Raw genomic sequence first — 288,358 nt, 5'->3', positions numbered from 1 at the left:
TAAGAATGTTTTGAAGTTTCTCCAAAAGTAAAGTAGTGGCAAACTCATCCTTTTAGAAACTTGTTTGGGCTCATGAGAGGAGTAGAAAAACATCAAAAATTTCAATCCTGCACGATTCTACCAAGAAATGTGTGTTCATTCAAACCGCTGGTTTTTGCTATTTTGGGCCCTATTGAATAATGAATGTTTTGAAGTTTCTCCAAAAGTAAAGTAGTGGCAAACTCATCCTTTTAGAAACTTGTTTGGGCTCCTGAGAGGAGTAGAAAAACATCAAAAATTTCCATCCTGCACGATTCTATCAAGAAATGTGAGTGTTCACTTAAACCACTGGTTTTTGCTATTTTGGGCCCTATTGAATAATGAATGTTTTGAAGTTTCTCCAAAAGTAAAGTAGTTGCAAACTCATACTTTTAGAAACTTGTTTGGGCTCATGAAAGGAGTAGAAAAACATCAAAACTTTCAATCCTGCACGATTCTACCAAGAAATGTGTGTTCATTCAAACGCTGGTTTTTGCTATTTTGGGCCCTATTGAATAATGAATGTTTTGAAGTTTCTCCAAAAGTAAAGTAGTTGCAAACTCATCCTTTTAGAAACTTGTTTGGGCTGTTGAGAGGAGTAGAAAAACATTAAAAATTTCAATCCTGCTCGATTCTACCAAGAAATGTGAGTGTTCATTCAAACCGCTGTTTTTTGCTATTTTGGGCCCTATTGAATAATGAATGTTTTGAAGTTTCTCCAAAAGTAAAGTAGTTGCAAACTCATACTTTTAGAAACTTGTTTGGGCTCATGAAAGGAGTAGAAAAACATCAAAACTTTCAATCCTGCATGATTCTACCAAGAAATGTGAGTGTTCATTCAAACCACTGGTTTTTGCTATTTTGGGCCCTACTGAATAACGAATGTTTTGAAGTTTCTCCAAAAGTAAAGTAGTTGCAAACTCATCCTTTTAGAAACTTGTTTGGGCTGTTGAGTGGAGTAGAAAAACATCAAAAATTTCAATCCTGCACGATTCTACCAAGAAATGTGAGTGTTCATTCAAACCGCTGGTTTTTGCTATTTTGGGCTCTATTGAATAATGAATGTTTTGAAGTTTCTCCAAAAGTAAAGTAGTTGCAAACTCATCCTTTTAGTAACTTGTTTGGGCTCATGAGAGGAGTAGAAACACATCAAAAATTTCAATCCTGCACGATTCTACCAAGAAATGTGAGTGTTCATTCAAACCGCTGGTTTCTGCTATTTTGGGCCCTATTGAGTAATTAATGTTTTGAAGTTTCTCCAAAAGTAAAGTAGTTGCAAACTCATCCTTTTAGAAACTTGTTTGGGCTAATGAGAGGAGTAGAAAAACATCAAAAATTTCAATCCTGCACGATTCTACCAAGAAATGTGTGTTCATTCAAACCTCTGGTTTTTGCTATTTTGGGCCCTATTGAATAATGATTGTTTTGAAGTTTCTCCAAAAGTAAAGTAGTGGCAAACTCATCCTTTTAGAAACTTGTTTGGGCTCATGAGAGGAGTAGAAAAACATCAAAAATTTCAATCCTGCACGATTCTACCAAGAAATGTGTGTTCATTCAAATCGCTGGTTTTTGCTATTTTGGGCCCTATTGAATAATGAATGTTTTGAAGTTTCTCCAAAAGCAAAGTAGTGGCAAACTCATCCTTTTAGAAACTTGTTTGGGCTCATGAGAGGAGTAGAAAAACATCAAAAATTTCAATCCTGCACGATTCTACCAAGAAATGTGAGTGTTCATTCAAACCACTGGTTTTTGCTATTTTGGGCCCTATTGAATAATGAATGTTTTGAAGTTTCTCCAAAAGTAAAGTAGTTGCAAACTCATACTTTTAGAAACTTGTTTGGGCTCATGAAAGGAGTAGAAAAACATCAAAACTTTCAATCCTGCACGATTCTACCAAGAAATGTGTGTTCATTCAAACCGCTGGTTTTTGCTATTTTGGGCCCTTTTGAATAATGAATGTTTTGAAGTTTCTCCAAAAGTAAAGTAGATGCAAACTCATCCTTTTAGAAACTTGTTTGGGCTCATGAGAGGAGTAGAAAAACATCAAAAATTTCAATCCTGCACGATTCTACCAAGAAATGTGAGTGTTCATTCAAACCACTGGTTTTTGCTATTTTGGGCCCTATTGAATAATGAATGTTTTGAAGTTTCTCCAAAAGTAAAGTAGTTGCAAACTCATCCTTTTAGAAAATTGTTTGGGCTGTTGACAGGAGTAGAAAAACATCAAAAATTTCAATCCTGCAAGATTCTACCAAGAAATGTGTGTTCATTCAAACCGCTGGTTTTTGATATTTTGGGCCCTATTGAATAATTAAAGTTTTGAAGTTTCTCCAAAAGTAAAGTAGTTGCAAACTCATCCTTTTAGAAACTTGTTTGGGCTCATGAAAGGAGTAGAAAAACATCAAAACTTTCAATCCTGCACGATTCTACCAAGAAATGTGAGTGTTCATTCAAACCACTGGTTTTTGCTATTTTGGGCCCTATTGAATAATGAATGTTTTGAAGTTTCTCCAAAAGTAAAGTAGTTGCAAACTCATCCTTTTAGAAACTTGTTTGGGCTCATGAGAGGAGTAGAAAAACATCAAAAATTTCAATCCTGCACGATTCTACCAAGAAATGTGAGTGTTCATTCAAACCGCTGGTTTCTGCTATTTTGGGCCCTATTGAATAATGAATGTTTTGAAGTTTCTGCAAAAGTAAAGTAGTTGCAAACTCATCCTTTTAGAAACTTGTTTGGGCTCATGAGAGGAGTAGAAAAACATCAAAAATTTCAATCTTCCACGATTCTACCAAGAAATGTGAGTGTTCATTCAAACTGCTGATTTTTGCTTTTTTGGGCCCTATTGAATAATGAATGTTTTGAAGTTTCTACAAAAGTAAAGTAGTTGGAAACTCATCCTTTTAGAAACTTGTTTGGGCTCATGAGAGGAGTAGAAAAACATCAAAAATTTCAATCCTGCTCGATTCTACCAAGAAATGTGAGTGTTCATTCAAACCGCTGGTTTCTGCTATTTTGGACCCTATTGAATAATGAATGTTTTGAAGTTTCTCCAAAAGTAAAGTAGTTGCAAACTCATCCTTTTAGAAACTTGTTTGGGCTCATGAGAGGAGTAGAAACACATCAAAAATTTCAATCCTGCACGATTCTACCAAGAAATGTGAGTGTTCATTCAAACTGCTGGTTTTTGCTATTTTGGGCCCTATTGAATAATGAATGTTTTGAAGTTTCTCCAAAAGTAAAGTAGTGGCAAACTCATCCTTTTAGAAACTTGTTTGGGCTCATGAGAGGAGTAGAAAAACATCAAATATTTCAATCCTGGACGATTCTACCAAGAAATGTGTGTTCATTCAAACCGCTGGTTTTTGCTATTTTGGGCCCTATTGAATAATGAATGTTTTGAAGTTTCTCCAAAAGTAAAGTAGTGGCAAACTCATCCTTTTAGAAACTTGTTTGGGCTCATGAGTGGAGTAGAAAAACATCAAAAATTTCAATCCTGCACGATTCTACCAAGAAATGTGAGTGTTCATTCAAACCGCTGGTTTTTGCTATTTTGGGCCCTATTGAATAGTGAATGTTTTGAAGTTTCTCCAAAAGTAAAGTAGTTGCAAACTCATCCTTTTAGAAACTTGTTTGGGCTCATGAGAGGAGTAGAAACACATCAAAAATTTCAATCCTGCACGATTCTACCAAGAAATGTGAGTGTTCATTCAAACTGCTGGTTTCTGCTATTTTGGGCCCTATTGAATAATGAATGTTTTGAAGTTTCTCCAAAAGTAAAGTAGTTGCAAACTCATACTTTTAGAAACTTGTTTGGGCTCATGAGAGGAGTAGAAAAACATCAAAAATTTCAATCCTGCACGATTCTACCAAGAAATGTGAGTGTTCATTTAAACCACTGTTTTTTGCTATTTTGGGCCCTATTGAATAATGAATGTTTTGAAGTTTCTCCAAAAGTAAAGTAGTTACAAACTCATCCTTTTAGAAACTTGTTTGTGCTGTTGAGAGGAGTAGAAAAAAATCAAAAATTTCAATCCTCCACGATTCTACCAAGAAATGTGTGTTCTTTCAAACCGCTGTTTTTTGCTATTTTGGGCCCTATTGAATAATGAATGTTTTGAAGTTTCTCCAAAAGTAAAGTAGTTGCAAACTCATACTTTTAGAAACTTGTTTGGGCTCATGAAAGGAGTAGAAAAACATCAAAACTTTCAATCCTGCACGATTCTACCAAGAAATGTGAGTGTTCATTCAAACCACTGGTTTTTGCTATTTTGGGCCCTACTGAATAACGAATGTTTTGAAGTTTCTCCAAAAGTAAAGTAGTTGCAAACTCATCCTTTTAGTAACTTGTTTGGGCTCATGAGAGGAGTAGAAAAACATCAAAAATTTCAATCCTGCACAATTCTACCAAGAAATGTGAGTGTTCATTCAAACCGCTGGTTTTTGCTATTTTGGGCCCTATTGAATAATGAATGTTTTGAAGTTTCTCCAAAAGTAAAGTAGTTGCAAACTCATCCTTTTAGAAACTTGTTTGGGCTCATGAGAGGAGTAGAAACACATCAAAAATTTCAATCCTGCACGATTCTACCAAGAAATGTGAGTGTTCATTCAAACCGCTGGTTTCTGCTATTTTGGGCCCTATTGAATAATGAATGTTTTGAAGTTTCTCCAAAAGTAAAGTAGTTGCAAACTCATCCTTTTAGAAACTTGTTTGGGATAATGAGAGGAGTAGAAAAACATCAAAAATTTCAATCCTGAACGATTCTACCAAGAAATGTGAGTGTTCATTCAAACCGCTGGTTTTTGCTATTTTGGGCCCTTTTGAATAAGAATGTTTTGAAGTTTCTCCAAAAGTAAAGTAGTGGCAAACTCATCCTTTTAGAAACTTGTTTGGGCTCATGAGAGGAGTAGAAAAACATCAAAAATTTCAATCCTGCACGATTCTACCAAGAAATGTGTGTTCATTCAAACCGCTGGTTTTTGCTATTTTGGGCCCTATTGAATAATGAATGTTTTGAAGTTTCTCCAAAAGTAAAGTAGTGGCAAACTCATCCTTTTAGAAACTTGTTTGGGCTCATGAGAGGAGTAGAAAAACATCAAAAATTTCAATCCTGCACGATTCTACCAAGAAATGTGAGTGTTCATTTAAACCACTGTTTTTTGCTATTTTGGGCCCTATTGAATAATGAATGTTTTGAAGTTTCTCCAAAAGTAAAGTAGTTACAAACTCATCCTTTTAGAAACTTGTTTGTGCTGTTGAGAGGAGTAGAAAAAAATCAAAAATTTCAATCCTGCACGATTCTACCAAGAAATGTGTGTTCTTTCAAACCGCTGTTTTTTGCTATTTTGGGCCCTATTGAATAATGAATGTTTTGAAGTTTCTCCAAAAGTAAAGTAGTTGCAAACTCATACTTTTAGAAACTTGTTTGGGCTCATGAAAGGAGTAGAAAAACATCAAAACTTTCAATCCTGCACGATTCTACCAAGAAATGTGAGTGTTCATTCAAACCACTGGTTTTTGCTATTTTGGGCCCTACTGAATAACGAATGTTTTGAAGTTTCTCCAAAAGTAAAGTAGTTGCAAACTCATCCTTTTAGTAATTTGTTTGGGCTCATGAGAGGAGTAGAAAAACATCAAAAATTTCAATCCTGCACAATTCTACCAAGAAATGTGAGTGTTCATTCAAACCACTGGTTTTTGCTATTTTGGGCCCTATTGAATAATGAATGTTTTGAAGTTTCTCCAAAAGTAAAGTAGTTGCAAACTCATACTTTTAGAAACTTGTTTGGGCTCATGAAAGGAGTAGAAAAACATCAAAACTTTCAATCCTGCACGATTCTACCAAGAAATGTGAGTGTTCATTCAAACCACTGGTTTTTGCTATTTTGGGCCCTACTGAATAACGAATGTTTTGAAGTTTCTCCAAAAGTAAAGTAGTTGCAAACTCATCCTTTTAGTAACTTGTTTGGGCTCATGAGAGGAGTAGAAAAACATCAAAAATTTCAATCCTGCACAATTCTACCAAGAAATGTGAGTGTTCATTCAAACCACTGGTTTTTGCTATTTTGGGCCCTATTGAATAATGAATGTTTTGAAGTTTCTCCAAAAGTAAAGTAGTTGCAAACTCATCCTTTTAGAAACTTGTTTGGGCTCATGAGAGGAGTAGAAACACATCAAAAATTTCAATCCTGCACGATTCTACCAAGAAATGTGAGTGTTCATTCAAACCGCTGGTTTCTGCTATTTTGGGCCCTATTGAATAATGAATGTTTTGAAGTTTCTCCAAAAGTAAAGTAGTTGCAAACTCATCCTTTTAGAAACTTGTTTGGGATAATGAGAGGAGTAGAAAAACATCAAAAATTTCAATCCTGAACGATTCTACCAAGAAATGTGAGTGTTCATTCAAACCGCTGGTTTTTGCTATTTTGGGCCCTTTTGAATAAGAATGTTTTGAAGTTTCTCCAAAAGTAAAGTAGTGGCAAACTCATCCTTTTAGAAACTTGTTTGGGCTCATGAGAGGAGTAGAAAAACATCAAAAATTTCAATCCTGCACGATTCTACCAAGAAATGTGTGTTCATTCAAACCGCTGGTTTTTGCTATTTTGGGCCCTATTGAATAATGAATGTTTTGAAGTTTCTCCAAAAGTAAAGTAGTGGCAAACTCATCCTTTTAGAAACTTGTTTGGGCTCATGAGAGGAGTAGAAAAACATCAAAAATTTCAATCCTGCACGATTCTACCAAGAAATGTGAGTGTTCATTTAAACCACTGTTTTTTGCTATTTTGGGCCCTATTGAATAATGAATGTTTTGAAGTTTCTCCAAAAGTAAAGTAGTTACAAACTCATCCTTTTAGAAACTTGTTTGTGCTGTTGAGAGGAGTAGAAAAAAATCAAAAATTTCAATCCTGCACAATTCTACCAAGAAATGTGTGTTCTTTCAAACCGCTGTTTTTTGCTATTTTGGGCCCTATTGAATAATGAATGTTTTGAAGTTTCTCCAAAAGTAAAGTAGTTGCAAACTCATACTTTTAGAAACTTGTTTGGGCTCATGAAAGGAGTAGAAAAACATCAAAACTTTCAATCCTGCACGATTCTACCAAGAAATGTGAGTGTTCATTCAAACCACTGGTTTTTGCTATTTTGGGCCCTACTGAATAACGAATGTTTTGAAGTTTCTCCAAAAGTAAAGTAGTTGCAAACTCATCCTTTTAGTAATTTGTTTGGGCTCATGAGAGGAGTAGAAAAACATCAAAAATTTCAATCCTGCACAATTCTACCAAGAAATGTGAGTGTTCATTCAAACCACTGGTTTTTGCTATTTTGGGCCCTATTGAATAATGAATGTTTTGAAGTTTCTCCAAAAGTAAAGTAGTTGCAAACTCATCCTTTTAGAAACTTGTTTGGGCTCATGAGAGGAGTAGAAACACATCAAAAATTTCAATCCTGCACGATTCTACCAAGAAATGTGAGTGTTCATTCAAACCGCTGGTTTCTGCTATTTTGGGCCCTATTGAGTAATTAATGTTTTGAAGTTTCTCCAAAAGTTAAAGTAGTTGCAAACTCATCCTTTTAGAAACTTGTTTGGGCTCATGAGAGGAGTAGAAAAACATCAAAAATTTCAATCCTGCACAATTCTACCAAGAAATGTGAGTGTTCATTCAAACCACTGGTTTTTGCTATTTTGGGCCCTATTGAATAATGAATGTTTTGAAGTTTCTCCAAAAGTAAAGTAGTTGCAAACTCATCCTTTTAGAAACTTGTTTGGGCTCATGAGAGGAGTAGAAACACATCAAAAATTTCAATCCTGCACGATTCTACCAAGAAATGTGAGTTTTCATTCAAACCGCTGGTTTCTGCTATTTTGGGCCCTATTGAATAATGAATGTTTTGAAGTTTCTCCATAAGTAAAGTAGTTGCAAACTCATCCTTTTAGAAACTTGTTTGGGATAATGAGAGGAGTAGAAAAACATCAAAAATTTCAATCCTGAACGATTCTACCAAGAAATGTGAGTGTTCATTCAAACCGCTGGTTTTTGCTATTTTGGGCCCTTTTGAATAAGAATGTTTTGAAGTTTCTCCAAAAGTAAAGTAGTGGCAAACTCATCCTTTTAGAAACTTGTTTGGGCTCATGAGAGGAGTAGAAAAACATCAAAAATTTCAATCCTGCACGATTCTACCAAGAAATGTGTGTTCATTCAAACCACTGGTTTTTGCTATTTTGGGCCCTATTGAATAATGAATGTTTTGAAGTTTCTCCAAAAGTAAAGTAGTGGCAAACTCATCCTTTTAGAAACTTGTTTGGGCTCATGAGAGGAGTAGAAAAACATCAAAAATTTCAATCCTGCACGATTCTATCAAGAAATGTGAGTGTTCACTTAAACCACTGGTTTTTGCTATTTTGGGCCCTATTGAATAATGAATGTTTTGAAGTTTCTCCAAAAGTAAAGTAGTTGCAAACTCATACTTTTAGAAACTTGTTTGGGCTCATGAAAGGAGTAGAAAAACATCAAAACTTTCAATCCTGCACGATTCTACCAAGAAATGTGTGTTCATTCAAACGCTGGTTTTTGCTATTTTGGGCCCTATTGAATAATGAATGTTTTGAAGTTTCTCCAAAAGTAAAGTAGTTGCAAACTCATCCTTTTAGAAACTTGTTTGGGCTGTTGAGAGGAGTAGAAAAACATTAAAAATTTCAATCCTGCTCGATTCTACCAAGAAATGTGAGTGTTCATTCAAACCGCTGTTTTTTGCTATTTTGGGCCCTATTGAATAATGAATGTTTTGAAGTTTCTCCAAAAGTAAAGTAGTTGCAAACTCATACTTTTAGAAACTTGTTTGGGCTCATGAAAGGAGTAGAAAAACATCAAAACTTTCAATCCTGCACGATTCTACCAAGAAATGTGAGTGTTCATTCAAACCACTGGTTTTTGCTATTTTGGGCCCTACTGAATAACGAATGTTTTGAAGTTTCTCCAAAAGTAAAGTAGTTGCAAACTCATCCTTTTAGAAACTTGTTTGGGCTGTTGAGTGGAGTAGAAAAACATCAAAAATTTCAATCCTGCACGATTCTACCAAGAAATGTGAGTGTTCATTCAAACCGCTGGTTTTTGCTATTTTGGGCTCTATTGAATAATGAATGTTTTGAAGTTTCTCCAAAAGTAAAGTAGTTGCAAACTCATCCTTTTAGTAACTTGTTTGGGCTCATGAGAGGAGTAGAAACACATCAAAAATTTCAATCCTGCACGATTCTACCAAGAAATGTGAGTGTTCATTCAAACCGCTGGTTTCTGCTATTTTGGGCCCTATTGAGTAATTAATGTTTTGAAGTTTCTCCAAAAGTAAAGTAGTTGCAAACTCATCCTTTTAGAAACTTGTTTGGGCTAATGAGAGGAGTAGAAAAACATCAAAAATTTCAATCCTGCACGATTCTACCAAGAAATGTGTGTTCATTCAAACCTCTGGTTTTTGCTATTTTGGGCCCTATTGAATAATGATTGTTTTGAAGTTTCTCCAAAAGTAAAGTAGTGGCAAACTCATCCTTTTAGAAACTTGTTTGGGCTCATGAGAGGAGTAGAAAAACATCAAAAATTTCAATCCTGCACGATTCTACCAAGAAATGTGTGTTCATTCAAATCGCTGGTTTTTGCTATTTTGGGCCCTATTGAATAATGAATGTTTTGAAGTTTCTCCAAAAGTAAAGTAGTGGCAAACTCATCCTTTTAGAAACTTGTTTGGGCTCATGAGAGGAGTAGAAAAACATCAAAAATTTCAATCCTGCACGATTCTACCAAGAAATGTGAGTGTTCATTCAAACCACTGGTTTTTGCTATTTTGGGCCCTATTGAATAATGAATGTTTTGAAGTTTCTCCAAAAGTAAAGTAGTTGCAAACTCATACTTTTAGAAACTTGTTTGGGCTCATGAAAGGAGTAGAAAAACATCAAAACTTTCAATCCTGCACGATTCTACCAAGAAATGTGTGTTCATTCAAACCGCTGGTTTTTGCTATTTTGGGCCCTTTTGAATAATGAATGTTTTGAAGTTTCTCCAAAAGTAAAGTAGATGCAAACTCATCCTTTTAGAAACTTGTTTGGGCTCATGAGAGGAGTAGAAAAACATCAAAAATTTCAATCCTGCACGATTCTACCAAGAAATGTGAGTGTTCATTCAAACCACTGGTTTTTGCTATTTTGGGCCCTATTGAATAATGAATGTTTTGAAGTTTCTCCAAAAGTAAAGTAGTTGCAAACTCATCCTTTTAGAAAATTGTTTGGGCTGTTGAGAGGAGTAGAAAAACATCAAAAATTTCAATCCTGCAAGATTCTACCAAGAAATGTGTGTTCATTCAAACCGCTGGTTTTTGCTATTTTGGGCCCTATTGAATAATTAAAGTTTTGAAGTTTCTCCAAAAGTAAAGTAGTTGCAAACTCATCCTTTTAGAAACTTGTTTGGGCTCATGAAAGGAGTAGAAAAACATCAAAACTTTCAATCCTGCACGATTCTACCAAGAAATGTGAGTGTTCATTCAAACCACTGGTTTTTGCTATTTTGGGCCCTATTGAATAATGAATGTTTTGAAGTTTCTCCAAAAGTAAAGTAGTTGCAAACTCATCCTTTTAGAAACTTGTTTGGGCTCATGAGAGGAGTAGAAAAACATCAAAAATTTCAATCCTGCACGATTCTACCAAGAAATGTGAGTGTTCATTCAAACCGCTGGTTTCTGCTATTTTGGGCCCTATTGAATAATGAATGTTTTGAAGTTTCTGCAAAAGTAAAGTAGTTGCAAACTCATCCTTTTAGAAACTTGTTTGGGCTCATGAGAGGAGTAGAAAAACATCAAAAATTTCAATCTTCCACGATTCTACCAAGAAATGTGAGTGTTCATTCAAACTGCTGATTTTTGCTTTTTTGGGCCCTATTGAATAATGAATGTTTTGAAGTTTCTCCAAAAGTAAAGTAGTTGGAAACTCATCCTTTTAGAAACTTGTTTGGGCTCATGAGAGGAGTAGAAAAACATCAAAAATTTCAATCCTGCTCGATTCTACCAAGAAATGTGAGTGTTCATTCAAACCGCTGGTTTCTGCTATTTTGGACCCTATTGAATAATGAATGTTTTGAAGTTTCTCCAAAAGTAAAGTAGTTGCAAACTCATCCTTTTAGAAACTTGTTTGGGCTCATGAGAGGAGTAGAAACACATCAAAAATTTCAATCCTGCACGATTCTACCAAGAAATGTGAGTGTTCATTCAAACTGCTGGTTTTTGCTATTTTGGGCCCTATTGAATAATGAATGTTTTGAAGTTTCTCCAAAAGTAAAGTAGTGGCAAACTCATCCTTTTAGAAACTTGTTTGGGCTCATGAGAGGAGTAGAAAAACATCAAATATTTCAATCCTGGACGATTCTACCAAGAAATGTGTGTTCATTCAAACCGCTGGTTTTTGCTATTTTGGGCCCTATTGAATAATGAATGTTTTGAAGTTTCTCCAAAAGTAAAGTAGTGGCAAACTCATCCTTTTAGAAACTTGTTTGGGCTCATGAGTGGAGTAGAAAAACATCAAAAATTTCAATCCTGCACGATTCTACCAAGAAATGTGAGTGTTCATTCAAACCGCTGGTTTTTGCTATTTTGGGCCCTATTGAATAGTGAATGTTTTGAAGTTTCTCCAAAAGTAAAGTAGTTGCAAACTCATCCTTTTAGAAACTTGTTTGGGCTCATGAGAGGAGTAGAAACACATCAAAAATTTCAATCCTGCACGATTCTACCAAGAAATGTGAGTGTTCATTCAAACTGCTGGTTTCTGCTATTTTGGGCCCTATTGAATAATGAATGTTTTGAAGTTTCTCCAAAAGTAAAGTAGTTGCAAACTCATACTTTTAGAAACTTGTTTGGGCTCATGAGAGGAGTAGAAAAACATCAAAAATTTCAATCCTGCACGATTCTACCAAGAAATGTGAGTGTTCATTTAAACCACTGTTTTTTGCTATTTTGGGCCCTATTGAATAATGAATGTTTTGAAGTTTCTCCAAAAGTAAAGTAGTTACAAACTCATCCTTTTAGAAACTTGTTTGTGCTGTTGAGAGGAGTAGAAAAAAATCAAAAATTTCAATCCTCCACGATTCTACCAAGAAATGTGTGTTCTTTCAAACCGCTGTTTTTTGCTATTTTGGGCCCTATTGAATAATGAATGTTTTGAAGTTTCTCCAAAAGTAAAGTAGTTGCAAACTCATACTTTTAGAAACTTGTTTGGGCTCATGAAAGGAGTAGAAAAACATCAAAACTTTCAATCCTGCACGATTCTACCAAGAAATGTGAGTGTTCATTCAAACCACTGGTTTTTGCTATTTTGGGCCCTACTGAATAACGAATGTTTTGAAGTTTCTCCAAAAGTAAAGTAGTTGCAAACTCATCCTTTTAGTAACTTGTTTGGGCTCATGAGAGGAGTAGAAAAACATCAAAAATTTCAATCCTGCACAATTCTACCAAGAAATGTGAGTGTTCATTCAAACCACTGGTTTTTGCTATTTTGGGCCCTATTGAATAATGAATGTTTTGAAGTTTCTCCAAAAGTAAAGTAGTTGCAAACTCATCCTTTTAGAAACTTGTTTGGGCTCATGAGAGGAGTAGAAACACATCAAAAATTTCAATCCTGCACGATTCTACCAAGAAATGTGAGTGTTCATTCAAACCGCTGGTTTCTGCTATTTTGGGCCCTATTGAATAATGAATGTTTTGAAGTTTCTCCAAAAGTAAAGTAGTTGCAAACTCATCCTTTTAGAAACTTGTTTGGGATAATGAGAGGAGTAGAAAAACATCAAAAATTTCAATCCTGAACGATTCTACCAAGAAATGTGAGTGTTCATTCAAACCGCTGGTTTTTGCTATTTTGGGCCCTTTTGAATAAGAATGTTTTGAAGTTTCTCCAAAAGTAAAGTAGTGGCAAACTCATCCTTTTAGAAACTTGTTTGGGCTCATGAGAGGAGTAGAAAAACATCAAAAATTTCAATCCTGCACGATTCTACCAAGAAATGTGTGTTCATTCAAACCGCTGGTTTTTGCTATTTTGGGCCCTATTGAATAATGAATGTTTTGAAGTTTCTCCAAAAGTAAAGTAGTGGCAAACTCATCCTTTTAGAAACTTGTTTGGGCTCATGAGAGGAGTAGAAAAACATCAAAAATTTCAATCCTGCACGATTCTACCAAGAAATGTGAGTGTTCATTTAAACCACTGTTTTTTGCTATTTTGGGCCCTATTGAATAATGAATGTTTTGAAGTTTCTCCAAAAGTAAAGTAGTTACAAACTCATCCTTTTAGAAACTTGTTTGTGCTGTTGAGAGGAGTAGAAAAAAATCAAAAATTTCAATCCTGCACGATTCTACCAAGAAATGTGTGTTCTTTCAAACCGCTGTTTTTTGCTATTTTGGGCCCTATTGAATAATGAATGTTTTGAAGTTTCTCCAAAAGTAAAGTAGTTGCAAACTCATACTTTTAGAAACTTGTTTGGGCTCATGAAAGGAGTAGAAAAACATCAAAACTTTCAATCCTGCACGATTCTACCAAGAAATGTGAGTGTTCATTCAAACCACTGGTTTTTGCTATTTTGGGCCCTACTGAATAACGAATGTTTTGAAGTTTCTCCAAAAGTAAAGTAGTTGCAAACTCATCCTTTTAGTAATTTGTTTGGGCTCATGAGAGGAGTAGAAAAACATCAAAAATTTCAATCCTGCACAATTCTACCAAGAAATGTGAGTGTTCATTCAAACCACTGGTTTTTGCTATTTTGGGCCCTATTGAATAATGAATGTTTTGAAGTTTCTCCAAAAGTAAAGTAGTTGCAAACTCATACTTTTAGAAACTTGTTTGGGCTCATGAAAGGAGTAGAAAAACATCAAAACTTTCAATCCTGCACGATTCTACCAAGAAATGTGAGTGTTCATTCAAACCACTGGTTTTTGCTATTTTGGGCCCTACTGAATAACGAATGTTTTGAAGTTTCTCCAAAAGTAAAGTAGTTGCAAACTCATCCTTTTAGTAACTTGTTTGGGCTCATGAGAGGAGTAGAAAAACATCAAAAATTTCAATCCTGCACAATTCTACCAAGAAATGTGAGTGTTCATTCAAACCACTGGTTTTTGCTATTTTGGGCCCTAATGAATAATGAATGTTTTGAAGTTTCTCCAAAAGTAAAGTAGTTGCAAACTCATCCTTTTAGAAACTTGTTTGGGCTCATGAGAGGAGTAGAAACACATCAAAAATTTCAATCCTGCACGATTCTACCAAGAAATGTGAGTGTTCATTCAAACCGCTGGTTTCTGCTATTTTGGGCCCTATTGAATAATGAATGTTTTGAAGTTTCTCCAAAAGTAAAGTAGTTGCAAACTCATCCTTTTAGAAACTTGTTTGGGATAATGAGAGGAGTAGAAAAACATCAAAAATTTCAATCCTGAACGATTCTACCAAGAAATGTGAGTGTTCATTCAAACCGCTGGTTTTTGCTATTTTGGGCCCTTTTGAATAAGAATGTTTTGAAGTTTCTCCAAAAGTAAAGTAGTGGCAAACTCATCCTTTTAGAAACTTGTTTGGGCTCATGAGAGGAGTAGAAACACATCAAAAATTTCAATCCTGCACGATTCTACCAAGAAATGTGAGTGTTCATTCAAACCGCTGGTTTCTGCTATTTTGGGCCCTATTGAGTAATTAATGTTTTGAAGTTTCTCCAAAAGTAAAGTAGTTGCAAACTCATCCTTTTAGAAACTTGTTTGGGCTCATGAGAGGAGTAGAAAAACATCAAAAATTTCAATCCTGCACAATTCTACCAAGAAATGTGAGTGTTCATTCAAACCACTGGTTTTTGCTATTTTGGGCCCTATTGAATAATGAATGTTTTGAAGTTTCTCCAAAAGTAAAGTAGTTGCAAACTCATCCTTTTAGAAACTTGTTTGGGCTCATGAGAGGAGTAGAAACACATCAAAAATTTCAATCCTGCACGATTCTACCAAGAAATGTGAGTTTTCATTCAAACCGCTGGTTTCTGCTATTTTGGGCCCTATTGAATAATGAATGTTTTGAAGTTTCTCCATAAGTAAAGTAGTTGCAAACTCATCCTTTTAGAAACTTGTTTGGGATAATGAGAGGAGTAGAAAAACATCAAAAATTTCAATCCTGAACGATTCTACCAAGAAATGTGAGTGTTCATTCAAACCGCTGGTTTTTGCTATTTTGGGCCCTTTTGAATAAGAATGTTTTGAAGTTTCTCCAAAAGTAAAGTAGTGGCAAACTCATCCTTTTAGAAACTTGTTTGGGCTCATGAGAGGAGTAGAAAAACATCAAAAATTTCAATCCTGCACGATTCTACCAAGAAATGTGTGTTCATTCAAACCACTGGTTTTTGCTATTTTGGGCCCTATTGAATAATGAATGTTTTGAAGTTTCTCCAAAAGTAAAGTAGTGGCAAACTCATCCTTTTAGAAACTTGTTTGGGCTCATGAGAGGAGTAGAAAAACATCAAAAATTTCAATCCTGCACGATTCTATCAAGAAATGTGAGTGTTCACTTAAACCACTGGTTTTTGCTATTTTGGGCCCTATTGAATAATGAATGTTTTGAAGTTTCTCCAAAAGTAAAGTAGTTGCAAACTCATACTTTTAGAAACTTGTTTGGGCTCATGAAAGGAGTAGAAAAACATCAAAACTTTCAATCCTGCACGATTCTACCAAGAAATGTGTGTTCATTCAAACGCTGGTTTTTGCTATTTTGGGCCCTATTGAATAATGAATGTTTTGAAGTTTCTCCAAAAGTAAAGTAGTTGCAAACTCATCCTTTTAGAAACTTGTTTGGGCTGTTGAGAGGAGTAGAAAAACATTAAAAATTTCAATCCTGCTCGATTCTACCAAGAAATGTGAGTGTTCATTCAAACCGCTGTTTTTTGCTATTTTGGGCCCTATTGAATAATGAATGTTTTGAAGTTTCTCCAAAAGTAAAGTAGTTGCAAACTCATACTTTTAGAAACTTGTTTGGGCTCATGAAAGGAGTAGAAAAACATCAAAACTTTCAATCCTGCACGATTCTACCAAGAAATGTGAGTGTTCATTCAAACCACTGGTTTTTGCTATTTTGGGCCCTACTGAATAACGAATGTTTTGAAGTTTCTCCAAAAGTAAAGTAGTTGCAAACTCATCCTTTTAGAAACTTGTTTGGGCTGTTGAGTGGAGTAGAAAAACATCAAAAATTTCAATCCTGCACGATTCTACCAAGAAATGTGAGTGTTCATTCAAACCGCTGGTTTTTGCTATTTTGGGCTCTATTGAATAATGAATGTTTTGAAGTTTCTCCAAAAGTAAAGTAGTTGCAAACTCATCCTTTTAGTAACTTGTTTGGGCTCATGAGAGGAGTAGAAACACATCAAAAATTTCAATCCTGCACGATTCTACCAAGAAATGTGAGTGTTCATTCAAACCGCTGGTTTCTGCTATTTTGGGCCCTATTGAGTAATTAATGTTTTGAAGTTTCTCCAAAAGTAAAGTAGTTGCAAACTCATCCTTTTAGAAACTTGTTTGGGCTAATGAGAGGAGTAGAAAAACATCAAAAATTTCAATCCTGCACGATTCTACCAAGAAATGTGTGTTCATTCAAACCTCTGGTTTTTGCTATTTTGGGCCCTATTGAATAATGATTGTTTTGAAGTTTCTCCAAAAGTAAAGTAGTGGCAAACTCATCCTTTTAGAAACTTGTTTGGGCTCATGAGAGGAGTAGAAAAACATCAAAAATTTCAATCCTGCACGATTCTACCAAGAAATGTGTGTTCATTCAAATCGCTGGTTTTTGCTATTTTGGGCCCTATTGAATAATGAATGTTTTGAAGTTTCTCCAAAAGTAAAGTAGTGGCAAACTCATCCTTTTAGAAACTTGTTTGGGCTCATGAGAGGAGTAGAAAAACATCAAAAATTTCAATCCTGCACGATTCTACCAAGAAATGTGAGTGTTCATTCAAACCACTGGTTTTTGCTATTTTGGGCCCTATTGAATAATGAATGTTTTGAAGTTTCTCCAAAAGTAAAGTAGTTGCAAACTCATACTTTTAGAAACTTGTTTGGGCTCATGAAAGGAGTAGAAAAACATCAAAACTTTCAATCCTGCACGATTCTACCAAGAAATGTGTGTTCATTCAAACCGCTGGTTTTTGCTATTTTGGGCCCTTTTGAATAATGAATGTTTTGAAGTTTCTCCAAAAGTAAAGTAGATGCAAACTCATCCTTTTAGAAACTTGTTTGGGCTCATGAGAGGAGTAGAAAAACATCAAAAATTTCAATCCTGCACGATTCTACCAAGAAATGTGAGTGTTCATTCAAACCACTGGTTTTTGCTATTTTGGGCCCTATTGAATAATGAATGTTTTGAAGTTTCTCCAAAAGTAAAGTAGTTGCAAACTCATCCTTTTAGAAAATTGTTTGGGCTGTTGAGAGGAGTAGAAAAACATCAAAAATTTCAATCCTGCAAGATTCTACCAAGAAATGTGTGTTCATTCAAACCGCTGGTTTTTGCTATTTTGGGCCCTATTGAATAATTAAAGTTTTGAAGTTTCTCCAAAAGTAAAGTAGTTGCAAACTCATCCTTTTAGAAACTTGTTTGGGCTCATGAAAGGAGTAGAAAAACATCAAAACTTTCAATCCTGCACGATTCTACCAAGAAATGTGAGTGTTCATTCAAACCACTGGTTTTTGCTATTTTGGGCCCTATTGAATAATGAATGTTTTGAAGTTTCTCCAAAAGTAAAGTAGTTGCAAACTCATCCTTTTAGAAACTTGTTTGGGCTCATGAGAGGAGTAGAAAAACATCAAAAATTTCAATCCTGCACGATTCTACCAAGAAATGTGAGTGTTCATTCAAACCGCTGGTTTCTGCTATTTTGGGCCCTATTGAATAATGAATGTTTTGAAGTTTCTGCAAAAGTAAAGTAGTTGCAAACTCATCCTTTTAGAAACTTGTTTGGGCTCATGAGAGGAGTAGAAAAACATCAAAAATTTCAATCTTCCACGATTCTACCAAGAAATGTGAGTGTTCATTCAAACTGCTGATTTTTGCTTTTTTGGGCCCTATTGAATAATGAATGTTTTGAAGTTTCTCCAAAAGTAAAGTAGTTGGAAACTCATCCTTTTAGAAACTTGTTTGGGCTCATGAGAGGAGTAGAAAAACATCAAAAATTTCAATCCTGCTCGATTCTACCAAGAAATGTGAGTGTTCATTCAAACCGCTGGTTTCTGCTATTTTGGACCCTATTGAATAATGAATGTTTTGAAGTTTCTCCAAAAGTAAAGTAGTTGCAAACTCATCCTTTTAGAAACTTGTTTGGGCTCATGAGAGGAGTAGAAACACATCAAAAATTTCAATCCTGCACGATTCTACCAAGAAATGTGAGTGTTCATTCAAACTGCTGGTTTTTGCTATTTTGGGCCCTATTGAATAATGAATGTTTTGAAGTTTCTCCAAAAGTAAAGTAGTGGCAAACTCATCCTTTTAGAAACTTGTTTGGGCTCATGAGAGGAGTAGAAAAACATCAAATATTTCAATCCTGGACGATTCTACCAAGAAATGTGTGTTCATTCAAACCGCTGGTTTTTGCTATTTTGGGCCCTATTGAATAATGAATGTTTTGAAGTTTCTCCAAAAGTAAAGTAGTGGCAAACTCATCCTTTTAGAAACTTGTTTGGGCTCATGAGTGGAGTAGAAAAACATCAAAAATTTCAATCCTGCACGATTCTACCAAGAAATGTGAGTGTTCATTCAAACCGCTGGTTTTTGCTATTTTGGGCCCTATTGAATAGTGAATGTTTTGAAGTTTCTCCAAAAGTAAAGTAGTTGCAAACTCATCCTTTTAGAAACTTGTTTGGGCTCATGAGAGGAGTAGAAACACATCAAAAATTTCAATCCTGCACGATTCTACCAAGAAATGTGAGTGTTCATTCAAACTGCTGGTTTCTGCTATTTTGGGCCCTATTGAATAATGAATGTTTTGAAGTTTCTCCAAAAGTAAAGTAGTTGCAAACTCATACTTTTAGAAACTTGTTTGGGCTCATGAGAGGAGTAGAAAAACATCAAAAATTTCAATCCTGCACGATTCTACCAAGAAATGTGAGTGTTCATTTAAACCACTGTTTTTTGCTATTTTGGGCCCTATTGAATAATGAATGTTTTGAAGTTTCTCCAAAAGTAAAGTAGTTACAAACTCATCCTTTTAGAAACTTGTTTGTGCTGTTGAGAGGAGTAGAAAAAAATCAAAAATTTCAATCCTCCACGATTCTACCAAGAAATGTGTGTTCTTTCAAACCGCTGTTTTTTGCTATTTTGGGCCCTATTGAATAATGAATGTTTTGAAGTTTCTCCAAAAGTAAAGTAGTTGCAAACTCATACTTTTAGAAACTTGTTTGGGCTCATGAAAGGAGTAGAAAAACATCAAAACTTTCAATCCTGCACGATTCTACCAAGAAATGTGAGTGTTCATTCAAACCACTGGTTTTTGCTATTTTGGGCCCTACTGAATAACGAATGTTTTGAAGTTTCTCCAAAAGTAAAGTAGTTGCAAACTCATCCTTTTAGTAACTTGTTTGGGCTCATGAGAGGAGTAGAAAAACATCAAAAATTTCAATCCTGCACAATTCTACCAAGAAATGTGAGTGTTCATTCAAACCACTGGTTTTTGCTATTTTGGGCCCTATTGAATAATGAATGTTTTGAAGTTTCTCCAAAAGTAAAGTAGTTGCAAACTCATCCTTTTAGAAACTTGTTTGGGCTCATGAGAGGAGTAGAAACACATCAAAAATTTCAATCCTGCACGATTCTACCAAGAAATGTGAGTGTTCATTCAAACCGCTGGTTTCTGCTATTTTGGGCCCTATTGAATAATGAATGTTTTGAAGTTTCTCCAAAAGTAAAGTAGTTGCAAACTCATCCTTTTAGAAACTTGTTTGGGATAATGAGAGGAGTAGAAAAACATCAAAAATTTCAATCCTGAACGATTCTACCAAGAAATGTGAGTGTTCATTCAAACCGCTGGTTTTTGCTATTTTGGGCCCTTTTGAATAAGAATGTTTTGAAGTTTCTCCAAAAGTAAAGTAGTGGCAAACTCATCCTTTTAGAAACTTGTTTGGGCTCATGAGAGGAGTAGAAAAACATCAAAAATTTCAATCCTGCACGATTCTACCAAGAAATGTGTGTTCATTCAAACCGCTGGTTTTTGCTATTTTGGGCCCTATTGAATAATGAATGTTTTGAAGTTTCTCCAAAAGTAAAGTAGTGGCAAACTCATCCTTTTAGAAACTTGTTTGGGCTCATGAGAGGAGTAGAAAAACATCAAAAATTTCAATCCTGCACGATTCTACCAAGAAATGTGAGTGTTCATTTAAACCACTGTTTTTTGCTATTTTGGGCCCTATTGAATAATGAATGTTTTCAAGTTTCTCCAAAAGTAAAGTAGTTACAAACTCATCCTTTTAGAAACTTGTTTGTGCTGTTGAGAGGAGTAGAAAAAAATCAAAAATTTCAATCCTGCACGATTCTACCAAGAAATGTGTGTTCTTTCAAACCGCTGTTTTTTGCTATTTTGGGCCCTATTGAATAATGAATGTTTTGAAGTTTCTCCAAAAGTAAAGTAGTTGCAAACTCATACTTTTAGAAACTTGTTTGGGCTCATGAAAGGAGTAGAAAAACATCAAAACTTTCAATCCTGCACGATTCTACCAAGAAATGTGAGTGTTCATTCAAACCACTGGTTTTTGCTATTTTGGGCCCTACTGAATAACGAATGTTTTGAAGTTTCTCCAAAAGTAAAGTAGTTGCAAACTCATCCTTTTAGTAATTTGTTTGGGCTCATGAGAGGAGTAGAAAAACATCAAAAATTTCAATCCTGCACAATTCTACCAAGAAATGTGAGTGTTCATTCAAACCACTGGTTTTTGCTATTTTGGGCCCTATTGAATAATGAATGTTTTGAAGTTTCTCCAAAAGTAAAGTAGTTGCAAACTCATACTTTTAGAAACTTGTTTGGGCTCATGAAAGGAGTAGAAAAACATCAAAACTTTCAATCCTGCACGATTCTACCAAGAAATGTGAGTGTTCATTCAAACCACTGGTTTTTGCTATTTTGGGCCCTACTGAATAACGAATGTTTTGAAGTTTCTCCAAAAGTAAAGTAGTTGCAAACTCATCCTTTTAGTAACTTGTTTGGGCTCATGAGAGGAGTAGAAAAACATCAAAAATTTCAATCCTGCACAATTCTACCAAGAAATGTGAGTGTTCATTCAAACCACTGGTTTTTGCTATTTTGGGCCCTAATGAATAATGAATGTTTTGAAGTTTCTCCAAAAGTAAAGTAGTTGCAAACTCATCCTTTTAGAAACTTGTTTGGGCTCATGAGAGGAGTAGAAACACATCAAAAATTTCAATCCTGCACGATTCTACCAAGAAATGTGAGTGTTCATTCAAACCGCTGGTTTCTGCTATTTTGGGCCCTATTGAATAATGAATGTTTTGAAGTTTCTCCAAAAGTAAAGTAGTTGCAAACTCATCCTTTTAGAAACTTGTTTGGGATAATGAGAGGAGTAGAAAAACATCAAAAATTTCAATCCTGAACGATTCTACCAAGAAATGTGAGTGTTCATTCAAACCGCTGGTTTTTGCTATTTTGGGCCCTTTTGAATAAGAATGTTTTGAAGTTTCTCCAAAAGTAAAGTAGTGGCAAACTCATCCTTTTAGAAACTTGTTTGGGCTCATGAGAGGAGTAGAAAAACATCAAAAATTTCAATCCTGCACGATTCTACCAAGAAATGTGTGTTCATTCAAACCGCTGGTTTTTGCTATTTTGGGCCCTATTGAATAATGAATGTTTTGAAGTTTCTCCAAAAGTAAAGTAGTGGCAAACTCATCCTTTTAGAAACTTGTTTGGGCTCATGAGAGGAGTAGAAAAACATCAAAAATTTCAATCCTGCACGATTCTACCAAGAAATGTGAGTGTTCATTTAAACCACTGTTTTTTGCTATTTTGGGCCCTATTGAATAATGAATGTTTTGAAGTTTCTCCAAAAGTAAAGTAGTTACAAACTCATCCTTTTAGAAACTTGTTTGTGCTGTTGAGAGGAGTAGAAAAAAATCAAAAATTTCAATCCTGCACGATTCTACCAAGAAATGTGTGTTCTTTCAAACCGCTGTTTTTTGCTATTTTGGGCCCTATTGAATAATGAATGTTTTGAAGTTTCTCCAAAAGTAAAGTAGTTGCAAACTCATACTTTTAGAAACTTGTTTGGGCTCATGAAAGGAGTAGAAAAACATCAAAACTTTCAATCCTGCACGATTCTACCAAGAAATGTGAGTGTTCATTCAAACCACTGGTTTTTGCTATTTTGGGCCCTACTGAATAACGAATGTTTTGAAGTTTCTCCAAAAGTAAAGTAGTTGCAAACTCATCCTTTTAGTAATTTGTTTGGGCTCATGAGAGGAGTAGAAAAACATCAAAAATTTCAATCCTGCACAATTCTACCAAGAAATGTGAGTGTTCATTCAAACCACTGGTTTTTGCTATTTTGGGCCCTATTGAATAATGAATGTTTTGAAGTTTCTCCAAAAGTAAAGAAGTTGCAAACTCATCCTTTTAGAAACTTGTTTGGGCTCATGAGAGGAGTAGAAACACATCAAAAATTTCAATCCTGCACGATTCTACCAAGAAATGTGAGTTTTCATTCAAACCGCTGGTTTCTGCTATTTTGGGCCCTATTGAATAATGAATGTTTTGAAGTTTCTCCAAAAGTAAAGTAGTTGCAAACTCATCCTTTTAGAAACTTGTTTGGGATAATGAGAGGAGTAGAAAAACATCAAAAATTTCAATCCTGAACGATTCTACCAAGAAATGTGAGTGTTCATTCAAACCGCTGGTTTTTGCTATTTTGGGCCCTTTTGAATAAGAATGTTTTGAAGTTTCTCCAAAAGTAAAGTAGTGGCAAACTCATCCTTTTAGAAACTTGTTTGGGCTCATGAGAGGAGTAGAAAAACATCAAAAATTTCAATCCTGCACGATTCTACCAAGAAATGTGTGTTCATTCAAACCGCTGGTTTTTGCTATTTTGGGCCCTATTGAATAATGAATGTTTTGAAGTTTCTCCAAAAGTAAAGTAGTGGCAAACTCATCCTTTTAGAAACTTGTTTGGGCTCATGAGAGGAGTAGAAAAACATCAAAAATTTCAATCCTGCACGATTCTATCAAGAAATGTGAGTGTTCACTTAAACCACTGGTTTTTGCTATTTTGGGCCCTATTGAATAATGAATGTTTTGAAGTTTCTCCAAAAGTAAAGTAGTTGCAAACTCATACTTTTAGAAACTTGTTTGGGCTCATGAAAGGAGTAGAAAAACATCAAAACTTTCAATCCTGCACGATTCTACCAAGAAATGTGTGTTCATTCAAACGCTGGTTTTTGCTATTTTGGGCCCTATTGAATAATGAATGTTTTGAAGTTTCTCCAAAAGTAAAGTAGTTGCAAACTCATCCTTTTAGAAACTTGTTTGGGCTGTTGAGAGGAGTAGAAAAACATTAAAAATTTCAATCCTGCTCGATTCTACCAAGAAATGTGAGTGTTCATTCAAACCGCTGTTTTTTGCTATTTTGGGCCCTATTGAATAATGAATGTTTTGAAGTTTCTCCAAAAGTAAAGTAGTTGCAAACTCATACTTTTAGAAACTTGTTTGGGCTCATGAAAGGAGTAGAAAAACATCAAAACTTTCAATCCTGCACGATTCTACCAAGAAATGTGAGTGTTCATTCACACCACTGGTTTTTGCTATTTTGGGCCCTACTGAATAACGAATGTTTTGAAGTTTCTCCAAAAGTAAAGTAGTTGCAAACTCATCCTTTTAGAAACTTGTTTGGGCTGTTGAGTGGAGTAGAAAAACATCAAAAATTTCAATCCTGCACGATTCTACCAAGAAATGTGAGTGTTCATTCAAACCGCTGGTTTTTGCTATTTTGGGCTCTATTGAATAATGAATGTTTTGAAGTTTCTCCAAAAGTAAAGTAGTTGCAAACTCATCCTTTTAGTAACTTGTTTGGGCTCATGAGAGGAGTAGAAACACATCAAAAATTTCAATCCTGCACGATTCTACCAAGAAATGTGAGTGTTCATTCAAACCGCTGGTTTCTGCTATTTTGGGCCCTATTGAGTAATTAATGTTTTGAAGTTTCTCCAAAAGTAAAGTAGTTGCAAACTCATCCTTTTAGAAACTTGTTTGGGCTAATGAGAGGAGTAGAAAAACATCAAAAATTTCAATCCTGCACGATTCTACCAAGAAATGTGTGTTCATTCAAACCTCTGGTTTTTGCTATTTTGGGCCCTATTGAATAATGATTGTTTTGAAGTTTCTCCAAAAGTAAAGTAGTGGCAAACTCATCCTTTTAGAAACTTGTTTGGGCTCATGAGAGGAGTAGAAAAACATCAAAAATTTCAATCCTGCACGATTCTACCAAGAAATGTGTGTTCATTCAAATCGCTGGTTTTTGCTATTTTGGGCCCTATTGAATAATGAATGTTTTGAAGTTTCTCCAAAAGTAAAGTAGTGGCAAACTCATCCTTTTAGAAACTTGTTTGGGCTCATGAGAGGAGTAGAAAAACATCAAAAATTTCAATCCTGCACGATTCTACCAAGAAATGTGAGTGTTCATTCAAACCACTGGTTTTTGCTATTTTGGGCCCTATTGAATAATGAATGTTTTGAAGTTTCTCCAAAAGTAAAGTAGTTGCAAACTCATACTTTTAGAAACTTGTTTGGGCTCATGAAAGGAGTAGAAAAACATCAAAACTTTCAATCCTGCACGATTCTACCAAGAAATGTGTGTTCATTCAAACCGCTGGTTTTTGCTATTTTGGGCCCTTTTGAATAATGAATGTTTTGAAGTTTCTCCAAAAGTAAAGTAGATGCAAACTCATCCTTTTAGAAACTTGTTTGGGCTCATGAGAGGAGTAGAAAAACATCAAAAATTTCAATCCTGCACGATTCTACCAAGAAATGTGAGTGTTCATTCAAACCACTGGTTTTTGCTATTTTGGGCAGTATTGAATAATGAATGTTTTGAAGTTTCTCCAAAAGTAAAGTAGTTGCAAACTCATCCTTTTAGAAAATTGTTTGGGCTGTTGAGAGGAGTAGAAAAACATCAAAAATTTCAATCCTGCAAGATTCTACCAAGAAATGTGTGTTCATTCAAACCGCTGGTTTTTGCTATTTTGGGCCCTATTGAATAATTAAAGTTTTGAAGTTTCTCCAAAAGTAAAGTAGTTGCAAACTCATCCTTTTAGAAACTTGTTTGGGCTCATGAAAGGAGTAGAAAAACATCAAAACTTTCAATCCTGCACGATTCTACCAAGAAATGTGAGTGTTCATTCAAACCACTGGTTTTTGCTATTTTGGGCCCTATTGAATAATGAATGTTTTGAAGTTTCTCCAAAAATAAAGTAGTTGCAAACTCATACTTTTAGAAACTTGTTTGGGCTCATGAGAGGAGTAGAAAAACATCAAAAATTTCAATCCTGCTCGATTCTACCAAGAAATGTGAGTGTTCATTCAAACCGCTGGTTTCTGCTATTTTGGACCCTATTGAATAATGAATGTTTTGAAGTTTCTCCAAAAGTAAAGTAGTTGCAAACTCATCCTTTTAGAAACTTGTTTGGGCTCATGAGAGGAGTAGAAACACATCAAAAATTTCAATCCTGCACGATTCTACCAAGAAATGTGAGTGTTCATTCAAACTGCTGGTTTTTGCTATTTTGGGCCCTATTGAATAATGAATGTTTTGAAGTTTCTCCAAAAGTAAAGTAGTGGCAAACTCATCCTTTTGAAACTTGTTTGGGCTCATGAGAGGAGTAGAAAAACATCAAATATTTCAATCCTGGACGATTCTACCAAGAAATGTGTGTTCATTCAAACCGCTGGTTTTTGCTATTTTGGGCCCTATTGAATAATGAATGTTTTGAAGTTTCTCCAAAAGTAAAGTAGTGGCAAACTCATCCTTTTAGAAACTTGTTTGGGCTCATGAGTGGAGTAGAAAAACATCAAAAATTTCAATCCTGCACGATTCTACCAAGAAATGTGAGTGTTCATTCAAACCGCTGGTTTTTGCTATTTTGGGCCCTATTGAATAGTGAATGTTTTGAAGTTTCTCCTAAAGTAAAGTAGTTGCAAACTCATCCTTTTAGAAACTTGTTTGGGCTCATGAGAGGAGTAGAAACACATCAAAAATTTCAATCCTGCACGATTCTACCAAGAAATGTGAGTGTTCATTCAAACTGCTGGTTTCTGCTATTTTGGGCCCTATTGAATAATGAATGTTTTGAAGTTTCTCCAAAAGTAAAGTAGTTGCAAACTCATACTTTTAGAAACTTGTTTGGGCTCATGAGAGGAGTAGAAAAACATCAAAAATTTCAATCCTGCACGATTCTACCAAGAAATGTGAGTGTTCATTTAAACCACTGTTTTTTGCTATTTTGGGCCCTATTGAATAATGAATGTTTTGAAGTTTCTCCAAAAGTAAAGTAGTTACAAACTCATCCTTTTAGAAACTTGTTTGTGCTGTTGAGAGGAGTAGAAAAAAATCAAAAATTTCAATCCTCCACGATTCTACCAAGAAATGTGTGTTCTTTCAAACCGCTGTTTTTTGCTATTTTGGGCCCTATTGAATAATGAATGTTTTGAAGTTTCTCCAAAAGTAAAGTAGTTGCAAACTCATACTTTTAGAAACTTGTTTGGGCTCATGAAAGGAGTAGAAAAACATCAAAACTTTCAATCCTGCACGATTCTACCAAGAAATGTGAGTGTTCATTCAAACCGCTGGTTTCTGCTATTTTGGGCCCTATTGAGTAATTAATGTTTTGAAGTTTCTCCAAAAGTAAAGTAGTTGCAAACTCATCCTTTTAGAAACTTGTTTGGGCTAATGAGAGGAGTAGAAAAACATCAAAAATTTCAATCCTGCACGATTCTACCAAGAAATGTGTGTTCATTCAAACCTCTGGTTTTTGCTATTTTGGGCCCTATTGAATAATGATTGTTTTGAAGTTTCTCCAAAAGTAAAGTAGTGGCAAACTCATCCTTTTAGAAACTTGTTTGGGCTCATGAGAGGAGTAGAAAAACATCAAAAATTTCAATCCTGCACGATTCTACCAAGAAATGTGTGTTCATTCAAATCGCTGGTTTTTGCTATTTTGGGCCCTATTGAATAATGAATGTTTTGAAGTTTCTCCAAAAGTAAAGTAGTGGCAAACTCATCCTTTTAGAAACTTGTTTGGGCTCATGAGAGGAGTAGAAAAACATCAAAAATTTCAATCCTGCACGATTCTACCAAGAAATGTGAGTGTTCATTCAAACCACTGGTTTTTGCTATTTTGGGCCCTATTGAATAATGAATGTTTTGAAGTTTCTCCAAAAGTAAAGTAGTTGCAAACTCATACTTTTAGAAACTTGTTTGGGCTCATGAAAGGAGTAGAAAAACATCAAAACTTTCAATCCTGCACGATTCTACCAAGAAATGTGTGTTCATTCAAACCGCTGGTTTTTGCTATTTTGGGCCCTTTTGAATAATGAATGTTTTGAAGTTTCTCCAAAAGTAAAGTAGATGCAAACTCATCCTTTTAGAAACTTGTTTGGGCTCATGAGAGGAGTAGAAAAACATCAAAAATTTCAATCCTGCACGATTCTACCAAGAAATGTGAGTGTTCATTCAAACCACTGGTTTTTGCTATTTTGGGCCCTATTGAATAATGAATGTTTTGAAGTTTCTCCAAAAGTAAAGTAGTTGCAAACTCATCCTTTTAGAAAACTGTTTGGGCTGTTGAGAGGAGTAGAAAAACATCAAAAATTTCAATCCTGCAAGATTCTACCAAGAAATGTGTGTTCATTCAAACCGCTGGTTTTTGCTATTTTGGGCCCTATTGAATAATTAAAGTTTTGAAGTTTCTCCAAAAGTAAAGTAGTTGCAAACTCATCCTTTTAGAAACTTGTTTGGGCTCATGAAAGGAGTAGAAAAACATCAAAACTTTCAATCCTGCACGATTCTACCAAGAAATGTGAGTGTTCATTCAAACCACTGGTTTTTGCTATTTTGGGCCCTATTGAATAATGAATGTTTTGAAGTTTCTCCAAAAGTAAAGTAGTTGCAAACTCATACTTTTAGAAACTTGTTTGGGCTCATGAGAGGAGTAGAAAAACATCAAAAATTTCAATCCTGCTCGATTCTACCAAGAAATGTGAGTGTTCATTCAAACCGCTGGTTTCTGCTATTTTGGACCCTATTGAATAATGAATGTTTTGAAGTTTCTCCAAAAGTAAAGTAGTTGCAAACTCATCCTTTTAGAAACTTGTTTGGGCTCATGAGAGGAGTAGAAACACATCAAAAATTTCAATCCTGCACGATTCTACCAAGAAATGTGAGTGTTCATTCAAACTGCTGGTTTTTGCTATTTTGGGCCCTATTGAATAATGAATGTTTTGAAGTTTCTCCAAAAGTAAAGTAGTGGCAAACTCATCCTTTTAGAAACTTGTTTGGGCTCATGAGAGGAGTAGAAAAACATCAAATATTTCAATCCTGGACGATTCTACCAAGAAATGTGTGTTCATTCAAACCGCTGGTTTTTGCTATTTTGGGCCCTATTGAATAATGAATGTTTTGAAGTTTCTCCAAAAGTAAAGTAGTGGCAAACTCATCCTTTTAGAAACTTGTTTGGGCTCATGAGTGGAGTAGAAAAACATCAAAAATTTCAATCCTGCACGATTCTACCAAGAAATGTGAGTGTTCATTCAAACCGCTGGTTTTTGCTATTTTGGGCCCTATTGAATAGTGAATGTTTTGAAGTTTCTCCAAAAGTAAAGTAGTTGCAAACTCATCCTTTTAGAAACTTGTTTGGGCTCATGAGAGGAGTAGAAACACATCAAAAATTTCAATCCTGCACGATTCTACCAAGAAATGTGAGTGTTCATTCAAACTGCTGGTTTCTGCTATTTTGGGCCCTATTGAATAATGAATGTTTTGAAGTTTCTCCAAAAGTAAAGTAGTTGCAAACTCATACTTTTAGAAACTTGTTTGGGCTCATGAGAGGAGTAGAAAAACATCAAAAATTTCAATCCTGCACGATTCTACCAAGAAATGTGAGTGTTCATTTAAACCACTGTTTTTTGCTATTTTGGGCCCTATTGAATAATGAATGTTTTGAAGTTTCTCCAAAAGTAAAGTAGTTACAAACTCATCCTTTTAGAAACTTGTTTGTGCTGTTGAGAGGAGTAGAAAAAAATCAAAAATTTCAATCCTCCACGATTCTACCAAGAAATGTGTGTTCTTTCAAACCGCTGTTTTTTGCTATTTTGGGCCCTATTGAATAATGAATGTTTTGAAGTTTCTCCAAAAGTAAAGTAGTTGCAAACTCATACTTTTAGAAACTTGTTTGGGCTCATGAAAGGAGTAGAAAAACATCAAAACTTTCAATCCTGCACGATTCTACCAAGAAATGTGAGTGTTCATTCAAACCGCTGGTTTTTGCTATTTTGGGCCCTACTGAATAACGAATGTTTTGAAGTTTCTCCAAAAGTAAAGTAGTTGCAAACTCATCCTTTTAGTAACTTGTTTGGGCTCATGAGAGGAGTAGAAAAACATCAAAAATTTCAATCCTGCACAATTCTACCAAGAAATGTGAGTGTTCATTCAAACCACTGGTTTTTGCTATTTTGGGCCCTATTGAATAATGAATGTTTTGAAGTTTCTCCAAAAGTAAAGTAGTTGCAAACTCATCCTTTTAGAAACTTGTTTGGGCTCATGAGAGGAGTAGAAACACATCAAAAATTTCAATCCTGCACGATTCTACCAAGAAATGTGAGTGTTCATTCAAACCGCTGGTTTCTGCTATTTTGGGCCCTATTGAATAATGAATGTTTTGAAGTTTCTCCAAAAGTAAAGTAGTTGCAAACTCATCCTTTTAGAAACTTGTTTGGGATAATGAGAGGAGTAGAAAAACATCAAAAATTTCAATCCTGAACGATTCTACCAAGAAATGTGAGTGTTCATTCAAACCGCTGGTTTTTGCTATTTTGGGCCCTTTTGAATAAGAATGTTTTGAAGTTTCTCCAAAAGTAAAGTAGTGGCAAACTCATCCTTTTAGAAACTTGTTTGGGCTCATGAGAGGAGTAGAAAAACATCAAAAATTTCAATCCTGCACGATTCTACCAAGAAATGTGTGTTCATTCAAACCGCTGGTTTTTGCTATTTTGGGCCCTATTGAATAATGAATGTTTTGAAGTTTCTCCAAAAGTAAAGTAGTGGCAAACTCATCCTTTTAGAAACTTGTTTGGGCTCATGAGAGGAGTAGAAAAACATCAAAAATTTCAATCCTGCACGATTCTACCAAGAAATGTGAGTGTTCATTTAAACCACTGTTTTTTGCTATTTTGGGCCCTATTGAATAATGAATGTTTTGAAGTTTCTCCAAAAGTAAAGTAGTTACAAACTCATCCTTTTAGAAACTTGTTTGTGCTGTTGAGAGGAGTAGAAAAAAATCAAAAATTTCAATCCTGCACGATTCTACCAAGAAATGTGTGTTCTTTCAAACCGCTGTTTTTTGCTATTTTGGGCCCTATTGAATAATGAATGTTTTGAAGTTTCTCCAAAAGTAAAGTAGTTGCAAACTCATACTTTTAGAAACTTGTTTGGGCTCATGAAAGGAGTAGAAAAACATCAAAACTTTCAATCCTGCACGATTCTACCAAGAAATGTGTGTTCATTCAAACGCTGGTTTTTGCTATTTTGGGCCCTATTGAATAATGAATGTTTTGAAGTTTCTCCAAAAGTAAAGTAGTTGCAAACTCATCCTTTTAGAAACTTGTTTGGGCTGTTGAGAGGAGTAGAAAAACATTAAAAATTTCAATCCTGCTCGATTCTACCAAGAAATGTGAGTGTTCATTCAAACCGCTGTTTTTTGCTATTTTGGGCCCTATTGAATAATGAATGTTTTGAAGTTTCTCCAAAAGTAAAGTAGTTGCAAACTCATACTTTTAGAAACTTGTTTGGGCTCATGAAAGGAGTAGAAAAACATCAAAACTTTCAATCCTGCACGATTCTACCAAGAAATGTGAGTGTTCATTCAAACCACTGGTTTTTGCTATTTTGGGCCCTACTGAATAACGAATGTTTTGAAGTTTCTCCAAAAGTAAAGTAGTTGCAAACTCATCCTTTTAGAAACTTGTTTGGGCTGTTGAGTGGAGTAGAAAAACATCAAAAATTTCAATCCTGCACGATTCTACCAAGAAATGTGAGTGTTCATTCAAACCGCTGGTTTTTGCTATTTTGGGCTCTATTGAATAATGAATGTTTTGAAGTTTCTCCAAAAGTAAAGTAGTTGCAAACTCATCCTTTTAGTAACTTGTTTGGGCTCATGAGAGGAGTAGAAACACATCAAAAATTTCAATCCTGCACGATTCTACCAAGAAATGTGAGTGTTCATTCAAACCGCTGGTTTCTGCTATTTTGGGCCCTATTGAGTAATTAATGTTTTGAAGTTTCTCCAAAAGTAAAGTAGTTGCAAACTCATCCTTTTAGAAACTTGTTTGGGCTAATGAGAGGAGTAGAAAAACATCAAAAATTTCAATCCTGCACGATTCTACCAAGAAATGTGTGTTCATTCAAACCTCTGGTTTTTGCTATTTTGGGCCCTATTGAATAATGATTGTTTTGAAGTTTCTCCAAAAGTAAAGTAGTGGCAAACTCATCCTTTTAGAAACTTGTTTGGGCTCATGAGAGGAGTAGAAAAACATCAAAAATTTCAATCCTGCACGATTCTACCAAGAAATGTGTGTTCATTCAAATCGCTGGTTTTTGCTATTTTGGGCCCTATTGAATAATGAATGTTTTGAAGTTTCTCCAAAAGTAAAGTAGTGGCAAACTCATCCTTTTAGAAACTTGTTTGGGCTCATGAGAGGAGTAGAAAAACATCAAAAATTTCAATCCTGCACGATTCTACCAAGAAATGTGAGTGTTCATTCAAACCACTGGTTTTTGCTATTTTGGGCCCTATTGAATAATGAATGTTTTGAAGTTTCTCCAAAAGTAAAGTAGTTGCAAACTCATACTTTTAGAAACTTGTTTGGGCTCATGAAAGGAGTAGAAAAACATCAAAACTTTCAATCCTGCACGATTCTACCAAGAAATGTGTGTTCATTCAAACCGCTGGTTTTTGCTATTTTGGGCCCTTTTGAATAATGAATGTTTTGAAGTTTCTCCAAAAGTAAAGTAGATGCAAACTCATCCTTTTAGAAACTTGTTTGGGCTCATGAGAGGAGTAGAAAAACATCAAAAATTTCAATCCTGCACGATTCTACCAAGAAATGTGAGTGTTCATTCAAACCACTGGTTTTTGCTATTTTGGGCCCTATTGAATAATGAATGTTTTGAAGTTTCTCCAAAAGTAAAGTAGTTGCAAACTCATCCTTTTAGAAAATTGTTTGGGCTGTTGAGAGGAGTAGAAAAACATCAAAAATTTCAATCCTGCAAGATTCTACCAAGAAATGTGTGTTCATTCAAACCGCTGGTTTTTGCTATTTTGGGCCCTATTGAATAATTAAAGTTTTGAAGTTTCTCCAAAAGTAAAGTAGTTGCAAACTCATCCTTTTAGAAACTTGTTTGGGCTCATGAAAGGAGTAGAAAAACATCAAAACTTTCAATCCTGCACGATTCTACCAAGAAATGTGAGTGTTCATTCAAACCACTGGTTTTTGCTATTTTGGGCCCTATTGAATAATGAATGTTTTGAAGTTTCTCCAAAAGTAAAGTAGTTGCAAACTCATCCTTTTAGAAACTTGTTTGGGCTCATGAGAGGAGTAGAAAAACATCAAAAATTTCAATCCTGCACGATTCTACCAAGAAATGTGAGTGTTCATTCAAACCGCTGGTTTCTGCTATTTTGGGCCCTATTGAATAATGAATGTTTTGAAGTTTCTGCAAAAGTAAAGTAGTTGCAAACTCATACTTTTAGAAACTTGTTTGGGCTCATGAGAGGAGTAGAAAAACATCAAAAATTTCAATCTTCCACGATTCTACCAAGAAATGTGTGTGTTCATTCCAACCGCTGGTTTTTGCTATTTTGGGCCCTATTGAATAATGAATGTTTTGAAGTTTCTCCAAAAGTAAAGTAGTTGCAAACTCATCCTTTTAGAAAATTGTTTGGGCTCTTGAGAGGAGTAGAAAAACTTCAAAAATTTCAATCCTGCACGATTCTACCAAGAAATGTGAGTGTTCATTCAAACCGCTGGTTTTTGCTATTTTGGGCCCTATTGAATAATGAATGTTTAGAAGTTTCTCCAAAAGTAAAGTAGTTGCAAACTCATACTTTTAGAAACTTGTTTGGGCTCATGAGAGTAGAAAACCATCAAAAATTTCAATCCTGCACGATTTTACCAAGAAATGTGAGTGTTCATTCAAACCGCTGGATTTTGCTATTTTGGGCCCTATTGAATGATGAATGTTTTGAAGTTTCTCCAAAAGTAAAGTAGTTGCAAACTCATCCTTTCAGAAACTTGTTTGGGCTCATGAGAGGAGTAGAAAAGCATCAAAAATTTCAATCCTGCACGATTCTACCAAGAAGTGTGAGTGTTCATTCAAACCGCTGGTTTTTGCTATTTTGGGCCCTACTGAATAATGAATGCTTTGAAGTTTCTCCAAAAGTAAAGTAGTTGCAAACTCATCCTTTTAGAAACCTGTTTGGGCTAATGAGAGGAGTAGAAAAACATCAAAAATTTCCATCCTGCACGATTCTACCAAGAAATGTGTGTTCATTCAAACCGCTGGTTTTTGCTATTTTGTGCCCTATTGAATAATGAATGTTTTGAAGTTTCTCCAAAAGTAAAGTAGTGGCAAACTCATCCTTTTAGAAACTTGTTTGGGCTCATGAGAGGAGTAGAAAAACATCAAAAATTTCAATCCTGCACGATTCTACCAAGAAATGTGAGTGTTCATTTAAACCACTGTTTTTTGCTATTTTGGGCCCTATTGAATAATGAATGTTTTGAAGTTTCTCCAAAAGTAAAGTAGTTACAAACTCATCCTTTTAGAAACTTGTTTGTGCTGTTGAGAGGAGTAGAAAAAAATCAAAAATTTCAATCCTGCACGATTCTACCAAGAAATGTGTGTTCTTTCAAACCGCTGTTTTTTGCTATTTTGGGCCCTATTGAATAATGAATGTTTTGAAGTTTCTCCAAAAGTAAAGTAGTTGCAAACTCATACTTTTAGAAACTTGTTTGGGCTCATGAAAGGAGTAGAAAAACATCAAAACTTTCAATCCTGCACGATTCTACCAAGAAATGTGAGTGTTCATTCAAACCACTGGTTTTTGCTATTTTGGGCCCTACTGAATAACGAATGTTTTGAAGTTTCTCCAAAAGTAAAGTAGTTGCAAACTCATCCTTTTAGTAATTTGTTTGGGCTCATGAGAGGAGTAGAAAAACATCAAAAATTTCAATCCTGCACAATTCTACCAAGAAATGTGAGTGTTCATTCAAACCACTGGTTTTTGCTATTTTGGGCCCTATTGAATAATGAATGTTTTGAAGTTTCTCCAAAAGTAAAGTAGTTGCAAACTCATCCTTTTAGAAACTTGTTTGGGCTCATGAGAGGAGTAGAAACACATCAAAAATTTCAATCCTGCACGATTCTACCAAGAAATGTGAGTGTTCATTCAAACCGCTGGTTTCTGCTATTTTGGGCCCTATTGAATAATGAATGTTTTGAAGTTTCTCCAAAAGTAAAGTAGTTGCAAACTCATCCTTTTAGAAACTTGTTTGGGATAATGAGAGGAGTAGAAAAACATCAAAAATTTCAATCCTGAACGATTCTACCAAGAAATGTGAGTGTTCATTCAAACCGCTGGTTTTTGCTATTTTGGGCCCTTTTGAATAAGAATGTTTTGAAGTTTCTCCAAAAGTAAAGTAGTGGAAAACTCATCCTTTTAGAAACTTGTTTGGGCTCATGAGAGGAGTAGAAAAACATCAAAAATTTCAATCCTGCACGATTCTACCAAGAAATGTGTGTTCATTCAAACCGCTGGTTTTTGCTATTTTGGGCCCTATTGAATAATGAATGTTTTGAAGTTTCTCCAAAAGTAAAGTAGTGGCAAACTCATCCTTTTAGAAACTTGTTTGGGCTCATGAGAGGAGTAGAAAAACATCAAAAATTTCAATCCTGCACGATTCTATCAAGAAATGTGAGTGTTCACTTAAACCACTGGTTTTTGCTATTTTGGGCCCTATTGAATAATGAATGTTTTGAAGTTTCTCCAAAAGTAAAGTAGTTGCAAACTCATACTTTTAGAAACTTGTTTGGGCTCATGAAAGGAGTAGAAAAACATCAAAACTTTCAATCCTGCACGATTCTACCAAGAAATGTGTGTTCATTCAAACGCTGGTTTTTGCTATTTTGGGCCCTATTGAATAATGAATGTTTTGAAGTTTCTCCAAAAGTAAAGTAGTTGCAAACTCATCCTTTTAGAAACTTGTTTGGGCTGTTGAGAGGAGTAGAAAAACATTAAAAATTTCAATCCTGCTCGATTCTACCAAGAAATGTGAGTGTTCATTCAAACCGCTGTTTTTTGCTATTTTGGGCCCTATTGAATAATGAATGTTTTGAAGTTTCTCCAAAAGTAAAGTAGTTGCAAACTCATACTTTTAGAAACTTGTTTGGGCTCATGAAAGGAGTAGAAAAACATCAAAACTTTCAATCCTGCACGATTCTACCAAGAAATGTGAGTGTTCATTCAAACCACTGGTTTTTGCTATTTTGGGCCCTACTGAATAACGAATGTTTTGAAGTTTCTCCAAAAGTAAAGTAGTTGCAAACTCATCCTTTTAGAAACTTGTTTGGGCTGTTGAGTGGAGTAGAAAAACATCAAAAATTTCAATCCTGCACGATTCTACCAAGAAATGTGAGTGTTCATTCAAACCGCTGGTTTTTGCTATTTTGGGCTCTATTGAATAATGAATGTTTTGAAGTTTCTCCAAAAGTAAAGTAGTTGCAAACTCATCCTTTTAGTAACTTGTTTGGGCTCATGAGAGGAGTAGAAACACATCAAAAATTTCAATCCTGCACGATTCTACCAAGAAATGTGAGTGTTCATTCAAACCGCTGGTTTCTGCTATTTTGGGCCCTATTGAGTAATTAATGTTTTGAAGTTTCTCCAAAAGTAAAGTAGTTGCAAACTCATCCTTTTAGAAACTTGTTTGGGCTAATGAGAGGAGTAGAAAAACATCAAAAATTTCAATCCTGCACGATTCTACCAAGAAATGTGTGTTCATTCAAACCTCTGGTTTTTGCTATTTTGGGCCCTATTGAATAATGATTGTTTTGAAGTTTCTCCAAAAGTAAAGTAGTGGCAAACTCATCCTTTTAGAAACTTGTTTGGGCTCATGAGAGGAGTAGAAAAACATCAAAAATTTCAATCCTGCACGATTCTACCAAGAAATGTGTGTTCATTCAAATCGCTGGTTTTTGCTATTTTGGGCCCTATTGAATAATGAATGTTTTGAAGTTTCTCCAAAAGTAAAGTAGTGGCAAACTCATCCTTTTAGAAACTTGTTTGGGCTCATGAGAGGAGTAGAAAAACATCAAAAATTTCAATCCTGCACGATTCTACCAAGAAATGTGAGTGTTCATTCAAACCACTGGTTTTTGCTATTTTGGGCCCTATTGAATAATGAATGTTTTGAAGTTTCTCCAAAAGTAAAGTAGTTGCAAACTCATACTTTTAGAAACTTGTTTGGGCTCATGAAAGGAGTAGAAAAACATCAAAACTTTCAATCCTGCACGATTCTACCAAGAAATGTGTGTTCATTCAAACCGCTGGTTTTTGCTATTTTGGGCCCTTTTGAATAATGAATGTTTTGAAGTTTCTCCAAAAGTAAAGTAGATGCAAACTCATCCTTTTAGAAACTTGTTTGGGCTCATGAGAGGAGTAGAAAAACATCAAAAATTTCAATCCTGCACGATTCTACCAAGAAATGTGAGTGTTCATTCAAACCACTGGTTTTTGCTATTTTGGGCCCTATTGAATAATGAATGTTTTGAAGTTTCTCCAAAAGTAAAGTAGTTGCAAACTCATCCTTTTAGAAAATTGTTTGGGCTGTTGAGAGGAGTAGAAAAACATCAAAAATTTCAATCCTGCAAGATTCTACCAAGAAATGTGTGTTCATTCAAACCGCTGGTTTTTGCTATTTTGGGCCCTATTGAATAATTAAAGTTTTGAAGTTTCTCCAAAAGTAAAGTAGTTGCAAACTCATCCTTTTAGAAACTTGTTTGGGCTCATGAAAGGAGTAGAAAAACATCAAAACTTTCAATCCTGCACGATTCTACCAAGAAATGTGAGTGTTCATTCAAACCACTGGTTTTTGCTATTTTGGGCCCTATTGAATAATGAATGTTTTGAAGTTTCTCCAAAAGTAAAGTAGTTGCAAACTCATCCTTTTAGAAACTTGTTTGGGCTCATGAGAGGAGTAGAAAAACATCAAAAATTTCAATCCTGCACAATTCTACCAAGAAATGTGAGTGTTCATTCAAACCGCTGGTTTCTGCTATTTTGGGCCCTATTGAATAATGAATGTTTTGAAGTTTCTGCAAAAGTAAAGTAGTTGCAAACTCATCCTTTTAGAAACTTGTTTGGGCTCATGAGAGGAGTAGAAAAACATCAAAAATTTCAATCTTCCACGATTCTACCAAGAAATGTGAGTGTTCATTCAAACTGCTGATTTTTGCTTTTTTGGGCCCTATTGAATAATGAATGTTTTGAAGTTTCTCCAAAAGTAAAGTAGTTGGAAACTCATCCTTTTAGAAACTTGTTTGGGCTCATGAGAGGAGTAGAAAAACATCAAAAATTTCAATCCTGCTCGATTCTACCAAGAAATGTGAGTGTTCATTCAAACCGCTGGTTTCTGCTATTTTGGACCCTATTGAATAATGAATGTTTTGAAGTTTCTCCAAAAGTAAAGTAGTTGCAAACTCATCCTTTTAGAAACTTGTTTGGGCTCATGAGAGGAGTAGAAACACATCAAAAATTTCAATCCTGCACGATTCTACCAAGAAATGTGAGTGTTCATTCAAACTGCTGGTTTTTGCTATTTTGGGCCCTATTGAATAATGAATGTTTTGAAGTTTCTCCAAAAGTAAAGTAGTGGCAAACTCATCCTTTTAGAAACTTGTTTGGGCTCATGAGAGGAGTAGAACAACATCAAAAATTTCAATCCTGGACGATTCTACCAAGAAATGTGTGTTCATTCAAACCGCTGGTTTTTGCTATTTTGGGCCCTATTGAATAATGAATGTTTTGAAGTTTCTCCAAAAGTAAAGTAGTGGCAAACTCATCCTTTTAGAAACTTGTTTGGGCTCATGAGTGGAGTAGAAAAACATCAAAAATTTCAATCCTGCACGATTCTACCAAGAAATGTGAGTGTTCATTCAAACCGCTGGTTTTTGCTATTTTGGGCCCTATTGAATAGTGAATGTTTTGAAGTTTCTCCAAAAGTAAAGTAGTTGCAAACTCATCCTTTTAGAAACTTGTTTGGGCTCATGAGAGGAGTAGAAACACATCAAAAATTTCAATCCTGCACGATTCTACCAAGAAATGTGAGTGTTCATTCAAACTGCTGGTTTCTGCTATTTTGGGCCCTATTGAATAATGAATGTTTTGAAGTTTCTCCAAAAGTAAAGTAGTTGCAAACTCATACTTTTAGAAACTTGTTTGGGCTCATGAGAGGAGTAGAAAAACATCAAAAATTTCAATCCTGCACGATTCTACCAAGAAATGTGAGTGTTCATTTAAACCACTGTTTTTTGCTATTTTGGGCCCTATTGAATAATGAATGTTTTGAAGTTTCTCCAAAAGTAAAGTAGTTACAAACTCATCCTTTTAGAAACTTGTTTGTGCTGTTGAGAGGAGTAGAAAAAAATCAAAAATTTCAATCCTCCACGATTCTACCAAGAAATGTGTGTTCTTTCAAACCGCTGTTTTTTGCTATTTTGGGCCCTATTGAATAATGAATGTTTTGAAGTTTCTCCAAAAGTAAAGTAGTTGCAAACTCATACTTTTAGAAACTTGTTTGGGCTCATGAAAGGAGTAGAAAAACATCAAAACTTTCAATCCTGCACGATTCTACCAAGAAATGTGAGTGTTCATTCAAACCACTGGTTTTTGCTATTTTGGGCCCTACTGAATAACGAATGTTTTGAAGTTTCTCCAAAAGTAAAGTAGTTGCAAACTCATCCTTTTAGTAACTTGTTTGGGCTCATGAGAGGAGTAGAAAAACATCAAAAATTTCAATCCTGCACAATTCTACCAAGAAATGTGAGTGTTCATTCAAACCACTGGTTTTTGCTATTTTGGGCCCTATTGAATAATGAATGTTTTGAAGTTTCTCCAAAAGTAAAGTAGTTGCAAACTCATCCTTTTAGAAACTTGTTTGGGCTCATGAGAGGAGTAGAAACACATCAAAAATTTCAATCCTGCACGATTCTACCAAGAAATGTGAGTGTTCATTCAAACCGCTGGTTTCTGCTATTTTGGGCCCTATTGAATAATGAATGTTTTGAAGTTTCTCCAAAAGTAAAGTAGTTACAAACTCATCCTTTTAGAAACTTGTTTGTGCTGTTGAGAGGAGTAGAAAAAAATCAAAAATTTCAATCCTGCACGATTCTACCAAGAAATGTGTGTTCTTTCAAACCGCTGTTTTTTGCTATTTTGGGCCCTATTGAATAATGAATGTTTTGAAGTTTCTCCAAAAGTAAAGTAGTTGCAAACTCATACTTTTAGAAACTTGTTTGGGCTCATGAAAGGAGTAGAAAAACATCAAAACTTTCAATCCTGCACGATTCTACCAAGAAATGTGAGTGTTCATTCAAACCACTGTTTTTTGCTATTTTGGGCCCTACTGAATAACGAATGTTTTGAAGTTTCTCCAAAAGTAAAGTAGTTGCAAACTCATCCTTTTAGTAATTTGTTTGGGCTCATGAGAGGAGTAGAAAAACATCAAAAATTTCAATCCTGCACAATTCTACCAAGAAATGTGAGTGTTCATTCAAACCACTGGTTTTTGCTATTTTGGGCCCTATTGAATAATGAATGTTTTGAAGTTTCTCCAAAAGTAAAGTAGTTGCAAACTCATACTTTTAGAAACTTGTTTGGGCTCATGAAAGGAGTAGAAAAACATCAAAACTTTCAATCCTGCACGATTCTACCAAGAAATGTGAGTGTTCATTCAAACCACTGGTTTTTGCTATTTTGGGCCCTACTGAATAACGAATGTTTTGAAGTTTCTCCAAAAGTAAAGTAGTTGCAAACTCATCCTTTTAGAAACTTGTTTGGGCTGTTGAGTGGAGTAGAAAAACATCAAAAATTTCAATCCTGCACGATTCTACCAAGAAATGTGAGTGTTCATTCAAACCGCTGGTTTTTGCTATTTTGGGCTCTATTGAATAATGAATGTTTTGAAGTTTCTCCAAAAGTAAAGTAGTTGCAAACTCATCCTTTTAGTAACTTGTTTGGGCTCATGAGAGGAGTAGAAACACATCAAAAATTTCAATCCTGCACGATTCTACCAAGAAATGTGAGTGTTCATTCAAACCGCTGGTTTCTGCTATTTTGGGCCCTATTGAGTAATTAATGTTTTGAAGTTTCTCCAAAAGTAAAGTAGTTGCAAACTCATCCTTTTAGAAACTTGTTTGGGCTAATGAGAGGAGTAGAAAAACATCAAAAATTTCAATCCTGCACGATTCTACCAAGAAATGTGTGTTCATTCAAACCTCTGGTTTTTGCTATTTTGGGCCCTATTGAATAATGATTGTTTTGAAGTTTCTCCAAAAGTAAAGTAGTGGCAAACTCATCCTTTTAGAAACTTGTTTGGGCTCATGAGAGGAGTAGAAAAACATCAAAAATTTCAATCCTGCACGATTCTACCAAGAAATGTGTGTTCATTCAAATCGCTGGTTTTTGCTATTTTGGGCCCTATTGAATAATGAATGTTTTGAAGTTTCTCCAAAAGTAAAGTAGTGGCAAACTCATCCTTTTAGAAACTTGTTTGGGCTCATGAGAGGAGTAGAAAAACATCAAAAATTTCAATCCTGCACGATTCTACCAAGAAATGTGAGTGTTCATTCAAACCACTGGTTTTTGCTATTTTGGGCCCTATTGAATAATGAATGTTTTGAAGTTTCTCCAAAAGTAAAGTAGTTGCAAACTCATACTTTTAGAAACTTGTTTGGGCTCATGAAAGGAGTAGAAAAACATCAAAACTTTCAATCCTGCACGATTCTACCAAGAAATGTGTGTTCATTCAAACCGCTGGTTTTTGCTATTTTGGGCCCTTTTGAATAATGAATGTTTTGAAGTTTCTCCAAAAGTAAAGTAGATGCAAACTCATCCTTTTAGAAACTTGTTTGGGCTCATGAGAGGAGTAGAAAAACATCAAAAATTTCAATCCTGCACGATTCTACCAAGAAATGTGAGTGTTCATTCAAACCACTGGTTTTTGCTATTTTTGGCCCTATTGAATAATGAATGTTTTGAAGTTTCTCCAAAAGTAAAGTAGTTGCAAACTCATCCTTTTAGAAAATTGTTTGGGCTGTTGAGAGGAGTAGAAAAACATCAAAAATTTCAATCCTGCAAGATTCTACCAAGAAATGTGTGTTCATTCAAACCGCTGGTTTTTGCTATTTTGGGCCCTATTGAATAATTAAAGTTTTGAAGTTTCTCCAAAAGTAAAGTAGTTGCAAACTCATCCTTTTAGAAACTTGTTTGGGCTCATGAAAGGAGTAGAAAAACATCAAAACTTTCAATCCTGCACGATTCTACCAAGAAATGTGAGTGTTCATTCAAACCACTGGTTTTTGCTATTTTGGGCCCTATTGAATAATGAATGTTTTGAAGTTTCTCCAAAAGTAAAGTAGTTGCAAACTCATCCTTTTAGAAACTTGTTTGGGCTCATGAGAGGAGTAGAAAAACATCAAAAATTTCAATCCTGCACGATTCTACCAAGAAATGTGAGTGTTCATTCAAACTGCTGGTTTCTGCTATTTTGGGCCCTATTGAATAATGAATGTTTTGAAGTTTCTGCAAAAGTAAAGTAGTTGCAAACTCATCCTTTTAGAAACTTGTTTGGGCTCATGAGAGGAGTAGAAAAACATCAAAAATTTCAATCTTCCACGATTCTACCAAGAAATGTGAGTGTTCATTCAAACTGCTGATTTTTGCTTTTTTGGGCCCTATTGAATAATGAATGTTTTGAAGTTTCTCCAAAAGTAAAGTAGTTGGAAACTCATCCTTTTAGAAACTTGTTTGGGCTCATGAGAGGAGTAGAAAAACATCAAAAATTTCAATCCTGCTCGATTCTACCAAGAAATGTGAGTGTTCATTCAAACCGCTGGTTTCTGCTATTTTGGACCCTATTGAATAATGAATGTTTTGAAGTTTCTCCAAAAGTAAAGTAGTTGCAAACTCATCCTTTTAGAAACTTGTTTGGGCTCATGAGAGGAGTAGAAACACATCAAAAATTTCAATCCTGCACGATTCTACCAAGAAATGTGAGTGTTCATTCAAACTGCTGGTTTTTGCTATTTTGGGCCCTATTGAATAATGAATGTTTTGAAGTTTCTCCAAAAGTAAAGTAGTGGCAAACTCATCCTTTTAGAAACTTGTTTGGGCTCATGAGAGGAGTAGAAAAACATCAAAAATTTCAATCCTGGACGATTCTACCAAGAAATGTGTGTTCATTCAAACCGCTGGTTTTTGCTATTTTGGGCCCTATTGAATAATGAATGTTTTGAAGTTTCTCCAAAAGTAAAGTAGTGGCAAACTCATCCTTTTAGAAACTTGTTTGGGCTCATGAGTGGAGTAGAAAAACATCAAAAATTTCAATCCTGCACGATTCTACCAAGAAATGTGAGTGTTCATTCAAACCGCTGGTTTTTGCTATTTTGGGCCCTATTGAATAGTGAATGTTTTGAAGTTTCTCCAAAAGTAAAGTAGTTGCAAACTCATCCTTTTAGAAACTTGTTTGGGCTCATGAGAGGAGTAGAAACACATCAAAAATTTCAATCCTGCACGATTCTACCAAGAAATGTGAGTGTTCATTCAAACTGCTGGTTTCTGCTATTTTGGGCCCTATTGAATAATGAATGTTTTGAAGTTTCTCCAAAAGTAAAGTAGTTGCAAACTCATACTTTTAGAAACTTGTTTGGGCTCATGAGAGGAGTAGAAAAACATCAAAAATTTCAATCCTGCACGATTCTACCAAGAAATGTGAGTGTTCATTTAAACCACTGTTTTTTGCTATTTTGGGCCCTATTGAATAATGAATGTTTTGAAGTTTCTCCAAAAGTAAAGTAGTTACAAACTCATCCTTTTAGAAACTTGTTTGTGCTGTTGAGAGGAGTAGAAAAAAATCAAAAATTTCAATCCTCCACGATTCTACCAAGAAATGTGTGTTCTTTCAAACCGCTGTTTTTTGCTATTTTGGGCCCTATTGAATAATGAATGTTTTGAAGTTTCTCCAAAAGTAAAGTAGTTGCAAACTCATACTTTTAGAAACTTGTTTGGGCTCATGAAAGGAGTAGAAAAACATCAAAACTTTCAATCCTGCACGATTCTACCAAGAAATGTGAGTGTTCATTCAAACCACTGGTTTTTGCTATTTTGGGCCCTACTGAATAACGAATGTTTTGAAGTTTCTCCAAAAGTAAAGTAGTTGCAAACTCATCCTTTTACTAACTTGTTTGGGCTCATGAGAGGAGTAGAAAAACATCAAAAATTTCAATCCTGCACAATTCTACCAAGAAATGTGAGTGTTCATTCAAACCACTGGTTTTTGCTATTTTGGGCCCTATTGAATAATGAATGTTTTGAAGTTTCTCCAAAAGTAAAGTAGTTGCAAACTCATCCTTTTAGAAACTTGTTTGGGCTCATGAGAGGAGTAGAAACACATCAAAAATTTCAATCCTGCACGATTCTACCAAGAAATGTGAGTGTTCATTCAAACCGCTGGTTTCTGCTATTTTGGGCCCTATTGAATAATGAATGTTTTGAAGTTTCTCCAAAAGTAAAGTAGTTGCAAACTCATCCTTTTAGAAACTTGTTTGGTATAATGAGAGGAGTAGAAAAACATCAAAAATTTCAATCCTGAACGATTCTACCAAGAAATGTGAGTGTTCATTCAAACCGCTGGTTTTTGCTATTTTGGGCCCTTTTGAATAAGAATATTTTGAAGTTTCTCCAAAAGTAAAGTAGTGGCAAACTCATCCTTTTAGAAACTTGTTTGGGCTCATGAGAGGAGTAGAAAAACATCAAAAATTTCAATCCTGCACGATTCTACCAAGAAATGTGTGTTCATTCAAACCGCTGGTTTTTGCTATTTTGGGCCCTATTGAATAATGATTGTTTTGAAGTTTCTCCAAAAGTAAAGTAGTGGCAAACTCATCCTTTTAGAAACTTGTTTGGGCTCATGAGAGGAGTAGAAAAACATCAAAAATTTCAATCCTGCACGATTCTACCAAGAAATGTGAGTGTTCATTTAAACCACTGTTTTTTGCTATTTTGGGCCCTATTGAATAATGAATGTTTTGAAGTTTCTCCAAAAGTAAAGTAGTTACAAACTCATCCTTTTAGAAACTTGTTTGTGCTGTTGAGAGGAGTAGAAAAAAATCAAAAATTTCAATCCTGCACGATTCTACCAAGAAATGTGTGTTCTTTCAAACCGCTGTTTTTTGCTATTTTGGGCCCTATTGAATAATGAATGTTTTGAAGTTTCTCCAAAAGTAAAGTAGATGCAAACTCATCCTTTTAGAAACTTGTTTGGGCTCATGAGAGGAGTAGAAAAACATCAAAAATTTCAATCCTGCACGATTCTACCAAGAAATGTGAGTGTTCATTCAAACCACTGGTTTTTGCTATTTTGGGCCCTATTGAATAATGAATGTTTTGAAGTTTCTCCAAAAGTAAAGTAGTTGCAAACTCATCCTTTTAGAAAATTGTTTGGGCTGTTGAGAGGAGTAGAAAAACATCAAAAATTTCAATCCTGCAAGATTCTACCAAGAAATGTGTGTTCATTCAAACCGCTGGTTTTTGCTATTTTGGGCCCTATTGAATAATTAAAGTTTTGAAGTTTCTCCAAAAGTAAAGTAGTTGCAAACTCATCCTTTTAGAAACTTGTTTGGGCTCATGAAAGGAGTAGAAAAACATCAAAACTTTCAATCCTGCACGATTCTACCAAGAAATGTGAGTGTTCATTCAAACCACTGGTTTTTGCTATTTTGGGCCCTATTGAATAATGAATGTTTTGAAGTTTCTCCAAAAGTAAAGTAGTTGCAAACTCATCCTTTTAGAAACTTGTTTGGGCTCATGAGAGGAGTAGAAAAACATCAAAAATTTCAATCCTGCACGATTCTACCAAGAAATGTGAGTGTTCATTCAAACCGCTGGTTTCTGCTATTTTGGGCCCTATTGAATAATGAATGTTTTGAAGTTTCTGCAAAAGTAAAGTAGTTGCAAACTCATCCTTTTAGAAACTTGTTTGGGCTCATGAGAGGAGTAGAAAAACATCAAAAATTTCAATCTTCCACGATTCTACCAAGAAATGTGAGTGTTCATTCAAACTGCTGATTTTTGCTTTTTTGGGCCCTATTGAATAATGAATGTTTTGAAGTTTCTCCAAAAGTAAAGTAGTTGGAAACTCATCCTTTTAGAAACTTGTTTGGGCTCATGAGAGGAGTAGAAAAACATCAAAAATTTCAATCCTGCTCGATTCTACCAAGAAATGTGAGTGTTCATTCAAACCGCTGGTTTCTGCTATTTTGGACCCTATTGAATAATGAATGTTTTGAAGTTTCTCCAAAAGTAAAGTAGTTGCAAACTCATCCTTTTAGAAACTTGTTTGGGCTCATGAGAGGAGTAGAAACACATCAAAAATTTCAATCCTGCACGATTCTACCAAGAAATGTGAGTGTTCATTCAAACTGCTGGTTTTTGCTATTTTGGGCCCTATTGAATAATGAATGTTTTGAAGTTTCTCCAAAAGTAAAGTAGTGGCAAACTCATCCTTTTAGAAACTTGTTTGGGCTCATGAGAGGAGTAGAAAAACATCAAAAATTTCAATCCTGGACGATTCTACCAAGAAATGTGTGTTCATTCAAACCGCTGGTTTTTGCTATTTTGGGCCCTATTGAATAATGAATGTTTTGAAGTTTCTCCAAAAGTAAAGTAGTGGCAAACTCATCCTTTTAGAAACTTGTTTGGGCTCATGAGTGGAGTAGAAAAACATCAAAAATTTCAATCCTGCACGATTCTACCAAGAAATGTGAGTGTTCATTCAAACCGCTGGTTTTTGCTATTTTGGGCCCTATTGAATAGTGAATGTTTTGAAGTTTCTCCAAAAGTAAAGTAGTTGCAAACTCATCCTTTTAGAAACTTGTTTGGGCTCATGAGAGGAGTAGAAACACATCAAAAATTTCAATCCTGCACGATTCTACCAAGAAATGTGAGTGTTCATTCAAACTGCTGGTTTCTGCTATTTTGGGCCCTATTGAATAATGAATGTTTTGAAGTTTCTCCAAAAGTAAAGTAGTTGCAAACTCATACTTTTAGAAACTTGTTTGGGCTCATGAGAGGAGTAGAAAAACATCAAAAATTTCAATCCTGCACGATTCTACCAAGAAATGTGAGTGTTCATTTAAACCACTGTTTTTTGCTATTTTGGGCCCTATTGAATAATGAATGTTTTGAAGTTTCTCCAAAAGTAAAGTAGTTACAAACTCATCCTTTTAGAAACTTGTTTGTGCTGTTGAGAGGAGTAGAAAAAAATCAAAAATTTCAATCCTCCACGATTCTACCAAGAAATGTGTGTTCTTTCAAACCGCTGTTTTTTGCTATTTTGGGCCCTATTGAATAATGAATGTTTTGAAGTTTCTCCAAAAGTAAAGTAGTTGCAAACTCATACTTTTAGAAACTTGTTTGGGCTCATGAAAGGAGTAGAAAAACATCAAAACTTTCAATCCTGCACGATTCTACCAAGAAATGTGAGTGTTCATTCAAACCACTGGTTTTTGCTATTTTGGGCCCTACTGAATAACGAATGTTTTGAAGTTTCTCCAAAAGTAAAGTAGTTGCAAACTCATCCTTTTAGTAACTTGTTTGGGCTCATGAGAGGAGTAGAAAAACATCAAAAATTTCAATCCTGCACAATTCTACCAAGAAATGTGAGTGTTCATTCAAACCACTGGTTTTTGCTATTTTGGGCCCTATTGAATAATGAATGTTTTGAAGTTTCTCCAAAAGTAAAGTAGTTGCAAACTCATCCTTTTAGAAACTTGTTTGGGCTCATGAGAGGAGTAGAAACACATCAAAAATTTCAATCCTGAACGATTCTACCAAGAAATGTGAGTGTTCATTCAAACCGCTGGTTTTTGCTATTTTGGGCCCTTTTGAATAAGAATGTTTTGAAGTTTCTCCAAAAGTAAAGTAGTGGCAAACTCATCCTTTTAGAAACTTGTTTGGGCTCATGAGAAGAGTAGAAAAACATCAAAAATTTCAATCCTGCACGATTCTACCAAGAAATGTGTGTTCATTCAAACCGCTGGTTTTTGCTATTTTGGGCCCTATTGAATAATGAATGTTTTGAAGTTTCTCCAAAAGTAAAGTAGTGGCAAACTCATCCTTTTAGAAACTTGTTTGGGCTCATGAGAGGAGTAGAAAAACATCAAAAATTTCAATCCTGCACGATTCTACCAAGAAATGTGAGTGTTCATTTAAACCACTGTTTTTTGCTATTTTGGGCCCTATTGAATAATGAATGTTTTGAAGTTTCTCCAAAAGTAAAGTAGTTACAAACTCATCCTTTTAGAAACTTGTTTGTGCTGTTGAGAGGAGTAGAAAAAAAATCAAAAATTTCAATCCTGCACGATTCTACCAAGAAATGTGAGTGTTCATTTAAACCACTGTTTTTTGCTATTTTGGGCCCTATTGAATAATGAATGTTTTGAAGTTTCTCCAAAAGTAAAGTAGTTGCAAACTCATACTTTTAGAAACTTGTTTGGGCTCATGAAAGGAGTAGAAAAACATCAAAACTTTCAATCCTGCACGATTCTACCAAGAAATGTGAGTGTTCATTCAAACCACTGTTTTTTGCTATTTTGGGCCCTACTGAATAACGAATGTTTTGAAGTTTCTCCAAAAGTAAAGTAGTTGCAAACTCATCCTTTTAGTAATTTGTTTGGGCTCATGAGAGGAGTAGAAAAACATCAAAAATTTCAATCCTGCACAATTCTACCAAGAAATGTGAGTGTTCATTCAAACCACTGGTTTTTGCTATTTTGGGCCCTATTGAATAATGAATGTTTTGAAGTTTCTCCAAAAGTAAAGTAGTTGCAAACTCATACTTTTAGAAACTTGTTTGGGCTCATGAAAGGAGTAGAAAAACATCAAAACTTTCAATCCTGCACGATTCTACCAAGAAATGTGAGTGTTCATTCAAACCACTGGTTTTTGCTATTTTGGGCCCTACTGAATAACGAATGTTTTGAAGTTTCTCCAAAAGTAAAGTAGTTGCAAACTCATCCTTTTAGAAACTTGTTTGGGCTGTTGAGTGGAGTAGAAAAACATCAAAAATTTCAATCCTGCACGATTCTACCAAGAAATGTGAGTGTTCATTCAAACCGCTGGTTTTTGCTATTTTGGGCTCTATTGAATAATGAATGTTTTGAAGTTTCTCCAAAAGTAAAGTAGTTGCAAACTCATCCTTTTAGTAACTTGTTTGGGCTCATGAGAGGAGTAGAAACACATCAAAAATTTCAATCCTGCACGATTCTACCAAGAAATGTGAGTGTTCATTCAAACCGCTGGTTTCTGCTATTTTGGGCCCTATTGAGTAATTAATGTTTTGAAGTTTCTCCAAAAGTAAAGTAGTTGCAAACTCATCCTTTTAGAAACTTGTTTGGGCTAATGAGAGGAGTAGAAAAACATCAAAAATTTCAATCCTGCACGATTCTACCAAGAAATGTGTGTTCATTCAAACCTCTGGTTTTTGCTATTTTGGGCCCTATTGAATAATGATTGTTTTGAAGTTTCTCCAAAAGTAAAGTAGTGGCAAACTCATCCTTTTAGAAACTTGTTTGGGCTCATGAGAGGAGTAGAAAAACATCAAAAATTTCAATCCTGCACGATTCTACCAAGAAATGTGTGTTCATTCAAATCGCTGGTTTTTGCTATTTTGGGCCCTATTGAATAATGAATGTTTTGAAGTTTCTCCAAAAGTAAAGTAGTGGCAAACTCATCCTTTTAGAAACTTGTTTGGGCTCATGAGAGGAGTAGAAAAACATCAAAAATTTCAATCCTGCACGATTCTACCAAGAAATGTGAGTGTTCATTCAAACCACTGGTTTTTGCTATTTTGGGCCCTATTGAATAATGAATGTTTTGAAGTTTCTCCAAAAGTAAAGTAGTTGCAAACTCATACTTTTAGAAACTTGTTTGGGCTCATGAAAGGAGTAGAAAAACATCAAAACTTTCAATCCTGCACGATTCTACCAAGAAATGTGTGTTCATTCAAACCGCTGGTTTTTGCTATTTTGGGCCCTTTTGAATAATGAATGTTTTGAAGTTTCTCCAAAAGTAAAGTAGATGCAAACTCATCCTTTTAGAAACTTGTTTGGGCTCATGAGAGGAGTAGAAAAACATCAAAAATTTCAATCCTGCACGATTCTACCAAGAAATGTGAGTGTTCATTCAAACCACTGGTTTTTGCTATTTTGGGCCCTATTGAATAATGAATGTTTTGAAGTTTCTCCAAAAGTAAAGTAGTTGCAAACTCATCCTTTTAGAAAATTGTTTGGGCTGTTGAGAGGAGTAGAAAAACATCAAAAATTTCAATCCTGCAAGATTCTACCAAGAAATGTGTGTTCATTCAAACCGCTGGTTTTTGCTATTTTGGGCCCTATTGAATAATTAAAGTTTTGAAGTTTCTCCAAAAGTAAAGTAGTTGCAAACTCATCCTTTTAGAAACTTGTTTGGGCTCATGAAAGGAGTAGAAAAACATCAAAACTTTCAATCCTGCACGATTCTACCAAGAAATGTGAGTGTTCATTCAAACCACTGGTTTTTGCTATTTTGGGCCCTATTGAATAATGAATGTTTTGAAGTTTCTCCAAAAGTAAAGTAGTTGCAAACTCATCCTTTTAGAAACTTGTTTGGGCTCATGAGAGGAGTAGAAAAACATCAAAAATTTCAATCCTGCACGATTCTACCAAGAAATGTGAGTGTTCATTCAAACCGCTGGTTTCTGCTATTTTGGGCCCTATTGAATAATGAATGTTTTGAAGTTTCTGCAAAAGTAAAGTAGTTGCAAACTCATCCTTTTAGAAACTTGTTTGGGCTCATGAGAGGAGTAGAAAAACATCAAAAATTTCAATCTTCCACGATTCTACCAAGAAATGTGAGTGTTCATTCAAACTGCTGATTTTTGCTTTTTTGGGCCCTATTGAATAATGAATGTTTTGAAGTTTCTCCAAAAGTAAAGTAGTTGGAAACTCATCCTTTTAGAAACTTGTTTGGGCTCATGAGAGGAGTAGAAAAACATCAAAAATTTCAATCCTGCTCGATTCTACCAAGAAATGTGAGTGTTCATTCAAACCGCTGGTTTCTGCTATTTTGGACCCTATTGAATAATGAATGTTTTGAAGTTTCTCCAAAAGTAAAGTAGTTGCAAACTCATCCTTTTAGAAACTTGTTTGGGCTCATGAGAGGAGTAGAAACACATCAAAAATTTCAATCCTGCACGATTCTACCAAGAAATGTGAGTGTTCATTCAAACTGCTGGTTTTTGCTATTTTGGGCCCTATTGAATAATGAATGTTTTGAAGTTTCTCCAAAAGTAAAGTAGTGGCAAACTCATCCTTTTAGAAACTTGTTTGGGCTCATGAGAGGAGTAGAAAAACATCAAAAATTTCAATCCTGGACGATTCTACCAAGAAATGTGTGTTCATTCAAACCGCTGGTTTTTGCTATTTTGGGCCCTATTGAATAATGAATGTTTTGAAGTTTCTCCAAAAGTAAAGTAGTTGCAAACTCATACTTTCAGAAACTTGTTTGGGCTCATGAAAGGAGTAGAAAAACATCAAAACTTTCAATCCTGCACGATTCTACCAAGAAATGTGAGTGTTCATTCAAACCACTGGTTTTTGCTATTTTGGGCCCTACTGAATAACGAATGTTTTGAAGTTTCTCCAAAAGTAAAGTAGTTGCAAACTCATCCTTTTAGTAACTTGTTTGGGCTCATGAGAGGAGTAGAAAAACATCAAAAATTTCAATCCTGCACAATTCTACCAAGAAATGTGAGTGTTCATTCAAACCACTGGTTTTTGCTATTTTGGGCCCTATTGAATAATGAATGTTTTGAAGTTTCTCCAAAAGTAAAGTAGTTGCAAACTCATGCTTTTAGAAACTTGTTTGGGCTCATGAGAGGAGTAGAAACACATCAAAAATTTCAATCCTGCACGATTCTACCAAGAAATGTGAGTGTTCATTCAAACCGCTGGTTTCTGCTATTTTGGGCCCTATTGAATAATGAATGTTTTGAAGTTTCTCCAAAAGTAAAGTAGTTGCAAACTCATCCTTTTAGAAACTTGTTTGGGATAATGAGAGGAGTAGAAAAACATCAAAAATTTCAATCCTGAACGATTCTACCAAGAAATGTGAGTGTTCATTCAAACCGCTGGTTTTTGCTATTTTGGGCCCTTTTGAATAAGAATGTTTTGAAGTTTCTCCAAAAGTAAAGTAGTGGCAAACTCATCCTTTTAGAAACTTGTTTGGGCTCATGAGAGGAGTAGAAAAACATCAAAAATTTCAATCCTGCACGATTCTACCAAGAAATGTGTGTTCATTCAAACCGCTGGTTTTTGCTATTTTGGGCCCTATTGAATAATGATTGTTTTGAAGTTTCTCCAAAAGTAAAGTAGTGGCAAACTCATCCTTTTAGAAACTTGTTTGGGCTCATGAGAGGAGTAGAAAAACATCAAAAATTTCAATCCTGCACGATTCTACCAAGAAATGTGAGTGTTCATTTAAACCACTGTTTTTTGCTATTTTGGGCCCTATTGAATAATGAATGTTTTGAAGTTTCTCCAAAAGTAAAGTAGTTACAAACTCATCCTTTTAGAAACTTGTTTGTGCTGTTGAGAGGAGTAGAAAAAAATCAAAAATTTCAATCCTGCACGATTCTACCAAGAAATGTGTGTTCTTTCAAACCGCTGTTTTTTGCTATTTTGGGCCCTATTGAATAATGAATGTTTTGAAGTTTCTCCAAAAGTAAAGTAGTTGCAAACTCATACTTTTAGAAACTTGTTTGGGCTCATGAAAGGAGTAGAAAAACATCAAAACTTTCAATCCTGCACGATTCTACCAAGAAATGTGAGTGTTCATTCAAACCACTGGTTTTTGCTATTTTGGGCCCTACTGAATAACGAATGTTTTGAAGTTTCTCCAAAAGTAAAGTAGTTGCAAACTCATCCTTTTAGTAACTTGTTTGGGCTCATGAGAGGAGTAGAAAAACATCAAAAATTTCAATCCTGCACAATTCTACCAAGAAATGTGAGTGTTCATTCAAACCACTGGTTTTTGCTATTTTGGGCCCTATTGAATAATGAATGTTTTGAAGTTTCTCCAAAAGTAAAGTAGTTGCAAACTCATCCTTTTAGAAACTTGTTTGGGCTCATGAGAGGAGTAGAAACACATCAAAAATTTCAATCCTGAACGATTCTACCAAGAAATGTGAGTGTTCATTCAAACCGCTGGTTTTTGCTATTTTGGGCCCTTTTGAATAAGAATGTTTTGAAGTTTCTCCAAAAGTAAAGTAGTGGCAAACTCATCCTTTTAGAAACTTGTTTGGGCTCATGAGAGGAGTAGAAAAACATCAAAAATTTCAATCCTGCACGATTCTACCAAGAAATGTGTGTTCATTCAAACCGCTGGTTTTTGCTATTTTGGGCCCTATTGAATAATGAATGTTTTGAAGTTTCTCCAAAAGTAAAGTAGTGGCAAACTCATCCTTTTAGAAACTTGTTTGGGCTCATGAGAGGAGTAGAAAAACATCAAAAATTTCAATCCTGCACGATTCTACCAAGAAATGTGAGTGTTCATTTAAACCACTGTTTTTTGCTATTTTGGGCCCTATTGAATAATGAATGTTTTGAAGTTTCTCCAAAAGTAAAGTAGTTACAAACTCATCCTTTTAGAAACTTGTTTGTGCTGTTGAGAGGAGTAGAAAAAAAATCAAAAATTTCAATCCTGCACGATTCTACCAAGAAATGTGAGTGTTCATTTAAACCACTGTTTTTTGCTATTTTGGGCCCTATTGAATAATGAATGTTTTGAAGTTTCTCCAAAAGTAAAGTAGTTGCAAACTCATACTTTTAGAAACTTGTTTGGGCTCATGAAAGGAGTAGAAAAACATCAAAACTTTCAATCCTGCACGATTCTACCAAGAAATGTGAGTGTTCATTCAAACCACTGTTTTTTGCTATTTTGGGCCCTACTGAATAACGAATGTTTTGAAGTTTCTCCAAAAGTAAAGTAGTTGCAAACTCATCCTTTTAGTAATTTGTTTGGGCTCATGAGAGGAGTAGAAAAACATCAAAAATTTCAATCCTGCACAATTCTACCAAGAAATGTGAGTGTTCATTCAAACCACTGGTTTTTGCTATTTTGGGCCCTATTGAATAATGAATGTTTTGAAGTTTCTCCAAAAGTAAAGTAGTTGCAAACTCATACTTTTAGAAACTTGTTTGGGCTCATGAAAGGAGTAGAAAAACATCAAAACTTTCAATCCTGCACGATTCTACCAAGAAATGTGAGTGTTCATTCAAACCACTGGTTTTTGCTATTTTGGGCCCTACTGAATAACGAATGTTTTGAAGTTTCTCCAAAAGTAAAGTAGTTGCAAACTCATCCTTTTAGAAACTTGTTTGGGCTGTTGAGTGGAGTAGAAAAACATCAAAAATTTCAATCCTGCACGATTCTACCAAGAAATGTGAGTGTTCATTCAAACCGCTGGTTTTTGCTATTTTGGGCTCTATTGAATAATGAATGTTTTGAAGTTTCTCCAAAAGTAAAGTAGTTGCAAACTCATCCTTTTAGTAACTTGTTTGGGCTCATGAGAGGAGTAGAAACACATCAAAAATTTCAATCCTGCACGATTCTACCAAGAAATGTGAGTGTTCATTCAAACCGCTGGTTTCTGCTATTTTGGGCCCTATTGAGTAATTAATGTTTTGAAGTTTCTCCAAAAGTAAAGTAGTTGCAAACTCATCCTTTTAGAAACTTGTTTGGGCTAATGAGAGGAGTAGAAAAACATCAAAAATTTCAATCCTGCACGATTCTACCAAGAAATGTGTGTTCATTCAAACCTCTGGTTTTTGCTATTTTGGGCCCTATTGAATAATGATTGTTTTGAAGTTTCTCCAAAAGTAAAGTAGTGGCAAACTCATCCTTTTAGAAACTTGTTTGGGCTCATGAGAGGAGTAGAAAAACATCAAAAATTTCAATCCTGCACGATTCTACCAAGAAATGTGTGTTCATTCAAATCGCTGGTTTTTGCTATTTTGGGCCCTATTGAATAATGAATGTTTTGAAGTTTCTCCAAAAGTAAAGTAGTGGCAAACTCATCCTTTTAGAAACTTGTTTGGGCTCATGAGAGGAGTAGAAAAACATCAAAAATTTCAATCCTGCACGATTCTACCAAGAAATGTGAGTGTTCATTCAAACCACTGGTTTTTGCTATTTTGGGCCCTATTGAATAATGAATGTTTTGAAGTTTCTCCAAAAGTAAAGTAGTTGCAAACTCATACTTTTAGAAACTTGTTTGGGCTCATGAAAGGAGTAGAAAAACATCAAAACTTTCAATCCTGCACGATTCTACCAAGAAATGTGTGTTCATTCAAACCGCTGGTTTTTGCTATTTTGGGCCCTTTTGAATAATGAATGTTTTGAAGTTTCTCCAAAAGTAAAGTAGATGCAAACTCATCCTTTTAGAAACTTGTTTGGGCTCATGAGAGGAGTAGAAAAACATCAAAAATTTCAATCCTGCACGATTCTACCAAGAAATGTGAGTGTTCATTCAAACCACTGGTTTTTGCTATTTTGGGCCCTATTGAATAATGAATGTTTTGAAGTTTCTCCAAAAGTAAAGTAGTTGCAAACTCATCCTTTTAGAAAATTGTTTGGGCTGTTGAGAGGAGTAGAAAAACATCAAAAATTTCAATCCTGCAAGATTCTACCAAGAAATGTGTGTTCATTCAAACCGCTGGTTTTTGCTATTTTGGGCCCTATTGAATAATTAAAGTTTTGAAGTTTCTCCAAAAGTAAAGTAGTTGCAAACTCATCCTTTTAGAAACTTGTTTGGGCTCATGAAAGGAGTAGAAAAACATCAAAACTTTCAATCCTGCACGATTCTACCAAGAAATGTGAGTGTTCATTCAAACCACTGGTTTTTGCTATTTTGGGCCCTATTGAATAATGAATGTTTTGAAGTTTCTCCAAAAGTAAAGTAGTTGCAAACTCATCCTTTTAGAAACTTGTTTGGGCTCATGAGAGGAGTAGAAAAACATCAAAAATTTCAATCCTGCACGATTCTACCAAGAAATGTGAGTGTTCATTCAAACCGCTGGTTTCTGCTATTTTGGGCCCTATTGAATAATGAATGTTTTGAAGTTTCTGCAAAAGTAAAGTAGTTGCAAACTCATCCTTTTAGAAACTTGTTTGGGCTCATGAGAGGAGTAGAAAAACATCAAAAATTTCAATCTTCCACGATTCTACCAAGAAATGTGAGTGTTCATTCAAACTGCTGATTTTTGCTTTTTTGGGCCCTATTGAATAATGAATGTTTTGAAGTTTCTCCAAAAGTAAAGTAGTTGGAAACTCATCCTTTTAGAAACTTGTTTGGGCTCATGAGAGGAGTAGAAAAACATCAAAAATTTCAATCCTGCTCGATTCTACCAAGAAATGTGAGTGTTCATTCAAACCGCTGGTTTCTGCTATTTTGGACCCTATTGAATAATGAATGTTTTGAAGTTTCTCCAAAAGTAAAGTAGTTGCAAACTCATCCTTTTAGAAACTTGTTTGGGCTCATGAGAGGAGTAGAAACACATCAAAAATTTCAATCCTGCATGATTCTACCAAGAAATGTGAGTGTTCATTCAAACTGCTGGTTTTTGCTATTTTGGGCCCTATTGAATAATGAATGTTTTGAAGTTTCTCCAAAAGTAAAGTAGTGGCAAACTCATCCTTTTAGAAACTTGTTTGGGCTCATGAGAGGAGTAGAAAAACATCAAAAATTTCAATACTGGACGATTCTACCAAGAAATGTGTGTTCATTCAAACCGCTGGTTTTTGCTATTTTGGGCCCTATTGAATAATGAATGTTTTGAAGTTTCTCCAAAAGTAAAGTAGTTGCAAACTCATACTTTCAGAAACTTGTTTGGGCTCATGAAAGGAGTAGAAAAACATCAAAACTTTCAATCCTGCACGATTCTACCAAGAAATGTGAGTGTTCATTCAAACCACTGGTTTTTGCTATTTTGGGCCCTACTGAATAACGAATGTTTTGAAGTTTCTCCAAAAGTAAAGTAGTTGCAAACTCATCCTTTTAGTAACTTGTTTGGGCTCATGAGAGGAGTAGAAAAACATCAAAAATTTCAATCCTGCACAATTCTACCAAGAAATGTGAGTGTTCATTCAAACCACTGGTTTTTGCTATTTTGGGCCCTATTGAATAATGAATGTTTTGAAGTTTCTCCAAAAGTAAAGTAGTTGCAAACTCATGCTTTTAGAAACTTGTTTGGGCTCATGAGAGGAGTAGAAACACATCAAAAATTTCAATCCTGCACGATTCTACCAAGAAATGTGAGTGTTCATTCAAACCGCTGGTTTCTGCTATTTTGGGCCCTATTGAATAATGAATGTTTTGAAGTTTCTCCAAAAGTAAAGTAGTTGCAAACTCATCCTTTTAGAAACTTGTTTGGGATAATGAGAGGAGTAGAAAAACATCAAAAATTTCAATCCTGAACGATTCTACCAAGAAATGTGAGTGTTCATTCAAACCGCTGGTTTTTGCTATTTTGGGCCCTTTTGAATAAGAATGTTTTGAAGTTTCTCCAAAAGTAAAGTAGTGGCAAACTCATCCTTTTAGAAACTTGTTTGGGCTCATGAGAGGAGTAGAAAAACATCAAAAATTTCAATCCTGCACGATTCTACCAAGAAATGTGTGTTCATTCAAACCGCTGGTTTTTGCTATTTTGGGCCCTATTGAATAATGATTGTTTTGAAGTTTCTCCAAAAGTAAAGTAGTGGCAAACTCATCCTTTTAGAAACTTGTTTGGGCTCATGAGAGGAGTAGAAAAACATCAAAAATTTCAATCCTGCACGATTCTACCAAGAAATGTGAGTGTTCATTTAAACCACTGTTTTTTGCTATTTTGGGCCCTATTGAATAATGAATGTTTTGAAGTTTCTCCAAAAGTAAAGTAGTTACAAACTCATCCTTTTAGAAACTTGTTTGTGCTGTTGAGAGGAGTAGAAAAAAATCAAAAATTTCAATCCTGCACGATTCTACCAAGAAATGTGTGTTCTTTCAAACCGCTGTTTTTTGCTATTTTGGGCCCTATTGAATAATGAATGTTTTGAAGTTTCTCCAAAAGTAAAGTAGTTGCAAACTCATACTTTTAGAAACTTGTTTGGGCTCATGAAAGGAGTAGAAAAACATCAAAACTTTCAATCCTGCACGATTCTACCAAGAAATGTGAGTGTTCATTCAAACCACTGGTTTTTGCTATTTTGGGCCCTACTGAATAACGAATGTTTTGAAGTTTCTCCAAAAGTAAAGTAGTTGCAAACTCATCCTTTTAGTAATTTGTTTGGGCTCATGAGAGGAGTAGAAAAACATCAAAAATTTCAATCCTGCACAATTCTACCAAGAAATGTGAGTGTTCATTCAAACCACTGGTTTTTGCTATTTTGGGCCCTATTGAATAATGAATGTTTTGAAGTTTCTCCAAAAGTAAAGTAGTTGCAAACTCATCCTTTTAGAAACTTGTTTGGGCTCATGAGAGGAGTAGAAACACATCAAAAATTTCAAACCTGCACGATTCTACCAAGAAATGTGAGTGTTCATTCAAACCGCTGGTTTCTGCTATTTTGGGCCCTATTGAATAATGAATGTTTTGAAGTTTCTCCAAAAGTAAAGTAGTTGCAAACTCATCCTTTTAGAAACTTGTTTGGGATAATGAGAGGAGTAGAAAAACATCAAAAATTTCAATCCTGAACGATTCTACCAAGAAATGTGAGTGTTCATTCAAACCGCTGGTTTTTGCTATTTTGGGCCCTTTTGAATAAGAATGTTTTGAAGTTTCTCCAAAAGTAAAGTAGTGGCAAACTCATCCTTTTAGAAACTTGTTTGGGCTCATGAGAGGAGTAGAAAAACATCAAAAATTTCAATCCTGCACGATTCTACCAAGAAATGTGTGTTCATTCAAACCGCTGGTTTTTGCTATTTTGGGCCCTATTGAATAATGAATGTTTTGAAGTTTCTCCAAAAGTAAAGTAGTGGCAAACTCATCCTTTTAGAAACTTGTTTGGGCTCATGAGAGGAGTAGAAAAACATCAAAAATTTCAATCCTGCACGATTCTACCAAGAAATGTGAGTGTTCACTTAAACCACTGGTTTTTGCTATTTTAGGCCCTATTGAATAATGAATGTTTTGAAGTTTCTCCAAAAGTAAAGTAGTTGCAAACTCATACTTTTAGAAACTTGTTTGGGCTCATGAAAGGAGTAGAAAAACATCAAAACTTTCAATCCTGCACGATTCTACCAAGAAATGTGTGTTCATTCAAATGCTGGTTTTTGCTATTTTGGGCCCTATTGAATAATGAATGTTTTGAAGTTTCTCCAAAAGTAAAGTAGTTGCAAACTCATCCTTTTAGAAACTTGTTTGGGCTGTTGAGAGGAGTAGAAAAACATTAAAAATTTCAATCCTGCACGATTCTACCAAGAAATGTGAGTGTTCATTCAAACCGCTGTTTTTTGCTATTTTGGGCCCTATTGAATAATGAATGTTTTGAAGTTTCTCCAAAAGTAAAGTAGTTGCAAACTCATACTTTTAGAAACTTGTTTGGGCTCATGAAAGGAGTAGAAAAACATCAAAACTTTCAATCCTGCACGATTCTACCAAGAAATGTGAGTGTTCATTCAAACCACTGGTTTTTGCTATTTTGGGCCCTACTGAATAACGAATGTTTTGAAGTTTCTCCAAAAGTAAAGTAGTTGCAAACTCATCCTTTTAGAAACTTGTTTGGGCTGTTGAGTGGAGTAGAAAAACATCAAAAATTTCAATCCTGCACGATTCTACCAAGAAATGTGAGTGTTCATTCAAACCGCTGGTTTTTGCTATTTTGGGCTCTATTGAATAATGAATGTTTTGAAGTTTCTCCAAAAGTAAAGTAGTTGCAAACTCATCCTTTTAGTAACTTGTTTGGGCTCATGAGAGGAGTAGAAACACATCAAAAATTTCAATCCTGCACGATTCTACCAAGAAATGTGAGTGTTCATTCAAACCGCTGGTTTCTGCTATTTTGGGCCCTATTGAGTAATTAATGTTTTGAAGTTTCTCCAAAAGTAAAGTAGTTGCAAACTCATCCTTTTAGAAACTTGTTTGGGCTAATGAGAGGAGTAGAAAAACATCAAAAATTTCAATCCTGCACGATTCTACCAAGAAATGTGTGTTCATTCAAACCTCTAGTTTTTGCTATTTTGGGCCATATTGAATAATGACTGTTTTGAAGTTTCTCCAAAAGTAAAGTAGTGGCAAACTCATCCTTTTAGAAACTTGTTTGGGCTCATGAGAGGAGTAGAAAAACATCAAAAATTTCAATCCTGCACGATTCTACCAAGAAATGTGTGTTCATTCAAACCGCTGGTTTTTGCTATTTTGGGCCCTATTGAATAATGAATGTTTTGAAGTTTCTCCAAAAGTAAAGTAGTGGCAAACTCATCCTTTTAGAAACTTGTTTGGGCTCATGAGAGGAGTAGAAAAACATCAAAAATTTCAATCCTGCACGATTCTACCAAGAAATGTGATTGTTCATTCAAACCACTGTTTTTTGCTATTTTGGGCCCTATTGAATAATGAATATTTTGAAGTTTCTCCAAAAGTAAAGTAGTTGCAAACTCATACTTTTAGAAACTTGTTTGGGCTCATGAAAGGAGTAGAAAAACATCAAAACTTTCAATCCTGCACGATTCTACCAAGAAATGTGTGTTCATTCAAACCGCTGGTTTTTGCTATTTTGGGCCCTTTTGAATAATGAATGTTTTGAAGTTTCTCCAAAAGTAAAGTAGATGCAAACTCATCCTTTTAGAAACTTGTTTGGGCTCATGAGAGGAGTAGAAAAACATCAAAAATTTCAATCCTGCACGATTCTACCAAGAAATGTGAGTGTTCATTCAAACCACTGGTTTTTGCTATTTTGGGCCCTATTGAATAACGAATGTTTTGAAGTTTCTCCAAAAGTAAAGTAGTTGCAAACTCATCCTTTTAGAAAATTGTTTGGGCTGTTGAGAGGAGTAGAAAAACATCAAAAATTTCAATCCTGCACGATTCTACCAAGAAATGTGTGTTCATTCAAACCGCTGGTTTTTGCTATTTTGGGCCCTATTGAATAATTAAAGTTTTGAAGTTTCTCCAAAAGTAAAGTAGTTGCAAACTCATCCTTTTAGAAACTTGTTTGGGCTCATGAAAGGAGTAGAAAAACATCAAAACTTTCAATCCTGCACGATTCTACCAAGAAATGTGAGTGTTCATTCAAACCACTGGTTTTTGCTATTTTGGGCCCTATTGAATAATGAATGATTTGAAGTTTCTCCAAAAGTAAAGTAGTTGCAAACTCATCCTTTTAGAAACTTGTTTGGGCTCATGAGAGGAGTAGAAAAACATCAAAAATTTCAATCCTGCACGATTCTACCAAGAAATGTGAGTGTTCATTCCAACCGCTGGTTTTTGCTATTTTGGGCCCTATTGAATAATGAATGTTTTGAAGTTTCTCCAAAAGTAAAGTAGTTGCAAACTCATCCTTTTAGAAACTTGTTTGGGCTCTTGAGAGGAGTAGAAAAACTTCAAAAATTTCAATCCTGCACGATTCTACCAAGAAATGTGAGTGTTCATTCAAAACGCTGGTTTTTGCTATTTTGGGCCATATTGAATAATGAATGTTTTGAAGTTTCTCCAAAAGTAAAGTAGTTGCAAACTCATACTTTTAGAAACTTGTTTGGGCTCATGAGAGTAGAAAACCATCAAAAATTTCAATCCTGCACGATTTTACGAAGAAATGTGAGTGTTCATTCAAACCACTGATTTTTGCTATTTTGGGCCCTATTGAATAATGAATGTTTTGAAGTTTCTCCAAAAGTAAAGTAGTTGCAAACTCATACTTTTAGAAACTTGTTTGGGCTCATGAAAGGAGTAGAAAAACATCAAAACTTTCAATCCTGCACGATTCTACCAAGAAATGTGTGTTCATTCAAACCGCTGGTTTTTGCTATTTTGGGCCCTTTTGAATAATGAATGTTTTGAAGTTTCTCCAAAAGTAAAGTAGATGCAAACTCATCCTTTTAGAAACTTGTTTGGGCTCATGAGAGGAGTAGAAAAACATCAAAAATTTCAATCCTGCACGATTCTACCAAGAAATGTGAGTGTTCATTCAAACCACTGGTTTTTGCTATTTTGGGCCCTATTGAATAATGAATGTTTTGAAGTTTCTCTAAAAGTAAAGTAGTTGCAAACTCATCCTTTTAGAAAATTGTTTGGGCTAATGAGAGGAGTAGAAAAACATCAAAAATTTCAATCCTGCACGATTCTACCAAGAAATGTGTGTTCATTCAAACCGCTGGTTTTTGCTATTTTGGGCCCTATTGAATAATTAAAGTTTTGAAGTTTCTCCAAAAGTAAAGTAGTTGCAAACTCATCCTTTTAGAAACTTGTTTGGGCTGTTGAGTGGAGTAGAAAAACATCAAAAATTTCAATCCTGCACGATTCTACCAAGAAATGTGAGTGTTCATTCAAACCGCTGGTTTTTGCTATTTTGGGCTCTATTGAATAATGAATGTTTTGAAGTTTCTCCAAAAGTAAAGTAGTTGCAAACTCATCCTTTTAGTAACTTGTTTGGGCTCATGAGAGGAGTAGAAACACATCAAAACTTTCAATCCTGCACGATTCTACCAAGAAATGTGAGTGTTCATTCAAACCACTGGTTTCTGCTATTTTGGGCCCTATTGAGTAATTAATGTTTTGAAGTTTCTCCAAAAGTAAAGTAGTTGCAAACTCATCCTTTTAGAAACTTGTTTGGGCTAATGAGAGGAGTAGAAAAACATCAAAAATTTCAATCCTGCACGATTCTACCAAGAAATGTGTGTTCATTCAAACCTCTGGTTTTTGCTATTTTGGGCCCTATTGAATAATGATTGTTTTGAAGTTTCTCCAAAAGTAAAGTAGTGGCAAACTCATCCTTTTAGAAACTTGTTTGGGCTCATGAGAGGAGTAGAAAAACATCAAAAATTTCAATCCTGCACGATTCTACCAAGAAATGTGTGTTCATTCAAACCGCTGGTTTTTGCTATTTTGGGCCCTATTGAATAATGAATGTTTTGAAGTTTCTCCAAAAGTAAAGTAGTGGCAAACTCATCCTTTTAGAAACTTGTTTGGGCTCATGAGAGGAGTAGAAAAACATCAAAAATTTCAATCCTGCACGATTCTACCAAGAAATGTGAGTGTTCATTCAAACCACTGGTTTTTGCTATTTTGGGCCCTATTGAATAATGAATGTTTTGAAGTTTCTCCAAAAGTAAAGTAGTTGCAAACTCATCCTTTTAAAAACTTGTTTGTGCTCATGAGAGGAGTAGAAAAACATCAACAATTTCAATCCTGCACGATTCTACCAAGAAATGTGAGTGTTCATTCAAACCGCTGGTTTTTGCTATTTTGGGCCCTATTGAATAATGAATGTTTTGAAGTTTCTCCAAAAGTAAAGTAGTTGCAAACTCATACTTTTAGAAACTTGTTTGGGCTCATGAAAGGAGTAGAAAAACATCAAAACTTTCAATCCTGCACGATTCTACCAAGAAATGTGTGTTCATTCAAACCGCTTGTTTTTGCTATTTTGGGCCCTTTTGAATAATGAATGTTTTGAAGTTTCTCCAAAAGTAAAGTAGATGCAAACTCATCCTTTTAGAAACTTGTTTGGGCTCATGAGAGGAGTAGAAAAACATCAAAAATTTCAATCCTGCACGATTCTACCAAGAAATGTGAGTGTTCATTCAAACCACTGGTTTTTGCTATTTTGGGCCCTATTGAATAATGAATGTTTTGAAGTTTCTCCAAAAGTAAAGTAGTTGCAAACTCATCCTTTTAGAAACTTGTTTGGGCTGTTGAGAGGAGTAGAAAAACATCAAAAATTTCAATCCTGCACGATTCTACCAAGAAATGTGTGTTCATTCAAACCGCTGGTTTTTGCTATTTTGGGCCATATTGAATAATGAATGTTTTGAAGTTTCTCCAAAAGTAAAGTAGTTGCAAACTCATCCTTTTAGAAACTTGTTTGGGCTCTTGAGAGGAGTAGAAAAACTTCAAAAATTTCAATCCTGCACGATTCTACCAAGAAATGTGAGTGTTCATTCAAACCGCTGGTTTTTGCTATTTTGGGCCCTATTGAATAATGAATGTTTTGAAGTTTCTCCAAAAGTAAAGTAGTTGCAAACTCATACTTTTAGAAACTTGTTTGGGCTCATGAGAGTAGAAAACCATCAAAAATTTCAATCCTGCACGATTTTACGAAGAAATGTGAGTGTTCATTCAAACCGCTGGATTTTGCTATTTTGGGCCCTATTGAATGATGAATGTTTTGAAGTTTCTCCAAAAGTAAAGTAGTTGCAAACTCATCCTTTTAGAAACTTGTTTGGGCTCATGAGAGGAGTAGAAAAGCATCAAAAATTTCAATCCTGCACGATTCTACCAAGAAGTGTGAGTGTTCATTCAAACCGCTGGTTTTTGCTATTTTGGGCCCTATTGAATAATGAATGTTTTGAAGTTTCTCCAAAAGTAAAGTAGTTGCAAACTCATCCTTTTAGAAACTTGTTTGGGCTCATGAAAGGAGTAGAAAAACATCAAAACTTTCAATCCTGCACGATTCTACCAAGAAATGTGTGTTCATTCAAACCGCTGGTTTTTGCTATTTTGGGACCTTTTGAATAATGAATGTTTTGAAGTTTCTCCAAAAGTAAAGTAGATGCAAACTCATCCTTTTAGAAACTTGTTTGCGCTCATGAGAGGAGTAGAAAAACATCATAAATTTCAATCCTGCACGATTCTACCAAGAAATGTGAGTGTTCATTCAAACCACTGGTTTTTGCTATTTTGGGCACTATTGAATAATGAATGTTTTGAAGTTTCTCCAAAAGTAAAGTAGTTGCAAACTCATACTTTTAGAAACTTGTTTGGGCTCATGAAAGGAGTAGAAAAACATCAAAACTTTCAATCCTGCACGATTCTACCAAGAAATGTGTGTTCATTCAAACCGCTGGTTTTTGCTATTTTGGGCCCTTTTGAATAATGAATGTTTTGAAGTTTCTCCAAAAGTAAAGTAGATGCAAACTCATCCTTTTAGAAACTTGTTTGGGCTCATGAGAGGAGTAGAAAAACATCAAAAATTTCAATCCTGCACGATTCTACCAAGAAATGTGAGTGTTCATTCAAACCACTGGTTTTTGCTATTTTGGGCCCTATTGAATAATGAATGTTTTGAAGTTTCTCCAAAAGTAAAGTAGTTGCAAACTCATCCTTTTAAAAACTTGTTTGGGCTGTTGAGAGGAGTAGAAAAACATCAAAAATTTCAATCCTGCACGATTCCACCAAGAAATGTGTGTTCATTCAAACCGCTGTTTTTTGCTATTTTGGGCCCTATTGAATAATGAATGTTTTGAAGTTTCTCCAAAAGTAAAGAAGTTGCAAACTCATACTTTTAGAAACTTGTTTGGGCTCATGAAAGAAGTAGAAAAACATCAAAACTTTCAATTTTGCACGATTCTACCAAGAAATGTGAGTGTTCATTCAAACCACTGGTTTTTGCTATTTTGGGCCCTACTGAATAATGAATGTTTTGAAGTTTCTCCAAAAGTAAAGTAGTTGCAAACTCATCCTTTTAGAAACTTGTTTCTGCTCATGAGAGTAGAAAAACATCAACAATTTCAATCCTGCACGATTCTACCAAGAAATGTGAGTGTTCATTCAAACCGCTGGTTTTTGCTATTTTGGGCCCTATTGAATAATGAATGTTTTGAAGTTTCTCCAAAAGTAAAGTAGTTGCAAACTCATCCTTTTAGAAACTTGTTTGGGCTCTTGAGAGGAGTAGAAAAACTTCAAAAATTTCAATCCTGCACGATTCTACCAAGAAATGTGAGTGTTTATTCAAACCGCTGGTTTTTGCTATTTTGGGCCCTATTGAATAATGAATGTTTTGAAGTTTCTCCAAAAGTAAAGTAGTTGCAAACTCATACTTTTAGAAACTTGTTTGGGCTCATGAGAGGAGTAGAAAAACATCAAAAATTTCAATCCTTCACTATTTTACCAAGAAATGTGAGTGTTCATTCAAACCGCTGGATATTGCTATTGGTCCCTATTGAATATTGAATGTTTTGAAGTTTCTCCAAAAGTAAAGTAGTTGCAAACTCATCCTTTTAGAAACTTGTTTGGGCTCATGAGAGGAGTAGAAAAACATCAAAAATTTCAATCCTGCACGATTCTACCAAGAAATGTGTGTTCATTCAAACCGCTGGTTTTTGCTATTTTGGGCCCTATTGAATAATGAATGTTTTGAAGTTTCTCCAAAAGTAAAGTAGTTGCAAACTCATCCTTTTAGAAACTTGTTTGGGCTCATGAGAGGAGTTGAAACACATCAAAAATTTCAATCCTTCACGATTCTACCAAGAAATGTGAGTGTTCATTCAAACCGCTGGTTTCTGCTATTTTGGGCCCTATTGAATAATGAATGTTTTGAAGTTTCTCCAAAAGTAAAGTAGTTGCAAACTCATGCTTTTAGAAACTTGTTTGGGCTAATGAGAGGAGTAGAAAAAAATCAAAAATTTCAATCCTGCACAATTCTACCAAGAAATGTGTGTTCATTCAAACCTCTGGTTTTTGCTATTTTGGGCCCTATTGAATAATGAATGTTTTGAAGGTTCTCCAAAAGTAAAGTAGTGGCAAACTCATCCTTTTAGAAACTTGTTTGGGCTCATGAGAGGAGTAGAAAAACATCAAAAATTTCAATCCTGCACGATTCTACCAAGAAATATGTGTTCATTCAAACCGCTGGTTTTTGCTATTTTGTGCCCTATTGAATAATGAATGTTTTGAAGTTTCTCCAAAAGTAAAGTAGTGGCAAACTCATCCTTTTAGAAACTTGTTTGGGCTCTTGAGAGGAGTAGAAAAACATCAAAAATTTCAATCCTGCACGATTCTTCCAAGAAATGTGAGTGTTCATTCAAACCACTGGTTTTTGCTATTTTGGGCCCTATTGAATAATGAATGTTTTGAAGTTTCTCCAAAAGTAAAGTAGTTGAATGTTTTGAATGTTTTGAAGTTTCTCCAAAAGTAAAGTAGATGCAAACTCATCCTTTTAGAAACTTGTTTGGGCTCATGAGAGAAGTAGAAAAACATCAAAAATTTCAATCCTACACGATTCTACCAAGAAATGTGAGTGTTCATTCAAACCACTGGTTTTTGCTATTTTGGGCCCTATTGAATAATGAATGTTTTGAAGTTTCTCCAAAAGTAAAGTAGTTTCAAACTCATCCTTTTAGAAACATGTTTGGGCTGTTGAGAGGAGTAGAAAAACATCAAAAATTTCAATCCTGCACGATTCTACCAAGAAATGTGTGTTCATTCAAACCGCTGGTTTTTGCTATTTTGGGCCCTATTGAATAATGAATGTTTTGAAGTTTCTCCAAAAGTAAAGTAGTTGCAAACTCATACTTTTAGAAACTTGTTTGGGCTCATGAAAGGAGTAGAAAAACATCAAAAATTTCAATCCTGCACGATTTTGCCAAGAAATGTGAGTGTTCATTCAAACCGCTGGATTTTGCCATTTTGGGCCCTATTGAATGATGAATGTTTTGAAGTTTCTCCAAAAGTAAAGTAGTTGCAAACTCATCCTTTTAGAAACTTGTTTGGGCTCATGAGAGGAGTAGAAAAACATCAACAATTTCAATCCTGCACGATTCTACCAAGAAGTGTGAGTGTTCATTCCAACCGCTGGTTTTTGCTATTTTGGGCCCTATTGAATAATGAATGTTTTGAAGTTTCTCCAAAAGTAAAGTAGTTGCAAACTCATCCTTTTAGAAACCTGTTTGGGCTAATGAGAGGAGTGGAAAAACATCAAAAATTTCAATCATGCACGATTCTACCAAGAAATGTGTGTTCATTCAAACCGCTGGTTTTTGCTATTTTGTGCCCTATTGAATAATGAATGTTTTGAAGTTTCTCCAAAAGTAAAGTAGTGGCAAACTCATCCTTTTAGAAACTTGTTTGGGCTCATGAGAGGAGTAGAAAAACATTAAAAATTTCAATCCTGCACGATTCTACCAAGAAATGTGAGTGTTCATTCAAACCACTGGTTTTTGCTATTTTGGGCCCTATTGAATAATGAATGTTTTGAAGTTTCTCCAAAAGTAAAGTAGTTGCAAACTCATCCTTTTAGAAACTTGTTTGGGCTCATGAAAGAAGTAGAAAAACATCAAAACTTTCAATCCTGCACGATTCTACCAAGAAATGTGTGTTCATTCAAACCACTGGTTTTTGCTATTTTGGGCCCTATTGAATAATGAATGTTTTGAAGTTTCTCCAAAAGTAAAGTAGTTGCAAACTCATCCTTTTAGAAACTTGTTTGGGCTGTTGAGTGGAGTAGAAAAACATCAAAAATTTCAATCCTGCACGATTCTACCAAGAAATGTGAGTGTTCATTCAAACCGCTGGTTTTTGCTATTTTGGGCCCTATTGAATAATGAACGTTTTGAAGTTTCTCCAAAAGTAAAGTAGTTGCAAACTCATCGGAGACTCTTCACTTATCCCTGTAGGCACTGGGAATATACAAATGATCTCCTCAAGACTCTTCGAAACCAGGGGAAGAGTCTTGAGGAGATCATTTGTATATTCCCAGTGCCTACAGGGATAAGTGAAGAGTCTCCGCGAGCTCAACGATCACTGGGTTTTGGCCTTTGCAGCTGAAAAGAGGAAATCGGAGAAACCAGGGGAAGAGTCTTGAGGAGATCATTTGCATATTCCCAGTGCCTACAGGGATAAGTGAAGAGTCTCCGCGAGCTCAACGATCACTGGGTTTTGGCCGTTGCAGCTGAAAAGAGGAAATCGGAGAAACCAGGGGAAGAGTCTTGAGGAGATCATTTGCATATTCCCAGTGCCTTCTGGGATAAGTGAAGAGTCTCCGCAAGCTGAACGATCACTGGGTTTTGGCCGTTGCAGCTGAAAAGAGGAAATCGGAGAAACCAGGGGAAGAGTCTTGAGGAGATCATTTGCATATTCCCAGTGCCTACAGGGATAAGTGAAGAGTCTCCGCGAGCTCAACGATCACTGGGTTTTGGCCGTTGCAGCTGAAAAGAGGAAATCGGAGAAACCAGGGGAAGAGTCTTGAGGAGATCATTTGCATATTCCCAGTGCCTACAGGGATAAGTGAAGAGTCTCCGCGAGCTCAACGATCACTGGGTTTTGGCCGTTGCAGCTGAAAAGAGGAAATCGGAGAAACCAGGGGAAGAGTCTTGAGGAGATCATTTGCATATTCCCAGTGCCTACAGGGATAAGTGAAGAGTCTCCGCGAGCTCAACGATCACTGGGTTTTGGCCGTTGCAGCTGAAAAGAGGAAATCAGAGAATTTTGGCTCATCTTTCATCTTTTTAAGAAATCTCAAGATGGAAGAGGCCAGGAGCCATTTGGTGAGCTGCATTTCTTGCTACATGTTCACAGATTTACCAGTGGAAAAGCCAAACTTCACATGCCACAAATGCAAGCTTGTGACCCTGTTGGAGGAAAAGTTGCAAAATCTCGAAGAGAGGTTAGCTACGTTGAAGATCATTAAGGAAGGTGAAGAGTTCTTGGACAGAGCAGAATTATCTCTTCATGTTACAGAAAGAGAAGAAATTCAAAGTGCACCTGAAGAAACAGAGGATTGGAGACATGTGACCCAGAGAAGCAGGAGGATCAGGAGGCAGTCAGCACCCATACTGCTCAGAAACCAGTACCAGGCTCTCACGCAGGAAAACGATGAAGAAATACATCAGGATAAGACTTTGTCAACAAACAGCAACCTTGTACGCCTTCAGAGTCCTCCTGGATGGAGAAAGAAAAATGTTGTGAAGAAGAAACGGAGAGTGGTGGTCATGGGGGATTCCCTGTTGAGAGGAACAGAGGCCGCTATCTGCAGACCGGATATAACTTCAAGAGAAATGTGCTGTCTTGAAAATTTCAATTCTGCACGATTCTTCCAAGAAATGTGAGTGTTCATTCAAACCACTGGTTTTTGCTATTTTGGGCCCTATTGAATAATGAATGTTTTGAAGTTTCTCCAAAAGTAAAGTAGTTGAATGTTTTGAATGTTTTGAAGTTTCTCCAAAAGTAAAGTAGTTGCAAACTCATCCTTTTAGAAACTTGTTTGGGCTCATGAGAGGAGTAGAAAAGCATCAAAAATTTCAACCCTGCACGATTCTACCAAGAAGTGTGAGTGTTCATTCAAACCGCTGGTTTTTGCTATTTTGGGCCCTATTGAATAATGAATGTTTTGAAGTTTCTCCAAAAGTAAAGTAGTTGCAAACTCATCCTTTTAGAAACCTGTTTGGGCTAATGAGAGGAGTAGAAAAACATCAAAAATTTCAATCCTGCACGATTCTACCAAGAAATGTGTGTTCATTCAAACCGCTGGTTTTTGCTATTTTGTGCCCTATTGAATAATGAATGTTTTGAAGTTTCTCCAAAAGTAAAGTAGTGGCAAACTCATCCTTTTAGAAACTTGTTTGGGCTCATGAGAGGAGTAGAAAAACATCAAAAATTTCAATCCTGCACGATTCTACCAAGAAATGTGAGTGTTCATTCAAACCACTGGTTTTTGCTATTTTGGGCCCTATTGAATAATGAATGTTTTGAAGTTTCTCCAAAAGTAAAGTAGTTGCAAACTCATCCTTTTAGAAACTTGTTTGGGCTCATGAGAGGAGTAGAAAAACATCAAAAATTTCAATCCTGCACGATTCTGCCAAGAAATGTGTGTTCATTCAAACCGCTGGTTTTTGCTATTTTGGGCCCTATTGAATAATGAATGTTTTGAAGTTTCTCCAAAAGTAAAGTAGTGGCAAACTCATCCTTTTAGAAACCTGTTTGGGCTCATGAGAGGAGTAGAAAAACATCAAAAATTTCAATCCTGCACGATTCTACCAAGAAATGTGTGTTCATTCAAACCGCTGGTTTTTGCTATTTTGGGCCCTATTGAATAATGAATGTTTTGAAGTTTCTCCAAAAGTAAAGTAGTTGCAAACTCATCCTTTTAGAAAATTGTTTGGGCTAATGAGAGGAGTAGAAAAACATCAAAAATTTCAATCCTGCATGATTCTACCAAGAAATGTGAGTGTTCATTCAAACCACTGGTTTTTGCTATTTTGGGCCCTATTGAATAATGAATGTTTTGAAGTTTCTCCAAAAGTAAAGTAGTTGCAAACTCATCCTTTTAGAAACTTGTTTGGGCTCATGAGAGGAGTAGAAAAACATCAAAACTTTCAATCCTGCACGATTCTACCAAGAAATGTGTGTTCATTCAAACCGCTGGTTTTTGCTATTTTGGGCCCTATTGAATAATGAATGTTTTGAAGTTTCTCCAAAAGTAAAGTAGTGGCAAACTCATCCTTTTAGAAACCTGTTTGGGCTCATGAGAGGAGTAGAAAAACATCAAAAATTTCAATCCTGCACGATTCTACCAAGAAATGTGTGTTCATTCAAACCGCTGGTTTTTGCTATTTTGGGCCCTATTGAATAATGAATGTTTTGAAGTTTCTCCAAAAGTAAAGTAGTTGCAAACTCATCCTTTTAGAAAATTGTTTGGGCTCATGAGAGGAGTAGAAAAACATCAAAAATTTCAATCCTGCACGATTCTACCAAGAAATGTGAGTGTTCATTCAAACTGCTGATTTTTGCTTTTTTGGGCCCTATTTAATAATGAATGTTTTGAAGTTTCTCCAAAAGTAAAGTAGTTGCAAACTCATCCTTTTAGAAACTTGTTTGGGCTCATGAGAGGAGTAGAAAAACATCAAAAATTTCAATCCTGCTCGATTCTACCAAGAAATGTGAGTGTTCATTCAAACCGCTGGTTTCTGCTATTTTGAACCCTATTGAATAATGAATGTTTTGAAGTTTCTCCAAAAGTAAAGTAGTTGCAAACTCATCCTTTTAGAAACCTGTTTTGGCTCATGAGAGGAGTAGAAAAACATCAAAAATTTCAATCCTGCACGATTCTACCAAGAAATGTGTGTTCATTCAAACCGCTGGTTTTTGCTATTTTGGGCCCTATTGAATAATGAATGTTTTGAAGTTTCTCCAAAAGTAAAGTAGTTGCAAACTCACACTTTTAGAAACTTGTTTGGGCTAATGAGAGGAGAAGAAAAACATCAAAAATTTCAATCCTGCACGATTCTACCAAGAAATGTGAGTGTTCATTCAAACCGCTGGTTTTTGATATTGGTCCCTATTGAATAATGAATGTTTTGAAGTTTCTCCAAAAGTAAAGTAGTTGCAAACTCATCCTTTTAGAAACTTGTTTGGGCTTTTGAGTGGAGCAGAAAAACATCAAAAATTTCAATCCTGCTCGATTCTACAAAGAAATGTGAGTGTTCATTCAAACCGCTGGTTTTTGCTATTTTGGGCCCTATTGAATAATGAATGTTTTGAAGTTTCTCCAAAAGTAAAGTAGTTGCAAACTCATCCTTTTAGAAACTTGTTTGGGCTCATGAGAGGAGTAGAAAAACATCAAAACTTTCAATCCTGCACGATTCTACCAAGAAATGTGAGTGTTCATTCAAACCGCTGTTTTTTGCTATTTTGGGCCCTATTGAATTATGAATGTTTTGAAGTTTCTCCAAAATTAAAGTAGTTGCAAACTCATCCTTTTAGAAACTTGTTTGGGCTCATGAGAGGAGTAGAAAAGCATCAAAAATTTCAATCCTGCACGATTCTACCAAGAAATGAGTGTTCATTCAAACCGCTGGTTTTTGCTCTTGGTCCCTATTGAATAATGAATGTTTTGAAGTTTCTCCAAAAGTAAAGTAGTTGCAAACTCATCCTTTTAGAAACTTGTTTGGGCTTTTGAGTGGAGCAGAAAAACATCAAAAATTTCAATCCTGCACGATTCTACCAAGAAATGTGAGTGTTCATTCAAACCGCTGGTTTTTGCTATTTTGGGCCCTATTGAATAATGAATGTTTTGAAGTTTCTCCAAAAGTAAAGTAGTTGCAAACTCACACTTTTAGAAACTTGTTTGGGCTAATGAGAGGAGAAGAAAAACATCAAAAATTTCAATCCTGCACGATTTTACCAAGAAATGTGAGTGTTCATTCAAACCGCTGGTTTTTGATATTGGTCCCTATTGAATAATGAATGTTTTGAAGTTTCTCCAAAAGTAAAGTAGTTGCAAACTCATCCTTTTAGAAACTTGTTTGGGCTCATGAGACGAGTAGAAAAACATCAAAAATTTCAATCCTGCACGATTATACCAAGAAATGTGAGTGTTCATTCAAACCGCTGGTTTTTGCTATTTTGGGCCCTTTTGAATAAAGAATGTTTTGAAGTTTCTCCAAAAGTAAAGTAGTTGCAAACTCATCCTTTTAGAAACTTGTTTGGGCTCATGAGAGGAGTAGAAAAACATCAAAACTTTCAATTCTGCACGATTTATTCCAAGAAATGTGAGTGTTCATTCAAACCACTGGTTTTTGCTATTTTGGGCCCTATTGAATAATGAATGTTTTGAAGTTTCTCCAAAAGTAAAGTAGTTGCAAACTCATCCTTTTAGAAACTTGTTTGGGCTGTTGAGAGGAGTAGAAAAACATCAAAAATTTCAATCCTGCACGATTCTACCAAGAAATGTGTGTTCATTCAAACCGCTGGTTTTTGCTATTTTGGGCCCTATTGAATAATGAATGTTTTGAAGTTTCTCCAAAAGTAAAGTAGTTGCAAACTCATACTTTTAGAAACTTGTTTGGGCTCATGAAAGGAGTAGAAAAACATCAAAACTTTCAATCCTGCACGATTCTACCAAGAAATGTGAGTGTTCATTCAAACCGCTGGTTTTTGCTATTTTGGGCCCTATTGAATAATGAATGTTTTGAAGTTTCTCCAAAAGTAAAGTAGTTGCAAACTCATACTTTTAGAAACTTGTTTGGGCTCATGAGAGTAGAAAACCATCAAAAATTTCAATCCTGCACGATTTTACCAAGAAATGTGAGTGTTCATTCAAACCGCTGGATTTTGCTATTTTGGGCCCTATTGAATGATGAATGTTTTGATGTTTCTCCAAAAGTAAAGTAGTTGCAAACTCATCCTTTTAGAAACTAGTTTGGGCTCATGAGAGGAGTAGAAAAGCATCAAAAATTTCAATCCTGCACGATTCTACCAAGAAGTGTGAGTGTTCATTCAAACCGCTGGTTTTTGCTATTTTGGGCCTTATTGAATAATGAATGTTTTGAAGTTTCTCCAAAAGTAAAGTAGTTGCAAACTCATCCTTTTAGAAATCTGTTTGGGCTAATGAGAGGAGTAGAAAAACATCAAAAATTTCAATCCTGCACGATTCTACCAAGAAATGTGTGTTCATTCAAACCGCTGGTTTTTGCTATTTTGTGCCCTATTGAATAATGAATGTTTTGAAGTTTCTCCAAAAGTAAAGTAGTGGCAAACTCATCCTTTTAGAAACTTGTTTGGGCTCATGAGAGGAGTAGAAAAACATCAAAAATTTCAATCCTGCACGATTCTACCAAGAAATGTGAGTGTTCATTCAAACCACTGGTTTTTGCTATTTTGGGCCCTATTGAATAATGAATGTTTTGAAGTTTCTCCAAAAGTAAAGTAGTTGCAAACTCATCCTTTTAGAAACTTGTTTGGGCTCATGATAGGAGTAGAACAACATCAAAAATTTCAATCCTGCACGATTCTACCAAGAAATGTGTGTTCATTCAAACCGCTGTTTTTTGCTATTTTGGGCCCTATTGAATAATGAATGTTTTGAAGTTTCTCCAAAAGTAAAGTAGTGGCAAACTCATCCTTTTAGAAACCTGTTTGGGCTCATGAGAGGAGTAGAAAAACATCAAAAATTTCAATCCTGCACGATTCTACCAAGAAATGTGTGTTCATTCAAACCGCTGGTTTTTGCTATTTTGGGCCCTATTGAATAATGAATGTTTTGAAGTTTCTCCAAAAGTAAAGTAGTTGCAAACTCATCCTTTTAGAAAATTGTTTGGGCTAATGAGAGGAGTAGAAAAACATCAAAAATTTCAATCCTGCACGATTCTACCAAGAAATGTGAGTGTTCATTCAAACCACTGGTTTTTGCTATTTTGGGCCCTATTGAATAATGAATGTTTTGAAGTTTCTCCAAAAGTAAAGTAGTTGCAAACTCATCCTTTTAGAAACTTGTTTGGGCTCATGAGAGGAGTAGAAAAACATCAAAAATTTCAATCCTGCACGATTCTACCAAGAAATGTGTGTTCATTCAAACCGCTGGTTTTTGCTATTTTGGGCCCTATTGAATAATGAATGTTTTGAAGTTTCTCCAAAAGTAAAGTAGTGGCAAACTCATCCTTTTAGAAACCTGTTTGGGCTCATGAGAGGAGTAGAAAAACATCAAAAATTTCAATCCTGCACGATTCTACCAAGAAATGTGTGTTCATTCAAACCGCTGGTTTTTGCTATTTTGGGCCCTATTGAATAATGAATGCTTTGAAGTTTCTCCAAAAGTAAAGTAGTTGCAAACTCATCCTTTTAGAAACTTGTTTGGGCTCATGAGAGGGGTAGAAACACATCAAAAATTTCAATCCTTCACGATTCTACCAAGAAATGTGAGTGTTCATTCAAACCGCTGGTTTCTGCTATTTTGGGCCCTATTGAATAATGAATGTTTTGAAGTTTCTCCAAAAGTAAAGTAGTTGCAAACTCATGCTTTTAGAAACTTGTTTGGGCTAATGAGAGGAGTAGAAAAAAATCAAAAATTTCAATCCTGCACGATTCTACCAAGAAATGTGTGTTCATTCAAACCTCTGGTTTTTGCTATTTTGGGCCCTATTGAATAATGAATGTTTTGAAGTTTCTCCAAAAGTAAAGTAGTGGCAAACTCATCCTTTTAGAAACTTGTTTGGGCTCATGAGAGGAGTAGAAAAACATCAAAAATTTCAATCCTGCACGATTCTTCCAAGAAAGGTGAGTGTTCATTCAAACCACTGGTTTTTGCTATTTTGGGCCCTATTGAATAATGAATGTTTTGAAGTTTCTCCAAAAGTAAAGTAGTTGAATGTTTTGAATGTTTTGAAGTTTCTCCAAAAGTAAAGTAGATGCAAACTCATCCTTTTAGAAACTTGTTTGGGCTCATGAGAGAAGTAGAAAAACATCAAAAATTTCAATCCTGCACGATTCTACCAAGAAATGTGAGTGTTCATTCAAACCACTGGTTTTTGCTATTTTGGGCCCTATTGAATAATGAATGTTTTGAAGTTTCTCCAAAAGTAAAGTAGTTGCGAACTCATCCTTTTAGAAACTTGTTTGGGCTGTTGAGAGGAGTAGAAAAACATCAAAAATTTCAATCCTGCACGATTCTACCAAGAAATGTGTGTTCATTCAAACCGCTGGTTTTTGCTATTTTGGGCCCTATTGAATAATGAATGTTTTGAAGTTTCTCCAAAAGTAAAGTAGTTGCAAACTCATCCTTTTAGAAACTTGTTTGGGCTCATGAGAGGAGTAGAAAAACATCAAAAATTTCAATCCTGCACGATTCTACCAAGAAATGTGTGTTCATTCAAACCGCTGGTTTTTGCTATTTTGGGCCCTATTGAATAATGAATGTTTTGAAGTTTCTCCAAAAGTAAAGTAGTGGCAAACTCATCCTTTTAGAAACCTGTTTGGGCTCATGAGAGGAGTAGAAAAACATCAAAAATTTCAATCCTGCACGATTCTACCAAGAAATGTGTGTTCATTCAAACCGCTGGTTTTTGCTATTTTGGGCCCTATTGAATAATGAATGTTTTGAAGTTTCTCCAAAAGTAAAGTAGTTGCAAACTCATCCTTTTAGAAAATTGTTTGGGCTCATGAGAGGAGGAGAAAAACATCAAAAATTTCAATCCTGCTCGATTCTACCAAGAAATGTGAGTGTTCATTCAAACCGCTGGTTTCTGCTATTTTGAACCCTATTGAATAATGAATGTTTTGAAGTTTCTCCAAAAGTAAAGTAGTTGCAAATTCATCCTTTTAGAAACCTGTTTTGGCTCATGAGAGGAGTAGAAAAACATCAAAAATTTTAATCCTGCACGATTCTACCAAGAAATGTGTGTTCATTCAAACCGCTGGTTTTTGCTATTTTGGGCCCTATTGAATAATGAATGTTTTGAAGTTTCTCCAAAAGTAAAGTAGTTGCAAACTCATCCTTTTAGAAAATTGTTTGGGCTCATGAGAGGAGTAGAAAAACAGCAAAAATTTCAATCCTGCACGATTCTACCAAGAAATGTGAGTGTTCATTCAAACTGCTGATTTTTGCTTTTTTGGGCCCTATTGAATAATGAATGTTTTGAAGTTTCTCCAAAAGTAAAGTAGTTGCAAACTCATCCTTTTAGAAACTTGTTTGAGCTCATGAGAGGAGTCTAAAAACATCAAAAATTTCAATCCTGCATGATTCTACCAAGAAATGTGCGCGTTCATTAAAACCGCTGATTTTTGCTATTTTGGGCCCAATTGAATGATGAATGTTTTGAAGTTTCTCCAAAAGTAAAGTAGTTGCAAACTCATCCTTTTAGAAACTTGTTTGGGCTCATGAGAGGAGTAGAAAAACATCAAAAATTTCAATCCTGCTCGATTCTACAAAGAAATGTGAGTGTTCATTCAAACCGCTGGTTTTTGCTATTTTGGGCCCTATTTAATAATGAATGTTTTGAAGTTTCTCCAAAAGTAAAGTAGTTGCAAACTCATCCTTTTAGAAACTTGTTTGGGCTCATGAGAGGAGTAGAAAAACATCAAAAATTGCAATCCTGCACGATTCTACCAAGAAATGTGAGTGTTCATTCAAACCGCTGTTTTTTGCTATTTTGGGCCCTATTGAATTATGAATGTTTTGAAGTTTCTCCAAAATTAAAGTAGTTGCAAACTCATCCTTTTAGACACTTGTTTGGGCTCATGAGAGGAGTAGAAAAGCATCAAAAATTTCAATCCTGCACGATTCTACCAAGAAATGAGTGTTCATTCAAACCGCTGGTTTTTGCTCTTGGTCCCTATTGAATAGTGAATGTTTTGAAGTTTCTCCAAAAGTAAAGTAGTTGCAAACTCATCCTTTTAGAAACTTGTTTGGGCTGTTGAGTGGAGCAGAAAAACATCAAAAATTTCAATCCTGCACGATTCTACCAAGAAATGTGAGTGTTCATTCAAACCGCTGGTTTTTGCTATTTTGGGCCCTATTGAATAATGAATGTTTTGAAGTTTCTCCAAAAGTAAAGTAGTTGCAAACTCACACTTTTAGAAACTTGTTTGGGCTAATGAGAGGAGAAGAAAAACATCAAAAATTTCAATCCTGCACGATTCTACCAAGAAATGTGAGTGTTCATTCAAACCGCTGGTTTTTGATATTGGTCCCTATTGAATAATGAATGTTTTGAAGTTTCTCCAAAAGTAAAGTAGTTGCAAACTCATCCTTTTAGAAACTTGTTTGGGCTCATGAGACGAGTAGAAAAACATCAAAAATTTCAATCCTGCACGATTTTACAAAGAAATGTGAGTGTTCATTCAAACCGCTGGTTTTTGCTATTTTGGGCCCTATTGAATAATGAATGTTTTGAAGTTTCTCCAAAAGTAAAGTAGTTGCAAACTCATCCTTTTAGAAACTTGTTTGGGCTCATGAGAGGAGTAGAAAAACATCAAAAATTTCAATCCTGCACGATTCTACCAAGAAATGTGAGTGTTCATTCAAACCACTGGTTTTTGCTATTTTGGGCCCTATTGAATAATGAATGTTTTGAAGTTTCTCCAAAGGTAAAGTAGTTGCAAACTCATCCTTTTAGAAACTTGTTTGGGCTCATGAGAGGAGTAGAAACATATCAAAAATTTCAATCCTGCACGATTCTACCAAGAAATGTGAGTGTTCATTCAAACTGCTGGTTTCTGCTATTTTGGGCCCTATTGAATAATGAATGTTTTGAAGTTTCTCCAAAAGTAAAGTAGTTGCAAACTCATCCTTTTAGAAACTTGTTTGGGCTCATGAAAGGAGTAGAAAAACATCAAAACTTTCAATCCTGCACGATTCTACCAAGAAATGTGAGTGTTCATTCAAACCACTGGTTTTTGCTATTTTGGGCCCTACTGAATAATGAATGTTTTGAAGTTTCTCCAAAAGTAAAGTAGTTGCAAACTCATCATTTTAGAAACTTGTTTGGGCTCATGAGAGGAGTAGAAAAACATCAAAAATTTCAATCCTGCACGATTCTACCAAGAAATGTGAGTGTTCATTCAAACCGCTGGTTTTTGCTATTTTGGGCCCTATTGAATAATGAATGTTTTGAAGTTTCTCCAAAAGTAAAGTAGTTGCAAACTCATCCTTTTAGAAACTTGTTTGGGCTCATGAGAGGAGTAGAAAAACATCAAAAATTTCAATCCTGCACGATTCTACCAAGAAATGTGAGTGTTCATTCAAACTGCTGGTTTCTGCTATTTTGGGCCCTATTGAATAATGAATGTTTTGAAGTTTCTCCAAAAGTAAAGTAGTTGCAAACTCATCCTTTTAGAAACTTGTTTGGGCTAATGAGAGGAGTAGAAAAACATCAAAAATTTCAATCCTGCACGATTCTACCAAGAAATGTGAGTGTTCATTCAAACCGCTGGTTTTTGCTATTTTGGGCCCTATTGAATAATGAATGTTTTGAAGTTTCTCCAAAAGTAAAGTAGTGGCAAACTCATCCTTTTAGAAACTTGTTTGGGCTCATGAGAGGAGTAGAAAAACATCAAAAATTTCAATCCTGCACGATTCTACCAAGAAATGTGTGTTCATTCAAACTGCTGGTTTTTGCTATTTTGGGCCCTATTGAATAATGAATGTTTTGAAGTTTCTCCAAAAGTAAAGTAGTTGCATACTCATCCTTTTAGAAACTTGTTTGGGATGTTGAGAGGAGTAGAAAAACATCAAAAATTTCAATCCTGCATGATTCTACCAAGAAATGTGTGTTCATTCAAACCGCTGTTTTTTGCTATTTTGGGCCCTATTGAATAATAAATGTTTTGAAGTTTCTCCAAAAGTAAAGTAGTGGCAAACTCATCCTTTTAGAAACTTGTTTGGGCTCATGAGAGGAGTAGAAAAACATCAAAAATTTCAATCCTGCACGATTCTACCAAGAAATGTGAGTGTTCATTTAAACCACTGGTTTTTGCTATTTTGGGCCCTATTGAATAATGAATGTTTTGAAGTTTCTCCAAAAGTAAAATAGTTGCAAACTCATCCTTTTAGAAACTTGTTTGGGCTCATGAGAGGAGTAGAAAAACATCAAAAATTTCAATCCTGCATGATTCTACCAAGAAATGTGTGTGTTCATTCAAACCGCTGCTTTTTGCTATTGGGCCCTATTGAATAATGAATGTTTTGAATTTTCTCCAAAAGTAAAGGAGTTGCAAACTCATCCTTTTAGAAACTTGTTTGGGCTGTTGAGAGGAGTAGAAAAACATCAAAAATTTCAATCCTGCATGATTCTACCAAGAAATGTGAGTGTCCATTCAAACCGCTGCTTTTTGTTATTGGGCCCTATTGAATAATGAATGTTTTGAATTTTCTCCAAAAGTAAAGTAGTTGCAAACTCATCCTTTTAGAAACTTGTTTGGGCTGTTGAGTGGAGTAGAAAAGCATCAAAAATTTCATTCCTGCACGATTCTACCCAGAAATGTGAGTGTTCATTCAAACCACTGTTTTTTGCTATTGGGCTCTATTGAATAATGAATGTTTTGAATTTTCTCCAAAAGTAAAGTAGTTGCAAACTGATACTTCTAGAGTCTTTATTCGGCTCATGAGAAGAGTAGAAAAATGTTAAAAATTTCAATCATGCATGATTCTACCAAGAAATGTGAGTGTTCATTCAAACCGCTGCTTTTTGATATTGGGCCCTATTGAATAATGAATGTTTTGAATTTTCTCCAAAAGTAAAGTAGTTGCAAACTCATCCTTTTAGAAACTTGTTTGGGCTGTTGAGTGGAGTAGAAAAGCATCAAAAATTTCAGTCCTGCACGATTTTACCAAGAACTGTGATTCTTCATTCAAAACGCTGCTTTTTGCCTTTGGGATCTATTGAATAATCAATGTTTTGAATTTTCTTCAAAAGTAAAGTAGTTGCAAACTCATCCTTCTAGTCTTGTTTGGGCTTATGAGAGGAGTAGAAAAACATCAAAAATTTCAATCCTGCATGATTCTACCAAGAAATGTGAGTGTTCATTACAACCGCTGCTTTTTGCTACTGGTCCCTATTGAATAATGAATGTTTTGAATTTTCTCCAAAAGTAAAGTAGATGCAAACTCATCATTTTAGAAACTTGTTTGGGCTTTTGAGAGGAGTAGAAAAACATCAAAAATTCCAATCCTGCACGATTTTACCAAGAAATGTGAGCGTTCATTCAAACCGCTGCTTTTTGCTATTGGGCCCTATTGAACAATGAATGTTTCGAATTTTCTCCAAAAGTAAAGTAGTTACAAACTCATCCTTTTAGAAACTTGTTTGGGCTGTTTGAGCAGAGTTGAAAAACATCAAAAATTTAAATCCTGCACGATTCTACCAAGAAATGTGAGTGTTCATTCAAACAGCTGCTTTTTGCTATTGGGCCCTATTGAATAATGAATGTTTTGAATTTTCTGCAAAAGTGAAGTAGTTGCAAACTCTTCCTTTTAGAAACTTGTTTTGGCTGTTGAGAGGAGTATAAAAACATCAAAAATTTCAATCATGCACGATTCTACCAAGAACTGTGATTGTTCATTCAAAACGCTGCTTTTTGCTATTAGACCCTATTGAATAATGAATGTTTTGAATTTTCTGGAAAAGTAAAGTAGTTGCAAACTCATCCTGCTATGTTTTTGTTTGGGCTCATGAGAGGAGTAGAAAAACATCAAAAATTTCAATCCTGCACAATTCTTCCAAGAAATGTGAGTGTTCATTCAAACCGCTGCTTTTTGCTATTGGTCCCTATTGAATAATGAATGTTTTGAATATTCTCCAAAAGTAACGTACTTTCAAACTCATTCTTTTAGAAACTTGTTTGGGCTGTTGAGAGGAGTAGAAAAACATCAACATTTTCAATCCTGCACAATTCTTCCAAGAAATGTGAGTGTTCATTCAAAACGCTGCTTTTGATCTTGAGCAAATGAATGAATGTTTTGAATTTTCTCCTAAAGTTTAGTAGTTGCAAGCTCATACTTTTAGAATCTTGTTTGGGCTCATGAGAGGAGTAGAAAAACATCAAAAATTCCAATCCTGCACGATTCTACCAAGAAATCTGAGTGTTCATTCAAACCGCTGCTTTTTGCTACTGGGCCCTAATGAATAATGAATGTTTTGAATTTTTTCCAAAAGTAAAGTAGTTGCAAACTCATCCTTTTAGAAACTTGTTTGGGCTGTTGAGATGAGTAGAAAAACATCAAAAATTTCAATCCTACACGATTCTACCAAGAAATGTGACTGTTCATTCAAAACGCTGCTTTTTGCTATTAGACCCTATTGAATAATGAATATTTGGAATTTTCTCCAAAAGTAAACTAGTTGCAAACTCATCCTTCTAGAGTCTTGTTTGGGCTCATGAGAGGAGTAGAAAAGCGTCAAAAATTTAAATCCTGCACGATTCTACCAAGAAATGTGATTGTTCATTCAAACCACTGCTTTTTGCTATTGGGCCCTATTGAATAATGAATGTTTTGAATTTTCTCCAAAAGTAAAGTAGTTGCAAACTCATCCTTTTAGAAACTTGTTTGGGCTGTTGAGATGAGTAGAAAAACATCACAGATTTCAATCCTACACGATTCTACCAAGAAATGTGATTGTTCATTCCAAACGCTGCTTTTTGCTATTAGACCCTATTGAATAATGAATATTTGGAATTTTCTCCAAAAGTAAACTAGTTGCAAACTCATCCTTCTAGAGTCTTGTTTGGGCTCATGAGAGGAGTAGAAAAGCGTCAAAAATTTCAATCCTGCACGATTCTACCAAGAAATGTGATTGTTCATTCAAACCGCTCCTTTTTGCTATTGGGCCCTATTGAATAATGAATGTTTTGAATTTTCTCCAAAAGTAGTTCCAAACTCATCCTTCTATAGTCTTGTTTGGGCTCATGAGAGGAGTAGAAAAACGTCAAAAATTTAATTCCTGGACGATTCTACCAAGAGATGTGAGTGTTCATTCAAACCGCTGCTTTTTGCTATTTGGCCCTATTGAATAATCAATGTTTTGAATTTTCTCCAAAAGTAAAGTAGTTGCAAACTCATCCTTTTAGAAACTTGCTTGGGCTGTTGGGAGGAGTAGAAAAACATCAAAAATTTCAATCCTGCACGATTTTACCAAAAAATGTGAGTGTTTACTCAAAACGCTTCTTTTTGCTATTGGGCCTTATTGAATAATGAATGTTTTGAATTTTCTCCAAAAGTAAGGTAGTTGCAAACCCATCCTTTTAGAGTCTTGTTTGGGCTCATGAGAGTAGAAAAACATCAAAAATTTCAATCCTGAACGATTCCACCACCTGTACCTACCAAGCAGCAAAGGCCGAGATAGATCAATATTTAAATGACAGAGGCTTCCTCAGCAGACTGAAGCTGACTACTACTGCACAGCTGGTACAGACTCTGGGCTGCCCATTGTGACATGTGTCACATTGTTCCAGTGATCCAAAGTGTTCCATGAATAGAACACATCCTAGCAAAGTGTTCTATGAATGGAATGCATCCTATCATAGTGTTCCATGGATGGAACACATCCTATTTACTGCAGGCAACCAGCGCACCTAGCTGCTGCTGCTACAAGCCACTAGATTACCGTCTGTTATACAGGCGGACGTAGGCCTAACATTCAAATAACTCGCCAGATAAATTGTTTCTTTTCCATTTAATTCATATACGAAATAATTCAAAATTGAACAGTAAATTTCAAAATTGAAAAGTTGGAAGGCCACAAGTGGGGGACAATGTTTCAAAAATGAAACGACATATCATTGCATGAGGGATGTGGCAGGAATTGAATAACTTAGCTACACATGTGATGCTTGAATTAAGGCTGGGGAAGTACTGAGGGGAAGGGGCTGCAGTCCTTGTAGCAAGTGGGTGTGCAGAAATGTATCTATCCAAAGCCAAACATATTACAGCAGCTTATCACAACTGTACCTACCAAGCAGCAAAGGCCGAGACAGATCATTATTTAAATGACAGATCGAATGCAGAGCTATGCCTTCCACATAGAGGTGAATAACACTTGCTGTAGCAGAGTTGGTCAAGTTAAATCAAGGCAAAGGAATTGGAAATGTACAACTTGGACCAAGAAAAACTAATTGCAGAGCAACTACATTTGAAAAAAGCATTCAAATAATGCTTTGAATACTCTACTCGAGTATCCGGATTTCAATTCAATCTGTCTTTGGAAACCGCTTAAGAGAGGGAGTGCACCATTCCCAGAGAGACTGCCATACTGGGCTGATACGTGGAGTGAAGGAAACCCCTTTTTTAGGCCACCCTCCCCTCACGGTCAAACGTGCTTCAATACTAGGAAAGAGGCCAGAGGAGCACTGCTCCTACACCGCCCCTCTACCCTCCCTAAAAGAAATGTCTTGCTTTAACTCTCCTGGTGCTGGATATTGTAACCAACGAGCGATCATACCCCCCATCTGTCTGCTGAGGCTCCCTCAGCAGACTGAAGCTGACTACTACTGCGCAGCTGGCACAGACTCTGGGCTGCCCATTGTGACACATGGTCCCATTGTTCCAGTGATCCAAAGTGTTCCATGAATAGAACACATCCTAGCATAGTGTTCTATGAATGGAATGCATCCTATCATAGTGTTCCATGGATGGAACACATCCTATTTGCTGCAGGCAAGCAGCGCACCTAGCTGCTGCTACAAGCCACTAGAATACTGTCTGCCAGACAGGTGGATGTAGGCCGAACGTTCAAATGACTCGCCAGATAAATTGTTTCTTTTCCATTTAGTTCATATATGAATTAGTTCAAAATTGAACAGTAAATTTCAAAATTGAAAAGTTGGAAGGCCGCAAGAGGGGGACAATGCTTCCAAAATGAAATGACATATCATTGCATGAAGGAGGTGGTAGGAATTAGATAACTTAGCTACACATGTGATGCTTGAATTAAGGCTGGGGAAGTACTGAGGGGAAGGGGCTGCAGGCCGTGTAGCAGGTGAATGTGCAGAAATGTATCTATCCAAAGCCAAACACATTACTGCAGCTTATCACACCTGTACCTACCAAGCAGCAAAGGCAGAGACAGATCATTATTTAAGTGACAGATCGAATGCAGTGCAATGCCTTCCATATAGAGGTGAATAACACTTGCTGTAGCAGAGTTGGTCAAGTTAAATCAAGGCAAAGGAATTGGAAATGTACAACTTGGACCAAGAAAAACTAATTGCAGAGCATCTACATTTGAAAAAAGCATTCAAATAATGCTTTGAAAACACTACTCGAGTATCCGGATTTCAATTCAATCTGTCTTTGGAAACCGCATAAGAGAGGGAGTGTACCATTCCCAGAGAGACTGCCATACTGGGCTGATACGTGGAGTGAAGGAAACCCCTTTTTTTAGGCCACCCTCCCCTCTCGGTCAAACGTGCTTCAATACTAGGAAAGAGGCCAGAGGAGCACTGCTCCTACACCGCCCCTCTACCCTCCCTAAAAGAAATGTCTTGCTTTAACTCTCCTGGTGCTGGATATTGTAAGCAACGAGCGATCATACCCCCCACCTGTCTGCTGAGGCTCCCTCAGCAGACTGAAGCTGACTACTACTGCGCAGCTGGTACAGACTCTGGGCTGCCCATTGTGACACGTGGTCCCATTGATCCAGTAATCCAAAGTGTTCCATGAATAGAACACATCCTAGCATAGTGTTCTATGAATGGAATGCATCCTATTATAGTGTTCCGTGGATGGAACACATCCTATTTACTGCAGGCAAGCAGCGCACCTAGCTGTTACTACAAGCCACTAGATTACCGTCTGTCACACAGGTGGACCTAGGCCGAACATTCAAATAACTCGCCAGATAAATTGTTTCTTTTCCATTTAATTCATATTTGAATTAATTCAAAATTGAACACTAAATTTCAAAATTGAAAAGCTGGAAGGCCTCAAGAGGGGGACAATGTTTCAAAAATGAAATGACATATCATTGCATGAGGGATGTGGTAGGAATTGAATAATTTAGCTACATATGTGATGCTTAAGTTAAGGCTGGGAAAGTACTGAGGGGAAGGGGCTGCAGGCCTTGTAGCAGGTGGGCATGCAGAAATGTATCTATCCAAAGCCAAACACATTACTGCAGCATATCACACCTGTAATTACCAAACAGCAAAGGCCGAGACAGATCATTATTTAAATGACAGATCGAATGCAGTGCTATGCCTTCCATATAGAGGTGAATAACACTTGCTGTAGCATAGTTGGTCAAGTTAAATCAAGGCAAAGGAATTGGAAATGTACAACTTGGACCAAGAAAAAGTAATTGCTGAGCAACTACATTTGAAAAAAGCATTCAAATAATGCTTTGAAAACACTACTCGAGTATCCGGATTAAAATTCAATCTGTCTTTGGAAACCGCTCAAGAGAGGGAGTGCACCATTCCCAGAAAGACTGCCATACTGGGCTGATACGTGGAGTGAAGGCAACCCCTTTTTAGGCCACCCTCTGTCAAATTAGTACTATAGGTTCTATGGAACTCAGTGGCATGGATCAGAGAAGACAAACACAGTATATGTTCAAAGGTTCAGTATTGTATTGTAGCAACAGGTCTCAGTACTATGCAGATGTAGTTCAGGGTATTATAGTAAACAAGCTTCAGTATTGCACGGTACATAGATATAAGTTCTGGCAACAGGTAAAGTCTGTACGAACCAACTGGCGAGAGTCTGAGGTCCAGGCGCACACAGTCCTAAGGTCCTGAGACTGGACCGGGCTCCAAGCGGAGAGCAGGCCGCAGAAATGACAGAAGCAGAGGAGATCCGGACAGGAGAGGCAGTCAGGCAGGACGGCAGGTAAGTAACAAACGGGGAATCCCGAGGTTTAGAAGAAGCAGGCACAATGCAAGTTCTCCAAGCTTGGCAGCAGGTGAAGATCCAGATACACAAGCACAGGTATAATGTGCAGAGTCCCTTAAGTACACAGCAGGCAGGAAACAGGAAAAGTCAAACAGGAACAAGATGGCCCCTTGTGAAGCTATTCACTCCATCTTTGATAAGGGCAAAATTAAGGGCAAAGTCAGGCAGAACAGAAACATGGCTCAGAACCTCACACCATTCCCTCCTTCAAGGTTGTCCTCCGGACGACCTTAGATCTGGTTTACTGGGGTATTGGCTATGGAACCGTTGGATCAGACGAGGAGCTCGAATGTTCTCCTGAGGTTCCCAGGAATTCTCATCCGATGGGTAACCCTGCCATTTCACCAAGTATTGAAGTTTCCTCCTATGGATCCGAGAGTCAATGATCCCTTCCACAATAAATTCTTCTTGCCCATCAATGAGAACCGGACCAGGTGGAACGGGTGTACGTCCGCGAAAAGGATTCGGTACTACTGGTTTAAGCAGGGAGACATGAAAAACAGGATGTATTTTCAAAGATGTAGGCAATTTAAGACGGCAGGCTATGGGACTTACTATGTTGTTGATTTTGTATGGGCCAACATATTTCTGTCCCAACTTAGATGTCGGAATCCTTAATTTTAAATTTTTTGTCAAAAGCCAGACCATGTCTCCTACCTTGTATGTTGGTGCTGGTTTACGGTACCTGTCTGCAGCCTTCTTGTATCTCTCCTGAGCTGTAGCCAGCGTTTGTTTCAGAGACTCTAAATTCTGTTGTAAAAACGTAATTCGGTCAGCTGCTGCGGGTACGGACGTGTCTATCGGGAGTCGAGGGAGAATGCTGGGATGATACCCCTTATTAGCAAAGAAAGGAGACTGCTTGGTGGAGGCACTTTGCGAGTTGTTATACGTGAATTCGGCCATCGGGAGTAAGTTTACCCAATCATCTTGTAAGTGGCATACATAGCAACGCAAGTACTGCTCCAAGGTTTGATTAGTCCGTTCCGTTTGTCAGTTAGACTGCGGATGGAAAGCAGATGATAGATTTACCGTGATGTCCAGGGCGGCACAGAAGCTTCGCCAAAATCTTGAGGTAAATTGGACCCCTCGATCTGATATCACTTCGTCAGGAACTCCATGTAGCCGAAAAACATTTTGTACAATGAGGTCCGCTGTCTGTTTGGCTGTCGGGAGACCGATACAGGGAATGAAATGGGCAGCCTTGGTCAAACGGTCGATCACTACTAGGATAGTGTTTTTCCCCTTAGACGTAGGCAACTCTACAATAAAATCCATTGAAATAGACCCCCAGGGGCGAGATGGAATAGGGAGGGGTTGTAGCAGTCCCGTAGGTGAGGAGCGGGGAACCTTTGATCTTGCACATACCTCACATGACGAGACGTAATGCTGAACGTCTCTCCAGTAGATCGGCCACCAAAAGAAGCGAGACAAGAATTCCTGGGTCTTCTGGACTCCTCTATGACCGGCGATCTTTGAGTCATGTATTAATTTTAGTACACTTAGTCTGACCGCTTCCGGAATATACAGGCGTTGTCCCTGAAACCAAAGTCTGTTTTTCAATGTTAGGTTTACCTGATTGGGGGGTCGGATCAGTAGTGGGTCTCCAGTGTAGGCTTCCTTAATACTTGTTAATAGATCTTGATTGTGTAACACCCCTATAAAGTTTGTTTCTGAGAGTATGATCCTCGGAGGTAATACTGGAGTTACGTTACCTGAGTGAATCCTAGATAGTGCATCGGCCTTCCCATTACGAGAGCCTGGCCTGTAGGAAACAATTAAGTCAAACTGATTAAGGAATAAAGTCCATCGGGCCTGTCTGGGCTTTAGACACCTTGCCGATCTCATGAATTCGAGGTTCCGATGGTCCGTAAGTACGACAATCTGGTGAGATGCTCCTTGCAGTAGATGCCTCCATTCCTTGAATGCGGTTAGAATGGCCAATAGCTCTTTATTTCCGACATCATAATTCTTCTCTGCAGGCGATAATTTCTGCGAAAGAAAGGCACAAGGATGTAAAAGATCTTTCTCACCTGTTCTTTGCGTCTACTTCCATTATGAAAGCTCGATCCGGATCCGGGTGTACGAGGACCGGGGCTGATGTAAATTTAGCTTTCAATTTGGAAAATGCCGTCTGCGCTTGCGGTGACCAGACAAATGGTATCTTCTTCCGGGTCAATTGGGTGATGGGTATGACGATCTCCGAAAAAATTTTAATGAATCGCCTGTAAAAATTGGCGAATCCAATAAATCGTTGTACTTCCTTCACGGACTTGGGAATTGGCCACTCCTGGATGGCTTGAGTTTTACTGGCATCCATGCTGAGACCCTGAGGAGAGGTAACATACCCCAAGAATTGGATTTCCGTTTTGTGGAACTCACATTTCTCTAGCTTGATATACAAGTGATTCTGCCGTAGGCGATCCAAGACTACTCTCACGTGCTGCTGATGCTCCTTGATGTTGCTGGAAAAGATTAAAATGTCATCCAAATAAACAACAACAAAAATATCGAGTATGTCCCTGAAAATGTCATTCACCAAGTGTTGAAACGTAGCCGGTGCATTACGGAGACCAAAAGACATGACGAGGTACTCAAAATGTCCATAGCGGGACCGGAAGGCTGTCTTCCACTCGTCACCGGGACGGATCCGTACCAGATTGTATGCTCCACGGAGATCTAATTTCGTGAAGATTTTAGAGTGTCGCACCCTTTCCAGTAATTCGGGAATTAATGGAAGTGGAGAGGAGTTCCTGATTGTAATTTTGTTGAGCTCTCGGTAATCAATACATGGGCGGAGTGAGCCATCCTTCTTTTTCACGAAGAAGATCGGGGCACCCGCCGGGGAGGAGGATGGTTGTATAAATCCCTTGGCTAGGTTTTCATCAATGTACTCCTTGAGGGCTTTTAATTCTGGCCCAGCCAAAGGGTAAATGTTACCGAACGGAATCGCGGCACCGGGTAGCAGTTCCACAGGGCAATCGTACGGCCGATGTGGAGGCAATTTGTCTGCATTTTTCTTGTCACATACATCGATGAAATCCTGATACTCTATTGGTAGATTTAAGTCAACGGAGCATGCTGACCCAACTAAAGCTGGTTCCTTCGATGATATCTGTCTTCTAGGAAACTGTATTTCCTTAGTCTCCCAATTGATAGTAGGGTTTTGCAGTCGTAGCCATGGTAATCCTAGGATTATGGGAAAATGAGGGGAGGAAATTAACAAGAAGGACAGTCTTTCTGAGTGATCCACCCCCATACGGACTTTCAGTGATGTTGTTTCAAGCTCTACGGGCCCGGACACCAGTGGGGAACCATCCACAGTTTCCATCAATACCGGAGAGATCCTCTTTTGTGAACATATACTGTGTTCTTTAGCGAATGTAATGTCCATAAAATTGCCGCTGGCCCCTGAGTCCACCATAGCGAAACTAGCAATCCATTGGGACTGGGTCCATACCTTGATTGGGATATAACAGTGTGAGTCCTTCCTTGAGCCGTCCAAGGTCGAAGTAGTGGGACTCACTGAAGAGATGGCTGCATTCACCGGTGAGGATATTTCTGAAGTACAGTCAGAGAAGTCGTGATTCCAGTCGAGGAGGATTTGAGTGGGAAACTACTGAAGATACGTCCGAAAAGTCGCATTCGATCACCGCAGCCGTGGTCTTGCGATTCTTACCGGGACAATTCGAAATATAGTGACCTGATTTTCCGCAGTAGAAGCATAAATTTTCTCTAAAGTGGTGCTCCTTGCGTGGGTCAGGAGGACTTCTCCGGACTGCATCGACCTGCATAGGTTCTGACTCTACTGGGAGGAAGGACTTGCTCTGGGCTTCCCTGGAGGGAGACGGCAGGGTTACAAAATTACTGCGGTTAGCGTCTGCCCATCTCTCTTGCCGGCGTTCTGCAAGACGGATATCAATCCGAATGCAATGATTTATGAAGTCTCCCAGGGCAGCGGGTGACTCACCTCTAGCCAGTTCGTCTTTAATTGTGGCAGATAAACCCCTCCTAAACACTGTGTATTTTGCTGAGTCGCACCACGTAGTGTCCAATACCCACCTCCGAAATTCCATTGCGTATTCTACGACAGGGCGCTTTCCCTGATGGAGGGCTAGCAATGCGGTTTCTGCCGTGGTACTTCGGTTAGGGTCATCGAACATCTGACACATTGCGGAAATAAAATCATTTAAAGAATTCAAACAGACATTAGGTTCAATCAGGGGATTTGCCCAAGCAAGAGCCTTGTTGGTTAACAGCATTATCATAGTCAACACCTTGTCTCGTCCTGTTGGAAACTGAGCCGCATGCGCAGCAAAATACAGCTGACACTGATTTAGGAACCCTCGGAATTTTTCTCTTTTGCCACCGAACCTGAATGGCGGGAGTTTAGGGAAAGCTGGAACCGAAGGTGGGGTTGCAGCTGAGGCTGAAACTGTAGTCTCCAGCTTTGAGAGACAAGTAGCTAACGCCTGAATGGATGTATCGGCTATAGTAGCATTATGGTTAGCTTGAGTCTCTAGTGCTGACAATTTTGTTTTGGTAGCCTGAAGCTCCCCTTGAAGTCCTGAGATAAATGTGCATATCTTTTTAAGGCATACATCCACAGAATCTGACCCAGCAAGCTCCATATTTGATGGCTTGTGTATCCTGTCAAATTAGTACTATAGGTTCTATGGAACTCAGTGGCATGGGTCAGAGAAGACAAACACAGTATATGTTCAAAGGTTCAGTATTGTATTGTAGCAACAGGTCTCAGTACTATGCAGATGTAGTTCAGGGTATTATAGTAAACAAGCTTCAGTATTGAACGGTACGTAGATATAAGTTCTGGCAACAGGTAAAGTCTGTACGAACCAACTGGCGAGAGTCTGAGGTCCAGGCGCACACAGTCCTAAGGTCCTGAGACTGGACCGGGCTCCAAGCGGAGAGCAGGCCGCAGAAATGACAGAAGCAGAGCAGATCCGGACAGGAGAGGCAGTCAGGCAGGATGGCAGGTAAGTAACAAACGGGGAATCCCGAGGTTTAGAAGAAGCAGGCACAATGCAAGTTCTCCAAGCTTGGCAGCAGGTGAAGATCCAGATACACAAGCACAGGTATAATGTGCAGAGTCCCTTAAGTACACAGCAGGCAGGAAACAGGAAAAGTCAAACAGGAACAAGATGGCCCCTTGTGAAGCTATTCACTCCATCTTTGATAAGGGCAAAATTAAGGGCAAAGTCATGCAGAACAGAAACATGGCTCAGAACCTCACAACCAAGCAGCAAAGACCGAGACAGATCATTATTTAAATGACAGATCGAATGCAGTGCTATGCCTTCCATATAGAGGTGAATAACACTTGCTGTAGCAGAGTTGGTCAAGTTAAATCAAGGCAAAGGAATTGGAAATGTACAACTTGGACCAAGAAAAAGTAATTGCTGAGCAACCACATTTGAAAAAAGCATTCAAATAATGTTTTGAAAACACTACTCGAGTATCCGGATTAAAATTCAATCTGTCTTTGGAAACCGCTTACGAGAGGGAGTGCACCATTCCCAGAGATACTGCCATACTGGGCTGATACGTGGAGTGAAGGCCAACACCTTTTTTTAGGCCACCCTCCCCTCACGGTCAAACGCGCTTCAATACTAGGAAAGAGGCCAGACGAGCACTGCTCCTACACCGCCCCTCTACCCTCCCTAAAAGAAATGTCTTTCTTTAACTCTCCTGGTGCTGGATATTGTAACCAAAGAGCGATCATACCCCCCACCTATCTGCTGAGGCTCCCTCAACAGACTGAAGCTGACTACTATTGCGGGAGGTCTGATGAACTCCCTCTTCTGGTGAAGGAAGGTAGTGAGGCTGATTACCAAGCACCTGAGCTGGGAGAGGATCACTGGGCGACGGGGATCTCTGACTGGATATAAGGCAGCCGACGCCCTTCTGCCTCGCTGGTGATTTCTCTGTGGAATTCTAGGAGACCAGTCTGATTCCTGCTCCTCAAAAGCTAAGTTTCCTGCTTTGCCTTTTTGCATTTGTGTTTTGGTTTTAGTTTGCCTTGCTTTTCTGGATTCTGCCATTCCCTGCTGGGGTGAGCTGAATTCCTTTTTTATCGGTTTGCTCTGTCTTCAGAAAATACCTGAGTACTGACATAGTCTTTTTGAAGCCTAGCGTCTTCAGGGCCTTTTTCCCTGTCAGTCTGTTGGCTCTTATTTTTATAGGGTTTTTCGCAGATTGCAGACAGCAGCTTTCCTATCCTGTCCTATCTAGTTAGCTTTGGCCCCATCATTTGCTCAGTCTATCTTTCTATCTGTGTTAGTGTTTTTTCTTCTTGCTTCACCATCATTATATGTTGGGGGCTGCCTATTGCTTTGGGGTCTGCTCTGGGGTAGTTTAGATTTCCCTTTCTGTCTTTAGGCTAGGCAGTTCTCCGGCTGTGATCGAGGGGTCTAGGGCATTGTAGGAACCCCCCACGGCTACTGCTAGTTGTTGTTGATAGGTTCAGGAGTCTGCAATCCGATAGCTGCCAAGTTCTCTGGTTTTTTGGACTTAGCTAGCATTTCTGTTTTTGCCTCCTACGGTGACTCATTCATAACAAACTACATTTGAAAAAAGCATTCAAATAATGCTTTGAATACTCTACTCGAGTATCCGGATTTCAATTCAATCTGTCTTTGGAAACCGCTTAAGAGAGGGAGTGCACCATTCCCAGAGAGACTGCCATACTGGGCTGATACATGGAGTGAAGGCCAACCCCTTTATTTAGGCCACCCTCCCCTTACGGTCAAACGTGCTTCAATACTAGGAAAGAGGCAAGAGGAGCACTGCTCCTACACCGCCCCTCTACCCTCCCTAAAAGAAATGTCTTTCTTTAACTCTCCTGGTGCTGGATATTGTAACCAAAGAGTGATCATACTCCCCCATCTGTCTGCTGAGGCTCCCTCAGCAGACTGAAGCTGACTACTATTGCGCAGCTATTACAGACTCTGGGCTGCCCATTGTGACACGTAGTCCCATAGTTCCAGTGATCCAAAGTGTTCCATGAATAGAAAACATCCAAGCATAGTGCTCTATGAATGGAATGCATCCTATCATAGTGTTCTATGGATGGAACACATCCAATTTACTGCAGGCAAGCAGCGCACCTAGCTGCTGCTATAAGCCACTAGAATACCGTCTGTCAGACAGGTGGACGTAGGCCGAACATGCAAATAACTTGCTAGATAAATTGTATCTTTTCCATATAATTCATATATGAATTAATTTAAAATTGAACTGTAAATTTCATAATTGAAAAGTTGGAAGGCCACAAGAGGGGGACAATGTTTCAAAAATGAAATGACATATCTTTGCATGAGGGATGTGGTAGGAATTGAATAACTTGGCTACACATGTGATGCTTGAATTAAGGCTGGGGAAGTACTGAGGGGAAGAGGCTGCAGGCCTTGTAGCAAGTGGGTGTGCAGAAATGTATCTATCCAAAGCCAAACACATTACAGCAGCTTTCACACCTGTACCTACCAAGCAGCAAAGGCTGAGACAGATCATTATTTAAATGACAGATCGAATGCAGTGCAATGCCTTCCATATAGAGGTGAATAACACTTGCTGCAGCAGAGATGGTCAAATTAAATCAAGGCAAAGGAATTGTAAATGTACAACTTGGACCAAGAAAAACTAATTGCAGAGCAACTACATTTGAAAAAAGCATTCAAATAATGCTTTGAAAACACTACTCGAGTATCCGGATTTCATTTCAATCTGTCTCTGGAAACCGCTTAAGAGAGGGAGTGCACCATTCCCAGAGAGACTGCCATACTGGGCTGACCCGTGGGGTGAAGGCCAATCCCTTTTTTTAAGGCCACCCACCCCTCACGGTCAAACGCGCTTCAATACTTGGAAAGAGGCCAGAGGAGCACTGCTCCTACACTGCCCCTCTACCCTCCCTAAAAAAAGTCTTGCTTTAACTCTCCTTGTGCTGGATATTGTAACCAACGAGCGATCATACCCCCCCAACCTGTCTGCTGAGGCTCCCTCAGCAGACTGAAGCTGACTACTACTGCGCAGCTGGTACAGACTCTGGGCTGCCCATTGTGATACGTGGTTCCATTGTTCCAGTGATCCAAAGTGTTCCATGAATAGAACACATCCTAGCATAGTGTTCTATGAATGGAATGCATCCTATCATAGTGTTCCATGGATGGAACACATCCTATTTACTGCAGGCAAGCAGCGCACCTAGCTGCTGCTACAAGCCACTAGATTACCGTCTGTCAGACAGGTGGACGTAGACCGAACATTCAAATAACTCGCCAGATAAATTGTATCTTTTCCATTTAATTCACATATGAATTAATTTTAAAATTGAACAGTAAATTTCAAAATTGAAAAGTTGGAAGGCCACAAGAGGGGGACAATGTTTCAAAAATCAAATGACATATCATTGCATGAGGGATGTGGTAGGAATTGAATAACTTAGCTACACATGTGATGCTTGAATTAAGGCTGGGGAAGTACTGAGGGGAAGGGGCTGCAGGCCTTGTAGCAAGTGGGTGTGCAGAAATGTATCTATCCAAAGCCAAACACATTACAGCAGCTTATCACACCTGTACCTACCAAGCAGCAAAGGCCGAGACAGATCATTATTTAAATGACAGATCGAATGCATTGCTATACCTTCCATATAGAGGTGAATAACACTTGCTGTAGCAGAGTTGGTCAAGTTAAATCAAGGCAAAGGAATTGGAAATGTACAACTTGGACCAAGAAAAAGTAATTGCTGAGCAACTACATTTGAAAAAAGCATTCAAATAATGCTTTGAAAACACTAATCGAGTATCGGGATTAAAATTCAATCTGTCTTTGGAAACCGCTTAAATGAGGGAGTGCACCATTCCCAGAGAGACTGCCAAACTGGGCTGTTACGTGGAGTGAAGGCCAACCCCTTTTTTTAGGCCACCCTCCCCTTACGGTCAAACGTGCTTCAATACTAGGAAAGAGGACAGAGGAGCACTACTCCTACACCACCCCTCTACCCTCCCTAAAAGAAATGTCCTTAACTCTCCTGGTGCTGGATATTGTAACCAAAGAGCGATCATACTCCCCCACCTATCTGCTGAGGCTCCCTCAGCAGACTGAAGCTGACTACTATTGCGCAGCTATTACAGACTCTGGGCTGCCCATTGTGACACGTAGTCCCATTGTTCCAGTGATCCAAAGTATTCCATGAGTAGAAAACATCCAAGCATAGTTCTCTATGAATGGAATGCATCCTATCATAGTGTTCCATGGATGGAACACATCCTATTTACTGCAGGCAATCAGCGCACCTAGCTGCTGCTACAAGCCACTAGAATACCGTCTGTCAGAGGCCGAGCATTCAAATAACTCGCCAGATAAGTTGTTTCTTTTCCATTTAATTCATATGTGAATTAATTCAAAATTGAACAGTAAATTTCAAAATTGAAAACTTGGAAGGCCACAAGAGGGGGACAATGTTTCAAAAATGAAATGACATATTGCATGAGGGATGTGGTAGGAATTAAATAACAGCTACACATGTGATGCTTGAATTAAAGCTGGGGAAGTACTGAGGGGAAGGGGCTGCAGGCCTTGTAGCAGGTGGATGTGCAGAAATGTATCTATCCAAAGCCAAGCACATTACTGCAGCTTATCACACCTGTACCTACCAAGCAGCAAAGGCCGAAACAGATCATTATTTAAGTGACAGATCGAATGCAGTGCAATGCCTTCCATACAGAGGTGAATAACACTTGCTGTAGCAGAGTTGGTCAAGTTAAATCAAGGCAAAGGATTTGGAAATGTACAACTTGGACCAAGAAAAACTAATTGCAGACCATCTACATTTGAAAAAAGCATTCAAATAATGCTTTGAAAACACTACTCGAGTGTCCAGATTTCAGTTCAATCTGTCTTTGGAAACCGCATAAGAAAGGGAGTGCACCATTCCCAGAGAGACTGCCATACTGGGCTGATACGTGAAGTGAAGGCCAACCCCTTTTTTTAGGCCACCCTCCCCTCTCGGTCAAACGTGCTTCAATACTAGGAAAGAGGCCAAAGGAGCACTGCTCCTACACCACCCCTCTACCCTCCCTAAAAGAAATGTCTTGTTTTAACTCTCCTGGTGCTGGATATTGTAAGCAACGAGCGATCATACCCCCCACCTGTCTGCTGAGGCTCCCTCAGCCGACTGAAGCTGACTACTACTGCGCAGCTGGTACAGACTCTGGGCTGCCCATTGTGACATGTGGTCCCATTGTTCCAGTGATCCAAAGTGTTCCATGAATAGAACACATCCTAGCATAGTGTTCTATGAATGGAATGCATCCTATCATAGTATTCCGTGGATGGAACACATCCTTTTTACTGCAGGCAAGCAGCGCACCTAGCTGCTACTACAAGCCACTAGATAACCGTCTGTCACACAGGTGGATGTAGGCCGACTATTCAAATAATTCGCCAGATAAATTGTTTCTTTTCCATTTAATTCATATTTGAATTAATTCAAAATTGAACAGTAAATTTCAAAATTGAAAAGCTGGAAGACCACAAGAGGGGGACAATGTTTCAAAAATGAAATGACATATCATTGCATGAGGGATGTGGTAGGAATTGAATAATTTAGCTACATATGTGATGCTTAAGTTAAGGCTGGGAAAGTACTGAGGGGAAGGGGCTGCAGGCCTTGTAGCAGGTGGGTGTGCAGAAATGTATCTATCCAAAGCCAAACACATTACTGCAGCTTATCACACCTGTACCTACCAAGCAGCAAAGGCCAAGACAGATCATTATTTAAATGACAGATCGAATGCAGTGCATTGCCTTCCATATAGGGGTGAATAACACTTGCTGTAGCAGAGTTGGTCAAGTTAAATCAAGGCAAAGGAATTGGAAATGTACAACTTGGACCAAGAAAAAGTTATTGCTGAGCAACTACATTTGAAAAAAGAATTCAAATAATGCTTTGAAACACAATATCCAGCACCAGGAGAATTAAATCAAGACATTTCTTTTAGGGAGGGTAGAGGGGCGGTGTAGGAGCAGTGCTCCTCTGGCCTCTTTCCTAGTATTGAAGCGCGTTTGACCATGAGGGGAGGGTCGCTTAAAAAAAGGGGTTGGCCTTCACTACACGTATCAGCCAGGCATGGCTGTCTCTCTGGGAATGGTGCCCTCCCTCTCTTAAGCGGTTTCCAAAGACAGATTGAATTGAAATCTGGATACTCGAGTAGTGTTTTCAAAGCATTATTTGAATGCTTTTTCAAATGTAGTTGCTCTGCAATTAGTTTTCTTGGTCCAAGTTGTACATTTCCAATTCCTTTGCCTTGATTTAACTTGACCAACTCTGCTACAGCAAGTGTTATTCACCTGTATGGAAGGCATTGCACTGCATTTGATCTGTCAGTTAAATAATGGTCTGTCTCGGCCTTTGCTGCTTGGTAGGTACAGGTGTGAAAAGCTGCAGTAATGTGTTTGGCTTTGGATAGATACATTTCTGCACACCCACCTGCTACAAGGCCTGCAGCCCCTTCCCCTCAGTACTTCCCCAGTTTTAATTCAAGCATCACATCTGTAGCTAAGTTATTTAATTCCTACCACATCCCTCATGCAATGATATGTCATTTCATTTTTGAAACATTGTCCCCCTCTTGTGGTCTTGCAACTTTTCAAATTTGAAATTTACTGTTCAATTTTGAATTAATTCATATATGAATTAAATAGAAAAGAAACAATTTATCTGGCGAGTTATTTGAATGTTCGGCCTAGGTCCACCTGTCTAACAGACGGTAATATAGTGGCTTGTAGCAGCAGCTAGGTGCGCTGCTTGCCTGCAGTAAATCGGATGTGTTCCATCCATGGAACACTATGATAGGATGCATTCCATTCATAGAACACTATGCTAGGATGTGTTCTATTCATGGATCACTTTGGATAACTGGAACAATGAGACCACGTGTCACAATGGGCAGCCCAGAGTCTGTACCAGCTGCGCAGTAGTTGTCAGCTTCAGTCTGCTGAGGGAGCCTCAGCAGATAGGTGGGAGGGTATGATCGCTCGTTGCTTACCATATCCAGCACCAGGAGAGTTAAAGCAAGACATCTCTTTTAGGGAGGGTAGAGGGGCGGTGTAGGAGCAGTGCTCCTCTGGCCTCTTTCCTCGTATTCAAGCACGTTTGAACGTGCGGGGAGGGTGGCCTAAAAAAAGGGGTTTGACTTCTCTCCACTGATCAGCCCAGTATGGCAGTCTCTCTGGGAATGGTGCAATCCCTCTCTTAAGCGGTTTCCAAAGACAGATTGAATTGAAATCCGGATACTCGAGTAGTGTTTTCAAAGCATTATTTGAATGCTTTTTTCAAATGTAGTTGCTCTGCAATTAGTTTTTCTTGGTCCAAGTTGTACATTTCCATTTCCTTTGCCTTGATTTAATTTGACCATCTCTGCTGCAGCAAGTGTTATTCACCTCTATATGGAAGGCATTGCACTGCATTCGATCTGTCATTTAAATAATGATCTGTCTCAGCCTTTGCTGCTTGGTAGGTACAGGTGTGAAAGCTGCTGTAATGTGTTTGGCTTTGGATAGATACATTTCTGCACACCCACTTGCTACAAGGCCTGCAGCCTCTTCCCCTCAGTACTTCCCCAGCCTTAATTCAAGCATCACATGTGTAGCCAAGTTATTCAATTCCTACCACATCCCTCATGCAAAGATATGTCATTTCATTTTTGAAACATTGTCCCCCTCTTGTGGCCTTCCAACTTTTCAATTATGAAATTTACAGTTCAATTTTAAATTAATTCATATATGAATTATATGGAAAAGATACAATTTATCTAGCAAGTTATTTGCATGTTCGGCCTACGTCCACCTGTCTGACAGACGGTATTCTAGGTATTCTAGTGGCTTGTAGCAGCAGCTAGGTGCGCTACTTGCCTGCAGTAAATAGGATGTGTTCCATCCATGGAACACTATGATAGGATGCACTCCATTCATAGAACACTATGCTAGGATGTGTTCTATTCATGGAACACTTTGGATCACTGGAACAATGGGACCACGTGTCACAATGGGCAGCCCAGAGTCTGTACCAGCTGCGCAGTAGTAGTCAGCTTCAGTCTGCTGAGGGAGCAGACCATGAGTGGAGGGTAGCCTAAAAAAAGGGGTTGGCTTTCACTCCTCGGATGAGCCCTCCTCTCACAGTCAAACGCGCTTCAATACTAGGAAAGAGGCCAGAGGAGCACTGCTCCAACACCGCCCCTCTACCCTCCCTAAAAGAAATGTCTTGCTTTAGCTCTCCTGGTGCGGGATATTGTAACCAATGAGCGATCATACCCCCCCACCTGTCTGCTGAGGCTCCCTCAGCAGATTGAAGCTGACTACTACTGCGCAGATGGTACAGACTCTGGGCTGCCCATTGTGACACGTGGTCCCATTGTTCCAGTGATCCAAAGTGTTCCATGAATAGAACACATCCTAGCATAGTGTTCTATGAATGGAATGCATCCTATCATAGTGTTCCGTGGATGGAAAACATCCTATTTACTGCAGGCAAACAGCGCACCTAGCTGCTGCTACAAGCCACTAGATTACCGTCTGTTAGACAGGTGGATGTAGGCCGAACATTCAAATACCTCACCAGATATATTGTTTCTTTTCCATTTAATTCATATATGAATTAATTCAAAATTGAACAGTAAATTTCAAAATTGAAAAGTTGGAAGGCCACAAGAGGGGGACAATGTTTCAAAAATGAAATGACATATCATTGCATGAGGGATGTGGTAGGAATTGAATAACTTAGCTGCACATGTGATGCTTGAATTAAGGCTGGGGAAGTACTGAGGACAAGGGGCTGCAGGCCTTGTAGCAGGTGGGTGTGCAGAAATATATCCAAAGCCAAACACATTACTGCAACTTTTCACACCTGTACCTACCAAGCAGCAAAGGCCGAGACAGATCATTATTTAAATGACAGATTCAATGCAGTGCAATGCCTTCCATATAGAGGTGAATAACACTTGCTGTAGCAGGGTTGGTCAAGTTAAATCAAGGCAAAGGAATTGGAAATGTACAACTTGGACCAAGAAAAACTAATTGCAGAGCAACTACATTTGAAAAAGCATTCAAATAATGCTTTGAAAACACTACTCGAGTATCTGGATTTCAATTCAATCTGTCTTTGGAAACCGCTTAAGAGAGGGAGTGCACCATTCTCAGAGAGACTGCCATACTGGGCTGAACCGTGGAGTGAAGGCCAACCCCTTTTTTTAGGCCACCCTCCCCTCACGGTCAAACGCGCTTCAATACTAGGAAAGAGGCCAGAGGAGCACTGCTCCTACACCGCCCCTCTACCCTCCCTAAAAGAGATGTCTTGCTTTAACTCTCCTGGTGCTGAATATGGTAAGCAACGAGCGATCATACCCCCCCACCTATCTGCCGAGGCTCCCTCAGCAGACTGAAGCTGACTACTACTGCGCAGCTGGTACAGACTCTGGGCTGCCCATTGTGACACTTGCTTCCATTGTTCCAGTGATCCAAAGTGTTCCATGAATAGAACACATCCTAGCATAGTGTTCTATGAATGGAATGCATCCTATCATAGTGTTCCATGGATGGAACACATCCTATTTACTGCAGGCAAGCAGCGCACCGAGCTGCTGCTACAAACCACTAGATTACCGTCTGTTAGACAGGTGGACCTAGGCCGAACATTCAAATAACTCGTCAGATAAATTGTTTCTTTTCCATTTAATTCATATATGAATTAATTCAAAATTGAACAGTAAATTTCAAATTTGAAAAGTTGGAAGGCCTCAAGAGGGGGACAATGTTTCAAAAATGAAATGACATATCATTGCATGAGGGATGTGGCAGGAATTGAATAACTTAGCTACACATGTGATGCTTGAATTAAGGTTGGGGATGTACGGAGGGGAAGGGGCTGCAGGCCTTGTAGCAAGTGGGTGTGCAGAAATGTATCTATCCAAAGCCAAACACATTACTGCAGCTTTTCACACCTGTACCTACCAAGCAGCAAAGGCCGAGACAGATCACTATTTAAATGACAGATCGAATGCAGAGTAATGCCTTTCATATAGAGGTGAATAACACTTGCTGTAGCAGAGTTGGTCAAGTTAAATCAAGGCAAAGGAATTGGAAATGTACAACTTGGACCAAGAAAACTATTTGCAGAGCAACTACATTTGAAAAAAGCATTCAAATAATGCTTTGAAACACAATATCCAGCACCAGGAGAGTTAAAGCAAGACATTTCTTTTAGGGAGGGTAGAGGGGCGGTGTAGGAGCAGTGCTCCTCTGGCCTCTTTTCTAGTATTGAAGCGCGTTTGACCATGAGGGAAGGTGGCTTAATAAAACTACACGTATCAGCGAGGTATGGCAGTCTCTCTGGGAATGGTGCACTCCCTCTCTTAACCGGTTTCCAAAGACAGATTGATTTCAAATCCGGATACTCGAGTAGTGTATTCAAAGCATTATTTGAATGCTTTTTTCGTGTAGTTGCTCTGCAATTAGTTTTCTTGGACCAAGTTGTACATTTCCAAATCCTTTGCCTTGATTTGACTTGACCAACTCTGCTACAGCAAGTGTTATTCACCTCTATATGGAAGGCATTGCACTGCATTCGATCTGTCATTTAAATAATGATCTGTCTTGGCCTTTGCTGCCTGGTAGGTACAGATGTGATAAACTGCAGTAATGTGTTTGGCTTTGGATAGATACATTTCTGCACACCCACCTGCTGCAAGGCCTGCAGCCCCTTCCCCTCAGTACTTCCCCAGCCTTAATTCAAGCATCAAATGTGTAACTAAGTTATTCATTTCCTACCACATCCCTCATGCAATGATATGTCATTTCATTTTTGAAACATTGTCCCCCTCTTTTGGCCTTCCAACTTTTCAATTTTGAAATTTACTGTTCAATTTTGAATTAATTCATATATGAATTAAATGGAAAAGAAACAATTTATCTGGCGACTTATTTGAATGTTCGGCCTACGTCCACCTGTCTGACAGACGGTATTCTAGTGGTTTGTAGCAGCAGCTCGGTGCGCTGCTTGCCTGCAGTAAATCGGATGTGTTCCATCCATGGAACACTATGATAGGATGCATTCAATTCATAGAACGCTATGCTAGGATGTGTTCTATTCATGGAACACTTTGGATCACTGGAACAATGGGACCACGTGTCACAATGGGCAGCCCAGAGTCTGTACCAGCTGCGCAGTAGTAGTCAGCTTCAGTCTGCTGAGGGAGCCTCAGCAGACAGGTGGGGGGGTATGATCACTCGTTGCTTACAATATCCAGCACCAGGAGAGTTAAAGCAAGACATTTCTTTCAGGGAGGGTAGAGGGGCGGTGTAGGAGCAGTGCTCCTCTGGCCTCTTTCCTAGTATTGAAGTGCCTTTGACCGTGAGGGGAGGGTGGCCTAAAAAAAGGGGTTGGCCTTCACTCCACGTATCAGCCCAGTAGGGCAGTCTCTCTGGGAATGGTGAACTCCCTCTCTTAAGCGGTCTCCAAAAGACAGATTGAATTGAAATCCGGATACTCGAGTAGTGTTTTCAAAGCATTATTTGAAGGCTTTTTTCAAATGTAGTTGCTCTGCAATTAGTTTTTCTTGGTCCAAGTTGTACATTTCCAAATCCTTTGCCTTGACTTAACTTGACCAACTCTGCTACAGCAAGTGTTATTCACCTCTATATGGAAGGCATAGCACGGCATTCGATCTGTCATTTAAATAATGATCTGTCTCGGCCTTTGCTGCTTGGTAGGTACAGGTGTGATAAGCTGCTGTAATGTGTTTGGCTTTGGAGAGATACATTTTGCACACCCACTTGCTACAAGGCCTGCATCCCCTTCCCCTCAGTACTTCCCCAGCCTTAATTCAAGCATCACATGTGTAGCTAAGTTATTCAATTCCTATCACATCCCTCATGCAATGATATGTCATTTCATTTTTGAAACATTGTCCCCCTCTTGTGGCCTTCCAACTTTTCAATTTTGAAATTTACTGTTCAATTTTGAATTAATTCATATATGAATTAAATGGAAATGATACAATTTATCTGGCGAGTTATTTGAATGTTCGACCTACGTCCACCTGTCTGACAGATGGTATTCTAGTGGCTTGTAGCAGCAGCTAGATGCGCTGCTTGCCTGCAGTAAATAGGATGTGTTCCATCCATGGAACACTATGATAGGATGCATTCCATTCATAGAGCACTATGCTTGGATGTTTTCTATTCATGGAACAGTTTGGATCACTGAAGCACTGGGACTACGTGTCACAATGGGCAGCCCAGAGTCTGTAATAGCTGCGCAATAGTAGTCAGCTTCAGTCTGCTGAGGGAGCCTCAGCAGACAGGTGGGGGAGTATGATCGCTCTTTGGTTACACTATCCAGCACCAGGAGAGTTAAAGAAAGACATTTCTTTTAGGGAGGGTAGAGGAGCGGTGTAGGAGCAGTGCTCCTCTGGCCTCTTTCCTAGTATTGAAGCACGTTTGACCGTGAGGGAAGGGTGGCCTAAAAAAAGGGGTTGGCCTTCACTCCACGTATCAGCCCAGTATGGCAGTCAGGATACAGTGCTGCCTGCAGGGCAGGGTCTCCTCCCGGCAGCTCCATTCTGACTGCCATATAGTGCACAGGATACTGTGCTGACTGCAGGGCAGGGTCTCCTCCCAGAAGCTCCATTCCGCCTGCCATATAGTGCACATGAAACTGTGCTGACTGTAGGGCAAGGGTCTCCTCCTAGCAGCTCCATTCTGCCTGCCATATAGTGCACAGGATACAGTGCTGACTGTAGGGCAGGGTCTCCTCCTGGCAGCTCTATTCTGCCTGCCATATAGTGCACAGGATACAGTGCTGACTGCAGGGCAGGGTCTCCTCCCGGCAGCTCCATTCTGACTGCCATATAATGCACAGGACATAGTGCTGACTGCAGGGCAGGGTCTCCCTGGCAGCTCTATTCTGCCTGCCATATATAGTCCATGAGCCAAGAGCCAATTTTGACGATATCGGTACCACCCGGAGTGACTAATTCTCTTTGGTGTTTTTAGGTAGATGCATGTCTGTAGTTTATGTTTTGATATGATAGCCCTTGCACATCAGTAGCTTAACCCCTTCAGGCCTATTTGTACCCAAATGCCTAGGCCATTTTTTGTAAATCTGACCTGTCACTTCATGCGGTAATAACTTTGGGACGCTATCACCTACCCACGCCATTCTGAGATTGTTTTCTCGTGACATATTGTACTTCATGGTAGTGCTAATTGTGAGTCAATAGATTTTACCTTTCTGCATAAAAAATTACAAAATACACGAAAATTTGGGAAAAATTCGCTATTTTTGAACTTTGAAATTCTCTACTTTTTACATAAATGCTGATACCCCCCATAACAGTTATTAGTTTACATTCTCCACATGCCTACTTCACATTGGCATCATTTTGGAAATTAAATTTTATATTTTTCGGATGTGATAAGGCTCATAGTTTTATACACAATTTTTAAAGTTTACGACTAAATTTCCAAAACCCATTTTTCCAAGGACCAAGTCAGTTCGGACGTCACTTTATGGGTCTTGTATAACAGAACCCACCCATACATTACCCCATTTTGCAAACTACACCCCTCAAGGTGTCCAAAACGGATTTTCAAAACTTTGTTAACCCCTTAGGTGTTGCACAGGAATTCAAGCAAAATGACAGTGAAATATCAAAATTTCAATTTTTTGGCAGATATTCCATTGTAATCCAATTTTACCTGCAACCCAGCAAGGGTTAACAGCAAACCCAAACCCAAAATTGGTTACCCCAATTCCGCAGTTTATAGAAACACCCCACATGTACACGTAAACTAAATTATGGGCGCGCAAGAGGGCTCAGCACAGAAGGAGAGCTAGGCGGTTTTTGGGATAATAGATTACACTGGAAGAAATCCAGTGGGCCATGTCGTATTGGAGAGACCCTGAGGTACCCCCAGAGTGGAAACCCCCAAAAGGTTACCGCATTTTGGAAACTACACCCCCTAAGGAATGTTTTATGGGGTATAGTAACCACTTTGACCCAACAAGCGCTCCATTGGAGTTTCATGCACTTGGTTGAGGTAATTGAAAAGTACGTTTTTTACCGAAAAATGTCGCTTTAGGCCCACATTTTTCATTTTGAAAAGGGGGACCAGAAAAAAGTACACCCCACTTTTTATTCCCCATTGTCTCCCAAACACGGCAATACCACAAGTGTTGTCTAAAACCACAGTATTGGCGCATATGGGAGGGGGAGGGGGGGATGTGTAGTGTAGTGTTTTTGTTTTTTTTAACTTTCTTTTACACTTTTTGCCTGCCTGCCCAGACTTGCTGGGACTTGTGGTACCACAAGTTCCAGTGAGTGCAGGCAGGTCCGGCCAGCCTGCACAGTGCAGCGATCGTCCCTGTATAAGACCCTGTGCTGACAGGATCTCATACAGGCAGAGGCGACACTGTGTCGGCCCTGCTACATCGCTGCTATGGCTAGAACGATGTTCTAGCCAATCGCAGCACAGGGGGTGGAGATCAGACACTGACATCCTCCCCCTGGCCTGTGGAGGGACTGGTAAATGCACCAATCGCTCCACAGGCACGAACCCCTGCAGCGAATCACGCCATGTTTTACAAGGCATGCTGCGATTCGCTGGGCTATATAGCCCAGCGAATCACAGTGATTCTAGCTGCAGGGGGTCGGCGCGATGGCCACACACGGCGAGGGGACAAGCCCTGCTGCCGGTAAGTGAGCCATCTACCCCCGATCCCCGCGCGATTAGCGGCGGGGACGCTAAAGGAGTTGTGCTGTACTAGTACTGCTCTTGTCCTTTGGTCCAGGACGAGAGAGCAGTACTCGTACGGCGCTCGGTGCCAAGGGTTTTAATGTTTTTCTTTGTGTTTGCAGGTGTTTACTGACATATCTAATGGCATGATGGAAGTACCAGCGAGGAAGAAATCACGTATCGACTGTATCATACACTGCTCTAATGATGACAGTGATGATCTGGCATCCCTACAGGATTTGGACTCCTGGAAAACATTGCTTAGGGCTGCAGAGATCATACAGCATGAATCCGTCCTGGAAGCAGCTAAGGGCCTTGAAGAACGAGAAATACCACACATACAATATCACCGTAAATGTCGTAGTCTCTTTACAATGAAGAAGTCACTGGATTCTATCCTTGCCAAGGGTGTCAATGTCGAAACAGCAAGCGAAATCCCCAGGAGGAGGCTACCGAGGGGTACCCCCAGTGATAGCAGGGTGTATGCCAAAGTATGTATGTTCTGCGAGAAGTCAAGCAAGTATCTCAAAGGAGAAAAAACAAGGGAGCCAATCGTCCAGTGTGTTGAGCTACGAGCAGATGAGACGATCCGCAGAGCAGCGATAAGGAAAGGCACACAGAGAATCCTTGGTTTACTTAGCAGAGACCTTGTTGCTTCAGAGGGGCACTACCACAAGTTGTGCTACAAACTATTCACAAAAGATGATTCCCAAGTGGCCTGTAGGTCTGGTGCAGCAGAAAATCAGGAAGAAAGCAAGGAAGTACGCTATGGAGAGGCAGAGAGAGAAGCCCTTGAGGAACTCTTCTTGTATATAAGGACTGAATTGTTCCCAAACCCAGAAGTACTGCCTATGATAAACCTCACATCTAGGTTTCAGAGATGCATGATGTCCCGTGGTATCATCAAACTGAAACCATCGACAAAGAAACATGTTCGCCGAAAACTTGAAACAGAGTTTGGTGAATCACTCCGCTTTCTCTCCGATGAGAAAGGTAAGCTTCTAGTCTATCCATATAGCCTATCAATGGACGACCTTGCCCGGCAAGCACACAGCATGACAAAAGATCTGCAAGAAGCAAGAGCCGCTAACTCTGGAGATGTCGTAACCAAAGCAGCAATGCAGCTGAGGAATGAGATCAAGAAGCAAGATGTGAGTCAGCCATGGCCTCCCGATACAGATCAGAGTGTCGTTCCTGCATTAGTCACTCAATTCCTGCAAACCCTGCTTACAGGAGATTGTGAGTGCCAAATTCCCTCTGAAAGAGCTCAACGTCTTGCCACATCCTTCGGCAGTGACTTGGTTTTTGCTGTTACCAATGGAAAGACAAAGCCACCCAAGCACGAACTGCTGTCCTTTGCAATTAAGTCTTTGACCGGCAATACAGAACTGGTTCGAACTCTGAATCGTCTTGGCCACTGTGTGTCATATTCAACGGCTGAGGAGATCGATACAGCCCTTTGTATCCAGAAGTTGGAATGTTCAACGGATGACATCCCAATGCCAGCAAATATCTACCCTGGTGTGTTCACAACCTTGGCCTGGGATAACATTGACAGACTTGAGGAGACACTAAGTGGAGCAGGTACATCTCATAGAGTCAATGGCATCGCTGTTCAGTCCAATGTTGCATGCTCTGTGACAAAAGTCCTGCCAGATGTAACCAAGTCGAAGAAAAGAAGCATAATTCCGACAGAATTAATGCTACCAATATACAATGTTGGGTGGCGGGGAGGGCCACCCAGGATTGAGACTGTGAATGTTAACACTACCGAGGAGGTCCAGGATTCAAAAACCAAGAACCATATCTGGCTTCTGGCTAGAATGTCAGACCATGAGGATCAGACCATTAGCAGTTGGACTGGGTTCAACATCCAAATCCGCAGCGACATTGTAGTGGCCCAGGACACTGTAAGCTACCTGCCCACTATCAATGCCCCTGCAACAGCCATGTCCACTGTGAATGAAGTCTTGGAGCAAACACATGCCATCATGCAGACCCTGATGCTTAAAAGAATTGTGTGCGTGTTTGATCAAGCACCTATGCCAAAGCTGCCGAGGTTATCTGGAAACAGGAGAAGTTCAAGAACATTATAATTAGAATGGGTGTCTTCCACACAATCTGTAATCTCCTCTCCATCATAGGTAAGAGATTTCAGGATGCAGGCCTTAGAGATCGGTGTGTTGAATCCGGTGTCATCGCTGAAGGATCAGTGTCTGGAGTGATGGACGGCCGGAGGTACAACAGAGCAGTGAGACTACACAAGCTGGTCTATGAAGCACTTATGAGGCTTGTATGGAAAAACTTCCTTTCATGGCTAGAAGAAAACCATGCAAGGGACCTTCACCATCTGGATGAAACACTGAAGAACATCACAAACTTTCGCATCAGTGTGTCGCAGGGATCCTTCGAAAAGTTCTTGGATAATGAATCTTGCACACTTACCCTGAAGCTCTTTCAAGTTTATCTTGAGACCTTCAGAAATGAACAACTCTCAGCATTCTGGATGTCATACTTGGACATGGTCGAGACCATGCCGGCCCTGGTTCGAGCTTCAAGAGAAGGCAACTGGATGCTTCACCTAGGAGCAATCCGACAGATGATACCGTGGTGTTTTGCCTATGACAAGGTCAACTATGCCCGATACCTAACCTATTACTATGCTACGATGTTTCGGCTGCCCATAGACCACCCAGAGGTCCATGAATACTTCATGAAAGGTGGCTTTTCGGTCCAGATCGGTAGCAAGAATCCTTTTGGACGGATTCCTGTGGACCAGACCATCGAAGAAACAATCAACAAAGACACCCAGACACCAGGGGGCACAAAAGGCTTCAGCCTCAAAGTTGGAGCTGTCGCCAGATTCTACCTGACATCGGAGTACCGCAGCATGTACTTGAGGCAGCTGAGGGCCCTAGTAGGCCAACAATATACTGACTTCAGTCATTCAGACCTACAGGTGTCCAGGATTAGAAGAGATGAAGCCGATGTCCGATCTTTTGTTGAACTGCTGGAGACTGGTTGGTTGAACCCCTTCAACAAAGAGCATAATGGTGAACTTATCAGTTTATCAACAGTGACTGCAGCACCACCAGATGTAGCCAAAGACCTTCTAGGGGCATACAGTATAGGAGAGGATGCATATCACACATTCAAGGATGAGCGTTTGGGTACCGATACGCCAACTACACTGTTTCATGACAAGATGACGAAGAACAATCTTAAAACGTTCTCTAACATCAGAATGAAGACACACAGACAAGGCCTTGGCAAGGAGGTAATTTTGAAGGCTGACAGAAACCTATTTGGCCAGATGATACTTGTAGCTGAGAACAGAAAGCTACAAATGAGTGATGTCTTGACTCATCCCCTGGGGCCATTGCCATGGGCACTTGCCAACTGTGATGGGTCTATCCGCAAGACCAACAAGGCTGCCCTAGCAAGGGAGTTGGAGAGAAATGCTCCTCCTGCAGAGGTGATCCCTGAGCCCTCTGCAACCATCATTGATGGGATGAGCCTGGTTCAGAAACTGAAGGGAAACGATGCAACATTTGCCCAGCTAGCAGGCACAGCAATGAGTCGCGCTATCCATGAGGGTGCTAAGAGCAAGCGCATTGATATTGTCTTTGACGTCTACAAGGAGACATCCATCAAAGATACAGAAAGAGTCAACAGATATGAAGGCACAGGGATCCATTTCAAGAACATTCAACATGGCACAACATCCAGCAGTGGAGAAAGCTACTAAGTAATTCCTCCAACAAGGCAAGTCTCATAAAGTTTCTGGTAGAAGAATGGAAGGCGAAACACCACAGAGAGAAGCTTGAGGAGAAGGAGATGTATGTCACATGTGAGCAGCTCTGCTTTAAGATCACCAAAGAACAGTGGGAAGAGGCTGCTGACCTTAAGTCAAGTCAAGAAGAAGCAGACACACGCCTCCTTCTCCATGCTCTTCAGGCAGCAGAATCTGGTTACAAGTCTGTCATCATCACTTCAGAGGATACTGATGTCAGGGTCCTGTGTCTGGGCATGTGCCACAAAATCCCATCCCACCTGTTCCAGAAATGCGGTACACAGAACCGGACAAGATTCCTGGATATCACCACTCTGAGCAGAACATTGGGAGGCAGCGTGTGTGATTCATTGATTGGTATGCATGCATTTACAGGCTGTGACACAGTCAGTGCATTCGCTGGCCGTGGGAAGATGACGACACTCAGCAGTTGAAGATGAACAAGACATACCAGGATGCCTTTCAGGAAGTTGGTCATTCATGGGAAGTGTCTCCCGAACTCTTTGAGAAGTTACAGGAAATCACCTGCCACATGTACCTGCCAACTACCCAAACAACTGAGGTAAACAGGCTCCGGTATCAGCTGTTCTGTGCCAGACGTGGAGTGGTAGAGTCAAGTCAACTCCCTCCTTGCCAAGACTGCCTTTTCATGCATGCACTGCGTGCAAACTACCAGGCTGCGATCTGGAGAAGTCTGCAGAGCCAGCCATTTGTTGCAAACCCAACAGACTGCGGTTGGATGATATATAATGACGGAAAGCTTGTTGTCAAGTGGATGCGAGGGGCACCAGCACCAGAAGCTATTATCCAGCTACTGTCCTGCAAGTGTGTGCGGTCATGCGAACTTCCTCAGTGTACTTGCCTCAGCAATGGCCTGAAGTGCACGGACATGTGCAGGTTACAGACATGCCAGAACAAGGGTATTGAAGACGAGCCAGTAGAACAACAGTCAGATTCAGAGTCTGATGTTGAAGATATTATGGAGTAACGTTATATAATTATACATACACACACAATATATATATATATATATATATATATACACACACACACCTACACACACACACATTAGTATGGACAAGCCCATGACATGTTCAGTGTGTATTTACATAACTTGGATTAAATTTTGTTACAAATACTACATGCATTGTATTGACATTTTGGCATTTCCCCTAAATCGACCTTTAATCATTATTTTTTGGAAATATAGGTAGGATCTATTCAAAAGGTGAAAAATACCATTAACCCCTTCGCGCCGGCCGCCGTAGCAGTATGGCGAATCATACCCGGATCATATGCCGGGCGATCGCCGCGGGTCGGGAGCCGGTTCCCGGTGCAAAGTGGTTACTGTACCTCCTAAAACATTCCTTAGAGGGTGTAGTTTCAAAAATGGGGTCACTTTTTTGGGGTTTCCACTGTGCGGGACCTCAGGGTGTCTCCAAATGTGACATGGCCCCATAGATTTCTTACAGTGAATTTTGCCGCAGCTTCGCTTACGAAGCCTGCCGTGCGCCAATACTGTGGTTTTAGACAACACTTGTGGTATTGCCGTGTTCGGGAGACAATGGGGAATAAAAAGTGGGGTGTACTTTTTCCTGGTCCCCCTTTTCAAAATGAAAAATGTGGGCCTAAAGCGACATTTTTCGGTAAAAAACGTACTTTTCAATTTCCTCAACCAAGTGCATGAAACTCCAATGGAGCGCTTGTTGGGTCAAAGTGGTTACTATACCCCATAAAACATTCCTTAGGGGGTGTAGTTTCCAAAATGCGGTAACCTTTTGGGGGTTTCCACTCTGGGGGTACCTGAGGGTCTCTCCAATACGACATGGCCCACTGGATTTCTTCCAGTGTAATCTATTATCCCAAAAACCGCCTAGCTCTCCTTCTGTGCTGAGCCCTCTTGCGCGCCCATAATTTAGTTTACGTGTACATGTGGGGTGTTTCTATAAACTGCGGAATTGGGGTAACCAATTTTGGGTTTGGGTTTGCTGTTAACCCTTGCTGGGTTGCAGGTAAAATTGGATTACAATGGAATATCTGCCAAAAAATTGAAATTTTGATATTTCACTGTCATTTTGCTTGAATTCCTGTGCAACACCTAAGGGGTTAACAAAGTTTTGAAAATCCGTTTTGGACACCTTGAGGGGTGTAGTTTGCAAAATGGGGTAATGTATGGGTGGGTTCTGTTATACAAGACCCATAAAGTGACGTCCGAACTGACTTGGTCCTTGGAAAAATGGGTTTTGGAAATTTAGTCGTAAACTTTAAAAATTGTGTATAAAACTATGAGCCTTATCACATCCGAAAAATATAAAATTTCATTTCCAAAATTATGCCAATGTGAAGTAGACATGTGGAGAATGTAAACTAATAACTGTTATGGGGGGTATCAGCATTTTTGTAAAAAGTAGAGAATTTCAAAGTTCAAAAATAGCGAATTTTTCCCAAATTTTCGTGTATTTTGTAATTTTTTATGCAGAAATGTAAAATCTATTGACTCACAATTAGCACTACCATGAAGTACAATATGTCACGAGAAAACAATCTCAGAATGGCGTGGGTAGGTGATAGCGTCCCAAAGTTATTACCGCATGAAGTGACAGGTCAGATTTACAAAAAATGGCCTAGGCATTTGGGAACAAATAGGCCTGAAGGGGTTAAGCTACTGATGTGCAAGGGCTATCATATCAAAACATAAACTACAGACATGCATCTACCTAAAAACACCAAAGAGAATTAGTCACTCAGGGTAGTACCGATATCTGGCCCGGCTCATGGACTAATAGTGCACAGGATACAGTGCTGACTGCAGGGCAGGGTCTCCTCCTGGCAGCTCCATTCTGCTTGTCATATAGTGCACAGGATACAGTGTTGACTGCAGGGCAGGGTCTCCCTGGCAGTTCCATTCTGCCTGTCATATAGTGCACAGGATACAGCGCTGACTGCAGGGCAGGGTCTCTTCCTGGCAGCTCCATTCTGCCTGCCATATAGTGCACAGGATACAGTGCTGACTGCAGGGCAGGGTCTCCTCCTGGCAGCTCCATTCTGCCTGCCATATAGTGCACAGGATACACCACTGACTGCAGGGCAGGGCTTCCTCCTGGCAGCTCCATTATGCTTGCCATATAGTGCACAGGATACACCACTGACTGCAGGGCAGGGCCTCCTCCTGGCAGCTCCATCCTGCCTGCCATATAGTGCACAGGATACAGTGCTGACTGCAGGGCAGGGTCTCTTCCTGGCAGCTCCATTCTGCCTGTCATACAGTGTACAGGATACCGTGCTGACTGCAGGGTCTCCTCCTGGCAGCTCCATTCTGCCTGCCATATAGTGCACAGGATACAGTACTGACTGTAGGGCAGGGCCTCCTCCTGGCAGCTCCATTCTGCCTGCCATATAGTGCACAGGATACACTACTGACTGAAGGGTTGAGCCTAGACTGTATGGGCTCCTTCCAGGTCCTAACTGCAGCCCATACAGTCTAGCCGCCTCACTACTGAAGATGCTAGACTGTATGGGCTCCTTCCAGGTCCTAACTGCAGCCCATACAGTCTAGCCAGCTCACTACTGAAGATGCTAGACTGTATGGGCTCCTTCCAGGTCCTGACTGCAGCCCATACAGTCTAGCCAGCTCACTGGTGAAGATGCTAGACTGTATGGGCTCCTTCCAGGTGCCTGACTGCAGCCCATACAGTCTAGCCGACTCACTGGTGAAGATGCTAGACTGTATGGGCTCCTTCCAGGTCCTGACTGCAGCCCATACAGTCTAGCCGGCTCACTGGTGAAGATGCTAGACTGTATGGGCTCCTTCCAGGTATATTTTCTTGAAGATAGCAGACATTATGGGCTGCTGCTTGGCCCTGACTGCAGCCCATACATGACCCTAGAATGTATGTGCTCCTTCAAGGTATAAATTATTAAAGCCAGCCGAATATATAGGCTCCTTCCAGGTCCTAACTGCCGCCCATACTGTCTAGCTGGCTCACTACTGAAGATGCTAGACTGTATGGGCTCCTTCCAGGTATATATTACTGTAGATATAGACTGTACAGGCTCCTGTCAGGTATATATTATTGTAGATACAGACTGTACGGGCTCCTGTCAGGTATATATTATTGTAGATACAGACTGTACGGGCTCCTGTCAGGTATATATTATTGTAGATACAGACTGTACGGGCTCCTGTCAGGTATATATTATTGTAGATACAGACTGTACGGGCTCCTGTCAGATATATATTATTGTAGATATAGACTGTACGGGCTCCTGTCAGGTATATATTATTGTAGATACAGACTGTACGGGCTCCTGTCAGGTATATATTATTGTAGATATAGCATGTATGGGCTCCTGTCAGGTATATATTATTGTAGATACAGACTGTACGGGCTCCTGTCAGGTATATATTATTGTAGATACAGTACGGGCTCCTGTCAGGTATATATTATTGTAGATAAAAAACAAATCTGAACTGAGAAAAGTAAGTTAATGTGTATGCACAATGTAAGTGCATATTAACACATGACCATTAACCAGAGAAAACAAAAAGCAAAAAACACATATCCTGAACTAAAAGTAAAAAATATATACTGCAAATAATGCATAAAGGTAATAATAATAATAATAATAAGGGTATTTAGTAAACATAATTTTGATCAAAATAATGTACAAGCCATCCCGCCACGTCACGGCAACCCTTGTGGGACAGTCCCTACTCTAGTATTTAAAACCTTATCACTTGCCAAGTGGCGTGAATGTGAATAAGGGTCGAGCGGCTGAACCACTTGTAACAGCTTAGGCCAGACTGGATGGCTTTCCCAGCTCAGAAAGAGGGCGGTCACACCCATATATGCACTGAATGCACAATGAAATGAATAAAAAACAAATCTGAACTGAGAAAAGTAAGTTAATGTGTATGCACAATGTAAGTGCATATTAACACATGACCATTACCCAGAGAAAACAAAAAGCAAAAAACACATGTGTTTTTTGCTTTTTGTTTTCTCTGGTTAATGGTCATGTGTTAATATGCACTTACATTGTGCATACACATTAACTTACTTTTCTCAGTTCAGATTTGTTTTTTATTCATTTCATTGTGCATTCAGTGCATATATGGGTGTGACCGCCCTCTTTCTGAGCTGGGAAAGCCATCCAGTCTGGCCTAAGCTGTTATAAGTGGTTCAGCCGCTCGACCCTTATTCACATTCACGCCACTTGGCAAGTGATAAGGTTTTAAATACTAGAGTAGGGACTGTCCCACAAGGGTTGCCGTGACGTGGCGGGATGGCTTGTACATTATTTTGATCAAAATTATGTTTACTAAATACCCTTATTATTATTATTATTACCTTTATGCATTATTTGCAGTATATATTTTTTACTTTTAGTTCAGGATATGTGTTTTTTGCTTTTTGTTTTTCCATATATTATTGTAGATATAGACTGTATGGGCTCCTGTCAGGTATATATTATTGTAGATATAGACTGTACGGGCTCTTGTCAGGTATATATTATTGTAGATATAGACTGTATGCGCTCCTGTCAGGTATATATTATTGTAGATATAGACTGTATGAGCTCCTGTCAGGTATATATTATTGTAGATATAGACTGTACGGGCTCCTGTCAGGTATATATTATTGTAGATATAGACTGTAAGGGGTCCTGTCAGGTATATATTATTGTAGATACAGACTGTATGGGCTCCTGTCAGGTATATATTATTGTAGATATAGACAGTACGGGCTCCTGTCAGGTATATATTATTGTAGATATAGACTGTATGGGCTCCTGTCAGGTATATATTATTGTAGATACAGACAGTACGGGCTCCTGTCAGGTATATATTATTGTAGATATAGACAGTACGGGCTCCTGTCAGGAATATATTACTGTAGATATAGACTGTACGGGCTCCTGTCAGGTATATATTATTGTAGATATAGACTGTACGGGCTCCTGTCAGGTATATATTATTGTAAATATAGACTGTATGGGCTCCTGTCAGGTATATATTATTGTAGATATAGACTGTAAGGCTCCTGTCAGGTATATATTGTTGTAGATACAGACTGTACGGGCTCCTGTCAGGTATATATTATTGTACATATAGACAGTACGGGCTCCTGTCAGGTATACATTATTGTAGATATAGACTGTACGGGCTCCTGTCAGGTATACAGTGGGGAAAAAAAGTATTTAGTCAGTCAGCAATAGTGCAAGTTCCACCAATTAAAAAGATGAGAGGCGTCTGTAATTTACATCATAGATAGACCTCAACTATGGGAGACAAACTGAGAAAAAAAAATCCAGAAAATCACATTGTCTGTTTTTTTTTCATTTTATTTGCATATTATGGTGGAAAATAAGTATTTGGTCAGAAACAAGCAATCAAGATTTCTGGCTCTCACAGACCTGTAACTTCTTCTTTAAGAGACTCCTCTTTCCTCCACTCATTACCTGTAGTAATGGCACCTGTTTAAACTTGTTATCAGTATTAAAAGACACCTGTGCACACCCTCAAACAGTCTGACTCCAAACTCCACTATGGTGAAGACCAAAGAGCTGTCAAAGGACACCAGAAACAAAATTGTAGCCCTGCACCAGGCTGGGAAGACTGAATCTGCAATAGCCAACCAGCTTGGAGTGAAGAAATCAACTGTGGGAGCAATAATTAGAAAATGGAAGACATACAAGACCACTGATAATCTCCCTCGATCTGGTGCTCCACGCAAAATCCCACCCTGTGGGGTCAGAATGATCACAAGAACGGTGAGCAAAAATCCCAGAACCACGCGGGGGGACCTAGTGAATGAACTGCAGAGAGCTGGGACCAATGTAACAAGGCCTACCATAAGTAACACACTACGCCACCATGGACTCAGATCCTGCAGTGCCAGACGTGTCCCACTGCTTAAGCCTGTACATGTCCAGGCCCGTCTGAAGTTTGCTAGAGAGCATTTGGATGATCCAGAGGAGTTTTGGGAGAATGTCCTATGGTCTGATGAAACCAAACTGGAACTGTTTGGTAGAAACACAACTTGTCGTGTTTGGAGGAAAAAGAATACTGAGTTGCATCCATCAAACACCATACCTACTGTAAAGCATGGTGGTGGAAACATCATGCTTTGGGGCTGTTTCTCTGCAAAGGGGCCAGGACGACTGATCCGGGTACATGAAAGAATGAATGGGGCCATGTATCGTGAGATTTTGAGTGCAAACCTCCTTCCATCAGCAAGGGCATTGAAGATGAAACGTGGCTGGGTCTTTCAACATGACAATGATCCAAAGCACACCGCCAGGGCAACGAAGGAGTGGCTTCGTAAGAAGCATTTCAAGGTCCTGGAGTGGCCAAGCCAGTCTCCAGATCTCAACCCTATAGAAAACCTTTGGAGGGAGTTGAAAGTCCGTGTTGCCAAGCGAAAAGCCAAAAACATCACTGCTCTAGAGGAGATCTGCATGGAGGAATGGGCCAACATACCAACAACAGTGTGTGGCAACCTTGTGAAGACTTACAGAAAACGTTTGACCTCTGTCATTGCCAACAAAGGATATATCACAAAGTATTGAGATGAAATTTTGTTTCTGACCAAATACTTATTTTCCACCATAATATGCAAATAAAATGAAAAAAAACCAGACAATGTGATTTTCTGGATTTTTTTTTCTCAGTTTGTCTCCCATAGTTGAGGTCTACCTATGATGTAAATTACAGACGCCTCTCATCTTTTTAAGTGGTGGAACTTGCACTATTGCTGACTGACTAAATACTTTTTTTCCCCACTGTATATTATTGTAGATACCGAGTGTACGGGCTCCTGTCAGGTATATATTATTGTAGATATAGACTGTACGGGCTCCTGTCAGATATATATTATTGTAGATACAGACTGTATGGGCTCCTGTCAGGTATATATTATTTTAGATACAGACTGTATGGGCTCCTGTCAGGTATATATTATTGTAGATACAGACTGTACGGGCTCCTGTCAGGTATATATTATTGTAGATATAGACTGTATGGGATCCTGTCAGGTATATATTATTGTGGATACAGACTGTATGGGCTCCTGTCAGATATATATTATTGCAGATATGGACTGTACGGGCTCCTGTCAGGTATATATTATTGTAGATATAGACTATACGGACTCCTGTCAGGTTTATATTATTGTAGATACAGACAGTACTGGCTCCTGTCAGGTATATATTATTGTAGATATGGACTGTACGGGCTCCTGTCAGGTATATATTATTGTAGATATAGACTGTATGGGCTCCTGTCAGGTATATATTATTGTAGATATAGACTGTACGGGCTCCTGTCAGGTATGTATTATTGTAGATATAGACTTTACAGGCTCCTGTCAGGTATATATTATTGTAGATATGGACTGTACGGGCTCCTGTCAGGTATATAATATTGTAGATAGACTGTACGTGCTCCTGTCAGGTATATATTATTGTAGATATAGACTGTACGGGCTCCTGTCAGGTATATATTATTGTAGATATAGACTGTACGGGCTCCTGTCAGGTATATATTATTGAAGATACAGACTGTACGGGCTCCTGTCAGGTATATATTATTGTAGATATAGACTGTATGGGCTCCTGTCAGGTATATATTATTGTAGATATAGACTGTACGGGCTCCTGTCAGGTATGTATTATTGTAGATATAGACTTTACAGGCTCCTGTCAGGTATATATTATTGTAGATATGGACTGTACGGGCTCCTGTCAGGTATATAATATTGTAGATAGACTGTACGTGCTCCTGTCAGGTATATATTATTGTAGATATAGACTGTACGGGCTCCTGTCAGGTATATATTATTGTAGATATAGACTGTACGGGCTCCTGTCAGGTATATATTATTGAAGATACAGACTGTACGGGCTCCTGTCAGGTATATATTATTGTAGATACAGACTGTACAGGCTCCTGTCAGGTATATATTATTGTAGATATAGACTGTATGGGATCCTGTCAGGTATATATTATTGTAGATATAGACTGTATGGGATCCTGTCAGGTATATATTATTGTAGATATAGACTGTATGGGATCCTGTCAGGTATATATTATTGTAGATATAGACTGTATGGGATCCTGTCAGGTATATATTACTGTAGATATAGACTGTATGGCTCCTGTCAGGTATATATTATTGTAGATATAGACTGTACAGGCTCCTGTCAGGTATATATTATTGCAGATATAGACTGTATGGGCTTCTGTCAGGTATATATTATTGTAGATACAGACTGTACGGGCTCCTGTCAGGTATATATTATTGTAGATATAGACTGTACGGGCTCCTGTCAGGTATATATTATTGTAGATATAGCATGTATGGGCTCCTGTCAGGTATATATTATTGTAGATACAGACTGTACGGGCTCCTGTCAGGTATATATTATTGTAGATACAGTACGGGCTCCTGTCAGGTATATATTATTGTAGATATAGACTGTATGGGCTCCTGTCAGGTATATATTATTGTAGATATAGACTGTACGGGCTCTTGTCAGGTATATATCATTGTAGATATAGACTGTATGCGCTCCTGTCAGGTATATATTATTGTAGATATAGACTGTATGAGCTCCTGTCAGGTATATATTATTGTAGATATAGACTGTACGGGCTCCTGTCAGGTATATATTATTGTAGATATAGACTGTAAGGGGTCCTGTCAGGTATATATTATTGTAGATACAGACTGTATGGGCTCCTGTCAGGTATATATTATTGTAGATATAGACAGTACGGGCTCCTGTCAGGTATATATTATTGTAGATATAGACTGTATGGGCTCCTGTCAGGTATATATTATTGTAGATACAGACAGTACGGGCTCCTGTCAGGTATATATTATTGTAGATATAGACAGTACGGGCTCCTGTCAGGTATATATTATTGTAGATATAGACTGTACGGGCTCCTGTCAGGTATATATTACTGTAGATATAGACTGTACGGGCTCCTGTCAGGTATATATTATTGTAAATATAGACTGTATGGGCTCCTGTCAGGTATATATTATTGTAAATATAGACTGTATGGGCTCCTGTCAGGTATATATTATTGTAGATATAGACTGTAAGGCTCCTGTCAGGTATATATTGTTGTAGATACAGACTGTACAGGCTCCTGTCAGGTATATATTATTGTAGATATAGACAGTACGGGCTCCTGTCAGGTATACATTATTGTAGATATAGACTGTATGGGCTCCTGTCAGGTATATATTATTGTAGATACCGAGTGTACGGGCTCCTGTCAGGTATATATTATTGTAGATATAGACTGTACGGGCTCCTGTCAGGTATATAATATTGTAGATAGACTGTACGTGCTCCTGTCAGGTATATATTATTGTAGATATAGACTGTACGGGCTGCTGTCAGGTATATATTATTGTAGATATAGACTGTACAGGCTCCTGTCAGGTATATATTATTGTAGATATAGACTGTATGGGCTTCTGTCAGGTATATATTATTGTAGATACAGACTGTACGGGCTCCTGTCAGGTATATATTATTGTAGATATAGACTGTACGGGCTCCTGTCAGGTATATATTATTGTAGATATAGCATGTATGGGCTCCTGTCAGGTATATATTATTGTAGATACAGACTGTACGGGCTCCTGTCAGGTATATATTATTGTAGATACAGTACAGGCTTCTGTCAGGTATATATTATTGTAGATATAGACTGTATGGGCTCCTGTCAGGTATATATTATTGTAGATATAGACTGTACGGGCTCTTGTCAGGTATATATTATTGTAGATATAGACTGTATGGGATCCTGTCAGGTATATATTATTGTAGATATAGACTGTATGGGCTCCTGTCAGGTATATATTACTGTAGATATAGACTGTATGGGCTCCTGTCAGGTATATATTACTGTAGATATAGACTGTATGGCTCCTGTCAGGTATATATTATTGTAGATATAGACTGTACAGGCTCCTGTCAGGTATATATTATTGTAGATATAGACTGTATGGGCTCCTGTCAGGTATATATTACTGTAGATATAGACTGTATGGGCTCCTGTCTGGTATATATTATTGTAGATATAGACTGTATGGGCTTCTGTCAGGTATGTATTATTGTAGATATAGACTTTACAGGCTCCTGTCAGGTATATATTATTGTAGATATGGACTGTACGGGCTCCTGTCAGGTATATAATATTGTAGATAGACTGTACGTGCTCCTGTCAGGTATATATTATTGTAGATATAGACTGTACGGGCTCCTGTCAGGTATATATTATTGTAGATATGGACTGTACGGGCTCCTGTCAGGTATATATTATTGTAGATATAGACTGTACGGGCTCCTGTCAGGTATATATTACTGTAGATATAGACTGTATGGCTCCTGTCTGGTATATATTATTGTAGATATAGACTGTATGGGCTTCTGTCAGGTATGTATTATTGTAGATATAGACTTTACAGGCTCCTGTCAGGTATATATTATTGTAGATATGGACTGTACGGGCTCCTGTCAGGTATATAATATTGTAGATATAGACTGTACGTGCTCCTGTCAGGTATATATTATTGTAGATATAGACTGTACGGGCTCCTGTCAGGTATATATTATTGTAGATATGGACTGTACGGGCTCCTGTCAGGTATATATTGTTGTAGATATAGACTGTACGGGCTCCTGTCAGGTATACATTATTGTAGATATAGACTGTATGGGATCCTGTCAGGTATATATTATTGTAGATATAGACTGTATGGGATCCTGTCAGGTATATATTATTGTAGATATAGACTGTATGGGATCCTGTCAGGTATATACAGTCATGGCCAAAAGTATTGGCACCCCTGCAATTCTGTCAGATAATATTCAGTTTCTTCCTAAAAATGATTGCAAACACAAATTCTTTGGTATTATCTTCATTTAATTTGTCTAAAATGAAAAAACACAAGAGAGAATGAAGCAAAAAGCAAAACATTGATCATTTCACACAAAACTCCAAAAATGGGCCGGACAAAAGTATTGGCACCCTCAGCCTAATACTTGGTTGCACAACCTTTAGCCAAAATAACTGCGACCAACTGCTTCCGGTAACCATCAATGAGTTTCTTACAATGCTCTGCTGGAATTTTAGACCATTCTTCTTTGGCAAACTACTCCAGGTCCCTGATATTTGAAGGGTGCCTTCTCCAAACTGCCATTTTTAGATCTCTCCACAGGTGTTCTATGGGATTCAGGTCTGGACTCATTGCTGGCCACCTTAGAAGTCTCCAGTGCTTTCTCTCAAACCATTTTCTAATGCTTTTTGAAGTGTGTTTTGGGTTATTGTCCTGCTGGAAGACCCATGACCTCTGAGGTAGACCCAGCTTTCTCACACTGGGCCCTATATTATGCTGCAAAATTTGTTGGTAGTCTTCTGACTTCATAATGCCATGCACACGGTCAAGCAGTCCAGTGCCAGAGGCAGCAAAGCAACCCCAAAACATCAGGGAACCTCCACCATGTTTGACTGTAGGGACCGTGTACTTTTCTTTGAATGCCTCTTTTTTCTCCTGTAAACTCTATGTTGATGCTTTTGCCCTAAAAGCTCTACTTTTGTCTCATCTGACCAAAGAACATTCTTCCAAAATGTTTTAGGCTTTTTCAGGTAAGTTTTGGCAAACTCCAGCCTGGCTTTTTTATGTCTCGGGTTAAGAAGTGGAGTCTTCCTGGGTCTCCTACCATACAGTCCCTTTTCATTCAGATGCCGACGGATAGTACGGGTTGACTCCGTTGTACCCTCGGACTGCAGGGCAGCTTGAACTTGTTTGGATGTTAGTGGAGGTTCTTTATCCAACATCCGCACAATCTTGCGTTGAAATCTCTTGTCAATTTTTCTTTTCCAGCCACATCTAGGGAGGTTAGCCACAGTGCCATGGGCTTTAAACTTCTTGATGACATTGCACACGGTAGACACAGGAACATTCAGGTCTTTGGAGATGGACTTGTAGCCTTGAGATTGCTCATGCTTCCTCACAATTTGGTTTCTCAAGTCCTCAGACAGTTCTTTGGTCTTCTTTCTTTTCTCCATGCTCAATGTGGTACACACAAGGACACAGGACAGAGGTTGAGTCAACTTTAATCCATGTCAACTGGCTGCAAGTGTGATTTAGTTATTGCCAACACCTGTTAGGTGCCACAGGTAAGTTACAGGTGCTGTTAATTACACAAATTAGAGAAGCATCACATGATTTTTCGCACAGTGCCAATACTTTTGTCCACCCTCTTTTTTATGTTTGGTGTGGAATTATATCCAATTTGGCTTTAGGACAATTCTTTTTGTGTTTTTTCATTTAAGACAAATTAAATGAAGATAATAATACCAAAGAATTTGTGTTTGCAATCATTTTCAGTAAGAAACTGAGTATTATCTGACAGAATTGCAGGGGTGTCAATACTTTTGGCCATGACTGTATTACTGTAGATATAGACTGTATGGCTCCTGTCAGGTATATATTATTGTAGATATAGACTGTACAGGCTCCTGTCAGGTATATATTATTGTAGATATAGACTGTATGGGCTTCTGTCAGGTATGTATTATTGTAGATACAGACTGTATGGGCTCCTGTCAGGTATATATTATTGTAGATACGGACTGTACGTGCTCCTGTCAGGTATATATTATTGTAGATACAGACTGTACGGGCTCCTGTCAGGTATATATTATTGTAGATATAGACTGTACGGGCTCCTGTCAGGTATGTATTATTGTAGATATAGACTTCACAGGCTCCTGTCAGGTATATATTATTGTAGATATGGACTGTACGGGCTCCTGTCAGGTATATAATATTGTAGATAGACTGTACGTGCTCCTGTCAGGTATATATTATTGTAGATATAGACTGTACGGGCTCCTGTCAGGTATATATTATTGTAGATATAGACTGTACGGGCTCCTGTCAGGTATATATTATTGAAGATACAGACTGTACGGGCTCCTGTCAGGTATATATTATTGTAGATACAGACTGTACGGGCTCCTGTCAGGTATATATTATTGTAGATATAGACTGTATGGGATCCTGTCAGGTATATATTATTGTAGATATAGACTATGGGATCCTGTCACGTATATATTATTGTAGATATAGACTGTATGGGCTCCTGTCAGGTATATATTACTGTAGATATAGACTGTATGGCTCCTGTCAGGTATATATTATTGTAGATATAGACTGTACAGGCTCCTGCCAGGTATATATTATTGTAGATATAGACTGTATGGGCTTCTGTCAGGTATATATTATTGTAGATACAGACTGTACGGGCTCCTGTCAGGTATATATTATTGTAGATATAGACTGTACGGGCTCCTGTCAGGTATATATTGTTGTAGATATAGACTGTACGGGCTCCTGTCAGGTATATATTGTTGTAGATATAGACTGTACGGGCTCCTGTCAGGTATATATTATTGTAGATATAGACTGTAAGGCTCCTGTCAGGTATACATTATTGTAGATATAGACTGTACGGGCTCTTGTCAGGTATATATTATTGTAGATATAGACTGTACTGGCTCCTGTCAGGTATATATTATTGTAGATATGGACTGTATGGGCTCCTGTCAGATATATATTATTGCAGATATGGACTGTACGGGCTCCTGTCAGGTATATATTATTGTAGATATAGACTATACGGGCTCCTGTCAGGTTTATATTATTGTAGATACAGACAGTACGGGCTCCTGTCAGGTATATATTATTGTAGATATAGACTGTACGGGCTCCTGTCAGGTATATATTATTGTAGATATAGACTGTACGGGCTCCTGTCAGGTATATATTATTGTAGATACAGACTGTACGGGCTCCTGTCAGGTATATATTATTGTAGATACAGACTGTACGGGCTCCTGTCAGGTATATATTATTGTAGATACAGACTGTATGGGCTCCTGTCAGGTATATATTATTGTAGATATAGACTGTATGGGATCCTGTCAGGTATATATTATTGTAGATATAGACTGTATGGGATCCTGTCAGGTATATATTATTGTAGATATAGACTGTATGGGATCCTGTCAGGTATATATTATTGTAGATATAGACTGTATGGGATCCTGTCAGGTATATATTATTGTAGATATAGACTGTATGGGATCCTGTCAGGTATATACAGTCATGGCCAAAAGTATTGACACCCCTGCAATTCTGTCAGATAATATTCAGTTTCTTCCTGAAAATGATTGCAAACACAAATTCTTTGGTATTATTATCTTCATTTAATTTGTCTTAAATGAAAAAACACAAAAGAGAATGAAGCAAAAAGCAAAACATTGATCATTTCACACAAAACTCCAAAAATGGGCCAGACAAAAGTATTGGCACCCTCAGCCTAATACTTGGTTGCACAACCTTTAGCCAAAATAACTGCGACCAACCGCTTCCGGTAACCATCAATGAGTTTCTTACAATGCTCTGCTGGAATTTTAGACCATTCTTCTTTGGCAAACTACTCCAGGTCCCTGATATTTGAAGGGTGCCTTCTCCAAACTGCCATTTTTAGATCTCTCCACAGGTGTTCTATGGGATTCAGGTCTGGACTCATTGCTGGCCACCTTAGAAGTCTCCAGTGCTTTCTCTCAAACCATTTTCTAGTGCTTTTTGAAGTGTGTTTTGGGTTATTGTCCTGCTGGAAGATCTATGACCTCTGAAGTAGACCCAGCTTTCTCACACTGGGCCCTATATTATGCTGCAAAATTTGTTGGTAGTCTTATGACTTCATAATGCCAAGCACACAGTCAAGCAGTCCAGTGCCAGAGGCAGCAAAGCAACCCCAAAACATCAGGGAACCTCCGCCATGTTTGACTGTAGGGACCGTGTACTTTTCTTTGAATGCCTCTTTTTTCTCCTGTAAACTCTATGTTGATGCTTTTGCCCTAAAAGCTCTACTTTTGTCTCATCTGACCAGAGAACATTCTTCCAAAATGTTTTAGGCTTTTTCAGGTAAGTTTTGGCAAACTCCAGCCTGGCTTTTTTATGTCTCGGGGTAAGAAGTGGAGTCTTCCTTGGTCTCCTACCATACAGTCCCTTTTCATTCAGATGCCGACTGATAGTACGGGTTGACACCGTTGTACCCTCGGACTGCAGGGCAGCTTGAACTTGTTTGGATGTTAGTGGAGGTTCTTTATCCAACATCCGCACAATCTTGCATTGAAATCTCTTTTCAATTTTTCTTTTCCGGCCACATCTAGAGAGGTTAGCCACAGTGCCATGGGCTTTAAACTTCTTGATGACACTGCGCACGGTAGACACAGGAACATTCAGGTCTTTGGAGATGGACTTGTAGCCTTGATATTGCTCATGCTTCCTCACAATTTGGTTTCTCAAGTCCTCAGACAGTTCTTTGGTCTTCTTTCTTTTCTCCATGCTCAATGTGGTACACACAAGGACACAGGACAGAGGTTGAGTCAACTTTAATCCATGTCAACTGGCTGCAAGTGTGATTTAGTTATTGCCAACACCTGTTAGGTGCCACAGGTAAGTTATAGGTGCTGTTAATTACACAAATTAGAGAAGCATCACATGATTTTTCGAACAGTGCCAATACTTTTGTCCACCCTCTTTGTTATGTTTGGTGTGGAATTATATCCAATTTGGCTTTAGGACAATTCTTTTTGTGTTTTTTCATTTAAGACAAATTAAATGAAGATAATAATACCAAAGAATTTGTGTTTGCAATCATTTTCAGGAAGAAACTGAGTATTATCTAACAGAATTGCAGGGGTGTCAATACATTTGGCCATGACTGTATTATTGTAGATATAGACTGTATGGGATCCTGTCAGGTATATATTATTGTAGATATAGACTGTATGGGATCCTGTCAGGTATATATTACTGTAGATATAGACTGTATGGGCTCCTGTCAGGTATATATTACTGTAGATATAGACTGTATGGCTCCTGTCAGGTATATATTATTGTAGATATGGACTGTACGTGCTCCTGTCAGGTATATATTATTGTAGATACAGAATGTATGAGCCCCTGACAGGTATATTTTAGTGATGATATCAGAATGTGTGGGCCTGTCAGGTGTATAGTTGTGCTCAAAAGTTTACATAGCCTGGCAGAATTATTGCTTTCTTGGCCTTTTTTCAGAGAATATGAATAAAGTCTTGATGTTTTCTCCACTCATGGTTAGTGTTTGGGTGAAGCCATTTATTGTCATACTACTGTGTTTTCTCTTTTTTTAATTATGACAACCCAAAACATCCAAATCACCCTGATCATAGTTTAGATACCACATTTTTTGTAATACCATGTATAGCCCCCTCTAATATCAATTGACTACTTGAAGTCGTTTGTGGTAGTTATGGATAATGTTCTTTATTTTCTCAGATGGTAAAGCTGACCACTCTGACCACCAAAAAGTTTTGATGTTATCGTTCATATTCTCTGAAAAAAGGCCAAGAAAGCAAAAGTTCTACGGCGGTATGTAAACTTTTGAGCACAATTGTATCAGTGATGACATCGGAATGGAGTATAAATAGAGAAAAAAAACTCTGCATCACCATTAAAAAATAGAAATAAACTAAAAACTTTATTCAAAACATTAAAATCATGAAAAATAATGCCCACAGGTAACAGCTCTGTCAGTGATCTCCCGTCCACACTGAAAAAATATTGGAACATTTGTTAATAGTGAGCTGTACTGCAGGTTGTGAGTTCAGAAGCAGAGGATATAAGTACAGAGATGCATTGCTATGTACTATGTATCTCTATGTTCCTATATTGTACAGTTGAAGAAAATATTTTTTTCATATAAAATAAACTTTAAAAAATGCCAATTTCAATAACCTTTTCATCCCCCCAGTATTTTTTAACTTTAATGACCAGACCACTCCTGGAAAGTTTCACCACTGTACCATGTTTTCTCCATTTGTGGATAATGGGTCTGACGGTGGTTCGCTGGAATATCAGAGCTTTAGAAATGGCTTTATAACCTTCTCCAGACTGATAGATCTGAATTACTTTCCATCTCATTTGTTCATGCATTTCTTTGGATCGCAGCATGATGTCTACTTTTTGAGGATCTTTTTGTCTACTTCACTTTGTCAGGCAGGTCCTATTTAAGTGATTTTTTGATTGAGGATAGGTGTGGCAGTAATCAGGCCTGGGTAGGGCTTTGCTTTTCGAAGATGTGACAAACCACAGTTAAAAAAAAAAAAGTAGGGGGCAATAACTTTCACACAGGGCCCTGTATTTTCTTCCCAATAAATAATAAAGACCTTCATTTACAAATTGAATTTTGTTTACTTGTGCTGTCAAATATTTTAATTTGTTTGTTACTCTGAAACATTTAAGTGTGACAAACATGCAAGAGAGTAAAAAAAACCAGGAGTTGTGGGCAAAAAGTATTTCACATCACTGTACACTACCGGGCCACACAGATCTTTATATGAAGATCTCCTGTATATACAGTAATGACCACCTACAAGTAATGACTTAACCCCTTCCCAACCAGTGGCAGCGTATGCGTCATGAAAGTCGGTGCCAATCCGACCAATGACGCATATGCTGTGTCATGGATTTAAAGTCCCCCTGCGGGTCGGGTGCCCGGGGTCAATGAAAGGTCACCTGACCCGCAGATACAGGGGGCTTTGTACTTCACCAGGGGGGGTGGCTTCACCCCCACGTGGCTACGATCACTCTGATTGGCTGTTAAAAGTGAAACAGCCAATCAGAGTGATAGTAATATTTCATCAATGAAATTTGATGAAATATTACAAACCAGCCATGGCCGATGCTGCAATAGCATTGAACATGGCTCAAGACACCAATCTGACCCCCCCACACGGTTAACGGGGTTGATCTGCCCCCCGCCGCTGAATGACAGCGGCGATCGGCTGCCGCTGTCATCATCTGCTCCCCCCGCCTTCCGATCACCTCCCCTCCCACCCCCTGGTACCTTTCCGAGTGCTGATCCCGGTGTCCCGCGGTCCCAGATCATGGGCACCGCCATCTTAGAAAATGGCGGGTGCATGCGCAGTGCGCCCACCTGAATCTGCGGCTGCAGATTTCATTCATTCATTTTGATCAGTGATAAACTTTAACAGCGACCAAAGTAAAATAAAAAGTAAATAAACTCCCCGTTTATCACCCCAATAGGTAGCCACATATAATGAAATAAAGAACATATTTTTATTTTTCCATTAGGGTTAGGGTTGGAAATAGGGTTGAAATTAGAGTTAGGGTTGGAATTAGGGTTAGGGTGCAACTAGAGTTTCGGATGGAATTAGTGTTAGAATTAGGGTTGGAATTAGGGTTAGGGGTGTGTTGGGGTTAGGCTTGTGGTTAGGGTTGGGATTAGGGGTGTGTTGGGGTTAGGGTTGTGGTTAGGGGTGTATTGGGATTAGGGTTGGAGTTAGAATTGAGTGGTTTCCACTGTTTAGGCACATCACAGGGGGTCTCCAAACACGTCATGGTGCCACCATTGATTCCAGCCAATTTTGCTTTCCAAAAGTCAAACGGTGCTCACCCCCTTCCAGGCCCCGACGTGTGCCCAAACAGTGGTTTACCCCAACATATGAGGTATCAGCGTACTCAGGACAAATTGCACAACAACTTTGGGGGGCTAATTTCTCCTATTACCCTTAGGAAAATAAAAAATAGCGTGCTAAAAAATCATTTTTGAGGAAAAAAAGATTTTTTATTTTCACTGCTGTTATAAACTTTTGTAAAGCACTTGGGGTTTCAAAGTGCTCACTAGACATCTAGATACGTTCTTTAAGGGGTCTAGTTTCCAAAATGGTGTTACTTGTAGGGGGTTTTCACTGTTTAGGCACACAGGGGCTCTCCAAACGTGACATGGCGTCCAATAACGATTGGAGCTAATTTTCCATTCAAAAAGTCAAATGGCGCTCCTTCCCTTCTATGCACCGAAACAGTGGTTTATGACCACATATGAGGTATCCGTGCACTCAGGAGAAATTGCCCAACAAATTTTAGGATCCATTTTATCCTGTTGCCCATGTGAAAATGAAAAAACTGAGGTTAAAGGAAAATTTTTGTTTAAAAAAGTATTTTTTTTTAAGGATCAATTTTGGAAGCACCTGGGGGTTCAAAGCGGTCACTATGCATCTAGATAAGTTCCTTGGGGGGTCTAGTTTCCAAAATGGGGTCAGTTGTGGGGGAGCTCCAATGTTTAGGCACACAGAGGCTCTCCAAACACGACATGGCAACCGCTAAATATTCCAGCATATTTTCCATTCAAAAAGTCAAATGGCGCTCCTTCCCTTCTGAGCCCTGCTGTGCACCCAAAAAGGTATCCATGTACTCAAGAGATATTGCCCAACAAATTTTAAGATCCATTTTATCCTGTTGCCCATGTGAAAATAAAAAAAAAAATTGATGCTAAAAGAAAATTTTTGTTGGAAAAATTAAAATGTCCATTTTTTCCTTCCACGTTGGTTTAGTTCCTGTGAAGCACCTGAAGGGTTACTAATCTTCCTGAAATGTAGTTTTGAGTAGCTTGAGGGGTGCAGTTTTTAGAATGGTGTCACTTTTGGGTGTTTTCTGCCATATAGACCCCTCAAAGTGACTTCAAATGTGAGGTGGTCCCTAAAAATTTTTTTTTTTGTAAATTTTGTTATAAAAATGAGAAATCACTGTTCAACTTTTAACCCTTTTAACTTCCTAACAAAAAAAAACTTTGTTTCCAAAATTGTGCTGATGTAAAGTAGACATGTGGGAAATGTTATTTTGTAACTATTTTGTGTCACATAAGTCTCTAGTTTAACAGAATAAAAATTCAAAATTTGCAAAATTTTCGCCAAATTTCTGATTTTATCACAAATAAACGCAAAAATTATCGACCTAAATTTACCACTAATATGAAGCCCAATATGTCACGAAAAAATAATCTCAGAATCGCTAGGATCTGCTGGAAGTGTTCCAGAGTTATTACCTCATAAAGGGACACTGGTCATAATTGCAAAAAATGGCCTGGTCATTAAGGTCAAAATAGGCTTGGTCATGAAGGGGTTAAAATACAATGACCAACTTTCTACTCTGCTTTCTGTGCCATTTTGAGACATGGCAGGCACAACGAAGGAATGTTCTCCCATGTGGTCTGATGTCTGGCGTGTACAGTCTCGAAACGTCCTCACGTGTGGTCTGAGGCACGGTCTCGAAACGTCCTCACGTGTGGTCTGAGGCACGGTCTCGAAACGTCCTCACGTGTGGTCTGAGGCACGGTCTCGAAACGTCCTCACGTGTGGTCTGAGGCACGGTCTCGAAACGTCCTCACGTGTGGTCTGAGGCACGGTCTCGAAACGTCCTCACGTGTGGTCTGAGGCACGGTCTCGAAACGTCCTCACGTGTGGTCTGAGGCAAATGTGAATAACATCTTATACTCACCTACGGGGCAGTCTGGTATTATGTTTGTCACTGTTCTTCTTCCAGTAGTCCTCCTTCCCATGGATGATGCATCCTACATCATCCACACAACCTCCCCCATGACGCTTCGGTGCAGGAACACGTCTCTGCCCTGCCGATCACAAAGCAAAGTACAAAGAGAAGTCTGCACCGGAGCGTGATGGAAGACACTGTGTGGATGGACTTAGGACGCGTCGTCGACTCAAAGAAGGATAGGAGGAGGCACCGGATTAAGACTAGCGAAGCCCATTGGATGGGGCTGCCCCAAGGGCAAATCTAATAAGAAAAAAAAAAAAACAAAGTTATGCAGATTGGCATTCTAGAATGTTGTGTATATATAAGGGCATTCAGATAGTGGACGTGCTTTATAAAATGCTGTATATAGAGGGTATACAGGTAGTGGTCGTACTATATACACAGCATTCTAGAATGCTGTATATGGCAACATACAGGTAGTGGTAGTGCTTTATACGGGGGGGGGCATAAACAATGCTTGAATACCCTGTAGTAAACAGCAATAATGCATGAAAATATAAGGTACTTGGTTAACACGCTCGATTAAAAAAAAAAAAAATACAGAAGCCATAAGCCATCTACTTCACAGTGACCCTAATTGGGACAGTGATAACTAATATTAAAACCCTTTATATATTGATGTGGTTTCCCATTCCTGTGTGTCCAATATTTGGGCCTAATCCTTCTCAGTCCTTATCCACAAGCAAGTCACAGGACAAAGCGGTAAGGTTTTTTCTAATATTAGTTAGGACTATCCCAATTACGTCACCGTGAAGTGGTGGGATGGCTTTGGCTTTTTTTTTTTTTTTTAATAAAGAACATGTTAACTAAATCCCCTATATTTTCATGCACTATGCCATTTACTGCAGGGTATTCAATCATGTTTGTTTTTTTCCCGTTCAGTGGCCAGTGTGAACGTGCGCTTACATGCTCCATGCACACCAGTTTGTATCGTTTTTTTATGGGGAATCCTGGTGACATGTTCCCTTTAGGCAGGCTTACATCTACGCAGCTTGTACAAGTGATCTTTACTGTCTCAAAAGTGGTTTACCTGTCTAAGGCTAGTTTCACACTAGCGTATCTACATGCAGTGCACGGCGCCACTAAGCCCCACCTCCTCCGGTCATCTCCTACTATCGCACATCACTGCATGCGATCTGCGCACCCTACCTTTAGCATAGGGTGCGCAGACTGTGTGCTAGTAGGATTTTGCGTGCGCTGCGCCCTTTTGACGGTGCGCCGAGCGCACCATGTTGCATTTTGGGGTGCTCGGCGCACCGTCAAAAGAGCGCAGCGCACGCAAAATCCTACTAGCGCAGTCTGCGCACCCTATGCTCAAGATAGGGTGCGCAGATGGCATGCAGCGATGTGCGATAGTAGATGACCGGAGGGGGCGCCGTGCACTGCGTGTAGATATGTTGGTGTGAGACTAGCCTAACCCAGTTATTACAGTACCTTCCATGTGTTACACAGATGCATCATGGGCTTGTCCATGCATGAAATAAAAGGCTAAATTACAAAATGGAGACTTAAAGCAATGTTTTATTTACATTCAGAACCAGTTTAAGAGGAACAAATTAAGATTTCCCACAGAAATCTCAGACTTTTACTTACAGAAATATTGGCTAAATAACATTCTTACATATATAGAAACCTTTAATTTTATAAAAGTGCATTTTTTTGCATTGAAAAATTTTGCTTGTTTCATGCAATGCATTTCTATGTATTGTACAACTGTAATATGCTGTTGGTGCATGCGGGCAGGACTGATGGTAGGGTCTGTGGCTCGGCCCCCCCCCCATGGCCTGCTTCCGGTGTCTAGGACCAGATATCATAATACCAGCCTTGAATAGTGAAGGAGACGGCAGCCAACCCTGAGAGACATCCAAGGTGGGAACGCCCCGTCATGCCGAAGGGAGTCTGCTAGATCCAGGCGTAGTAGACCAGCGCTGATGGGTTTATGGACGCCAGGAGGGGGTTGGGCCTGAAGGAAGGTTTCTTTTCCTGGCGGGTAGGAGAGTTGTCCTGTTGGTTGCTTTTTTGGACTGAACATTTCCGAAACCACAATTGGACTGTGCACCTCTTGGGAAGCAGGAGTTTAGTCTTCTGTGGCAGAAGAAAAGTACTCTTACCCTGATAGATAGAGGGCAGGAAGCACTAGAAAGTTGGCGTGCATGATTGTTCAGGGCGCAGGTGGTGTGGCCCGGCCACCAGAGGCTAGACGAGAGCCTGGATTTTTAAGAGTAGGGTCGCAGGAGCCTCTGTCAAACGTGGAGGCCGCATGAATAGGAAGGTTTCCCCAGGAGATGTCCATATTGCTCAGGGGAAAACTAGGACATATTTGTCTTGTACCTTCATTTTTTTTTAATGGAGCCCCCTCACTGCCTGGTAGGATATACCTGTCCTGAAGATTTCAAATCCTAACCTTTACACAGACTTTCTGGCGGCTGGCAGGTAACGGATTTGTCTTCCCTCCCTACTCTATCTGGCTCTGGGGGGCGAGAGGGTAGGGGATTAGTGGCAAGGACTGTCCGCCGGAAAACCGCAAACACTCTTGATGTGTTAGGGCCCTGCCTCGTAGACCACAGATGATATGGTAGTGACAATTCTAGGTGGGAGATCAGAGTGATAACTCCACTCTGTCACCCTTAAAAGCCATATCTGAAAGAAAAAGGGAAATCATTAATAAAAAAAAAATCAAGACCTAAGGCAGAAACCAGCCTGGGTGGTCCGGACCCATGTCTGCCTCCTACTGACACTAAGCGAAAACGGATTAGCTTCATGCCAGTTAGTAGTGTTCCCTCCTAGCATAAGCAGCATACAAACAGCTTTTTGTGTGCCCCAATGAAGCATTAACCACCCCGCACACCAACCAGAGGGACACACAGGGTAACCCCCCCTGTCCAATCATAAACCTCCACCTCACACTAATCAGTGGACCCCACAGGATAAACCCATCAAAGCCCAAATGCCCCCTTCCACACGCCCCCAAGCGAACACGCCCCCATCGGACGTCCACACGCCCCCAAGACCCCATCGGACGTCCACACTCCCCCAAGCCCCCATCTGACGTCCACACGCCCCCAAGCGCACAAGCCCCCATCGGACGTCCACACGCCCCCAAGCGCACAAGCCCCCATCGGACGTCCACACGCCCCCAAGCGCACAAGCCCCCATCGGACGTCCACACGCCCCCAAGCGCACAAGCCCCCATCGGACGTCCACACGCCCCCATCGGACGTCCACACGCCCCCAAGCCCCCATCGGACGTCCACACGCCCCCAAGCATAAAACCCTATCAGACGTCCACCCCCTAGAATGAACCCCCCCATCGGACGTCCACCCCCCCAGCATAAACCCTCAGCGGACGTCCACCCCCCTTAAGCCTAAGGCCCTATCGGACGTCCACCCCCCTTAAGCCCCTATTGGATGCCATTCCCAGCATAAAACCATCATTGGACATTCACCCCCCGCATAAAACCTCATCGGACGTCCACCCCTGACCCCCCCCCAGCATAAACCTCATCGGACGTCCACCCCCTCCCAGCATAAGTCCCATCGGTTGTACAGCTTCCCCATCATAAACCCCCGTCGGATGTCCATCCCCCGAAAGTATAAACCCCCACCAGATGGCACCTCTTCCCCAAACAAAAAGCCCTACCAGTCGAGCGCCTACCCCAAAATCAATCCACCACTTTCAAGTCACAACAGATGCAGACAGGCCCCGTTGCCCTAGCATCAAGTCCCCAAGACACCACAATTGCGCATTAAATCCCCCCGTCCCAAGATCCCAACCAGACCAGGAGGAGTTAATGCACGCTTGTGGGGTCTGTTTGTCCCCGGGGGGCCCTACTGGGGATAACGCATGCTTGTGGGGTCTGGTAGGGCCCCGGGGAAGGGTTAATGCACGCTTGAGAGGTCTGGTTGGGTCCTGCATTAGACCCCCAAGGAGCCCATCAGACCACAAACGCATGCATTAACCCCCTCCCCGTGAGCCCAACCAGACACACAAGTGTGAATTAAACCCTCCGCGCTTGTGGGATCTGGTGGGCTTCTGGGGTGGGTTAATGCAGGGTCCACTCAGACCCCGCAAACGTGCATTAACCCCCCCGGGGCCCAACTAGACCCCAAAAGCATGCATTAACCCCCCCTGGAGCCCAACCAAACCACAAAAACGTGCACTAATCCCCCCACAGTAAGGAGCACACCCAGACCCCACAAGCATGCATTAATCCCGCTGGAAACCTCTACCAGAACCCACAAGCATACATTAACCACCCCTGAGATCCAACCAGAACCCATAAGCTTGCATTAATCCCCCGGGAGCCCAACCAGACCTCACAAACGTGCATTAACCCCCCCGGGACCCAAACAGAACACACAATCGTGCATTAACCCCCCCCCCCCAGGACTACCCAACCCTGCGTGTGCATTAACCTCCCCCCGGGACCCAACCAAACACGGCAAGCGTGCATTAACCCCCCCCCCCCGGGACCCAACCAAACACGGCAAGCGTGCATTAACCCCCCCAGGACCCAACCAAACACGGCAAGCGTGCATTAACCCTCCTGGGAGCCCAAGCAGACCCCACAAGCATGCATTAGTACCCCCCCAAAGTACAACCAGAGCCCACAAGCGTGCATTAACCCCCAACCAGACCCCACAAGCATGCATCATTAACCCCCCTCTCCCGGGACTGCCAGACACCCCAAGCGTGCATCATCAACCCTCCTCTCCCGGGACTACCAGACACCACAAGCGTGCATCATCAACCCCCCTCTCCCGGGACTACCAGACACGACAAGCGTGCATCATCAACCCCCCTCTCCCGGGACTACCAGACACCACAAGCGTGCATCATCAACCCCCCTCTCCCGGGACTACCAGACACCACAAGCGTGCATCATCAACCCCCCTCTCCCGGGACTACCAGACACCACAAGCGTGCATCATCAACCCCCCTCTCCCGGGACTACCAGACACCACAAGCGTGCATCATCAACCCCCCTCTCCCGGGACTACCAGACACCACAAGCGTGCATCATCAACCCCCCTCTCCCGGGACTACCAGACACCACAAGCGTGCATCATCAACCCCCCTCTCCCGGGACTACCAGACACCACAAGCGTGCATCATCAACCCCCCTCTCCCGGGACTACCAGACACCACAAGCGTGCATCATCAACCCCCCTCTCCCGGGACTACCAGACACCACAAGCGTGCATCATCAACCCCCCTCTCCCGGGACTACCAGACACCACAAGCGTGCATCATCAACCCCCCTCTCCCGGGACTACCAGACACCACAAGCGTGCATCATCAACCCCCCTCTCCCGGGACTACCAGACACCACAAGCGTGCATCATCAACCCCCCTCTCCCGGGACTACCAGACACCACAAGCGTGCATCATCAACCCCCCTCTCCCGGGACTACCAGACACCACAAACGTGCACTAACACCCTGTACCCAGCCAGACCCCAGGAGCGTGCATTAACACCCCCCCGGAGACCCAACCAGACCCCTCAGACGTGCATTAACCCCCCCCCAGGACCCAACCAGACCCCACAAGCGTGCATTAACCCCCCCGACCCAAACAGACCCCACAAGCCAGCCTTAACACCCCTGGGAGCCCAAGCAGACCTCACATGCATGCATTAGTACCCCCAGAAGTACAACCAGACCCCACAAGCGTGCATTAACCCCCACCCCCAACTAGACCCCACAAAAATGCATTAGTACCCCCCGAAGTACAACCAGACCCCCACAAGCGTGCATAAACCCCCACCCCCCTGGCCCAAACAGACCCCACAAGCGTGCATTAACCCCCACCCCCCTGACAAAACAGACTCTGCAAGCGTGCATTAACCCCCTGGGAGCCCAAAGCAGACCTCACATGCATGCATTAGTACCCCCCGAAGTACAACCAGACCCCACAAGCGTGCATTAACCCCACCCCCAACCAGACCCCACAAAAATGCATTAGTACCCCCAATGTACAACCAGACCCCCACAAGCGTGCATTAACCCCCACCCCCTGCCCTAAACAGACCCCAGAAGCATGCATTAGTACCCCCCGAAGTACAACCAGACCCCTCAAGCGTGCATTAACCCCACCACCCCCAACCAGACCCCAGAAGCATGCATTAACCCCGCCCGGACCCCACCAGACCCGTAAGCGTGGATTAACCCCCTGCCCCAAACATACTCCACAAGCATGCATTAGAACCCACCCCAAAAGTACAGCCAGACCCCACAAGCATGCATTAACCCTCCCCGGACCCCACCGGACCCGTAAGCATGCATTAACCCCCACCCCCCTTCTCCAACCAGACCCCACAAGCATGCATTAGTACCCCCTAGAGCACAACCAGACCCCACAAGCATGCATTAACCCCCCCGGACCCCACCTGACCCATAAGCGTGCATTAACCCCCACCCCCCTGCCCCAAACAGACCCCACAAGCATATATTAGAACCCCCCCCAAAGTACAACCAGACCCCACAAGCATGCATTAACCCCCCACCCCCCAACCAGACCCCACAAGCATGCATTAGTACCTCCCGAAGTACAACCAGATCCCCACAAGCGTGCATTAACCCCCACCCCCCTGACAAAACAGACCCTGCAAGCGTGCATTAACCCCCTGGGAGCCCAAAGCAGACCTCACATGCATGCAATAGTACCCCCCGAAGTACAACCAGACCCCACAAGCGTGCATTAACCCCCACCCCCAACCAGACCCCCCAAAATTCATTAGTACCCCCCGATGTACAACCAGACCCCCCACAAGCGTGCATTAACCCCCACCCCCCTGGCCCAAACAGACCCCACAAGCGTGCATTAACCCCCACCCCCTGACAAAACAGACCCTGCAAGCGTGCATTAACCCCCCTGGGAGCCCAAAGCAGACCTCACATGCATGCATTAGTACCCCCCGAAGTACAACCAGACCCCACAAGCGTGCATTAACCCCCACCCCCAACCAGACCCCACAAAAATGCATTAGTAACCCCCCCCCCCCCCCCAAGTACAACCAGACCCCCACAAGCGTGCATTAACCCCCACCCCCCTGGCCCAAACAGACCCCAGAAGCATGCATTAGTACCCCCCGAAGTACAACCAGACCCCACAAGCGTGCATTAACCCCACCACCCCCAACCAGACCCCAGAAGCATGCATTAACCCCCCCCGGACCCCACCAGACCCGTAAGCGTGGATTAACCCCCTGCCCCAAACATACTCCACAAGCATGCATTAGAACCCCCCCCAAAAGTACAGCCAGACCCCACAAGCATGCATTAACCCCCCCGGACCCCACCAGACCCATAAGCGTGCATTAACCCCCACCCCCCTGCCCCAAACAGACCCCACAAGCATATATTAGAACCCCCCCAAAGTACAACCAGACCCCACAAGCATGCATTAACCCCCCACCCCCCAACCAGACCCCACAAGCATGCATTAGAACCCCCCAAGTACAACCAGACCCCCACAAGCGTGCATTAACCCCCACCCCCCTGGCCCAAACAGACCCCACAAGCGTGCATTAACCCCCACCCCCTGCCCCAAGCAGACCCCAGAAGCATGCATTAGTACCACCCGAAGTACAACCAGACCCCACAAGCGTGCATTAACCCCACCACCCCCAACCAGACCCCAGAAGCATGCATTAACCCCCCCGGACCCCACCAGACCCGTAAGCGTGGATTAACCCCCTGCCCCAAACATACTCCACAAGCATGCATTAGAACCCCCCCAAAAGTACAGCCAGACCCCACAAGCATGCATTAACCCTCCCCGGACCCCACCAGACCCGTAAGCATGCATTAGTACCCCCGAAGCACAACCAGACCCGTAAGTGTGCATTAACCCCCACCCCCCTGCTCCAAACAGACTCCACAAGCATATATTAGAACCCCCCCAAAGTACAACCAGACCGCACAAGCATGCATTAACCCCCCACCCATGCATTAGAACACCCCAAAGTACAACCAGACCCCACAAGTGTGCATTATATATCCCAAGCCCCCTGCCCCAAACAGACCCCACAAGCATGCATTAACCCCCCGGACCCCAAATAGACCTTGCAAGCATGCATTAACCCCTCTGGGAGCCCAAGCAGACCCCACAAGCATTAACTCCTCCAGACCCTAAACAGACCCCGTAAGCATGCATTAACCCCTACCCAAAAGCGTGCATTAACACCCCCCCCGAACCCAAATAGAGCCCGTAAGCATGCATTAACCCCCCGACCCAACCAGCGTGCATTAATTCCCCCTCCCCTCCGGGAGCCCAACAGCTCCCAGGTAAGCCCCCAAATCCCACTAGTTAGCCCCAAGTATCAGCCCCATCAACCAAACATCTGATAAGAACTGAATGAGTTAAATGAATTCTGCTGAACTTTATCTTTTCTTCGATATGTCTCAGACATCTCCCTTGCGAACCAAGGTCAAATACTCCTGTTTTTTAGCCTATATGACTTTCTTTGTAGAAAACAAGTTGTGAAATCATTTTATATTGCGCATGTCTGTAGATATCTAAATTCTTTGCTATAAAAGATGGAAGCCTAACTGATAAGCAGAGGTGCGCAGCAGGCATCCCGAGTTGTATTATACAGCTTGTGTCTGAGTTATTCTTCTCGACGGAGCAATCAATTAGAGACATATGGTGCCTTACACCCAAGAACATCGGTCCTTCAGATGAAAGAGATATCTGAGGGATCCCGACACATCTAAGAAGACACCAACCTGTTACTAAACCCTCCTGCCTGTCACCAACGCGGCTGACCTAACTCCACACTGCTCACAGACGCCGGCACCATAGAGACAGCTAAGACAGTATGTAATGGAGGCTTCTCTCCCTGCACTAGACGGCAGGGACATGTGTAATGGCGTCTTCTCTTCCTGCCTTTGCTGTCAGAACACGCCCCCCCTGGTATGACACGCCCCCAGAACTGACATCACACCTGGAAGGAGCCCATACAGTCTAGCATTTACCCTGACTGAAGGGAAGGGTCTCCTCCTGGCAGCTCAGTAACAGGGTGATTCAAGCTCAAGACATGGAGAGAAGAATTCTTATATAGACTAGTGTCTCGTGAGAGGTGACGATACGTGCCCATGACGTCACTCCGTGTAACGCCTCATTCCATCACTACACCCAACGTTACATTCTGTATCTTAGCAACAGCGCATGCCCGAGAAACGACCAGGAACATCCGGTCATGTGACGTGTTCCGGCGCGCTGGGAGAAAACTGAAGCAACATGGCGGCGCACGTGGACACCACAGCAGCTGAGGAAAAAGACAAGACGTTTGGAGATCTGGTGAGGCCCGGGCGGCGGAGGCAGGTGCTGGGCGCTCGCTTTACTGTTTCTAGTGTTATTTGTCCACGAAATGCCGCTGGAATGTGGCTCCCTTGGGATGGCGGCTGCGGAGCTTCTGTTTGCAGCGTGTAACACTTGTTTTCTCTGGTTAACTACAGCTCCCAGCATGTAGCAGGCTCTTGCGGGTCGATGTTGTTTGGTGTCATTGATCCCTCCAAAGTGACCGCAGGAGCAGTATTGCTGCGTGGGGCTGCTTCTAGAACAGGGTTCCTCAACTCCAGTCCTCAAGGCCCACCAACAGGTCATGTTTTCTGGATTTCCCTTGTATTGTACAGGTGATAATTGAGTCACCTGTACAATACAAGGTAAATCCTGAAGACATGACCTGTTTGTAGGCATTGAGGACTGGAGTTGGGGAAACCTGTTCTAGCCGACACTGTGTCTCCTCCATCTTCCTTCCTTCCTTTGGGTTGTGTGCAGACGGTCAGTAATGGCTGCGGGGTGGAGGCTGTGTCGCCTCCGTCTTCCTTCCTTGAGTTGTGTGCGGACGGTCAGTAATGGCTGCGGGATGGACGCTGGGTCGCCTTCCTTGGGTTGAGTGCGGACGGTCAGTAATGGCTGCAGGGTGGACGCTGTATCGCCTCCGTTTTCCTTCCTTGGGTTGTGTGCATACGGTCAGTAATGGCTCCCGGGTGGAAGCTGGGTCGCCTCCATGTTCCTTCCTTGGGTTGTGTGTGGGCGGTCAGTAATGGCTGCGGGGTGGAGGCTGTGTCGCCTCCGTCTTCCTTCCTTGGCTGCGGGGTGGACGCTGGGTCGCCTCCGTCTTCCTTCCTTGGGTTGTGTGCAGACGGTCAGTAATGGCTGCGGGGTGGACGCTGGGTCGCCTTCATCTTCCTTCCTTGGGTTGAGTGCGGACGGTCAGTAATGGCTGCGGGGTGGACGCTGTGTCGCTTCAGTCTTCCTTCCTTGGGTTGTGTGAAGACTGTTAGTAATGGCTGCGGGGTGGACGCTGTGTCGCTTCAGTCCTCCTTCCTTGGGTTGAGTGCGGACGGTCAGTAATGGCTGCGGGGTGGACGCTGTGTCGCTTCAGTCTTCCTTCCTTGGGTTGTGTGAAGACGGTTAGTAATGGCTGCGGGGTGGACGCTGTGTCGCTTCAGTCCTCCTTCCTTGGATTGTGTGCAGACGGTCAGTAATGGCTGCGGGGTGGACGCTGGGTCGCCTTCATCTTCCTTCCTTGGGTTGAGTGCAGACGGTCAGTAATGGCTGCGGGGTGGACGCTGTGTCGCCTCCGTCTTCCTTCCTTGTGTTGTGCGCAGACGGTCAGTTATGGCTGCGGAGTGGACGCTGTGTCGCCTCCGTCTTCCTTCCTTGTGTTGTGCGCAGACGGTCAGTTATGGCTGCGGGGTGGACGCTGGGTCGCCTTCATCTTCCTTCCTTGGGTTGTGTGTAGACGGTCAGTAATGGCTGCGGGGTGGACGCTGCGGGGTGGACGCTGGGTCGCCTTCCTTGGGTTGAGTGTGGACGGTCAGTAATGTCTGCGGGGTGGACGCTGTGTCGCCTTCATCTTCCTTCCTTGGGTTGTGTGCCGATGGTCAGTAATGTCTGCGGGGTGGACGCTGGGTCGCCGCCTTCTTCCTTCCTTGGGTTGTGTGCAGACGGTCCGTAATGGCTTTCGGGTGGACGCTGGGTCGCCTCCATCTTCCTTCCTTTGGTTGTGTGCCGACGGTCAGTAATGGCTGCGGGGTGGACGCTGTGTCGCCTCCGTCTTCCTTCCTTTGGTTGTGTGCCGACGGTCAGTAATGGCTGCGGGGTGGACGCTGTGTCGCCTCCGTCTTCCTTCCTTGGGTTGAGTGCGGACGGTCAGTAATGGCTGCGGGGTGGACGCTGTGTCGCCTCCGTCTTCCTTCCTTGGGTTGTGTGCAGACGGTCAGTAATGACTGCGGGGTGGATGCTGTGTCGCCTCCGTCTTCCTTCCTTGGGTTGTGTGCAGACGTCAGTAATGACTGCGGGGTGGACGCTGTGTACTTCTGCAGCTGCCGGATGTTACAGCGTAGTGGGGGCTTTCCAGTAGTGTGTCCACTATACATCCACAGACGCCCGTGGAGATGGACATGGGGCGTGTCTCTCCAGACCGCTCCATGTCTATCGTGTGGAGACGTGAGCGTTGTGACGCGGTATACGACAGAGCAAGAAGGGACAACAGGCCGAGGGACGATCCAACGAGATTTATTAAGGCAGGGAGCATACAACATCAAATATCCATAATGTCCTTGGAGTCCTTGAGAAGTCCACAATAAGTCTACACAATGGAAACAAATCCGGGCACCTCACGATAGTCCTTGTGCCAGATACGATAACAATAATCCTTGCAATAGTCCACAGGATTCCACACAATCCCACGGACGTCACGAGCTGGCCTCAACTCAGTTCGTGACTCCTTCCACATCCGCACTCAAATCACAACTGATCTTAAAAGAAGAATGTATTGTCAGGGCTCCTGGGATCAGCCCATCTGAAGGGGGGTAGGGGTCACACCTACTATTCAATGGTTTGGTCCATCAGAAGATTCTAGAAATGTAAGGGCTCCACTGAGTCTACAGGATGTGTATTGTAGGTTATCTTCTGCTTAGGAAAACAATAGCCACAGTTCCACTAGCTGTTGACACAAGCCTAAATTAGATTATGGTCCAGGTACATCACAAGACATTGCAAAGTATTGGGGGAAGGAGACATGGTTAATTTACAGCAAATACAACCAGAGAAAAGTTAGCTGACATATTATACAAAATACAGGACAGGGCAAAACTACAAATCATGACAAGCGTCCGCGAGAGAAATGTCACCGTACAATGTATAGGACGCGGTGACTCCACACAGCTCCGTGATCAGAGCTGTGTGGCAGCACTCTGGGTGCCATAACATTTCCCATAGAAACAATACTGAGGCCCTACTATAAATATTAGAACAAAACCGTTGACGCAACCCTGGTAACCGGAGGTGGTGCACAAGTAGGATCCCAATCCGTGAACTTCAATTTATATAGACTTGGCACACACCAAAAAGATTCTGATGCAGAAAGGTGATTTTAATGAATTGCAGTACATACATACAGACGTTTCGGTCTAGGACCTTCATCAATGTACAATAAGTTGTACTGTGAGCTCTTAGTGACTGGGCTTTAAGGGAGATACCAATACTGCAAGGAGGCACCTGCGGCCGTCCCACGTGGTTCTGTATAACAAGTGGACGCAGTATCCACCGCAGTATCCAACGCTTGTCATGATTTGTAGTTTTGCCCTGTCCTGTATTTTGTATAATATGTCAGTTAACTTTTCTCTGGTTGTATTTGCTGTAAATTAACCATGTCTCCTTCCCCCAATACTTTGCAATGTCTTGTGATGTACCTGGACCATACTCTAATTTAGGCTTGTGTCAACAGCTAGTGGAACTGTGGCTGTTGTTTTCCTAAGCAGAAGATAACCTACAATACACATCCTGTAGACTCAGTGGAGCCCTTACATTTCTAGAATCTTCTGATGGACCAAACCATTGCAGTATTGGTATCTCCCTTAAAGCCCAGTCACTAAGAGCTCACAGTACAACTTATTGTACATTGATGAAGGTCCTAGACCGAAACGTCTGTATGTATGTACTGCAATTCATTAAAACCACCTTTCTACTATAAATATGGCTGGGATCACTGACCACACGCTGATCAGATATGCACAAATTACAAGGAGAAGTAGCGCACAGCGGCAAGGATCACCACTGAATATATACGACATATAGCTACATTTAGCTTTATTCAAAAATGTTTTAAATAGACAAGCAAAAACAAGAAATAGATTAACAACAATTAAAAAACAAAGACTGGCTTACAGATGGGCAACAACCTGGAGAGTCATATATGTGCCCACCAGTCTCTTCCACTATGTGCATCAGGGGTGTACTAAGATAAAGCACACTATGAAAAAATACCATATATACAGCACAATATATCAGAAGCTCAAAACTCAAAGAATGCAAGACATGAGAATAGCTCCTTTAACCATGAACGAACAAACTCCTCACTCGGTCATATCATGGTATGTGGAGCGGAAGGAATCCCACGCGTATCACTACACAGCGTGGCTTTCTCAAGAGAAAGTGGACAGAAAAGGAACTTGTCAGCTTTATGTAAATTACCAATAGGACAGGTGTAGGAGGCGTCCAGGGATAGTGAATACGCAGGTATGTGTGTGCGCAAGAAAAATGGTCACTTCCTATTTGGTGTTGTTTAGGTTACATCCATAAACACTCTTACCCCCATTAAGATGGCGCACGTGCGAGACGACAACCAACAATAGGACCTGCATAGCATGGAACCAAGCACACGCAGATGAACAGACCGGAAATACTCAAGGATCTTATGGGTCACATGTTGGTCTACGTAAAAAGGAATGAATGAACACTTTCTGGTCTGAGTTATACTAAACGCTCCCGCAAACACTTGAGCGCATGTGCAGAGAGTCACACAGCAGTCAGCGGTAAGACCTGCACAATACGTTATGGAGCATGCGTAAACAAATAAACCGGAAATCTCATCTCCAGGACCTTACGGTCACGTGTCCGTGCTGGCGCATGCGTGTAAGAGGCAAAAGGACCTTGCAATTCAATGCTCAAGCGCACCATTGGTTTTACCATATCGTGTACTCAAAAACGGGAAAAAAATTGCAGTGAAATTGAAAAAAACAACTGTTTGGGGTTTTTTTTTACCAGGTTCACCAAATGCTAAAATTGACTTGCTATTATGATTCTCCAGGTCATTACGGATTCATAGACACCAAACATGTCTAGGTTCTTGTTTATTTAAGTGGTGATGAAAAAATCCAAAGTTTAAAAAAAAAATGCACCATTTTCCTATACTCGTAGCGTCTCCAGTTTTTGTGATCTCGGGTTGGGTGAGGGCTTATCTTCTGCGTGCCGGGCTAACGTTTTTAATTATACCATTTTGGTGCAGATGTAATCTTTTGATTGCCCGTTATTGCAATTTAATGCAGTGTTGCCGCAACCAAAAAAAAAATCTAATTCTGATCTTTTGAAGTTTTTTCTTGATATGCCGTTTAGCAATCGGTTTAATTTTTATATTAATCTGACAATTCTGAACGCGGCGATACCAAATGTGTATGTTGGATTTTTTTTTTTTTAATTTTGAATGGGGCGAAAGGGAGGCGATTTGAACTTTTATATTTTTTAAAATATTTTTAAAAGCTTTTTTTTTTTTACTTTTTGGCATGCTTCAATTGTCTCCATGGGAGACTAGAAGCTGCCATAAACTGATCGGCTCTGCTACATACAGTCGATGAACAGATCGCCTGTATGTAGCAGACTTGCTATGAGCGCCTACCAGTGGGTGGCGCTCATAGCAGTCTGACTGACAACCATAGAGGTCTGCAGGAGACCTCTGGTTGTCATGCTGACCCATTGGCTACCCTCGATCACGTGAAGGGGTCATCAGAATCAGAAACCGTTCCAGAGTTATAACCTCATAAAGTGACAGTGGTCAAAATTGTAATAATTGACCTGGTCATTAAGTACCAAATTGGCTCCATCACTAAGGGGTTAATTACTTAAAATTTTGTGGATTATCAGTAAATAAAGTTATGGTGCCTATAATGACGTTTATAATCCTACTTCTGTGGCAGGGAGTAACAGATGTTTTATGTGAAACGTGTGAACAACTCGGATGGAAAAAACCAACCAAGATTCAGATAGAAGCCATTCCTGTGGCCCTTCAAGGTGAGCTGTATAAAAACGAACACCCGTACTGCGCTTATTGGGACAGTGTGTTGTGATCTGTCTGCTGTGCGGTCAGCTGCAGATGATGAGTCTGCCACTAGGCAGCAGTTAATGTAAAGTGCAGATTTATTAGCAAATATGAAAGTGAACCTGTCACCAGAAAAAACTGGTGACAGGTTCCCTTTAAGGCATGTTGAGTCTACCTTTCTTTTAAAGAGGTTGTCTACTTTGGGTGTGTTTTGAAGGAATCCTTGATTATAAGCTGATTACAAAGGGAGGAATTTACTACCATCGAAAAGTTGCAAATCCTACAACTAATTGCTGGTTAACATTTTTTAGTGAGTGCTTTATATTAGGCCTCATTCACACATTATTGTTCAAACATGTACTTGAAAACACGTCACGAGTGTCCTCAGTGTGACGTCGTCCTACTTCTCCTCAGTATGTCGTCGTCCTACTTCTCCTCAGTATGTCGTCGTCCTACTTCTCCTCAGTATGTCGTCGTCCTACTTCTCCTCAGTATGTCGTCGTCCTACTTCTCCTCAGTGTGTTGTCGTCGTCCTCCTTCTCAGTGTGTCGTCGTCGTCCTCCTTCTCCTCAGTGTGCCGTCGTCGTCCTCCTTCTCCTCAGTGTGTCGTCGTCGTCCTCCTTCTCCTCAGTGTGTCGTCGTCGTCCTCCTTCTCCTCAGTGTGTCGTCGTCGTCCTCCTTCTCCTCAGTGTGTCGTCGTTGTCCTCCTTCTCCTCAGTGTGTCGTCGTTGTCCTCCTTCTCCTCAGTGTGTCGTCGTCGTCCTCCTTCTCCTCAGTGTGTCGTCGTCGTCCTCCTTCTCCTCAGTGTGTCCTCCTCCTCCTCCTCCTCCTCCTCCTCAGTGTGTCCTCCTCCTCCTCCTCCTCAGTGTGTCCTCCTCCTCCTCCTCCTCAGTGTGTCCTCCTCCTCCTCCTCCTCCTCAGTGTGTCCTCCTCCTCCTCCTCCTCCTCCTCAGTGTGTCCTCCTCCTCCTCCTCCTCCTCCTCCTCAGTGTGTCCTCCTCCTCCTCCTCCTCCTCCTCCTCAGTGTGTCCTCCTCCTCCTCCTCCTCAGTGTGTCCTCCTCCTCCTCCTCCTCCTCAGTGTGTCCTCCTCCTCCTCCTCCTCCTCAGTGTGTCCTCCTCCTCCTCCTCCTCCTCCTCCTCCTCCTCCTCCTCCTCCTCTTCCTCCTCCTCCTCAGTGTGTCGTCCTCCTCGTCGTCCTCCTCCTCCTCCTCAGTGTGTCCTCCTCCTCCTCCTCCTCCTCCTCCTCCTCCTCAGTGTGTCCTCCTCCTCCTCCTCCTCCTCCTCCTCCTCCTCAGTGTGTCCTCCTCCTCCTCCTCCTCCTCCTCCTCCTCCTCCTCCTCCTCCTCAGTGTGTCCTCCTCCTCCTCCTCCTCCTCCTCAGTGTGTCCTCCTCCTCCTCCTCCTCCTCCTCAGTGTGTCCTCCTCCTCCTCCTCAGTGTGTCCTCCTCCTCCTCCTCCTCCTCCTCCTCAGTGTGTCCTCCTCCTCCTCCTCCTCCTCAGTGTGTCCTCCTCCTCCTCCTCCTCCTCCTCCTCCTCCTCCTCAGTGTGTCCTCCTCCTCCTCCTCCTCCTCCTCAGTGTGTCCTCCTCCTCCTCCTCCTCCTCCTCAGTGTGTCCTCCTCCTCCTCCTCCTCCTCAGTGTGTCCTCCTCCTCCTCCTCAGTGTGTCCTCCTCCTCCTCCTCCTCCTCCGTGTGTCCTCCTCCTCCTCCTCCTCCTCCGTGTGTCCTCCTCCTCCTCCTCAGTGTGTCCTCCTCCTCCTCCTCCTCCTCCTCCTCCTCCTCCTCAGTGTGGTCTCCTCCTCCTCCTCCTCCTCCTCAGTGTGGTGTCCTCCTCCTCCTCCTCCTCCTCCTCAGTGTGGTGTCCTCCTCCTCCTCCTCCTCCTCCTCAGTGTGTCCTCCTCCTCCTCCTCCTCCTCCTCCTCCTCAGTGTGTCCTCCTCCTCCTCCTCCTCCTCAGTGTGTCCTCCTCCTCCTCCTCCTCCTCAGTGTGTCCTCCTCCTCCTCCTCCTCCTCCTCCTCAGTGTGTCCTCCTCCTCCTCCTCCTCAGTGTGTCCTCCTCCTCCTCCTCCTCAGTGTGTCGTCCTCCTCCTCCTCCTCCTCAGTGTGGTGTCCTCCTCCTCCTCCTCCTCCTCCTCCTCCTCCTCAGTGTGTCCTCCTCCTCCTCCTCCTCCTCCTCAGTGTGTCCTCCTCCTCCTCCTCCTCCTCCTCAGTGTGTCCTCCTCCTCCTCCTCCTCCTCCTCCTCAGTGTGTCCTCCTCCTCCTCCTCCTCCTCCTCCTCCTCAGTGTGTCCTCCTCCTCCTCCTCCTCCTCCTCAGTGTGTCCTCCTCCTCCTCCTCCTCCTCCTCCTCCTCAGTGTGTCCTCCTCAGTGTGTCCTCCTCCTCCTCCTCCTCCTCAGTGTGTCCTCCTCCTCCTCCTCCTCCTCAGTGTGTCCTCCTCCTCCTCCTCCTCAGTGTGTCCTCCTCCTCCTCCTCCTCAGTGTGTCCTCCTCCTCCTCCTCCTCCTCAGTGTGTCCTCCTCCTCCTCCTCCTCCTCAGTGTGTCCTCCTCCTCCTCCTCCTCAGTGTGTCCTCCTCCTCCTCCTCCTCCTCCGTGTGTCCTCCTCCTCCTCCTCCTCCTCCTCAGTGTGTCCTCCTCCTCCTCCTCCTCAGTGTGTCCTCCTCCTCCTCCTCGTCCTCAGTGTGTCCTCCTCCTCAGTGTGTCCTCCTCCTCCTCAGTGTGTCCTCCTCCTCCTCCGTGTCTCCTCCTCCTCCTCCTCCGTGTGTCCTCCTCCTCCTCCTCCTCCTCCTCAGTGTGTCGTCCTCCTCCTCCTCAGTGTGTCCTCCTCCTCCTCCTCCTCCTCCTCAGTGTGTCCTCCTCCTCCTCCTCCTCCTCCTCCTCCTCAGTGTGTCCTCCTCCTCCTCCTCAGTGTGTCCTCCTCCTCCTCCTCAGTGTGTCCTCCTCAGTGTGTCCTCCTCCTCCTCCTCAGTGTGTCCTCCTCCTCCTCCTCAGTGTGTCCTCCTCCTCCTCCTCCTCCTCAGTGTGTCCTCCTCCTCCTCCTCCTCCTCCTCCTCCTCCTCAGTGTGTCCTCCTCCTCCTCCTCAGTGTGTCCTCCTCCTCCTCCTCCTCCTCCTCCTCAGTGTGTCCTCCTCCTCCTCCTCAGTGTGTCCTCCTCCTCCTCCTCCTCCTCAGTGTGTCCTCCTCCTCCTCCTCCTCCTCAGTGTGTCCTCCTCCTCCTCCTCCTCCTCAGTGTGTCCTCCTCCTCCTCCTCCTCCTCAGTGTGTCCTCCTCCTCCTCCTCCTCCTCAGTGTGTCCTCCTCCTCCTCCTCCTCCTCAGTGTGTCCTCCTCCTCCTCCTCCTCAGTGTGTCCTCCTCCTCCTCCTCCTCCTCCTCAGTGTGTCCTCCTCCTCCTCCTCCTCCTCCTCAGTGTGTCCGTCTCCTCCTCCTCCTCCTCAGTGTGTCCGTCTCCTCCTCCTCCTCCTCCTCCTCAGTGTGTCCGTCTCCTCCTCCTCCTCCTCCTCCTCAGTGTGTCCTCCTCCTCCTCCTCCTCCTCAGTGTGTCCTCCTCCTCCTCCTCCTCAGTGTGTCCTCCTCCTCCTCCTCAGTGTGTCCTCCTCCTCCTCCTCCTCCTCCTCCGTGTGTCCTCCTCCTCCTCCTCCTCCTCCTCCTCCTCCTCCTCCTCAGTGTGTCCTCCTCCTCCTCCTCCTCCTCCTCAGTGTGTCCTCCTCCTCCTCCTCCTCCTCCTCCTCATCAGTGTGTCCTCCTCCTCCTCCTCCTCCTCCTCCTCATCAGTGTGTCCTCCTCCTCCTCCTCCTCCTCCTCCTCCTCATCAGTGTGTCCTCCTCCTCCTCCTCCTCCTCCTCCTCCTCCTCCTCCTCATCAGTGTGTCCTCCTCCTCCTCCTCCTCCTCCTCCTCCTCCTCAGTGTGTCCTCCTCCTCCTCCTCCTCCTCCTCAGTGTCCTCCTCCTCCTCCTCCTCCTCCTCCTCCTCCTCCTCCTCCTCCTCCTCCTCAGTGTGTCCTCCTCCTCCTCCTCAGTGTCTCCTCCTCCTCCTCCTCCTCCTCCTCCTCCTCAGTGTGTCCTCCTCCTCCTCCTCAGTGTGTCCTCCTCCTCCTCAGTGTGTCCTCCTCCTCCTCCTCCTCCTCAGTGTGTCCTCCTCCTCCTCCTCCTCAGTGTGTCCTCCTCCTCCTCCTCCTCCTCAGTGTGTCCTCCTCCTCCTCCTCCTCCTCCTCAGTGTGTCCTCCTCCTCCTCCTCCTCCTCCTCAGTGTGTCCTCCTCCTCCTCCTCCTCCTCCTCAGTGTGTCCTCCTCCTCCTCCTCCTCCTCCTCAGTGTGTCCTCCTCTTCCTCCTCAGTGTGTCCTCCTCCTCCTCCTCAGTGTGTCCTCCTCTTCCTCCTCAGTGTGTCCTCCTCCTCCTCCTCAGTGTGTCCTCCTCCTCCTCCTCAGTGTGTCCTCCTCCTCCTCCTCCTCCTCAGTGTGTCCTCCTCCTCCTCCTCCTCCTCCTCCTCCTCAGTGTGTCCTCCTCCTCCTCCACCTCCTCCTCCTCCTCCTCAGTGTGTCCTCCTCCTCCTCCTCCTCCTCCTCCTCAGTGTGTCCTCCTCCTCCTCCTCCTCCTCCTCCTCCTCCTCAGTGTGTCCTCCTCCTCCTCCTCCTCCTCCTCCTCCTCCTCAGTGTGTCCTCCTCCTCCTCCTCCTCCTCCTCCTCCTCCTCAGTGTGTCCTCCTCCTCCTCCTCCTCCTCCTCAGTGTGTCCTCCTCCTCCTCCTCCTCAGTGTGTCGTCTTCCTCCTCCTCCTCGTCTTCCTCCTCCTCCTCGTCTTCCTCCTCCTCCTCCTCCTCCTCCTCCTCAGTGTGTCCTCCTCCTCAGTGTGTCCTCCTCCTCCTCAGTGTGTCCTCCTCCTCCTCCTCCTCCTCCTCCTCAGTGTGTCCTCCTCCTCCTCCTCCTCCTCCTCCTCCTCCTCCTCAGTGTGTCCTCCTCCTCCTCCTCCTCCTCCTCAGTGTGTCCTCCTCCTCCTCCTCCTCCTCCTCAGTGTGTCCTCCTCCTCCTCCTCCTCCTCCTCAGTGTGTCCTCCTCCTCCTCCTCCTCCTCCTCAGTGTGTCCTCCTCCTCCTCCTCCTCCTCCTCAGTGTGTCCTCCTCCTCCTCCTCCTCGTCCTCCTCCTCCTCCTCCTCCTCAGTGTGTCCTCCTCCTCCTCCTCCTCCTCCTCCTCCTCCTCCTCAGTGTGTCCTCCTCCTCCTCAGTGTGTCCTCCTCCTCCTCAGTGTGTCCTCCTCCTCCTCAGTGTGTCCTCCTCCTCAGTGTGTCCTCCTCCTCCTCCTCAGTGTGTCCTCCTCCTCCTCCTCCGTGTGTCCGTCTCCTCCTCCTCCTCCTCCTCCTCCTCAGTGTGTCCGTCTCCTCCTCCTCCTCCTCCTCCTCAGTGTGTCCGTCTCCTCCTCCTCCTCCTCCTCCTCCTCCTCAGTGTGTCCTCCTCCTCCTCCTCCTCCTCAGTGTGTCCTCCTCCTCCTCCTCCTCCTCCTCCTCAGTGTGTCCTCCTCCTCCTCCTCCTCCTCCTCAGTGTGTCCTCCTCCTCCTCCTCCTCCTCCTCCTCCTCCTCAGTGTGTCCTCCTCCTCCTCAGTGTGTCCTCCTCCTCCTCCTCCTCCTCCTCCTCAGTGTGTCCGTCTCCTCCTCCTCCTCCTCCTCCTCCTCAGTGTGTCCCTCTCCTCCTCCTCCTCCTCCTCCTCCTCAGTGTGTCCTCCTCCTCCTCCTCCTCCTCCTCCTCCTCCTCCTCCTCCTCAGTGTGTCCGTCTCCTCCTCCTCCTCCTCCTCCTCCTCAGTGTGTCCGTCTCCTCCTCCTCCTCCTCCTCCTCAGTGTGTCCGTCTCCTCCTCCTCCTCCTCCTCCTCCTCAGTGTGTCCGTCTCCTCCTCCTCCTCCTCCTCCTCCTCCTCAGTGTGTCCGTCTCCTCCTCCTCCTCCTCCTCCTCAGTGTGTCCGTCTCCTCCTCCTCCTCCTCAGTGTGTCCGTCTCCTCCTCCTCCTCCTCAGTGTGTCCGTCTCCTCCTCCTCCTCCTCCTCCTCCTCAGTGTGTCCTCCTCCTCCTCCTCCTCCTCCTCCTCCTCAGTGTGTCCTCCTCCTCCTCCTCCTCCTCCTCCTCAGTGTGTCGTCCTCCTCCTCCTCCTCAGTGTGTCGTCCTCCTCCTCCTCCTCCTCCTCCTCCTCCTCAGTGTGTCGTCCTCCTCCTCCTCCTCCTCCTCCTCCTCCTCCTCAGTGTGTCCTCCTCCTCCTCCTCCTCCTCAGTGTGTCCTCCTCCTCCTCCTTCTCCTCCTCCTCAGTGTGTCCTCCTCCTCCTCCTTCTCCTCCGTGTCTCCTCCTCCTCCTCCTCCGTGTCTCCTCCTCCTCCTCCTCCTCCTCAGTGTGTCCTCCTCCTCCTCCTCCTCCTCCTCAGTGTGTCCTCCTCCTCCTCCTCCTCCTCCTCCGTGTGTCCTCCTCCTCCTCCTCCTCCTCCTCCTCCTCCTCCTCAGTGTGTCCTCCTCCTCCTCCTCCTCAGTGTGTCCTCCTCCTCCTCCTCCTCAGTGTGTCCTCCTCCTCAGTGTGTCCTCCTCCTCAGTGTGTCCTCCTCCTCCTCCTCCTCCTCAGTGTGTCCTCCTCCTCCTCCTCCTCAGTGTGTCCTCCTCCTCAGTGTGTCCTCCTCCTCAGTGTGTCCTCCTCCTCAGTGTGTCCTCCTCCTCCTCCTCCTCCTCCTCCTCCTCAGTGTGTCCTCCTCCTCCTCCTCCTCCTCCTCCGTGTGTCCTCCTCCTCCTCCTCCTCCTCAGTGTGTCCTCCTCCTCCTCCTCCTCCTCCTCCTCCTCAGTGTGTCCTCCTCCTCCTCCTCCTCCTCCTCCTCAGTGTGTCCTCCTCCTCCTCCTCCTCCTCCGTGTGTCCTCCTCCTCCTCCTCCTCCTCCTCAGTGTGTCCTCCTCCTCCTCCTCCTCCTCCTCCTCAGTGTGTCCTCCTCCTCCTCCTCCTCCTCCTCAGTGTGTCCTCCTCCTCCTCCTCCTCCTCCTCAGTGTGTCCTCCTCCTCCTCCTCCTCCTCCTCCTCCTCAGTGTGTCCTCCTCCTCCTCAGTGTGTCCTCCTCCTCCTCCTCCTCAGTGTGTCCTCCTCCTCCTCCTCCTCCTCCTCCTCCTCAGTGTGTCCTCCTCCTCCTCCTCCTCCTCCTCAGTGTGTCCTCCTCCTCCTCCTCCTCCTCCTCAGTGTGTCCTCCTCCTCCTCCTCCTCCTCCTCAGTGTGTCCTCCTGCTCCTCCTCCTCCTCCTCCTCAGTGTGTCCTCCTGCTCCTCCTCCTCCTCCTCCTCAGTGTGTCCTCCTCCTCCTCCTCAGTGTGTCCTCCTCCTCCTCCTCCTCCTCCTCCTCCTCCTCCTCAGTGTGTCCTCCTCCTCCTCCTCCTCCTCAGTGTGTCCTCCTCCTCCTCCTCAGTGTGTCCTCCTCCTCCTCCTCCTCCTCCTCAGTGTGTCCTCCTCCTCCTCCTCCTCCTCCTCCTCCTCCTCCTCCTCAGTGTGTCCTCCTCCTCCTCAGTGTGTCCTCCTCCTCCTCCTCCTCCTCCTCCTCCTCAGTGTGTCCTCCTCCTCCTCCTCCTCCTCCTCCGTGTGTCCTCCTCCTCCTCCTCCTCCGTGTCTCCTCCTCCTCCTCCTCCGTGTCTCCTCCTCCTCCTCCTCCTCAGTGTGTCCTCCTCCTCAGTGTGTCCTCCTCCTCCTCCTCAGTGTGTCGTCCTCCTCCTCCTCCTCCTCCTCAGTGTGTCGTCCTCCTCCTCCTCCTCCTCCTCAGTGTGTCGTCCTCCTCCTCCTCCTCCTCCTCCTCCTCCTCAGTGTGTCCTCCTCCTTCTCAGTGTGTCCTCCTCCTCCTCCTCCTCCTCCTCAGTGTGTCCTCCTCCTCCTCCTCCTCCTCCTCCTCAGTGTGTCCTCCTCCTCCTCCTCCTCCTCCTCCTCCTCCTCAGTGTGTCCTCCTCCTCCTCCTCCTCCTCCTCCTCAGTGTGTCCTCCTCCTCCTCCTCCTCCTCCGTGTGTCCTCCTCCTCCTCCTCCTCCTCCTCAGTGTGTCCTCCTCCTCCTCCTCCTCCTCCTCAGTGTGTCCTCCTCCTCCTCCTCCTCCTCCTCAGTGTGTCCTCCTCCTCCTCCTCCTCCTCCTCAGTGTGTCCTCCTCCTCAGTGTGTCCTCCTCCTCCTCCTCCTCCTCCTCAGTGTGTCCTCCTCCTCCTCCTCCTCGTCCTCCTCCTCCTCCTCCTCCTCAGTGTGTCCTCCTCCTCCTCCTCCTCCTCCTCCTCCTCCTCCTCAGTGTGTCCTCCTCCTCCTCCTCCTCCTCCTCAGTGTGTCCTCCTCCTCCTCCTCCTCCTCCTCAGTGTGTCCTCCTCCTCCTCCTCCTCCTCCTCAGTGTGTCCTCCTCCTCCTCCTCCTCCTCCTCAGTGTGTCCTCCTCCTCCTCCTCCTCGTCCTCCTCCTCCTCCTCCTCCTCAGTGTGTCCTCCTCCTCCTCCTCCTCCTCCTCCTCCTCCTCAGTGTGTCCTCCTCCTCCTCAGTGTGTCCTCCTCCTCCTCAGTGTGTCCTCCTCCTCCTCAGTGTGTCCTCCTCCTCAGTGTGTCCTCCTCCTCCTCCTCAGTGTGTCCTCCTCCTCCTCCTCCGTGTGTCCGTCTCCTCCTCCTCCTCCTCCTCCTCCTCAGTGTGTCCGTCTCCTCCTCCTCCTCCTCCTCCTCCTCAGTGTGTCCGTCTCCTCCTCCTCCTCCTCCTCCTCCTCCTCAGTGTGTCCTCCTCCTCCTCCTCCTCCTCAGTGTGTCCTCCTCCTCCTCCTCCTCCTCCTCCTCAGTGTGTCCTCCTCCTCCTCCTCCTCCTCCTCAGTGTGTCCTCCTCCTCCTCCTCCTCCTCCTCCTCCTCAGTGTGTCCTCCTCCTCCTCAGTGTGTCCTCCTCCTCCTCCTCCTCCTCCTCCTCCTCAGTGTGTCCGTCTCCTCCTCCTCCTCCTCCTCCTCCTCAGTGTGTCCCTCTCCTCCTCCTCCTCCTCCTCAGTGTGTCCTCCTCCTCCTCCTCCTCCTCCTCCTCCTCCTCCTCCTCCTCAGTGTGTCCGTCTCCTCCTCCTCCTCCTCCTCCTCCTCAGTGTGTCCGTCTCCTCCTCCTCCTCCTCCTCCTCCTCAGTGTGTCCGTCTCCTCCTCCTCCTCCTCCTCCTCAGTGTGTCCGTCTCCTCCTCCTCCTCCTCCTCCTCCTCAGTGTGTCCGTCTCCTCCTCCTCCTCCTCCTCCTCAGTGTGTCCGTCTCCTCCTCCTCCTCCTCAGTGTGTCCGTCTCCTCCTCCTCCTCCTCAGTGTGTCCGTCTCCTCCTCCTCCTCCTCCTCCTCCTCAGTGTGTCCTCCTCCTCCTCCTCCTCCTCCTCCTCAGTGTGTCCTCCTCCTCCTCCTCCTCCTCCTCCTCAGTGTGTCGTCCTCCTCCTCCTCCTCAGTGTGTCGTCCTCCTCCTCCTCCTCCTCCTCCTCCTCAGTGTGTCGTCCTCCTCCTCCTCCTCCTCCTCCTCCTCCTCAGTGTGTCCTCCTCCTCCTCCTCCTCCTCAGTGTGTCCTCCTCCTCCTCCTTCTCCTCCTCCTCAGTGTGTCCTCCTCCTCCTCCTTCTCCTCAGTGTGTCCTCCTCCTCCTCCTTCTCCTCCGTGTCTCCTCCTCCTCCTCCTCCTCAGTGTGTCCTCCTCCTCCTCCTCCTCCTCCTCCTCCTCAGTGTGTCCTCCTCCTCCTCCTCCTCCTCCTCCGTGTGTCCTCCTCCTCCTCCTCCTCCTCCTCCTCCTCCTCCTCAGTGTGTCCTCCTCCTCCTCCTCCTCAGTGTGTCCTCCTCCTCAGTGTGTCCTCCTCCTCAGTGTGTCCTCCTCCTCCTCCTCCTCCTCCTCAGTGTGTCCTCCTCCTCCTCCTCCTCAGTGTGTCCTCCTCCTCAGTGTGTCCTCCTCCTCAGTGTGTCCTCCTCCTCCTCCTCCTCCTCCTCCTCAGTGTGTCCTCCTCCTCCTCCTCCTCCTCCTCCTCCTCCGTGTGTCCTCCTCCTCCTCCTCCTCCTCCTCCTCAGTGTGTCCTCCTCCTCCTCCTCCTCCTCCTCCTCCTCCTCAGTGTGTCCTCCTCCTCCTCCTCCTCCTCCTCCTCAGTGTGTCCTCCTCCTCCTCCTCCTCCTCCTCCTCAGTGTGTCCTCCTCCTCCTCCTCCTCCTCCGTGTGTCCTCCTCCTCCTCCTCCTCCTCAGTGTGTCCTCCTCCTCCTCCTCCTCCTCCTCCTCAGTGTGTCCTCCTCCTCCTCCTCCTCCTCCTCAGTGTGTCCTCCTCCTCCTCCTCCTCCTCCTCAGTGTGTCCTCCTCCTCCTCCTCCTCCTCCTCCTCAGTGTGTCCTCCTCCTCCTCAGTGTGTCCTCCTCCTCCTCCTCCTCAGTGTGTCCTCCTCCTCCTCCTCCTCAGTGTGTCCTCCTCCTCCTCCTCCTCCTCCTCCTCAGTGTGTCCTCCTCCTCCTCCTCCTCCTCCTCCTCAGTGTGTCCTCCTCCTCCTCCTCCTCCTCCTCAGTGTGTCCTCCTGCTCCTCCTCCTCCTCCTCCTCAGTGTGTCCTCCTGCTCCTCCTCCTCCTCCTCCTCAGTGTGTCCTCCTCCTCCTCCTCAGTGTGTCCTCCTCCTCCTCCTCCTCCTCCTCCTCCTCCTCAGTGTGTCCTCCTCCTCCTCCTCCTCCTCAGTGTGTCCTCCTCCTCCTCCTCAGTGTGTCCTCCTCCTCCTCCTCCTCCTCCTCAGTGTGTCCTCCTCCTCCTCCTCCTCCTCCTCCTCCTCCTCAGTGTGTCCTCCTCCTCCTCAGTGTGTCCTCCTCCTCCTCCTCCTCCTCCTCCTCCTCCTCCTCAGTGTGTCCTCCTCCTCCTCCTCCTCCTCCTCCGTGTGTCCTCCTCCTCCTCCTCCTCCGTGTCTCCTCCTCCTCCTCCTCCGTGTCTCCTCCTCCTCCTCCTCCTCCTCCGTGTCTCCTCCTCCTCCTCCTCCTCCTCCTCCTCCTCCTCCTCCTCAGTGTCTCCTCCTCCTCCTCCTCCTCCTCCTCCTCCTCCTCCTCCTCAGTGTGTCCTCCTCCTCCTCCTCCTCCTCAGTGTGTCCTCCTCCTCCTCCTCCTCCTCAGTGTGTCCTCCTCCTCCTCCTCCTCCTCAGTGTGTCCTCCTCCTCCTCCTCCTCCTCCTCAGTGTGTCCTCCTCCTCCTCAGTGTGTCCTCCTCCTCCTCAGTGTGTCCTCCTCCTCCTCCTCCTCAGTGTGTCCTCCTCCTCAGTGTGTCCTCCTCCTCCTCAGTGTGTCGTCCTCCTCCTCCTCCTCAGTGTGTCGTCCTCCTCCTCCTCCTCCTCCTCCTCCTCCTCCTCAGTGTGTCCTCCTCCTTCTCAGTGTGTCCTCCTCCTCCTCCTCCTCCTCCTCAGTGTGTCCTCCTCCTCCTCCTCCTCCTCCTCCTCCTCAGTGTGTCCTCCTCCTCCTCAGTGTCTCCTCCTCCTCCTCCTCCTCCTCCTCCTCCTCAGTGTGTCCGTCTCCTCCTCCTCCTCCTCCTCCTCAGTGTGTCCGTCTCCTCCTCCTCCTCCTCCTCCTCCTCCTCAGTGTGTCCGTCTCCTCCTCCTCCTCCTCCTCCTCCTCCTCAGTGTGTCCGTCTCCTCCTCCTCCTCCTCCTCCTCCTCCTCCTCCTCCTCAGTGTGTCCGTCTCCTCCTCCTCCTCCTCCTCCTCCTCCTCAGTGTGTCCTCCTCCTCCTCCTCCTCAGTGTGTCCTCCTCCTCCTCCTCCTCAGTGTGTCCTCCTCCTCCTCCTCCTCCTCAGTGTGTCCTCCTCCTCCTCCTCCTCAGTGTGTCCTCCTCCTCCTCCTCCTCCTCCTCAGTGTGTCCTCCTCCTCCTCCTCCTCCTCCTCCTCAGTGTGTCCTCCTCCTCCTCCTCCTCCTCCTCAGTGTGTCCTCCTCCTCCTCCTCAGTGTGTCCTCCTCCTCCTCCTCCTCCTCCTCAGTGTGTCCTCCTCAGTGTGTCCTCCTCCTCCTCCTCAGTGTGTCCTCCTCCTCCTCCTCCTCCTCCTCAGTGTGTCCTCGTCAGTGTGTCCTCCTCCTCCTCCTCCTCAGTGTGTCCTCCTCCTCCTCCTCCTCCTCCTCAGTGTGTCCGTCTCCTCCTCCTCCTCCTCCTCCTCCTCCTCCTCCTCAGTGTGTCCTCCTCCTCCTCCTCCTCCTCCGTGTGTCCTCCTCCTCCTCCTCCTCCTCCTCCTCCTCCTCAGTGTGTCCTCCTCCTCCTCCTCCTCCTCAGTGTGTCCTCCTCCTCCTCCTCCTCCTCAGTGTGTCCTCCTCCTCCTCCTCCTCCTCAGTGTGTCCTCCTCCTCCTCCTCCTCCTCAGTGTGTCCTCCTCAGTGTGTCCTCCTCCTCCTCCTCCTCCTCCTCCTCAGTGTGTCCTCCTCCTCCTCCTCCTCCTCCTCCTCAGTGTGTCCTCCTCCTCCTCCTCCTCCTCCTCCTCCTCCTCAGTGTGTCCTCCTCCTCCTCCTCCTCCTCCTCCTCCTCCTCAGTGTGTCCTCCTCCTCCTCCTCCTCCTCCTCCTCCTCCTCAGTGTGTCCTCCTCCTCCTCCTCCTCCTCAGTGTGTCCTCCTCCTCCTCCTCCTCCTCCTCCTCCTCAGTGTGTCCTCCTCCTCCTCCTCCTCCTCCTCCTCAGTGTGTCCTCCTCCTCCTCCTCCTCCTCCTCCTCCTCAGTGTGTCCTCCTCCTCCTCCTCCTCCTCCTCCTCCTCCTCCTCAGTGTGTCCTCCTCCTCCTCCTCCTCCTCCTCCTCCTCCTCCTCAGTGTGTCCTCCTCCTCCTCCTCCTCCTCCTCCTCCTCCTCCTCAGTGTGTCCTCCTCCTCCTCCTCCTCCTCCTCCTCCTCCTCCTCAGTGTGTCCTCCTCCTCCTCCTCCTCCTCCTCCTCCTCCTCCTCAGTGTGTCCTCCTCCTCCTCCTCCTCCGTGTCTCCTCCTCCTCCTCCTCCTCCTCCTCCTCCTCCTCCTCAGTGCCTCCTCCTCCTCCTCAGTGCCTCCTCCTCCTCCTCCTCCTCCTCCTCCTCCTCAGTGCCTCCTCCTCCTCCTCCTCCTCCTCCTCAGTGTCTCCTCCTCCTCCTCCTCAGTGTCTCCTCCTCCTCCTCCTCCTCCTCAGTGTGTCTCCTCCTCCTCCTCCTCCTCCGTGTGTCTCCTCCTCCTCCTCCTCCTCCTCAGTGTGTCTCCTCCTCCTCCTCCTCCTCAGTGTGTCTCCTCCTCCTCCTCCTCCTCAGTGTGTCCTCCTCCTCCTCCTCCTCCTCCGTGTGTCCTCCTCCTCCTCCTCCTCCTCCTCAGTGTGTCCTCCTCCTCCTCCTCCTCAGTGTGTCCTCCTCCTCAGTGTGTCCTCCTCCTCCTCCTCCTCGTCCTCCTCCTCCTCAGTGTGTCCTCCTCCTCAGTGTGTCCTCCTCCTCCTCCTCCTCAGTGTGTCCTCCTCCTCCTCCTCCTCAGTGTGTCCTCCTCCTCAGTGTGTCCTCCTCCTCCTCCTCCTCCTCCTCAGTGTGTCCTCTTCCTCCTCCTCCTCCTCCTCCTCAGTGTGTCCTCTTCCTCCTCCTCCTCCTCCTCAGTGTGTCCTCTTCCTCCTCCTCCTCCTCCTCCTCAGTGTGTCCTCCTCCTCCTCCTCCTCCTCCTCCTCAGTGTGTCCTCCTCCTCCTCCTCCTCCTCAGTGTGTCCTCCTCCTCCTCCTCAGTGTGTCCTCCTCCTCCTCCTCAGTGTGTCCTCCTCCTCCTCCTCAGTGTGTCCTCCTCCTCCTCCTCCTCCTCCTCAGTGTGTCCTCCTCCTCCTCAGTGTGTCCTCCTCCTCCTCCTCAGTGTGTCCTCCTCCTCAGTGTGTCCTCCTCCTCCTCCTCAGTGTGTCGTCCTCCTCCTCCTCCTCCTCCTCCTCCTCCTCCTCCTCAGTGTGTCGTCCTCCTCCTCCTCCTCCTCCTCCTCCTCCTCCTCAGTGTGTCGTCCTCCTCCTCCTCCTCCTCCTCCTCAGTGTGTCGTCTTCCTCCTCCTCCTCCTCGTCTTCCTCCTCCTCCTCCTCCTCCTCCTCAGTGTGTCGTCTTCCTCCTCCTCCTCCTCGTCTTCCTCCTCCTCCTCCTCCTCCTCCTCAGTGTGTCGTCTTCCTCCTCCTCCTCCTCCTCCTCCTCCTCCTCCTCAGTGTGTCGTCTTCCTCCTCCTCCTCCTCCTCCTCCTCCTCCTCCTCCTCAGTGTGTCGTCTTCCTCCTCCTCCTCCTCCTCCTCCTCCTCCTCCTCCTCCTCCTCAGTGTGTCGTCTTCCTCCTCAGTGTGTCGTCTTCCTCTTCCTCCTCAGTGTCGTCGTCCTCCTCAGTGTCGTCTTCCTCGTCCTCCTCAGTGTCGTCTTCCTCGTCCTCCTCCTCCTCAGTGTATCGTCCTCCTCAGTGTGTCGTCTGTTTTTTTTTTTTTTTTTTTGTTTTTTTTTTGTGATGGATAAAGAAATAAATTCCACATCTTCTCCTATACTTTGCAGTGGTAACCATGGACAGCACATGGATGCCTTCTGTGTCTTGAACGTGTTTGTCACTCGCCATAGACTTGTATTGGCCCTTGTCATAGTTGGTGATGGGAATAAACACACGTCTCTGTGAGTTTTGCACTGACACACAGGCCGTGATAAACATGGCCATGTGATCAGCAGTATAATTATAATGGGTATGTGTTGTGTCTTTGAAATAAATGGATGCAACATATACCTGAAACACAGACGTCTGAATGAGGCCTAAGGAACCGTAAAAGTGGTGGGGCGTTGTGAGGGAGGGCCGGTTCTACCACAGGCACGTAGGTTTAACATTACTTATACCAGGATGCATGTTGCTCGTGCTACTGTGAGCAGCCTGTGTGGCCTAAATGTGCTCCCTGGTCTGCAGTGTCTCCGAAATTGTTTCCCATCGAGCACATCTGGAACATCATTGGTTAGCAATTGCAATAGGAGCGGTCAGCAGTGGATCTTGATGATTTGCCCAAGTGCATTCAATGCAGCAGTATGTTCCCTCCCCAACCATTACTAACCTCATTGACAGTGTGCATTTCTGCATGTGGCACTCATAATCAACACAGAAAATATTGAAATGTTCTGAAAATGTTTCCGTTTTTCTATGATTTCCATATTATTCACATGGCTGTCCATACTGTGATTTTCCATAACACCACGACTTTTGTTATTGCAAACTCAATGTTGAGTGTGTGCATATTATATGTATGTAAATATCTAATTATTTTTATTAAAACTAAATGGAAGTAATTATTCTCATTGCTGATCACAAGATTTTTGTTTCCCTTTTGATCTTTTAACACTTCAGGTCGAGACATCATTGGTCTGGCAGAGACTGGATCAGGAAAGACTGGAGCCTTTGCATTACCTATCCTTCAGACATTGCTGGAGAACCCACAGAGACTTTATGCATTGGTTCTCACACCAACAAGAGAATTAGCATTTCAGATTTCAGAACAATTTGAGGCGCTTGGTTCCTCCATTGGTGTTAAGAGTGGTATGTTGGATCTTATTCTGTTTGGTGTAAAGTTAACATAGTATGGGAGAGTGCTCCAAAATGGCAGAAAATAATGTAGCGCTATTACTGTCTGAAGATATCAGAAAGTATACCGGGCACATAGTTGGAGTCTTGTGTATTTATACAATCTAATATAACACTGGATGCGTCCTTCTGTCCGAAGCCTCTATAGACGGCGCCTGTGCAGTGTAGTCGATCAAACAAACAAGGCTGCACTCTGCAGCGCTATAGCATGCAAGCATGAAATATGAAGATTGAATTGTATCACTGCCCCAGAAATGTGAAAAATTGAGAATGCTTAGCGCATAAATTGGCCAATTCATGTGTACCTGGCAGCCACGATAAGGCGATTCTCATTGTCAGGGACCTAATGCCAATCCTTATTAGAGAGTCTACATCTCTCTGGAACCTAATGTGAATCCACTCATAGACTAAAGTCTATATCTCTATGGAGGGGTAGGATCCTGCTGTAATTTAAAGGGCGGAGTGCTCAGTCAATAGGCCAATACAAATATCAAAAACTGACAGTCACATCCAAACATAAATCAGGTCTGAATAGGTGCTTACCTAGAGTAGCCAAATCAAATACAAGCAAGGCAGCATTCAGCAGCGCTGTAGCATGCAAACATGAAATATGAAGATGCAATTGCATCCTTGCACTGGAAATATGAAAAATTGAGGATGCTTAGAGTGCTGCCTTGTTTGATTGTATTTGAGTTGGCTACTCTAGCTAAGCACCTATTTGTGTTTGGATGTGACGATCAGTTTTTTGATATTTGTGTAGTATAGCCTGACTCGGTAGAACACATCCAGCGGTGACAGGGAGGAGGAGAATGATGGAGAAGAGTTTGCGGTATGCATAGGCTCTGACCACATACCTTGATCTCTGGCCCCATGAGTACATATCGCGATCTACAGCGAGGCTGGAGGAGAGTGGCGGCGGAGTCAACATAAAACGGAAAAAATTGGTTTGTTCAAGATATGAATATAGTGCAATCACCGGATCCATTTTGTTAAAAGCAAATTTGCAGAGTGTCTTCCACAAATTGGCGCTGAATATCACGGTATGTGCACGCACTGACTCCAGCGCCATTTTATTTAAATAGCACAGACAATGCGCTGCTGGAGAAAGGTAAGTGTTGTGTTGTCTGTGTATGGATTGAGCAAAAGCAGTGTGGGCAGGGTGGGAGAGCATATACTAGGATGGCGGACCAGTATGGGGGTGCATATGCCAGGTTGGGGGACCAGGGTGAGGGAGCATATGCCAGGTTGGGGGACTAGGATGAGGAAGCATATGCCAGATTGGGGGGACCAGGATGAGGGAGCATATGCCAGGTTGGGGGGACCAGGATGAGGGAGCATATGCCAGGTTGGGGGGACCAGGATGAGGGAGCATATGCCAGGTTGGGGGGACCAGGATGAGGGAGCATATGCCAGGTTGGGGGGACCAGGATGAGGGAGCATATGCCAGGCTGGGGGGACCAGGATGAGGGAGCATATGCCAGGCTGGGGGGACCAGGATGAGGGAGCATATGCCAGGTTGGGGGGACCAGGATGAGGGAGCATATGCCAGGTTGGGGGGACCAGGATGAGGGAGCATATGCCAGGTTGGGGGGACCAGGATGAGGGAGCATATGCCAGGTTGGGAGGACCAGGATGAGGGAGCATATGCCAGGTTGGGGGGACCAGGATGAGGGAGCATATGCCAGGTTGGGGGGACCAGGATGAGGGAGCATATGCCAGGTTGGGGGGACCAGGATGAGGGAGCATATGCCAGGTTGGGGGGACCAGGATGAGGGAGCATATGCCCGGTTGGGGGACCAGGATGAGGGAACATATACCAAGATGGGGGAGCATTTGGGTCGACGCCAGTCCTTCATCGCTCTGAGAATACAGAGCAGCTGCTGTAACTGCACTAACTGACAGCTGGCCTTAATGTAGGGTCAGTGTCAGTCATGGCGAGGATAACGGTTACAGTGACCGCTCTGTATATTCAGAGCACTGCCCCAGTCTCCCATGACTGAATACCGAATGCTAGCGGGGAGAACTAAGTTCATTTTCCCCCTGCTGCGTGCAGGTGCCAGGCAGCTTCATAACGTTATTAACCTGCAGATTAACAGCATGTTAGCAGTGTTATTTCTGATGACTGAATCCCGTTAATTTGTATTACAATACTTTAATAAAACGGCACCAGAGTCAATGCGTGCGCATACTGCTCTATCCGACACTTTTTATTTATTTATTTTTTTAAAGACACTGTGTCTGCGAGTTTGCATATACAGTGTCTTCAATAAAAAGGCGCTGGATAGCATAGTATGCGCACGTGCTGACTCTGGCGCCATTTTATTAAAGTAGTGAACTGCATTGTCAACATAGCACTGTGCAAGCACCGCCCATCGCCATTATCCCTATGACCGGTGCGTGCGAACTGCTATGTTAATGTGGTAGTACTTCAATAAAAGGGCGCCGAAGTCAGCGCGTGCACATACCGCGCTATCCAATGCCATTTCATTGAAGACACGTGTAACGGGGTCTTCTGTGCTGTAATACCTCTTACATTACCACCCGGTTTCTCAGGAGGTTCACCCTGCTTTTCCTCACTTCTGAATGAAGGACGCTGGTTCGAAAGGCTTTTTAACATGGGAACATATAAAAGATCACTGCTACTCCATGTAGTTCCAGTGTGACGACATTTTACTCATCGGTCTCAGAATATATACATACAGAGGGCAGGACAATCAATGTGTGTCCTGCCAGTAGATAACAGGCTCCAATTAAGACGCCAGACATACATTACAATAGCCGTGGGATTTACAAAGGTGGGGGGAGGTCAGAAGTGGGATATCTTGTTTACCTCTGCCCAGGGAGTCGCAGCCGGTCGGTTGCTTCATTAAGGGCATACATCTCCTATTCGGTGTGCTGGGGGGGGTTCTGTAACAACACGATATATGCAAATTCGCAGACATTGTCTTAATAAAAAAAAAAAAAATGATGGGAATGTACCAATAAAAATGCTGGCTTGGAACAGGTTCAATAGCTAGTTGGAGTATATACACAATCAATGTTTGTTGGCCAGTGGCTCTGTGTGCATGTGTGGTAAGAAACCTATATTAACCCTTTATAAGCAACTGGGTTTTTATCAGCTGATTGGTCCTCACAATACAGAGGAAAATCTTAATTACATAACTGATTGGAAGGTCAATATTTCATGGTGAAAAGTTTTATCACTCATAGATTAATGAATGAAAGGATTTCCCATCAGCGTTCCCTTTCTCTACTAGCGGTAAGCAAGACAGATGCCATTGCTTTGACAGCGCCCTGCCAGGACCTGTACAATAGATGTGTGCGATACCCGTCAGCCATGCGCTCAACGTTCAGCGCTCACAATGCAGAAGTGAGCGATGCCAAAAACCCATATAATTTGTGACCTTTATCATTCCCTTTTGTCGATTCTTTGAGACGAATGGGTGAATAAGGGTATGTGCACACATAGTTTTTTTGTCTCTGCGGATTTTGTAGTGAAAACCGCAGGTAAATCCGCAGGACAAAGACCTGCGGTTTATCTGCGGTTTTGCCCTGCGGTTTTACACCTCATAATGGATGAGGTGTAAAACTGCAGCGTTTCTGCACCAAACAATTGACATGCTGCATTTTGAAAACCGCAGCAAAACCGCGCGGAAAAAAACGCAGCATGTGCACAGCTTTTTTTTATTTCCATAGGAAATAAAGGTACTGTACAACGCAGCAGAATCTGCTGCGTTTCTGCAGAGCCAAAAACGCTGCGAAAACGCAGCAGAAACCGCAAAGTGTGCACATACCCTTATGCCTCCTGTTGTATTCTGTAGACAAGTTAGTCTGCATAGAGACAGAACGGTCAAATTGATTTGTTTAATCCAAATTCTGTCCAGATCTGAGCACATGTATAGAATTGCCCCACCATATTCCCACAGTAAGATGTATTACGGTGACACAGGTTTCTATGCTCACAGAAGGTTTTTTTTTTTTCTATTTAAAAAAAAATCCGCAAGAAGTACAGCATAGAAAATCTTAACATTTTTACCACTCCTTATGTATTTTCCGAACATGGCTATAGACCCACATTCGCCTATCAAGAACCTCATTAAGGCCTCCATTGATATCTACTAGTGATTTGTGTTAATTTAACCATCATGTATCCCTATAGTGACCTGGATTTAGCCACGGGTGGTTTTTGGTAATGAAAGTCTGTATTATAATCATGTAAAGCAGTCCTAAATCATGTTTCCTTATGTTAAAAAAGAAACAACTTCTCTAACGTGCTTATTTTTTTCTGCATTTAGCGGTTATCGTCGGTGGAATTGATATGATGTCCCAAGCCCTGGCACTGGCAAAGAAGCCTCATGTTGTCATTGGTAGGAATATATTTTATTTACTAGATTTGCTAACCATTGTTTGTAACAGAATTCTTATATGAGTACATTGAATTTGTGTCTAACAAATGAAAAGCTTCATTTTTTTTCTTAGTGTTGGCTATTCTGTACAGCTTCAAAATATACACATTACTGTGCAAAAGTTTGACATGTTTGGAAAAAATATTGCAAATTATGAATGCTTTAAAAGCAGTGGTGTTAATAGTGTATTCTTTTTCAACAAAAAAAGCAAAATGAATGAATAAAAGAGAAATCTAAAATCCAATCAGTATTTGTCTTGACCGATCACTTTTTTCCTTCAAAACCGCATCAAAACATCCATTCTTCTAGGTACATTTGCGTGAGTGAAGAAACTTTGCTGGGATGTTGTCCCAACAATATTGGAAAACTAACTACAGATCTTCTGTGGATGTAGGCTTGTGTAAATCCTGCATCTAGTCAGATGTTGAGGTCTAGTCTTTGTGGGGACTATATCATCACTTCCAGGACTCTTAGTTCTTCTTTACTTAACCATCGCAAACAGGCATTCTATTGGCTCCAAATTAATGCTGCAGCCCAAATATGACCCCAGTCACACAGCCAATGTTAGTAAAAACGATCTTCAAAGTAAATTACGTGAAGGAGCCCTGAAAGTGATGATTTGGCCCCTACAGATCCCTGAACCTAACATCGAGTTTGTCTGAGATTACTTGAAGAGATGGAAGGATTTGCACAAGTTTTACATCCACAGATTGTCTGGTTAGTTTCCCAAGACAGATGGATTAGTCTCCCTGCCAAGTTCCTTCAAAAACTGTATACAAGTACCTATAGAATTGATGTTGTTTAGAAGGTGGTGGTCACACCAAATTTTGATGTGATTTAGATTTTTCTCATTTGCCTCATTGGGGGACACAGATACTGTGGGTGTATGCTTCTGCCGCTAGGAGGCTGACACTAAGTGAAAAAAGAGGTTAGCTCCTCCTCTGCCATATACACCCTCGTCCCTGTTGCGGGCGGAAATCAGTTTTTTGCTTAGTGTCCATGGACGTCTGTGTTTTTTTTTTTTCTCCAGACTTTTTCCATGAAGATGTGACGGGCAACGGATCCTATTGAAAGGGTCCGATTTCCCCAAACCAACAGCAGGCGAGCACGTGCGAGTGTCCCTCCACGTATCCTCTCCCGCATCGCGGGACACAATGCCGGACTTACCCCGGACCACCCCTAGGTATTGAAACAATGGGCTGTACAGAGGCACAAGACTAGTCGGTGCGTCCCTCACTGCTCCACCAATGCTTAGACTGCGTTGCTGCAAGGTGGCGGACGGTCCCTGTCCTCACCCCCTGAAGGGGTTAGATGGAGCTAGGGTGCCTGCACCGTCCTATTTTACCAAGGCCCCCTCACATACCTATGCTTAGGCTGAAGAGGATCATCGGTGAGGAGAGGGTCTGGGAGGGCTCCTGCGAAGATCTCAGGGCTGCGCGGTTAGTGGCGCTATTTTTTTTTTTTTTGTGTGTGTACTGCCCCCCCCCCCCCCCCCCCGGTCGGGTAGGGGAAAAATGGAGGCCGCGGAAGTCACGTCACTTCACTGGCGGCGGCGAAGAAATTTAGGCCCTGGCTTTGGAGCGCGGCTAGGCTGCAGAATGAAAGCACCGCCCCTAGAGCGGTTTTACATGCTGGCTCACTCCCACAGCTGGTGGCGTGCGATTTGAAGGAAGCAGCCAGGACGGGGGGGGGGGCGCTGGACTGGGGTAAGTGCTGCCCGAGAGGCCACGCTACAGGGAAAACGAGGTGCTACCTCATCCCCAGCAGCGGACAGATACAGCATATCCGAAAAGTCAAAGACGCACACGTTCTTTTACGCTGCATGCATCTCTTGTCGGGCTGCGTTTCCGCGGGCGCAGAGCAAGCGATTAGGCGAAGCCTGAGAATCCGAACGCGCCCAGGAGCCCTCCCCTGCGACCGGGACCAATGTGTCAAATCCCCCGGAGTGGGCCTGATCACTGTCACAGTCCATGGCGTCGCTTACGAGAGCAATAGAGTCCCTTCAAGCCCCAGATAGGAGCAGGGACAATGGCTCGCCGGCCTTAAAGGTAACCTCCAATTCACAAAAGCCTCCGGCCTGCAGGGGCCGCTCTCACTCCAGGCAGACCCGGAGGAAACGAATCCACACCGTGTCGCCCAGTCCATCCGGTGCCTTGGCATCCGTAAGCTCTGCTTCTCGATCCCCGTCACCAGTGGTTGATAGCGAGCAGACCTCAGATTGCGACTCAGACGAGCCCCTTGACCTGGATACTCCAGGGTCACATGAAACAGTGGACAGCCTCATAGAAGCAGTCAATCAGACCCTGGAGATTGAGGATGATCCCGCAGCGGCTACGGGGCATAAAGTGGCATTTAAGCGAGTGAAGCGCCCGCACAGAATTTTTTCCTCTCACCCGGAGTTTGAGGACATAGTGCAGCGGCACAGAGAATGTCCAGACAGGCGTTTCTCGGGTCAAAAGGCACTTGAAACGAGTTATCCGTTTGCTCCGGACCTCCGTAAAAGATGGATGGAATTCCCGATGGTGGATCCTCCGGTTTCGCGCCTAGCCACTAAGACCCTGCTTATCCGTCCCTAGTGTTTCCTCGATTAAGGATCCCACGGATCGCCTCATAGAGAGCTTAGCTCGCTCAGTATATGAGGCGTCAGGGTCAGCGCTCGCTCCCTCGTTCGCAGCAACTTGGGTAGCCAAGGCTATGATATCTTGGTCAGAAACACTAAACAAGGTCGCTCAGGAGCAGGAGCTACCTGCAGAGATTTTGGAGGTCTCAAGTCAGATGGCGATGGCCGGAGACTATGTAATAAATGCGTCTTTGGATGCGGCCAATTGCTCGGCACTTGCTGCTGCTAATGCAATTTCGATCAGAAGAGCCCTATGGTTAAGGACATGGCGAGCCGATTCTTCTAAGAAGTCCTTGACTTCCCTGCCTTATCAGTGCGGTTGCCTATTTGAGGAGAAGTTGGATCAACTTCTATCCAACTCCACAGGAGGAAAGAGCGGGTTTCTCCCTCAACAAAGGGTCAAACCGCTTTTTCGTCACCCGTTTCAGGCACGTTTTCGGGCCTTTTGCAACACCGGGTGGACGGTCATTTCCGCCGCCTCAGGCCGCCCCAACCAGGATAGGGAGCGGCAGGTCTCATATAGAGCCAACCCATTGGGGAGATTGCATGCTCAGCAGCCCAGATCGAGGGGATCCAGATCCCAAAGATCGTCTGCCAAATGACTTGGGGCCTTTACCAGACGACACCAGCAAGGTGGGCGGCCGCCTACTCTGGTTTTTCCACGTCTGGGCCAATGTCGCTCACGACGCATGGGTTAAGGAATTGATGACCTCAGGTTACAAAATAGAATTTGTCACATACCCGCCAAGATGATTTTTTTCTTTCCCGGCTTCCCAGGGTGGATGCCCAGGCAAGGGCTCTAATGGGGGCCATCAAATCGCTCCAGCACAACGGAGTCATTGTTCCTGTGCCGGAACACAAAGAATCGGGTTCTATTCCAACCTTTTTGCGGTTCCCAAAAAGGACGGGTCTGTCAGGCCTGTTTTGGACCTGAAGCTTCTGAACAAATTCATCAGGATCAGACATTTCCGGATGGAGTCTCTCCGGTCAGTCGTATCGGCCATGGAGCAGAGAGAATACTCGGCCTCTATAGATATCCAGGATGCATATCTGCATATTCCCATTTTTCCTCCGCATTAGAGGTTTCTACGCTTCGCCATCAGCGATCTACATTTTCAGTTCGTAGCACTACCCTTCGGGCTAGCCACGGCTCCCAGAGAGTGTTCACAAAGGTTATGGCGGTTGTCATGGCCATACTGCATTCTCGAGGCATAGTCGTCTTGCCTTACCTGGACGACCTCTTGGTCAAAGGCCCTTCTATGCGGGCATGCGAGGAAAATGTCTACATCACGCTAGATACTCTTGCCCGCTTAGGGTGGTTGGTCAATGCGAAGAAGTCATCCCTTGTGCCAGCTCAAAAGATCTCCTTCCTAGGAATGATTCTCGACACTCGCCGAGGGTTGGTAATTCTCCCTCAGGAAAAGGTGCTAGCGCTCCGGCAGGGAGTCTGGACACTTCGGCAACCAGTCCCTCATACCATCCGATCCGGCATGAGGAGTCTAGGGAAAATTGTGGCAGCAATGGAAGCGGTACCGTTCACCAAGTTCCATCTTCGCCCCCTGCAGCACGCCCTATTGTCGGCTTGGGACAAGAATCCCTTCATGCTCGACCAGCAGTGCTGACTGTCCTTTCAAGTCAGGCAGTCGCTGGGATGGTGGTTAACCAGTTCCTCTCTGACCCAGGGGAAACCTTTTCCCCCAGACCATTGGTTGGTGATGACAACCGACGCCAGTCTCCTCGGCTGGGGAGCGGTGTTTCGCCACCACACGACCCAGGGACGGTGGTCGCCACAAGAGGCACGCCTTCCGATCAACTTATTGGAGATACGGGCAATTCGGCTGGCTCTGCAAAAGTTTCATCACTTACTAGCAGGCCGCCCCGTCCGGATTCAGTCGGACAACGCCACGGCGGTGGCTTACATAAATCACCAAGGGGCACCCGCAGCAGCGTGACCATGCGCGAGGTGGGGCACGTTCTGCAGTGGGCCGTAGCAAACCACTCGGTGATTTCGGCTGTCCACATCCCGGGCGTGGAAAATTGGGCGGCAGACTTTCTCAGCTGGCAGGGTCTTGCGTCTGGAGAGTGCTATCTACATCTCGAAGTCTTCCGGCAGATTTGTCAGCTGTGGGGAACTCCGGATGTGCACCTGATGGCGTCCAGAGTGAATGCCAAGGTGCCCACATATGTCGCTCAGGCCAGGAACCCGCAGGCAATCGCTGTGGATGCGTTGGTTCTACCATGGAACCGGTTTCGCCTCCCATATCTATTTCCCCCGCTGCCACTACTTCCGAGGGTCATTAAGAAGATCAAGACGGAAGGGGTCCCGGCGATTCTGCTGACCCCGTCGAGTGTGGTACGCAGATCTTTTGCAGCTGCTCACCGACGTTCCTTGGCGCCAGCAAGAGCACCCAGATCTACTTTCTCAAGGGCCGATTTGCCACCCGAACTCGGGCCCAGTGTTTGACGGCATGGCCGTTGAATCTTGGATTCTAACCCAGGCGGGGTTTGGGCGCGAGGTGGTCGCTACAATGATTAGCGCCCGGAAGCCTGCTTCAGCACGAATTTACCACCACACCTGGAAGATGTTTTTTGCTTGGTGTCGAGCATGCAGTGTTTCTCCGCTGAGATTTTCGATCCCCAACATCTTGACTTTTCTCCAGTCGGGCCTAGACTTGGGCTTAGCCCCAAGTTCCCTCAGGAGACATATTTCGACCTTATCCATCCTGTCCCAGCGCAGAATTGCTACCAATCTGTAGGTAAAGACTTTCATCCAGGGAGTCTCCTACTTGGTACCTCCCTATAAGGCGCCTCTGGACGCTTGGGACCTTAACCTGGTCCTAAGTGTTCTGCAGGAAGCTCCATTTGAACCGCTTCAGGATATCTCCTTGAGATACCTCTCCTGGAAAGTGGTGTTCCTAGTGGCCATCACTTCTGTCAGACGGGTTTCAGAACTGGCGGCCTTATCCTGCCAAGCCCCGTTCCTCACTTTCCATAAGGATAAGGTGGTGCTCAGACCAGCCCCTCCTTTTCTGCCAAAAGTCGTGTCTTCGTTTCACATGAACGAAGATGTTGTCTTGCCTTCATTTTGTCCAGCACCGGTGCATCGTGTGGAAAAGGCTCTTCACACGTTAGAACTGGTAAGAGCCCTCCGGAGGTACGTGTCGAGGACGGCACCCTTTCGTCAGACGGACACGCTGTTCATGCTCCCTGAAGGGCGCACGAAGGGACGCGCTGCCTCAAAATCGACCATAGCCAGATGGATTCGTTTGACTATTCATGAGTCCTACCGCATCAGAGGTGCGCCTTTTCCAGCAGGGATCAGCGCACACTCTCTGCTCGGGTAGTGGGCTCCTCTTGGGCGCTTCGGCACCAGGCTTCGGCGGAACAGGTTTGCAAGGCAGCAACATGGTCCAGCCAGCACACTTTTGCCAAACATTATAATATCCATACTCAGGCCTCGGCGAGCCTGGATAGAAGGATCCTCCAAGCAGCGGTGGCGCACCACAAGAGGTGCATGTAGCTTGGATCAGTGAGTTAATCTCCCACCCAGGGACTGCTTTGGGACATCCCACAATATCTGTGTCCCCCAATGATGCGAAGGAGAAACATGGATTTTTGTGATAACTCACTGTAAAATCCTTTTCTGCGAGATGCTCATTGGGGGACACAGCACCCACCCTATTAGCCAGTTGGCTCTTGTTTTATTTAAATTTATATGCATTTACTATTTTGATGTAAGGGTGGTATTTTGGACTTGTTGTACCTGTATTATGGCTGATTTTGTTGTCCTCCTACTGTTTTGGCACCAAACTGATTTCCGCCTGCAACAGGGGCGAGGGTGTATACGGTGGAGGAGGAGCTAACCTCTTTTTTCACTTAGTGTCAGCCTCCTAGCGGCAGAAGCATACACCCACAGTATCTGTGTCCCCCAATGAGCGTCTCGGAGAAAAGGATTTTACTGTGAGTTATCACAAAAATCCATGTTTCTCTCACCCATGACCTTCCCACGATGAGAGGTGATCCTACCTTCAAGGATCAGAAATCTGCAGAGTAAAAGGGCTGTACCTCTCCATCCCATCAATTGGTTTCCTGTCCTTGACAAGGGAACCTTTCAGTGGGCATACCTGAAAAAAAGATGATGTACGTTGGTATTCTAGGGCTGGCAAGGTTGTCTCAGGCAGTTGGGTTGTCCCTGTCTTGGCTGGTGCAGAGTCCTAAAGCGAAACCACTGGTTCCAAGGGGTGCCTTCATGGGAGAACGTGCAAGCGCAGTTGCGGCGCCTAGTTCGGGGGCTTTCTGGAGATGTGCCCGGAAGCGCTCCCTTATGACGCATGCTCCAGGGTCAAGTGACTGGAAGTAATTTCCGGGGATGGAGCTGGATGAAGCAAGGAGGGACACATTCTATTGGGTGGTCCTTCTTTAAAAAGTGGCTAGACCAGCAAGAGCAGTATACCTCTAGTTCCATCAGTCCCTCCAGGCTGAATGGAGGGCCAGGAGTCACAGGAATCAGAGCAGCAGCATGAAAGTCCCCAGACAAATTCACGGCATCGTGGACATGGCAACGGTGGCAGTGGATGCTCGGATGGAAGACTCAGCAGGTCCACTCGGCAGAGCAGAGGCTCCAGCAAGGTGGACCAATCTCTGCCCTCCAGAGGAGATCTGTCTGCTGATATGATTCCTCCTCCAAATTCCGTTCCATTGTTTGCTTCTGAGTGGTAAGTGGTCTTTTGAAAGTTCAATTTGTAATGAGGGTCTCCTTATTTTTTTTTCTTTATTAGAGAAGAAAGTGTGTAGCGAAGGCTAAACCCAGGGAATGTTTGCTTTGTGGGGAGGAGTTTCCCATTACCTGGGAGAAAATGCTCTGTCAATCGTGTATTGAACAGATGTTATGTGAAGAAACCCCTGACTTCGCCTCTGAATTATCATCTATTATTAGAATGAGGCTATGTACCCAAGTTGCAGAAATGCTGTGGAAATTTCCGCAACATTTCCGCACTCCTGCCGCGGGTGAAAAAGCATGCGAATTCGCATGCATTTTTCCCGTGGAAAAAATATCATCGCTTGGAAATAGGATGTTAAAATAATAATCAAAATATTGTTATTCTCACCTTCTGACTGCCCCCGTTCTACTCTGCGGCGCTCCTGGCATCTTCCGGTCCCAGTCATGCTTTGTGCGAAGGACCTGAGATGACGTCACGCTCGCGAAAGCGCAACGTCATCAGCGATCATTCGCGCAAAGCATGACTGGGACCGGAAGATGCTGGAAGCGTGGTGAGAGGCGGGAAGGTCTTAGGGGGCCGCCAGAGGGTGATTATATCTCTATTTTTTATTTTTATTCTATTTTTTACAGGATTATGGTACCCAGGGCCTGGAGTTAATTTTTATTTGGGCCTACCTTGTATGCTTTTCTATAGAAGGCAAGTGATGGTAAGAGAGGATTCCCCAACCTCTCCATCTTATCTTATCTCCTTTCAGAGCACAAGTTTTAGTCGGAGGAGACCCCATAGAAATCGGGATAAGTGGGAAGATTGAAGGAAGAATTGTAGAGGCTTTCTGTTTGGAGCCCCCCCTCTCCCTCCTTCCATGACAGTAAAAAAAAAAAAAAATCCTCCCAGTGATGTTTCCCCTCTTCCTGCCTGCCTGAGAGAAGATTTCCAGAAGCAACTTGGATCTTCAGCCTAATAGACAGGCCTAAAGCTAGAATGCCAAAACAGTTCCCGAACAAATTTCACCCCGACTCCCCTGCGGTCCTCACCGAAAGAGTAACTGACCTTAGAGTCTGAAGTTCTGGAGGTCCCCTTTCAGGATTTTATTCCATTTCCTGTTTTTTTTTGTAAGATAGTCTAATGGGACTTTCAGGACTATTATCAACCTGGAAAAGGTTGAACAAATTCCTAAGAATTCAGACCTTCAAAATGGAGTTAATAAAGACAGCTGTAAAAATACTCTTCACAAATTGTTGCATGTCAGTTTGAGGTTTGGATGATGTGTATTATCATGTTCCCATACATAAGGACCACCAAAAGTTCCTCAGGGTAGCTGTATCCATAAAAGGGGTGGTCAGGCACTTTTGGTACAGTGTCCTTCCATGTGGCCTAGCATTAGATCCCCAGGTATTTACTAAACTGATCGCAGAAGTAATGGCACACCTGCGGGAGAAAGATGTACTGATTATTCTTTACCTAGATGACTTTTTGATTGTAATCAACTTAGCCTAGCACTTAAGAGTTCACTTGGAAGGGGTCATACCTTCCTTAAAAGACTTAAGGTACTGTCACACTTAGCGATGTACCAGCGATCCCGACCAGCGATATGACGCGGTCAGGATCGCTGGTACATCGCTAAGCAGTCACTGGTGAGCTGCCACACAGGCAGATCTCACTAGCGACATCGCTGGGGACGGGGATCGCTACTTACCTGTCACACCAGGCGATCCTGCGTCCTCCCGCACGGCTCCACGCGTCGCTCGTCTTCACAGCAGGAAGCGCCGCAGGAAGCTGACGACGAGAAACAGTCCAGGACGTTCTCGCGCGATCAGCGATAATCAGCGGGGGAGCCGGTCGCTGGTAAGTATCAGACACAGAGATATCGCTAGCAATATCGCTATAACGTCACTAGTTATAGCGATATTGCTAGCGATATCTCTTAGTGTGACATGCCCTTTAGGATAGCTCTTAAATCTAAAAAAGTCAAAGCTACAGCCAAAAGAGATACAGGAGTTTCTAGGTCTCTTAATGGACTCCAAGAAACGGGAGCATTGTCATCCTGAAGACCAAATAAAAAAGATCATCAATTAGATATCACAGGCATTGAAAACCCCTTCCATGTCCCTCAGAAAAACCATGTCCCTTCTGTGCTCTTTGACCTTGTGCATCCAGGCTGTACTGTGGGCCTAGTTTCACACCATGGAACAAAAATGGGATTTCCCTGGGAGGGCATCTAGAAAGGGAAATGACACTATCTCCAGAGACTACACATTCCCTCTGGATAAAAATAAAGAAGCTAGTCAGGGGAGTACCTTGGGTAAACAGTATTAATTGTGTGGTGACTAAAGGGCCCTTTACACATAGCAATATCGCTAAAGCGTCACAGATTTTGTGACGCAGCAGCGATATCACTACATGGTGATACTCACCTCCGACTGGCTCCCCTGCTGGCTATCGCTGATCGTTGGCTTCCTGCTGGCGCCGACAAGCGAGACATGGACGCGGGCGGAAGAAGACGACATCGCTGCGTCTGAAAGGTAAGTATGACCATTGACCGCTGCTGCGTCACTGGTGAGATCTGCCTGTTTGGCAGCTCACTAGCGACCATTTAGCGATGCACCAGCGATCCTGACCGGGTTGTGGTCGGGATCGCTGGTGCATCGCTAAATGTAAAGGGACCTTAAGGATGCAAGCCCCAGGGGTTGGGAGGGGCATCTAAAATATAGTCGCAGGGGTTTTATCAGGATAGTTATTAAGGCCCCCGTCACACACAGCGAGATCGCTGATTTTGTGACGCCGCAGCGATCTCGCCAGGGAAATCGCTGTTTGTGACATGTATCAGCGACCGACCCCCCCCACCCACCCTGCCGGGTATCGCTGACCGCGCTTGAACGTCCTGGACCATTTTTTGATCGTTGCTCTCTCGCTGGCCAGCACACATCGCTGCGTGTGACAGCGAGAGACCAACTTTCAGCGACACTGGGAGCTGGTTTCCAAGGTAAACAGCTGATATCTAAGAGCCGCGTGGTTCTTAGATACCCACTGTTTACCTTGGATACCAGCTTGCTCACTGGTCCTGATGGCTGGTGAGTCTATGTGACAGCTCACCAGCGATCAGCTAACTATATCCCAGCGATCCCATCCACGTTGGATCGTTGGTGGGATCGCTGGGACATTACATAGTAACATAGTTTTGAAGGTTTGGAAGACCTTATGTCCATCTAGTTCAGCCTATTTTTAGTGCAGCTGTTCTGCATTGTTGATCCTGGGGAAGTAGAAGCCAATTTTCTCCATAGGGAAAAAAAATTCTTTCCCCTAAGCTGGGTCATCCATCTACCTATAATATTCTGTTATTCGTAACCTTCTATACAGTTACAAGAAAAGCATCCATTCCTTTCTTGAATTCATTCAGTGAGTTGGCCATCACCACTTCCTCAGGAAGAGAATTCCAGAGCCTCACTGCTCTTACCGTGAAGAACCCTCTTCTATTCTGGTGCACAAATTGTCTTTCCTCCAAACGAAGAGAATGCCCCCTTGTTCTTGTCACAGTCATTGGTACAAACAGTTCATTGGAGAGATCTCTATATTGCCCTCTGATATACTTGTAATATATATAATAAGTCTCCCCTAAGTCTTCTCTTTTCTAGAGTAAATAGACCTAATTTTGATAACCTTTCTTGGTATTGTAGTGAACCAACTCCATTTATCATTTTAGTAGCCCGCCTTTGAACTCATTCAAGTTCAGTAACGTGGCCTTTAGTTTCATCTAACATGAAAGAGCTATGAGCAGATCAGTAGGACAGGAAAGCTCTTATTCTTCCTTCAGGGCCACCAAGTGAGTTGTTTTTTCATACAATCAAGTAGTGGTGGCTTATCTAAATCATCATAAGGGGGGCTGGTCCAGGCCCTGGAAGTAGCAGGCCGCATTTTTACTGACAGCACTGCACAGAAAAGGATAAGAAAATTACAGCGCAGATTTTCTGAGCTGTCACCAGTTAACACATTGAAAGTGGGTGATGAAACGGTCTTCAACCAGATTGTGAGTTTGGGATACATGTTCTGTTTGTGAACAGTCAGAAATAAAGTGTGAAAGAATTTTGTTCTCTAGACCCCAGGGAGAGTCCTCTGGTTCTGGAGGACTTTTTGGGTCCTTGGGATCACAGTCTGGCTTTATGCATTTCCCCGAGTGATTTTGATTCCAGCAGTCATGTGGAAGATCAGAGAGGACAGATTGAGGGTTATACTAATTGCCCCATGCTGGCCATGATTCTCCTGGTTAAGGATAGTGTCGGTCACCGACCCTTGGGCGCTTCTGGAGATACCGGACCTTTTCTCTGAGGCCCGTACACCTTACCCAGGTAGTCAATTGGCATGGAATTTGGAATTGCCTTGGAATTTGAGAGGGCGCTATTGAGGGACAAATTATTTTCTCCTAATTTAATTTCTACCCTACTTCAAAGTAGGTAGGCAATTACCACCAAAGCTTATGGTAAGACCTTGGAGAAAGTTTCTTTGCACCTCAGAGGGAAAGGTGAAGGAACGGGTATGGATTACTGCCATCCTAGAGATCCTATAGAGGGGTTTAAAGCAAGGCCTTTCTAAGAGTACTCAAAGTCCGAGTTTGAGCACTGGGAACCCTTAATAATTATAACCTGGCTAGTAATCACTGGGTCTGCCTGTTTATTAGGGCTTCCTTTTAGAGCTAGCCTCATTTTTAGGCAGAAATTGTCTGTCTGGGAATTGAATTTGGTTCTGACAGCTTTGACTAATTCTCCATTTGAACCCCTAGAATCATTCTCGATTAAGGTCCTCTCAATTAAACTTTGATCATGGGCAGTGCGCCTCTCTGAAGCCAGCACGCATACTCCCAGCTTTAGAGAATGAATGAATTGAGGGAAAGAAACCATGCACATGCGGGATTTATGTATAGTGATAGCTTTGACGCAGGCACTTGTAAGCTATGTTATCCTGCCACAGGGCGTGATAACATGCTAAGTGGGCCGACTAGTCTGGGGACACTTGTGCCCCATTGGCTAGTCAAAGACCTCATTTACATAGGTCTTTTTGGGTTTTTTTTAAGGACCAAGGAAGGGGCTTAAAGGCCTCAAAATGTACAATAGCGAGATGGATTAGGGAGGCAATTAGTTAGCCAATTCGGCAAATGGGAATATTGTTCCAGAAGGGTTAAAAGCTCACTCCACAAGAGCAGTGGCACCCTCCTGGGTGGAAAAGTCAGGGTGTTTCCTTCAAGCAAATTTGTAAGGCAGCAACATAGTCTTCTCCCTGAACTTTCTATAAACTCTGTAGGTTGGATCTGGCCTCTTCTGATCTCCCCTTTTGGACAAGGGTTCTACAGGCTGTGGTCCCTCCCTGAATTCTTCTCTATTTTTTTCCTTGGTGCTGTCATGGGTGAGTGAGAAAGATGTAGTTTACTTACCAGTAATAGGATTTTTCAGTACCCATGATAGCACCCTTTTATTCCCTCCCATCATCTGTGGTTGAGCACACTTTTTTGTGTTCAGTCAGAGGATGTTCAAGCCATTACGGTGTTTTGCGTTTGAATTGTTGTAATAAACATTTGAGGTACTCTCAAGTTCAACTGATGCGAGGGAGAGGTACTGCCCTTTTATTTTGAAGGTTTCCTGTCCTTGAAGGGCGGAATCCCTCTCTCCATGGTATTGTCATGGGTTCTGAAAAATCGCATTACCGGTAAGTAATTACGTCTTTCTTTTTCTCAATCATTTTGTTAACAACAAACATTGACACTTCTATTTTTGAAATAATTCTCACCTGCCCAGAACTTTTAGCACAGTTCAGTTTTTATATTTTGTATGAGTGGAATGAATAAAAACTTTTACAATAAATACGATAGCTGTCATTAACCCCTTTACCTCCTTGGGCTTTTCCATTCTTGATTAAATCAGCTGACATGTGTTAGATATGTTGCAGGCTTCTAGTTGGCGCCCACATCAAATGGGCAGACGACCTATGACCAGGGCTGTGGAGTCGGAGTTAGTTTTGGTTGGAGTCGGTAGAAATGTACCGACTCCAGCTTTAAAAAAAAATGTATTAATATTTCATAATTGAACTTTCATATGAATTTTATAAATGTTACTCAAATATATATGTTCTATCAAACTATGAACAACAGTGATAAGCAGTTCTGCTGGAGATAGACATTTCTTACTTCTTGTGTGTTACTGTTCTCCACTGCCCTTATCTAATCTTATACTTGGTTAACCTCATGCTGCCCCAACCCCCCTACTTACAATGTATGAAACTGAAAGTGAAAATGTGTTGCAAATTCTTAGTAGTAAAGCTCCTCCTCTAGACTAGCTCATACTAGGTGTGCGTCTTCCAAGCATCTCACAGCTGCCTGCTACTCAGAAGAGGAAGACTGTAAGAAGTATTATCCTTTCAACAAACTTGGCATCAGTTAACTGTGAGTACATGAGGAATAATAACAGTATTACTGACCACTATATCAGTTGTACGACCTGGCAATAATTTTGTACAATTGTTTTTAGGAAAAACAATTGTCATTTGGATTGTGAATGCAGAATTAAAAACCTGAGAATGTCAAAGAAGCATCACATTAAATCAGCTGTATTTGAACATTTCACCATCACTCAAGATAGAAAACATTATGTCTGTCAGTGTATGACAAATGATCCAGACGAAAACAAATGCTGTGAAGCCAAGATGAGTGCATATTCAGGCAAAGATAAAAATGCTCCTACCAGAGCTTCTAATCTAAAGAGACATTTACAGCGCTTTCATCCAGAAGTACTGAAAGCAGTGGATGAGAAAGACTGCATCCAAACCAATGAACCAGTGCCCAGCTCTTCCAGCCAAACAAAGGAGCAGAGAACTTTGCAGCCATCAGTTGCAAGATATTTTGTCAGCGAAAAAGTTACTGTGACAATGACAGTAGATACATTTAAAAAACAGATCATAGAGCTTGTTGTAAAGGATAGTGTGCCTATTTCATTATTTTCGCGACCAGCTTTTATGTGTCTGAATGGGGAAATGGCCCGCAAGCTTGGTGTTTCTCTGGAGAGAGAGAGTATTAGAAAATTAGTAATCGAAGAAGCTTTTAAACAAAAGGAAGAACTTAAAAAAAACTCTCAAGGGACGCTTTCTGTTTCTTAAAATGGATGCCTGCACACGTCACAGAGTGAACTATTTTGCCATCAATGTCCGATTTGTTTGTGACAAAAATGAAATAGTTACCAAGACATTGGCAGTAAAAGACACCAAAGCTCATCACACCATTGAGTTTCTCCAGGTCTTGGTGGAAAAGTTTCTGCAAGACTATGAACTTAAAAAAGAGCAAGTTCTTTCTGTCGTAACTGACAATGCTTCAAATATGATAAGTACTATTAAGCTAATGAATGAGAGTAATGATGGTGACCAGCAGCTAGAAGAACATTCTGGGTCCACAGACACAGAAATGTTTGAAATAGAGGAACACAGTATTGTAACTGAGGAGCAAACTGAAGTTGCTTCAGATGAACAGCAACATGATAGTTTAGATGATCTTGTTGAAACTGTGTCAATATGTTCTTTCATTCATCACATGCGCTGTGTTGTGCATACGCTACAGCTGGCTATAAGAGACAGTCTGCAAGAAGGACATGCTGCTGCACTGATTGGCAAGGTAAGAAAATTGGCTACTGTTGCCAGAACCCCTAAAGTTGACTCAATTTTGAAGAGACGTGCTGGAAAAGGGGCAATTATTGATCAAGCCACACGATGGGGCAGTACTTACTTAATGATTCAGCGCTTGGTTGAACTGAAAACCTTTCTTGTAGACATGGCTAACCCTCAGCTGACGCTAAATGAAAGTCAGTGGAATCAGGTGACTGAGCTGGAAAAATTGCTAGAGCACCCATTTACAGTGACTAAAAAATTACAAGCAGAGGACTTAACTCCAGGTATTTTCTTAAAGGAGTGGAAGAACCTGATGTTTCGCCTGTCCCAAAGAGGAGGGTTAATTGCAAGTGGCATTGCTACATCAATGAAACGGAGAGGAGCTACTATTACAAAATAACATTTTTTTGGCAGCTGTTTATGTAGACCCAATGCATCGGATTCTTCTTGATGATCAACAGCGAAGTAAAGGAAAAGAAGCTCTGTTGGAAATAGCAGTAAGGATGAAAGGGTTGCAGAACAGTCAGGAGGAACAAGAAGAATTTGGTCGTCCTGCCACATCTTCGCCCTCATCATCAACTGATGAAGAATTTAATTTCGAAAAATATTTGGATCACAAGGACCGTGCAAAGCGTTCCCGCATAGAAGAGTCATCCCCATCAAGGAACACAGCCAGTACATTTCAGCAGAATTTTTCATGTGCACTAAAAGAAATTGAGAAATTTGACCGTTCATCAAAAATAACAGTGCAACAAGCGATTCCTCTGTATCCTGACATTGTCAGAGATGTTTCCCGAGTGGTTACTGCTTTGCCACCAACACAAGTTAGTGTAGAGAGGTTGTTCTCTGCTCTCAAAATAATTAGATCAGATTTGAGGGCATCCATGAAGGAGGATCTGACAGAGGCAATACTTTTTCTGAGGACAAATTTATAGATTTCTTCTTATTAACTGCATAAAAGTGTTTATTGCATATTTACTTACAGTTTAGAAACGTTTATAAAAGTTATTTGCTATATTCTAATTATATTCTAATAAATGTAGTTTTTGCTCTAAGTGGTCTGATTACTTACGTATATGATGGTGAGAAACTGAATAAGCACGATGTTTAATATTTTACAACAGTAAATTTGTTGTTATGAATTGGCCATTTATGAAGGAGCCGGAGCCTGATAAAATCCAGGAGTCGGAGTCGCAACTGTGGCTTACCGACTCCACAGCCCTGCCTATGACGTACCTATGTCATAGGCCGTAAAGGGGTTATTATTCTTGTAGAAATGTGCAGACTAGCTGCTTGGGTACTCAGTATTAAAATGTGTAATTTTTTCATGCAATACTGTGCCTGGACTTTAGTGGACATGGAGTACAAATCCTTCTTAGAATATGTGCACACGTTAAGTGTTTGCCGTTTTTTTTCCCCCTCTTTCCTCACCTCTTCTACACGCAGTCATGATTTTTGCTATTTAGAGCAAAGTTGTGGCATTACTGTATATAGTGCAAGTGATTGGATGATTGAGGCTATGTGCCCACGTAGCGTTTTATTCCAGACGCTAAAAACCGGACTCCTTCCCAGAAATCGCGCGTTTTTTTCCGCGCGATTTTACTGCGATTATGATCGCGATTTTGCCGTGCTTTTCGCGTGCGATATTCAAGCACTTTCCAAGCGATTTGAAGCATCGCTTGGAAAGTGATTGACAGGTTGGTCACACTCGTCAAACATAGTGTTTGACAAGTGTGACCAGCTTTTTACTATTGAGGCCTCCTATGTGGCCTCAATAGTAAAAGATAGAATGTTAAAATGCTTAAAAAAAAAAAAAATCAGCGTTCCCAGTGATGCCTTGCGAGACCTGTGATGACGTTGGTCTCGCGTTGCTCTAGCAATCTCGCAAGACTGTCATCACAGGACCTTGCCGCAAGGCATTACTGGGAATGCTGAGGCAGGGAATGCAGTGCGTGACGCTGGAAGGTAAATATACCCCTATTTTTTGTTCTTTTTTTTTACAGGGGTATGGTACCCAGGGCCTGGAGGACAGTCTCCTCTCCTCCACACCGTGGGTACCAACCGCACATGAGACGCTCAACTTCCCGCATGGTGGGCATAGCCACATGCGGGAAGTAAGCGATTCTCATGCATTCCTATGGGTGCGAAATCGCGGCAATTCTTTGCGATTCCGCACAAAAGAATGACCATGCTGCAATTTTTTTCCGCGATGCGATTCCACCGCGGAAAAAAGCGCAGCATTAGCACAGCATGTGCGGAATGCCATAGGAATGCATGGGGGGCGTTCTGTACACGATTTTTAAACGTTTTCGCTCCGAAAATCGCTGCAAAAACGCTTAAAAATCGCTACGTGGGCGAAGGTTCAAGTCCCCTAAAGGACATGACATAAATACAGTGAAAAGTAAAAAAAAAAAAAAAACAACCAAACAAACATGAAACAGAAAATAAAAGCTTAAAACACCCCCAATACACAATAAAAAGTAAGAAATAAAAAATACCCATTTGTTATCGCTGCGTTCGTAAAAGTCCATTCTATCAAAATATAAAATAAATCAATCTAATCTGTGAGCGATGTAACGACAAACAAAATCAAAACGCCAGAATTGTGTGTTTTTGGCCACCACAACGACAGAAAAAATGCAATATCAGGCAATCAAAACGTATACACCAAAATGATTTCAATAAAAACATCAGCTTGGGGCACAAAAACCAAGCCCTCTCACAGCTCCATATACTGAAAATTACTGCTCTGGTAAGGTGGCGAGAGAAGCAAACTTCTGATTTTTTTTTTTTGTTTGTTTACTACTTAAAGGGGTTGTCCGGGCTTTTCACAATCTTAGTGCATATCTGGGCTGCAGAATGTTGACAATAAGTAATTTACCTTCTGTCACCAGTTTGCAGGGTTTGCTAGATATCATCTCTTGCTTCTAAAGCCCCCGTTACACACGGCGAGATCGCTAGCGATATCGCTGAAGCGACAACGATTTTGTGACGCAACAGCGACATCGCTAGCGAACTCGCTAAGTGTGACACGCGGAAACGACCGGCTCCCTGCTGCGATGTCGCTAATCGTGCGCGAACGTTCAGGATCATTTATTGATCGCTGGCGTCACGCTGACCAGCATGCATCGCTGTGTTTGACGCCCCTTATCAACGACGAGTGACCTCGTTGGCGACTCCGAACTCGTATAGATAGCGCTGAAGGACGCCTATTCAAAGTCTGTATCGCTATTATAGACAGTGTGTGACACGGTACCAACGATCGCCGTGGTCGTTAGTGACATCGCTGATCGCGTATGCGTCGTTATGAAGATCGGCCTGTATGACTGCTTACTAGCGATGCACAAACGATCTTAGCCAGATCGTATCGTTGTCGGAATCGTTGGTGCGTCGCTACGTGTAACGGTACCCTAAGAAGAATGTCCAAGGGGGGGGGGGGGGTTGTGTTCTGACATTGAAATGAGAACTGGTTGTTTCCTCCTCACTAGTTTCACTTTCCATAGATCACTGTTCAGTGTGTGTCTGGGGGAGGAGCAGCGGGGTGGTTCTGCTCTCTGCACTGAGGCTGCTAGAGGGGGAGGATTTGTTACTGTGTGAGGAGGGCTTGTTCATGTTGATGGGGAGGGCCTGTTGCTATGGAGGGTGGGGTTGTTACTATAGAGGGCAGGTTTTTAGTAGAGTAGGAGGAAACAACCAGTTCTTATTTCAATGCCAGAACACCCCCCCCCCCCCCCCCCTTGGACGTTCTGCTCAGAAGCATCTGAAGATATCTAGCAAACTGGTGACAGAAGGTAAATTACTTATTTTCACCATTCTGCAGTCCAGATATGCATTGAGATTATGTGAAAAGCCCGGACAACCCCTTTAAAAAAAAAAACCCAAAACTTATGTGTGTTTGGTATCGCCATAATCGACCTGGAGTATCACATTGCCAGGTCAGTTTAACGATTAAAGGAAAGCCAGAAATAAACTTCCCAAAAGCCAATTGCATAATTGCACTTTTTTTATTTTGCCACGCTTGAAATTTTTTTCCTGCTTTCCTGTACATCATATGATAAATTAGATGATGTTAATCAGAAGTACGACAGTCCTGCAAGAAACAAGCCCTCACACGACTATATCGACGGGAAGGGAAAAAATGGAAAGGGCAAAATAGAAAAATTGCCGTCTTTAAGAGGTTGCTGTTTAACCCCTTACCGACATCGGGCTTAATAGTACGCCGATGTTGGTATCCCCCGCTCACCGCTGGAGCCCACATCTTTTCCGTGACATGTCAGCTGTGTGGAACAGCTGACATGTGCCTGCAGTATCCGCGGCTGGAATCTCAATCCACCCGCTTCTATTAACTAGTTAAATGCCGCTGTCAAATGCTGACAGCGGCATTTAAATGGCACTTCCAGCCATCAGGCTGGAAATGCGCTCACCGGGGACCCGCGTCACATGATCGCGGATCACCGGTACATTGGCATGAGAACCAGAGGTCTCCTTGAGACCCGGTGGTCAGCGCTCAGACCTAGTCAGTAATTCTGCTACATAGAGGCAATCTGCTCATTGCCTCTATGTAGCAGAGCCAATCGAGTTGTGCCAGCTTCTAGTCTCCTATGGAGACTATTGAAGCATGGCAAAAGTAAAAAAAAAAAAAAAGTGTTTAAAAATATTAAAAAAATGAAAAAAAAAACAAAACAAAGTTTAAATCACCCCCCTTTCACCCCATTCAAAGTAAAACAATAAGAAAACCCACACATACACATATTTGGTATCGCTGCATTCATAATTGCCCGATCTATCAATAAAAAAAGGATTAACCCGATTGCTAAACGATGTAGCGAGAAAGAAAATCAAAACTCCAGAATTGTTTTTTTTGGTTACCGCGACATTGCATTAAGATCGTACCTGTACAAAAACGGTATCCTTAAAAACGTCAGCTCGGCATGCAAACAATAAGCCGTCGCCCAACCCAAGATCACAATTTTTTGTGATCTTGGGTTGGGCGACGGCTTATTGTTTGCATGCCGAGCTGACGTTTTTAAGGATACCGTTTTTGTACAGGTACGATCTTAATGCAATGGAGACTCTACGGGTGTCGGAAAATGGCACAATTTTATTTTTTTTTAATTTTTTTTAGCAAAGTTTGGAATTTTTTTCACCACTTTTCAACCTTTTTTTTTTTGAAAAATGGTTGGAGCTTAGTGAGAGAGGTACAAAATGCTAGTCTTATTGATTTTGTGCCTGTGTATGTTGGTGGCTCCCAAACTGTTCTAATAGCGGACTATAGAATAAGACATGGACCCCATACATCCAACTACAGGACCCTCTATAAGAGTCAAGATGCATGCAGCCGTTGAATGTATGGAAGTTGAACGGCATTATTGCTGTATACAGTAGAATATACTTATATAGTTGCTTGCTTGCTAATTCTCAATCACGTGGACATATCATTTTGGAGTGAGAAGCTCCACAAAGTGCCGGATCTGCTCCTGTGTAGCCGCTCCGTCCCTGAAGCAGTACAGTGATGGAGAAGGTTCCCAGCTGTTCGGGGAGCTGGGAGGGAATCGTGCTGCTTTGTACCATGCTCGGAACACACGTGCACATTGCTAAGAAAAAGTCTTGTTTGTGCTTTATTTACATGACGCTGATTATTTTATGTTTTAATAGCGACACCTGGACGCCTTATAGACCACCTTGAAAATACAAAGGGATTTAATTTACGAGCCATTAAGTACTTGGTTATGGATGAGGCTGACCGTATACTTAACATGGATTTTGAGACAGAGGTGAGAGATTTTTTTAGTATTGAATGAAATTCTTTACATTTTCTCAACTTAAACTCTTCATGACATGTCAATTTTTCTATTTTCATTTTTTTCCTCCCCTGTTTCCAAGAGTAATAACTTCATTGTTTCCATCCACATAGCCCTATGAGGGCTTGTTTTTTGCAGGACAAGTTGACACCATTCATTGTTCCACATAGTGTGCTAAAAAACAGGGGAAACCATTCCAAGTGCATTGAAATGCAAAAAAAAGTGCAATTCCACAAAAAATGTTTTTGTTTTATTTACAATGTTCACTATGGTAAAACTGGCCTGGCAATATGATTCTCCAGGTCATTATGAGTATGCAGATACCAAACATGTACAGTGGCCTGTAAAGTTTTGGGCTCCCCTGATCAAAATTACTGTTATTGTGAACATTTAAGCAAGTTGAAGATGAAATGATCTCTAAAAGGCCTAAAGGTAAAGATGACACATTTCACTTGTATTTTAGGTGAAAAAATATATATTTTCATTTTTTTAATCTTAAAAATTACAAAAAAGGGCATGGTTAGTAGTACCTACTAGCACCCCCTTTTGCAAGTATTATAGCTTGTAAACACTTTTTGTTGTCAGACAAGTCTTTCAATTCTTGTCTGAGAGATTGTCATCCATTCTTCCTTGGAAAATTCTTCCAGGTCTCTGAGATTCCTGGGTCGTCTTGCATGCCCTACCTTTCTGAGGTCTAGCCACAGACTTTCAATGATGCTCCGATCAGGGGACTTTGAGGGCCATTGTAAAACCGTCAGCTTCCGCCTGTCACTATTATGTTTGCTAACCCGGGGCTCCTATCCTGTCCCTAATGCTGGGGTCGCCATAGCTATCCCTGCTCCCCAAGTTACTTCTGACGGTGAAGATGCTGGGGCCACGTACCTTACTGTACTCCTGAATCAGTCCTTATCTGTTCCATCTCAGGGTAGTGTGGCACAACAGTCTATGTATATACACAAGCAAGTAAGGATGTACAGGGATAAATGAATGTTTTTGGGACATTATCAAGTACAAGGAGAGAGGGGAAAAGATAAAACATGTACATATAGAAAATAGGATGCACTGGCAGAGGTAATATTTGTGTATATTTGATAACTCATCCAAATCCTGGTATGATTGGCCCTCATCCCTATCCCTGTATGCATTGCCCCATCCCTATCGTTGTACAGTAGTGGCCAAAATTGTGGATACACTTAAAATTTTTATTTTTATTTTTTTTTTAAGTTTTTAGCATGTAATTATACAAAGTGTTTATAACAATAAGGCCATAAGTAGTCTCCGGTAGATTAGAAAACCTCTACATAGAAAGGTTACCATAATACAAAATATCTCATTGCTTCTATAAGAACAGCGGAATTCCAGAATCAAAATATCACGTCCTACTGTTAATTTCATGCTATCCCTATGTGTTCTTTCTTTAGTAGCATGTAGGGTATCTTTTAGCATGGATAACAGCTTTGCATCTCCTTGGCACTGATGCAACAAGACTTCTCAGGTTCTCTGTGGTTATAACATGGTACCAGGAACTGATAACTGCTGCAATCAATGCCTGTTGTTGCTCGGTCGCTTTCTAGAAACCAATTTCTTTAATCTTGACCACAGATTTTTGGTGGGGCTCAGATCAGGATTGTTTCCTGGCCATGAGAGCACAGAAATTTGTTTGCTTTCAAACCATTTTAGATTTTGCCTTGCAGTGTGACATGGTGCTCCATCCTGTTGAAAAATAATTTCGGTCTGTTCCTTGACAATGTCACAAATTGATGGGATGAGCTTTGGTTCAAGTACATCATGAATATATTTCAAAGCTTTTACAGTTACCTCAAGGACCTGTATTCTCCCAATTCCATGCCAGGACATACAGCCCCATATCATAACACTCTCTGGCTGTTTCATTGTAGCTGTCATATACTCTGGAAGACAGTCTTCCTTTGGCCTTCTCCAAACATAACGCACTTTGTCACTACCAAAAATTGATATTCTCGTTTCATCTCTCCAGTTTACTTTCTTACAAACTTCAGTTGTACACAATTTTGGCCACTAGTGTTTGCATGGCCCCCATCCCTATCCTGGTATGCATGGCCCCCATCCCTATCCTGGTATGCATGGCCCCCATCCCTGTCCTGGTATGCATAGCCTCCATCCCTGTCCTGGTATGCATGGCCCCCATCCCTATCTTTGTATGCCTTGCCCCCCATCCCTATCTTTGTATGCCTGGCCCCCATCCCTATCTTTGAATGCCTGGCCCCCATCCCTATCTTTGTATGCACGGCCCCTAACCCTATCCTTGTATGCACGGTCCCTATCCTTGTATGCATGGTCCCCATCCCTTTCATTGTATGCATGGCTTCATCCCTATCCTGGTATGATTGGCTTCCATCAAAAACATAAAAAAAAATTAAACCATTATATTTGTCTTCCTGCGCTCCCTCGCAGCGTATTGTTCCTGTACCATCAGCTGCTTTATGCTTGAGAGCAGCACATGACAGTGATAATGTGTTGCTTACAAGCCGGAATACTCACCGCTCCCCACGCCGTAGCTATGTGCTTGGAGGGCAGTGAGTGTTAAGTACTGAGCACAGTGTTTGCCGCCAGGCGATCACGTGTGCCACTACTTAGGTGAATATTCATTTCTCTTTTCTCCACGCCCATGGGAGAGGAAAGAGGTGATTATTCTTTTCTCTTAAGTAACGGGCACACGTGTCCACCGAGCAGCTGCAGGAGTCGGCTGCTGCGGCTGACAATGTGCATGGCTAGTACAGATAAATGAATATTCATCGTCGGTGCAGTGAATATTCATTTCTCTTTAACAGCGGGCACAGGAGTTAGTTGCAGTAGCTTGCTCCTGCCTCCTGTGACCCACTGCTCCGCATCTGCTGCTCCCCCTCCATCTTCTGACACCTCACTTGAGTATAAGCCGAGGGGGGCGTTTTCAGCACAAAAAAAGGTGCTGAAAAACTCAGCTGTTACTCGAGTATATGCGGTCCACTTCAAACTGAGGAAAGGGCAACTTGAAAACTCTTTGCAATCTTCTTATATCCTTCTCCTGCTTTCTTGGCCTCAACTATTTTCATTTTCAGACTGCTAGGCAGCTGTTTAGAAGAACCCATGGCTGCTGTTTTTTTTTTTCACAAGGTTAGTGGAGGCTGGGTTTTTATAAAGCTGGGAAATTTGCATCACCTGGCCTTTCCGAACGATGATGGTGAATGAGCCATAACCGTAACAGGCTAATTAAGGTCTGAAATCTTGATCAAAGTTATCTGAGCACACAAATCTCCAAGTTTGTCCACGTTTGTGTCAGCCCATTTTCCTTTTTGTAATTTTTAAAATTCAAAAAATTTCAAAGAAAATGTGTCATCTTCAACGTTTGCCCTTTTAGAGATCATTTCATCTTCAACTAGCCTAACTGTTCACAATAAGACTGTGTGCACACGTAAGCGTTTTTTTCGTGTTTCTTTAAGCGTTTTTACCGGCAAAAACGCTTAAAAATCGCTTAAGACGAATCCGATTTATTTTAATGCATTCTGCTCTTTTTGTGCGTATTGATGTTTTTTACTGCGAAAAAAACACAGCATGCTCATTAATTTTGCGGAAAAGTCTGCGTTTTTAGCCATTTTCTCAGACTGGGGACGCGCGGAAAAAAACGCATAAACGCACGTTTTTGCGCAGAAAACGCGCAGAAAAAAACACCCTTTTTCTGGGAAGGAGTCCAGTTTTCATGCAGAAATTTTCTACATACGTGGGCACACAGCCTAACAATCATTTTGACCAGGGGTGTTCAAACTTTTATGTGCCACTGTATAGTTTTATTTTATTATTTCATTAGTGGAAAAGAATTCCTAAATTTGTATAAACAACAAAGTTTTTGCATTTGTTTCCATTTTCAGAGACTTGTAGCATTTCCATTGTTTGGATCTGGTGCTGTGTGCTGGGTAATTTTTTGTGCTCTGAGCTGATGTTTTTACGGATACCATTTTTGGGTAGATACAATGTTTTGATCGCCTCTTATTGCATTTTATTGTAATGTTTTGGCATCCAAAAAAGGTAATTCTGACATTTTTTAAGTTTTTTCTCATTACACTGTTTACATCTAATTAAATTTATTTTATGTTTTGATAGAATGGATACTACTGAATGCAGCAATACTCAATGTGTATTTTTTAAAAAATTGTTTTATTTTTCATGGCCAAAATTGGGGGGTGGGTGTGAGCTCCAATCAAAGGCAGACACACGCCATATAAAGTAAAAGTATGTCATGTTGTGAAGGGGTTAAGAGTTTTCCGGTTTAAACAAGTTAAGACATTTGTTGTATTTTGCCAGCTCCTTAAGCCTTTTTGAAAAGTAGGCTGAGCAGGTAAGTGTGCATTTCTAACTGGCATACATCAGGCACTGGTACACACTTGTGACTACAGCGCTCTGTGGATTAGGACTGATGTACAAAATGCTGGTCTTGTTGATCAGTGACTGTCTGAGGGGCACAACAGTATACTTTTTATTCCTGGTAAGATGCATTTTCAGTATTATAAAATGGTGCAGCAGGTTGAAAACTACAACATTGCTTTAGTCATTCTCAATGGGGTTGCCAGAAAAATCCCAGCACAGTACTTAGTGCTCCATTCTATCTCTATGGAGCTGCTGAGAGTTCATTCTTACAAGATTAGTAGTTCCGTATTCCACCGATCGGTGTGGTTCTGACTCGGCAATCTCCCAATTATCAATATTTAAAGGGAACCTGTCACCCCCCCCCCGCAGGCGTTAAGTAAAAGAGCCACCTTGTGCAGCACTAATGCGTTCTGTCAAGGTGGCTCTTTTATTTAGGGTACCTTGCACAGCAGAAATAATTGTTTTTAAATTTGGTCAGACATACCTGATATTTGTCAGGGGGGGCAGGTCTTTCCCCATCTGACAGAGACTCCTCACATCCATCACTCATGAATTTCCTGCATTGTCTCCGCCTCCAAATCTTTATTTTCAAATCCTGGCGCCTGAGCTGTACTATGTCTTCTTGGTTACCGTCACCCGTCCTCTGTCATGACGTCGGCGGCCAGATATCCGGCCCCGCAGTCGCTTATGGTTTATTCACACTGCGGGCAAGAATCTCGGGCGCAGATAACTACTGTGCATGCCCGATATTCCTGCCCCGCAGTGTGAATAAACCATAAGCGACTGCGGGGCCGGATATCTGGCCGCTGACATCATGACAGAGGACGGGCGACAGTAACCAGGAAGACATAGTACAGCGCAGGCGCCAGGATTTGAAAATTAAAGATTTGGAGGCGGAGACACAATGCAGGAATACATGAGTGATGGATGTGAGGCGTCTGTCAGATGGGGAAAGACCTGCCCCCCCTGACAAATATCAGGTATGTCTGACCAATTTTAAAAACAATTATTTCTGCGGTGCAAGGTACCCTAAATAAAAGAGCCACCTTGACAGAATGCAGCATTAGTGCTGCACAAGGTGGCTCTTTTACTTAACGCCTGCGGGGGGTGACTGGTTCCCTTTAATCTGTCCTACCTTTAGGTGATAACTTGTTTTCACTGGACAAGCTACTTAAACTCTCAAAGTATTCTTTGATTACACTGGTATACAGTGATTTTGGTGCCAACGATGTATGAATGGTTTTACTTTAAGTTTATGGTGCTGATTTAAGAATATGATTTACAGTCATATGTTAAAGTTTGGGCACCCCGCCCTATTAATGTTAACCTTTATTCTTTATAACAATTTTGGTTTTTGCAACAGCTATTTCAGTTTCATATATCTAATAACTGATGGACTCAGTTATATTTCTGTATTCAAATGAGGTTTATTGTACTAACAGAAAATGTGCAATCTGCATTTAAACAAAATTTGACCGGTGCAAAAGTATGGGCACCCTTATCATTTTCTTGATTTGAACACTCCTAACTACTTTTTACTGACTTCCTGAAGCACTAAATTGGTTTTGTAACCTCATTGAGCTTTGAACTTCATAGCCAGGTGTATCAAATCATGAGAAAAGGTATTTAAGGTGGCCACTTGCAAGTAGTTCTCCTATTTGATTTTCCTATGAAGAGTGGCATCATGGGCTCCTCAAAACAACTCTCAAATGATCTGAAAACAAAGATTATTCAACATAGCTTTTCAGGGGAAGGATACAAAAAGTTGTCTCAGAGATTTAACCTGTAAGTTTCCACTGTGAGGAACATAGTAAGGAAATGGAAGAACACAGGTACAGTTCTTGTTAAGCCCAGAAGTGGCAGGCCAAGAAAAATATCAGAAAGGCAGAGAATAAGAATGGTGAGAACAGTCAAGGACAAGCCACAGACCACCTCCAAAGACCTGCAGCATCATCTTGCTGCAGATGGTGTCACTGTGCATCGGTCAACAATACAGCGCACTTTGCACAAGGAGAAGCTGTATGGGAGAGTGATGCGAAAGAAGCCGTTTCTGCAAGCACGCCACAAACAGAGTCGCCTGAGGTATGCAAAAGCACATTTGGACAAGCCAGTTACATTTTGGAAGAAGGTCCTGTGGACTGATGAAACAGAGATTGAGTTGTTTGGTCATACAAAAAGGCGTTATGCATGGAGGCTAAAAAACACAGCATTCCAAGAAAAACACTTGCTACCCACAGTAAAATTTGGAGGTTCCATCATGCTTTTGGGCTGTGTGGCCAATGCCGGCACCGGGAATCTTGTTAAAGTTGATGGTCGCATGGATTCAACTCAGTATCAGCAGATTCTTGACAATAATGTGCAAGAATCAGTGACTAAGTTGAAGTTACGCAGGGGATGGATATTTCAGCAAGACAATGATCCAAAACACCGCTCCAAATCTACTCAGGCATTCATGCAGAGGAACAATTACAATGTTCTGGAATGGCCATCCCAGTCCCCAGACCTGAATATCATTGAACATCTGTGGGATGATTTGAAGCGGGCTGTCCATGCTCGGCGACTATCAAACTTAACTGAACTGGAATTGTTTTGTAAACAGGAATGGTCACAAATACCTTCATCCAGGAACTCATTAATAGCTACGGGAAGCGACTAGAGGCTGTTATTTTTGCAAAAGGATGATCTACGAAATATGTCACTTTTATGTTGAGGTGCCCATACTTTTGCACCGGTCAAATTTTGTTTAAATGCAGATTGCACATTTTCTGTTAGTACAATAAACCTCATTTGAATCCAGAAATATAACTGAGTCCATCAGTTATTAGATATATGAAACTGAAATAGCTGTTGCAAAAACCAAAATTGTTAGAAAGAAAAAAGGTTAACATTAATAGGGGTGCCCAAACTTTAACATATGACTGTAGATTTTGCCAGATTGGCTCTAGTTTCTGAGATATTTAATAGTTAATTACAGTAGTATTTTGGCTTCAGAAAAATGTTTTATAGCTCTGTAAGCTTACAAATAGAAATATTAAATAATTATATGGGACATATGAAAAATAGAAAACGAAAAAAGCTACCTTCTTGGGGGACTGTAGCTCTATTATGGTTGATTGTGTCTATTGTATGTCATGTTATGACTTTTTAAATGCTTTTACATTATGTTCTTTTGTATCCAATAAAATGTGTGTATTTTTGGTGAACCTTGTTATGGTCTGTAGCTTTTTTCATTTTCTATTTTTCGTGTGGTGTTGATAGACTACAGGTGTATCCCTTAATATTGTGTGGTGCCCTCCTTTTCTCTATTTATTTTAATTCTATGGGACATGTCATTACCTAAGACACTGCTAGTCTAAAGACAGACCAAAAGCTATTATTACATATGTTCTCACACAAGCCACATTTTGAGAGTGCATTATTTTCATGGATGAATGATCTCTAAAACTACAGTGGGTACGGAAAGTATTCGGACCCCTTTAAATTTTTCACTGTTTCATTGCAGCCATTTTGGTAAATTCAAAAAAGTTCATTTTTCTCTCATTAATGTACACTCTGCACCCCATCTTGCCTGAAACCCCCCCCCCCAGAAATATAGACATTTTTGTAAATGTATTACCATAAATAAGAAAAACTGAAATATCACATGGTCATAAATATTCAAACCCTTTGCTTAGTATTGAGTAGAAGCACCCTTTTGAGCTAGTACAGCCATGAGTCTTCTTGGGAATGATGCAACAAGTTTTTCACACCCGGATTTGGGGATCCTCTGCTATTCTTCCTTGCAGATCCTCTGTTGTTCCGTCAGGTTGGATGGTGAACGTTTGTGGACAGCCATTTTCAGGTCTCTCCAGAGATGCTCAATTGGGTTTAGGTTGTGGGCTCTGGCTGGACCAGTCAAGAATGGTCACAAAGTTGTTCTGAAGCCACACCTTTGTTATTTTAGCTGTGTGCTTAGGTCATTATCTTGTCGGAAGGTGAACCTTTGGCAAAGTCTGAGGTCCAGAGCACTCTGGAAGAGGTTTTCATCCAGGGTATCTCTGTACTTGGCCACATTCATGTTTCCTTCAATTGCAACCAGTCATCCTGTCTCTGCAGCTGAAAAATACCCCCATAGCATGATGCTGCCACCACCACCATGTTTCACTGTTGGTATTGTATTGGGCAGGTGATGAGCAGTGCCTGGTTTTTCTCGCTTATAATTATCACAAAAAAGTTCTATCTTTGTATCCTCAAACCAGAGAATCTTATTTCTCATAGTCTGGGAGTCCTTCATGTGATTTTTAGCAAACTCTATATGGGCTTTCATATATCATGCACTGAGAGACTTCCGTTGGACCACTCTGCCATAAAGGCCCGACTGATGGAGGGCTGCAGTGATAGTTGACTTTGTGGAGCTTTCTCCCATCTCCCGACTGCATCTGTGGAGCTCAGCCACAGTGATCTTGGGGTTCTTCTTTACCTCTCTCACTAAGGCTTCCCCTACGATTGCTCAGTTCGGCTGTACGGCCAGGTCCTAGGAAGACTTCTGGGGGTCCCAAACCTTCCATTTAAGGATTATGGAGGCCACTGTGCTCTTAGGAACCTTGAGTACTGCAGAAATTCTTTTGTAACCTTGGCCAGATCTGTGCCTTGCCACAATTCTGTCTCTGAGCTCCTTGGCCAGTTCCTTTTGACCTCATGATTTTCATTTGGTCTGACATGCACTGTGAGCTGTGAGGTCTTATATAGACAGGTGTGTGCCTTTACAAATCAAGTCCTATCAGTTTATTTAAAGACAGCTGGACTCCAATGAAGGAGTACAACCATCTCAAGGAGGATCACAAGGAAATAAGACAGCATGTGACTTAAATATGAGTGTCTGAGCAAAGGGTCTGAATACTTATGACCATGTGATATTTCATTTTTTCTTTTTTAATTTGCAAAAATGTCTACAGTTCTGTTTTTGTTTTTGTTTTCAGTCAAGATGGGGTGCAGAGTGTACATTAATGAGAAAAAAATGAACTCTTTTGAATTAATCAAATGGCTGCAATGAAACCGAGTGAAAAATGTAAAGGGATCTGAATAATTTCCGTACCCACTGTATAACCACTTTGGCAAAAGTAATGGAATTTTTTTATAAAGTTCCCTAAATCAATAAAAAAAAATTTGCTCCTGAATTTTTTTTCTTAGACCTGTTTTTCCATTAAATTCATAAACACCTTTCTGTTTTCCTGACATGACTGTTTTAACCCCTTAGCGACAGAGCCAGTTTGCAGCTTAATGACCAGGCCAATTTTTACAATTCTGACCACTGTCCCTTTATGAGGTTATAACTCTGGAACGCTTTAATGGATCCCGCTGATTCTAAGATTGTTTTTTTCGTGACTTATTGTACTTCATGTTAGTGGTAAAATTTCTTCGATAAGTCTTGTGTTTATTTATGAAGAAAACGGAAATATGGCGAAAATTTTGAAAATTTTGCAATTTTATAACTTTAAATTTTTATGCCCTTAAATCAGAGAGATGTGTGTCACAAATTTCTTAATAAATAACATTTCTCACATGTCTACTTTACATCAGCACAATTTTGGAAGCAAAATTTTTTTTTTGTTAGGAAGTTATAAGGGTTAAAAGTTGACCAGCGATTTCTCATTTTTACAACAAAATTTACAAAACCATTTTTTTTAGGGACCACATCATATTTAAAGTCATTTTGAGGGGTGTACATGACAGAAAATACCCAAAAGTGGCACCATTCTAAACACTAGACCCCTCAAGGTGCTCAAAACCACATTCAAGAAGTTTATTAACCCTTTAAGTGCTTCACAGGAACTAAAGCAATGTGGAAGGAAAAAATTAACATTTAACTTTTTTTTTGCAAAAAATGTACTTCAGAACCAATTTTTTTTATTTTAACAAGTGTTAAAAGAGAAAATCAACCACAAAATTTGTTGTACAATTTCTCCTGAATACGCCGATACCCTATATGTGGGGGTAAACCACTTTTTCAGCACACGGCAGAGCTCGCAAAGGATGGAGCGCTGTTTGACTTTTTCAACGCAGAATAGGCTGGAATTGAGATCGGATGCCATGTTGCGTTCGGAGAGCCCTTAATGTGCCTAAACAGTGGAAACCTCCAACAAGTGACCCCATTTTGGAAACTAGACCCATTAAGGAACTTATCTAGATGTGTGGTGAGCACTTTGAACCCCCAAGGGCTTCTCAGAAGTTTATAACGTAGAGCCGTGAAAATAAGAAATCTATTTTTTCCACAAAAATGATCTTTTCGCCCCCAAATTTTTATTTTTTACAAGGGTAACAGGAGAAATCATACCCGCACAGTAGTTATGCGATTTGTCCTGAGTACGCCGATACCCCATATGTGGGGGGGAACCACTGTTTGGGCGCATGGGAGAGCACAGAAGGGAAGGAGTGCCATTTTGGAATGCAGACTTTGATGGAATGGTCTGCGGGCATCATGTTGCGCTTGCAGAGCCCCTGATGGGCCTAAACAGTGGAAACCCCCCACAAGTGACCCCATTTTGGAAATTAGACCCCCTAAGGAACTTATCTAGATGTGTGGTGAGCACTTTGAACCCCCAAGCGCTTCACAAAAGTTTATAAACGCAGAACCGTGAAAATAAAAAGCCTTTTTTATTTCCACAAAAGTGATTTTTTTAGACCCCAATTTTTAGACCCTCAAAGTTGGTAAATAGTGGAAACCCCTCAATTCTTGCTCCAACCCTAACCCCAACACACCCCCAACCCTAACCCTAATCCCAACCCTAATCCTAATTCTAACCCTAATCCTAGTTCGCCCTAACCCTAATTCTAACCCTAGCCGTGACCCGAGCCCTAACCCTAGCCCAGCCCTAACCCTAGCCCAGCCCTAACCCTAGCCCAGCCCTAACCCTAGCCCAGCCCTAACAAAAAAAAAATTTCTTTATTTCATTATATTGACCTATATAAGGGAGTGATAAACGGGGGGGGGGGGTTATGTACTATTTTTTTTATTTTGATCACTATGATCGTTTATCATAGTGATCAAAATAATGAATGGAATCTGCCAGCCGGAGCCGGCAGATTCCCGGCGGGCGCACTGCGCATGCGCCCGCCATTTTCAAGATGGCGGCGCCCATCGGAGGATGCCGGCGGGACGTGGGACCACCGGGAGGGGACGGAGGGCCACAGAGAGGTACAGGGGGGGGATCGGGGACCCTATTTCTCTCTCCTCTGATGTGCGATCACATCAGAGGAGAGAGAAATTAAATGTAAAATCGCTGCTTTTTTTTTTTTGCGGTCGCCGTTATAGGGTTAATAACGGCGATCGCAAATGCGGGGGTCGGTAAAAACCGACCGATTCATATTCTCTGGGGTCTCTGCTACCCCTGGTAGCCGAGACCCCGGAGAAAATCCGACACTGGGGGGCGCTATTCACTTAAATCACAGCGCCGTGAATTAATGGCGCTGTGGTTTTAGTACCCTTAACTACTGCCGTTAAAAGGCGTATCGGCGGTCGTTAAGGGGTTAAGATGTTTAGTGGGGGACTCAAAGATAGACCCCCTTCCAGTTGTCGTAGAACGATATTCTAATGGTGGTTCAGAAGAACCATTTAGAATTTCAATCTGCTGTTCAACTGTTTCTTAATCTCTTTGTGGATACGTCAAATGTATATAATGGACAAACTGAAATGTTTGTATTGGTATCATGGAACATTAAGAAGTTTACAAACACGCTGGCTCTCACTAAGTGCCCTGAGGGTGAAGGTGCTGGTACTGCGGCGGGTGCTGTTTGCCAGCCTCTCGAACACTTGGGTGAGAAGATCAAACCGTAATCACTACTGCACTACTAAAAACAGGAACCTACAAGGTGACTAGACAATGTTTAGAGGCACTAAGGCATAAATACAATAAGACGCAAATATATAAATATTTGTCTATTGTCTTAATACCTACCATTATTTTTACCAACATTTTCTAGTCACCTTGGGGACTTATGAGCTGTAGGTTCCTGTTTTTAGTAACGTGGTAGTGATTACTATCATGCAACTTTAACCAGATAATCATCAATGAGATAAAGGAAATCAGCACAGAAATTTACTAACATTTTAATGTGAGGCTTTAGAAAATGTAAAGTATAATTCACTGCTTTGTACGGCTTGAATCAGAGCTGAACTACATTTTATTCTATCTGCTATAGGTTGACAAAATTCTCAAAGTTATTCCCCGTGATCGTAAAACCTTTCTTTTTTCTGCCACAATGACAAAAAAGGTGAGTCGTTTTTTAATGTTCTCTGTTCACAATGACTTTGTAACATTTATTTGCCATATAGGTTTGTAAGACAAGAGAATACACTTGAATAGTATAGCTTACCCATATGGTCTGTGGGCAAAATAACAGTTTTGATACTTAATTTTACTTTTGAGCGTATATGAAAGCCAGTGAGGCAATGTGCATATAACAGAACATACAGCAAGCAGTTGGGATCAGTGGTGGCTTTGTGGCTAAACCCTTAGGCTACGTCCACACGGTCAGAAACCGGCAGTGCTTTGAACGCAGCATAAGTCTAATAGCTGCTGGCTATTGAATGCAGGTGATTCCGCATGTGTTCATTGAACCGTGTGGAATCACCGTGTCCAATACATTGTAAGGGTGACATTTATCTTGTGGAAACTTGCGGCTCAGCAAAATAAATAGACATGCTGCAGTCTGGAAAGGAGCGCTGCATGTCCGTCTCTGCAGGGAAGCTGCAGGCGCCAGTGTACACATAGTGAAGATGGGATTTCTTGAAATCCCATCCACTATGCTGTAGCTTCTGGATGCTGCTGATGTATGCAGCGTCCAACCCAGTTTTTACTGACCGTGGGAACATACCCTTAGATGGTGGGATCAAAAATATCAGTGGCATCAAAGTGGTTTTATGATGGTGTACTCCCATGGTGCCATTAAGTTACTAGATTCCACGTTTCCGACACGCAGAGGATGTTGCCTTTTTCATACCCAATATGTGGCTGAACAAAGGAAAAAAATGTACCTGAAACGGTAACAAACTTTTTTTTTTTTTTTTTTTATGGCAAAATATATTGGCAAATATATGGCAAAATATGTTGTGTACTCAATATATAAGTTCTTATAGAAGACTTTACCAAGAATAAGACATAATCCAGGTCGCAGTAAATCCTGCAGTGGAATATCTTTCTAAACTCCTTTTAAGAATGACGGTAAGGAAAAATTTGTGGCTACCTCCTGCCCTGCAGTGTATGGAAGGTGTGAAAGGATAATTGACTTCTTCCATATACAGCAGTGTGGGAGGTTTCCACAAATTTTTCCTTACCTTCATTCTTATCGGTTTGACAACCCGTGGATCCGCAGCAGCTGTACAATGATTTAAAAACTCTTTTGAGTCATTAATCATGTTAGTACAATGTGGTGAATAGCTCTGTCACATAAGACCCTATTTGCGCTACTTTCTCCCTAGTGTTTTATCTTAAACTCATTTTAGTACTAGTTTTCTGCTTCGCTGTGTATGTGCCAAGACTCGACAGCGCTGATGTCAGCACTTTAACCCCTCATATGCCGCTGTCAGTAGTGACAGCACCATGTGAAGTATCTGATAAAAGATGATTGCTCCCTTTGTCATCTCGTTTCCATTGTGCGATCCTGATGGCTGCTATGGCAACAGGGAGGCCTGGCTCTGGCCTCCCTGTCTGCCATATGTCATTTGGTTTTTATCCCTTGTGGAAGGCTCCAGTTCGGCACAGAAACGCCTTGCTTTTAATGGAAAAAAAATATTTTGGAATCCTGAGGCTTTTCATTCCTGCAGCACAGCCCATGAAAACGTGCCAGTTTGCATTTATGACATATTCCTCAGCCAATCAGATCCTACCAGGGGAGGGAGGCGTATTCGGCTAATTGTCAAACTGTCCACGGAGATAATACTGTAGTCCGTAAGTACTAGAGAGCAAAGTTTCCTTGTAGGATCATATTGAAAAATAAACTAAAATTGTTTCTTAAATTCATAAATAAAAACAGTTTTAATAATAAAAATGGTTTCAGTAAACAAAAAAGACAAACACCACCTCTTTCCAAAAGGAGGACACTCATGCAATGGGTATTACACTGCCCCCACCCTTATGCCATCTCTTCTTCAGACCCGTGAGGATTCCCTGCAGAGAAGATTGAGCCAGATTCTTGTTGATCTCCGACACACTCTCATCATGACCACATTCTCATCAAGTCACTGTAAAGGCTCCGTTACACATAACGATGTCCCAACGATCCCACCAACGATCCGACGTGGAGCGCGATCAGCGATACCCGGCAGGGGGGGGCGGGTCTCTGATACATGTCACACACAGCAACCTCGCTGGCGAGATCGCAGTGGCGTCACAAAATCAGCGATCTCGCTGGCGATATCGCTGTGTGTGACGGGGCCTTAAGAAAGGTTACACCTCCCACCTTCTTTGTCAGGATACTTTGCAACGACTGGACATCCTTGGCACAGAACAGTGTGGGAATCTTGAATTGCTGAGTGTCTGTTAGCCTGGCATGGCTGGCTAGTCCCTTGGAAGAAGCTAAAATGGTTTGGGATTCTTCCTTCTGGTCGGTAGATAGTAGCAACTCGGAAGATGCCTCCGCCTTGACTTTCTTCATCCTGCGACCGTCTATAACCAAAGGATACCTTCACAGGGTCAGTCTTCAAATTGGTCTCACCGATGATATGTCCTTGAGGCGAGGAGGTTCGTGGCGAAGAAGATGGCAAAACTGGCGGCCGAGGTGGATGTATAGGGACCAGACACCCCTTGTGACACAACTGTCCCCAATGAAGCACTTCATGAGACCTCCAGTCTAGAACGATCTCATGAGTTCTCAGCCATGGAAGATCAAAGAACAAGCTCTACTTGTTCCGTGACTAATATTTCCTTTCCTTCAACAGATGATACACTCATTGGATTCTGGATTCAAATTATATAGAAGTATATTATAGTAAACTAGAACTGGATAAGGACAATGGCAGGAAAACTGCACATTCACTAAGAAACTATAAAACAATTATAATCAATCTAACATGGTATTTTGCAGAAAGTAAGCGATAAATACACAGATACACATACCAGATAAACAATGGTAGACCACATGTGGATCCCCTGCCCTCCCCAACACGTGTTTTGGAAAAGTTCCTTCCTCAGGGGCCGTGTGATTGATTAAAATTATTTTTCTATATGCCCAAAATCCATAAGACTATTCTACATGGAACTCTCTTAATCATATTGTTAACCGGAGTTGGTGCTGTCATGTATTGATTCTATTGCCCGCATGTGTACCTCCTGTCCATCTGAGTGTGCTGGTTCTTTTTGGCACATTTTTATTCCACTGTGTATTTTACCTGACATTATTCAATAATTTTTTTTTCACATTTGTAACTTTGGACTGTATGACTGCCCTTGTCCTTTTGGCTGTTTCTATACCAAATGTATGTTGGTTTTTATGTGTTGCTGCTGTCTAACAATAAAAAAATTTAATCACCATATTTTGAGAGCTATAATTTGAGAGGTCCCGGCAGTGATCATGTGGGTTAGTTCTGATAGTTCAGCACTTCCCGGCAATCACATGCTGTAATCAGTCATTTTGATTGATTAATTACAGCAATCAGAGAGCAGTGACTGCTGAAATGGCCCCTGCATCTCTGGCTGTGCCGCTCAGTTGTCAGTGTCAGCTGTTGGCACGGAGCTGTCCCTGTGTGTTTTCACACAGTGACCGTTTTAATCCATGACAGGCATAGCACGGATGCCGGAATGGACACCACATAACGTGTTATGTCTGTCTTTGGTTGTTAAGGGGTTAGTTAAAAAAAAAATACATGGTATTGCCATATTTGCACTGACCAGCAGAATCAAGTTTAACACTTTTAGCCCTGACGGTGAGTAGTGTAAAATTTTAACTGCAAAGAACAGCGTCAGAATTGTTTTAGTTTATATTCCTTTCCGTAAATAAGTTTTAAAGACTTGAACGCCAAAATGATTCCACTTAGAAATATAACTAATCTCAAAGTGTAAAATCTTGACAATGGAAAAGTCGGGAAAAAATGGTTTTGGCATAAAGGCCAAGACTGACTGTGAAGCCATGGGGTTCACGAGATTTCGCCGACGCCATTTTGGATCCCCGACATTGTCCACGCCGGTGACATGTTCTTGCGGCGACGCCATCTTGAGTATCGCGGGATTTCGCGATACTCAAGATGGCGTCGCCGCAAGAACATGTCGCCGGCGTGGACAACGTCTAGATCCAGGATGGCGCCGGTGGAAGATTGTCGGGGATCGTGGAGCAGCGGCGATGACGGCGTGAGTATGAAAGACTGAGTGAGAGAAAGGGTCGTATGTGGAGTGAAAGAGTGAGTGGACGTGAGAGGAGTGGTGTGTTGAGGGTTAACATGGCAAGAGGTGTGTCACTATCCTCCCGATGCGATAGCATCGGGCCTTAATCTAGTAGATTATAATAGCTGAGTGCCAGGAAGAAGTATTTATACCCACAAGCTTAAATGTTTTTTTTATTGTGATTTTATTGGATATGCTGACAAAAGGTAGCATATGTTTGTGAAGTGAAAAGCAAAGGATACATGGTTTTCCATATATTTTAACCCTTTCAGCCTCCAATCCTTCCTGACCAGGCCAAATGTTACAATTCTTGACCAATGGCCCTTTATGAGGTGATATCTTTGGAACACTTAAACGGATCCCGCTGACTGTGATTGTTTTTTCGAGACATATTGTACTTCATGATAGTGGTAAAATTTCTTCTACAGTTGTGGCCAAAAGTATTGACACCCCTACAATTTTGTCAGATAATACTCAGTTTCTTCTTGAAAATGATTGCAAACACAAATTCTTTGGTAATATTATCTTCATTTAATTTGTCTTAAATGAAAAAGCACAAAAAGAATTGTCCTAAAGCCAAATTGGATATAATTCCACACCAAACATAAAAAAGAGGGTGGACAAAAGTATTGGCACTGTTCGAAAAATCATGTGATGCTTCTCTAATTTGTGTAATTAACAGCACCTGTAACTTACCTGTGGCACCTAACAGGTGTTGGCAATAACTAAATCACACTTGCAGCCAGTTGACATGGATTAAAGTTGACTCAACCTGTGTCCTTTTGTGTACCACATTGAGCATGGAGAAAAGAAAGATGACCAAAGAACTGTCTGAGGACTTGAGAAACCAAATTGTGAGGAAGCATGGGCAATCTCAAGGCTACAAGTCCATCTCCAAAGACCTGAATGTTCCTGTGTCTACCGTGCGCAGTGTCATCAAGAAGTTTAAAGCCCATGGCACTGTGGCTAACCTCCCTAGATGTGGACGGAAAAGAAAAATTGACAAGAGATTTCAACGCAAGATTGTGCGGATGTTGGATAAAGAACCTCGACTAACATCCAAACAAGTTCAAGCTGCCCTGCAGTCCGAGGGTACAACAGTGTCTACCCGTGCTATCCGTCGGCGTCTGAATGAAAAGGGACTGTATGGTAGGAGACCCAGGAAGACCCCACTTCTTACCCCGAGACATAAAAAAGCCAGGCTGGAGTTTGCCAAAAGAGCTTTTTGGGCAAAGGCATCAACATAGAGTTTACAGGAGAAAAAAAAGAGGCATTCAAAGAAAAAAAACACTGTCCCTACAGTCAAACATGGCGGAGGTTCCCTGATGTTTTGGGGTTGCTTTGCTGCCTCTGGCACTGGACTGCTTGACCGTGTGCATAGCATTATGAAGTATGAAGACTACCAACAAATTTTGCAGCATAATGTAGGGCCCAGTGTGAGAAAGCTGGGTCTCCCTCAGAGGTCATGGGTCTTCCAGCAGGACAATGACCCAAAACACACTTCAAAAAGCACTAGAAAATGGTTTGAGAGAAAGCACTGGAGACTTCTAAGGTGGCCTGCAATGAGTCCAGACCTGAATCCCATAGAACACCTGTGGAGAGATCTAAAAATGGCAGTTTGCAGAAGGCACCCTTCTAATATCAGGGACCTGGAGCAGTTTGCCAAATAAGAATGGTCTAAAATTCCAGCAGAGCATTGTAAGAAACTCATTGATGGTTACCGGAAGCGGTTGGTCGCAGTTATTTTGGCTAAAGGTTATGCAACCAAGTATTAGGCTGAGGGTGCCAATACTTTCGTATGGCCCATTTTTTGGAGTTGTGTGTGAAATGATCAATGTTTTGCTTTTTGCTTCATTCTCTTGTGTTTTTTCATTTAAGACAAATTAAATGAATATAGTAATTCCAAAGAATTTGTGTTTGCAATCATTTTCAGGAAGAAACTGAGTATTATCTGACAAAATTGCAGGGGTGTCAATACTTTTGGCCACAACTGTATATGACTTGCGTTTGTGAAAAAAAAAAATTTGCCAACATTTTTAAAATTTACCAATTTTCAAACTTTTATATTTGATGCCCTTAAATCAGTTATGTCACACAAAATAGTTAACAAATAACATTTCCCACATGTCTGCTTAACATCAGCACAATTTTTGAAACATACAGTAATTTTCTTTAGTCAGTAAGTTATATGGGTTAAAAAGTTGACCAGCGATTTCTCATTTTTTTTTTTTTTTTTTTTAGCAAGATTTACAAAACTATTTTTCTTAGGGATCACATTACATTTCATGTGACTTTGAGGGATGTATATGACGGGAAATACCCTAAAGTGACTAAAAACTGCACCCATTTAGGTGCTCGAAACCACATTCAAGTTTATTAACGTTTCAGGTGCTTCACAGGAATTTTTAGAATGTGGAAGGATCCATTCACTATGATTAGACAGCAGAGTTACTCTATACTTTGTTTGGCCTCTGTTCTCCAATGTCCTTTTTTTCCATAAGTGCACAAAACTGGCAGACTGCTTTTTTTATGTGTGTTTATTTCTTTTGACTACAGAGTTAGTTAAGGAAATGTCTTAGGCTGGTTTCACACTTGCGTTTTTTTTCGCGGTATTTTAGCGCTAAATAGCGCATGCGTTTTTTTTTCCTATACTTTGCATGGGATGCGCTTATGTGCGCATACACATGCGTTTGTACGCGTTTCTCCGCGGTATGCGCTCGGGCGCACAAAATGCAACCTGTTGCATTTTTTGGGCGTCCGACTTGCCTCAAAAAAACGCATGCGCGCGCAATGCGTTTTTTTTACAGCAAGACACCCATTATAAGTCTATGGTGAGCATATGTGCGCATTGGCATGCTTATGTATGCGTTTTTTTGCACATGCGTTTTTTTTTTTACCATTAGTTTAGACAATGGAATTTAGGGGTTTGGGTTAGAGTTAGGGTGAAACTAGCCTTATAGACGTCTCTCCATTACTAACCCCTGGACTTGGTGTCAGCTGACATTAAACTGACATCAACCCTAAAACCATTACCCCGCTTGTCAATGCACCAGGGCAAGCAGAAAAATCAGAGTGTAAGTGCCAGAATTGGCGCATCTAATGGATGCGCCATCTCTGGGGCAGCAGAGGGCTGGTGGTATTAGTCTGGAAGGGGCCATGGTCCCTTCCCACCCTATTAATATCAGCCCACAGATGTCTGCTCAGCCTTTGCTGGTTATTAAAAAAAAAAAAAAAAATATATATATATATATATATATATATATATATATATATATATACACACACACACACACACCGGGGGGGGACATACGTCATTTTTTGGGGGGGTTCCCTCCCCCCTTTTTAAAGACCATTTAAGGCTACACAGACAGCTATGAGCTGATATTAATTATCTGGGAACTTTTATGGATATTGTCCCCTTTCCAAAATAATAACACTAGCCCCCCCTAGTTGTCTGCTTTTCCTCAGCTGGTTAATAAAAATTCTGGGGACCCCAAACAATTTTTTTTTCCATGTAATTTTATTAGCTAAATATATGTAAAGTAAGCTTCACACACACTGCACTAATTATATATCTTACTGACTTCTTTCTACCCTATCTATGTATCTACTTTATTCCATTCTGTCAGTTCACGCTGTGAATTTAATGTACCCGGCTGATGAAATGTCACATTTTCTATTAGATGGGTTTGTAAAAATCGTACGGGACACACATTGTCTGTGATTATTTTTTTCACATCCATCGACTTGCATTGGTTAGTCTCGGACGTTGTATGTGGCTATACTCGACATGCTTCAATTTTTTGTTTTTTCCTCACCCTTATTCCATGTGAGGAAACACTTGCAGATGAACTCTGCCTAATTGATTAACATTATTGTGAGTGCAATGCTAATTTTTTCACATTGCATTTGCCGAATTTATATGCAGATGTGAGCGAACCCTTATAGTTTTTCTGTATACAGATTCTCCCACCTGAGCTGTAGATCTCTTAAGCTCCTCCAAAGTGACTATGGGTGTCACGTTCCTGTATCTCAGCACGTGGCTTGGGGTCGTGCCTCCAAGGGTTAATCTATCTCCTCTCACTCAGTCCTGCATTCAACCTCTGTCCTATGCTGTAATGGGAGGATAAATTACACCCCGACACAGACAACGCACTCACAGAATACACGGGCAATGAGTCCCGGAAGTACCACTACTGTATGCCAATCACCAGGATCACACACTGTAATGCTATGGATTCTTTAGAGCATACAAAGTTCAAGCTTATTAAAGTTTTAAGCTTTAATAGAAAAGGTACAGTGGTTACAATACAGTATAAGGATATAAAAAATTTGTAAATAAAAAGTGACATACAAATATACAAAACGGTTATAAAAATAAAAGAGAGACGCTTACAGAAATATCTAAACTTTGCAGTCAGGTATTCTGCTCCCTGAGAGGAGGGGGATGAATATGAAACAGATCACATGAGATTGGCTGCCCTCATCTGTGAACCACTTTCTTTGTCTATGGGCCTAATTTATAGGTTTAACCTGCAGATCAGATTTCTAGACCAGCCTCTCATGTTAATGTTCTAATTCCTGGTTTGTGGCTGGACCATTGCTACTTTAACAATGAATACATTATTTTTCTAAAGATTCTTGTCTTAGCTTTTCTTCCCCATAGTAAATAGAAATTGTCAGGCTGCAAATAGGTCCCATTTGGCATCTGCCCTCAAGGCATCAGAGGTGTGAAATGTCCCAATTCTGTGTGTTCAGCAGGAAGGCCCCCTGGGGTCAGAGACCAGGAAACTGCCTTTTCTTAGGATAACGTATGCTATCACCTCTGTGGGACCTGCCGCCTAAAGACAGATGCTATTTAACTGCCGGCCATACATCGCCTACAAATACTTATTTCTACTACAATGGGGTCCATGGCTGCTTCTCTAATTAGTGTTTTTCAGGCTTGGGATGTCAGTTTTTGTGGACGGCCATGTCTTGGTAGGTTTGTTGTTGTGCCGTACGTCTTCCATTTTTTGCTTGAACAGTACTCTGTGAGATGTTCAGAGCGAGGGCTATTTATTTTATATATAACCTAGCCCTGCTTTATTCTTCTCCACAACTTTGTTCCTCACCTGTCTTGTGTGCTCCTTGGTTTTCATGATACAGTTTGGTCCCTAATGTTCTCATATAAACCTCTGAAGCTTTCAAAGAACAGCTGTAGTTTTAGGAATACTTTTTCAAGGCAATGTGTATATACACTGTTTGTTTTTTTGTTTTTTTTCAGAATATAAGATGGACTTTTTAACAAGAAAAAGTTGTGATTATAAAGTGGGTGCGTCTTAAAGTCCAAATGCAGCATCCTGTGATTGGCGGAGAACGCTGTCAGTCCTTCCTGATCACTAAGAGAATTGCTCTCTCTCCTCCTGCTCTACACTGATCTATGTGTTCAGTGCAGAGCGGGAGATGTACAGAGGTGTGTGTCTCTATATGTGGGCAGGTAGCAGAGCTGTGTTTGTCTAAAAGTGCATATGTAGCAGAGCTGTGTGTGTCTATATGTGCATATGTAGCAGAGCTGTGTGTGTCTATATGATCATATGTAGCAGAGCTGTGTATCTACATGTGCATATGTAGCAGGGCTTTGTGTTTCTATATGTGCGTATGTAGCAGAGCTGTGTGTGTCTATGTGCATATGTAGCAGAGCTGTGTGCTTAAGGCCATGTGCACACGTTGTGGATTCTGCTGCAGATCCGTAGCGTTTTTGGCCCTGCGGAACCACAGCAGATTTTGCTGCGTTGTACAGTACCATTGTATTAAATGGAAATTAAAAAACGCAGTGCACATGCTGCGAATTTTTCTGAGGTTTCAAATCCGCAGCATGCCAATTCTTTGTGCGGAATCCGCAGCGGTTTTACACCTGCTCCATTGTCCAGGTGTCAGACCGCAGGGGAAAACCGCAGACTAATCCGCAGGTAAACCACAGGTCTTTTTGACCTGCGGATTTTTCCAAATCCGTGCTGAAAAATCCGCAGCACCTTCCACTACGTGTGCACATGGCTAAAGGTGCATATGTAGCAGAGCCGTGTGTGTCTGTATGTGCATATGTAGCAGAGCCATGTGTGTCTATATGTGAATATGTAGCAGAGCCGTGTGTGTCTATATGTGAATATGTAGCAGAGCCGTGTGTGTCTAAAATTGCATATGTAGCAGTGCCGTGTGTGTCTAAAATTGCATATGTAGCAGAGCCGTGTGTCTATATGTGCATATGTAGCAGAGCCATGTGTGTCTATATGTGCATATGTAGCAGAGCCATGTGTGTCTATATGTGAATATGTAGCAGAGCCGTCTGTGTCTAAAATTGCATATGTAGCAGAGCCGTGTGTGTCTAAAATTACATATGTAGCAGAGCCGTGTGTCTATATGTGCATGTGTAGCAGAGCCGTGTGTGTCTATATGTGCTGTGGTGTGGCTGGTGGTCGCGTGGTTAATGGGAGGTATATGTCACAGGGAAGGATGCTTCCTGCGATGAAACCCGGAGTATTTTGTCTCTAGTGTACATAAGCACTAAAGATGTAATTTAGTGCACCTGGGTCCGGGTTGCGGGTAGCTATGAGATGGGATGGTCTGGCTACACATATTACCTTACCTCTGGGTGAGGGTGCTGAGTGTACCCGTATTCCTTCAGGACCTGCAGTGAGGTCATGACCATGTGACCAGCCCATGTGATTCATACCTCACCTGTGGGTGTGGTTACAGCCTACATAATGGAGGCTGTGGTTTAGCACATAGTCTGTGACTTAGGCTACTTTCACACATCAGGTTTTCGGCGTCAGGCAGACAAAACCGGATCCGTCTCATCCGGTTCATCCGTTTTTCTATCCGTTTTTCTATCCGTTTTTCTACGGATTACGCCGGATCCGGTTTTTAAAATTGACCCTTGTGGCCTTCCGAACGGGATTGGCTACTGGAAAACTAGATATAGCATGTTCCTACAGCCCTTCTTTGACAGGTTGTAGAGAAGAAAGTGCAGGTTGGAGAGAAGAGCAAGTTACTGGCGAAGATGGATGTTGTCATTGGAAATATTACCACTAGAAGTTCTGTGACGGTTTCAGGGGCAATTTTCCACTATACTTTGTCACCTCAAGGCAGAGTACACTGGGATGACAGAGTGTGAAAGATTTGTGCCCTAAACTTGTGTACCTTCTGGACCAACAGTATATACCTTTGCCAACCAAAGTTGGCTATCTTGTCATGGTCTTACTGTTTTTACCTTTAGGCCACAGGTGTGTACCTGGTTGTGTTTTATGCAAAGTATTTCACCTTTTAACAAAAGTTGTGTACATTGGTAGGAAATCACCAACAATAAACACAACTTTTTAGGTGAAATACTTTGCTTCAAACACAACCAGGAACACAACTGTGGCAAAAAGCTAAAATTTACCCACAGTTATATACCTGGTTTTGAATACCTTTTTACCTTTGAAATACCCTGTATTTAACCTTTTTTTAAAACATAGTTCGCCGCAGAAAGAAATGACAGAAAACCATTGTGAAACGATAATTTAACTTTTATTTAAATTTTTTTTTTTTTTTATGTTTTTAAAGTGCAAAAAACTTTTTTAATAAAGGTTTTAAACCCAATGGGCATTTTTATTACAAAAAAAAACATTACAACTCTGTGTACTGTGGGGTGGAAATACTGCTGGAGGGGCTGCGGGACACTTCGACACTGGGTGTGTGGAGAGAGGACTGGGATCGTGGTGGGGAAGGAACAGTTAGAGGTGAAGGTGTGGAAAAAGCTACAGAATGGGTGGACATGTGGGAGGCAGAAGAGGTGGTGGGCGGTGGAGTGGAAGGTTGGGCAGGGACTGTAGGAGCAGATGATGTTGATGGAAAGTTGTATGGGGAAGGAGTTTGGTACGGGGAAGGAGTTTGGTACGGGGCAGGTTGCTGGAAGTGGGGAGATGTCTGGTACTGGTGAGGTTGCTGGTATGTAATAGGAGGGGGAGGATGGAAAGTGGCTGGAGGGGGTGCAGATGTAATAGGAGGGGGAGGATGGAAAGTGGCTGGAGGGTGTGCAGGTGGAGGAACTACAGTGGTGGGAGGTGGAGGTTGGGAGGTAACCTGCTGTAGAGCACCGTGGCACGAATGCATTACATGCATCTGCTGGGTAGGAGATAGTGTTGCCATGCGCTCCACAACAGACCTGAAAAAGGTGTGGTTTGGCGAAGATCTTGCTTCTGAATGCATGGTTTGCAGAAGTGTCTTCACCTCCAGAATGCTGGAGTTGATCTGCTGAAAGCCTGCGGAGATTTGCTCTGACAAGACTTTGAGACAGTTCTGGAAAGATGCATTCAGATGCAAGAACTCTTGCGCATAACTCTTTTCCTGACCCCTCTGCCGCTGCCGCCCAGTACCCGCAGGTGTACTAGAGGTGGCAGGGGCAGAAGGGTGGGGTAAAGGGAAAGCGATCTCCTCACCAGCAGCTTCATGTAATGTAGGCGGCCACGATGCTCCTGTGCTGGTGGATGGGACAGATGGGTCGAATGTGTGGGAAGGCTGGGAAGGTGCAGATGTACCGGGGCGGTCGAAGTGTCCCTCGGTGCCGGTCTCCTCAGGGATCGCCTCAGAAGGGTCCAATTGTGCAGGCTCCCGAGTGCTGCTCACCGTGCTGTGGAATAAAGAGAAAAAAAAACAATTAAAATACTGACATGGTATGGCCCTGGCTGAAAAAAAAAAATTACATCTAACATTTTTTTCACATGTGGTGTGTAATATTTACCTTCTGGTGAGCATTGTTTCCCGGAGGAACGACAGGGCTTCTGCGTACTTGTACTTGCTCCTGCGTCCTCCAGGTCCACTCGGGGCCCGCATCTCTTTATTGAACTCCTTCTTGAAACGATCCCTCACAGACCGCCACCGATTCACAATTCTGTTCCCTGAAACGAGAAAGGAGTGGTTAGTATACAACATCAGTGTTTCACAAACTCCAGTCCTCATGGTCCCCAGGGGTCATGTTTTCAGGATTTCCATAGTAAATAGAAATCCTGAACACATGATCCATGGGGACCACGAGGACTGGAGTTCGGGAAACACTGGTTTACATCAAGCAACCGGTACTGTATATACTTACGCTCTTTAATCTGGGCCCGAGCTTCGAGGTCCTCCCAGCGGCCCACAAGGAGAGAACAGATTTCCTCCCAGAGTCGTCGGGTAACGATAAGGTCAGCGTGGCGGCGGTCAGCCATAATCCAGAGCGGCTCCCTTTCTCTGACGAGATCGATGAGGTGGTCCACATCGAGTCCTCCATCCTCACCGTCAGAGTCGGGAGCACGCTGTGAAGGCTGTTAAAGAAAAAGACAAAAATAACATAATTAGCCTCCACAAAAGAAATGAAATAAAAAGTGCAAAAAAACAAAGCAAAAATATTTATACTTACACGCTGGTGACCGCCGCGTTGCTGTCGCCGACGACCCTGGGAGGCACTGCGAGGACCTCTTGGCCGAGCACCAGATTGGGAAGACTAGAGAAGAAAACAAAAAATGTTATGGCTTTGGATGTAGGCATTTGTTTGCTGTGTGTGGTCTGCAGAACATTGTTTTCTATGTGTTGTGTGTAGTGTGATGTTGTGTTTCTGCGTTTGATGCAAAAAACTTACCAATTGTGAGCCCACTCCAGGTGTCTGTCCACCCCTTCCTTCTTCTTCTGGGAGCTCCTCTTCATCTTGTGATTCCTGTTTTGAAATAAAAGGCAATGAATAGACATATATTACAGAGATGATGGATTTTGGAAATAAAAACTTACCGTCAAACGATGCGAGGGAGGGCTCCCAGAAGAAGATGTGCTGTCCTGTTGATGGCCAGACTCCATGGCTGTGGGTATTGCTGCTGCCAGTGATGCCATTTCTGCTGCTGCTGCTGCATCTCTTTGGCGGCTGTTGAATAAAGAGAAACAAAGGGCCAATGAATATCTTGATATTCCATGGCCCTAGTTTGGAGGAATGGGGGATTTGATAATTACTGTCTCTCATCTGCTGCTGGCCTCCCTTCCTCAGCATGTTCTATTTGCTGCTCCATTTGGGGTGGTGGTGGTGCTGATGGTGCTGCAGTGGTCTCCTGCTTCGCTTGGTTGCTTTCTTGGGTGGCATGTTGGGTGTGGCTGTGGGTCCCACTGTCTTGCTTTTATATATGTCTTGTGGGCAGAGCTACTGAGCATGCTCAGACCAAAAAACCGGATCCGGCGCATTGCGGCGCTCATAGGCTTTCATTGTGTGAAAAAGCCGGATCCGGCGGGTACGGCTTTTTCGCCGGAGACAAAAAACGTTACAGTAGACGTTTTTTCCAGACGCCGGATCGCGACACATTGCGACACATTGCCGGATCCGGCGAAAACCGGATGAAACGCATGGCCATCCGGCGCGATACGGCGCAAATGCAAGTCAATGGGGGGGAACCGGATCCGGCATTGCATTTCGCCTGATCCGGTTTCTGTCAAAAGCGCCGGATCGCGCCTGACGGCGAAAATCTGATGTGTCAAAGAGGCCTTAGGAGGTAGAAGGCCTCCTGTGTGTATAGCTCAAGATGAAGCCTCTGGGCTGGACATTGCCCTAGCCTGTGTGCTCACAGGGCCTGAGGGAACAAAGCCCAGCTAAGGACTGTTTGTGTTGCTTTTGCCTGCTCTGAAGGCTGGAAACCTTGTGTTTGTTGCTTTTGGGGTTTATGGAGCAAATAAACCCACACATACTCTTTTAAAGAAGCACGCCTTCTGTTTTTCCTCCTGCTGCAGCTGAGTGAGTACAATCCTCACAATTGGTGCTAGACTGCGGGCATTGGTCCAAGAAGCACATGTTGCAGTGCTAGCTAGTCTGAGCCTGAGGAGTGTACGGTCTGATAACCGTGAGTAATCCTGACCGGGGTCAGTGAGAAATGTTTGTGGGATACCTCTGAGGAGGAGAGGCATCCGGTAACCTGTGTGGCCGACACCAACAGGTAACGGACAGGAGTCCATGTTGTACTGACTGGGGACAGTGAGAAACCGTTTTTTTTTTTAATTTTTTTATTTTTTTATATGGAGCATGTATGAGGTGTTTGCTGTGGCTCGGCGGAGTTACGAAGGTGACATCCGTCTGGCTGTAACTCGGCGGGGTTACGAAGCTTGCTGTGGATCGGCAGGTTCACAAAGTCTGCGGTGCGGAGCCGTGCAGGGACATGCGGTAGCTGCATTTGCCATTTGCAGCAAGAGGTTTGGCAGCAGCAGAGGCTTGTGAGCGGCAGCCGGAGGTGCCAGTGGTTTGTGGCTACAGCAAGAGCTGTGGCAGTGCCAGTAGGAGCTGTTGAGGTGCCATAAGGATATCAGAGGTCCAGAGCGGGCGACCTCTTAAAGGGCCAGTACCAACCCCAGAGAGACATAAGGGTCGGTGCGAACTGGGGCCTGGGAGATTCGTGGGGGAGTCCACGATGTGTACCCCAGAGAGGGGTGGAGTCACAAAACAGGGATGGTTGCCCAAAAAAGAGGTGGAGTCCAAAAAGGAGGCGTTAACCCAATCAGGGATGGGTGCGGGGGTGGTATCCCAAATCGGAGCAGTTGCCCAAAAGGGGGCAGTAACCCAAATTGGGGTGGTGGCAAAAAAAGAGGCGGCGGCAAATGCGCCTATGGACTGTTGCCAGGTTCGGTGTTCGAACAGCGCATGTCCAGGATGTTGTACTGACTTTCCATCTAACAAGGTGTCACAGAGCTGTTCTGTAGAAGTCAAAGGAGAGAGTGTGACTGGACTTCTAGACTCAGGGAGCCTGGTGAGTGCCACACTCCCTATCTGTCTGATTCCTGGAAGGAAGATGGAAGTCCACTGTGTTCATGGGGTCGCTAGGGATTATCCGGTGTCCAGGGTAATCATTGAGACGCCCACTATTATTTCCAGCCATGATGTCTCTAATCCCAGACTTGCCATACCCTGTAGTAATAGGCCAGGACTTTGAACGGTTTTGGGATTTGTGGGAGGAAAGGGGAGTGTCTGATTGCTCAGGTGGGAGCCGGACTGACCCTAAGGAAGCCCCACCGCATCAGGCGGCTGTAGAGGTTCCTGGTGGTGTGATGTGCAAAAAGGAGGTAGCACCACCTAAGGTCGCTGGTCCAGAGTTCCGGGTGACTGGAAGAAAGTGTGGGTCTGACAAAGTTGTGGACTTAGCTGGGGTGACCAAATGTGGGACCGTGAGATATGGGATAGCTCCAGAAAAGGGGTCTGACACCTGTTTAAGTGGGGACTTGCTGTTCCAGGATGATGGGGGAGTGGGGGTGACTCCTATTCAGACTGTGACTCGAACGCAAGGGAAAGAGTGTGCAGTAAGGTGAAGCTGAGTAAAAAGGGTAGATCTTCCTCTCGTCTCAGGGCACGCGGAAAGGTGGGACAGGCTACACCCTCTCAGAAAAAGGATGTGGGAGAGACAGGGTCAGGTGCAGATCCGGTTATTGTCCTTGATAAGGAGGTCACCTTTTCTCTGACAAACCCCAGCACAGAGGTAGTTGGTGACTGGCTGAAATTAACACACAGATCTGTAGTAGACCCACATCTGCGATGCCAGGGAAGGGTGAAATGGCGCAGTATGATGAAGGCTCCAAAGTACTTGATGCTGAAGAGCTGGAGTTCTCTGAAGTTACCGAGAGTCAAGAGAGAGAAAGTTGAACCTGTGGATGCAGGAACAGGTGGAACTCTGAAGGGGCAGAGTGTGGATGGGCAAGAGAGCTCATCTGAAAATCTAATTAAAGAAGTGATGGTGCGACACGTGCTGGCCAAAAGAGAGCAGGACCACGAGATAGAGCTGCTTAAAGAGAAAGGGTCTTGAGAAAAGCAGTTGAGCACAGAGTGGATGAGCTGGAGAAGGAAGTTTCTGAGCTCAGAGTTCACCTGTCAGTGTGTCAAACTATGAACAAGGCCATATTGAAAGATATGGAGGTGCTCAGTGAGGCCCAAGAGAAGCATCAGCAGGAGCTTCTCCGGAGAGAGGATGAGTGTCACTGCCTGGCAGAGGAGTGGGATAAAGTTCTCCAAGAGCTCAAGATAGAGAAGGAGGCTAATGCCCATCTCCAAAAACACACGGTTGACCGGGAAATCGAACTGTTGCACTTTCTCGATCTGATTGCAATGAAGGAGAGTGAGCTGGAGAGGCTGACCAAAGAACAGGCCTCCAGGGAGGAAGAAATCCAGCAGGGGAAGTGCCAAGCTGCGCTCTCGGGACAAGGTGTGTGTTCAAGAATGTGAGACTTCAGGTTTCAAGTTCATAATAGAGGTACCCGAAGACATGCGTGAAGCGTATGCCAGTAAGGATGTGCATGAGGCCTTTTAAAAAGGTGGTCGACGCGTGTAGTGTGCACTGGGAACCTGAGACTCAGCAGTTGGTCATACTGTTTATTAGGGAAGTCACAGTGAAGTGGGTGGCTGTCCTGAGGGATATGCATCTACAATGCCTCTGCACTAAAGAGATGATTATGTTATGGAATAAGGAAGCCACTCGACGTCTGGAGCTTGCGAGGGAAGCTCAAAATCGACTGGGCTTTGTGGAAGACACAATTCCGGTACCCAGAAATCTGGTGGGGAAAGTCATTGGAAAACTTGGAAAAGTTATGCAAGAGCTCGTGGATAGATCCGGTGTGGCGAGAGTGAGGATTCCACTGGATGGTGAAGTCCAGGTAGCTGGTGAAGATGGCATGGTTCCTTTCGTTGTTGTGGGCTCACTGGAAAGCAATGGGAACCTCTGCATGCTCCTGGAATATCGGGTGACGCACCTACAAGAGGTAGAGCAGCTGATCCGGAAAAAAATGCAGACTACAGCTACAGGAGTTGGAAAGAAGATGGCGACTGCTTCCAGCCCGGGACAGGGAGAAACGAGGGGTTTCTCTTGAGACTGGCAGTATGTGGTCTGAAGCAAAGGGGGTTAGAGATGGCGACTCCTCTGTTAACTCATGGCTGAGTAACATAAGCAGGAGACCCGGTAGCAGACGTAGTGATAAAGGGCCAGACTCAGATCAGCCAGTAGGCTCGACTGGACAGTGGACTCAAAACTGCAACAACCGTGGGTGGCGGCCATGGAAAGAAAGGTCGCGTGAAATGGCACACTTGGAAAGTAGGTTGATTAAAAAGGGTAAATATTGAAGGTAGTGCAGTTAGGCATATATAACATGTGGGGGAAAGAAAAAAATATATAATCAACAGTCATAATCAACAGTCTTATTAAATTTAGAGGTATTGATGCTATTGACGTCAACATTAGGGGAGGAAAGTTATCAACGAAATTGGCACATCTTGAGGCTCGTTGGATTTCTTCGTTGAAAACTGTGCATCCCCACGGGTTAAATGAGAGTCTAAGTTTTGCCCCTTTTTTAGAATAGGAGTTGTGGAGTCCCTTTGTTGTACAGTCCTAGTTCTTTTTCTGATTTTAATTTTTTATATTTTCTAGCTGTCTGTTTTCTGCGGGCATTCGGATGGATCAGTTGGTGTGTGATTCATTGACATGAAGTTCCTTCCCGTCACTGTGGTGTCAGCAAATGGTCGTTTCCTTCAGTGTATACACTGATGGACTGCTGGTATTAATGCACAGACTGTCCCTGATTCACCTTTTGATTCCCGGATGAATCGACACATATGAACGTATGCTTTCCTGATATGGTTGCCGGTTCAGGGACATGTCCACGTGTTGTCATGGATCCTTAAATCTTCCTGATATATTTATTTTAATGTGTGTTCCTCAATATTTGTGTATTCTTTATATATGTTACGTATTTTGTCTGTGTCACCTCTGTGGGATTTTTTACCATGGAGATGTGGTAATGTGGCCACGGAATATTTTGTGGTTACGTTGCCATTGTAGATATGTTGATTATGCCATCTTTATATACATTTTTCTAATTGATATGTGGCCATAACTCTTTTATCTTATATATTTGCGAATGTTTGTGCCCTCCCCTTTTGGATACATTTATGCACATTACTCTGATATTTATACTATAATAGCTTTAGTGCTGCTGGTTGGTTTATTTAGAGCCTTATTATTAAGCATTGGTAGCCCTAACTATATAATTAATGTGCAGCATTGCATCCTTATATACCGGCAGCTGTTTCTAGTATCCCATGAAAAATTGGGCATGTCTGCCAGCTTCCAATATGGCGGCGTCTCCCTCAGTGTCTCACTGCGCCTGTGTGAACTCTCACTGTCCTTCCTGTGCTGCCGTCATGAGCTATGTGCGTTCAGTCACGCGGGACCCCACGTGTTCTTGGCGCCATACCTCATTGATTTCATGCCGGGTGGATGTGGGCGTCCCTCAGACATTGGCTTGGCATCTTCTATTTTCATTTTCGCATTTCACACGTGGTTGTGAATGCGTTACTATAGGAACGCATGACCACTTCCGGTTCTGACGTTAATCCCATTTCCGGTTTATGCCCGCTACTTAAACAGCGCTGTTCATACTATTTTTAGCGCCCCCTGACGAAGGTGTTCCGAAACGCGCGTTGGGGCGGACACTGGGACCCCTGTTCTTCCATCTGCCAGCTGCTACTTTGTTTAGGTAAATTATTATACCCATGTGTAATTATATCTTTAATTGTTGCCTGGTTCACTATCATCTAGCTTGCTATATATCACTACTATGTTATCATAGGCGCTATTTAGTGCAGCACTGACAATTATTTATGATAGGCAATGGTATATATTGCCAACTATGTAAACATATGTCATTTAGTATAGCATTGGCAACCATCTATGATAGTGAGCAAGATTTACCATTGACTATGTAACTATATGTACTATTCAGTGCAGCATTGGCCACATGGGTCCTTGTGTCCCTATTTCGTTGTTTTTATTATCTTTTCTTGGCTGTATAGCATGTCATGCTTGTACCTTGCCTTAATCACAATAAAGCAATTTTACACATGACCTTTAGTTGTAATTTTTGGATTCGTCCTCCCGTTTGTGATTAAAAAGGGTCTGGTGACACACAGATGGTGACTCAAGGGCTGAAGCCCAAGGCAGACATACTGACCACTGGTGGCGGGGGTGGCCTAACAAGGATGTGATGATGAATGACTCCCAAAGCCGACTGAGACAGTACTCTCGACTTGTAGGGCAAGGTGACATGGGTGCCCTGTCTTGAGGCCCTCCGTGTAGGACAAGTGTTCAACCCCACATGTTTGAACAGAGGGGGAGAATTTGTGGTGTGACTGGAGGTCGCGTGGTTAATGGGAGGTATATGTCACAGGGATGGATGCTCCCTGCAATGCAATCCGGAGTATTTTGTCTCTAGTGTACATGAGCACTAAAGATGTCATTTAGTGCACCTGGGTCCGGGTTGCGGATAGCTATGAGATATGGGAGGGTCCGGCTACCCATACTACCTCATCTATGGGTGAGGGTGCGGAGTGTACCCCTGTTTTTCTTCAGGACCTGCAATGAGGTCATGACCATGTGACCAGCCCATGTGATTCATACCTCACCTGTGGGTGTGGTTACAGCCTACATAATGGAGGCTGTGGTTTAGCACATAGTCTGTGACTTGGTAGGTAGAAGGCCTCCTGTGTGTATAGCTCAAGACGGAGCCTCTGTCCTGGACATTGCCCTAGCCTGTGTGCTCACTGGGCCTGAGGGAACAAAGCCCAGCTAAGGACTGTTTGTGTTGCGTTTGCCTGCTCTGAAGGCTGGAAACCTTTTGTTGTTGCTTTTGGGGTTTATGGAGCAAATAAACCCACACGGACTCCTTTAACCCCTTCCCGACCAATGACGCCAAATAGGCGTCATGAAAAGCTGTGCCAATCCGACCAGTGACGCCTATGTGGCGTCATGAATTAACCCCTTAATCCCATATGACGTACTATCCCGTCCATGTGCCCTGGGACTTAATTCCCAGGGACGGGATAGTACATCATAGCGATCAGCGGCTCCCACTTGGTGAGCGCCGCTGATCGCGGCCGGGTGTCAGCTGATTATCACAGCTGACACCCGGCACAATGTGTCAGGGGCGGTCACGGACCGCCCCCGACACGTTAACCCCTTGCACACCGCAATCAAACACGATCGCAGTGTACCGGGGGTTAAAGGGAAGCATCGGCAGGGAGGGGGCTCCCTCCGTGCTTCCCTGAGCCCCCCACAGCAGCGCAATGTGCAGCGCTGCTGTGGGGGGCTCCTTCCCTGCAGGCCCCCGAATCCAAGATGGAGACGGGGACCTTCGGGGGCCCTGCAGGGAGCTGGCTTCCTCAGTGCCTGCAAAGCGCAGGCACGAGGAAGCCTGCTGCACTGCCTGTGACAGATCGCTGATCTGTCACAGGACAGTGATGTCCCACCTGGGACAATATAATGAAGTTAAAAAAAGTGTTAAAATAATTAAAAAAAATATCGCCAAATAAATAAGAAAAAAAAAAATTCCCCCAATAAATTCATTTTTTGGAAATAAAAAAAAATAAATAAATAAAAGTACACATATTTGGTATCGCCGTGTCCGTAACAACCTGCCCTATAAAACTATCCCATTAGTTAACCCCTTTAGCGAACCCCTTAAAAAATAAAAAAAAGCCAAAAATAATGATTTATTATCATACCGCCGAACAAAAAGTGCAATAACGCGCGATCAAAATGACGCATATAAATATCCATGGTACCGTTGAAAACGTCAATGTCCCGCAAAAAGCGAGCCGCCGTACAGCATCATCAGCGAAAAAATTAAAAAGTTATAGCTCGCAGAACAAAGCGATGCAAAAATTATTTTTTTATATAAAATAGTTTTCATTGCATAAAACTGACAAAACATAAAAATCGACCTAAATGAGATATCGCTGTAACCGTACTGACCCGAAGAATAAAGCCGCTTTATCAATTTTATCGCACGCGGAACGGTGTAAACGCACCCCCCCCAAAGAAATTCATGAAACGCTGGTTTTTGTTCACTCTGTGTCCCAAAAATCGGAATAAAAAGCGATCAAAAAATGTCACGTGCCCGAAAATGGTACCAATAAAAACGTCAACTCGTTCCAAAAAAATAAGACCTCACATGACTCGGTGGGTCAAAATACGGAAAAATTATAGCTCTCAATATGTGGTGATGCAAAAACTATTTATTTTTAAATAAAAAGCATCTTTTAGCGTATGACAGCTGCCAAACATAAAAACCGCCATAAATAGTAAATCAAACCCCCCGTTATCACCCCTTTAGTTAGGGAAAAATAATAAAATGAAAAAAAATATATTTATTTCCATTTTCCCATTAGGGTTAGGGCCAGGGCTAGGGTTACGGCTGAGATTAGGGTTAGGGGTGTGTTGGAGTTAGAATTGGGGGTTTCCACTGTTTGGGCACATCAGGTGCTCTCCAAATGCAACATGGCGTCTGATCTCAATTCCAGCCAATTCTAAGTTGGAAAAGTCAAATGGTGGTCCTTCCCTTCCAAGCTCTGCCATGCGCCCAAACAGTGTTTTACCCACACATACGGGGTATCCGCCTACTCAGGACAAATTGCAAAACAACTTTTGGGGTCCAATTTCTCCTGTTACCCTTAAAAAAATAAAAAATTGGGGGCAAAAATATCATTTTTGTGGAAAAAAATGATTTTTTTATTTTCACGCCCGGGCGTTCTAAACTTCTGTGAAGCACTTGGGGGTTCAAAGTGCTCACCAAACATCTAGATAAGTTCCGTGGGGGGTCTAGTTTCCAAAATGGGGTCACTTGTGGGGAGTTTCAATAGTTTAGGTACATCAGGGGCTCTCCAAACGCACATGACACCCGCAGACCATTCCCTCAAAGTCTGCATTCCAAAACATCACTACTTCCCTTCCGATCTGAATTCCAGGCAATTTTGCATTGAAAAAGTCAAACGGCGCTCCTTCCATTCTGAGCTCTGCCATGCGCCGAAACAGTGGTTCCCCCTCACATATCAGGTATCAGCGTACTCAGGACAAATTGCACAATAAATTTTGCTGTCCAATTTTTCCTGTTACCCTTGGTAAAATAAAAATGAACCTGAAGTTTTTTTTTTTTTTTTGTGTAAAAAAAAAAAAAAAAAAAAAAAAAGTTAAATGTTCAATTTTTTTTTTTAAAAATTCAAAAAATTCCTGTGAAGCACCTGAAGGGTTAATAAACTTCTTGAATGTGGTTTTGAGCACCTTAAGGGGTGTAGTTTTTAGAATGGTGTCACTTTTGTGTATTTTCTATCATATAGACACCTCAAAGTAGCTTCAAATGTGATGTGGTCCGTAAAAATAAAATGGTGTTGCAAAAATGAGAAATCGCTGGTCAATTTTTAACCCTTATAACTTCCTAACTAAAAAAAAATTTTGGTTCCAAAATTGTGCTGATGTAAAGTAAACATGTGGGAAATGTTACTTATCAAGTTTTTTGTGTGCCGCATCTCTGTGATTTAAGGGTATAAAAATTCAAAGTTGGAAAATTGCGAAATTTTAAAAATTTTCACCAAATTTCCGTTTTTTTTTCACAAATAAACGCAAGTTATTTGAATGAAATTTTTCCACTAGCATAAAGTACAATATGTCACGAGAAAACAATGTCAGAATCACCCGGATCCATGGAAGCGTTTTAGAGTTATTACCTCATAAAGGGACAGTGGTCAGAATTGTAAAAATTGGCCCGGTCATGAACGTGCAAACCACCCTTGGGGCTTAAGGGGTTAATTGCCCCCCTGCGGGTTGGGTGACCGGGGTCACTGAAAGGTCAATTGACCCCGCACGTACAGGGGGCTTTGTACTTCACCACCCTGGCTTAGCCCCCCCCCCTTGGCTACAATCGCTCTGATTGGCTGTTGAAAGTGAAACAGCCAATCAGAGCGATAGTAATATTTCACCAATGATATTTGGTAAAATACTACAATCCAGCCATGGCCAATGCTGCAATAGCATCTGCCATGGCTGGAGACCATGATCCGACCCCCCCCCCCCCCACACACCGACTGAGGCCGGCTATGTGCCACCGACTGACGGCGGTGATAGGCCTCCGCCGTCAGTATTTGCTCCCCCTCCGCTTCCCCCCACTTCCCCTGCCTTCCGATGCCCCTCTATAGTCCCACCGGTACCTCCTGAGTCGCGGTACCTCCCGGTGTCCCGCCGTCTTCTATCCATGGGCGCCGCCATCTTACAAAATGGCGGGCGCATGCACAGTGCGCCCGCGAATCTGCCAGACGGCAGATTCATTCATTCATTCATTCATTCATTCATTTTACAGGTACATTTTGATCACTGATAAACTATCACAGTGATCAAAATACAAAAAAAAGTAAATAAAGCCCCCCTTTATAGGTAGGGACACATAATAAAAGTAAAATAAAGAAAAAATATTTTTTATTTTTCCTTTAGGGTTGGAATTAGGGTTAGGGTTGGAATTAGGGTTAGGTTTGGGATTAGGGTTGGGGTTAGAATTAGGGTTAAGGTTAGGGGTGTGGTGGGGTTGGGATTAGGGTTAGGCTTGTGGTTAGGGCTATAGTTGGAATTAGGTTTAGGGGTGTGTTGGGGTTAGGGTTGAGATTAGGGTTAGGGGTGTGTTGGGGTTGAGTTAGAATTGAGAGGGTTTCCACTATTTAGGTACACCAGGGGGTCTACAAATGCGAAATGGCGCCACTATTGATTCCAGCCAATTTTGGGTCAAAAAAGTCAGTGTTCCCTCCCTTCCAAGCCCCGACATGTATCCAAATAGTGCTTTACCCCAACATATGGGGTATCAGCGTACTCAGGAAAAATTGCACAACAACCTTGGGGGTCTAATTTCTCTTTTTACCCTTGGGAAAATAAAAAATTGAGGGCTAAAAAATATTTGTGAAAAAAAAATATTTTTTATTTTCACGGCTCTGCGTTATAAACTTCTGTGAACCACTTGGGGGTTCAAGGAGCTCACCACACATCTAGATAAGCTCCTTAGGTGGTCGAGTTTCCGAAATGGTGTCAAGTGTGGGGGTTTCCACTGTTCAGGCACATCAGGAGCTCTGCAAACGCAACATGGTGTCAGATCATAATTCCAGCTAATTCTGCGTTGAAAAAGTCAAATGGCACTCTTTCCCTTCCGAGCTCTACCGTGCACGCAAACAGGTTTACCCCCACATATGGGGTATCAGCCTACTCAAGACAAATTGCACAACAACTTTTGGGGTCCAATTCCTCTTGCTACGCTTGGTAAAATATAAAAAATCATTTTTCACAAAAATGATCTTTTTGCCCCCAATTTTTTTTTTACGTCTCTACGTTATAAACTTCTGTGAGGCACTTGGGGGTTCAAAGTGCTCACCACACATCTAGATAAGCTCCTTGGGGGTCTAGTTTCCAAAATGGGGTCACTTTTGGGGGGTTTCTACTGTTTAGGCACATCAGGGGCTCTGCAAACGTAACATGACACCCGCAGACCATTCCATCAAAGTCGGCATTTCAAAACGTCACTACTTCCCTTCCGAGCCCTGACGTGTGCCCAAACTGGTCCCCCCCCCACACACACACATACATGGGGTACCAGCTTACTCAGGACTAACTGGACAACAACTTTTGGGGTCCAATTTCTCCTGTTACATTTGTGAAAATAAAAAATTGCGGGGTTAAAAAAATCAATTTTTGAGGAAAAAAATTTTTTTTATTTTCATGGCTCTGTGTTATAAACTTTGGTGAAGCACTTTGGGGTTCAAAGTGCTCACCACAAATCTAGACAAGTTCCTTAGGGGGTCTAGTTTCCAAAATGATGTCACTTGTGGGGAACTCCAATGTTTAGGCACATCAGGGTCTTTCCATACGCGACATGGTGTCCGCTAACGATTGGAGCGAATTTTCTATTCAAAAAGTCAAATGGCTCTCCTTCCCTTCCGAGCCCTGCCATGCACCCAAACAGTGGTTTATGACCACATATGAGGTATCTGTGTACTCAGGAGAAATTGCCCAACAAACTTTAGGATCCATTTTATCCTGTTGCCCATGTGAAAATGAAAAAATTGAGGCTAAAATAAATTTTTTGTGAAAAAAAAAAAAAAAAGTACATTTTCATTTTTACTGATCAATTTGTGAAGCACCTGGGGGTTCAAAGTGCTCACTGTGCATCTAGATAAGTTCCTTAGGGGGTCTAGTTTCCGAAATGCGGTAATTTGTGAGTGAGCTGTAAAGTTTAGGCATACAGGGGCTCTCCAAACACGACATGGTGTCCGCTAACGATTGGAGCCTATTTTCCATTCAAAAAGTCAAATGGCGCTCCTTCCCTTCTGAGCCCTGCCGTGCGCCCAAACAGTGGTTCCCGCCCACATATGGGGTTTCGGCGTACTCAGGACAAATTCAACAACTTTTGAGGTCCATTTTCTCCTTTTACCTTTGGGAAAATAAAAAAAATTGTTGCTAAAAGATCATTTTTGTGACTAAAAAGTTAAATGTTCATTTTTTCCTTCCACATTGCTGCTACTGCTGCTGTGAAACACCCGAAGGGTTAATAAACTTCTTGAATGTGATTTTGATCAGCTTGAAGGGTGCAGTTTTTAGAATGGTGTCACTTTTGGGTATTTTCAGCCATATAGACCCCTCAAACGGACTTCAAATGTGAGGTGGTCCCTACTAAAAAAATGGTTTTGTAAATTTTGTTGTAAAAATGAAAAATTGCTGGTCAAGTTTTAACCCTTATAACTTCCTAACAAAAAAAAAATTTTGATTCCAAAATTGTGCTGATGTAAAGTAGACATGTGGGAAATGTTAATTATTTTGTGTCACATAACTCTCTGGTTTAACAGAATAAAAATTTGAAAATTACAAATTTTTCGCCAAATATCCGATTTTTTTTTTTCACAAACACAAAAATTATCGACCTAAATTTACCACTATCATGAAGCCCAATATGTCACGAAAAGACATTCTCGGAATCTCTACGATACATTGAAGCGTTCTAGAGTTATTACCTCATAAAGGGACACTGGTGAGAATTGCAAAAAATGGTCTGATCATTAAGGTCAAAACAAGCTTGGTCATGAAGGGGTTAAAGAAGCACGCCTCCTGTTTTTCCTCTTGCTGCAGCTGAGTGAGTAGAATCCTTACAATGCATATGTAGCAGTGTGTGTCTCTATATGTGCATATGTAGCAGAGCCGTGTGTCTGTATGTGCATATGTAGCAGAGCCATGTGTGTCTGTATGTGCATCTAATTTCTCATTTAGTTCAATGTGCATTCTGTGCATATAAGGGTGTGACCGCCCTGTTCAGAGTTGGAAAATCCATCCTGTCTGGCCTATGCTATTACTGATGGTCCAGTCCCTCGATCCTTGTTCACATTTACCTCACTTGACAAGTGGAAAGGTTTTAAATACAAGTTAGGACTGTCCCACAAGGGTTTGCCTTGACATGGCGGTATGACTTGTACATTCTTTTGATCAAAATTATGTTTCCTAAATACCTTTATTATTTTTACTACCTTCATGCAATTTTTGCAATTTACTTTTTACTTTTTTATTTTAGGATACCGTATATACTCGTGTATAAGCCAAGATTTTCAGCCCATTTTTTGGGGCTGAAAGTCCCCCTCTCGGCTTATACGTGAGTCATATACCAGGGGAGGGGGGAGCGAGGGGGTCAGAGATCATACTCCCCTCTCCTGGCACTTCTCTGCAGCCTCTGCGTCTCCCTCTGCCGTCTGCTTCCTGCATTCAGCAGTCACGTGGTACCGCTCATTAAACTCATGAATATGCGCATATTTGAGTTTAGTGAGCGGTACCACGTGACCAGCTGAATGCAGGAAGCAGACTGCAGGAATGCAGGAAGCGGGGGCTGTCGCTGCAGAGAAGACCTTGCGCTAGGAGGGGTGAGTATGACGGGGGCAGAGTTATCTTCACCTGTTCCCATTCCAAGCCGTGCACCGCTGTGTCTCCAGGTCCTCCTGCTGTGACGGCAGAGGGCGCGATGACGTAGTCAGTGCGCGCCCTCTGCTGTCAATGCAGAGATCCGGGAGACACAGCGGTGCACGGCTTAAAACGGGGACAGGTGAATATCGCCACTGCCAGGGGCTCAGGACACCGGCCCCTGGCCCCCAGCGACGGATAGGTGAGTGTGTCACTTTTTTTTTTATTGCAACAGCAGCAAATAAGGGGTATTTATGGAGCATCTTATAGGGCAGCATTAACCGTTGTGGAGCAGCATATGGGTGGTATTTATGGGGCAGCATTAACCCTTGTGGAGCAGCATATGGGGGGTATTTATGGAGCAGCATATGGGGGGTATTTATGGGGCAGTATTAACCCTTGTGGAGCAGCATATGGGGGTATTTATGGGGCAGCATTAACCCTTGTGCAGCAGCATATGGGGGTATTTATGGAGCATCTTCTTGCGCCAGCATTAACCCTTGTGGAGCAGCATAGGGGGGGGGGTTTATCTATGGAGAATCTTCTTGGACCACCATTTAACCCTAGGCTTATATGCGAGTCAATAAGTTTTCCCAGTTTTTTGTGGCAAAATTAGGGGGGTCGGCTTATACATGGGTCTGCTTATACACGAGTATATACAGTAATTGTTTTTTGTTTTTGGTTTTCTCTGTATGTGCATATTTAGCAGAGCCGTGTGTGTCTATACAAAAAGTCTAGTCTCTAGTTAGCTTTCATAGTTTTTAATCACATACCATAGAATAGAAAACGCAGAGACAAAGGCACAGCTGTATGACCTCGGGTTAATGAAGCTGCACACACGTCAGGGAACACGGGTGCCACTTCCAAGGAAAATAGTCTGTATATCCATAGAGAAGAAAGTGGATAGGCACATTCCGTCCCGTGCAAGATAATCCTTTATTGTGGCATCAAGTTACCAACAGCAGGCAGATAAAGCCATGGAGCAAGTACAGACGACGATCGTTTCGCAATTACGTTGCGCTTCAACAGGTCATCAGGTTTCATAGTTTTTAAGGTTGGAGGTAGAATGATTCCATCAACTTAAACCTATAGCCTAACATTGATTCAGATGAAGGCAAAAACACCAAGATGCAAATGCAAATTGTGGCATATTGGGGGAAGTATTCCTTTCCAACTCCACATACCGCAATCTAGTTCCCTGGATCAACATCCCATTTCAGAATATAGTGCCCATAACCTGTAATATCTTTCAAGAAAGGTGTCCAGGCCCTCCTTGAACTCTTGTAGTAAATCAACAATTTATCTGTTTACGACCTTTGACGTATATTTACCTAATATATTACGATATATTTTACTTTAACCAATTCTTCATGTTTTTTGTTATACATATGTTTGCGTTTTTATTTTTTATAAAGGTTCTGCACTCTATTGTCTTTATTGCTGGTCTGAGCCCTACATGTCTGTGATGAAGCACTTGAGCAGTATTACACTGAGATGCAATGTTCCTATGGGGCACTTTGAAAAGTTCAGATATATTTTGTAACATCTTTAAAAAGCTGTAATTATTTCATAATTTTTTTTCTTTCCTCAGGTGCAAAAACTGCAACGTGCAGCTTTAAAAGACCCAGTGAAATGTGCAGTGTCCTCGAAGTATCAAACTGTAGAGAAACTACAACAGTATTATGTTTTCATCCCTTCCAAGTTCAAGGTATTTATTTCAGAATTGATGAGCAAATTGCATAAAACTGCCTCTCGTGTTACAATATTTTCTCCTACGCCTCATTGGGGGACGCAGACCGTGGGTGTTATGCTGCTTGCCACTAGGAGAACTCTAAGTGAACACAGAAAAAAGTTAACTCCTCCTCTGCAGTATACACCCTCTCGCTGGCTGAGATTTCCCCAGTTCTTGCTTAGTGTCTGTAGGAGGCACTTGGGTCTGGCTTCAGACCCCAACGTTTTTATTTTCGATTTTTGAAATTTTTTCTGTAAATTTAATTAACGGAGTGAAGGGGGCGACGGTTCCTTTCAACAGTCCGCTCTCCCCCGAACCAACAACAGGCAAGAATGCGGAGTATACCTCCCTGTACCCTCTCCTGCGACAACTGGGGCATACCTGATTCTTCTGGGCGATGGTTCCCTTACGGTCCCGATCTCCCCACACAGATACGTGGGCAAGCGTACGGAGCACGAGGAGTGCATGGAGAAGACTTTAGAGCGCTTTCAGATGCCCTGAATCCGCCCCATGGCCTCTCCATCCCCCTGCCCATATGGAGGATCGATTGAGGTGTACCCCTTTAAGAACTCCTCCAGCTCTGCTACATCGCCCCGGGAGGGTGAGACCTGCTGCTGGAAGGCCCCGGACAGCGCGGCCTGCCTGAGCACCGGACTGGAGGTATGGGGTTGGGTCCTCATTCCTGGGAGAAGTGCTAACTTAGTGTCAGCGGAGGTACACCGGTGCCCCGTCGCGTGCCCCCCCCCGCGGTGCTCACCGTGGGTATGCCCAGAAGTTTAGTCCCCAGCTTTCCGGCCTACTATGCCGCAATTTACATAGCGCCACCCACCGTTAGCGCCGCCGCCCACATCTTTGGCGCTTCTCGCTCTGTACGAGAAGCACCGTGCTAGTCTCGGGGGCCATGTCCTTTTTCACCTTAGGCTCTGTGACGGCTGCGGGCATGCGCGCTTTGACGGACAGCATCTGGTGACGCTACAGGGCCACCGCTATTCCTCCCGGGGACGCAGCATCAGGACCGTGGGTAAGCTGCATCTGCCCTCAGAGCAAAGCTTAACCCCTTCTCTGCACATTCCCTGCAGCTCAGGCTCTGCCTGTAACCCTTTCAGGGGCGCTATGTCTCAATCTAAGGAGGCCAAACGGGCTACTAAGAAGCACACTGCATTCTTTACCGCATGTACCACTTGCAAGACTGCCTTGCCCAGTGCCCAAACTAATCCGCTATGCATGGATTGCGACCCGGCTTGTACTCAAATGCCATCCGACGCCGCTGCTATGGTGCTCCCTGAGTTTAGTCCCCCTGAGTGGGCTGCGTTCCTGTCATGGTCTGTAGAATCACTGACCAAGGCTATAGACTCCCTCCGGGAATTCTCTTTAAGTCAGAACGCGTCTTTACCGCCCGAGGAGGGCTCTGGCGACGGGAATCGTCCACCAGCAGGGGCCATACTTGTTCAAAGGATCCTCAGGTCTCTATAAAGCGGACCCATGACGCGTCTCCTAGTCACGCTCGCGCTTCAGCATCGGCGAGTTCTGTCTCTCGCTCTCCTAATATTCGCAGTGAAACATGACTCTGAATTCGAGTCTGACACGTCAGTCCCTCAGAATCCCCCAACTGACCAAGAGTCGCTTGATTCTCTTATAGAATCAGTCAACAAGATTCTGATGTTGGACGAGGAAAATATTCCCGCTCCGGAACACGTTACCTCCTTTAAGACGACTAAACGTGTACGCAGGGTATTTGCCAGCCATCCGGAGTTTAACGACATTGTCCAGAAACATAGGGACCGGCCACATAAACGGTTCACAGGGAAAAAGCCTATCGAGGCTAAATACCCCTTTGCGCCAGATTTGATGAAGGATTGGTTACAGTCCCCATCGGTGGACCCTCCTGTATCACGGCTTGCTTCTAAGACGCTTCTATCCGTTTCTGAGGGCTCTTTAGTCAGAAACCCCTCCGATCGTCAAATTGACTACCTCGCTCGCTCAGTTTTTGAAGCTTCGGGAGCGGCACTTTTTCCATCTTTCGCAGCGACTTGGGTGGCTAAAGCAATGGCCGCTTGGGCAGAAGTCTTAATTACTGCCTTCCAAGGTAGCAATCTTCCTCTGGAGGCAACAAGTGTCGCCAGGCAGATAATTGACGCAGATGACTTTGTAGTGGATGCTTCTTTAGATGCCGCCAATTGCGCTGCTCAGGCTACCGCTAATGCAGTCTCCATTAGAAGAGTCCTATGGGTCCGCGACTGGCGGACGGACTCCACCTCCAAAAGATCGTTGACTTCTCTGCTCTATCAAACTTGTCGCCTATTTGGAGAGAAGCTGGACCAACTCATTTCTGACTCTACCAGGGGGAAAAGTAAATTCCTTCCCCAACAAAGTGCTGTCCGGCCGTTTCGGAATCAACAACCGTCTCGCTTTCGACCTTTTTGCAACAATTCCAGTTGGTCCTCCACAACCTTCTCTTCCGGATCAGGTCGATCCCCACGTGGAGACAGAGGTTCCCAGGTCTCATACAGACCTAACTGCTCTTGGAAGCCCAGGCCAAGGGCATCTGGATCTAAGGAAGAAGATCCCATAGATCCTCTTCTCAATGACTTGTTGTGGTATCCGGCCGACACCGACCAAGTAAGCGGCCGTCTGCTGTCATTCAGCCACACCTGGCTCGTGGTCGTCCATGATGAGTGGGTCAGGGAACTGGTGTCCTCCGGATACAAAATAGAATTTTCTTCCCCCCACCCCTCCGACATGTCTTTGTCTTGGGAGGTGAGGACAGGAAAAAACAACAGCTTTTCCTTCGGGCCGTTCATGTGCTGCAAAGGGACGGAGTCATCATTCCGGTACCTCAAGACGAAAGGTTAAGGGGGTTTTATTCAAACCTTTTTGTGGTTCCAAAGAAGGACGGAATGATGGTATGATGCGGCCCATACTGGACCTCAAGCTATTAAATCAGTTGTCGCCTCCATGGATAAAGGAGAGTTTCTAGCATCCATCGATATCAAAGATGCTTGCCTTCACATCCTGATTTGCCCGTCCCACCAGCAGTTCCTGCATTTTGAAATTCGCAAGGAACACTTCCAGTTCATTGCCTTGCCCTTCGGACTCGCCACCGCCCCCAGGGTCTTTACCAAGGTCATGGCGGCTGTCATGGCCATTCTTCGCTGCCGTATCTGGACAACCTGCTGATCAAGGGTCCGTCCCTTCCAGCCTGCGAGGAATCCGTGGATATCACAGTAAATACACTTTCTCGCCTGGGTTGGAAGATAAACTTCGAAAAGTCTTCCCCAACACCGCCTCAGCAGATTTGCTTTTTGGAAATGATCTTGGACACTTCCCGCGGGTTGGTCATTCTCCCTCCAGAAAAGGCCCGAGCCTTACAACAGGGAGCGCAGACTCTTTCCCGACTGGTTTCTCACTCCATACGTTTCAGCATTAGAGTTCTCGGAAAGATGGTGGCAGCGATGGAAGCGGTCCCATTCGCACAGTTCCATCTCTGCCCTTTGCAACATGCGTTAATGTTGACTTGGGATAAGAATCCGTTCTCCCTGGACCGTCTGTTCCTTGTGTCCCTGCGTGTCAGACAAGTCCTCAAGTGGTGGACACTGAAATCCTCCCTGAGTCAAGGGAATTCTTTTCTCCCAGTTCGATGGTCGGTGGTGACCACCGACGCAGGTCTTCTGGGCTGGGGTGCGGTTTTTCGTCACCACACAGCACAGGGTCGTTGATCAACTCGGGAGTCACGTCTCCCCATCAAAATCTTGGAGATACGAGTGATCAGATTAGCCCTACTGAGTTTCCACCATCTCCTCGCAAGTCACCCCACCAGGATCCAATCCGACAACGCTATGTCTGTGGCGTATATCAACAGTCACGGGGGGTACTCGGAGCAGGATGGCCATGCATAAAGTGAGTCACATCCTCCATTAGGCCGAGACTAACCATTCGCGATCCACATCCCGGGCGTAGAGAATTGGGCGGCAGATTTTCTCAGTCGCCAAGGCCTTGCCTCAGGAGAGTGGTCTCTTCATCCGGAAGTCTTTCAGCAGCTTTGCCATCGTTGAGGGACTCCGGATGTGGGTTTCATGGCTTCAAGACTAAACAATAACGTTCCTCGATTCATTGCGCGATCCATGCGCCATTGGAGTGGACGCCCTAGTTCTGCCGTGGCACCAGTTCCAGCTCCCGTACATTTTTCCCCCTCTTCCCTTGCTCCCGAGGGTCATTAAGGAAATCATAGCAGAAGGAGTACCAGTGATCCTAGTCGCGTCAGACTGGTTGCGCCGGGCATGGTACGTAGAACTAGTACAACTGGTCGTCGACGTTCCCTGGTGACTTCCAGATCGCATGGATCTACTCTCACAGGGCCCGATTTACCACCAGAACTCCGAGTCCTTGTCTTTGACGGCGTGGCCGTTGAATCCTGGATTTTAGCACAGGCTGGTTTTTCTCACGACGTGATCTCCACCATGATTAGTGCTAGGAAGCCCGAGTCCATGCGCATTGACCATCGCACCTGGAAAACCTTCTTCTCGTGGTGCAAGGACCATGATGGATCCCCTCTGGTGTTTTCCATTCCTTCCATATTGGAATTCCTTCAATCCGGATTAAAGTCAGGCCTCACGCTTAGCTCGCTTAAGGGTCGAATTGCAGCCTTGTCAGTTCTATTCCAACGCAAGATTGCCACAAAGCTGCAGGTGAAGACGTTCATTCAGGGAGTTTCCCTTGTGGCGCCTCCCTATAAAAGGCCATTGGAATCATGGGACCTTAACTTGGTTTTCAGTGCCTTACAGGAGGCTCCTTTCGAACCACTGCAGGACATACCACTAACTGTTCTCTCCTGGAAGGTGGTCTTTCTACTGGCAATTATGAAACAAATCCAAAATGGAAAAAAAAACAAAGTGGGAAAAAAAGAGCCGGGCTGAATAAACCACGCTGACCAGAAAATAACGCACCTTCGGCAGTCCATATAATAAAAAACTTCTTTAATAAGCCTACGCGTTTCGTGGCTAAACCAGCCACTTCATCAGGGCATAAAGAACAATCACAAATTCAGGATATAAATACAATCACACGCTGTTTCAATACACCTTTCTTTGATATAATTTCCTATGGAAACGCCCATATATCATATAAAACCATGTATATAAATAAAAAATGCTTAAATATTGTAATTAAAATCCAATAACATTTCTATCAATATCATGGAAATATTATACACCAAAATAACAAAAAATATATATATTCTAAAATAAAATGCAAAAAAATATAAACTCGAACCCACCACTTCAGAACAACTCAAAAATGTAGTTCACGTGTCTTAGCCCACTAGACCACACCAAATCCACATACCTCCTCAGATCCACATATATAATTAACAAATACCCCACCCATGTTATTATTTCACCAGAATATGTCTAAAAAAGGTCACTATTTTCATTTAAACCCATCGGTTGGAGTGTGTTTAATCTATATATCCAATAAGTTTCCTTTCTTTTTAAATTTTGTATTCTATTCGGGGTATGTTCGGATACATGATCTATGGGAAGCACAGTCGGAGACACAGAACCCTGATGGAACACTGCGCAATGACCGGACAAACCATGTTTCATATATCCTTTCCGAATGTTAAATCTATGGGAATTAATCCTCTTATGTAATGGTTGAGATGTCCTACCTACATATTGCTTCCCACAGTTGCATTGAATCAGATAGAGGACAAAACTGGTCATACACATCATCCTATATCTGATCCTAAATTCCCCACTGGGATAACTAAGGGAGTGAAATCTATCAGTACAATCAATTATAGATCTACAACACTGACAGCCCTTCCTGTTACATTGAAAAGCGCCTTTTTTCTCATGTGGTATACTACTGTTTAGTGAAATATCCCTTGAGGAGATAACACTAGGGGCTAAAATATTCTTAATGGTGGGAGCCCTCCTAAAAATCAACCCCGACTTCTGATCCACCACCTTTATTCAGAACTGGATCATTTAAAACAATTTTCCAGTGCTTTTCCAATATGTTACAAATCTGAGAATTCTGCACAGAAAAAGTGGTTATAGAATTCACATCATAATTATCCACACCTCTATCAGTCTTACGTGAATAAATTAAATCCTTTTGGGTCCAATTTTTTGCTGATTTATATGCTCTTTTATCAGTCTAGAAGGATAATTTTTTTCTTGAACTCTATTTAATAAAACTTTGCTCCCCTCCTCAAAGTTTATATCTGAGGAGCAATTTTTTCTAATCCTAGTATATTGATTGCGGGGAATATTTTTAAGCCAAGGTTTATAATGGCCACTATTATAGTCAACATAGCCATTGGCATCAACCTTTTTAAAATAATTACTAGTAAGAACCTTCCCAGAATTTTCTACATAAATAATGAGATCCAAAAAAATAACACTCTGCTTATCAATCAGTGCAATCAATTCTATACCCCAACAATTATTAGTCACCCCATCTAGAAATTTTTTTACATCATTCCCTTCATTATTATAAATGACAATAATGTCATCAATAAAGCGTTTATATAACACTAATTTTGCCCCATAATCACCACGGAGGATTAATTTGACCCAAAAGGATTTAATTTATTCTCGTAAGACTGATAGAGGTGTGGATAATTATGATGTGAATTCTGTAACCACTTTTTCTGTGCAGAATTCTCAGATTTGTAACATATTGGAAAAGCACTGGAAAATTGTTTTAAATGATCCAGTTCTGAATAAAGGTGGTGGATCAGAAGTCGGGGTTGATTTTTAGGAGGGCTCCCACCATTAAGAATATTTTAGCCCCTAGTGTTATCTCCTCAAGGGATATTTCACTAAACAGTAGTATACCACATGAGAAAAAAGGGGCTTTTCAATGTAACAGGAAGGGCTGTCAGTGTTGTAGATCTATAATTGATTCTACTGATAGATTTCACTCCCTTAGTTATCCTAGTGGGGAATTTAGGATCAGATATAAGATGACGTGTATGACCAGTTTTGTCATCTATCTGATTCAATGCAACTGTGGGAAGCAATATGTAGGTAGGACATCTCAACCATTACATAAGAGGATTAATTCCCATAGATTTAACATTCGGAAAGGATATATGAAACATGGTTTGTCCGGTCATTGCGCAGTGTTCCATCAGGGTTCTGTGTCTCTGACTGTGCTTCCCATAGATCATGTATCCGAACATACCCCGAATAGAATACAAAATTTAAAAAGAAAGGAAACTTATTGGATATATAGATTAAACACACTCCAACCGATGGGTTTAAATGAAAATAGTGACCTTTTTTTTGACATATTCTGGTGAAATAATAAAATGAGTGGGGTATTTGTTAATTATATATGAGGATCTGAGGAGGTATGTGGATTTGGTGTGGTCTAGTGGGCTAAGACACGTGAACTACATTTTTGAGTTGTTCTGAAGTGGTGGGTTCGAGTTTATATTTTTTTTGCATTTTATTTTATAATATATATATTTTTTGTTATTTTGGTGTATAATATTTCCATGATATTGATAGAAATGTTATTGGATTTTAATTACAATATTTAAGCATTTTTTATTTATGTACATGGTTTTATATGATATATGGGCGTTTCCACAGGAAATGATGTCAAAGAAAGGTGTATTGAAACAGTTTGTGATTGTATTTATATCCTGAATTTGTGATTGTCCTTTATGCCCTGATGAAGTGGCTGGTTTTGCCACGAAACGCGTAGGCTTATTAAAGAAGTTTTTTATTATATGGACTGCCGAAGGTGCGTTATTTTCTGGTCAGCGCGGTTTATTCAGCCCGGCTCTTTTTTTCCACTTTGTTTTTTTTTCCATTTTGGATTTGTTTCATTCACTACCAGCGGGATACCAGCGACGACCGGACTTTTATGAGTGATTCCCAGTTTGTTGTGACTCACACAACTTCAGCAGGTGAGTCTAACTGATTGGGCTTGCTTGCTATTGTGGTTCTTCTAGACGATACACCGTATGTGCGCTTTCCATCTTTGTTTTTTTCTAGTGGCAATTATGTCAATCAGACGAGTTTTGGAGTTGGCGGCCCTGTCCTGCCGTCCTCCGTTCCTGAATTTTCATCAGGACAAGGCAGTTCTCAGGACGTCCCTGTCCTTCCTGCCCAAAGTCGTGTCTTCCTTTCATCTCAATGAGGAAATTGTTTTGCCTTCCTTCTGTCCGGCTCCAATCCATCACATTGAGAAGGTCCTCCACACCCGGGATGTGGTTACGGCTCTTAGACGGTACATCTCGCGGACGGTTCCCTTCCGCAAGTTAGATGCCCTGTTCGTACTTCCAGAGAAACATAGGAAGGGTCTAGCTGCTTCAAAAGCTACGCTAGCCAGGTGGATTCGTTTTGGCTATTCAGGAATCCTACCGTGTCAGGGATACACCTGTCCCAGCAGGGATTAAGGTGCATTCTACCCGATCAGTGGGCACCTCTTGGGCCATTCGGCACCAGGCGACGGCAGAACAGGTCTGCAAGACTGCGACTTGGTCCAGTCTGCATACCTTTACAAAACATTACCAAATTAATTCTCAGGCCTCTGCGGATGCAGCTCTTGGCAGACACATCCTGCAATCGACAGTGTTAAGTCAGTGGTACTTGGGGTATTAGCAGTTGTATGCTCCCCACCCAGGGACTGCTTTAGGACGTCCCATGGTCTGTGTCCCCCAATGAGGTGTAGGAGAAATAGGGATTTTTGTGTGTATTCACCGTAAAATCCTTTTCTCCGAGCCAATCATTGAGGGACACAGCACCCGCCCTGTTTAGCCTATTGGCTTACTGTAGCATTCCTAAGTTTTGACAGTTATTGATATTGTTACTTGTTTAATGCTCCTACTGCTTTTTCACCGAACTGGAGAAATCTCAGCCAGCGAGAGGGTGTATACTGCAGAGGAGGAGTTAGCTTTTTTCTGTATTCACTTAGTGTCCTCCTAGTGGCAAGCAGCATAACACCCACGGTCTGTGTCCCCCTATGATTGGCTCGGAGAAAACGATTTTACGGTGAGTACACACTAAAATCCCTATTTTAACTTGCATTGATCTGCCTGTGGTCATTTTTAATTTGACAGTAGACAGCAATATTTGCTGGATATTTTTAAACCAATTGCAAGTTATCTATTAATATTGTAAGTTGAGCAGGTATGTAGATCTGCAGGAGAAGCCTCCTCCACCAGAGCGTTTTTTTTTTTTTAAATAAAAGGTGGCCTAAACATTGTGAAACATGTAATGACTGCTCTCATAATCCCACAAATCTCTGCATTGACTTCAGAACGAGCTCTGCGCCGGACAGCCAGCTCTGCAGGGACATCAGGGGAACTCTGTGCCGCACAGCCAGCTTTGCGGTGACATCAGAACGAGATCTGCGGTGACATCAGAACAAGCTCTGTGGTGACATCAGAACAAGCTCTGCGCCGCACTGCCAGCTCTGCGGTGACATCAGAACAGGCTCTGCGCCGCACTACCAGCTCTGTGGTGACATCAGAACAAGCTTTGCGCCGCACTACCAGCTCTGTGGTGACATCAGAACGAGCTCTGCACCGCACTGCCAGCTCTGTGGGGACATCAGAACGAGCTCTGCACCGCACTGCCAGCTCTGCGGGGACATCAGAACGAGCTCTGCGCCGCACTGCCAGCTCTGCGGAGACATCAGAACGAGGTCTGCGCCGCACTGCCAGCTCGGGAAAGCCGCCATTTGTTTTTCTTTGCGCACTTACCAATCTTATATCTTCAGAATATGGCCTAGTTGTATTTTTCCCTCTATTTCGTCAGATGCTTATTCTGTGGTTTCCCTCTAGGACAGCTACCTTGTGTATATCTTGAATGAACTAGCAGGGAATTCCTTCATGATCTTCAGCAGCACATGTAACAATACACAGCGAGTTGCTCTTCTGCTTCGTAATCTTGGTTTCACTGCGATTCCCCTCCATGGCCAAATGAGTCAGGTAAGCGTAAATGGTTTCCTATTACAAGGTCTTTTTTTGGAATGATCCTTGGCATATAGTTAGAGCAGGTCTCTGAGTGGATTCTTCATACTGATGTGCAGGCCGAATGGATAGCTTATTATATTCCACATTATACATTTGTACTGTGAGTGATCATGTGCAGTTAGGATTACTGCAGTCAGTATATTCTCAGAACACATCGGTTTAATGCCTGTGCACACCTTACACCTTTCCTTGCAGAGAATCCACAGAAGAGTTTGCACAGACAGGGAGGATAATGCAGGCTTGAGTCTAGAAAGAGAAGACAGTATCCACGGCAGAATCCTGCAGGGGTGATCAGAGATCACACATAATGGCTGTATTATTACTGAGAAAGGAGTAAGACAGTGAGGAAAGCCACATTATGCATGCTGGGAGCCCCTGGCTGGAAATTGGGACCCCACTCCTGTGGAAAGTCAGGACTCTTGTATAATGGAAGTTTCAAAAGTAAAGGCTATGTTGTCGCACACAGAGTTTTTTGCTGTTTGTTTTTCTGTAGCCAAAATCTGCTCTTTTGGCAGTAAACACACTGATCAGCCATTATAATGGACCAGCTTACAGGCCAGTTTTTTTCTTGCACTGTACTTTTCACAACAGTGATGTAAGATATTGCAGTGTTGTCCTATATACGTCAGTGGAACAATGCTGCAATATCATGCCTAGCCAGAAGAAAGTAATCCTGGTGCAAGTGATGTATGAATTGGTCTACAAGCTCCTGTAAATCTCTTGGAGGCTGCGTCATTCACACAACCAGCTGATAGTTTGACCTCGCCTACCGGTCTTTATGGTTTAGACCATGCAAATTGCCTCTACAGTGAGAAAGAGGACTTGAACTCTATAGCGCTACCTGTTGGAAGTAGCGATCCTACAAGTCACAATCGACCCTTTAACGCATCTTGCATTATGACTTAGGATTAAATCCAAATCAGAATCTCAATTTGCAGACACGGTGTTTCGGGCTATTGGCCCTCGTCAGTGCAAAGTATGAGAACTGATTTGGCTAGGTGAGAGGCTCTGGTCTGAGGTCTAAGGGGTAAGGTTTCTCCTTGTGGAGAGTGACATACCAGCTCTGGCTTGTCAAGGTAAGGAGGAGGCTAAAGGGGCTGTCACACTAAGCCATTTCGCTAGCCATATCGCTATAACGTCACTGGTTTTGTGATGTTATGGCGATATTGCTAGCGATATCGCTATGTCTGATGCTTACCTCCGACCGGCTCCCCCGCTGATTATCGCTGATCGCGCGAGAACGGCCTGGGCCATTTCTCGTCGTCAGCTTCCTGTGGCGCTGACGAGCGACGCGTGGACACGGGAGGGAGGACGTCAAGATCACCTCGTATGACAGGTAAGTAGCGACCCCCGACCACTGCTATGTCGCTGGTGAGATCTGCCTGTGTGGCAGCTCACTAGCGACCACTTAGCGATGCACCAGCGATCCTGACCGCGTCGTATCACTGGTCGGGATCGCTGGTGCATCGCTAAGTGTGACAGTACCCTTATTCGCCTTGCAATGCTCCTCTGGGAAATTTAATATGCAAATTGCCTCTTCAGAGAGAAAGAGGACTTGAACTCTATAAAGAGGAGCATTGCACAGTGAATAAGCCTCCTTACCTTGACAAGTCAGGGCTGGTTTTTACCAAGCATCATCCTACAATTTTTAAAGACCATTAACTTCCAGGATCGGCCAAGATGAGAAGTGAGTATGACAACATCATGGTGTCCATGGCAACAGCCAGAAAGAATTGGGTCCTTCCAGCTTAGGCTACTTTCACACTAGCGTCGTGTGACGTACGTCGCAATGCGTCGGGCCGACGTACTGACGCACATTGTGAAAGATTTGCACAACGGGGGCAGCGGATGCAGTTTTTCAATGCATCCGCTGCCCCATTGTAATGTCCAGGGAGGAGGGGGCGGAGTTTCGGCCGCGCATGCGCGGTCGTAAATGGCGGACACGATGCACAAAAAAGTTACATGTAACATTTTTGTGTGCGTCGCGGCCGCCAAAACACGACGCATCCGTCGCACGATGAATGCGACGTGTGGCCATACGTCGCAATGCGTTGCTAATGCAAGTCTATGGAGAAAAACGCATCCTGCGGGCAACTTTGCAGGATGCGTTTTTTCTCCAAAACGGCGCATTGCGACGTACGTCACACGACGCTAGTGTGAAAGTAGCCTTAATGATACTAGACACTTGGCTCACCACTCCAGAACTTTTTGCTGTAGGGAGCTACTTATTTCAGTTTTCTGTCACTAGCGTTGAGCAAAATGATTTACAGTACGGCTCATCACTAGTCCTTGGCTGCCAGACTAGTGCCGACTTCTCAGTTGGCTACAGGTTCTACGCTAGGGTCGGGCTGCACCTCAGTGGGGAGGGTGCAGCTGTGCTGGGGGAGAAATTGGCTAGAAGGTTGGAGGAGTGTGTAAACTAGGGACGGGGGGAGGGTATTCCTTTTATAGGAGGGGAAGACAGTACAGATATAGACCTGGGCACAAATAATGAAATTAGGGGTGGGGGTGGCATGGGGTAGTGTTAGAGCAGTTAATAATTTAAGAAAGAGTAGAGGTACAGAGACATACATAAAGTGCATGTATACTAATGCCAGAAGCCTCGCCAACAAGATGGAGGAATTGGAGTTAATGTTGTTGGAACATAATTATGACATGGTGGGGATATCTGAGTCATGGCTGGATGAGAGCCATGACTGGGTGGTTAATTTACAGGGCTATAGTCTGTTCAGAAATGACAGAACAAATAAGCGAGGGGGAGGTGTGTTTTTATAGGTAAAATCGTCCTTAATACCCATCCTTCGTGATAATATATATATGAATCTAATGAAAATGTAGAGTCTCTGTGGGTAGAGATAAGGGGAGGGGGAAAAAATAATAGATTACTGATAGGGGTTTGTTACAAGTCTTCAAAAATAATGGAAGCAACAGAGAATATCCTGATAAAGCAAATAGACGAAGCAGCGACTCAAGGAGAAGTCATTATTATGGGGAACTTCAACTACCCTGAAATACATTGGGGAACTGAAACCTGCAGTTCCAGCAAAGGTAATAGGTTTTTGACAACTATGAGAGACAATTACCTTTCACAATTTGTTCAGGACCCAGCAAGAGGGGGGGCACTGCTAGACCTAATATTAAACAACAGGCCAGACCGCATATCAAATATTAGGGTTGAGGGTCACTTGGGTAATAGTGAACACAAAATAATAAGTTTTCATGTATCCTTTAATAAGATGTGTAGTAGAGGGGTTACAAGGACACTAAACTTTAGAAAGGCAAATTTCCAGCGGATGAGAGATGATCTTGGTGCAATTAACTGGGACGATATCCTGAGGCATAAAAATATACAAAGAAAATGGGAGACATTTATTAGCATCCTGAGTAGGACCTGTGTACAATATATACCGTATGGGAATAAACATGCTAGAAATAGGAGACCACTATGGATAAATAGAGCTGTAAGGGGTGCAATAAGAGATAAAAATAAAGCATTTAGAGAAATAAAGCAAGTAGGTAGTGATGAGGCATTAAATGAATACAGAAAATTACCGTATATACTCAAATATAAGCCGAGATTTTCAGCCCGTTTTTTGAGGCTGAAAGTCCCCCTCTCGGCTTATATTCGAGTCATATACACCGGGGGGTCGGAGTGTCAGGTCATACTTACCCGTCCTGACGCTGTCTCTTGAGCCCCCAGCTTCTCCGCGCTCTCTGTTCCTGCCTTCAGCGGTCACGTGGTACCGCTCATTAAAACTCATGAATATGCGCATATTCATGAGTTTTAATGAGCGGTATCACATGACCGCTGAACGCAGGAAGAGAGAGCGCGGAGAAGCTTGGGGCTCAAGCGACAGCGTCAGGACGGGTAAGTATAGCGATACTCACCTGTCCTGCGTCCATGGCTGCTTGCTGTTGTCTGTCATCGGTCAGTGACTTCAGACAGCAGAGGGCGCAGTGACATGGTGAGTGCGCGCCGCGCCCCCTGCAGTCTGAACGTCACTGACTGATGACGTGGCAGATAGCGGTGAGCAGCCATGGACGCAGGACAGGTGAGAATGACACCCAGCGACGGAGAGGTGAGTATGTCTTTTTTTTATTTTTACATGCAGCAGCAGCGGCAGCACATGGGGGAATCATCTTAAGGAGCTTCTAATGGGGGCAGCATATGGGGGAATAATCTATGGAGCTTCTAATGGGGGCAGTATATGGGGGAAGAATCTATGGAGCTGCTTATGGGGGCAGTATATGGGGGAACAATATGGAGTTTCTAATGGGGCAGCATATGGGGGAATAATCTATGGAGCTTCTAATGGGGGCAGTATATGGGGGAATAATCTATGGAGCTGCTTATGGGGGCAGTATATGGGGGAACAATCTATGGAGCTTCTTCTGGGGACACCATATGGGGGAATAATCTATGGAGCATTTCCCACCCTAGGCTTATACTCGAGTCAATAAGTTTTCCCATTTTTTTTTGTGGCAAGATTAGGGGGGTCGGCTTATACTCGGGTCGGCTTATACTCAAGTATATACGGTAAATAAATTCTGTAAAAAGCAAATCAAGGTAGCAAAGATTGAGACAGAGAGACTCCTTGCCAGAGAAAGTAAAAATAATCCCAAAATATTCTTTCACTACATAAATAGTAAGAAACTAAAAAATGATAGTGTTGGTCCCCTTAAAAATAGTCTGGGTGAAATGGTGGATGAGGATGAGAAAAAAGCCAATATGCTAAATGACTTTTTTTTTCAACAGTATTTACACAAGAAAGTCCCAAGACAGATAACATGATCAGTGATAAAAAAAAAATTCTCCATTAAATGATCACCTGTTTAACCCAGCAGGAAGTGTGGCAGCATCTAAAAATCACTAAAATTGACAAATTGCAAGGCCCGGATGTGATACACCCCCGAGTACTGCAGGAATTAAGTACAGTCATAGATAGACCATTGTTTTTAGTATTTAAAGATTCCATAATAACAGGGCCTGTACCACAGGACTGGCGTATAGCAAATGTGGTGCCAATATTCAAAAAGGGGACAAAAACTGAACTTGGAAATTATAGGCCAGTTTAACCTCAACTGTGGGAAAAATCCTGGAGAGTTTTCTAAGAGATACTATACTGGAGTATCTGAAGAAGAATAACCTCATGACCCAATATCAACATGGGTTTACAAGGGACCGTTCCTGTCAGACTAATGTGATAAGCTTTTATGAAGAGGGAAGTTCCGGACTGGACTAAAGGAATGCAGTGGACGTGGTGTACATGGACTTTTCGAAAGCTTTTGATGCGGTGCCACACAAAAGGTTGATACGTAAAATGAGAACAATGGGATATAGGGGAAAATAGGTGTAAGTGGGTTAAGAGCTGGCTCAGGGATAGGAAACAAAGGGTGGTTATTAATGGAGCACACTCGGACTGGGTCACGGTTAGCAGTGGGGTATCACAGGGGTCCGTTTTGGGCCCGCTTCTTTTTAACATATTAATGACCTTGTAGGGGGCATAGAGAGTAGAATTTCAATATTTGCAGATGACACTAAACTCTGCAGGGTAATCTATAGAGAGGAGGACAATTTTATATTACAGGAGGATTTGTGTAAACTAGAAGCTTGGGTTGATAAATGGCAATTGAGCTTTAATGGGGATAAATGTAAGGTCATGCTCTTGGGTAGAACAAACAAGATGTATAATTATGTGCTTAATTGTAAAACACTGGGCAAAACAGTCACTGAAAAAGACCTGGGTGTATGGGTGGATGACAAACTCACATTTAGTGGCCAGTGTCAGGCAGCTGCTGCAAAGGCAAATAAAATAATGGGATGCATTAAAAGAGGCATAGATGCTCATGAGGAGAGCATAATCTTATAGGGATACAAGTCACTAGTGCGACCACACTTAGAATATTGTGTACAGTTCTGGTCTCCAGTGTATAAGAAAGACATAGCTGAACTGGAGCTGGTGCAGAGAAGAGTGACCAAGGTTATTAGGGAACTGGGGGGTCTGCAATACCAAGACAGGTTATTACACTTGGGAAAAACGAAGGCTTAGGGGTGATCTTATTACAATGTATAAATATGAGGGGAGAGTACAAAGACCTTTCTAATGATCTTTTTACTCTTAGACCTGTGACGGGGACAAGGGGGCATCCTCTACGTCTGGAGGAAAGAAGGTTTAAGCATACTCACAGACGCGGATTCTTTACTGTAAGAGCAGTGAGACTATGAGAACTCTGCCATATGATGTTGTAATGAGTGATTTCCTACTAAAATTTAAGAAGGGATTGGATGCTTTTCTTGAAAAGTATAATATTACAGGTTATATACACTAGTTTCCTTGATAGGGCGTTGATCCTGGGAACTAGTCTGATTGCCGAATGTGGAGAAGGGAAGGAATTTTTTTCCCCAATGTGAAGCTTAGGCCTCTTTCACACTTCAGTTTTTTGTGTCAGTTAAAATCCGCCAAAAAGGCGGAATAGCGGATCCGTTTGTAACTGATGTGAACGGATGCCACAGGATCCGTTTAGTGACCGATCCGCAGAATGAAGAATTTTAACCCCTTCACCCCCAAGGGTGGTTTGCACGTTCATGACCGGGCCAATTTTTACAATTCTGACCACTGTCCCTTTATGAGGTTATAACTCTGGAACGCTTCAACGGATCTAGGCGATTCTGAGATTGTTTTCTCGTGACATATTGTACTTCACTTTAGTGGTAAAAATTTTTCGCTATAACTTGCGTTTATTTATGAAAAAAACAGAAATATGGCAAAAATTTTGAAAATTTTGCAATTTTCAAACTTTGAATTTGTATGCCCTTAAAACAGAGAAATATGTGACACAAAATAGTTACTAAATAACATTTCCCACATGTCTACTTTACATCAGCACAATTTGGGAAACAACATTTTTTTTTGTTAGGAAGTTATAAGGGTTAAAATTTGACAAGCGATTTCTAATTTTTACAACAAAACTTACAAAACCATTTTTTTTAGGGACCACCTCACATTTGAAGTCACTTTGAGGGGTCTATATGGCAGAAAATACCCAAAAGTGACACCATTCTAAAAACTGCACCCCTGAAGCTACTCAAAACTACATTCAAGAAGATTATTAACCCTTCAGGTGCTTCACAGGAGCAGAAGCAACGTGGAAGGAAAAAATGAACATTCAACTTTTTAGTCACAAAAATAATATTTTAGCAACAATTTTTTTATTTTCCCAAGGGTAACAGGAGAAATTGGACCCCAAAAGTTGTTGTCAAATTTGTCCTGAGTACGCTGATACCCAATATATGGGGGGGGAACCACTGTTTGGGCACAAGGCAGGGCTCAGAAGGGAAGGAGCCCCGTTTGACTTTTTCAACCTAAAATTGGCTGGAATTGAGATCGGACGCCATGTCGCGTTTGACGAGTGTCTGATGTGCCTAAACAGTGGAAACCCCCCACAAGTGACCCCATTTTGGAAACTAGACCCCCTAAGGAACTTATCTAGATGTGTGGTGACCACTTTGAACCCCCAAGGGCTTCACAGAAGTTTATAACACCCGGGCGTGAAAATAAAAAATCATATTTTTTCCACAAACATGATCATTTAGTCCCCAATATTTTGTTTTCCCAAGGGTAACAGGAGAAATTGGACCCCAAAGGTTGTTGTCAAATTTGTCCTGAGTACGCTGATACCCAATATGTGGGGGGGAACCACTGTTTAGGTACATGGCAGGGCTCAGAAGGGAAGGAGCCCCGTTTGACTTTTTCAACCTAAAATTGGCTGGAATTGAGATCGGACGCCATGTCACGTTTGACGAGCGTCTGATGTGCCTAAACAGTGGAAACCCCCCACAAGTGACCCCATTTTGGAAACTAGACCCCCTAAGGAACTTATCTAGATGTGTGGTGACCACTTTGAACCCCCAAGGGCTTCACAGAAGTTTATAACACCCGGGCGTGAAAATAAAAAATCATATTTTTTCCACAAACATGATCATTTAGTCCCCAATATTTTGTTTTCCCAAGGGTAACAGGAGAAATTGGACCCCAAAGGTTGTTGTCAAATTTGTCCTGAGTACGCTGATACCCAATATGTGGGGGGGAACCACTGTTTAGGTACATGGCAGGGCTCAGAAGGGAAGGAGCCCCGTTTGACTTTTTCAACCTAAAATTGGCTGGAATTGAGATCGGACGCCATGTCACGTTTGACGAGCGTCTGATGTGCCTAAACAGTGGAAACCCCCCACAAGTGACCCCATTTTGGAAACTAGACCCCCTAAGGAACTTATCTAGATGTGTGGTGACCACTTTGAACCCCCAAGGGCTTCACAGAAGTTTATAACACCCGGGCGTGAAAATAAAAAATCATATTTTTTCCACAAACATGATCATTTAGTCCCCAATATTTTGTTTTCCCAAGGGTAACAGGAGAAATTGGACCCCAAAGGTTGTTGTCAAATTTGTCCTGAGTACGCTGATACCCAATATGTGGGGGGGAACCACTGTTTGGGCACATGGCAGGGCTCAGAAGGGAAGGAGCCCCGTTTGACTTTTTCAACCTAAAATTGGCTGGAATTGAGATCGGACGCCATGTCGCGTTTGACGAGCGTCTGATGTGCCCATGTCACGTGAAAATATAAAATCCTGTTTTGTTCCCACATAAATGATCATTTAGTCCCCAATTTTTAATTTTCCCAAGAGTAACAGGAGAAATTGGACCCCAAAAGTTGTTGTCCAATTTGTCCTGAGTACCCTGATACCCCACATGTGGGAGAAAACTACTGTTTGGGCACACGTCAGGGCTCGAAAGGGAAGTAATGACGTTTTGGAAAGCAGACTTTGATGGAATGGTCTGCGGGCGTCATGTTCCATTTGCAGAGCCCTTGATGTTCCTAAACAGTAGAAACCCCCCATAAGTGACCCCATTTTGGAAACTAGACCCCCTAAGGAACTTATCTAGATATGTGGTGAGCACTTTGAACCCCCAAGTGTTTCACTAAAGATTATAATGCCCAGGCGTGAAAATATAAAATCCTGTTTTGTTCCCACATAAATGATCATTTAGTCCCCAATTTTTAATTTTCCCAAGAGTAACAGGAGAAATTGGACCCCAAAAGTTGTTGTCCAATTTGTCCTGAGTACCCTGATACCCCACATGTGGGAGAAAACTACTGTTTGGGCACACGTCAGGGCTCGAAAGGGAAGTAATGACGTTTTGCAAAGCAGACTTTGATGGAATGGTCTGCGGGCGTCATGTTCCATTTGCAGAGCCCTTGATGTTCCTAAACAGTAGAAACCCCCCATAAGTGACCCCATTTTGGAAACTAGACCCCCTAAGGAACTTATCTAGATGTGTGGGGAGCACTTTGAACCTCCAAGTGTTTCACTAAAGATTATAATGCCCAGGCGTGAAAATATAAAATCCTGTTTTGTTCCCACATAAATGATCATTTAGTCCCCAATTTTTAATTTTCCCAAGAGTAACAGGAGAAATTGGACCCCAAAAGTCGTTGTCCAATTTGTCCTGGGTACTCTGGTACCCCACATGTGGGGAAAAAACTGTTTAGGCACACGTTGGGGCTCGAAAGGGAAGTAGTGTTGTTTTGGAATGCAGACTTTGATGGTCTGCTGGCGTCATGTTCCATTTGCAGAGTCCCTGATGTGCCTAAACAGGAAAAAAAACCCACATATGACATCATTTTGGATACTAGACCCCCAATGAACAAATCTAGATGTGCCCCCAACTAATCTAATGTAAATTAGTAGTGCATGGAGGTGTGGTACAATTTGAAGCAATCCTTCATGCACAGGCCAGGTTTTTCGGGGCAGGTGTCGCACTGGTAAGTGGTGTCCCTGCGTATTCCTTTTTTGTAACACACTCGACACCTTTTTTGCGGCTTACCTTTTCTTGGGGTTGGCGGGACCACCCCCGGAAAATGCTGACCTGGGACAATACGAGCACCTTCAGTTCCTGAAGTACTGGGGCCCGCTCCTTCCTGAGCGCCAAACATCATGGCCTTAACCACTACCTCCTGGAAATGAAGGTACGCCGTATCGCTGGGGCATGCACATTGTGACAGCAGGAATGCGTTGAGCATTGCCATTTGGACGATGTGCACGGCCAGCTTTTTGTACCACACCTTGGCCTTCCTCAATGCATTGTACGGTTGGAGGAGTTGATCGGAGAGATCAACTCCCCCCATTTTTTTTGTTGTACCCCACTACACATGTCGGTTTGAGGACCTGTGTAGAGGTACCCCGTACAGTGCAGAGGGTACTGCCATCACCGTGTATGGTGGTCAAGAGATGGACATCTCTCTTGTCCTTGTACTTGACCACCAGCAGGTGGTCGCTACATTGGGCTCTGCTCTCACCTTTTCGGAGCATCTGCCCAAGTAGCGTCTTCGGGAGGCCTCTCTGATTTTTGCGGACAGTACCGCAGGCTGCGGTACGTCGCTCAGAGAGGGATTTGTAGAGTGGGATGCTGGTATAAAAGTTATCAGTGTAGAGGTGATAACCTTTATCCAGCAGTGGGTGCACCAAATCCCACACAATTTTCCCACTCACTCCCAGGAAAGGAGGACACTCAGGGGGTTCAATCCGGGTGTCCTTCCCTTCGTAAACTCTAAACTTGTGGGTGTACCCTGAGGTACTCTCACACAACTTATAGAGTTTGATTCCGTACCTGGCCCTCTTACTGGGCAGGTATTGACGGAATCGCAGCCTTCCCTTGAAGTGAACCAAGGACTCATCCACGCAGATGTCCCTTTGGGGCACGTACACTTCAGCAAACTTTTTGTTGAAGTGTTCGATGACCGGCCGAACTTTGAACAGACGGTCAAAGTTGGGGTCATCTTGTGCGGGACACGCTGCATTATCAGTATAATGCAGAAACTTGTGGATGGCCTCAAAACGCGTCCGGGCCATGACCATTCGGAACACTGGAGTGTTGTATAAAATATCAACACTCCAATATTGCCGAATTTCCGGCTTCTTCAGTATCCCCATATGCGTCATTTCAACTGCGTCTACAGGAGACCAGTTTGAAAATGTTGAACGCGGGTTTTGCTCCAAAAATTGACGAGCGTACAAATTAGTTTGCTCCACCATGAGGTTAACAAAATCCTCAGAGAAAAAGACTTTGAAAAAGTCAATTTCTGTGAGGCCGGTGGTGTCAAACTTGATTCCTGATTCTGCCACAAAATCAGGAATCAGTGGCTCGTAATTTTCGGGGGGCGAGGTCCATACGGGGAGCACTGGGTCAGCTGCGGGCATGGTGGGCGCTGCCTCATCTTCTGTCCTGGAGCGTCTGCGTGGCGGTTCCGCAGGACCCGAGGAGGAAGATGAGGAGGGGGAAGAGGAAGAAGAAGAGGATGAAGAATCCGAAAAATAAAGAAAAGTCGGATCGTCATCCAAATCGCTATCAGTTTCGGAGGCAAGTAAAGCATATGCCTCCTCCACTGAATAGCGCTGTTGGGATGAATTTGATGACATTTTTGTGTAAATATGGTGCTTGGGTGTACACTTTATTGAAAACTGTATGTGTACGTGAGGGGGGGGGGGGGGGGGGAGTGATTGGTGTAAACTTTCTGTAAAGAAAAAGCTGTGGAAAAAAGTATAAAACAGCAGGCCCTAGCTGATAAGTGTCACTTATCAAAACTAGGCTGCTGGATGTGCGCACGGGGTGGCGCAAGGGGGGGGTGGAAAAATAAAAAAGGAAAATGGCAAACTCTGATAAGTGAACTGTGTCACTTATCCAAGTTTCGCAGCTGCGGGATGTGTGTACGGAGGGGCTAAGGAAAAAAAAGCGAGCTCAAGTGTTGATCGGTGAACTGCGTCACCAATCAACGCTCGGCGGCTGTGCACGGAGGTGGCGCAAAAGTGGGGTGGAGGGGGGTAAAAATAGGGGGAAGGGGGATGGGGGATTGGGGTGGATGAAGAGAGATTGGGCAGGGATCAACAGTTAGGGTTGTAGTTAGGTGGCACAAAGGGGGGTGAAAAAAATGAAAAGCGGCAGGCACAAGCTTGGATAAGTGACGTGTGTCACTTATCCAACTTTTGCGGCTGCGGGATGTGTGTACGGAAGTGGCGCAAAGGGGGCTAAGGAAAAAAAAACGAGCTCAAGTGTTGATCGGTGAACTGCGTCACCGATCAACGCTCACCGGCTGCGCACGGAGGTGGCGCAAAAGTGGGGTGGAGGGGGGTAAGAGGGGGGTGAAGGGGGGTAAGAGGGGGGGTGAAGGGGGTAAGAGGGGGGGTGGAGGGGGGATGGGGGGATGAAGATAGATTGGGGGGGTGAAGATAGATTGGGCAGGGGATCAGGGATCAATTAACACTTACAATTGTAGTTTTCTTTCTTCTTCTTCTTCTTCTTCTTCTTCTTCTTCTTCTTCTTCTTCTTCTTCTTCTTCTTCTTCTTCTTTCTTCTGCAGGGATTGTGATGCTACAAGCTGTGGCACCACAATACCCAGCACAGGAGCTCTTGCTGCGTCCGACCTCTCTGCAGGAATCCTCAGCTAGAGTGAGGACCCCTGCAGACAGGTCAGAGGCAGGTCAGAGGGCAGGTCACAGAGCGGTCACATCGCTGCTGTGACCTGTCATTGGTGGGATCGAATGATTACATCGATCCCACCAATCCCTGATCTGCCTGGTGACCATGGCAACTGCCTAGAATCGGAGCTCACAGCTCCGATTACTAGGCAGGTCATGCCCAGGTCACCAGCAGGGCACAGAGCGGTCACATGGTGACCGCAGCTGTGCCCTGTGGTTGGCGCGATCGCCGATCTAATCGATCGCGCCAGCCAACTCCTGCAGGCCCTGCATCAGGCTCTAATATAGCACCGATCCTGGCCGGTACTGGCAGGGCACAGCGGCGATATAGCGCCGCTGTGCACTGCGATTGGCGCGATCGATCAGATCGGCGATCGCGCCAATCCGGGTGCTTTTTGCCGGTGCCTGGCGTCGCCAGGCACCGGCTCTAGGATCGAGTACATCGGTACTCGATCCCCGCCTAGGACATCATTGTTTCAGCCAAGCTGATTGGCTGAAACAATGAGAAACGCTGTGATTGGCTGTTCAGAATTGAACAGCCAATCACAGCGCTCTGGATGCCGGGGGGGCGGGATCGCAGCCCGGGATGCCGACGCCATCTTTTCTAAGGTGAGATGGCGTCGGAATTTTAATGCGATCACCGCGACTTTAGTCGCGGTATCGCATTAAAGGGCCCGACGTACTATCCCGTCCCCGGTCATACGGGCCCGGGTACCGTGGACGGGATAGTACGTCGGATGGCAGGAAGGGGTTAAAGGAACCGCTGGCCGAGAGAGAGGATTTCAGGGTTAACTTTCTCCCTGAGTTACTTTCTCTGGGCATGCGCAATGGAAAATGCGGATCCAACAACAAAAAAAAGTTGCAAGGTCCGTCCAGGCATGCCGTCGGATGAAAAAGTTTTGGCGGATCCTCACAAAAATGCCAGTAATGCAACTCATTGGGGAAAAACGGATCCGCAAAAAAAAATGGCGGATCCGTTTTTTCAAAACCTGGCGGATTTTGACTGATGGTCAAAAACGGAAGTGTGAAAGAGGCCTTACTCTTTGTTTGCTGCATGTATTTTTTTTTTTTTTGCCTTCCTCTGGATCAACATGTTAGGATATGGGTTGAACTAGATGGACTTAGTCTCCCTTCAACCTTAAATACTATGTTACTATGTGAGCCTTCTCCTCCTGGTGGCATCCCTAAGGCTGTGTGCACACGTTGCGGATTCTGCTGCGGATCCGCAGCGTTTTTGGCCGTGTGGATCTGCAGCAGATTTTGCTGCGTTGTACAGGACCATTGTATTCAATGGAAATTAAAAAACGCAGTGCACATGCTGCGGATTTTCCGCAGTTTCAATTACGCAGCATGTCAATTCTTTGTAAAGAATCCGCAGCGTTTTACACCTGCTCCATTGTCCTGGTGTCAAACCGCAGGCTAATCCGCAGGTAAACTGCAGGTCTTTTGACCTTCGGATTTACCTGCTGATTTTTCCAAATCCGCAGCACCATTCACTATGTGTGCGCATGGCCTAATGCCTAATCTGATTATCAGTCACGGCATCATCATGGCGGTGTGACACACATGAGGTCGTGCTGGGCTCACTATTCAGGAAAGGCATTGGGATATTGGCGACCATGGGCTACTGATGTGGCCACTGGATCATGGTTCTGCATCTCTTCGCTCAGCTCTGTCTCTCATATTAACCGCTTCCCGACCGCCCACAGTAGATAAACTTTGGCGCTTGCTGGGCTTTGTGCAGCGCCGACGTTTATCTACTGTCGGCGGTTTTGTGTCCCCCAGGACCCCGACATACCTTATAACGCGGGGATCCCGGTGCACAAATCATGCTGGGACCCCCAACGTCATCGAGACCTGATTAGTTCAGGTCCTGATGACGTCAGCATCACAGCAGCCAATGAGCGCGCTAGCTGGGAAAGCTGCTTGTTTCCCGGCGATCTCACTCATTGTAATGCGACTTCTCCCCTGATCTCACACTGACAGATGATCAGAGGTGAAGCAGCGTTACTGTGTGACTAGATCGCTGCCTGGCACAGCTGATCGCTGCCTGGCACAGCTGTGCCAGGCAGCGATCTTGTCACACAGTAACGCTGCTTCTCCTCTGAGCATCTGTCAGTGTGAGATCAGAGAAGTCGCGTTACTATGTGCCAGGCAGCGATCTTGTCACATAGTAACTCTGCTTCTCCTCTGATCATCTGTCAGTGTGAGATCAGAGGAGAAGTTTTGTTACTATGAGTCAGATCGCAGGGCAGCGATCTTGTCACAAAAAGAAAAAAAAAAAAGCAGGCACGCAGGTTAGGGCTAGGGCTGGGATTAGGGTTATGGGTGTGTTGGTGTTAAGGTTAGGGTTGGGATTAGAATTGGGGGTTTCCACTGTTTAGGTACATCAGGGGCTCTGTAAACGCAACATGACGCCCGCAGACCATTCCATCAAAGTCTGCATTTCAGAACGTCACGACTTCCCTTCCGAGCCCCGACGTATGCCCAAACAGTAGTTTTCTCCCACATATGGGGTACCAGCGTACTCAGGACAAATTGGACAACAACTCTTAGGGGCCAATTTCTCCTGTTACCTTTGTGAAAATAAAAATTGGGGGCTAAAAGTTCATTTTTGTGGAAAAAAAATGATTTTTTTTATTTTCACGGCTCTACATTATAAACTTTAGTGAAACACTTGGGGTTCAAAGTGCTCACCACACATCTAGATAACTTCCTTGGGGGGTCTAGTTTACAAGATGGGGTCTTTTGTGGGGGCTTTCCACGGTTTAGGTACATCAGGGACTCTGCAAACGCGACATGACACCCGCAGACCATTCCATCAAAGTCTGCATTCCAGAACGTCACTACTTCCCTTCCGAGCCCCACCGTGTGCCCAAACAGTAGTTTTTTTCCACATATGGGGTATCAGCGTACTCAGGACAAATTGGACAACAACTTTTGGGGTCCAATTTCTCCTGTTACCCTTGTGAAAATAAAAATTGGGGGCTAAAAGATCATTTTGTGGAAAAAAAATGATTTTTTATTTTCATGGCTCTACTTTATAAACTTCTGTGAAGCACTTGGGGGTTCACAGTGTTCACAACACATCTAGATAAGTTCTTTAAGGGGTCTAGTTTCCAAAATGGGGTCACTTGTGGGGGGTTTCCACTGTTTAGGTACATCAGGGGCTCTCCAAATGCGACATGGCATCCGATCTCAATTCCTGCCAATTCTGCATTGAAAAAGTCAAACGGCGCTCCTTCCGTTCTGAGCTCTCCCGTGTGCTCAAACAGTGGTTTAGCCCCACATACGGGGTATCGGCGTATCGGGAGAAATTGCACAAAAAATTTTGTGGTTCATTTTCTCTTTACACTTGTGAAAATAAAAAAAATGGTTCTGAAGTAAAATGTTTGTGAAAAAAAGTTAAATGTTTATTTTTTCCTTCCACATTCCATTCATTCATGTGAAGCACCTGAAGGGTTAATAAACTTCTTGAATGTGGTTTTGAGTACATTGAGAGGTGAAGTTTTTAGAATGGTGTCACTTTTGGGTATTTTCTGTCATATTGACCCCCCAAACTCACTTCAAATGTGAGGTGGTCCCCAAAAAAATGGTGTTGTAAATTTTGTTGTAAAAATAAGAAATCCACTGGTCAACTTTTTAACCCTTTATAACTTCCTAAAAAAAAAAATTATGCTTCCAAAATTGTGCAGATGTGAACTAGACATGTGGGAAATGTTATTTATTAACTATTTTGTGCGATATCACAAGGGCATAAGGGCATAAAAATTAAAAGTTTGAAAATTGCAAAATTTTCTACGTTTTCGCCAAATTTCGATATATATATATTTTTTTTTTTTTAACAACTAAGCACAGTTCATATCTAAGAAATTTTACCACCATCATGAAGTACAATATGGCACGAGAAAACAATGTCAGGATCAGCAGGATCCGTTGAAGCGTTCTAGAGTTATGACCTCATAAAGTGACACTGGTCAGAATTGAAAAAATTGGCCCGGTCACGAAGGCAAAAACAGGCTCGGGTGCGAAGGGGTTAATACAATTTGGCTACCAATGTTCAGTGAATGTTAAATGTGTGTCCTCATGTGAAAACTCTTTAGAAATAATAAAGGCTTGTGTATCACTGTATTGACATTTCACACTTCTAATAGTGGTGTGTGAGAAAACAAATGTTAATAAAACTTAGCAGATGTACATTTTGTGTTTTCTTTTTTTATATGCAGAATAAAAGACTTGGTTCTCTAAATAAGTTTAAGTCAAAAACTCGCTCAATTCTCCTGGCCACTGATGTCGCAAGTCGAGGCCTGGACATTCCACATGTGGATGTGGTTATAAACTTTGACATTCCAACACATTCTAAGGTGAGTATTTTTTTTTGTATGATATATTATAATGTATGTCGGGAAGTATTCGGTCAATATCCTAAATAATAATTGTGCCCATATACAGGGCAGATCAGCAAATTCTGCTCTTGTGTTTTTTTTCACACTGCCTTCCTGCATATTCCATTTTTTCCTTTTTTATATTCTCCATACAGTTCAGTGACCTGGGCCTTTATATTTAGAGATAATTTTCATGTTTTTTTTTTTTTACTAAGGGGCGGTTTCTCACAGGGTGATGTTGCAGAACAACCTCAGGACACACTTTGCTTGTTAAAAACCATACAAGTTACCACTAAATAAAAAGGCTTATTTTATTTTGGAACCGCATGGCAGATTTAAAAGGGAAAAACCATTATACTCAAGCAGCAACAGGAATAAAATAAACTGTCCATTTCAGACCTGGTGTCCAGCCCTTTTTTTTTTTTAAATTGCAATTTTTATTGAAAATTTTTCAAATTTTACAGAAAAAGAAAAAATAATTAGGCATTTTAGATTTTTCTCTGTCATTTATAGGTTAACAACCAATCTTATATTATAACAAGTAGATAAAGAGTAAAATTTTACAAATAAACACAGACTCAGACAAAAAAAGGGGGGGAGGAAATGAGGCGGAATGTTATAAACTAGTTATATCCATCTCATAGAGGTCATATATTTATCATGGACCAAGAGGAATCCCAAGGAGACCAAACAAGGTTAAATCTCTCTACAGTATTGTCATTAAGGGCTGCCGGTATTCAACGTTCCTGATATCTTTGATGCGAGAATATAGATCTAGTTGGGAAGGTGGAGAGGTTTGCTTCCAATGGTAGCAAACCGCGTGCTGCTGTTAACATGCAATCTAATGGATCTATTAGATATGCATTCAGGGAAAATATTTAATAGGAAGAGCTGAGGACTTAATAGGAGATCCACTCCAAAAACTGGTAGTTGAACTATCACCCAGAACGGTTTAATCAGTGGACACTCCCAAAAAATGTGAAATGTAGAACCTGTAGACAGGACGCAACGCCATCAAAGGGAAGGAATCCTTAAACAGAATATAACTCCAAGTAGATCAAACTTCTGTGAAATCAAACTGTCCACTTAGGAAGCAACACTGACTGACCAATCAATTTCACATGCTGTTGTGCAAATGGAATAGACAACAGATGGAAGTTATTGGCAATTATCAAGACATCCTCAATAAAGGAGTGGTTCTGCAGGTGGGGACCACAGATCACATCTGAGTTCCAATGCTTTCTGGTTGATGTTTTGGTTGCTTTTGAATGTTGGTTGTGCTTTCACACTCGTGGTAGCATGAGATTGACTCTACAACCCACACAAGTGGCTCAGGTAGTGCTGCTCATCCAGGATGTCACATCAATGCGAGCTGTGCAAGACTGCTTGCTGTGTCTGTCAGTGTAGTGTCCAGAGGCTGGAGGCGCTACCAGGAGAAAGGCCAGTACACCAGGAGACGTGGAGGGGGCCGTAGGAGGGCAACAACCCAGCAGCAGGACCGCTACCTCAGCCTTTGTGCAAGGAGAAACAGGGGGAGCACTGCCAGAGCCCTGCAAAATGACCTCCAGCAGGCCACATATGTGCATGTGTCTGCACAAACGGTTAGAAACCGACTCCATGAGGATGGTCTGAGTGCCCGACGTCCACAGATTGGGGTTGTGCTCACAGCCCAACACCGTGCAGCCCTCCAAAGAAATGCCACCCCAAACGCATTGGTACTGAGATGTGGTCTGTGGTGCTCACCTGCAGAACCATTCCTTTATTGAGGGTGTCTTGATAATTGCCAATAATTTACATGTGTTGTCTATTCCATTTGCAACAACAGCATGTGAAATTGATTGTCAATCAGTGTTGCTTCCTAAGTGGACAGTTTGATTTCACAGTAGTTTGATTCACTTGCAGTTATATATGCAGTTTGATTCACTTGCAGACTTAGGCAAGAAAGTGAAAGAACTGGGAGCGCAGGTGGTCTTCTCTTCCATCCTCCCAGTGGATGGCCATGGAACAAGGAGGTGGAATAAGATTCTGCAGGTGAACAACTGGCTACGTCGATGGTGCCGTCAGCAACAATTTGGATTTCTGGATCACGGAGTGAGTTACCTTTACGATGGACTACTTGCTAGAGATGGGGTGCACCTTACGAAGACTGGAAAACATGTATTTGGAAGTCGTCTTGCTACACTTGTAAGGAGAGCTTTAAACTAGAACAACATGGGAAGGGAAGCAAAAGACCAGAAAAAGCCATACACATGACAAATGCTATTGAGAACTCTATTAGAAGTGGAAAGGAAGAACAAAGACAAAAGAATCTAATAAATAAAAATATTGGAGAAAGAGAAACCAATCACAAACTAAAATGTTTCTATACTAATGCACAAAGCATGGGCAACAAACAAGGAGAATTGGAACTACTAACGCAGGAGAAGAAATATGATGACATTGGAATCACTGAAACTTGGTGGGACAATACACATGATTGGAATACAATACTAGAAGGATACAACTTATTTGCAAGAAACAGACTTGATAAACGAGGAGGAGGTGTTGCATTGTATGTTAGAAACGCGTATATCTGCACAGAGATTGAAGCTTCAGAGACTGGGAGTTCTGTGGAAACTGTTTGGGTAAGAATACAAGGACAGAACAATGGAAAGGACACCATTGTAGGCATCTACTACAGGCCGCCTGTGCAACCTGAAGATATGGATGAACTCTTTATGCATCAAATGGCCAAGTTCTCCCAAAAATGTGACATAGTTGTCATGGGAGATTTCAACTATCCAGACATTTGTTGGGAATCTCTCTCAGGCAAAACTAACAGGTCAAGGAAATTCTTATCCTCTCTTGCTGACAACTTTATCTTCAAAAAGGTAGGGGAGAAAACAAGGGGAACTGCTACCTTGGATCTAATCCTTATAAACGGAGGAAATGGTTGAGGAGGTAAAAGTGGCTGGGACCCTAGGAGGTAGCGACCATGCTATTTTAGAATTTTGGATAACTAGAGGAAGACCTGTGAAGACTCAGACGTCAAGGTTAGATTTCAGAAAGGCAGATTTTAAGGGATTCAGAAAGAGAATTGGAGGGATCCAATGGCTGGATATCCTTAAAGACAAAAATGTCCAGGAAGGATGGGAAATCTTGAAAAATGAAATTCTCAAAGCACAATTGTTAACAATTCCGAAAAGAGGGAAGAATAGGAAGCATTTAAGGAAGCCAGGATGGATGAACACAGAACTTAAGCACATGCTAAAAAGGAAGAAAAAAATGTTTATAAAATGGAAAGAGGGAGGCATATCTAAAGAAGAATATAATGCTGTCTGCAGAACCTGCAGGGCACAAATCAGATTATCTGAAGCTAACAATGAATTGAGGCTTTCAAGAGATGTCAAAAGCAATAAAGGATTTTGGGGATATGTCAAAAGTAAAAGAAAAGTCAAAGATGCTATAGGATTTTTACAGGATTTTTACTTAATAGCTGTCTACAAATATCTAAAGGGCTGTCACATTATAGAAGGATCAACTTTATTCTCATTTGCACAAGGAAAGACTAGAAGCAATGGGATGAAACTGAATGGGAGGAGACACAGATTAGATATTAGAAAAAACTTTGACAGTTAGAGTGATCAATGAGTGGAACAAGCTGCCACGAGAAATGGTGAGTTCTCCTTCAATGGATGTCTTCAAACAGAGGCTGAACAGACATCTGACTGGGATGATTTAGCGAATCCTGCTTTGAGCAGGGGGTTGGACCAGATGGCCCAGGAGGTCCCTTCCAATTCTACGATTCTATGATTCTATGATATTCTGTTGTTTGTGTTCCCTTTATTTTTTTGAGCAGTGTATATTTTTTTTATGTTTTGGCGCTTTTATATAATAAAAACTATTTTATAAAAAAATAATCATTTTTGCATTGCTTTATTCTGAGAGCTATAACTTTATTTTTCCGCTGATGGAGCTGTATGGCGACTCGTTTTTTTGCGGGATAAGATGACGTTTTCAGCGGTACCATGTTTATTTATATCTATCTTTTTCATCGCGTGTTCTTCCGCTTTTTGTTGGGTGGTATGATAAAGCATTAGTTTTTGCCTTGTTTTTTATTTTATGGTGTTCACTAAAGGGGTTAAATAGCGAGACAGTGTTATAGATCGGGTTGTTGCAGAGAAGGCGATAACAAATGTGTACTTTTATTTACATTTTTTTATTTATTTATTTTTTTTAAATATTTTTACAATATTTTTTTTTTTTTAAACTTTTTCCTAACTTTTTTACTTTGTCCCACTATGAGACAATCATTTTTTTTTCACTTCTATATCATACACTGACACAGGGAGACTTGCTGATTATGCGCTGTGCACGATCAACAAGTTTCCTAACTCTGGTGACCCGGCTGTCGTCATGACAACATCCGCTCACCATGGCAACGATCAGGACCCCGTGTCATGCCGTGGAGTCTCCGATCCAAAGGCAGAGGGGCTGTCAGCTCTGCGCTGGCACCCGGAATGCTGAGATCTTGTTTGATTGCAGTATTTCGGGGGTTGAAGTGCCTGGAGCTGTCTGTGACCGCTCTTGGCACCTAGTGCCAGGTGTCAGCTGTGAGAATCAGCTGACATTCAGCCGCGATCGACCGCACACCCCCGTGAGCGCCTCCGATTGCAATGACTTAATGATCCTTCCATGGTCAAACAGGCCCAGGTCACATGGACTGATTATGTCAGAAAGGGGTTAAAAACAGCACCCCTCGACATATTGAAAACTGCTGTCAGGTAGTTTATTAACCCTTCAGGTGATTTTAGGAATTAATGTAAAGTGGTATGACAGAAATGAAAAAAATTGCATTTTTACCACCTAAATGTTGCTAACTTCTAAACAGACCGCTGTAGCCGGGAGACTCTAAAAGCCGCTATTTTGTTGTGAATTGCCATGGCAAACATCAGGACCACACAATCATGATCTTTAGGTGCCGATGGGGTAAATAGGAAGCCCTCACCCTCTGTTAACCATTTATATGATGTAATCACTTTTGACTGCAGCATCTAGGCGGTTAAACAGTTATGGACGTTGTCAGCTATAGTGTACAGCCGACAGCTACTGGATGGTCACCTGTATGGGGATGCTATTCTCTTATAGCTGAGTCCCTTTTCATTGTTACGTGAAGTGTAATGGGTGAACACTAATCAGTTATGCATTTAATGTTTTCATCTAGTCTTCTCCATTGATCGCGGCCCGTTGTCAGCTAATTATCACAGCGGACACACAGCACTATGTGTCACACATTAACCCCTGGCACACTGCGATCAAACATGATCGCAGTGTACCAGGGGCACAGGGAAGCATCGGGCAGGGAGGGGGCTCCCTGCGTGCTTCCCTGAGAGCCCTGGTGCGACGCGATGTGCTGCGTCGCTATGAGGGTCCTCCCTGCAGGCTCCCAGAACCAATATGGCCACGGGGTCCTTCGGATTCCTGCAGGGAGGTGGCTTCCTCACTGCCTGCTGAGAGCAGGCACGGAGGAAGCCTGCAGCAGCGCCTGTCAGATTGCTGATCTGACACAGCGCTGTTCTAAGTGTCAGATCAGGGATCTGACACTAGACAGTGATGTCCCCCCCGGGACAATATAATAAAATAAAAGAAAAAAAACTTGTAAAAATAATTAAAAAAAGATCCTATATAAATGAAAAAAAAATATCTATATATACATACTCGTGTATAAGCCGAGATTTTCAGCCCATTTTTTGGGGGACTGAAAGTCCCCCCCTCGGCTTATACACGAGTCCTATACCTGGGGGTCGTGGGGGAGGGGGAGCGAGGGTGTCAGAGGTCATAATTACCCCCTCCCGGCGTGGTCTCTGCAGCCCCCCGCTTCTCCACGGTCTCCCTTCTTGCCTTCAGCAGTCACGTGGTACCGCTCATTAAACTCATGAATATGCACATATTCATGAGTGTAATGAGCGTTAACATGTGACCACTGAAAGCAGGAAGGGAGACCGTGGAGAAGCGGGGCTGCAGAGACCGCGCCAGGAGAGGGTAAGTATAGTTATATTCACCTGTCCCGGGTCCATCCATTGCTGCTCACCGCTGTCTGCTGCATCCTCTGTCTGTGACGTTTAGGCAGCAGGGGGCGCAGTGACTTGGTTAGTGTGCGCTGCGCCCTCTGCTGGCTGAACAGTCACTGACACAGGAAGCAGGCAGACAGCGGTGAGCAGCAATGGACCCTGGACAGGTGAATATCTCAGGTGCTGGGTCCTGAGCTCGAGAGGTGAGTATGGCATTTTTTAATTTTTTTTTGCAGCAGCATATGGGGGCATAATCTATGGAGCATTTTATGGGGGCATAATCTATGGAGCATTTTATGGGGGCATAATCTATGGAGCATTTTATGGGGGCATAATCTATGGAGCATTTTATGGGGGCATAATCTATGGAGCATTTTATGGGGGCATAATCTGTGGAGCATTTTATGGGGGCATAATCTGTGGAGCATTTTATGGGGGCATAATCTGTGGAGCATTTTATGGGGGCATAATCTGTGGAGCATTTTATGGGGGCATAATCTGTGGAGCATTTTATGGGGGCATAATCTGTGGAGCATTTTATGGGGGCATAATCTGTGGAGCATTTTATGGGGGCATAATCTGTGGAGCATTTTATGGGGGCATAATCTGTGGAGCATTTTATGGGGGCATAATCTGTGGAGCATTTTATGGGGGCATAATCTGTGGAGCATTTTATGGGGGCATAATCTGTGGAGCATTTTATGGGGGCATAATCTGTGGAGCATTTTATGGGGGCATAATCTGTGGAGCATTTTATGGGGGCATAATCTGTGGAGCATTTTATGGGGGCATAATCTGTGGAGCATTTTATGGGGGCATAATCTGTGGAGCATTTTATGGGGGCATAATCTGTGGAGCATTTTATGGGGGCATAATCTGTGGAGCATTTTATGGGGGCATAATCTGTGGAGCATTTTATGGGGGCATAATCTGTGGAGCATTTTATGGGGGCATAATCTGTGGAGCATTTTATGGGGGCATAATCTGTGGAGCATTTTATGGGGGCATAATCTGTGGAGCATTTTATGGGGGCATAATCTGTGGAGCATTTTATGGGGGCATAATCTGTGGAGCATTTTATGGGGGCATAATCTGTGGAGCATTTTATGGGGGCATAATCTGTGGAGCATTTTATGGGGGCATAATCTGTGGAGCATTTTATGGGGGCATAATCTGTGGAGCATTTTATGGGGGCATAATCTGTGGAGCATTTTATGGGGGCATAATCTGTGGAGCATTTTATGGGGGCATAATCTGTGGAGCATTTTATGGGGGCATAATCTGTGGAGCATTTTATGGGGGCATAATCTGTGGAGCATTTTATGGGGGCATAATCTGTGGAGCATTTTATGGGGGCATAATCTGTGGAGCATTTTATGGGGGCATAATCTGTGGAGCATTTTATGGGGGCATAATCTGTGGAGCATTTTATGGGGGCATAATCTGTGGAGCATTTTATGGGGGCATAATCTGTGGAGCATTTTATGGGGGCATAATCTGTGGAGCATTTTATGGGGGCATAATCTGTGGAGCATTTTATGGGGGCATAATCTGTGGAGCATTTTATGGGGGCATAATCTGTGGAGCATTTTATGGAGGCATAATCTGTGGAGCATTTTATGGGGGCATAATCTATGGAGCAGTTTATGGGGGCATAATCTATGGAGCATCTTATGGGGGAATAATCTATGGAGCATCTTATGGGGGAATAATCTATGGAGCATTTTATAAAGGCATAATCTATAGAGAATTTTATGGAGCATCTTATGGGGAATAATCTATGGAGCATTTTATGGAGCATCTTATTGGAGCATAATCTATGGAGCATCTTATGGGGGAATATTCTATGGAGCATCTTATTGGGGCATAATCTATGGAGCATCTTTTGGGGGAATAATCTATGGGGCATAATCTATGGAGCATCTTATGGGGCATAATCTATGGAGCATCTTATGGGGCATAGTCTATGGAGCATTTTATGGGGGAATAATCTGGAGCATTTTATGGGGCCATAACCTTTATGGAGCGTTATATGGGGCATATTATTCTATGGAACATCTTATGGGGGCGTTATTAACCTTTGTGCAGCATTATATGGAGTGTATTTGGTATGGAGCATCTTATGGGGCCCATCATGAACTGTATGGAGCTTTATATGGTGCTCCTGATTCAATATGGATATTCAAAAACATTTAACCTACTGATGTCTCAATTAATTTTACTTTTATTGGTATGTTTTTATTTTTGAAATTTACCAGTAGCTGCTGCATTTTCCATCCTAGGTTTATACGCGAGTCAATAAGTTTTCCCAGTTTTTTGTGGCAAAATTAGGGGGGGTCGGCTTATACACAAGTATATACGGCAAATTATTTTTTTTTCTAAATAAAAAAAAGCGAAAAAACAATTAAAGTATACATATTTAGTATCGCCACGTCCGTAACGACCCGCCCTATAAATCTGACCCACTAGTTAACCCCTTTAGTGGACCCCTTCAAAACAAAAAAACAAAAAATAACAGCAAAAAACAATGCTTTATTATCATACCGCCGAACAAAAAGTACAATAGCGTGCGATCAAAAAGACGGATATGAATAAACATAGTACCGCTGAAAACATAATCTTGTCCCGCAAAAAATGAGCTGCCATACAGCATCATCAGCGAAAAAATAAGTTATAGCTCGCAGAATAAAGCGATTCAAAAATAATTATTTTTTTTATATAAAATTGGTTTTATTGTATAAAAGCACAAAAAAACAACATAAATCAGGTATCGCTGTAATCATACTGACCCGAAGAATAAAACCCCTTTATCAATTTTACCACACGCGGAACGGTGTAAACGCACCCTCCAAAAGAAATGCATGAATTACTGGTTTTTGTTCATTCTGCATCCCAAAAATCAATAAAAAGCGATCAAAAAATGGCACGTGCCCAAAAATAGTACCAATAAAAATGTCAACTCGTCCCTCAAAAAATAAGACCTCACATGACTCTGTGGGTCAAAATATGGAAAAATTATAGCTCTCAAAATGAGGCAAAAACTTTTTTTTTTACAATAAAAAGCATCTTTTAGCGTATGACAGCTGCCCAACATAAAAACCCGCCATAAATAGTAACTCAAACCCCCCTTTACCACCCCCTTACTTGGTGAAAAATAATAAAATAATAAAAATGTATTTATTTTCTTTTTCCCATTAGGACTAGGGTTAGGGCTGAGATTAGGGTTAGGGGTGTATTGGGGTTAGGGTTGGAGTTAGAATTGGGGGTTTCCACTGTTTGGGAACATCAGGGGCTCTCCAAATGCAACATGGCGTCTGATCTCAATTCCAGCCAATTCTGCGTGTGGGAGGTTTACACTGTTTAGGCACATCAAGGACTCTCCAAATGCGACATGACACCCGCAGACCATTCCATCAAAGTCTGCATTCCAAAACGTCACTACTTCTCCTCTGAGCCCCGACGTGTGCCTATACAGTGGTTTACCCCCACATATGGGGTATCAGCATACTCAGGGCAAATTGGACAGCAACTTTTGTCGTCCAATTTCTCCTGGTACCCTTGGGAAAATAAAAAAATTGGGAACTAAAAGGTCATGTTTGTGGAAAAAATGATTTTTATATTTTCACGCCTGGGCGTTATAAACTTCCGTGAAGCACTTGGGGGTTCAAAGTGCTCACCACACATCTAGATAAGTTCTTTGGTGGTTCTAGTTTCCAAAATGGGGTAACTTGTGAGGGGTTTCCACAGTTTAGGCACATCAGGGACTCTTCAAATGCGACATGACACCCGCAGACCAGTCCTTCAAAGTCTGCATTCGAAAACGTCACTACTTCCCTTCCGAGCCCCGACGTGCCCATACAGTAGTTTTCTTCCACATATAAAATAATCTTTATTTTTATATAGCGCTAACATATTCTGCAGCGCTTTACAGTTTGCACACATTATCATCACTGTCCCCGATGGGGCTCACAATCTAAATTCCCTATCAGTATGTCTTTGGAGTGTGGGAGGAAACCCACGCAAACATGGGGAGAACATACAAACTCCTTGCAGATGTTGTCCTTGGTGGGATTCGAACCACTGAGCCACCGTGCTGCCCACCACATATGGGATATCAGCGTACTCGGGACAAATTGGACAACAACTTTTGGGGTTCAATTTATCCTGTTACCCTTGGGAAAATAAAAAAAAATTGGGGACTAAAAGGTCATGTTTGTGGAAAAAAGGTTTTTTTTTTTTTATTTTCACGCCCGGGGCGTTATAAAACTTATGTGAAGCACTTGGTGGTTCAAAGTGCTCAACGCATATCTAGATAAGTTCCTTGGGAGGTTTCCACTGTTTAGGCACATAAGAGGCTTTCCAAATGCAACATGGCGTCCGATCTCAATTCCAGCCAAAAAAGTCAAATAGCGCTGCTTCCCTTCTGAGCTCTGCCATGCGCCCAAATAGTGGTTTACCCCCACATGTGAAGTATCAGCTTACTCAGGACAAATTGCACAATAACTTTGTGGCCTGTTTCCCTTGGGAAAATAAAAATTGGGGGTGAAAAGATCATTTTTGTGGAAAAAATATGATTTTTTAGTTGTACGGCTGTATGTTATAAACTTCTGTGAAGCCCTTGGTTCAAAGTTCTCACCACACATCTAAATAAGTTCCATGGTGGGGTCTAGTTTCCAAAATGGGGTCACTTGTGGGGAGTTTCCACTGTTTAGGCACATTAGGGGCTCTCCAAACGTGAAATGGCGCCCGATCTCAATTCCAGCCAATTTTGCGTTAAAGTCTAACTGCGCTCGTTTCCTTCCAAGCTCTGCCATGCGCTGAAACAGTGGTTCCCCCCACATATCAGATATCACCGTATTCGGAACAAATTGCACAATAACTTTTGCAGTCCAATTTCTCGTGTTGCCCTTCTTAACCCCTTAACGACCAGGGGTATTTTTGGTTTTACTTTTTCATTTTTCCCTCCCCTTCGTTCCAGAGCCATAACTTTTTTATTTTTCCGTTTATATGGCCATGTGAGGGCTTATTTTTTGCGGGACGAGTTGTACTTTTAAATGACATCATTGGTTTTACCATATCGTGTACTCGAAAACGGGAAAAAAATTCCAAGTGCGGTGAAATTGCAAAAAAAAGTGCAATCCCACACTTGTTTTTTGTTTGGCTTTTTTGTTAGGTTCACTAGATGCTAAATCTGACCTGCCATTATGATTCTCCAGGTCATTACAAGTTCATAGACACCAAACATGTATATGTCCTCTTTTATCTAAGTGGTGAAAAAAAATTCCAAAGTTTGCTAAAAAAAAAAAAAAAAATTTGCGCAATTTTCCGAGACCCGTAGCGTCTCCAGTTTTCATGATCTGGGGTCGGGTGAGGGCTTTTTTTTTTCCGTGCCGGACTGACGTTTTTAATGATACCACTTTTGTGCAGATACGTTCTTTTGATCGCCCGTTATTGCATTTTAATGCAATGTCTTGGTGACCAAAAAAACGTAATTCTGGCGTTTTGAATTTTTTTATCGCTACGCCGTTTAGCGATCGGGTTAATGCTTTTTTTTTATTGATTGGGCGATTCTGAACGCGGCGATACCTAATATGTGTATGTGGGATTTTTTTTTTACTGTTTTATTTTGATTGGGGCGAAAGGGGGGTGATTTGAACTTTTAGGTTTTTTTAATTTTTTTTTATTTTTAAACATTTTTTTTTTTTTTTTACTTTTGGCATGCTTCAATAGCCTCCATAGGAGGCTAGAAGCTTGCGCAACCCGATTTGCTCTGCTACATATGGGCGATGAGCAGATCGCCCATATGTAGCAGATTTACTGCTGTGCTTTCAGTGCCGACCACCGGGTGGCGCTGAAAGCCATATGCCTGGAACAACCATAGAGGTCTCATAGAGACCTCTGGTTGTCCAGGCAACATGACGCTGACCCCCGATCACGTGACGGGGGTCGGCGATGAGGTCATTTCCGGCCCAGCGGCCGGAAATGCTATTTAAATGCCCGCTGTCAGCTTTGACAGCGGCATTTAACTAGTTAGTAGGCGCGGGCGGACGGCGATTCCGCTCGCGCCTATTGCGGGCACATGTCAGCTGTTCATAACAGCTGACATGTCCCGGCTTTGATGCGGGCTCAGCGCCGGAGCCCTCATCAAAGCAGGGGAAATGTCTGATGATGGTCTGTGTCCGTCATTGGACATTAAGGGGTTAAAATAAAAAAAAATTGGACCTGAAGTAATTTTTTTTGTGAAAAAAAGTTAAATGTTCATTATTTAAACATTCAAAAAATTCCTGTGAAGCAGCTGAAGGGTTAATAAACTTCTTTAATGTGGTTTTGAGCACCTTGAGGGGTGCAGTTATTAGAATGGTGTCACTTTTCGGTATTTTAAATCACATAGACCCCACAAAGTGACTTCAAATGTGATGTGGTCCCTAAAAATAAAATGGTGTTGTAAAAATAAGAAATCGCTGGTCAACTTTTAACCCTTTTAACTTCCTAACAAAAAAAAATTTTGGTTCCAAAATTGTGCTGATGTAAAGTAAACATATGTGAAATGTTACTTAAGTTTTTTGTGTGCCATATATCTGTGATTTAAGGGCATAAAAATTCAAAGTTGGAAAATTGCAAAATTTTCAAAATGTTCGCCAAATTTCCATTTTTTTCACAAATAAACGCAAGTTATATGAATTAAATTTTACCACTATCATGAAGTACAATATGTCACGAGAAAGCAATGTCAGAATCACCAGGATCTATGGAAGCGTTCCAGAGCTATTATAAAGAGCTAGCATAAAGGGACAGTGGTCAGAGTTGAAAAAATTGGCCCGGGCATTAACATGCAAACCACCCTTGGGAGTAAAGGGGTTAGTACAGAATGGGATAATTCTGTCTTTCTCTATAAGAAGATGGAGAACGTGGCTCTTCTTTATCATGGATAGCTCTCTTGCTAGTTTTGCTTGGTCTGATTTTGGGAGGTCTTTCAACATTGGATTTTGGTAGCAGTTATCAGAAGTTTTTTTTGGCTATAAAGTATCATTCAGTTTTTTCAGGAGGACTTAAAGATGTTGTCCACTATTTGAACCACTTCTCATACCCCACCCTTGGCCCCAATAAATTACTAAAGCTTATACTCTCCTCCCGTGCTGGCGCTGTTCCTGTGGTGTCAGCACTCGCTGTCCCCAGGACTCCTGTGCTATTGTTGTGACACGGTGCCCAACCAGCTTCACTGTTCCAGCATCCTGTCAAATTGAGCATGAAGAGGAAGTCCCTGATCAGCTGCAGCTCAGACCTCTTCTTGTTCGATTTGTCCGAAGGCGGAGACTGTGACGACAGCGCTGATTGGGTGCCTCGTCACAACTGTACAGGGGCACCGAGATAGCGAGTGCTGACACCATGGCAACAGCGCCAGTACGGGAGGGCAGAATAAGTTCTATTATTTTTTGGGGGCCAAACATTTTGATCAAGAAAAGGTTTTCCTAGTAGTGGACAACCTTTTTAAGGTAAAACCCTAATGGGGGACACAAAAAAAGAAACGTGCAGAATATCGAACATCTAATTTACTATTTTTTATATCTTTGTCCATTTAAATGTTTAACTGGGGTAAATGTCAAAATTCAGTTTTTGTTTGTTCTCTAAATAGTTAGGCATTCCTGGTTTTCAATCTACACTTTATAGCACAGAATTCAGTTGGATATATCCAACCCACTTTTTTTTTTATTGTGAACACATATTGAATAGGAATCCATTTAGGATCCAAAAGAGTCTGCTCTTTTTAGTGAGTGGCGTAAGGAGAACCAGATCACCAAAAAGAGCCGGACTGCCCTTCAGTAGCGGCCACGACGCATCACACTGGAAACTCCCCATTATCTAAAATCATCTCTGAAGACAGAGTTATTGGCAGGCAGCGTCCTCCCCAGAGCCTGGAAGAGGTCGTTTATATAAAGTGATAAGATGATTTATCCACAAGCCATCTGACATGACACACATGGAGGACTCTCCTCAGCAGTCTATAACCTGTATGCCCATATTAATGGTTTAGATAGGGTAAATGTGGTCACAGATTCCCTTTTTAGAGCTGCTTTTAGAAAACTTTAGGCAAAGTACAGATATTGGACCCCATGTTCTTCCTAAAAGGTATTGTTTGGTCCAAATCGATAAGTCTGCAGTCCCTCTGTGTGACTGCAGACTTGTGAATCTCCCCAGGGCACGCATTGTGCGCTGAGGGGAATTGCCAGTCCTTGACCTGGGTAAGGAGGGTATGTATGAGCTATACATACTCCTGGCCGTAGCCCATCTAGTGGGCATGGCCATGCTTTATACACTTGCATTGAAGGAGGCGCTCCCAGTCTAGTGATGTGGCTGTGCAGTGGCCCACTGACCTGGAGTATGTATAACTACCCTCCATTCCCAGATCAGAAAACGGCGACTCTTCGCAGTGCGTGCCCTGGCAAGATTGGACCAGACAAATCCTTTAATCACATCCTTGTTAAGATCAATTTACTTAAGATAATTGTGAACCAGCCTTTCTAGGAACACTAGTTTCACTCTAATCTTGCAATCTAAACAGGCTGTTGATGATCGAGCAAAACTCTGGTTCGCCTCATCGTAGACCAGAGGTTAGCAGCATTTGAAAAGTATTGGATGTGTGGGTACTCCCAGGTTTCGTGCATTCAGTCATGACTTAAAGAACATTTACTGGTCTGGTAATTTTGAAGGTGAATAGAAATGTTTCTTTTTGCTTAGCTTCTGATTTCTCTCTTACAGGATTACATACACAGAGTAGGCCGGACAGCTCGTGCTGGAAGATCTGGGAAAGCAATTACTTTTGTGACACAGTAGGTTGTTTTCTGCATTTAAATTGTAAGACTAAAAGATTCACCCATGGGCCAGAAGCTGTATGTTACCCATAGCAACCAGTCCAGATCATTGGAAGGTTCTTTCTTTTTTTTTACAGAAGGGTTACAATTGATCACCACAGAATTTTGGGCCTTAAAGAGCACGTTGCAGCAGTTTTTTCAAACTAAATATTTATATTTTTGTATCTGCCTAATTTTTTGGACCATAAGACGCACCTTACCATAAGGTGCACCCCAAGCTTAGAAAGCAGAAAATTGAAGAAAAAAAACACATTTTTTTTCTTATTAAAACTTCTCTGACTGTGTAAAGTAGAGGGAGTCGTTATCATGAATTTTAATGTACTATGGTAGAATAAGGAGTTAATAAATCTATTGTTAGTGTCTCTGTAGTGTTAGACACACAACACAGCTCTGCTACTTACACATATACATACATACATACATACATACATACATACATACATACATACCGTACAGACCAAAAGTTTGGACACACGTTCTCATTCAAAGAGTTTTTTTTTCTTTTTTTTTCCTTTTCATGACAATGAAAATTGTAGATTCACTCTGAAGGCATCAAAACTATGAATTAACACATGTGGAATTATATAATTAACAAAAAAGTGTGAAACAACTGAAAATATGTGTGATATTCTAGGTTCTTCAAAGTAGCTACCTTTTGCTTTGATTACTTTTGATACGGTGCCACACAAAAGGTTGATACATAAAATGAGAACAATGGGGATAGGGGAAAATATGTGTAAGTGGGTTAAGAGCTGGCTCAGGGATAGGAAACAAAGGGTGGTTATTAATGGAGCACACTCGGATTGGGTCACGGTTAGCAGTGGGGTACCACAAGGGGTCAGTTTTGGGCCCGCTTCTTTTTAACATATGTATTAATGACATTGTAGGGGGCATAGAGAGTAGAATTTCAATATTTGCAGATGACACTAAACTCTGCAGGGTAATCAATACAGAGGAGGACAATTTTATATTACAAGAGGATTTATGTAAACTAGAAGCTTGGGCTGATAAATGGCAAATGAGCTTTAATGGGCATGAATGTAAGGTCATGCACTTGGGTAGAACGAACAAGATGTATAATTATGTGCTTAATTGTAAAACACTGGGCAAAACTGTCACTGAAAAAGACCTGGGTGTATGGGTGGACGACAAACTCACATTAGTGGCCAGTCAGGCAGCTGCTGCAAAGGCAAATAAAATAATGGGATGCATTAAAAGAGGCATAGATGCTCATGAGGAGAACATAATTTTACCTCTATATAAGTCATTAGTGCGACCACACTTAGAATACTGTGTACAGTTCTGGTCTCCAGTGTATAAGAAAGACATAGCTGAACTGGAGCGGGTGCAGAGAAGAGCGACCAAGGTTATTGGGGAACTATGGGGTCTGCAATACCAAGACAGGTTATTACACTTGGGGTTATTTAGTTTGGAGAATCGAAGGCTTAGGGGTGATCTTATTTCAATGTATAAATATATGCGGGGACAGTACAAAGACCTTTCTAATGATCTTTTTACTCTTAGACCTGTGACGGGGACAAGGGGGCATCCTCTACGTCTGGATGAAAGAAGGTTTAAGCATACTCACAGACGTGGATTCTTTACTGTAAGAGCAGTGAGACTATGGAACTCTCTGCCATATGATGTTGTAATGAGTGATTTCCTACTAAAATTTAAGAAGGGACTGATGCCTTTCTTGAAAAGTATAATATTACAGTGTATATACACTAGTTTCCTTAATATTGCGTTGATCCAGGGAGCTAGTCTGATTGCCGTATGTGGAGTCGGGAAGGAATTTTTTTCCCCAATGTGAAGCTTACTGTTTGCCACATGGGGTTTTTTTGCGTTCCTCTGGATCAACATGTTAGGGCAGGTTAGGACAGGATATGGGTTGAACTAGATGGACTTAAAGTCTCCCTTCAACCTTAATAACTATGTTACTATGTTACTGCCTTGCACACTCTTGGCATTCTCTTGATGAGCTTCAAGAGGTAGTCATCAAAAATGGTTTTCACTTCACAGGTGTGCCCTGTCAGGTTTAATAAGTGGGATTTCTTGCCTTATAAATGGGGTTGGGACCATCAGTTGTGTTGTGCAGAAGTCTGGTGGATACACAGCTGATAGTCCTACTATATAGACTGTTGAAAAACTAGCGATTTGCAAGCGTAATTAGCTTGCAGAATGCTAGCGTTTTCCAAGCGATCTGTAGCATTGCTTGGAGAACTGATTGACAGGTTGGTCACACTCGTCAAACATAGTGTTTGACGAGTGTGACCAACTTTTTATTGTTGCGGCTGCCTAAGCAGCGTCAGTAGTAATCAGATCTAATGTTAAAAATAATACAAAATCGGGTTATATTCACCTTCCGATGTCCCGCGCAGCGTCCCCAGGCCTCCGCGATGCTCCAGTAGGTCCCCTTCCCAGTGATGCATTGCAGCAATGACCTTTGATGACGCGAGACCGCTACAGCATTGCGAGACGCAACGTCGGGAAAGGTCATCGCAATGCATTACTGGGAACGGGAGCTGCCGTGTGTATATCTGAAGCCTGGGGACACTGCGCGGGATGTCGGAAGGTGAATATAACCCAATTTTTTTTATTTTAATTCTATTTTTTACAGGGATATGGTACCCACAGCCCAGAGGACAGTCTCCTCTCCTCCGGACCATGGGTACCATCCGCAAATGTTCTGCTTACTTTTCGCATAGTGTGCACAGCCACATGTGGAAAGTAAGCAGAACAATGCATTCCTATGTGGGCAGAATTGCCGCGATTCTGCAAATTATTAAGCATTCTGCGGATTTTTCTGCGATGCGATTCCGCCGTGGGAAAATCCGCAGCATTAGCACAGCATTGCGGAATCCCATAGGATTGCGTGGGATGCTGTTTTTGCGGCAAAATCACGCGGTAAAAACCGCCGCGAAAAAACCTGAACGTGTGAATGCAGCCTAAGAAATCTGTCAGTCCGAAAAATTGGGAAAACTTTGAAAGTGTCCCCAAGTGCAGTGGCAAAAACCATCAAGCGCTACAAAGAAACTGGCTCACATGAGGACCGCCCCAGGAAAGGAAGACCAAGAGTCACCTCTGCTGCGGAGGATAAGTTCATCCGAGTCACCCAGCCTCAGAAATCGCAGGTTAACAGCAGCTCAGATTAGAGACCAGGTCAATGCCACACAGAGTTGTAGCAGCAGATACATCTCTACAACAACTGTTAAGAGGAGACTTTGTGCAGCAGGCCTTCATGGTAAAATAGCTGCTAGGAAACCACTGCTAAAGACAGGCAACAAGCAGAAGAGACTTGTTTGGGCTAAAGAACACAAGGAATGGACATTAGACCAGTAGAAATCTGTGCTTTGGTCTGATGAGTCCAAATTTGAGATCTTTGGTTCCAACCACCGTGTCTCTGTGCGACGCAGAAAAGGTGAACGGATGGACTCTACATGCTTGGTTCCCACCGTGAAGCATGGAGGAGGTGTGATGGTGTGGGGGTGCTTTGCTGGTGACACTGTTGGGGATTTATTCAAAATTGAAGGCATACTGAACCAGCATGGCTACCACAGCATCTTGCAGCGGCTTGCTATTCCATCCAGTTTGCGTTTAGTTGGACCATCATTTATTTTTCAACAGGACAATGACCCCAAACACACCTCCAGGCTGTGTAAGGGCTATTTGACCAAGAAGGAGAGTGATGGGGTGCTACGCCAGATGACCTGGCTCCACAGTCACCAGACCTGAACCCAATCGAGATGGTTTGGGGTGAGATGGACCGCAGAGTGAAGGCAAAAGGGACAACAAGTGCTAAGCATCTCTGGGAACTCCTTCAAGACTGTTGGAAGACCATTTACGGTGACTACCTCTTGAAGCTCATCAAGAGAATGCCAAGAGTGTGCAAAGCAGTAATCAAAGCAAAGGGTGGCTACTTTGAAGAACCTAGAATATAAGACATATTTTCAGTTTCACACTTTTTTGCTAGTTATATAATTCCACATGTGTTAATTCATAGTTTGGATGCCTTCAGAGTGAATCTACAATTTTCATAGTCATGAAAATAAAGAAAACACTTTGAATGAGGTGTGTCCAAACTTTTGGTCTGTACTGTACATACATACATACACACACACAACTCTGCTGCAAACACAGAGCTCTGCTGAAAGCACAGATACAAAACAGTTGTCAAAACAGATGATATGTCCCGGCTTAGATGCGGGCTCACCGCCGGAGCCCACATCGAAGTGGGGGTGCTGCCATCAGACGTACTATTCCGTCCGATGGCAGAAAGGGGTTAATGAATATAATTTCTTACATATTCGCAATTACTTTGGTCTCAGCACATTGTCTTTTTTTTCTAATATATTATAACAAACTTTACTTACAAATATATCTGCAGCAGGGAGAATGTAAATATGTTTTGCTCAGTTCTGCAGCTACTATTCCATAGTGTGGCCAGTTTAACAAGCTAAATGGGTGAAAGCTCCTCCTTTTATGTAATGTACAACTCCAGCGATTTTATTCTATTTCTTCATTTTTTAGCATTGAGTAAAACATGTTTATTGTGCACATGAAAATCCCAGTCTCTGTGTGCTGCCGATGTTCCCCCAGTGATGTCCATGCTCCAGTCCTTCTCCTGGATCTTGTGGCCAGTCGTTCCAAGCCCACTCACAACTGCATTTCTGTGTGAACTGGAACTAGCTTTCTCAAAATAAATCAGAGATTCAGAATGACACTATCATAGGCTTGAATTAAGAAACCATGTTAGTCTGATGAAGAATGAAGATTAAAACTTAAATTTCAGCCTTTTTATTTAGGGGTTATCGCTCAGAAAATCCTTTTCACCTACACTGCAATGCTGAACTCCTGCTAACTCTATAGGCAATACATTAGGCTGCACAGTGCAGTTGTGATGTGCAGCATGGGAGGCTCAGGACCCCTGCTCTATGGATGGTAGGACTCTCTTTGATGGTTTGAGAGCAGTTAAAGTGTGTCCAGGACTTCAATATCAGATCCCACTGATCAGTTATTGGCAGGTTCTGCTGATGCTGGAAGTAGACATTGTAGAGCCAGAAAACCACAGCTCCGTTCATTGTTTACATCTGGTGGGTCCTGGACTTGCCAACAGATGACATTTGTGACCTATTTTAGGTGCCGAGTAAAAATCTTGTCTTACGACCAATCGTAAATGGGTTTCATATGCATATACTATATATTACAGTGTATTACGTGTCGCAGTAACTCAGTTCTCTCGCTTAACGTTTTGAACAGTAGAGGGCAAAATAAGACTGTACTTTAACAGTAGCAATGTAACAACCTCTTGCTATCACTCATAAAAGTTGTGCCTCCATATATTGCCCATGCAGAGGGAATATAGCACATAGTGCATGAATATATTCTCAAGTAAGGCCAGATTCACAAATCTGTGACCCAGTTGGAGAGCGGACTGAGGTGCACAGACTGGCCATGAGACTACTGACTCGAACTTGACTGCCTTATATATGCATACGAGGTTGAGTTCAGGTCAGAAGACCCAAAGCCAGTCCATGGATCACTGATGTGTGAATGCAGCATTAAGTGATGGGCACACATCCTCCAAAGCCTATATGTTTTCTGGCTCGTAACTGAGGAGGTTATGAGTTGGGGATGGCACTCTGACCTATGTACAGATACAATATGTGGTCAGTTTTTCACATCTTAAGGCTACTTTTCACATTACCGTTTTTTAGCGCTGCGCTTCATGCGCAATAGAAACACATGCAAAAAATGCATCATGCGTTTGCTTTTTTAGGCGCATGCGTTTCTAACCATGTTAACTCTTAAAACGCTTGAGATTTTAAACGGACATGCACACGTCTGCGTTCCCATAGACTGTAATGTGTTATTTTGGCGCATTCCGTGCACATGCGTTTTTTTGACACAGGTTGGACGGACCAAAAATGCAACAGGTTGTGTTCGGCGCGCCTAGGTGCACACTATAAAAAAAAAACGCATGCGCATGAAAACGCATGCAAAAGCTAGGCCATGCGCCCCCATGTTAAACATAGGGGCGCATGGACGCGCATGATGCGCTGCGCTAAAAAAACGCTAATGTGAAACCAGCCTAAGATGGCCCCTTTAACATATGTACAGCGCTGGCAAAAATTATGAGACCACTCCACAATTTTATGAAAATCAGCTTCTTTACATGTCTGACTTCCATTCCAGTGTCAGTTGAAATCTGACCAGAGTACACCTCGTTCTACTTAATGTGCTTCTGATTAGGTGATCACCTGAACCAAATCTTATTTAACGAAGGAAAGAATAAAAAACCCTACTGTGGTCTTCACAATCCTCTTGCACTAGGACAAGCTGTATGGTTAAACAAGTGCTAGTAATATCCCAAAAGTAATATGAATGAAAAAATAACTTTCAACCATACCAAAGGAGTTGAAAAGAAAAGTCTTGAGTGAGGAAAAGAAGGGCTCAATTCTGGCTTTACTAGCAGAGGGATACAGTGAGCGTCATGTTGCCTCCATCCTTAAAATTTCTAAGATGGCTGTCCATTACAACAAGGTCAAGCAGCAGACATTGGGGACAACAAAGCTACAGATCAGCAGAGGGCGAAAATGGTTCTCCACTGACCGGGATGACCATCATCTTTTTCGAATGTCACTTGGCAACCGCAGGATGACATAAAGTGACCTACAAAAGGAATGACAAATGGCAGCTGGGGTGAAGTGCATGGCAAGAACAGTTTGTAACAGGCTCCTAGAGGCAGGGCTCAAGTCATGTAAAGCTAGAAAAAAGCCTTTCATCAATGAGAAGCAAAGGAGAGCCAGGCTGAAGTTTTCCAAAGACCATAAGGATTGGACCGTAGAGGACTGGAGTAATGAGTCTAGTTTTCAGCTTTGCCCAACACCTGGTCATCCAATGATTAGACGGAGACATGGAGAGGTGTGCAAGCCACAGTGTCTCGCACCCGTAGTGAAATTTAGTGCAGGATCGGTGATGATCTGGGGATGCTTCAGCAAGGCTGGAATTGGGCAGGTTAATCTTTGCGAAGGACGTATGAATCAAGCCGCATACAAGGTTATCCTGGAAAAACAGTGGATTCCTTCTGCTCAGACAATGTTCCCCAACTCTGAGGACTTCGTTTTCCAGCAGGACAATGCGCCATGCCACACAGCTAGGTCAATCAATGTGTGGATGAAGGACCACCACATCAAATCCCTGTCATGGCCAACCCAATCTCCAGACCTGAACCCCATTGAAAACCTTGGGAATGTAATCAAGAGGAACATGGATAGTCACAAGCCATCAAACAAAGAAGAACTGCTTACATTTTTGTACCAGGAGTGGCATAAGGTCATCCAAAAGCAGTGTGAAAGACTGGTGGAAAGCATGCCAAGACGCATGAAAGCTGTGATTAAAAATCATGGTTAGTCCACAAAATATTGATTTCTGAACTCTTCCTGAGTTAAAACATTAGTATTGTTTTTTCTAAATGATTATGAAATTGTTTTCTTAGCATTGTTTGAGGTCTGCAAGCACTGCATTTTTTTATTTTGACGATTTCTCATTTTATGAAAATAAGTACAAACTTTAGTGCTTAAAAATTCGAAGACATGTCAGTAGTTTAGAGAATAAAAGAGCAATTTACATTTTTCTCAAAAATATACCTATAAAGAGAAACATCAGACAAACTGAAAATTTTGCAGTGGTCTCTTAATTTTTGCCAGAGCGGTTTATGATCCACAGTTATGCAGTATAGATCTGGCTTGGAGCAACCTAATTAAAATATGTTTTAAAAATAAACAATTTATAAATTATAGTAACTTGTGAAGCAGGATAAAGGTAGGCCTTCAATATCTGAGTGGGAGCGGAGCATGTCAGAGACTTGATACTTCCAACAATCAGTTATTTGATGGGGTCACTGTGTTCGGAAAGTTCTTCTCTGGCTGGGATAGGTCTGTGCTGTGATTTACAGTAAAGGCCTATTGAAGTGCATGAACCTGGAAAATCATGTCATGAAAAATGTAATATTGTTTTGTCATTGCGTTTTTTAGGTATGACGTGGAGCTGTTTCAAAGAATAGAACATCTAATTGGCAAAAAGCTTCCAGCCTTTCCAACACAAGAAGAAGAAGTAATGATGTTAAATGAGAGAGTATCTGAGGCACAGAGATTTGCTCGCATAGTAAGTTTTCTGATGACATATGATGAACTTTATATTCTGTCACGTTCATTCTTGTTGGTGCTGGAAGTATTCTCGTAAATAAAGGGTTGGCGATCATTCACATTTCAGAATGAGTCATACAAAGTATGTCATTCCAGAGTCTATAGATGTTGCACAGTAGTCATGATCAGGGAATTGGGGAGTTGCATTCTCATCCTTAGACCGGTTTCACATATCTGACATTCATGCGGAGTACAGGACTAGCTGTGCATCTCCTTACCAGAATTTGACAACCTCATAGGCAGCCAGCTCATACTTTGACCATGAATGTTATATGTGTGAAACCAGCCTTACCTCTTTAACCCCTTCCTGACATCCGACGTACTATCCCGTCCACGGTACCCGGGCCCGTATGACCGTGGACGGGATAGTACGTCTGCCGCTGATCGCAGCCGGGTGTCAGCTGATTATCACAGCTGACACCCGGCACAATGTGGCAATGTGTGCAAAGCGCAGGCATGAGGAAGCCTTCGGCACTGCCTGTGACAGATCGCTGATCTGTCACAGTGATCTGTGATGTGACAGATCAGCGATCTGTCACAGGACAGTGATGTCCCAACTGGGACTATGTAATAAAGTAAAAAAAAATTTAAAAAAAGTGTAAAAATAAATTTAAAAAAATTGCCAAATAAATTATTAAAAAAAAAAAAATATTCCCCAATAAATTCATTTTTTTAAAATAATAAAAAAAAAACCCAATAAAAGTACACATATTAGGTATCGCCGCGTCCGTAATGACCTGCCCTATAAAACTGTCCCATTAGTTAACCCCTTTAGCGAACCCCTTAAAAAATAAAAATAAAAAACGAAGCAAAAAATAATGATTTATTATCATACCGCCAAACAAAAAGTGTAATAACGCGCGATCAAAAAGACGCATATAAATATCCATGGTACCGCTGAAAACGTCATCTTGTCCCGCAAAATACGAGCCACCACACAGCATCATCAGCGAAAAAATAAAAAAGTTATAGCTCGCAGAATAAAGCGATGCAAAAATAATTATTTTTCATTGCATAAAACCGACAAAACATAAAAAAACGACCTAAATGAGGTATCGCTGTAACCGTACTGACCCAAAGAATAAAACCGCTTTATCAATTTTACCGCACGCGGAACGGTGTAAACGCACCCCCCCAAAAGAAATTCATGAAACGCTGGTTTTTGTTCATTCTGCGTCCCAAAAATCGGAATAAAAAGCGATCAAAAAATGTCACGTGCCCGAAAATGGTACCGATAAAACGTCAACTCGTCCCGCAAAAAATAAGACCTCACATGACTCGGTGGGTCAAAATACGGAAAAATTATAGCTCTCAATATGTGGTGATGCAAAAACTATTTTTACAATAAAAAGCGTCTTTTAGCGTGCGACAGCTGCCAAACATAAAAACTGCCATAAATAGTAAATCAAACCCCCCGTTATCACCCCCTTAGTTAGGGAAAAATAATAAAATAAAAAAAAATTTATTTATTTCCATTTTTTCATTAGGGTTAGGGCTAGGGTTAGGGCTTGGGTTAGGGCTTGGGTTAGGGCTAGGGTTAGGGCTGAGATTAGGGTTAGAGGTGTGTTGGGGTTCGGGTTGGAGTTAGAATTGGGGGTTTCCACTGTTTGGGCACATCAGGGGCTCTCCAAATGCAACATTGCGTCTGATCTCAATTCCAGCCAATTCTGAGTTGAAAAAGTCATATGGTGCTCCTTCCCTTCCAAGCTCTGCCATGCGCCCAAACAGTGTTTTACCCCCACATGTAGGGTATCAGCCTACTCAGGACAAATTGCAAAACAATTTTGGGGGTCCACTTTCTCCTGTTACCCTTAGGAAAATAAAAAATTGGGGGCAAAAATATCATTTTTGTGGAAAAAAATGATTTTTTTATTTTCACGTCCGAGCGTTATAAACTTCTGTGAAGCACTTGGGGGTTCAAAGTGCTCACCACACATCTAGATAAGTTCCGTGGGGGGGTCTAGTGTCCAAAATGGGGTCACTTGTGGGGAGTTTCAATAGTTTAGGTACATCAGGGGCTCTCCAAACGCACATGACACCCGCAGACCATTCCATCAAAGTCTGCATTCCAAAACGTCACTGCTTCCCTTCCGAGCCCCGACGTGTGTCCATACAGTAGTTTTCTCCCACATATGGGGTGTCGGCGTACTCAGGACAAATTGGACAACAACTTTTGGGGTTCAATTTCTCATGTTACCCTTGGGAAAATAGAAAAATTGGGGACTTATTGATCATGTTTGTGTAAAAAATACGATTTTTTTATTTTCATGCCCTGGCATTATAAACTTCTGTGAAGCCCTTGGGGGTTCAAAGTGCTCACCTCACATCTAGATAAGTTCCTTAGGGGGTCTAGTTTTCAAAATGGGGTCATTTGTGGGGGGTTTCCACTGTTTAGGTACATTAGGGGCTCTCCAAATGCAACATGACACCCGCAGACCATTCCATCAATGTCTGCATTCCAAAACGTCACTACTTCCCTTCCGAGCCCTGACGTGTATCCATACAGTAGTTTTCTCCCACATATGGGGTGTCAGCATACTCAGGACAAATTGGACAACAACTTTTGGGGTTCAATTTCTCCTGTTACCCTTGGGAAAATAAAAAAAAATGGTGACTAAAAGATCATGTTTGTGGAAAAAATACGAATTTTTTATTTTCACGCCCGGGCGTTATAAACTTCTGTGAAGCCCTTGGGGGTTCAAGGTTCTCACCACACATCTAGATAAGTTCCTTAGGGGGTCTAGTTTCCAAAATGGTGTCATTTGTGGGGGGTTTCCACTGTTTTGGTACATCAGGGGTTTTCCAATCGCGACATGATGTCCGATCTCAATTCCAGCCAAAAACGTCAAATGGCGCTGCTTCCCTTCCGAGCTCTGCCATGCGCCCAAATGGTGGTTTACCCCCACATGTGGGGTATCAGCATACTCAGGACAAATTGCACAATAACTTTTAGGGTCCTGTTACCCTTGGGAAAATAAAAATTGGGGTGAAAAGATCATTTTTGTGGAAAAAATATGATTTTTTAATTGTACCGCTGTACGTTATAAACTTCTGTAAAGCCCTTGTGGGTTCAAAGTTCTCACCACATATCTAGATAAGTTCCTTGGGGGGTCTAGTTTCCAAAATGGGGTCACTTGTAGGGGGTTTCCACTATTTAGGTACATCAGGGACTCTCCAAACGTGACATGGCGTCCGATCTGAATTCCAGCCAATTTTGCATTGAAAAAGTCAAACGGCGCTCCTTTCATTCTGAGCTTTGCCATGCGCCGAAACAGTCGTTCCCCCCCACAAATCAGGTATCGGCGTACTCAGGACAAATTGCACAATAACTTTTGCAGTCCAATTTCTCCTGTTACCCTTGGTAAAATAAAAAAAAATTGAACCTGAAGTATTTTTTTTGTGAAAAAAAGATGTTCATTTCTTTTTAAATATTAAAAAAAATTCCTGTGACGCACCTAATGGGTTAATAAACTTCTTGAATGTGGTTTTGAGCACCTTAAGGGGTTCAGTTTTTAGAATGGTGTCACTTTTGGGTATTTTCTATCATATAGACCCCTCAAAGTGGCTTCAAATGTGATGTGGTCCTAAAAATAAAATGGTGTTGTAAAAATGAGAAATCGCTGGTCAACTTTTAACCCTTATAACTTCCTAACAAAAAAAAATTTGGGTTCCAAAATTGTGCTGATGTAAAGTAAACATGTGGGAAATGTTAGTTATCAAGTTTTTTTGTGTGCCGTATCTCTGTGATTTAAGGGCATAAAAATTCAAAGTTGGAAAATTGCGAAATTTTCAAAATTTTTGCCAAATTTCCGTTTTTCACAAATAAACGCAAGTTATTTGAATGAAATTTTACCACTAACATGAAGTACAATATGTCACGAGAAAACAATGTCAGAATCACCGGGATCCATGGAAGCGTTGCAGAGTTATGACCTCATAAAGGGACAGTGGTCAGAATTGTAAAAATTGGCCCGGTCATGAACGTGCAAACCACCCTTGGGGGTGAAGGGGTTAATAACCTACACGTATTCCTTTTTGTTTTTATGCTACAGAAGTTCACACATTGATATCTTTATTAATGGTAAATTATATGAATTAACAATACAGGATAGCCATGCTTAACTTCTTGCACGTATGTGCGTAAATGTACATCTACACTGGGGTCATGGCTCTGAAGTCCCGCTCTCTCACGCAGTAGATGTTGGCTGTGTTAAATCTTTCTCAATATCTGTGGCTGGAGCTGAGCTCTGATTGCTGTTGCTAACCATTTATATGCATTTAAATAGAACACAGTCTGATGCGTGCGCACCTGCTCCCATCAGCCCCCCGCGACGTGATGGGGCACCAGAGGGTTAATAGGGCAGCTGAAGGCCCCAATCATTGCCAGCTTGGTACTCCTGTCCGGCTCAGCCGCAGGCAGTATATAGTACAATCCATTAAGTCCACTGTGGAGACTATAATACGTTTGTAAAATTTTGTTTTTTTAAAGTATAAAGCTTTACATAATTATAGTAATGGAATCTATTTTCCCTGAAGAAACCAGCAATGGCGAAACATGTTGGGGAGTCAGCTGGTAACATTTTAGAGCAGTAGTCTATATTGAAAGCATATACTAATTAATGGTCCGTTGTCACTCTTTGCTAAACGTTATTTAAATATATTCTGCGAATTTAAACTATACTGTGCTTATTATATGGGGAAGCATTGAATAATACTTTCCCATACGGAAGACCAACTAAACAGTGAATTCTTTCACCGGAATTAAGAGGGAAAGCGTTGATAAATACTCCCTCCCCTCCTTTAAAGCTAACATATAGTGGAACTATTCATAGCAAGCCCACAGTGAGGGGAGAAATTATACTCACTCCCAGTGGTCAACAGTCGGTCAGGACATTAATCAACCGTTATAGACAGTGATTTTAAATAAGCACAATTGAAAGTATAATTTAATCTCATTAATAAGTTATATTTTAATCTAAGAATCTTTAGTTGGGGTCTATTTGCCATCTGGCAATTTGTGATTTGTATTCACTGAAAGGCCAAGAAAAGTTACAGGCTTTCAAATGAGTCTCCCATTTATTCTTTACAGGAACTAAGAGAACAAGGTGAAAAAAGAAAACGACCTCGGGATGAGGAAGCAGATGATGCAGAAGGTTCTTTGGGAGTGAGAAAAAAAGTCACAGGTGGAAAATTAAAAAAAAAAGTCCACTGAAATGAAAAGAGGGACAAAAAGCTATAAATTAACCAAACATCATTGCTCTCCCTGGATTAAAGCTGTCAGAACGAGTGCTCGCATTGGACTTCTGTTAAATATTTAAATAAAATTCTATAAAAAAGTAGCACTTCTTGTAGGACAAAACTCTTGTGAGAAATTGTTCAGGCGAATGCCTAGTGAAGTGTATAGAAAGATACCAGCCATGTTGAAAATCACTTGGCAATGGCTATTTTGCATGTTGTTTAACCCGTAAAATACGCAGTCAATTTTGTTTTTAACCCCTTAACTACAATTGATGTAATATTCCGTCCATGTGACCCTGGACCTAATTACCATGGACGGAATATTACGTCACCGCGATCAGCGGCACCCACGTGGTGATCGCGGCCGAGTGTCAGCTAATTATCATAGCTGACACCCGGCACAATGTGTCAGGGGCGGTCACGGACCGCCCCCGACACGTTAACCCCTTGTACACTGCGATCAAACACGATCGCGGTGTACTGGGGGTTAAAGGGAAGCATCGGCAGGGAGGGGGCTCCCTCCGTGCTTCCCTGAGCCCCCCACGGCAGCGCAATGTGCAGCGCTGCTGCAGGGGGCTCCTTTCCTGCAGGTCCCCGGATCCAATATGGCGACGGGGACCTCCGTGGGCCTGCAGGAAGCTGGCTTCCTCAGTGCCTGCAAAGCGCAGGCATGAGGAAGCCTGTGCAGTGCCTGTGACAGATCGTTGATCTGTCACAGTGATATGTGATGTGACAGATCAGCGATCTGTCACAAGACAGTAATGTCCCCCCTGGGACATTGTAATAAAGTAAAAAAAAAAAAAAAAAAAGTGTAAAAATAATTGTAAAAAAAATCGCTAAATAAATTAAGAAAAAAAAAATATTCCCCAATAAATTCATTTTTTGGAAATAGAAAAAAAAAAAAACAATAAAAGTACACATATTTGGTATCGCCGCGTCCGTAACGACCCGCCCTATAAAACTGTCCCAATAGTTAACCCCTTAAGCGAACCCCTTAAAAAATAAAAATAAAAAACGAAGCAAAAAATAATGATTTATTTCATACTGCCGAACAAAAAGTGCAATAACGCGCGATCAAAAAGACGCATATAAATATCCATTATACCGCTGAAAACGTTATCTTGTCCCGCAAAAAACGAGCCGCCACACAGCATCATCAGCGAAAAAATAAAAAAGTTATAGCTCGCAGAATAAAGTGATGCAAAAATAATTATTTTTTTAATGAAATTGTTTTCATTGCATAAAAGCGCCAAAACATAAAAAAACGACCTAAATGAGGTATCGCTGTAACCGTACTGACCCGAAGAATAAAACCGCCTTATAAATTTTACCGCACCCGGAACGGCATAAACGCACCACCCAAAAGAAATTCATGAAACGCTGGTTTTTGTAAATTCTGCGTCCCAAAAAACTAAATAAAAAGCGATCAAAGAATGTCACATGCCCGAACATGATACCAATAAAAGCGTCAACTCGTCCCGCAAAAAATAAGACCTCACATGACTCGGTGGGTCAAAATATGGAAAAATTATAGCTCTCAATATGTGGTGATGCAAAAACTATTTTTACAATAAAAAGCGTCTTTTAGCGTGCGACAGCTGCCAAACATAAAAACTGCCATAAATAGTAAATCAAACCCCCCGTTATCACCCCCTTAGTTAGGGAAAAATAATAAAATTAAAAAAATGTATTTATTTCCATTTTCCCATTAGGGTTAGCTCTAGGGTTAGGGCTAGGGTTGGAGTTAGAATTGGGGATTTCCACTATTTGCGCACATCAGGTGCTCTCCAAACGCAACATGGCGTCTGATCTCAATTCCAGCCAATTCTGCGTTGAAAAAGTCAAATGGTGCTCCTTCCCTTCCAAGCTCTGCCATGCACCCCAAACAGTGTTTTACCCCCTCATATGGGGTATCAGCCTACTCAGGACAATTTGCAAAACAACTTTTGGGGTCCTATTTCTCCTGTTGCCCTTAGGAAAATAAAAATTTGGGGGCAAAAATATTTTTGTGGAAAAAAAATATTTTTTTATTTTCACGCCTGGGCGTTATAAACTTCTGTGAAGCACTTGGCGGTTCAAAGTTCTCACCACACATCTAGATAAGTTCCTTGGGGGGTCTAGTTTCCAAAATGGTGTCATTTGTGGGGGGTTCCAATCGCGACATGGTGTCCGATCTCAATTCCAGCCAAAAAAGTCAAATGGCGCTGCTTCCCTTCCGAGCTCTGCCATGTGCCCAAATAGTCATTTATACCCACATATGGGGTATCAGCGTACTCAGGACAAATTGCACAATAACTTTTAGGGTCCTGTTACCCTTGGGAAAATAAAAATTGGGGGTGAAAAGATCATTTTGTGGAAAAAATATGACTTTTTAATTGTACCGCTGTACGTTATAAACTTCTGTGAAGCCCTTGTGGGTTCAAAGTTCTCACCACATATCTAGATAAGTTCCTTGGGGGGTCTAGTTTAAAAAATGGGGTCACTTGTGGGGGGTTTCCACTGTTTAGGTACATCAGGGGCTCTCCAAATGCGACATGGCGTCCGATCAGAATTCCAGCCAATTTTGCATTGTAAAAGTCAAACGGCGCCCCTTCTCTTCTGAGCTCTTCCATGCGCCGAAACAGTGGTTCCCCCCCCACATATCAGGTATCAGCGTACTTAGGACAAATTGCACAATAATTTTTGCAGTCCAATTTCTCCTGTTACACTTGGTAAAATAAAAAAAATTGAACCTGAAGTACTTTTTTTGTGAAAAAAAGTTAAATGTTATTTTTTTTTAATTGAATGTGGTTTTGAGCACCTTAAAGGGGTGCAGTTTTTAGAATGGTGTCACTTTTGGGTATTTTCTGTCATATAGACCCTTCAAAGTGACTTCAAATGTGATGTGGTCCGTAAAAATAAAATGGTGTTGCAAAAATGAGAGATCGCTGGTCAACTTTTAACCCTTATATCTTACTAACAAATAAAAATTTTGGTTCCAAAATTGTGCTGATGTAAAGTAAACATGTGGCAAATGTTACTTATTAAGTTTTTTGTGTGCCATATCTCTGTGATTTAAGGGCATAAAAATTCAAAGTTGGAAAATTGCGGAATTTTCAAAATTTTCGCCAAATTTCCGTTTTTTTTCACGAATAAACGCAAGTTATATGAATGAAATTTTACCACTAACATGAAGTACAATATGTCACGAGAAAACAATGTCAGAATCA

At 42.5% G+C, this 288,358-nt stretch overlaps 1 protein-coding gene across 5 annotated transcripts; it reads left to right on the top strand.

Annotated features, from left to right (window-relative positions):
- Positions 1 to 140,802: 140,802 nt before the first annotated feature.
- Positions 140,803 to 285,250, top strand: DDX47 (DEAD-box helicase 47). 5 transcript variants are annotated; one of them, XM_073572996.1, is made up of 12 exons: positions 140,805 to 141,160; positions 146,821 to 146,914; positions 162,178 to 162,366; positions 166,707 to 166,778; positions 187,452 to 187,570; positions 200,156 to 200,227; positions 229,726 to 229,842; positions 239,672 to 239,818; positions 256,626 to 256,763; positions 271,592 to 271,662; positions 279,741 to 279,870; positions 285,001 to 285,250. In XM_073572996.1, the coding sequence occupies exons 1-12, from the start codon at positions 141,077 to 141,079 to the stop codon at positions 285,121 to 285,123; spliced, it is 1,356 nt and encodes a 451-aa protein (XP_073429097.1). In that variant the 5' UTR covers positions 140,805 to 141,076; the 3' UTR covers positions 285,124 to 285,250. The 5 variants fall into 5 exon arrangements, with proteins under 5 accessions (XP_073429101.1, XP_073429102.1, XP_073429100.1 ...); XM_073572998.1 differs by having other exon boundaries at positions 140,806 to 141,136; XM_073573000.1 differs by lacking the exon at positions 256,626 to 256,763 and having other exon boundaries at positions 140,803 to 141,160.
- The last annotated feature ends 3,108 nt before the right edge of the window (positions 285,251 to 288,358 follow it).

This window comes from Dendrobates tinctorius, unplaced genomic scaffold (assembly GCF_039654945.1).
Source record: "Dendrobates tinctorius isolate UK_male_01 unplaced genomic scaffold, ASM3965494v1 ptg000033l, whole genome shotgun sequence".
NCBI classification, from domain to species: domain Eukaryota; kingdom Metazoa; phylum Chordata; class Amphibia; order Anura; family Dendrobatidae; genus Dendrobates; species Dendrobates tinctorius.
This window is presented reverse-complemented; position numbering and strand designations above follow the sequence as displayed.

Coding starts and splice junctions, on each gene's coding strand:
- DDX47 (XM_073572996.1), top strand. CDS start 141,077: ATGGCGGCGCACGTGGACACCACAGCAGCTGAGGAAAAAGACAAGACG. Junction 146,915..162,177: donor CATTCCTGTGGCCCTTCAAG/GTGAGCTGTATA, acceptor TTAACACTTCAG/GTCGAGACATCATTGGTCTG. Junction 187,571..200,155: donor ACATGGATTTTGAGACAGAG/GTGAGAGATTTT, acceptor TATCTGCTATAG/GTTGACAAAATTCTCAAAGT.